Source organism: Sciurus carolinensis, chromosome 10 (genome assembly GCF_902686445.1).
Source record: "Sciurus carolinensis chromosome 10, mSciCar1.2, whole genome shotgun sequence".
Taxonomy (NCBI): domain Eukaryota; kingdom Metazoa; phylum Chordata; class Mammalia; order Rodentia; family Sciuridae; genus Sciurus; species Sciurus carolinensis.
The window spans coordinates 20,709,434-20,997,791 of NC_062222.1; the positions used below are offsets into that span (position 1 = coordinate 20,709,434).

Here is a 288,358-nt window from a genome sequence, read left to right on the forward strand (position 1 = left end):
AAGACCTGATCTCTCTCTACCAGGCTCTATGACTCAAGTAAATGCAAGAGATCTCTTTTCAAACAAATGAGTACAGTTGGCACCAAAGTATAAACAAAATCCGAGCTAATACATGTGCTAATTGTTCTTTGTTTTAAACCTTAGTGTGCATCCTCCACTGTTGGCAAAATTAACTGCTGTGTCTTAAGTCTGGGAAGACCATCTCCCACCAGAGATCCCACTTTAGTGAAAACTGTTTCTAATTTTCCTGAAATCCAGGCCCAAAGAGAGCACACTGGGCCTGGCTGGAGGTGCTACAATGAGGTAGCGGGGGACAGAACTAGGAACTGGGCAGACAGGCTTGGCCCAGTACCATGGTGTGGACTCTTAACTAACACCACCAATCCACAGCTCCTGAGCAGGCTTTCACAAATTTATAGATAATGCAAAAAGAAGACCACACAGGAGAGTATCTTTATTTTTTTAATTTGTTCTTTTTAGTTATACATGACAGTAGAAAATACTTTGACATAACATACATACATGGAATAGAACTTCCCATTCTTGTGGTTGTACATAATATGGAGTTATACTGGTCACGTATTCATATATGAAAATAAGAAAGTTATGGCCAATTCATTCTACTGTCTTTCCCATGCCCATCCTCCACACTTCCCCCATCCCCTCCTGTCCAATCTGGTGAACTTCCACTCCTCCCCACCCCATTGTGAGTCAGTATCCACATATCAGAGAGAACATTCATTCAGTCTTTGGTTTTTTGGGATTGGCTTATTTCACTTAGCATGATAGCTTCCAGTTCCATCCATTAACTGGAAAAATGCCATAATTTCATTCTTCTTTATGGTTCAGTAATATTCCATTGTGTATATATATCACATTTTCTTTATCTGTTCATCTATTAAAGGGCATCTGGGTTGGTTCCATAGCTTAGCAATTGTGAATTGAGCTGCTGTGAACATTGATGTGGCTGCATCACTACAGTATGCTGATTTTAAGTCCTTTGAGTATATGCTCAGGAGTGGGATAACTGGGTCAAATGGTGGTTCCATTTGACGTTTTCTGAGGAATCTCGGAAGTGCAATTTGCAGTTCCACCAGCAATGTGAACCTTTTCCCCCACATCCTTGCCAACATTTATCATTACTGGTATTCTTGATAATTGCCATTTTGACTGGAGTCAGATGAAAGAGAGAGCATATTTGCTTCTTATAGAAAGACAGTGATTCACACTATCAAATATGAAAGTAGCTACACTATCAAACCATCTTCAAATGAACATTCTTATCCTCAAAAGAACTTACAAATGTCCAAAATTGGAGTAGCCTCAGCAGTAAGATATGCTTTGGCTAATAATGGTTCATTCAACCAGTATTTGTTGAATGAATGCTCTGGGCCAGGAACAGCATTTATTTAGCAAGCACTAACTATGACCCACACACTGTTCTAATGAAATAACTTAGCTTCTTTAATCCTCATAACACCTTTCAAGTTGAATATACTGTCTTTCGAATTTTCCAGAAAAGGGAAATGAGGTACTGAAATGAACAACTCGCCCATGGTCAGAGAGTCTGTCATTGAAGAAGCTGAGAACTCAGGGGATCTGGCTTCAGAGACGTGCTTTTAACTCTATGAACTAAGCGAAGAAGATGACACATTTTAGTTAAGGGAACAAATGTCATAAAAGAAAAAAAGAAAAAAAAAACATTAAAATGCAATCTCCTAAATTGGGAGTATTAACAGAGATACCGCAGGGGTCAGAGTTAGGTTCAGAAATATGGGAATTCTCAAGGGAAGGAGCTAGAAGCAATCACTCAACTTTTTGAAACCCCGTACATAGATGAAATATCTTCGTCTATCCAAATTACAGATGTGAACTGAAGAGTTCTGATCTTCCAAACTGGATGTTTGAGAATGTACCCTAATTTCAGGAGACTCAGGTGCAATTTAACACCCTTGTATTTAATGGAATGAAACTTAGCTGCAATGAGAGTTTTCCTTAACCCCTAATACATGCAGTCCTGGGAGATGGCCCATTGACCTTCAAAACCCTGCCCTTCCCTCTTCGGAAATCTGGACAATAAATGGAATGTCTGTCACCACTTCTCCTGGAACTACTCTAGGCACGAATATTCCTTTTGCAAAGATGCCGGTGTATCATTGCCAGAATTCACTTGTGGCGCTATTTCTATTTATTATCCTTAAACCAGACCTTGTCCTAAAATAGTCACGCATAAGATGCCGCATGTGTCCCTTAGCACTTCAAGAATTAAGAGCATATGGCCAATAAAAATGGAATCCCCATGTCTTCAGACTGTCACTCAGGAAAGACAGCCGTCCTAATGTCCTTATGAGTTCTCTGTTTGGGGAAGTGTCTACTCTAAACTTGACAAAGCCCATCAAGATAAAACTCAGCTGCACAGTTCAGAACTTTTAAAGGCTCACTCTATTAATCCATTCCAGAATCTCTAAAGCATGCCAATCCTCCAAAAGCATCAGTAGTCATGAGACAGGTAAAAGGGTCAGCATTTCAATTTAAATCCAAATGTAGTGGGTTTTTATTAGGTACCAGGTACTGGGAATCAGAGGTGACTATGATAGAGCCCCTACCCACATCAAGCATCAGGCTGAAGTTTGGAGGTCAGTGGGCCTGATGTGTGGTCAACATTTCTTAGAGTATATTCTTGAAGAAACTCCTTAATTCAAAAGTAAAATTTTTGATAAATACATATCAGTAGCATGATCCCCAAGACCAAGGCCAAAGTTTTCCCCCGAAAGACTTTTTCATACTATTAGATTGAACATATTTCACCAATATGTGGGTGTCGGCCAAGAGAGAACAAAAAGAAGAGTCTATTAAATGAAACATCAACTTGGTCACTTTTAAGGCAATAAAATAATTATCTGCCAGATAATGACACTTTTAGGGAACAACCATCTGCTGGGGAAAAAAAAAAGAAGAAAAGAAAATCTAAAGGTCATTTCATTTTGACTGAAAAGCTGAATTGTAAAAATTATGGTTGGCAAAGTGATATCTCCTCAATCAAAATAAAACATAAAATGATCCCACTAGGCCAATAGCAGCTGTCCAATCATAATAAACAAAATTCCTCAGTTGATGTCTTTTTCTGAACTCATGTTTTCTTCACCTTTTATTTTTTCCCTCAAAAAAATTAAATGGAAAGATTCAGGGAGAGGGGTGAAGAAAGAAGGACATTTGGGGCCGGTTCTCATGCGTGTGTTGGATTATCTGAGACGCACAGATAAAACTGGGTGTAAGCCTTAAAATAGAGCAGAGTGTCAATTTCAAAATAAATAATGATAATGGTATTTTCAAGATCAGCTCTTTATTCCTGTTCTGTGCCAAAGCATTTAAATACCCTGTGCTACTCATAACATAATGTGGGTGGTAAAAGAAAAAAAAGCCATCCCTCCTTCAACAAGTTATTCCTAAAAAGACTATTCACGTCAGCGCTGCGAAGATACAATTAATTTATTTAACCCCAATATCCTGATGCTAAAACACACAGCACATGAAACAAAACATTCTCCTATTTTGAAAAGAGGAGAGGAGGAGAATGAACATAAACTCTGCTTCATGCAAGCACCCACAGTTATTTTAGATAAATAATAGAATAATTTTAATTAACAAATTATTCTGTCAGGCCATTTTTATCAGACACTTAACTCCTTTTTTAAATCCAAACTCTAAGCCCACACATATTCTTTCCCCATGGGACTTAACAATTGCTGGGCTGGCAGTGTTGCAGGATTTGAGATGATCCAGGCATGTCACTTAATTGAGACTAGATGATGACATTTTTTGTTCCATAGTTAAATGATTGCTTTCAGATAAAATTTTTGGCCTTGTATTTCTTTTAAGCGGTATGCTCTGTTTTGGGGATATTTTTTGATTTAAAATTTACTGTCAGTTCATTTAAATCTAGTTAACTACTAATTCCGACTCTAGTTTTATCCAACCTAGATAAATATACATTTCCCTTGAAGAATCTTAAATAATAATAAATCAAAGCACTTATTTTTAATAGTTCTTTTCTAAATAAAAATCAAACAAGTAACACTCCATAAAGAAAAAAATAGAGAATACCTTCCCCAAACAACTTAAAATCTAACTGCTCAGACAAACAGAACATTTGAAGAAGGTTCAGAACCATTTTCAAATCAAGTTATATTTTAATTACACTGGTAAGTAACAAGAGATGATTCTACTCTTGGTTTGGAAGTGGGTTGCATTTATAATTTTAGAATTATCTCAATAATTTGAGTACACTTACTAAAAATGGAACCTTATTGATAATCTACAAGAGACTCCTTAAGAAAAAAATGTAAAAATTTACCTACAAAACAGTCTCTTTTATTTCTTTTTTGAAAGAAGCCTGATGAAGTGAAGAAGTTTCTGTGTATGTGTGTCTGTCCTTGAGAGACAGAGAGAGAACACCCATGAGTGTTCAGAACATATATTTAAATATCACCAATTACAGAGGCTTTCCCTACACTTAACTTCCACGCATAACCTATGTGTCCAGCCCAGGTGGAGTCGGGAGTATTTATGGAATTTGGGGCAGTACTGCTGGGAATTGCCTCCCCCTGTGACAGGGTGGTAAAGCTACTGGGGTGGACCACATCCAAGGGAAATACGCTAGGGGCTCTCTGTGAGCCGGTGTCATGAAAAAGTCAGAGCTGTAATTTCCTTATGGCTCCAAGCTCTGGGGGTTGGGAGGAGGGAGATAGCATCTCTCCACAGCTACTACCATGAGGGAGAGTTTTCATTTCTGGTAAATGTTTATCTTATTCTGAAATCAATCCTTCTTTCTTGTTTCTGATAAAGTGTGTCTCAACGCTGACACCAGCTCAAACTGAAGCCTTAGGTAACACACTGTTCTGGAGAGAGAAGTTAGTGTTCATAACAGTGGCAGGGGTGGGTTTTGTTGCCACCTGTCTTGATGATTAAAATACAAAGGATGGAACAGCTTCCAGTGGTGGTGAGGAGCTGGGCTATTTTCCTCCATGTATCTCTCCTATCAGCCTGGGTGTGTGGGGAAAGAAAAACAGCAGTCTGGTTAGACCACGTTACAGGCTCCCTCTCAACGGCATTCCAGAGAAACAAATCCTAAAGACCAAGATTTAGGCAAAGGAGGAGGTGTGGCATAGTGGACAAGTTTGACATACACTCAGGTTTGACCCTTGCCATTTAATAGCTATGTTGATCTGGACTAGTGAATTTGTTGCACTTAGTTACTACCTCCTCTTCCTTAACAGAGATGATAGTACTGATGTCATGGCATCACTGTAGGGACTGAGTGAGGCAGTGGAATTTAGTGGGCATTCAATTGATATTTGTTCCAAACCCTCACACACACTTATTAAACAAAGCTTATTAAAAAATCTAAAAGTTATCAGTTTTAAGCATAAGACTACTATATTAGTCTGTTTTCTGTTGCTATAACAAAATACCTGAGGCTGGATAATTTGTAAAGAAAAGAGGTTTAGTTAGCTCACAGTTTTGGAGGCTGAAAGTTCAAAATCCAGTGGTTCCATCCATTCAGCCTCTGGTAGGTCCTCATGGCTGACAGCATCATGGTGGGAGTGCATGTGGAAGCAATCACATGGTGAGACAGGAAGCCAAAGAGATTCAGGGCTCAGGCATGCTCTTTTATAACAGTTTGTTCTCACAGTAACTCACTAACTCTGTGAGACCAGCCTTAATTCCTTCCAAGGTCAAAGTCCCCAGGGACTTAATTAGCTCCCACAAGGCCCCACCTCTTAAAGGTTCCACCACCTCCACACTGATCTGCTGAGGACCAGGCTTCCTACACGGGAACCCTTAGAGAATAAACTACAACCAAACCCTAGCAGCCAGTTTGCCCTAGAATCTTCCCAGGAACTTCTCATAGTAGATTTATCATTTCCATAAGCTATTGATTTAACTCTGTAGGCTTTTAGTTTATTCTCACTGCACAAAGTTTAGTGGTTTCACGGGGGTATGTTCGGTTGTTCCCAAGTCTGCTCTGTGAAGGCAGGAGCCATGTCCCTCCTGTTCAATGTGCATCTCAGCCCCTGGCTCAGAGACTGGCACAGGGCAGACTTCTATGAAATATAAATGAGATGGATGTATAACCTGCACTCACCTCTCACATAGCAAAAGGCCAACAGCAGCCCTCCCCCCAAATTCTGTTCATCCCTCCTCATCCCTCCTACCCTATTCTTTTTTTTTTTTTTTTTCAAAAATAAAAGTCTGAGGCCAACTGAAGTCACCATAGCAAAAGGAACACTCATCTTTGCTACGTTTCTAGAAAGCACCATTCCCAGTGCCCAACTGTAATCCTGCAGGCAGGTCTCTGTGTAGCCACAAAGCCCACATTTTTTAATTCTGTCTTAAAAGTTATCCGCCCTAGTGGTTATCAGTTCTAGTAACTCCATCCTGTGAACTTTTGGGTAAATCCAATGATCTACGTCAGTCTCATTTTTTCTAATTTGTGAAATGGGGATAAGCCTTTCCCAAAGTAAACACAAACCTTACCTGTTCACTGGGAGAGAGAAGATACACAAGGAGCCGGGACACTAAATCATATGCAAAGGTGAAGAAGTCACTTGTACTCAGAAGTGAGAACAAAGGCAGCTGCTATGATAGGAGCCTTGAGTGGCCCGGTTTGGGGATTATGACCACAGACCTGCTGTAAGAAGACATAAGCCAAGTGGGCAGGAGAAGGTGTGTGTACTTGTGTGTGTGTGTGTGTACGTTTTAGGAGACACCATCATTAATTGATCACTTACTATGCTAGAGTCAGCAAGTGTGAACTTAGTTGCCAATGAGTTCACTTCATTGCTGATTTCCTTGTCTGCAATTCCTTTACAGTACAACCTCAGGCATAGATCATGGAGTGAGACCCGCCAGAAAAAAGAAAATGGTAGTATATAGGAGTTGGATATCAAAAATAATGCTTCCAGTTCTGGGTATATAGCTCGGTTGGTAGAGCGCTTGCCTTGCAAACATGATTCCCTGGGTTCAATCTCCAGCACTGAAAAAAAAAAAAAAAATTCCAACTTGCTCAAGACTTTTGCTGTTACTCTAAAAATGCACTGTTTTCATAAATGTTTGTAGATATCTGCATGCAACAGTCTTGTTTAAATTGTTGTTCTATACGTTCTATGAAGAAAAGGTATGCGAAGGTAAATTTTAAGTCTAATATCTGTCTCCAGTGATGATAAATTCTAATCCCACAGAATGAACTTAAAATGTATTATTATGCTATTGATTCATTTTTCAATAACATAATAAAGTGGGAAGAAGCTTCAACCAGTCAGTATTGATTCACAAGGACCAACAATATGTTTGCCTTCCCAATTCCCCTTTCATAAAGGTTGATAGTGATAGAATTCACTCTATAGGCATTGGCAAGTTAACAAATGTTGGTTTTGGGTTTTGTTTTGTTTTTTTCCTTCCTGAAAGCCTGTTGTTAAACATTTGCCAGCACATCACTGTTTTGTAAGTTTCCTTATATCAAGTTGTTTACTTATTCTAGGTCTGTGATTCCTTCTTCCATAATCATTTCCAAGTCTTCTTTCCCTAATTACTTTAAGATTTCTGGTTTATAAATTGGTTCAGTTCAAAAGATGGGCCTAGGAAATAGACTGGATCACTTTTGTTTTTCATGAATCTTCTTTCTTCTTACTTCTCTTATATTTTCCTTTTTTTCCCCCTTCTTTATCCCATACATTATCCTCTCTCTAGGTTCTTCTTCCTCCTATGCTTGTCCCCTAAAATTAACAAAGCAACATTAAATACCAAAATAGAAATGTATTTAAAATCCTTTTGGTTCTCATGCACATATCCAGTGCCTACATAATGTATAGGGAAGTGTGAGTAAATGAAAGGATGCACTTTTATCTGCTTCATGTTTTAAATGTGTTCATGCCGTTATCTTTCTCATCCAGGAGATTTTGAGGAGGGAAGAGACACTGTCCTGTAGAAAAGTTTTACTATATCAATAAACCTCACTGGTCATTCACAGCCAGACCTTCTCACTAGACCCAAAAGTTCATTGGTGTTTCCTCATTTTAAGTATGATGAGGTATTTTCACCAACTGACCATCTTGATTCAATTTCACAACTTTCTAGCTGTGGTTTGAACAAGTTTATAGACTTTATTGGTCTCAGTTTTCTGTAAAATGGGAAAAATAGTAAGAGTAATATCTACTTTGTAGAACTATCCTGAAGGTTAGGGGTAATGTTCATAGAGCCCTGGTATGATGTTATAATTCTTCATTTGGAATACATTGTTGTATTGATACTGTGTTATTTTGTAGCCTATACTTTCTTGGTAAATGTTTCAATATACTTAGAAATAATCAAAAATCGATTTTATTATATTACACACTTTTATGTGTAAATTTAAAAACTTTTGAAAAATAGTGATCAAGGGCAAAATAGAACCTCTTTCCCAAAGATATTCCATAAGTATAGGGTTATATCTGCCTTCAGGCCTTTTTATTCATAGACAGTTATAAAAATCCAATCGAATCACTTTTGTAACCCACTTTTCTACTTAACACATCATGAACCTCTATAATGTCCAAAAATGTCATCCTACTGCGAGAAGTTCACATCTGCATGCATTCTGATGTATGGATGTCACACAATCCATCAGCGAGAAAGTCCAAACATGGTGGTGATAACTGACTGCAGCTTTTAAGCAAAGGTCAGGGATCTCTTTACCCGGGTGCCTGATGGAGAAGGGGGTTGGCCAGACAGCGCTGAAAAGTTAAGAGGAAAATGGAGAGTGTTGAATACTCCGTAGATCTTAGCAGGGCAGAGAGTAAGGGAACAGGTCCAGAGGGGGTGAAATCAGTTAAGAGGCTGTAGCCCATCGATTTCAACACAGGTGATTTTCTTTAAGACACTCCTGGACAAGGGAACCAAATGGGGGGCTTAGTTCCACCTCCCTCCCACATAATGGGAAAGAAAGTGTTTAATTGCTCTGTGCTAAGACCAAGAGCATTACCAACTTCAGAAGATTAACAGGAAAAGGGCTACTGTTGGTTTTATTGGGCTAGTATATAGTTTTTTGTTTTGGGGCTTTTTTATTTGTTTTGTTTGTTTGCTTAGCAGAGGGAAGCTCTATTCTAAAAGGAATAAGGAAGCTGTAAAGTTGTAAATTTTTAGTGTGAACCTCTGGACTTGTGCTAATTCAGGGCAAGGTCTAAATAGCATTTGATAGCAAAAAAACAAACAGAAAAAACAGGAAAGAAAGAAAAAAAGAAAAGAATTGAGCTCAGTTGTATTCTCCCAATTCTCTGAACTACTTTTCCTTAGAATTGATTGCAAGACATAAAAGAAACCATTTTTGAAAAATTCAATGGAGTTGAGAAGTAGGTAAAATTCTTCCTACTATAAAAATTAACATAAAAATGATCAAATGTTTCAAAACAGCAGTGTTTGTGTGTGTGGTGTGCATGTGTGTTAATGAACTTGGTCTTTTGTGCAATCAATTGCTACTAGCAACAAAACATGAGTTATAAGAGGAAATTTTTTTTCTGAAATCAGCACATCAAAAGATAGAAAGCTATTGTTACTTAGAAAAAGAAAGGAAATGGGGCAACTGGCTTCTTTTGTAGTTGCTTTTCAGATCCTTTTGGATGTGAGCACAAAATTGCCAATGATGTCTCAGCAAACTTGATTTAGGGACTTAGTTGGAAAAACCGGCCGTAATATTCCCCTTTCTTAAATTCCCCCAAATCACTCATTGGCACCATCTTGGACAACTGCCTTTCCTCCCACCCCGACTGTTCGCTTACCCGTTCCCTTCTGCTCTTTGGCTCAAGAGCACCCATGGAATAAAGCAAAGAAAATACTTGTTACTCTGAGCATGATCCGCTTGCACAGAGGAGCCCGGTTTTGAATTGCTCTTCCTCCTCCTGTGTGGTCATCCCTCCGGCTTTGCAGGCCTGGGATCTACAGCAGAATAACTACTTTAGGCCCAAAAGGGTTTCTATTCTTTCTTAAGAGTTACCATTTCCTCCCAGCAAGAGTGGTTAATGAAAAAACCTCTGATTGGTTGTTATTTGTTGTGCTTCAATGTCTTGCTGCCATTTAAAGGGTTTAAAATTAGATTGGCTTCTGTCGCTGCCTTTTCCGTACCAGTTAATCACAGGATTCCTTGCCACATTGAGGCCACCGTGGGGATGGCACATGCAGCGAGTTAGGAAGCCACTGATTACAGGCCCAGGAGCTAACGTGCTTACACAACACGAATTGTTGTAAATGCTTTGAACATTATTTTATTTGTTTTTGACCATGCTTTGCTCGAGATTTGTTTCTCTAGGACCCAACACCAGGCCTGGCATCATTGTTAAGGAGTGAATGAGTTTTCTGGTTTTCTCTTGAAAGCTTACCCAAAGTAATAACAGGCTTTTGCTGGGACAAATCAAAACTGGAGTACTGGAACTGGAGACGTTTACTCCTCACTGGACTTCAAACGCAACCTCCCATTCTCCTTCCTGGCCAGGCTACCATGACCTACTGAAGAGATAATGTTACAAAAGTCAGGAGAAACTGAATGCACATTTGAAAAAAATCAACGAAACCTCTCAAAGTCATATTTTAATGAAAACCTTGCAGATTGCTTTTGCCTTAGAGTCAAATTTAAAATTCAAGTATAAATGTACAATTGGAATCTCGTTGTACCCTAAATGTAGACAGAAAAAAAAAGTGTTGATGCCCACCTTAATTTCAGTTCTACTGATGCCATCCCTCTACACACACATATCTAGCTTAACTTCCATACCTTCCAGACATTCCACCTCTCAACCTTCTGTCATTTCTAGCATTGCATTAGTAAGAAATTCCTTTTGTTTCAGAATTTTAACATGAAATATTTAGTGTCATGCATATTTAGTCCCCCACACATCAAGAACTCAAAGTTCTGCCTTGCTTCTCTATTCTGGCTTGCTGTACACCTTCAGGCATGTCTCTTAATCTCTTGGTGTCTCTGTTTATATGCTATCAGGTGGAGATTATTTAGCAGATCTGTTTCATAAGGGTGTCATGTTGAATAGTTCATTAGTGACTACAAAGCACATTGAAAGTGCAGTACAATAGATAAATGCTCGTAAATGATATGATATGTTATGGAGCAATAAGGTTATATTCAATCCTGTCTATGTAAGGAGATTAAAACGCTGTGAGAGTTTTATGTCATGTCCAATGATAAAGATGATAGAAGGCAAATCCTCATTTGGATTTAAAGTGCACGTGCAGTTGTGCCAAAATGTTACAACCAGGCCAAGCCAGAGCAAGAGTAGTAAGACCCATTGATCTTCTGATTTGGTTTTTTGCTTATCATGGTTGGGGAAAAGGGGGTTGTTAAAGGTATCGGACCAATCAAAAACCTTTGACGGCCTCACAAAGCAGTCACAGAAACAAAAGATTAGTGTGGTTATTATGCCAAGAATATTTTAATACTATGAGTACTGGCATCAGGTTCTGTTCTCTTGAATTCTAGATATTACCATGTCTCATAAAATGAGCTTGACCCTACTTCTGTTCCCTCAGACTGTGTCCAGTGCTGTAGCTGTTTTAGGGTTTTTGAAGGACTTTTACCTCTGAGAAACAAGGAGTGCCAGACCCACCAAATCCATTCCTTTACCACTCTGCTGAGGATTGCCAGGCAGCAACACCTCCACAACCACTGTGACGCATGACCCACCATGTGGTGTGGGGAATACATGGAGATGGGGTCCTACCCCTGCGTAAGATGCAAAGAGAGAAAGAAAAAGGAACATTTAAGGGAGCAAGACATTTCTGAATTATGCAAAACTTAAGCAAAGTTACAAATTACTCTGACCCTTAAAAACGAGATAGAAGCAGAATTTAGATGTTCTCATAAGGAGAAAAGTGTGCCTACAACTCAAAAGTAAGGGACCAATAGATGGAAAGTTTTAAACTACAAACTAATCATTATATTAGCTAGTGTAAATTGAATGTATCAATAAATTTTATACCACAGAATTTACATATATTACAGCATTTCATTCTCAAAGCAACTTTTGAAAAATTCTCTTTCCTGTCAACCCCGTTTACTTATGTTTCTAAGCAGAAAATAGGCAACAAGGATCACTGTATTTTGCTATAATAACATTTTAAAAACAGGTACATTGCAAAAAAATTATTTTAAAAGATTTTGGAGAGTCAAGAAACCAAGGGGAATTAAACCATAGAAGCAACAGCCCTTCTAAGATGAACAGTCTGTGACTGACCATTTTCTTCTGTGGGAGATTCGCCAGGTCTGGACGTGGGCTAATGACTGGGCTTGGCCCTCACAGAGGGACTTCACGGGGAGAATGAGAAATCAGCAAAGCTTTTAGTGGTCATGTCGGGTTGGCGGGACAATTGGAAACTTCAGGAATCCTAAACACATGGTTAGTTCTTCCCACAGTATGTTTGCTGAATTCGGAGACTAGGAAGCTTTTATAACAAACTGAAATCTGTAGTAGTATGGTATTTCAGAGACAAAGTCCCACTTGAAGATGGGACCTGCCTCCAACAGATGGCCGGACTCCTCCTCTAGACATTGGCCAAAGTTGGAAGCAGTGGGAAGCTGGAGACCAGAGACCAGAGTCCCAAACCTCTGAAGGGTTGACTGAATTTCCCACAATCTTTCAAAGCTAAGGTGATGAAGACTTTCAATAAAAAGCTTTCAATGAAAATGCTTGGAAGAATATGCCTGAAAAACAGAGGTAAACTGATTCAAACTGAGACATATATACCTACAACCCAGTCCCAAATCACCTTAATGCAGGTTTATCTGCCTAATGTAGAACTCTCACTAGCAGAAGATACCATCTGGAGCATCTAAAGATACTTTACTCAATCTGTGACTTCCAATGAAAATTAATATATTTGTGGAAAGTCAAAGTATGGCTGGTAATCAAAAAATAAAACAGTAATAGATCTCAGATGATTCAGATATGGGAGTTAATACATAAGAACTTTGAAATAACCAGTTCTAATAATCCAAAGAAATTAAAGAAAGGAAAAGAGTAGAAAAATAACTGAAAAACTGGAGAATTTCAATAGCAAACTGGATTTTTTCCAAAGACTGACATTCTAGTACTACAAAATATATCTGAAAATAAGGACCCCTTAAATAACAGCAGACTGACCTGCAACGAATTAAAACAGTTATAGAAAATATCCCAAATGAAACACAAAAAGAAAAAAAAAAAGATAGGGAAAAACAAACAAACAACAACCACAAAAAATAGCTGAGTAGGCTGGGGATATAGCTCAGTTGGTAGAGTGTTTGCCTCGCAAGCACAAGGCCCTGGGTTCAATCCCCAGTACGGCAAAAAAAAAAAAAAAAAAATAGCTGAGTATAAAAAGAAATATGCTATCCAGTGAAAAAGTTGAATTGGCTGTCATTGAAATCCCAGAAAGGAGCAAAATGGAGAAAAAGGAAATTGAACAGAAAAGATAAAATACAAGGATATTCCAAAACTGGTGAAAAACATCATTACCCAGAATCAAGAGGCTTAGCAAGCCCCAATCAGGATAAATATAAAGAAAACCACACCTAGTTAATCATGATCAAACTATTGAAAATCAACAACAAAAAGAAAGTGTTATAAGAGCCAGAGGGGAAAATTGAAACTTTAAAGGAAGAATAACAACAATAACTGACTTTTCAACAAAAAAGAGAAGAAAAGAGAATGAAAACTTGAAACTGATGAAAATTAAAAACAAAGAAAACGGTCAATCTAGAATTCTATACCCAGCAAAAATATTCTTCAAAGATGAAGGTGATAAATGTATATTTTAAGGCAAACAAAACTGTGGAGAAGGGGCTGGGGAGATAGCTCAATCGGTAGAGTGCTTGCCTTGTAAGCACAAGGCCCTGGGTTCGATCCCCAGCACCCAAAAAAAAAAAAAAAAAAAAAAGTGTGGAGAAGACATTACTAGCACACTTTCACTGGAAGAATTACTAAAGAAAAATTTCAAACCGAAGGAAAATGAGATCAGTTGAAATCACAGAACCTCAGAAAGGAATAAAGAACACTTGGAGAAAGTGTGTTGGTATCATTAAAAATATATAATGAGAGCTTAAAATCAAAGTAATAATAAAGTCATGGACAAGCTCTAACATATGATAAAAATAACACACATAACAACAATTAACCACAGGAAGAGAAAGGAGTAAATGAAGTCCAAGTGTGGGAATGTTCTTTGTTTATTCAGGGAGTGCTAAGGTAACCAATTTAAAGCCTATTACATAGTTTAAGAATGCATATCTTAATATTTAGGATAACCACCAAAAATAATTTTAAAAATTTATAACTAGAAGGCCAATAGAGAAGCAAAGAATGAGATGATGAAACTGTTTTACCATTTTAAATAAGTAGAGAAGAAAGGAGACATGCAGGAATAAAGAGGAGATGCGTAAACGAAGGCTCACTGTATGAACAACTTGTGAACTGGATTCAGTGGATTAAGCAATCTAGATAGCAGATTAAATCCATCAGCCTACGTTAAAAGAATAGGCTGCAATCATACGCCATGAACAGAAGACTCACTTTCACTCTAAGGATATTAAACTTTTGCAGGTGAATTCCAAGCAGGAGAGGGACTCAAGGACTGTTACTGGCTAGAGGAAGAGGAAGGGACCATGAGTTCAAATAGTCAGGCTTCTAGAAGCTGAGAACTCACCTCCACTGACAACCAGGAGAAAACAGGGACTTCAGTATTGCAACCACAGGGAATGAAACTCTGCCAACAACTTGACAGAGCAAGGAAACAGAATCTTCCCAGGACCTCAGAAGGGAATGCAGTCAGTTGACACCTAGCCCAGTGAGAACTTTTTTGGACTTCCGATCTAAAGAACTTAAAGGTAATAAATATATTTTTTGTTTGTTTGTTTTTTGGGTACTGGGGCTTGAACTCAGGGGCGCTCAATCACTGAGCCACATCCCCAGCCTTACTTTGTATTTTATTTAGAGACAGGGTCTCACTGAGTTGCTTAGCACCTTGCTTTTGCTGAGGCTGGCTTTGAACTCCTGATCCTCCTGCCTCAGCCTCCTGAGCTGCTGGGATTACAGATGATTATTTTAAACCCATTAAGTTTGTGATAATTCATTACAGCACCAATGAAAAATTAAAACTGATTTACCCCTTAATATTCTTGCCGTGATTACAACTGTGTATTCATTGGCTCCATCTTTAAAAATATTTTACTGAGGGTTTCTACTGTATGCCAGGCATTGTTCTGGAATATTACAAGAAACAAATTGGTTAGGGCCTTGCTTTCACTGAACTTACCTCTAAGTACAAACAGAATCAAATATAGACCAAGCGGTAGAAGAGGACATAAACTAGTTGTAGGCAGTTTGCAGAGTATATTATGTAAGAAAGTAAATCTCTTTGGAAATACAGGGGATGAATGTTCAACAATTGCGAACAAAATAAGTTGAAAATTCCCTAAATTATGTTTTGTTAAAGGTACTAATAAAAGTGAGTGATCATATTGCCATCACTAAAAAACAAATCTGTACAAAGGGGATCATTTCACCAGTTTAATAAATCGAGAGTGTGGATAATGCAGAGGCATTTCGTTTAGTTTAGATTTGGATAAAAGTTATAATAAGATGGAACTATGTTTTATATGGAAGCATATTGGCAGTTTATTACATATATAATTAACCATAATTTAATTGTTTGATGAAGTGAAAATAGTTCTTATTCCATTTTATGAATTTGTCTATTTTAGATCATTTTGCCTTAATAAAGAAAAATTTTAAAAAGCTTTAGAACCATTATAGACTTCTACTATAGAATTTTAGTATTTTGTTCATTCCAAACATTTACACACATATTGTGGCCTTGAATTTCCACAACATTCTGTGAAGTATGTTATCTCCATTTAACTGATCAGAAACCAGTGAGATTAGAAAGGGATGAATAATTCAAATGCTAAAAGGATGCTCCACGGTTATATGAAAATTAAAAACCTGGTGAAGACAGGAAAAGGGTTTCATGGAGACTGAGGATATTATTAGCTTTCTTCCTCTGCAGCTGATTTCTAAGGCAAAAAGTAAGAAAATGTAGCCTGGATGATCACCTTCCTCTCTGGTAAGTGCTGAAGAGCTGCCCACCAAAACAAAGCAAGTTACCCCATTCAATGCTGCAAATTTTTCATTGCAGACTCCTGGTCGCACAGGAAACAACATTAATTTGCAACATTCCAGTGCTCTGAGTTGGCTTCTGGAGTCTTCTATGTCTGCTCAATGCAGAGAATGAAGGGATGGGATGGGCCTTCATTACTTTCCATTAACCGCCTCCACAATCATCAAAGCACCTCGAGAAATGAATCAATGGTGAGATTCGTCAACCTAGAAATCATCAGTCATCACAGGCTTGCTGTTGGATTATAGTAATGGAATACTGACTATGTGTTAACATTTAGGGAAACACAGGAAGACTGTACTCACCAGATTGGTTCACTTTTAAATAAAAAATTGTTTTCTTTGGATGACTTGGCAAAGAACGATTGTCAGTCCTACTGTAATGGGTGGTTTTGAGCAAAGTTTTTAAGATCAGGCTTCTTGAAAAAAGTGGCACTTTTAAGCAAACGAGGAGGATTACTTGATGGATACAACATGATAGATTTATCTGAGGCCTATAAAAAAGCACTGAACTCATAAAAGGAGAAAGAAACCCATAGAAGGCTATTTCAGACAAGTGAATGATACAAAATTGTAAGCAGAGCTTGAAGAAAGAGACCCAAACGTTTCTCAAGTCTTGAGACTGCCTAAATATTCCACAGTAGGAACTATAATCATAAAAAATAGTACATCGATTCTGTGCAATATTATATACAACCTAAAAATCATGTTTTGAGGATTATTTAATCGTAGCAGAATCTATTCATGATCTAATACTATTTGAAAGAGAAAGCCAAAGCAGGACATAATCTTTGTATTCAGTATAATGGCAGTTTTGTTATATAAGTCTCTGCTCACCTACACAAACCCCTTATCAGGAGGTATTAGCTCAATCTCTCTTGAGCAGAATAGGGGATGTTGATATTGTAATCGAAAAATTCAGGGATAGAATTGGCTTCAGATAAGGCTTGGTCCAGGATGCGAAGTCTGTGCCAGGTTCCAGTTTCTCACACCCTCTCTCTCTCTGCCCCACTTCAGTGTCCTTGGCTAGGTCCTACCCTAGAGATCTTCCAGGGCTGCAGGTAACCATATTCAAGATTGGTGAGAAGGAGCAATCTGAACAGCAACCAGTTCAGGATCCTGATTTTGTCTTATTTTTCATTCCCAGTCCTGAACCAAACCCCAGACTGCACGGTTCCTCTTACCACCTGACTTTGGACCCACAGGACCAGAGGTGAGGTAAATTACAGCCAGTCACAGTGACCGGGAGAGTCACGGGGCCTATGGGAAAGGGGACACGGCAAGGCCACAAAGAACTGCTATTCATTCTCACCTAGGAAAAAAATTAGAAGAAAAATACCTGAATTTTAATACTGGTTATCTGGGCATGGATTACTGGTGATTTGAAATGGCTGTACAGTTTTACTGATTTTTTAAAGAATATTTCAAATTTTCTCAGATTTGAGAAATAAGTGACAAAGCTCCATGAAGAAAAAGGTGCACATTCTCCATGAGCATCAAAGCTAGGTTATCTGTAGATAGCTTCATATAATTAGGTATAATTGTATGTAGTTGTATGTTGTTTTATACATGTAGTTTTATAATATTCTTTATAGTTTAATAGCTATATAAAGTATATTGTTATGGTTTAGCTATGAGGTACTCCCCCAAAAGCTCACATGTAAGATGATGCAAGGAAGTTTAGAGATAAAATGATTGGCTTATGAGACCATTGACCTAATCAGTGCATTCATCAATGGACAGGGATTCACTGGGTGGTAACTGAAGGCAGGTGGGTAAGGCTGGAGGAGGTGGGTCATTGGGGGTGTGCCTTTGGGGTTTATATTCTGTTGTGGCAAGAAAAACGCTCTATTTCCTAGTGGCCGTGTCCTGAGCCACTTTCCTCCACCACACTCTTCTGCCATAATGTTCTGCCATACTTTGGGCCCAGAGCAATGGAGTTGGCCGTCAATAGACTGACACCCCTGAACCATGAGACTCAAATAAACTTTTCCTCCTCTAAAATTGTTCTTGTCAGGACTTTTGGTCACAGCAGTGAAAATACTGACTAAAACATACACATATACTTTTAATAATTTATAATAAACTTATAAATCAACCATATGAATGTCTGTCTACATGTAAGTATAAAACCACAGAAAAAGTCATAATTGGGTATACATTTCAAAGTTTAGGACCACAGGGTGAACGAGTCTGAAAAGTGAAACCTCAGAGAGAGTTAAAGAGAGGAACTTCACCAAGCAACAGTTGCAATATGCTATTTTTGCAATATATTCTTTACTTCTTAAATTTAATAGGTGTTGTCGATTATAATTAAATCTTTGGTATCTAACGTTTTGATAGTCATAGCTATGGACTTCAAAAACTTTATTTTCCCCAAAAAATAGATAAATAAACATTCAGAAAACATCATGTCACTGGCTGTACCTGGGCTCTCCTGAACCTTTTCTCCTAGTGTCCTACCTGTCTGTACATTAGTCTTAGACCATTGCCAATGATGTCTCCACAAAGGAAAGCAACACACACACGCACAGGCACCAGCACGCACACCTGCTCACACCGGAAGGTAGTTTTACTGACGTACAGTCTTTTGGAGAGATGGAGAGTGGGGCACTTCACCAACTCACATTCTCTTCTTCACACATTTCCCAAACGCCCTCTCCCTGGTGGTTGCCTCCTCACTCTGGGCTCCCTCATCCTGTTGATCTATTTTTCATTTCCTCCTTCTCTCTCCCTTCCACAGCCACATTGCCTCAGCTTCGACCACCCAAAGTTGCTGGAGAGGTGGATTTGGAGACGCAGGGAAATGGGTAAAAAACCGGCACAGATTCAATCACAGCAAGAAATAGTATTTCACATCAGGACTCAGCACACAACACTGGCAAACATGTCCAACCCAAACAAATTTCATGGACCAATGAGACACGTTATATTTTCTTTTAATGTAGTCTATGCCATATTACTTTAAAAAAAAAAAAAAAGCACTGGTTATACTTCCCTATTGACTTCATGACCCATGAATGCATAAGAAAGTCTCAAATCTGGAAAAGAAGTGGGTGATTCCTGGGACTCCGTGTATGCATGTGTGAAGTTGAGACAAAGAACATGGATCAAAATCACACATAAGTCTACCAGCGATTTGGAAAATGGAGGGAAACTATGGGAAGATTTGTTTTCCTGATTTCAGAGCAATCCTTGCAGGGAAACAGAATATCATTGCGGTAGAGCCAGCGAGATTCACATTTTAATGTTGGCCCTGCCTTCTCTGTCAACATTACAGAGGCCAGTTTGGAAGTAACATATGACATAGGTGTTTACATGCTGGGTGGCACTGAAATACTTCATGTGCTTTTTAGAGTCAACATTTATCAGCATGGTGGCACATGGAAATTAGGCTTGTTTTCTTTACTGGGTGTTAGGAAAATCACAGTGTTGTCCACCAGACTGCATAAAAGTCACTAAAAACATTCTTTTTTCGATTTCTGGGGTAATTAAAAGAGTATACTTTCATGAACCCCCAAGAACAATAGGACTGTACTATTTTATTTGGGTTTTGGTTATTAGTATGGGCAAACTTTTAAATATATTTAAGTTTATGCACTAAATTTGTTTTTTATGAAGAGTTTTACATATCAACATTATTTTTGAAAAATGCCTACTCCTCCCCCAAAGTGGACCAGATGTTTGGGAGGAAAACCACATAAAATATGCTACAGCAAATGCAAATTTAAATCAACGTAGATGAGTTTGACTGACAGAGGTAAGAGATTATTTCATGTATAGAAACTGGGGGAACTTTTAGCCTGAATTTTATATAAAAATTTACCCTTTTCACTTTTGACCATGCACTCAAATTCTTCTCTGTGCATTAGAGTCCAATCCTGACCAGGAAATCTGAGAGCCTGAGTTAGGGCCCAGGTCCTACTTTGGACACTAACATACCATTTGACCTCAGTGACTCACTGAAGTTCTTGGTCTTAAACTCTCTGTCAGCTAATTCTTATGCAGATCAAATGAGATAACGATGACAAAGAAATTTGGAAATTCAAAGGTTCTGTTCAAGGGTAGAATCTTATTTAACTTATTAGCATCCATTGTAGTAATCATAGTGTCTAACTCTAGCTTGGACATGTATTGGACAAATACCCTAAGCTGGTGGAGTTTTTCTTTTTTTCCCAAGATGAGGATATCTACCAGGAAACTACGCTTCTCTAAGTTGTTTCTCATGGAAAAGGGGCAAGTTTCAAGCTCCACTGGCCCAGGGTAGCATGAAGTTTAAAAACTTGCATTTAGAGTCTGTTCGCCTACATTCAAATTCAGGCTTCATGACTTCCTGTGGAACCTGGATGAGTTACTCAACCTCTCTGTGCCTCATTCTTCTCATCTGTAATCTGGAATATGTCACACCATCTAACTCATGGGATTATTGTGAGGATTAAAAGACACATCTCCATAAAGTGCTTGGGAATAGTGCCTGGCAAATGGTAGCCCACAGTAATCATTTGCTATTACTATCCTTTTTAATCTTACTCCCAGTGTATGGGAATGCCACTAAAGAGGTAAAGGCAGAATGGAATGGAGAGATGATGGAGAAGGCATGAATTTGGGAGATCTTCAAAGTTATGAGTGTTTTATAGCAACATCATAGTACTCAATGCCCACAGAATTATAGATTAATTCATTGAGTATTTTTCTTTCTAAAATATCCCATCTATGCCTCTATAATTAAGTTGTCCATAGAAACCTATCTTGGACTTCATATTTATTGCATAAATAAAACTACAATGAGAGATGAATACATACCTAAGAGAATTGCTGAAGTGGAGAAGACAGAAAATGCCAAGTGTTGATAAGGGTGAAGGTCAAGTGGAACTCAAACACACAGACAGTGGGCACACACACTGCTAAAGACATTTTGGAAAACTGTCTAGAAGAATCTAAGAGAGAGTGAGAGAGCTGAGCATATGCATTCCTTATGCTCCAGAAATTCCATTCCTAGACATATAACTAATAGGGATGAACACACACGTTCACCAAGACACACATAGGAATGTTCATAGAGATGGTATTTATAATGGCCCAAACAGGAAACAACTCAAATTCCATCATAGAAGAATGAGTAAATAAAATGTGGTATACTTCCATAATAGAATGTAATATATCATAAAGAAAGAATAAACCACCGTTAAACAGCGTGGATGAATCTCACCAATATAATACTGAGAAATCAGCCTTATATAAAAGAATGTATAATTATTCCATTCACATGAAATTTAAAAGTGGAGAAAACTAAACTAATGAACCACATTGAAATCCCTTGTTTAGATAGATCTCTGTCTCTGGACTCAACCATAATCTAAATAAGGCCAGGAACTGCATCTTATTTATCACTGTATCTCCAGCATCCAACACCGAGCCTGGCATGTAGGAGACTTCCAATAAATGTTTCTTGAATTAACACAAAATAAAACTGAGATACATTCTTTCTTTATAGTTTGCAGAAACACACTCAGACACCAAGGTCGCTGAAGCAGTAGTTTGTCCAATGGCTTATGTGTCAATCATCTTCTGAGTTCTCCCCCCAAATTTCACCCAAAACATTCATCACCTTTTCCTGCCTTTGGGGTATTATTAACCAAGCTTTTTTGGTCAGAAGAAAGAAAAGAAGTCATGAACTGTATTTTTCTTACTAAGTTTTTCTGATAGGTTCTGTGATTGAAAGATTTAAAAAAAAAAAAAAAGGTTTTTGTAGATGACCTGGCTGACTCTATAATTTATCAAAGATATATTATAAATGTGCTGATAATGTACTTGTATGACTGCTAACATTTGCAGAGATGGAGTAAGGATGCAGAGAACGTTGGGACTTTGTTATACCTTAAACAATTTTCTGAGACTCACGATTTATTGTTTTAATAGGATATCAAGAAAAATGAAGCAATTATCAGAGACTCAGGATGCTATGGATGTGAGTGTGGGCATTTGTGCTTCCTGCCCTGAGGGACAAATTCCTATTTTTCTCATGAGCTGCAAGTGTTGAATTCCCGCGTTTTCTCTCTGTTTGTTGAGAGTGTACTTACAGACAACCGCAAAGAATTTTTGCACCTCGGCTATTATCACATTCTAGTCATTGCTTTTTGCATTTGAGATTTATAATACACAGCAGAATTAGAAACGTCAATTTTTGGGGGGTTCAAAAATCAGTTTCACATTTGCTGTCTCAGTGGCAGCCAAAAAGGACAAATTAATAAAACGCTATGTACCGCACAGTCCTAAAGGGAGGGGGGGCAGAAATTTACATCATCCATTAATCAGTGACCTAACCAGAAAAACATTAGTGAATGATTAAAGAAAGATGACCCTAAGGGACTGCCGGGGGATTCAGACAGGCTTTTGTCAAAGCCCCCAAATCTAATGTAATTTCAGGCTGGCCTCAAAATTCAATTTGTGTGGAACCTCTAAGTCATCCATTCCGCAGCGACATGCAGCGTAATTGCACTTGAACGGCTTCCAGCTCGGCTCTGAGAAAATGTCTTGTTCCGGGCCCTTGGTGCCCACGAGGGAGGCGGCCGATGACCACACAGGAGGCTGGGCTCAGTCTCCAAGTCTGCCCATCCCACCTGCCGACCGTTGCCCTCCACAGGAAGCACATGTTTCTGGTTAATTCCTGCCAGCGTTTGGCTGTCAGGTAGGGCATCTGGAGCAGGCAGCTCCCGAGGGCTGCCACCTGGTACTGTCTGTCGGCCTCAGACCAACCAGCAAAAGGGGAGGCATTCATCGATGTGCTTATTTTTCTGTGTTTGGGGCATTTCTTGGGACTTGGAGTTTTCACTTGGCAAGTTAACTGGTCTCTTAAGTCAGGAGGGGGGGGGGGGAAGGAATTTTGCTTGCTTTCCTTTAACTCAGAGTTCCTTCTTTGCAAAAGCTCTTTAGTAATACCTGGTTCACCCTCATTAAGTCTCTGGAGCATCTTCACAGCACTGCAGATTTGCTTGGAAATAGACTTAAAAAGTAGATCCTGATCATCCTAATTTGAGACATCATCATTAAGTCCCCTTATTTTTTAATGTGTAGCTATAAACAATTACTGATAGGCAAATACAAAAATCCCATTAGGAAGAATAGACAAAAATAAAACAAAACAAAAATAAATGTACTCAGAGAAGGATGGAGCATTCTTTAGAAAAGACTGTTTTTGGCTCCTGTCTCAATAGTTAGAGCATGCAAAAGAATAAAAGAGTCTCAGTGAATGTCAACAGTTAGATAATATTTCAACCTCAAAAAGACTGCTTATTTTGGTCCCAAATGAATTTATATTTAATTTTAACTCATAACTTGCATCTACAAATACAGTACAACTTTCCATAAAACCAATTAAATATAATGAAGTTGACGAGGAAGCGTGATTTGCTTCTACTAAATTGCTGTTAAGTAATAACACAGTTGTAAATAGAAATTAGCACCTGGGCAAGAAGAAAACTATTACCCTAATGCCTTAGTCTGTTGGGGCTACTATAACAAAATATGTGAGGCTGAAGAATTTATAAACAACAGAACTTTATTGCTCACAGCTCTGGGGGCTGGGCACTGAATCATGGCCGTGTCAGTGGATGTAGATATGGATGTGGCTGTGGAGTCAACAGGACCCAGATTCTGTTTCAAAGACAGTGACTTCTAATGTCCTCACATGGTAGAAGGGCCAAAAGACTCCCCAAGACTCTTTTATAAGGACACTAATCCTCTCTTGATGTAGCTACCTCCTAAAGGCCTCACCCCAATATTTTTCCCTGGAAAGTTACATTTCAGCTTAGGGAATTTTAGAGGTACAAAAATATTGAGACCATAGCACCTAAAGACACAGGTACTTTGGCTAGTAACTTTTTGCTTGGTTTGTCCTACTGAGAGTGATGGGAGTGGCATAATAATAAAGTGTAAAGAGATGCAGGGTGAAGGATAGTGTTGATAGTGACGAAAAATGAGCTATACTCAAATGATGAATTGGTCAATTTAGGTTTTACATCTAAGAACCTGTAGAGTTTATTTTTAAGCATTCACTCAAGCAATTACGTCACTGCTAAAAAAAATTTTTTTTTCACTTTATCACTCTAACTTCTAACCATGCCTTTCCTATTTCATCATGTGATTTTTTTTATCACGAGGAATATTTGGGCAACACAGCCATCACATTGTGACAGTACAGACTGTTTTGAACTTCAAAAACATATTGCTATGGAAATTGTGTTCAGAAAGTCCAGTGGAAATTGCCATGAGCCTGTTTCTGTTTTAATGGCAGTTTTAGCACTGGCAGGAATCACGGTGGGGACAGAGTCAGAGAATCCTGCACCAGCATATTTATGCATATTTTCTAGTAAACATAAGCATTCTGCTGCCTTTATTTACATGGCCATATTTTCATTCTTCCTGTGTATTTTTAGGAAGTTCAATAAAATATTTGCTCAGAATGTGTTCCGGACATGTGAAGGTAGGAAGAGGTGCCAAGTCATACAAAGAACTGGATGTAAGAGAGGAACAGGAAGTTGAATGGGTGAAAAGTGGTTGGGCAGAAAAGCACAAAAGGGATTACAGAAACGCAGAGTGACCCTTAACTTAAGAATCAGAGGAATCAGAATGTCAAGTTAAAAGCCAAAAGTGTTTCATAACTTCTTGCTCCCACCAATGGTGTCTTGGTTATCTTCAACCTCTGCTAAGCTGCCTGTGCTCACTCGCTTAGAGGGAATCGTGACAATGAGTGTAAGGGATTTGAGCCCATCAGGAGGTTTCAGAAATGTCCCCTCTGGAGACTTTTTGATTTCCCATCCATGTACCTACCATCCATTCCCATGCAATGACTGCATCATGCTGTGCATCCCTTCAGGTGTGTTTGAAAGGAGCACCTAGTCTCCCTAGGGGATGCAGAGTAGGGGAGAGAGAGTGGCCACCGGGAGAGAATACACACTGCATGAACCTAAGCAGGGGGCTGTCACTCAACAACCCCTTGCATGCCCAAGAAATGCTCAAGGAATTCCTTCAAGGGAATTCTGCAGCCACACACATTTGTTAAGCTGAACTGAGATGTTTTCTGAACTGCAAGGGCATTTTGCAGGCTTACACATGAGCAAAATATTCAACCTGCCCTTTGATACCTTCTCCTCAGTCTTCAGGTTGAACTTCTGAGAACCAGCCCTGAACACACAGGGATGCTGTGTATGTACCGCATTTGAAAAGATGGCTCTCACTCCAAAGATTTCCTAACCATCTAGGCATATTCTACATTCGTGTTCAGAGAAACAATCTTCCACATTACTTCTCTGGCTCTGAAGTGGGAACACCCATCCCCCTGCGTACACTGTGAGAAATTCCTAGGTTTTGTTTTATGAATTTTTCATGGAAAGCAAAAGAGTATTTAAAAAAAAAAAAAAAAAAAAAAAAAACAGAGGATCTTCTGAAATGCCTTGAATTTGCTCTGGGCATTGAATCGGATCAGTTTTCTGTAATGCTGCTTCCCACCCTTCTGTTCTTCTCTCATCCAAACCCCAAATCCTTCAGCCACTAGCCTGTTCAGGGCTCTGGTTCGATAACCCTGCAATTGGAGGGTGGAGTGGGAGGAGAGGCCTCATACCTTTGTTTTTCTGGTTCTCCCCAACACCCTGGTGGCCTACTTGGGTGTCCCACAAGCACTCGGTGGAAAATAGTCATCCCATTTAGCAACAACCCCACCTAGCACAGGCTCCTGAGCTATACTTAAACAAGGGCCAGAGAGTGGGATTGATGGAAGCTTGCGTTATGCAATGTGAGAAGAGCCATTTTCTCTCCATGGTGGTGGCCACAGAGTAATTTCTGCTTCTACTTTAGCAACCCATGGGGTAGAGGGAATGAAATTATGTTATTTTCCAGTCGGACAAAAATGCAAAAGGTGTCCCAGGGTGTTATTTTTCAGAGGAAATTGTCATCAACATTAAAAGGTTATTTTTATTTTAACTAATTTTAAAAATCTGGAAAAAAAAAAAATACCCTATTTCCCAGGACTGCTCATAATGTTGAATTTTCTTTTCACAGGAAAGGTAAGGAAAAGGAATTATATTCTCTGCCACTCTGTATCCTTGTCCCCCTAACTGCACTAATGATCACACTCTTTCTAGTTCCTTTTTCAAAATAGTCAGGTCTTTTATGTTTGGGGATATTTATAGAAAAATATGGATTAACTTCATAACCCAGCTTTTTAAGAATCCCAGCTATGTAGAGTGTTGCCCCAGAGCTAACACCACGCTGAGGGAGAAAAAGTGAAGCAATCAACACCATTGAGCATACCATCTCCGCCAATAGTCAGTATGAAAAGCACTCAGGCAATTTTTTCTAAGTATGGAATCATTAAACTACAGCACGCACCCATTCAAAAGAATAGCATCATCTGAAAAGGTACTCATGGGGCACAGATCCTCCTACAACGTTTAAAAACTACCTTTTGACCCTTCTCTTTTTTTATTGATCATCTTACCTTTGGCCCCATGATACTCAATATCATTCAATTATATTTCTCATGCCATTTTATTGCATAAGTTTTTGTACTGATCTCTTACATCTTTGTCTTCAATTAAAAATTCTTGAACCCTCAAGTTCTGCCATGGTATTTCAACCACCTTTAAACTTCTGGGGCCCAAGATGTACCCAAGACTTAGAGATGAGTGGCAGGTGTTTGTTGAAAGAAAGAAAGAATGTATATAGGCAGTTAGATCTGTCATAAAACTATTTACTTTTTTTTTTTTTTTTTTTTTTTTTTTTTTTTTTACGTTTACATAGGGTAATGATGTTTATTATATTTTTCCCCTCCCCCCCACCCCTCCCACCCCTCCCACCCCTCCCACCCCTCTTTTCCCTCTACACAGTCCTTCTTTCCTTCATTCTTACTGCTCTCCTTAGCCTAACTCTAAACCTAACCCTAAACCTAATGCTAGCCCGTCCCACCCCCCATTATATGTCCTCATCCGCTTATCAGCGAGATCATTCGTCCTTTAGTTTTTTGAGATTGGCTTATCTCACTTAGCATGATATTCTCCAATTTCGACCATTTGCCTACAAATGCCATAATTTTATCATTCTTCATTGCGGAGTAATATTCCATTGTATAAATATGCCACAGTTTCTTTATCCATTCATCAACTGAAGGGCATCTAGGTTGGTTCCACAATCTGGCTATGGTGAATTGAGCAGCAATGAACATTGATGTGGCTGTATCTCTGTAGTATGCTGATTTTAAGTCCTTTGGGTATAGGCCAAGGAGTGGGATAGCTGGGTCAAATGGTGTTTCCATTCCAAGCTTTCTGAGGAATCTCCACACTGCTTTCCAGAGTGGTTGCACTAATTTGCAACCCCACCAGCAATGTATGAGTGTTCCTTTTTCACCACATCCTCGCCAACACCTATTTACTTTTTAGATTGAAGTGAATAAATAAAAATCCTTCTGTACAGAGTTTTGAGAAAAAGCAAATTTCTTGGCCATGTATATACTTTCTAAATAACAGTTTATGTGTCTCTAATAAGACAGTGCCATGAGGGTGGTGGTGGGCAGGGAGGAGTCTGTGCTCAGAGGATGAAGGAGTTCCTCGCTGGGTCTTCCTTCTTCCTTTTAGACCTTCAGTTCTGGGTTCCCATTCCTCTCCGCCACTTTTTTTTTTTTTTTAATTAACTTGTTGTTAAAAAAAAAAAAGGCACAAAATTTGAGTGCACCGGATGTGCCTAGTTAGAAGGACACTGGTTAATAGAAAGAATTACCTTTGTTCCTTTTCATACACTCAGAACGGGTGTAAAGATGAGGTGCACAATGGTTAGATGCTGTGATCTGAATGTCCTTTTTCCTGAAAAAAAAAAAAACTCTTGTATTGAGACCTACTAACCAGTGCAATTCTACTAAGGGGTGAGACATTTAGAAAGAGATGAGATCACAAGAGTGAGGTTCTCGCGAATGGCATTAGCACCTTACCAGGAATGGCATTAATACCTTATCAGAGAGGCCTGAGAGGGCTTTGCCTGCTCTGCCGTGTGAGGATCCCACAAGAAGGTGCCATCTACCATGCACCATGGAGCAGATACTGTATCTGCCAGCACCCTGACCTTGTACTTCCCACCTTCCAAAATTATGAGAAATAAATTCCTGTTGTTTGTAAATTATCTAGTTGTATTAGTCAACTTCATTGTCATGACCAAAATACCTAACAAGACCAACTTAGAGGAAGTTGTGATAGCTTATTTTGGCTTATGTTTGCAGAATTCAGTCCTTGGTCGGCCGACTCCATTGCTCAGGGTTCAAGGTACGGCAGAACATCATGGTAGGCGGGTGTGGTAGAGGAGCATCTTTCTGCAACTCAGGGAAGACGCGACTTTCCAAGGCACACACCTCCTCCAACCATACCCCACCTGCCTACAGGAGTAAACCAGTCAGGTCGTTAAAACTAGGATGGACATATTAGGGTAGAGCACTCATAAGCAAATCAGTTCACCTCTGAGCATTCCCCCACCTACACAGTAGCTTCTGAGGGACGCCTCACGTTCAAACCAGAACAACAGTCTAAGGTATTGGGCACAGCACCCCAAAGATACTGAGACAGTGGCACCCAAAGACATTACGTCAAAAATCTGATAACATAAAAGACTTCTCTGACATCAAATTTGTAAGGACACATGAGAACAAATTTCTTTTCAACACAACTAAAGTAAAAATATAAATTAGTGTGGAATATGCACACCTTATATTTCACTGTAAGTTCGACATTTCTTTAGGGCAACTTCATCTTTGTAATCTAGAACTTCCAAAACTAGAAGTCAATGAATTGCAAAAACGCTCTGTTATCCCAAGGAGAGATTTTATAAATAGAAGGTTTTGTATACAAGCCCATTTATCCAGGGGCTAGGAAAGAGTCGAACACTGTCTAGAAAATGCGATCTCAGTAGACAAACAATTCGGATAATGTAAATTGCAGTTTGAGGCCTAAGAGATACAGAAAACATGTTTAGTCTAAAAAAATTATACAGACCTAAAATGGCATGCAGATTCTGACAAAAGTTTTTCTGCCGTAAGGCCATATAGGAGCACAAAAATAGAAATTGAAATCAATGGGATTTCTCAATTTTATAAAACGATGTATCAAGGAAGTGGCTAAGGCTCTCATTTGGTACCTACAGAGACATTCAAAAGGAAAACAAAGGGCAATAATCTACTTTTAAAGCTGGGGAGAATTTTCATAAATGGAGTCAATCTGAAACAAACAAACAAACAAACTCATCTTGCCTCTGCTGATGAAGCAAAGCAGCCTTATTCCCCAGGAGAAGAGAATGTCTAGTAACCCAGGGCCCTTCACCAAGTAATAAAAGGGAATATTTTCCTTCTCTGGGGCAGATGATGTCATTTGAAGCAGGCAAAGTACTACACCCTCAACTCTGCATTTTTTTATGTTCATTTTCAGTCTGTATATCCTAGAAAATAAAGGTGAAATACTTTAAGGAGATCCTGGCAATCACACATGGCTTCCTGGGGTGGACAGAGCTGGAGAGAAGCCCACGGCAATACGTAATGGAGCGTGGATGGATTTGTGGGTGCCAGCAGCTTGGCGTGTGGAAGAACAGTCTCCGGGTTCAGGAATCTGGCCCTTTTCCCCTGCTTCGTTGCCCTTCAAAGCCTCCTTATGTGGATGGAAACAGAATGAATGAAAGAAGAGCCGTATATGCTGACAAAGTATTGGAACACAAGAATAAAGAAAAAAAAAATCCTATTAAAGATCTATGTAGAAAATGCAGGTTAGTTACCAGGGCTGAAATTAGGTTGGCTTTCTTTTAACAGGAAAGACCACGAATCAGTACAACCATATTTGCACCCCTTTTTTGTTGTGTTGTACAGTGTTGCGTTTGTTTTGTGGGGTTTTTGCTTTGTTTTTTGCTGTTAGCGCCTTGCAGTTGTATTAACAGTAAGGTTCATTTTGACAAAATCACACATGCATGGAATTTAATTTGCTCCATTCCAGGCCCCAGGGTCCCTGCTTCTCCTCTCCCTCCTCCCATTCCCCTTCTACTTCAATGGTCTACTTCCTCATTTACATATTTTAATTGGTGCTTTATATACATACATAAAGGTGGGAATCACTGCAGTATGTTTATACACGCGCATGGCACAATTTTGTCAGATTCATTCTGCATTTCCTCCCTTCCCCGTCCATTGCTCCTTCCTCCCCGTCAATCTCCCTCTATTCTGCTGGTTTTCCCTGTCTTTTTGACTCCACCCCCTCGCTTTTTTTTTTTTTTTTTCTTGCACATGGTTTTTCATGAAAAAGTTTGTGAACGAGAAGCGTGAGTCCCCAACTAAGTCCCAGTCCAAAGGGGCAGTGGAACGACAGTTCCCGCAATGCCTAAAACAAATTGGACCAATCACATGCTCTGCGGAAAATAAAAAAAAAAAAATCACACGACAGCGGTGGAGACAAGATTTATTTCTAAAATCAAAACCTAACAGTTGAAGAGTTTTCTATGAAAGTGTGTTAGTAGAACACGCTGAAGTCTTTTCAACAGAGCTGCTGATAATCATAAATAGGTCAAAAAAATTGAGTGCAAATTTCCCAAGCGAATTTCAAAAATCAAAAATATAAGCTAATACAAATAACAATAACTTACATTGATTGTTATCATGTGCTGGACACTTGTTTACTGGGCTAATTCATTAATCTCAACAATCAAATCGACAAGATAAGTAATATTATTATTCTTATTTTCTTTTTTTTTTAAATCTTCATTTTCTTTTATTTCAATTTTTGGAATGATGGCCCTGAGGCCCAGAGTGCTTAGTAAGATGTCTAAGGTCACAATGGTCAAGTGACTTTAGCCTTTAGTCTGAGAACCCATATTATTTTTTTAAATCTGATTTTTTTATTTTTACACACTGCATTTTGAGTCATTGTACACAAATGGGGTACAACTTTTCATTTCTATGGTTGTACACGATGTAGATTCACACCATTCATGTGATCTTACTTGCACATAGGGTAATAATGTCTGTCTCATTCCCCCATCTTCCATACCCCTGCCCCCTCCCCCCCATTTCCCTCTATGTAATCTAAAGTTCCTCCATTCTTCTCTTACCCCCCACCCCCTATATATATCATCATCATCCACTATATATCATTATATATTATATATATATCATCATCCACTTATCAGGGAAAACATTTGGCCTTTGGTGTTTTGGGATTGACTTATTTCACTTAGCATGATATTCTCCAATTCCATCCATTTAACTGCAAGTGCCATAATTTTATTCTTCTTTATGGCTGAATAATATTCTATTGTGTATATATACCACAGTTTCTTTATCCATTCATCTGTTGAGGGGCTATTTCCAATGAGAAAATTGGGTTACAGAGAAATTTGAAGTATTTCAGTATAGTAGGATGACTTTACAAATTCAAGAATTTTTTTTAATTTGAAAGTTAGAACTGGGTAGTAGAATCCCTTGGATGTGATAGACATAGCTGAAATACATGTGGTTAAAATTTCATTCTTTTTGACCCCTAAAAAATATTTTCCCAGCCCTCATCATTACTATAAATGGCCTCACCTTTCACCCACTGCTTATGTCAAAAAACCAGGAGTTATTTTGAAATTATCCTCCCCACATAATCCATATTTAATCCAACAGTCTGAACTCCACTTTCAAAGTATCTCCTGTGCATTGTTCGCTCATTTTCACTATTGCAAGTCTAGCCCAAGTGCCTAACACTCTCCCTCCTCTGGTTGCTCCCATAAGATCCCAACTGACCTCTCTACTTCTGTCTCAAACCCCTTTAATCTACTCTTCCTGCAGCAACCGTTCAACAAGCCACAGTCTGCAGGATCTCTAACAGCTTCCTATTGCTCTCATGGTGAAATACGGAGTCTTCGGGTTCTCAGAAGTCCTGCAGGTTCTGCCCATTGACTTCACCTTACCCTGACTCCAGCAGATCCCTCCCAGCCTTCGACATCCAAGTTTTCAAAATATATATTTCATGAAATATTGGAATAATGTAACTAATACATCTGAATTAATATGCATACTTCTCTGTCTTTCACTCACTATACTCCAGCCACGCTGCTGGAGAGTCCTGATAAATATTGGGCCTAATTATGAATAGAATTATAGGACAAATTAAGATATTATTAAAATAAGAGCAAAATTTATCAACTGTTATCAAAACGGTGGAACGATAAGGTCATTGTTATAAATGCTTATATTAAAAATAAAGACAAGAAATAAATTGAAAAAGTTGCATATAAAATACTAGAAAAGTTTAAAATAATGCTATTTTAGGAGTAATCTTTAGATCTATAAGTTGTGTTGTTTTCTAGTTCTTATCGTCTAAAACAATTGAGGAATAAAGTAACATGAACAGCAATTTAATATAAGAAAGAAGACAGAAATAAATAGATGTATTTTTTTTTATTTGAAATTGTAGAAAATACAATGTACTAAAAATCTGTCTCAATATTCAGCGCTGATTCCACAACATCTAGAACACTACCTAGGACATGGAGGTGTTTGGTCAAAATTTGCTGAACACATACATTGTATAGAAAAGATTTATTTGTCTCATGAAGTAGAAAGTTGCTAAAAAGAAAAATCCTGTGTGCATGGGAGGGTGGGGAGATGAAGGGGTGCATTCCTTTCTATTATCAAAAAGAAAAAAAAGTCTCAAATTCCAAAACCTATTCATTCGGTAAATATTTATTGAACACAAACTATATGCTAAGCCCTATTCTAGATTCTGGGAATATCCATCAATAGTTTTAAGATAATTGGTTACTTATTTTTGTCATATTCTTGGCTATTACATATGCCATGTAAATAATAAATTTAATGTGATTGATTTCTTAAAAAATGACCCCAAAATATGTATGTAAATATATATATGTGTATATATACACACATATGTGTGTATGTGTGTGTGTAGATAGATGGTGATATGTACTATGAAGAAAGCCAACACAGAGTGAGCAGAATGGGAAGGGAAGGAAGACCTGAATGGTTGGTCATTCCTCAGTCGGGGCAGAGAAGGATTCTGGAGTTCTATGGGCAGCTGAGGAGTAAACCATGCAGCTAATGAGGAAAGCTGGTTCAAGACAGAGGAAACAGAACATGGAAGGGCCCTGAGGTATAAGTATGCACCTGGAACTGAGCATGCACTGGGACAAGCATATAAAACCCAGTCTCTTGGGCTTCAGGGGCATGGACTCTGGCTTAGAAAGGAAGGTACTACAGTGTCTCCCTCTGAGGCCATCTAACCTACATCTGGGATACATGCTGTGATTATAGCGTGGAGAATATACTTTGGGGTGGAACGTGAAAGCTGGAGGAACAAGAAGGTCATTACTACAATCCCAGCAGAAGATGATAGTGTCTGAAATAAGGCAGTTAAAGTACACGTGGCAAAGCAGTAGGACCCTGAGTACCTAGTGGCCAGGTTCTGGTTTCAGGCTGAAGATGCATGGAGCTGACACATGTCCTGGTGCATGAGGGCACTTATATTTAAATATCTTATAGCCTAATAATAACAATAACAGAGTTGCAGTGCAGGAATCAGTAACTAGACCTATATTTTTAAAATGACCTACCACCAGAGGCTAGAATATTTTATAAAACATATGATAAGCTTGGCTCTATAAATCAAATCTGTGGGGAAAGAAATAATTATTCCATCAATAGTTTTAAGATAACTGGTTACCTATTTTTGTCATATTCTTAGCTATTACATATGAAACAGAGAGATCAATTTAAAGTGATGTATTTCTTAAAAATGACAATCATTAATATCTAGATGAATGTTAATGAATTTTTATCAGAACTTAATACCAATAGAATTTCTAAGTTTAAACAGTCACAAAAGAAATCATAAAAATGAAAAATACTGTAGTATGAACTAGATAAAAACATAGAACTTCTTTGTCAAAAATGTATAAGCAAAATTAAAACCAAGCAGAACTAAAAAATTTTGCAACAAATATGATGACAGTCAATATTCTTATCATATACAAATGTACTAAAAGGAAAAAAACAGCCAACATTAATCACCATGATGAATGTGTTAGCTTCCCATTACTGTAACAAAATACATGAGGTAATCAAGTTGAAAAGAAGAAAGGTTTATTGTGTATCACAGTTTGGGAAGTTTCAGTCCTTGGTCCTTTGACTACTGTTTTTAGGCCTATGTTGAGACGGCACATCATGGTAGGAATATGTGTCAGAGGAAGCCCTCATCTCATGGCCGGAAGAAAAGGAGAAAGAAAAGGGCATGGTCCTAATATCACCTTCAAGGGCACAACCCCAGTGACCAGGAAATCTCCTATGAGGTGCTACCTCTTAAAGGTTCCATCACTTCCCAAAGCACCACTCTCTGGAAACCAGGCCTGTAATGCATGGGCCTTTGAGGAACACTTAGCTAATCACAGCAATAGGAACCAAAGATAAGAAGTGGAGCTCAAAGGAGCTGTGCTCATCAAGGCTGTTCCTGGGACTGGGGCTAGTGCCAATTGTGACTGATAATCTCATAAAATCTTCAGTATTGAAAACACCATTCAATATGTTCAGAAAGAAGGAAGATTTGAAATAGAAAACTAAAGTGGTTACTGAACTGAAAATCAGCATACTATAGTGATGCAGCCACATCAATGTTTATAGCAGCTCAATTCAAGATAGCAAAACTATGGAACCAACCTAGATGTCTTTCAGCAGATGAATGGATAAAAAAAATGGGGTATAAATATATACACAATGAAATATTACTCAGCCTTAAAGAAGAATGAAATTATGGCATTTGCAGGTAAATGGATGGAGCTGGAGAATATCATGTTAAGTGAAATAAACCAATCCCAAAAAAGCAAAGGCTGAATGTTTTCTCTGATAAGTGGATGCTGATTCATAGTGGGCATGGGAGGGTAGGGAAGAATGAAGGAACCTACAGAGGGGAGTGAGGGGTGGCGTGAGGCGGGTGGGGATGGGAAGGATGGTAGATTGAGACAGACATTATTACCCTATATACATGTATAAAAAAAATTTTTTTAATTAAAAAAAAGTTTCCTGAAATGATGATACCTTCACCTCGTCAGGTGAATTATAGACTAGACACACAGGAAGGATTGTATTTATGAAAGAAACATCCAAATAATACCTATAAAAATGAAGGACTCTGAGTGATTACTCGTAACTAAGAAAGAAATCTAGGGATCACTGTTTGCTGCTGCCTGAATATAAGATCCTAATATATTGCTATGGTCAAAAGGAGCAATAAATAGCAGATGTTGTGAAAATGTCATTCAAAATAACAGCAGACGGCCCCTGGGGTACTGTGTAGTGTACTGACAGTCACCGCCGCTCTACAGAGAAAGGAAACCAGGACAATCTCAGGGGTGAGAGGCTTAGGAAAATAAACTTTAGGGAACAGGACGCTTTCCCACAGGTGCAAAACTACAATAATAATAAATGTACTACGTGTTTACTGTGAGGCAGGCAGGATGCTAAATTCTTCAAATATGTGATCCCCTTCAGTTCTCCCACCCAGCCTAGCAGATTGTCGCCCTCCTGTTACCCATGAGGAAATGAGCCTCGGAGCTTGAGATCACCCAGCTGGTGAGAGCACAGCGGGACACAGCGGGACACAGGCCTCCCGGACTCCAAACGCACTCTCCTCCTTGTTAGGCTCTTCATGCTGAGCAACAAGGACGTTGCTACTATATATTAAACTTAGGGGACAGTGTTCAAATTTCAAAGAGGAAAACCTGAGGCCAAGTGTACAGAACAGAACCAGGGGGATTCCCTTCCTCGGGAGGCAGAGCAGAATGAAGGACAACCTATTCCAAAGGGAGTCATTCATTCATTTATTCATCTGGCCACGAGATATTTATTGAGGGCCTGCTCTGTGCCAACCATGACATCAGTAGGCACTGAATGTGAAGTTCCGAACAGTTTTCCAAGTGCAGAAAGGAACACTTGGAGTGGGCATTCTTGGCTTTTTAAAGCTGAATTTATGGCGATCCAAGATGGCGGCCTAGAGGGAGACTGCACCCCCAGTCGCTCCAGAACCCTGGAGTTAAGAAGGGGAGGCATTGAGAGACTCGGACTGAAATAGAGCCACGGGTGAGTCTGCCCACTGGGTAAAGCTCGGTCCGGGTGGCAGGCCCAGATAGAGGTGGCTTATCGGAGCCGGGTAGGGCAGCTAGAGTCATCCACAGGCAGCCCTGCGCACTCCGGGGGTGGGCCCCGCCCACACAGCCAGCTTCTCCGGGTTCTCAGAACGGAACTGGCCCGCTAGTGAGAGCCTTTCTGACCAGAACAAGCTCCGAGTCCCGGAGCTCCTGCAGCGCAGCGTACTCCAGCAACGAACCAGCGGAGAGCCGCGATCAGCAAGCAGCCTCTGGGATTAGGGCAGGGCAGCCAGAGACCTCTTCAGGCGGCTCTGCCCACTCCGGCTGCAGGCTCTCTTCACGGGGCGATCCAAGATGGCGGCCTAGAGGGAGACTGCACCCCCAGTCGCTCCAGAACCCTGGAGTTAAGAAGGGGAGGCATTGAGAAACTCGGACTGAAATAGAGCCATGGGTGAGTCTGCCCACTGGGTAAAGCTTGGCCCGGGTGGCAGGCCCAGATAGAGGTGGCTTAGCGGAGCCAGGCAGGGCAGCTAGAGTCTTCCCAAGGTAGCCTTCCACACTCCGGCAGTGGGCTCCTCCCACACGGCCAGCTGCACGGCGCAGGCCCACAGTGAGAGCATTTCTGCACAGAGCCAGTTCCAAACCGTGGAACCAGTAGGGGGCTAGGGGCAGTTTTCTTCGGATGAGCTGCTTTATCAGATTCCTCCAAGACATCAGGCTACTGAAGGCTGGGAGGTGATACACTGGAAATCTACCGGAACACTATAAGCCAGTAGCGGAAAACTGCAATATCTCAGGGTCCCACTGACAACTGACCAATATGAGAAAACAAGGGAAGAAAATGTCCCAAACAAACCTAGATACTACATCAATAAAACCCAATGACAGCAGAGCAGAAGAAATGTCAGAAAGGGAGTTCAGAATGTACGTAATTAAAACGATCAGGGAAGCTAATGAGGAGATGAAAGAGCAAATGCAGGCATTGAAGGAGGAGATGAAAGAGCAAATGCAGGCATTAAATGATCGCACCAATCAACAGTTAAAAGAGCAAATACGGGAAGCAAGAGATCATTTCAATAAAGAGTTAGAGATACTGAAAAAAAAACAAACTGAAATACTTGAAATGAAGGAAACAATAAACCAAGTTAAAAACTCCATAGAAAGCATAACTAATAGGATAGAACACCTGGAAGACAGAACCTCAGACATTGAAGACAAATTATTTAATCTTGAAAGCAAAGTTGGCCAAACAGAAAAGATGGTAAGAAATCATGAACAGAATCTACAAGAATTATGGGATACCATGAAAAGGCCAAATTTAAGAATTATTGGGATTGAGGAAGGCTTAGAGAAACAAACCAAAGGTATGAACAATCTATTCAATGAAATAATAACAGAAAATTTCCCAAATCTGAAGAATGAAATGGAAAACCAAGTACAAGAGGCTTATAGAACTCCAAACATACAAAATTACAACAGACCCACACCAAGGCACATTATTATGAAAATACCTAACATACAAAATAAAGACAGAATTTTAAAGGCCGCGAGAGAAAAGAATCAAATTACATTCAGAGGGAAGCCAATAAGAATATCAGCAGATTTTTCAATCCAGACCCTAAAAGCTAGAAGGGCCTGGAACAACATATACCAAGCCCTGAAAGAAAACGGATGCCAACCAAGAATCTTATACCCAGCAAAACTTACCTTCAAATTTGACAATGAAATAAGATCCTTCCATGATAAACAAAAGCTAAAGGAATTTACAAAAAGAAAGCCAGCATTACAGAACATTCTCAGCAAAATATTCCATGAGGAAGAGATGAAAAACAACGATGCAAATCAGCAACAGGAGGCGCTAGCCTAAAGGAATAGCCAAATAAAGGAGAAACCAAATCATGTCAAAAACAAATATGAGTCAATTGACTGGGAATACAAATCATATCACAATAATAACCCTGAATGTTAATGGACTGAATTCATCAATCAAAAGACACAGACTGGCAGATTGGATTAAAAAGAAAAATCCAACAATATGCTGCCTGCAAGAGACTCATCTCATAGAAAGAGACACCCATAGACTAAAGGTGAAAGGATGGGGAAAAACATACCATGCACACGGACACAGCAAAAAAGCTGGAGTATCCATCCTCATCTCAGATAATGTGGACTTCAAACCAAAACTAGTCAGAAGGGATAAAGAAGGACATTACATGCTGCTTAAGGGAAGCATAAATCAGCAAGACGTAACAATCATAAATATCTATGCCCCGAACATTGGCTCATCCACGTACGTCAAACAAATCCTTCTCAATTACAGAATTCAAATAGACCACAACACAATAATACTAGGCGATTTTAACACACCTCTCTCACCACTGGATAGATCATCCAAACAAAAATTGAATAAAGAAACTATAGATCTCAACAACACAATCAGCAATTTAGACTTAACGGACATATATAGAATATACCATCCAACAAAGAACGAATACACTTTCTTCTCAGCAGCACATGGATCCTTCTCTAAAATAGACCATATTTTATGCCACAAAGCTACTGTTAGCAAATACAAGAAGATAGAGATACTACCTTGTACTCTATCAGATCATAATGGATTGAAATTAGAAATAAATGACAGAATAAAAAACAGAAACTTCTCCAATACCTGGAGACTAAATAATACACTATTATATGATGAATGGATAACAGAAGACATCAGGAGGGAAATAAAAAATTCTTAGAAGTAAACGAGAACAAAGACACATCATATCAAAATCTCTGGGACACTATGAAAGCAGTACTTAGAGGAAGATTTATTTCATGGGGTGCATTCAAAAAAAGAAGTAGAAATCAACAAATAAACGACTTAACACTACAGCTCAAAGCACTAGAAAAAGAAGAGCAGACCAATACCAAAAGTAGTAGAAGACAGGAAATAGTTAAAATCATAGCCGAAATCAACGAAATCGAAACAAAAAAAACAATTGGAAAAATTAACAAAATAAATAGTTGGTTCTTTGAAAAAATAAATAAAATTGATAAACCCTTAGCCACACTAACAAAGAGAAAGAGGGAGAAAACTCAAATTACTAAAATTCGGAATGAACAAGGAAACATCACAACAGACACGACTGAAATACAAAACATAATTAGAAGCTATTTCGAAAATCTATACTCCAACAAAACAGAAAACCTCGAAGACATCAACAAATTTCTAGAGACATATGAACTACCTAAACTGAACGAGGAGGACATACACAACTTAAATAAACCAATTTCAAGCAATGAAATAGAAGAGGTCATCAAAAGCCTACCAACAAAGAAAAGTCCAGGACCAGATGGGTTCTCAGCCGAGTTCTACAAAACCTTTAAAGAAGAGCTCATTCCAATACTTCTCAAACTATTCCATGAAATAGAAGAGGAGGGAACCCTACCAAACTCATTCTATGAAGCCAATATCACCCTGATACCTAAACCAGACAGAGACACATCGAGGAAAGAAAATTTCAGACCAATATCCTTAATGAATATCGATGCAAAAATTCTCAACAAAATTTTAGCAAATCGCATACAAATATATATTAAAAAGATAGTGCACCACGATCAAGTGGGTTTTATCCCAGGGATGCAAGGTTGGTTCAACATTCGGAAATCAATAAATGTCATTCACCATATCAACAGACTTAAAGTTAAGAATCACATGATTATTTCAATAGATGCAGAAAAAGCATTTGATAAAATACAGCATCCCTTCATGCTCAAAACACTAGAAAAAATTGGGGTAGTGGGAACATTCCTAAACATTATAAAGGCAATCTACGCTAAGCCCATGGCTAATATCATTCTAAATGGTGAAAAACTAAAAGCGTTCCCCCTAAAAACTGGAACAAGGCAGGGATGCCCTCTTTCACCGCTTCTATTCAACATTGTCCTTGAGACTCTAGCCAGAGCAATCAGACAAACCAAAGAAATTAAAGGGATATGAATAGGAAAAGAAGAACTCAAACTATCCCTGTTCGCTGATGACATGATTATATATTTAGAGGAACCTGGAAATTCCACCAGAAAACTTTTAGAACTCATAAGTGAATTCAGTAAAGTAGCAGGTTACAAGATCAATGCTCATAAATCCAATGCATTTTTATACATAAGTGATGAATCTTCAGAAAGAGAAATTAGGAAAACTACCCCATTCACAATAGCATCGAAAAAAATAAAATACTTGGGAATCAATCTCACAAAAGAGGTGAAAGACCTCTACAATGAGAACTACAGAACACTAAAGAAAGAAATTCAAGAAAACCTTAGAAGATGGAAAGATCTCCCATGTTCCTGGATAGGCAGAATTAATATTGTCGAAATGGCCATACTACCTAAAGTGCTATACAGATTCAGTGCAATTCCAATTAAAATCCCAATGATGTACCTTGCAGAAATAGAGCAAGCAATTATGAAATTCATCTGGAAGAATAAAAAACCTAGAATAGCTAAAGCAATCCTCAGTAGCAAGAGCGAAGCAGGGGGTATTGCAATACCAGATCTTCAACTCTACTACAAAGCAATAGTAACAAAAACGGCATGGTATTGGTACCAAAATAGACAGGTAGATCAATGGTACAGAATAGAGGACATGGACACAAACCCAAATAAATACAATTTTCTCATACTAGACAAAGGTTCCAACAATATGCAATGGAGAAAAGATAGCCTCTTCAACAAATGGTGCTGGGAAAACTGGAAAACCATATGCAACAGAATGAAATTAAACCCCTATCTCTCACCCTACACAAAACTCAACTCAAAATGGATCAAGGACCTTGGAATCAGACCAGAGACCCTCCATCTTATAGAAGAAAAAGTAGGTCCAAATCTTCAACTTGTTGGCTCAGGATCAGATTTCCTTAACAGGACACCCATAGCACAAGAAATAAAAGCAAGAATCAACAACTGGGATAGATTCAAACTTAAAAGCTTTCTCTCAGCAAAGGAAACTATCAGAAATGTGAAGAGAGAGCCTACAGAGTGGGAGAATATCTTTGCCAACCATACCTCAGATAGAGCGCTAATTTCCAGAATCTATAAAGAACTCAAAAAACTCTACACCAAGAATACAAATAATCCAATCAACAAATGGGCTAAGGAAATGAACAGACACTTCACAGAAGAAGATGTACAAGTAATCAACAGATATATGAAAAAATGTTCAACATCCCTAGTAATAAGGGAAATGCAAATCAAAACTACCCTAAGATTTCATCTCACCCCAATTAGAATGGCGATTATCAAGAATACAAGCAACAATAGGTGTTGGCGAGGATGTGGTGAAAAAGGAACACTCATACATTGCTGGTGGGGTTGCAAATTAGTGCAGCCACTCTGGAAAGCAGTGTGGAGATTCCTCAGAAAGCTTGGAATGGAAACACCATTTGACCCAGCTATCCTACTCCTTGGCCTATACCCAAAGGACTTAAAATCAGCATACTACAGAGATACAGCCACATCAATGTTCATTGCTGCTCAATTCACCATAGCCAGATTGTGGAACCAACCTAGATGCCCTTCAGTTGATGAATGGATAAAGAAACTGTGGCATATTTATACAATGGAATATTACTCCGCAATGAAGAATGATAAAATCATGGCATTTGTAGGCAAATGGTCGAAATTGGAGAATATCATGCTAAGTGAGATAAACCAATCTCAAAAAACTAAAGGTCGAATGATCTCGCTGATAAGCGGATGAGGACATATAATGGGGGGTGGGAGGGGCTAGCATTAGGTTTAGGGTTAGGTTTAGAGTTAGGCTAAGGACAGCGGCAAGAATGAAGGAAAGAAGGACTGTGTAGAGGGAAAAGAGGGGTGGGAGGGGTGGGGGGAGGGGAAAAATAAAATAAACATCATTACCCTATGTAAATTTAAAAAAATTTAAAAAAAAAATATCATAAAAAAAAAAAAAAGCTGAATTTATGAAGGACAAGCAGACTTTAAAACGAGAATCCTTTTCTTGCACTGGCTTAGTAACCATGAAAAACCACACATCTGACCCATGTCCTTCTGTCTAAATTTAACCCATGTACATATCCATGGATCTCTGAACACTTGAAGAAAACAGTACTAGGTCATAATTAGAGAATGGTAAGAGGCAGCCCACTTTTCAAGTGCAAAATCTGCGGAAATCCCTTGTGCATTTATTTCTACATTCCTAGTGACTAACAGAATAATTTTAGAGTTGGTGTAGTATTTTCTACTTGACTTATATTGACCTCGCTTCCTAAGGTTTACCTTCACGACTTTGGAAATTGTTTTTTTGTTTTGTTTTGTTTTTTTCAACATGCCTTTTATAGTTCCTGGAAAGAGGAACTATAAAAATCCACATTGTCTTTCCAGGATTCTGGGTGGCGAAATGTGTTATTTAGAAGCATTTCGCAAATAAGAACATCAGTATATTTTCCATAATTCCATATTCTCGTACAAATTATAGAGAAGTAAGTTCCATGGATCGAATAGGATGCTAGCTAAGACAGTTTTCCAAGTTGGAAATTTTCATGTTTATATAATGAGTTTACTTGGAAAATAATAGTTTTATGTTAACTAGCTGCCAAAAGCCTAAGTGTAGAAGAACAGGCTCCCCCAGGGACAGTTCCCGCTCAAGTCATTATGAAGGTGAGGCTGGGCCCAGCAGGAAGGAAGCAGATTGCATTGCACATGAGCATGACCTAGTGGCTGGTTCATCGAGTGGCATTTATGGCAGTAATAGAAAAGGCTACTCTGTCTGTTTTCCAAGTGTCAGGTTCAGTGATGTGTGTGCAGCTGTTGTTCACTGAGAGCTGAGGAGCAGGAAAGAATAGCTGCCTAGAAAGAAAGTAGAAGCAAGGGAAGGCTGTTCTCAGCCTCCCAGTATTAAGCAGTTGGGACTCGACCACCGCCTGCACCACCCGGCCCGTCAGAAACACTTCTTTGCAGAAGTAAACAGAATGTTCTTACTGATTCTTCACAAGGAATCCAAAACGATAAACTTTGCCTCATAGTGGCTCCCAATCTACTGCAGGGAGTTTATTTAGACTGTGAGACACTTAGCAGAGCTTACCATGCTAGGCATGACTTGCTATCCATGCTTCTTCAGAGGATCACGGGCCAGCATGCAGTTACCTTGTTGAACATCTTAGAAGCGGGATGTACCATTTGAAATGCTATGTTGTATTTTGCAGTGGAACATGTATTATCCATGCATGAGACTCCTATTCCTTTGATAACATGGCTTTTGGTGGCTATCACCATTTTGATTAAAGTGGACTGCACTGCCAATTATCTAAAGCATTTTATATAAACTCTCAATGATAAGTCTTTTATCTTAATCTCATGGCTACTGGCATGGTTGTTAATGTAAGTTTCCTATCAGGTTTTATAGAGTCAGATACTGTCTGCCCAGAATTATGAACTAGTCCATTTTACTACAATTTGGTCTTAGCAATTTTCAGAGAGGAAAAAAAAAAAGTTCCGTACATTCTAAAGTTATAGTCCTGGTTAAACTAAAAAGCAATTCTTGGATGCCCAGTTCCTACACTGTGTTGCATAAATTTGCATATCACCTTCTCCGGGTTCATCTATGTAAATTTAAATAATTGCAGATATAGTCATATTTATTAACAAGTAGAAAAGGCATGAATTGCTAAGAAATTTTTAATTCTTTTCTGATTAGAAGTGAAAATACCAATATTCAAAATGCCTATGATAAAGTATGATTTAACATAGAGGTTTGGAAGAGGAGTGCAGAGACCTGGGTTCTATCTTCCAGTTAGTCATCAAGTGCCTGGTCCAGGGCCTCTGGTTCCTGTCCTCCGGCCTCTGTGGGAGGCAGGAGATGCATAATCTTCTGTGTTAGCTAGGACTGTTTGTGCTGCAAGGACGGAAACAGCTAGCTCAAAATAACACAGAGAAGGGCTTTTCTGACTTTGTGTGAAAGTCCAGGCTGGGGAGGCCTTAGAGTGGCATTGGGCTCCATGTCAGTGAGACCATGAAGGCCCGGTTCTCCCCATCTCCACTGTTAGTGCCAGCTCCTTTCTCAGCCCATCCACCCTCATGGTCACCAGAAGACTGCCCAAACCTGAGGACACACATTCAGACACAGCCCATCTGTCTCACATTTTAAGCAAATTTTGCAATTTATTCCGATCAGATCGATGGAGATTGCTACCCTAGAAGCACCTTAGCTATGTGGAAGAAGCGTGGCTGCCCCTAAAAATCTGCCCTTTGTTAGAGAAGAGCAAGGGAAAAAAACGAATTCTAAGTAGATAACCAACAAGTGGTTTATTTGTAAAGATTTCCTTTCTGTTTTGCCTATTTTGACTTTCTAGTATTCTAAGTTCTTGGGTCTCACTGCATATATGCATTTATGAAACATTTATTTAGAATCTAAATGGTGACTTCTAGCCTACTCCAAAGAGACTGTAGATGGGTTTAAGAGGAAGACAAGAGAAACCATATTTCAATAACTCAAGGATGTATTTATAGAACAAATACATCAGAATCATATTCTGGACTGAGATTGTGCAGGGACTCAGGTGTCACTGTAATTGGGTCACCTGTATGAATGTCTCTAAATTGTACAATCTCAGTCCTCTCTATCTCCCACTTGTTCACACCTTTCAAGTCTCCCCAGTTTCTTCTGGAGTCCCAACATTGAAAATCAGGCTGTCAGCTTCAGTCACCAAGTGACACCAGCATATTGTCTTCCCCTGTTCTGGCTTCTGCTTGTCCGTGTCCACTGTCCAAGGAGTTACTTAAGGAAACACCAATATCAAGATTACTGACCTACCTATGAAGCAGGGAGCAACTGGTCTGCAGGACTTTAAAGTAGCCCTGGGTCCCATCCACAGGGACACAGAGGGCTCTCATTCTAACTTTTGTCACCTGGACTCCAAAATAATTGTTTGTGCCCGAAAATTCTCGAAGTGAGAATTTCATAAAAATAAGTCCTTCAGAGATGGGATGGAGCTCAATAGTAAATCACTCGCTTCATATGCTTGAAGTCCTGAGTTGGATCCCCAGAGTCAAAAAGAAAAGAAAAAAAGCAAAGACATAATTCCTTCAGTGCCTGCCCATTTAATCATGGGTGTTCGACTTTATTCCAGGGAAATGGTAAGATCTACACACTATACTGTTCCTTCTCCCCCACTCCTTAAAAGTCCCTGTACACAAAAAATGCCCCTTACCTTTGCCTTAGCAACAAAGATTTCATCCATATTAAGATGCAGGTGAAGACAGGGGGAGGGAGATTGATCAACATGTGAATCCCAGCCTCTGACGTTTCCACAGACTAATTTACCACTTACCTTCAGTCCAGTGCCTGACTCACCAAAGGACTTACGTGTTACTCATTGGATGAATGCACAAATGAATGCTGAAAAGAACAGACTGGGTATGGAAGAGGATAGTGATTCAGAGGCCTAATAGTCCAGATGCACTACACTAAGACACTAGCAGGTAGAGGCTGGGATTATAGCTCTGCCATAGAACAAGTGCTAAGCATGCACAAGGCCCTGGTTTCCCTTCCCAGCACCCAGGGAGAAAAAGGACCCCAGCAGGTGAGGCCAACCTTGAGAAACATTTCTGAGCTGGAGTCACCAGTTATTTGCAAATGGATTCTTCACTCACACCTTTCAGGAAGACAAAGGGTAGGGGGAAGTAGGTACCAAGCAAACAACCAACAAATATCCAAATATCCAGTACATTTTTTGTTTTTGTTTTGTTGTGTTTTCCTAATTCAGAGCTTCTACAATCCTGACTTTCTTGGTCCTCATTGAGAACTTCCCCCAGGACAGCTGGCATCTAAGAAGATTCTAGAGACCCTAGGAAATCTTCAGGTAAGCAAAGGTCCAAACACCTGGAAGGAATCCAATAAGGATAGAGATTTCCAACATGGAAGCATTACAGATGGACTGCTTAGGAGGCAGAACCCAGGAAAGGAGAGTCCATGAGAAGAAAACCTAGAAAAAGAAGCTGAGATGGAATGCTTGGGCAGACCATCCAAGTAATAATAATAATGACAATAAAAATAATAAAAACAATTTCTGTCCTGTGTGGCATCCTGAGAAGTGCCAGTGGTATCTGCCTACGTGTTACACTCTATTTTTTTCTCACAAGTCTGTGAGTCAGGTATTTTTATCTATGAGAAATAGCCGAGACTCAGAAAGACAAAGATATACATCAAGGATGATTTCAGATACAGGATTTCTTTACTTCCAAATATGGTCCTGTCCGTGGGAAATTTAACTTGATTCCTTAGTGGCTGGGAAAATTTTAATTGGTATCAGATTAGAGAAACACATAATTGCTGAATGCTGCAATGGCTCTATCACCCCTTGTCAATCAGCTCAAAGTAATTTAATGAGCATAAGCCATATCCAATCCCCAATAAAAATGAAGATTTTTTATAGATACTTTTATTCTTTCCAGTATGTTACTACTTCATAAATACCTTTAGAAAAGACCATTTGAGATATTGTAAGCAGTTTCTTCACACCAGTAAGCGCTCATTTAGAAAGATCTGACTCATCCACCTGTTGCCCCTGAGTTTTCAGACTCCCCATCAAAGGAATAGCATCATGAATCTCAACATAAATTATTCTGCTTACAACAAAATATTATGCCATTTTTCAAATCCTCTATAACTTTGGAAATATCCCTTGGGACTATAAAATTCTATTGAATACAGAAATTCAAAACAACCTGTTACAGAAATGTCACGGTACAGCAAACAGTCATAACATTCTGTTAGAACAAAAGAAACAAGTTTGTCACTGCTGACGTCAGTTCTGACTTCAGATGTCAGGTCTACGTCATGACTCTGAATTGGGCAGACTTACAGGTTATAATCCACAGGGAATAGAAGTAGTGGGAACTTGTAAACATGTGACTGATGTGACTGCAAGGTTGGGATGTCTAATTCCTATTTATAACAGATTGAAGCTCCTAATCCACTTTGGGCAGAGTAAAGAGTGAGTGGTCTGGGATTTTCAGGGAAAGGAACTTTGATGATCCACACTTTTCTTCTCCATATGAATCTCCTCAACACTACCTCAAGTTAAGATTCTAGAGCACCCAGCTGCTCGGGAGGCTAAGGCAGGAGGGTCGAAAGTTCAAAGCCAGCCTCAGCAACTTAGTAAGGCCCTAAGTGATGCAGCAAGACCCTGTCTCTAAACGAAATATTAAAAAGGGCTGGGGAGGTGACTCAGTGGTTAAATATCCCTGGGTTCAATTCCCAGTACCAAAAAAAAAAAAAAAAAAAAAAAGGATTCTAGAGTAGGTAGAATAACTGGAAAGTACCTAACACCTTTGGATGTGGGCCCACAGTCAAATGCAGATGACCAAATAAATACTTGTTTTCTGTATACCCAGGTGCACTGAGACTCAGAATTTGGGGGAATGCTGGAGGATGCAATTTTAGATCAGAAAAGTTCCCAGAAATTCATTTTGATTTGCAACTACCACAGGGAATGGAACTCCTAAAGTAATAGGAACCTACCTGAGCAGGTAAGAACTTTTTATGCAATGTCTGAAAAACTGGGGGGGGGTGGGGATCCAAGATGGCAGACTAGAGGGAGACTGCGTTCCTTGTTGCTCCGTGACTCCAGTCTCAAGCAGAGGATATCTGTTTCTTTGTGAGGCAATTTTTGTTGCTTATCGATCCCCTGGTGTTTACCCCATTTGTCTGCTGTGATGACCTGCAGTCTGCCAGCATATCGACACCTTTTTTGAGTGCAGATTGCTTACTGTCAGGCGTCTATCATCCGCCATTTGCCTGCCTCTCGCCTGTCCATCGCCTGCCTTACACCTATCCATCACCCAACGCACGAGGTTCACCTCCCGATCACCGACAACAGTCAGCAAACTGATCACCGACCACCAGTGGAGCACCAGCTGCCTGCTGTCACCTGGAAGTTCACTGTTACAGTAACTGCAGGTTTGATTACACGTGGCTGCCGCCATTTTGAGACAACAGCCAGGTCCCGTAGGACCCCTGGCCGGACTGACTGAGCCCAGTCTCCAGGATTCCTCAGCCCAACTGATCACTCCCTGCCTCTGGGGCCTTCACATCGACTGACTGCTCCCTGCCGCCAGGACCCCCAGACCAACTGACTGTGCCCTATCACCAGGACCCCAGACCGACTGCACCCAGCCTCCAGGATCCAGCAACCACACCAAACACACCCAACCTCCAGGACCCCTGCCTGACCAACCGCATCCCGCCTCCAGAACCTCCAGCTGACCACGTCCACTCCTGAGCTGCAGCTCCCCATTTGCCAACACATTTGGAAGGCAGAGCGGCCATCTTGGATAATCCTGGAAGCCATAGCTCCAATCTTTAGGTGGGGCAAATCCCATCCTGAGACGCCTGCTGGAGGCTTGAAGCTCATTGTCAGGTACCTCTCATGCATCAGGCTACTGAACACTGGGAGGTTTCATTACTATATGACTGTTATACTGTAGATTTTCTTTTTTCTCCTTATAGAAAAAATTTAAGTTTTTATTTCTTTGCTTTTCTTGCTCTCTTTTCCTTTTGTTTACCTGTTCCCTCAGAGTCTCTTTCTCCCTTTTTTGCATGCTAACATCGAATTTCTTTTGAAAAACTGAACTCCTCTGGTCTTTGCATTTTCTCCCGGGCATTTCAAAGCACCTGGAGTAGATCTTTAGGAAAAGAGAAGATCAAGATCAAAACAAAGTCTCAAAGCAACTGTGCATAATTGGAAGCCCAGAGATCTAGTTTGATCCCAGAGTGTTCCAGAGATGCTTTGAGTGTCATGGAGCTGGGCAATTTGGACCTTGTACCTAGAGAACCCAGTGGTCCAACTGTCAGACCCTGAGGCAGGCCCAGTGATCAGCTCGGGATCGAAGTGTCCTTTCTGTGTAACGCATTTCATTTTCATGCCTCAGCTTGATGTATAACAAAAAGGCACTGAGTAAGGGCTGCATTTAAACAAGAGACCTTGTTAATCTGCTGCCTAATTCCACGTTAGAAATACCCATATCTGTTTCCAAATGGGAAGACTTGGAACAAAGAGCAGCTTCCATGAAGTCAGGGGCCAAGGCTGAACTTCATCTTCTAGAAAATGATTTAGCCTGTAGATTAGCTGGAGTTGGAAAGCCAAGCAAGTAGTAAAGGGAAAGGGAAGAATTTTAAAAGAGAATCAAACAACCACAACAGGACAAATAATCCTGAATCACAAATGAGAACGCTCCCATTGGCAGAGACACAAAGGTAATATTTTCATTAGAATGAATAGTCCCAGAAAAATGTGTTCTCCAATATCAGACGCAACCAGGTCTTTCCTTCCATACGAGACATGAATGTCTCCTTTTTCCACTTCATCTTCTTCAGTTATCCAAACAAAATTTCAGCAGCAGAAAAAATAATGAACTTAGCCTGTCGAGGTCCAGTATTTCATCGTTCATGTATTAACTCCCTGGCAGACGTCAAAGGGAGCACATTTCCTTGTCTTTTATCACCTTGAGAATTCCAGCATCTCTGAATAACTGATCATAGTCTGTTTAATTTTGTACCAGTGCAAGAGGCAGACACCTTGAGAGTATTCTGAGACTGGGGGAGACTTTGTCTATAGTGCAGAAGCAGGCTGCTGTTTCAAATGCTCTTTTTTTTTTTTTTTAATGTGTGTCAGAACACTTTAACTTCAACCACTCCACTAAGAGGCTGTTGTTTTAGTTCAAAGTGTACACAAAGGAGAGGATCACCATGCATGAACTAATATTTGCTCAACGGTCTTCAGTTCCCCAGTGCCCTGAAATTCAAGTGCTCTGTATTCCTTTCTTCAGCAGCCATGACGGTGAGGTGAAGAAAAATCCTGTTGCCCCGGAGCGCAGCACACGCCAAGGAGCCGAGTATTTGGCCCAGTGTCCTCAGAACCACGTGTTAAATGATACCTTGATTTTCATGGGTAAGTGAGGCCACAGAGACAGGCGGCAAAAGAGAGAAGGTGGCCTAGGAGGTTAACTCAGGTGAGCTCCCTGCCACCCAGGTGCTGCTCCGTGGTCCAAAAGTTTGAGTGTTTCATCTCTTTTGTGAGGATTTTGAAAATAAATGACATTCACCTTGGGGTGGGGGTTAAAGTAAATTTAAATAGAACACCAATACCAATAAAAGGGGCAGGGAGGCATAGGAGTGGGGTGGGGCAGGAAAGAGACTGGTAAATTGTCCTTTTGAGAAGAAGATATAGGGGTGTAGCCTGGGTAAAATGCGAGGTCCTGGGTTCAATTCCCAGGAAAGAAAGAGAGACAGGGAGGGAAGAAAGGAGGGAAGGAAGGAAGGAGGGAGGGAGGGAAGGAAGGAGGGAAGGAAGGAAGGAAGGAAGGAAGGAAGGAAGGAAGGAAGGAAGGAAGGAAGGAAGGAAAGGAAGGAAGGAAGGAAGGAAGGAAAGGAAAGGAAAGGAAAGGAAAGGAAAGGAAAGGAAAGGAAAGGAAAGGAAAGGAAGGAAGGAAGGAGGGAAGGAAGATCTCCACCGGCAGCCACTGATGTCAGTGGCTCCACACTTGGGTAAGATTCAATGTTATCAATCATTCACTCCCAAAGCTGTCACAAGACTTGAGGTTGCAACACAGAGCAAGGGTATCCAAGCCTGAAGTGGAGTGAAGAGAGGAAGAATAACACCCCAGACCCTTGAATATTACTACATCTCTGCATTTGAAAAGATTTCCAAGGGTCCTCCATTACACTTATGAACCTTCCTCCCCCTGACCTTCCTGACGCCTTCCGTGGCTCCTTGCCTCTGCCTCTTCAGGCCCCAGGACTGCACATACCTGACAGGTAGGGGACAGTCTAAATGGCGGAGGGGCAGGAAGAAAAGAAAGAGAACCGTCTCCTCTTTGCACCTCCCCATCTGCCCACCAGCTCTTTCTCCCTGCTGCTCAGCAGACTCCCCAACCCCCTGGGCCTGCAGTCTGCACACCAGCTCCCGTGGGAGGCCCCACAGTTTCAAAGCCAAGGTTGTTAATGTCTCTTGACCATTTTGTCCATGTCAGAAGTGACTTCCGGCCTGGCTGGAGTTCCTAAAGACCCTAATGCCAGCTCTTCCTTGTCTACCTCTGCACTGCTACTTTGATCAGCGCAATGAACTGTGCTAAGAGGAAAGCTGTTTACCCTCTCAGGGCTTAATAACAGCACTGCTTACTGTCAAAATAGTGTCTGTGCATACTCGATCCCCAGAGGCGCCCACCCTTCTCTCGGTGTTATTATACAATAAAGCTCTCTTTATGAGATTGTTTTTCAATTGAGTATTTGACATTGAGAGGGGCGGGGCCAGTTGTGTTTGCCTTCCCAGTTTCACACCATTCATCTCTAGAGGGAGCGTGTGTCGCTTTTGGACCACTGGGCATTGTAAAGCAGAGCCAGGAGGCACAAAGCTGGGCTCGCCTTCTGCCCATCCATAAACTATGCTCTGCGTCCAGAGCCAAGCACAAGCGCGCAGAGCTGTGCTCTCCACAACAGCTCAGCCTGTGGTCTCTGCTGCAGGCCAGATTTCGGGAGGCACCAGGCCTCCCCAGGGAACAGAGCCTAGAACTGTAGTTGAGCCACCTCTGAACATAAGTGTTTTACTGTCCTCCTGCCCTGAAGTCCTTTTGAATGTCTTCCCTTTACAGGCCCCACTGAGACGTCTCCCCACTCTGTCAACATTGCCGCTGTCTCTGGCAGGGACCTCTGGGCAGTAAATGGGTTGATTGTGATGGGAAGGTTTTGTTGCTATTGCTTCTAGCTGCAGGTGGCAAGCAGGTTCCTATGCAAGGCTCACATCGGCCTTGGAACACTATCCCAGCAAATCTTACCTGTTTATTTGCAACTTCTTCCTCATCTCTGACCGCTACCCTATTTCTGCAAATATAAAGAGTGTCATTTCTTTAGCAAAGAATTTCTTCTATATGCTCATAGGTTTGGTAAAACTTCTTTGCTTTAATATTTCCTTTTTGCACTTAGGAGTTCTTTCCTAAAAGCACTACCCCACAAGTAGATACAGAATATGGAATGTCAGGCTGCTGTTTTGTGTGTGTGTGTTCCTTTTTCAATTCACTTTGAGTTCAAGCACTTGCAAGGCCTCAAGCTTGTAAGCCCTGACCTCTGCTCACCCCTGGGCTTTCCCAAGGCTGTGGCCCAGTTCTGCAGCAATTAAACCTGGAAGTTTTTTCTCTACTCTTCCTTTAGGAGAGGAATAGACCTGGAGTCAAAACAATAGCATGGGATTTTGCTTCTGGCTGATTAACTGTCTTCTTTGGGGAAAGGATGTTGCAGAAATAGAGTGAAAGACCATTTTTTACACATTGTTAAAGAACTGATGAATATGATAGACATTATGGAGTGCTCACTGAGGCACTGGGTTGTAGTTCATGAGTACTGCTTCACACCGTGCTGAGCTAAGGGCTGATTCCTAAGACACCTTTTAGTATCTGTTGAAATTCCTCATTCATTCATTGTACTTCTTACCACGCAGTTCTCATAAAACTCTCCCAATGACTGGAGAAATCATTCAAGAGCCCACTTTTCAATTTCCACACTCAAACCATGCAATAGTAATAGCATGAAGGCACCACTTACTATCCCTATTTTACAGATGTATAAATAAGCTCAGACTAAGGTCTCAGACAAGAAACTCTCAAAGCAGAATTATGAGTACAGATTTATTTATTTATTTAGACTAAGGTCTCAGACAAGAAACTCTCAAAGTAGAATTATGAGTACAGATTTATTTATTTATTTAGGTACTGAGGACTGACCCCAGGGGCATTAACCACTGAACCACATCCCCAATCCTTTCTATTTTTTGTTTTGAAGTAGGGTATAACTAAGTTACTTAGGGCCTAAGTTGCTGAGTTTGGCTTTGACTTGTGATCCTCCTGCCTCAGTCTCCCAAGTTGCTAGGATTACAGGCATGTGCCTCTGCACCCAGCATATGCATAGAGATTTTGCTCAATATATGCCACCAGCTTCCCTACAAAACAATCTCCCTTTATGACAAACTTACATTATCTGAGCTGTCCAAACTTCCATAACAGTATTTAAAATTTAAGGTACCATAGCTGCCAACATTCTTTTTTTTAATAACTCCTCTATCCATTTACATTTTTTAAAAATCTGGACTACCGATATGTTTAACAGGGTAAATCGAAGGCCCAGGATAATTCAGTATGCCTCCAAATCTCCCTAGCTCTGTCAGAGCCACATGCCGAATGGATGGGTCAGACTGACTCCTGTGGCCTACCGTGAATCAGTGTCACAACCTGCCTCAGTACATCAGACTGACCATCTGACTGAGAAGAACTTTCTAGAAAACATCACAAAAATATCTCAGACATTTTACCTGACATACTAATGTTAAACATAGTATTGCTCTAAGGGTTTTTCCTAGGACGCTTTTTAGCACTTGCTCAAATTCCTCATTAATTCAACTGTGCTTCTTACAACACAACTGTCATAAAACACTACACATGAGAGTGGAACTCATTATAAACAGCCCACTTTGTCAATTTCCACACTTCAACCATCCCAACACAACTGAACTACAAAATCTCTAAAGTTTCCCTATTTGCAGTATAAATTAGTAATATTCATAGCAGGCACTTTTTAAAAATTCTTTCAATGTACCTTTCACATGTATGAGCTCAATTAATACTCACAACATGCTTTTGAGTTCGATTTGTTTTCATTTTGCAAGTGGGAAAACAGACTCAGACAGATCAGCTACATTTCCAAGAGTTCATATGGAGGAATAGACTTGGCAATCAGGTCTAGGTCTTCTGACTCCCAAAACCAATGCTGTATCCATCACACCAGAGTGCAGCTGCGTGTTGGCTAGAACTTTCTTGATAAAGCTTCTAAGGACCTGTAGGAAAAGTCAACATATATCCTTTCATTTTCCCTGAAGGAAGTACTCCCAGAGTCAGTGAAGAGAAACAAGGAAGAACTCCGAAATTCATAAGGAATACCTTAGAACACAGTACAGAGGTGAGCCATTGTCAGTGTGTGTGTGTGTGCGCATTTGGCTGGGAATGATCCAACTGACCCCATCACTTAAGAAGGTCAAGTCAGGCATCTGCTGGAGCTGGTAGTGAAAGATGCTACCACTACCCACAGAAGCTGATTTGAAACATGTAAGTTGCTAACAAAAAGAGCAACTCAAATCAATACATATGATTTAACCCTCTGCATTTTGGAATAACACATTTTCACACATACATGAGGTTGGTTTAGAACAACATGCAGCTCTTCAGGATGGATTTTTGAAGCTTATGAGGCAGAGTGAAGGCCAGTGGATTCTGTTAAAGAAGATGAAGAAATGCAGAGGTCTGGATATGAAATTCGAACCTTTTAACAGTGTTCACATCTTATCTACTTCCTAGTTACCTACTACCTCTGTGCATGGCCAACAAGTGCCCCATACCTTCCATAACACTTGGGTGGATAGCTAATGACAAGCAGTCCTCTATGCATGTAAATCCTGCAGCCCAAAGAGTCTGGGCTTTGTGGGGCTGCTTTGTTTTAGGCAGTGATGCTTGTGCTGTGTTCTGCTCAGTCATACCCAGTCATCTGCTGTGCGACTAAGGCATTGGACTTGTAAGACTTTTGGTGGAGATAGAGGTACCGGCTCAGTTAGGGAACAGACCAAATCTAATTAGCACACTCAGAGACCAAACCCATGACTCTGGCATCATTAGCTTAGTGCTACAGCGAACCTGGACACTCAGGAGGCCTTATTTCATGGCGATGGTGGTGACTTTTCGTCATAACAAGTGTTCTGCTTCCCATAAAGATTTTTCACCATCTTTGTAAAAGGATGCATGGAGGCCAGAACCAGAGCACCATGCCAGGCAGATCCCCAAGCTTCCAGGACTCTCAAACTTCTTAACCGTAAAGCAGAATAACAGTACCTGCTTTGCAGGTTGTTGGCAAGACTAAATGAGTTGCTATTTTTATGAAGGTATATTTTGCCCAAGGAAGAATATCCCAATCCTTTAACATGGTTTTTTAAATCCTTCACTTACTGCCAGATCTCATCCCTTTCAAACCCCCTTCCCTGAAATTCTTGGCTTCATCCTCCCTGAGTTTCATTCCCTGCTTTAAACTTAAGACTCTCCTTGGCTTGTGCTGTTTCTCTTCTCCTTTCCATCCTTCTTGACTTTACTTAGGGAATTATTTAAATCTTAGATTTTTTTTATAGAGCAATAACAATCTATATGGACTTTTTGTTCTAATTAGTTATACATGACAGTAGAGTGCGTGCCCTTTACCAGATGAATGGATATAGAAAATGTGGCATATATACACAATGGAATATTAGCCTTAAAAAAGAATGAAATCATGACATTTGCTGGTGAATGGATGGAGCTGGACACTATCATGCTAAGCAAAATAATCCAATCCCAAAAACCCAAAGGCTGAACGTTCTCTCTGATACGCAGATGCTCATTCAGAATAAGGCAGGAGGCAGGGTGCTAGGGAAGAAAAGAGGTGCTTTGGATTAAGCAGAGGAGAGTAAGGGAGGGGAGGGGGCCTGGGGGTAGGAAGGACAGTAAATCTTAGATTCGATATCATTTCTTTCAAGGAAACTTCTCTGGCATCCCCTCCATCCTCCCCCAAGTCAAACTGACACCAGAACACAAGTTTCTTGACATGCGAAAGCATTCACTGATTCGCTTAACAACTGCTTATTAGGCGCTGGTTTCTGTGTTGGATTCCAGATAGACTGAACAAGAGGCACAAGGAGGCTGCTGTCATTCTTGATTGGGGAGTAAACAGGAGAAAATGAGGCAGGACAGGTTCACTGTCCTTACTCCAAAACCATTAGGACTGCAAGTATTTCCAAATTCAGGATTTTTGAATTTTAGAAAAGTACTACAGTGTTCATACTGTTTGTTAGAGCCCAGGGTCTGAGGTAGCCGCTCATGGTCAAATGCATGAGTGTGTCTGCAGTAAAATACATAAATATTCATAATAAATTGAATAAATAAAGGTTATAGCCTCATGCCATTTGGTACCAATTAGTCTGCACCAAAATTATGAGGGAGAAAACTTTTAGTGTTCAGAGATGTTTGGATTTGGGGATCGTGGGTGAGCGTGATAGCACAGAGAAGGGCTTGGAGGTGGGGTGTCTTGAGATTGGGTGATCCGGGGAGGTCTGGCCTGGGAGGCCAGGGTGCAGTTGAGATATGAAGAGCAAGACGCCTGTCATGTAAGAGTTCGGGAAAAGAACCCTGGAGACTGGAGGAGACACTCCAGCAGTACTGAATTCTGTCATTTCCAGACCCCTACTTTTGATCATAAACTCAGTGAACTATAGAGACCAAATTTTTCTGGTCCCCTGCTGCTGTATGTCCTCAGTACAGACCAAGTAGATGCTCAAAAAAAAATTTGTTAATGTGATGAAAACAATTGAGTGAACCAAAAAAAAAAAAAGAAAGAAAAAAAAAGGAAAATGAGATTGCTAATTCTTCAAGCGTTAAACCCCAGGAGACCAAGAAATGACAGAAGATCCAGGGCTTCATAAAGACCACAGAGGGAGTTAGGCAAGCTGACACAGGGAGGTCTCCAACTTCACCCCTTTGTCCACCCGGCCGGGAGTCATTCATTCCTCACCAGCAGCGCCTCTCCACCAGCAGACACAGAGGAAAGAAAGGTCTCACTCTGGGAACCTTGCCATCGGGGCAATAAGAAGTGTTTACCAAAGAGCAGAGCAGCTGCTGAGTGCAGTCATAACTAACTCTGCCCGGGTACAGATGTGCCCGCGCCCCCAACTCAGGCCCACACCCGTCTCTCTCCCGGCCTGATGGGCTCCTTTGGGCCAAGGCGCTATAAACCACCCAGTCTGCCCAGCACTGGGAAGATGCTGCATGCTCCTTCAAAGCTTAGGTGCATGTGCCAAACCTGACATCAGAGAGTGTGTGTAAGTGAACCGCCCCCCTAGAGCCTCCCTAGAGCCACCCGGAGCCTCTTGTCCCTTCCTCCCCCATGTTCCATTTCTAGGCTTCTGGAGAGTCTAATTCCTTCAAGCCTTTTCCTGAAACCTTATGATATAACATGATATGATATATATTTGTATCAGAATATCAGACGGCTAAGTTAACGTGGGTCAAATACCCCCTATTTCAGACACAGACACATTGAAACCAACTGTAGAAGATGAGACTCTACCAGTTCCATTATTTTAAATCCTGGAGGCAAATTCCAGGACCTTTCATAATACTCCAAGGTTAATGACAGAGGCAAGGATTTTTAGTTCTTTCCCCAAGGAAGACCATGATGTAGCCTTCAATTCCAAATAATAGCATAAGCATTTAAAAAGTTTTCAGAGGCTTATATTAAAGAATGAGTGCTGTGTGGCAATGAATTCAGACTGTTTACATATTTTGTTTCTGATTGTGAACATCTTCAAGGTGACTGGTATTTGGAGTCTGAAACTGAAATGATAAGGAGACGTCTCAGGGGCTGGGGTTGTAGCTCAGTGGTAGAGCGCTTGCCTGGCATGTGTGAGGCACTGGGTTCAATTCTCAGCACCACGTATAAATAAATGAGTAAAATAAAGGTCTATCAAACATCTAAAAAATATGTTTTTTTTAAAAAAGGAGATGTCGCAAATGGAAGAAATCATAAGTTTATGGGCAAACATACTATTGAAAGGAGACGTGTTCACCCATATCACAAGTCAGGTCATCAGTACACGTGGAAAACATGAGTTCTCCAAGGACCTGCTCACAATGTCCCTTAGCACTGCTGGTAGATTGCATGAAACAGACTTCCTAGATTTTACTTCTCTTCACTCTTTTTTTTTTTTTTTTTTTTTTTTTGTATTGGGGATTGAACCCAGGAGTGCTTAACCACTGAGCCACATCCCTAGCCCTTTTTAAAAAAATTTTATTTGGAGACAGGTTCTCACTGAGTTGCTGAAGCTGGCTTTGAACTCAGTCCTCCAGCTCCTGAACTGCTGGGATTACAGGCGGGCACCACCATGAATAGCTTCTTTTCACTCTTAACCTCTTAGTTCTCTGTTACCAGGGAGCTTCCAATTAAAATGTATCAGGGGTTCCCCTCTAAAGTGTTGATTTTTTAAAAATATTCTTATACAGAAACTTTGGAAGGGAACCTACATATCTATTTTTGTGGACCTTTGTCCCTTTATAGGAATAACTGAATTGTATCCAAACTATAAAAAGTCAACATACAGAAGCCTGACAAATCACAAATGGCCTATTGGAAGACGTGTTCTTGAGCAAGACACCGTGGGACGCTCTTAAGGGGATTCAGATACAGTCACTGCCTTCAAAGGAATGCCTCTCCACTGAGCCAAAGGGACCTGCACACATGACCACCCTTCATGGCAGCCTCTGATGAGCCATAGGAGGACAGGGACAGAGAACACGCTCACATCTGCTGGAGGAATGGGGAACAGTGTCATCAAGTAAATAGCATGCTTGTAATCCCAGCTGCTCGGAAGGCTGAGGCAGGAGGATTTGTGAGTTCAAAGGCAGCCTCAGCAACTTAGCGAGGTCCTAAGCAACTCAGGGAGATCCTGTCTCTAAATAAAATATAAAAAATGACTGGGGATGTGGCTCAGTGGTTAAGTGCCCCTGAGTTCAATCCCTGATTCCAAAAAAAAAAAAGAGAAAAGAAAAAAAGAAAGGAAAAAGAAAATAGCATTTTAACTTAGCCTTGAAAGATAGTAAAAATTTTAGTATCCTTCTATTGCAAGAAGAAAGCCACAGCTCAGACAGGCTTCAGAAAAGAAAGATTTTTATATCACATGATAAGAAGGCCAGAGATAGACTAAGCTCTAGGCTCAGCATGGCTAGAACGTCTGTCAAGTTCTCTCTCCATTTTCTCTTCCATTCTTGGAGGCACTTTTGGGTGATACTAGTTCAAGCACTGCATTCAGATACAGTCAAATCCAAATGATGATGAGGGACAGTTTCCTTCATTGAAAAGGTAAGGCCTTTAACAGCAGATTTATTTCACAAATCATTGTCTAGAATTGAGCCACATACTGTTTCCCAAGTCAGTCTCTGCAAACAAAAGAATCAACAGAATTGGATTAGCCTGTCATCCTTTGCAGCAGGAGGGACTTGGGACTGTCACCACAATGGACGGCAGTGTGCAGTCGAATAGGCAGAGCTGGCATTCCAATCAAGAAAGAATCACAAAACCAAAAGCAAAGAGGCAAAAAACATACCAAGCATAAGAACAAGAATATGGACAGAGAAGATACAGAAAAAAGTGGAAAAGGAGAAGAGAAGGTGAAAAATAAGAGTAAAAAGTATCCTTTATTCAGCATGTCAGGTCTTACGCCCAGAAATTTACATATATCATCCTATTTCATTCTCTCAGTGATTCTCCACGAGAGATAGTATTACCTCCATATTACACATGATGAAATTGAAGCTAATGGAGATTTAGGAGAGATTGTCCAAGATCATATATCCAGTAACTTGTGGAATTAGGAATTTTTCACTACCTTACTTGATTCCAAAATTCACACTTCAAGGAGCACAAGAATTGAACTCAGTTAAAGAATAGAGTACACATGGAGAAAGCACTGGAAAATGGGCTACAAAATAATTTGGTTCATATTGTGGTGATATTTGATACCCAAGTAAGGAGTTTGGACTTCATCCTGTGAGCCAAAGAAGATATTAAAAATCTTCGAGTGAAAAAAGGCAAGACTAGAACCATACAGTATTTTGGAAGGAATGTCCTGTAAGTGATTTGTAGAAGCAATGGTGGTGAGGAACCAGACGGCTGAATGACCTAAGAGGCAATGCTGAAAATCTGGCAAACCCTAACAAGGACTTGAATTAAGTTAATGGCAGCAGGCTCAGAGGGAAAAAAAGACAAATTTTGTAGGACTTTGGCAACTAAAGGATATGAGGGATTAGGGACGGGAGGGAGAGAAGATGACTCAGAGCTTTGAAGTCTTGGGAGCATCACACACATTAGAAAGTACGTCCAGCAGAGTTGCTGGTTAGCTTGGTAGAAGGAAGGACTGGACATTGATACTAACTTTTTGAAACTGTCCTTGACCAGAATACAAGTAACAATAAATGTTGGTGAGAATGTAGGGGAAAAGGCACACTCATACATGGCTGGTGGAACTGCAAATTGGTACAATGGAGATTCCTCAGAAAACTTGGAATGGAACCACCATTTGATTCAGGTATCCCAATCCTGGGCATATACCCAAAGGAATTAAAATCAGCATAAGCTAAGCTATAGAACCAACCTAGGTGCCCTTCAACAGATGAATAGATAAAGAAAATGCGGTATATATACAGTGGAATATTACTGAGCCTTACAGAAGGATAAAATTATGGCATTTGCTGGTAAACGATTGGAACTGGAGACTATCATGCTAAGTGAAATAAGTTAACCCCCTAAAGCCAAAGGCCAAATATTCTCTCTAATATGCAGATGCTAACACACAATAAGGGGGATAAAGGGGGAGTGGGGAGAATAGAAATTCATTGGATTAGACAAAGGGGAATGAAGGGAAGGGAAGAGGAATGAGAATAGAAAAGACAGTAGAATGAATCAGACATAACTTTCCTGTGTTCATATATGAATACATAACCAGTGCAACTCCACCTCATGCACAACCGCAAGAATGGAAAGTTATGCTTCATGTATGTATGATATGTCAAAATACATTCTACTGTCATATATAACTAAAAAGAACAACAAAAACAAAAAATAAACTGTCCTTGATATGGAAAACAGAAAAGGCTGGTGCTAGAAACTGCAGAAAAAGAAATGCACTAATTAGTTGTGTTTTTCCACCTTTCCAGTTCTACCTATGATTTCCTTTTCTTGGTCCCTTCCTTGTGTGGCAAGTGCTCTATTGAAAATGGCATAAAACCTGCAGAGAAGATAAAATTTTTAAAAGTCTACTTTGCTATATTTCAATAAAACTCTTCTTAGAAGAGGAGCTTGCCATAAAGAAACACAAGTATGAAAAATTGAGATTGACAAAAATAAGTTGATAGAGATTATACAATATGCAAAAAAAATCTCCTCCCCTTTCAAAATAGTTGGTCCCCAAAGCCCTGTGTAACAATACCCCCAAAAAAGCATGGCTTAATTTACAAACATATAACTAAAAATGTTACCTGTACCCATACAGCAATGCTATTCTTGTTTTACATGTTAAATCCACATTAAATAAGATAACAGAGTTTGTTAAAATTTCATTTTTCCTGGTTCTCTTTGGAACCCAAAATTCCACTATTGTGACTTCTAAATTTTAACTCCCAGAAGCCAATCGATGAAAGTGTTTTAGCTGCTTGAACAATGTTATAAAGCAGTAATTTCTATTTTGTATTAGCATACTATCTTGGTTTTCTACTGCTAACTAGCAAGTTACCATAAGCTTAGTAGCTTGAAATACCCTGTCATCAATTCAGTTCTGCAAGTCAGAGTCCCACGTGGCATGACTGAGTTCCCTGCTCAGGGTACCACAAGGCGGAATCCCAGTAGTTGACCTGCTGTGTTTGGGAGAAAAAGTACTTAAAAGTTCATATTTATTGTTGGCAGAATTTAGTTCCTTGTGGTTGTAGGACTGAAGTCCACCTGTCCTTGCTCTGGACTTCCAGCTCTTGTAGGTTAATCTCAGGTCCTTCCCAAGTCACCTGCAGAAGCAGCTCACAATATAATTGCTTCCTTCCAGGCCAGACAGAGAATACCATCATGGTTTCCTCTTCTATTATCAGCCAAGAAAACTCCTTGCTTTTCAAGAACTCACACGATGAGGTCAACTTCTCTATTGTAGTATGTACTGATTAGTAACTGTAATCACAACTTTAGAATCCCTTTGCCATGTGAAATAGCGTGATCACAGGAGCACCACCAGAGGCAGAGGTCATGGGACCATCTTAGAAGTCTACGTGCAGCACATGCTGAGAGCTGGGTTAGGACTACTCATAGCTAATTTTAACCATTATTTGCATTATTGTTTATAATAGCCATAATAGCTATTATAAATTCCTAATAAATTCTGAACAATCTGTCTGTTATGCTTCTCTTTTTCTCTTCCACTTAAATTTTTAAAAGTGTTCTCCTCTTGCCCTATTCCACTCTGTTTTGCTTATTGTCAAATAATTTCTCCTTTAAATTTCTCCTTTAAATAAATTATTGTCGAAGAATTTCAGATTAGTTCTCCTTCCTTAGTCACCTCTTCTCCATCCATCTCCACACTTTTCTTTCTCTGTCTTCAGGTAAAGATATTGTTGTTTTGAGTGCATTTTATACACAGGTACTCTGTAATTATGTATAATTATATGTTATGCTTCTGTAGTGTCTCTCATCAAAACCTCAAGGTTTATAAGCATTAATCACACCTTTGCTTGAACAAGGAGAATGAACATTCTGTTTTATGGATGGGAAGATTAAGACTCAAAGAAGTGGGATGTGCTCCCTAAATCACTCAGTTAAAAGAGAAAATACAAGGGTAGAAGCCTGGTAGTGTGTCTTCCCCACCTCCGAAAGAAAATCTTAGGATGTTTTAAAAATCCCTCAAACTAACTTCAGAGCAGGCCATACCTTAAGGGTGTCTCTGCCACCAACTGGGATCTGTGCAGAAATGATATGCTTTGGAAGGAAGCACTGGCCACTCAAGACCTGAGAGTGTGTGGAAAGAAAGAGCAGAGTCAAACCCACAAAACCACTGGGTCAGACAACTGGGGAGGGAGAAGTCAGACAGTCAGCAAACCCCTGAACTAGCAGGGACCATAGAGGCCACACAGTCATCACTTGGCAAGAGATAAAAATGAGGCTCAGAGAGGTGAAGTGACTTCAACTTTGTGGTAGCCAGAGCTCAGCACTGAACTGGCATCAGTACCCGGGTGCCAGGAAGTCCACAGTGATGGCCTTTCCGCCATCTTGCAATCTCTCTGCTCTCTACTCCCCATCACCCCCTAGTGGTAGGAGGAGAAAGTAGAAATGTAGGGCCTGAGTGTTGACATGGACTGGAAATATGGCTCCCAAATTTGGGGTGGGGAAGGAAAGAATGACTGAAATGTATTTCAAATGTATACACCTCCATCCCACTTCCTGTAGATCTAAGAGGAAATTATCTCCTGACCCTCAGTACTTGAAAGGGACAGAGTCCTCAGTTCTTCATTTGTGGCTTAATAAACTGATCTATTCCTAAAAGGGATCTGGACTTGCTTTTCAATTTCCCAGCTTCAGTTAACTTAAAATCCAAACTCTCCAAACTCACCCCATTCCCACTTGCCATATCATTGCCCCAAAACAGAATGTTTGAGGGTAAGAGAAAATGACCAGACTGATGCTAAGCTTAAAATTAGCCTAAGCTTTGTGAGTTTATTAGTCTCTTTCGTCTTCCACTATTCTATAAAATGGAATGGCCATTAATTATAAGAAGATGCCTCTTATAATTATAAAGTTGTCTTTCTTAAACAAGGCAGTATTCCTGAGGTACTTTTGAAGGTAATTTTTCGCAGACGTGTACACACATCCCCAGATGTTCCTCCTGGGTTGAGAAGTGGCAGTTGAGTAAATATCGCATGTGAATAGGAGGAAGTAAAAAGGTTATCCTGTCAGAGGTTCACAGGCACCGGTACCAGAAAATTGCAGAGCAGCATGAAAATGGTGGACTTTGCAGTTACACTGTACCCGACATCTTCAGTGAACCTGCCTGTGACCTTTCTTGATTATGATTGCATGACTTTTTTTTTCAGGCGAGAGAGCAAAAATATGAAGCTTGTGAAAAACTCAGAGAATGTGTAGTTATATCCACATTCAAATTTTTTCAAAAAATAAAGTTATTTTTCAGAATATTCATCATTTCAACCACAAAATGTCTTTTTTTTTTTTTTTTTTTTAATCCTCTATCTTCCTAGATCTGGCTCTCACAGCCTCCCGAAATACTTTTTAATTGATTTTGAAAATTAATATAGACACGTGATCTTCATGGATGTTCTTTTCTTCACTGAATTAACTATTCGAAATTAGACAGCTGCTAGTATTCAGCTGCTAGCCTCAAGAAGGCCTAGTTCTCACCGTTCATCTGAATCGCCCTTAAAAATAGGTAAACAGTATACTCCTAAAATACATAAAATTTCTAGTTTTAAAGTAATATTTGATAGTAATAATTAGGAACTTACTATTTGTACGTTTTTCAATATAACAAAGGTAAGATTTTTGAGGCACATTTGTACTCTAATGTCACCAATATACTTTTCATTACACAAAAATGTTAAGGATTATAAAATACAGGAGATGGTTGCATATTCTAACTTGTGACACTTTGCACAATTGTTAAAAATCATCCCTTTGGCCAGGCATGGTGCACACCTATAATCCCAGCGGCTTGGGAGGCTGAGGCAGGAGGGTCACAAGTTCAAAACCAGCCTCAGCAACTTAGTGAGGACCTTAGCAACTCAATGAGACCCTGTCTCTACATAAAATACAAAAAAGGGCTGGGGATGTGGTTCAGTGATTAAACAGCCTGGGTTTAATCCCTGGTACAAAAAAACAAAAACAAAAACAAAAACAAAACCTTTGCATGAAAAGTATTGAACAATATGTCCCATGAAAAGAACAGGACAGCTTTGGAGGCTCCTGGTTCTTGACAAGCTTCCTCTCCCACCCCTCTGCCTCCCCTCTGGAATAAAGCAGACAGTGTCAGGGTTAGGGCACTTGATAAGCTTTGGTGCATTTCAACACTGCTTAGGGTTTGGTGGGAGTTTTTTCTGTTGTTGTTGTTTTTGTTTTTTTCTTTCATGTTACAAAATTAGCCACAAGGCAGAACTTCCATAACTTGATAAACATTCCCTAGAGTCAACATGGCCTGTTATGGAGAAAGTTTAGAAGCTAAGGTCATGACACAAGCCCACCCTCACTGCTGTTAAGTAAAGCCCTGGAGGTAAGAGCTGAAGCATGGGAATGGGATCATGTCACCATGGCTCTTTCCAGACGATGTGACCACTGGTGTGCAAGACTTGTAGAGTTGAGCAGTGCTGTTGGGTCTAAGCTCAATCTGCAACTTAGAATAATAATCAGCACTTCCCTATGCAACAAGTAATTATTTCTAACAAGTAATTATTAAAAAAAATCTTTAAAAACTATTCACAGCAACATTTCAAAGTATTCAGCAACTCACACAAAATTAGTAATACCTATACGGAGAAAATATTAGAACTAGATCAAAGGATGTAAAGGAAGATCCAATATAATAGAGAAAGCATTCCAAGCTCGTAGATGAAATTAGAAAAAGTTCTACAAATAGTTTCTCCCCTCCCTGCAACACACCAGCAAACTTATCTATAAATATAGTTCCAAACTAAAGCTCACTTTTCTAAGAAAAAATCAATAAATTTATATGAAGGGAAAAGATTCATAAATGTCTAAATAAACTTCAGTAGAAAATTAACAAGAGGATAAGTTCCTCTATCAAAATAAAAGCATACCACAGAGCCATAATTAAAATAATACAATAACATAAGCACAAAAAACAGAGGTGTAAGGGCTGGGGTTGTAGTTCAGTGGTAGAGCACTTGCCTAGCATGTGTGAGGAACTGGGTTGGATTCTCAGCACCACAAAAAAATGAAAGGTATTGTGTCCATCCAAAACTAAAAAAATATTAAAAAAGGAAAAAATAGCCATATAGAATTAAGGGTCCAGAAACAGAATCATATATCAATGGGAGCTTAATATGCAATGAAGACAGTACCACAAATCCTTGGGGAAAATGTAATTTGGGGAATAGTTTTGGGAAAAAATGTCTCACTATAGAGAGAAAAGTTAAATTGAATTCCCCAGATCTAAAGGTAAAATGTTACCTTTTACAGATAATATATATATATTTTTTATTACACAGTTTTTTCTTTTATATTTGTAGAATATGTTTTGACAACAACAAAAGGTTTTTCAACTATCTAGAACCAAAAGACTGAACCAAAGACTGAAAACATTTAGACAATTATATGAGCAGTTAGTAAAGGTAAATAGACATTTTGTAATAATACAGTCTTTAAAAACAATATACTTATGGAAATAGAAGATTTTTTTTTTCTTTTCAAGCTTATGGGGAAAGTATTTTGCTTATGCATTTAAAATTTTTAATTACTTTCCATTTTGAGTTTATTGTTTATGACAAGTGATAAATATATCTTTACTTTAGGATTCTAATTGTGGTGATTATTCAAGACAGGAAAAATGGTAAATTGAGCATTTGATTACATATCAAATCCACAAAATTAACATTTAAGTCATTATCTCTATTTAACTGAAATTAGAAAGTATAAATCATTTTTTACTACATAGTCTTTATTAAATATAACAGATCCAATTGAAATTACTTAGTATTTCTTTTGTTTTCAAATATATAAGTCTTCATGGTATATTAGCTTTTAGAATTTATTGCAATGATCAAAAATGACTATATTCCAACTTCAGAGAGATAGTCAAGAAAACTGAAGAGTAAAAATTTGTGGATTGAGAATTATTTACTGATGTGTATGCAAGTTGGGGTCTAAATAGTTTTGAAAATTTTTTTTAATTTATATGAACACAAGTTATTTTTAAAAGCATTTTCAAGTAGAGAACTTGCTTAATATATTTATACATTGAATTTGCATGTTTTTATCCATTGCTTACATATTTAGTGAGCACGCTCTGTGCCAAACACTATTCTAGGTGCCAAGCACACATCAGTTTGCAAAACAGACCAAGTTTTCTACCTTTGAGGATCTTATGCCCTTGCAGAGGAGACAGATAGCAACAACCCACATAACAAATAATCATAGGTAAGGGAAAGTGGGGAGGAGGATGGGGCAGGAAGCACAGGGTGAAGTCACGATTTTAAAATGGGTGCTCAGAGTTGGACTCAGTAGAAGATGCTGTTGGAACAGAGGCTTGAAGGTGATGTGGGAGCTGGCCACACAAGTGCCCTGGGGAAGAGCTTTTCAGGAAGAGGAAGTAGTCAGTGCAAGACCCCAGGGGAAGATGCACCCAGTTCGGTCTAGGACCAGAAGCCTATTAGCATAGCAAGAGCTGTTAGCTTGGGACTTAACCTGAGAAGTCATTGGAGAGTTTTCAGCAGAAGGATGTCACCTGGTTTGTACTTTTACAGGACTCTTCAGGCTCTGGTGTTGCAAAAGAGTTGTCGCAATAACCCAATCGAGAGATCATGGGACAGTGGCCTGGATGGTAAGAGAATTGGGACAGACTCTCAATATGTTTTGAAACTAAAGCAGAAATTTCCTGAAAATTTGATAAGGAATGTGAGAGAAGATTGAGTGCAGGATGAGAAGAGTTTGGAGTCCAAACAACTGGAAGGACAAGTAACCACCCACTAAGGAAAGAGAGTACAGTACAGGAGTCTGTAGCTAGTGGTAAGGAAGTGTTTCTTTCTGCACAAAGAAGAAAACAATAATGATTTTGATTACATCAATATTAAGGATTTCATTTAAAAAATGAAGAACACCACTGCAGAAGTTACTAAACAGATGAGGGCTTAGGAAGAATTATTTGAAATTTCTAAAATTTACAAGAGATTAATATCTAAAATATGGGGCAGGCATAGTGACACATGCCTGTAATCTCAGCAACTGGAGAGGCTGAGGCAGGAGGATTTCGAGTTCAAAGCCAACCTCAGCAACTTATGGAGATCCTAAGCAACTGAACAAGACCCTGTTTCAAAATGAAAAATAAAAGGGGCTGGGAACGTGGTAAAGTACCCCTGGGTTTAATCCTCAGTACCAAAAAAAAAAATCATATATAAATCATATATGTGTGTGTGTATGTAACCTCATATACACATATGTATAATGTCAAGAAGTCTTACAAAACAAAAAATAGCACTGAAGAAGACAGACCACAATTTAAAAGGAGGGAGGGGGAAAAGAAAATCCTAAGAGATAAGTCAAAAGGCACTCATATGAAGAAGTAGTTAAAATAATTAATAAATCACAGAAGTTAAATAAAAATGACAATGAGTTTTTACCTTATATCTATAATACTGGCGAAACCAGAAAACATCATAATAGCCAGTGATGTTAGAGATGTGGAAATACAGGGATCCTTGTGTCCTACTGTACAAAAGTGTCAGGACTTAGTCAAATTAATATACACATCACTATAACTTAGAAATTCATGCTTAGATATGAGTATTCCAGACATTTTTATATATAACCGTAAGTTAAATGAGCAATAATATTTACTTCAGTGTTATTTGTGAGGATAAAGCATTGGAGACACTCTAGGTATCCATTTTTGAGGGTATCAATCTATCAAATGTGAAAAGCCTACATTAAGAAATACTGTGAGGAGGTTAGAAATGAAAGATTAGAAATGCACAGAAACACAAATGGGTCTTAAAAATGCACTGTTGAAAAAGGAATACATAATATCACACTGTCCGTAGCAAAATATCATGTATATAAGTTAAAAATACAAATATTTGTGATACATCTAATGAATTACTCCTCGGTAATAAAAAGGAAAGAATATATGCATGAATGAATCTCAAGGGAATTAGAATGAGTGAAAAACAATACAATCTCCAAAGGTTACATACTCTATGAATGTATTTATGTAACACTCTGAAAATAAAATTGTAGAGATAGAGAAAATTTAGTGGTGATCAGGGAGCAGGGGTGATCAGGTAGGTGGTTATAAAAGGGGTAGCAAGTGAGAGTTCTGCGGTGATGGTGATGGAGTAATTCAGTGTCTCAAATGTACTGGTGGCTACAAGAAGCTAAAATTATGTAGAACTGTGAACACACAGGTAGACTAGTTTCACAGTGACTGTGAAACTCCTAGACCCAGAATATGTTCTTTAGATTGTGTTTTGGTCAGCTTTTTCATCCCTGTGAACAAAAAACCTGACAAGAACAATTAGAGGAAAAGTTTATTTTAGCTCATGATTTCAGAGGTCGCAGTCCATAGACGTCTAGCTGACTCCATAGCTCTAGGTCGGAGGTGAGTCAGAACATCATGGTGGAGAAGCATGGTAGAGGAAAGCAGCTCAGGACCCTGATATCCAGCAAACAGAGACAGAGTGAGCTCTGCTCACCAGAGACAAAATATAAAAACCCAAAGATTCCCCCAGTTACTGAGTTACTTTTCAGTTTGGATTAATCCATTGATTAAGTTACACTTCTCATAACTAGGCATTTCACCTCTGAAAATTCTTGCACTATCTCACACATGAGCTTTTGGGGGACACCTCAAATCTAAACCATTACAGATTTGCCAATGCCTAGTTTTCTGATTTATATGATGTGCTGTGATTATAAAATACTATGGTCTTAGTAAACACGGCATTTTAGTGGTCTGAGTATTCTAGGAACATCCATGTACATTTTTTTGCAACTTGTAAACCTATAATTATTTCAGAAGAAGTAAAATGCACATATATACACAAATTCCATATTTTTCAAGGAGCATATGCAAAGAAAATTCTATATGCCAATTATACAGAATAGTTGTCTGAGTTCAGAAGGGAATAAGGAAGATGATAGATTGGATGAATAGTGGATAATGGATGGTAGGAGGGATGGATGGATGGATGGAAGGATGGACAGAAGATGATAGATGAATAGAAAGATAAATGCATGGATAGAAGGATGAAATGAAGAAAGGAAAGAAGGAAGGTAGGGAGGAAGGAACAGAGGGAGGGAGAGAAAGCATCTATGCACAGGTCAGTGTTTATAGTAGACAGTACACCGAGATATTAATCACTAGGGGCTCTATACATCTATTCAAAATAAAAATCAGGACCCAGCCTAGACTTTTGGAGTACAATGATCCTGACTTTGCAATAAAAATCTGTTGGCTTAGTAAAAGAAACTGGGAATAAATATGTTACAAATAGTTATATCTGAATGTTGAGATTATAAATTTATATAAATTTTCCAATGTTCTATAGGAAGCTTATGTACTAAGCTTTTCTGATAATAAATCATAAAAAATAATTATTTAAAGATATTTAAAATTATTTTTATTGAAGATCACAAATATATATGTGTTCTATTTAAATAAGAAGTGAATGTATGTCTTTTAATCTCATCTCTCATATTCTGCCTTTGATAAACTCACACATTCCTATAGTTTCAAAGGTACTCAAATGAAAATAATAATAATCCTCACACTCAGCATCTCACCTCTTTCCAACTACTAGCTGAACAGCTCTGACTAGATTTCCTTTCAGAATCTTAAACCCAACATCAATTAAGTCAAAGCTGATTTTCCCAAGTTCCATATTTTTGTAAATGGCGCCACCAAACTTTCAGTTCATGCTGCTTCCAGGGCAAAACTATTATCATTTTCATTGACCAGTGTAGAAAATGTCCAAAGAAGAAACACTGTTGTCATTAGGTATATCCGGGAATGCTTCAGATATTTGAAGAGATTTTTTAAAAGACTTTAACGTGAACAGACTTAGTCAAGTCTGGTGAGACAAAAATGCATAAGGTCCATGAGAGACTTCAAATCTCTGGATTGACTAGAAAATCTAGCAAATAATGTAGGAATGGGCCATGAGCACAAAAGACTGCCTGGAGAAACTACAAAGTACGAATCAAACTACTTTTGATTCATAGAAGAATATGAACTTCATTTTTTAATGATGAAGAACTCATGAAGACATTTAAATAGATCAATGGGATCATTCAATTCATATTTCAGAAAGATAAGCCCTGTTGCTAGTATTGAGGAGGGCTTGAAGGGAGAGGTGGAGAACAGTGTGGATGTCATTGCAGTAGCCCCGTTGAAAACAGTGAGAGCCAGCAGCGGGGTGGAAAGAAGTGGCTGGATCCTAAAGCCAGCTAGTATACGGAATTGACAGGACATAATGACTAACTGAATGTAGCAGGTGAGAGACATTGTAGGATCAGGAAAACTACATGTTCTGGAGTCTACAACTGATATAACTGAGTAGTTTCCATTGATCTTTTGAAATATTTCCTACACTTCCTTCTATTTTCCTTAGTCCGTGTACCTTCGGGGTCTTATTGCTCTCCACTGTCTACTTGAAGAATTTCTAACTGATATCTAAGATTACGGTTTCCTCTTCAGTTTTTCAATACTTTATATAGTCACTTTTAGTATAATGTTTAAAATATCCCTGAATAAATCACTCAAGTGGGGGGGAATATGTTCTTCCTCCATACTTCTTTGACTCTTTAACCTGGTGTTCCAAAGCTCCATCAATTGGATCCTAAATTCTCATTCAGTAACATTCTAATCAAAAAGGAAAATACTGATATATCAGTATCACAAAAATTAAATTATTCATCAAAAGCCATCATTAAGATACTACCCTCAAGGTTCATCCATGTTGGCACATATGGTGAATTGACCTTTTTTTTAAGGCTGAATAATATTCTATTGTGTGGATATTTCACATTTTCTTTATCCATTCATTGTTCAATGGGAATTTAGGTTGTTTCCACATTTTGGTTATTATAAGTAGCGCTACAATGAATATTAATTATTAGTATCTTTTTGAAATCCTGGGTCTTATTTCTTTTGAATGAATACCCAGAAGTGGTACAGTTGAATAATATAGTAGCTCTGTTTTTTCTGTGCTCTGTTTTAAATATATAAATATGTTAATACTGTTGTTAATTTTTCAAGAAACTTTCATGCTGTTTTCCATTACAACTGCACCATTTCTCATTCCCACCAACTGTGCACAAGGGTCTCAATTTCCCTGTAGTCTCATCAATACTTCTTGTCTTTGGTTGTTTTGATGCTGGCCATCCTAACAGGTGTGTGGTTTCGATTTGCATTTCTCTGATAATTAATAACATTAATTTTAAAAGACATCATTAAAAGCATGAAAAGATAGCCCATACAGTTGGAAGAGAAGTTTACAACACACACGTGACCCAGTTCTAGAATATATAAAGAACTCCAAATCAGTTTGAAAGACATAAATAATTCAATAGAAAAACTGGAAAGAGTTCTTCAGCAGAAAATGCTCACAACAATATCCAAAGAATTAGGAAATCACTATGAATAGGCGCTCAACTTCATTAGTCAAAGGTAGTAAATCAAAGCCTCAGAACAAACCCAAAAGTTAGTGAAGATGAAGAGCAACTTACATTCTTATATACTGAGTGTGTCGATCAGCATAATCACTTTAGAAAACTATTTAACAGTATTTACAAAAATGAACCTACCTGTACTTTATAATCCAGGAGTTCTATGTATGTTAGATAGATACCTAATGGAAGTGCAAAAAAAAAAAAATATATATATATATAGGTATTTTACATATATTTATATATATTCATGTATATTTATGTATATATAGACATATGCAAGAATATTCATAGGAGCATGATTTAGAATAGCTAAAGCTGCAAAGAACATAAATCAATAGAATCAGTCAATAAATAATAAGTTCATATAGTCATGCATCCCTTAATGATGGAGATAATTCTGAAAATTATCACCAGTCAATTTCATCACTGTATGATCATCATCAGTACACTATGTGTACTGACACAAACCTAGATAAGCTGAGGTCAATCACTCAACGTGGCCTCTTAATGCAATCAAAAGATGTGGTAAGCAAGAGATGCACAAAGCTGCATGAGATGTAGCAGGGCTTACTGTGTGATGGAAAACTTTTTTATGACTAGAAGAAGTGCACTCTAAAATAATGAAAAATATATGGGATAGTAAATACATAAGCCAAGGACGTAATTGTTTATTATTATTGCTAAGCATTATGTACAGTACATCATTGTACGTGTACTCTCCTATATGACTGGCAGTACAGCTGGTTTGTCTAGGCCAGCATCACCACAAACATGTGAGTAACACCTGCACCATGACATTTTCAAGGCTATGATGTTACTGGCAATAGGAATTTTTTAACTCCATTATAATCTTCTGGGACCACCGTCATATATAAGGTCCATCATTGACCAAAACTGTATCATGCAGCACATGACTATAATGAAATACTATATAATAGCAGAAATAAGTCAACTACTTCTGTAAGAAGTAACATGGGTGAATCTGAGAAACATAATAGTGAGAAAAATAGTCCAACACCAAAAAATAATTACTGCCTGAAATCTTATGTGTAAAGTTCAACAAGTAAAATTGATTTATGATGTTAGAAAATAGGATGGTGATTACCTTTTGGAAGGATAGAGAAATAATAATTGGGAGATGGCACAAGAAGGGTTTCTGGTATGCCGATATTTTATTTCTTGGTCAGAGTGGTAATTACACAGATGTGTTCACATTTTGAGATTCATTAAGCTATCCTCTTGAGATTTCCACATGCATGTTATACTTCAATAAAAAGTTTCTTTAAGTATATGTCATTATTCAGTGACATTTAATGAAAAGAGCTTTAAATTATTTTCATATGACAGCATGTACATGATGTATAAAGGAAATAATGGCATGTGCTTCCAACAGGGCAGAAAAATGAGATTTTTCTCTTTTAAGCCAGGCACTTCATATTACATCAAAAATAAATTGTTAATGGTGCAATTTCTCTTGGACAGAGGAAGGAGAAAAAAATCCAGAATTCCTCATTCTAGAGGAATGTAATGACTAGACTAGGTTTAGGAAACCCTAATTGCCTTTCCAGGTCTCAAAATACATGCAAGTTTTGCAAAAAAAAAAAAAAAATAAATTCTGAAAAATTAAGATTAATGATGAAACAGAAGTCAAAGATTTGTCCTTCAGACTAATTCCTTAAAAAATAAAGAGTCAGCTTGCAAAAAAAAAAAAATCCCAATGACATGGTAGTAACCAGAAGAGATTTAATGGCCGTCATCCCCTTCTCTGAACTGATGTGCCAGGCTGTAAGCTTTATGGTATTATTATTTTTAGGGTGAGTTGCTATGTGCTACGTTGTTTCATAAAGTGGTTCTGGTGAATTCATGGGATGGCATGCCATCAAGCAGAGATTTGGATGATGTCAGGACATGACTGGGCCACACATATACTCCCAGTTCTCAGCCTACTCTAGACAAATTCAAAGAATATGTACTATGCCACATGCACATATAGCTCCAGGCAAATACCATTTTCTTTCTGGTATTATACAAAACTCCAGATGAAATATGAAACAGACCAGGTGAGAATTTTTGATATTTTTTTGCAGTTGACTTGCTTGTGAGACACAATGGATTTGAAATCAAAATACTTAAGAAGATAGATTTTTGTGGAGTTTCTCTTACTTGGTGTGCTATTGCCAAAATAAACAGGGATTATTTCATGGCCAGTTTCTTGCCCTGCTTAATGATCGTTGATCCTGTTACAATTAAAAATCAGGAAAAATGTGGGTAATAGATTCTTAATGCCCCAAGTTTAAGCTACAGTCTTTAAGATTCTTTTAAAATATATGCAATGCAGATGACAAAATAATTTTACAACATCATAAAAATGCAGAACATAATGATCACTCGTTGAGCTAATGAATAAATGTTTTATATCTTACATGCAGAGAAAAGTCTAAAGAAGAACTATTTCTAATAAATTATAGCACAGCTTTTTTAGCCCATATATCCTTTAAATATCTGGCAAAGAGAAACAATTTGAAGTCATATCATCCAATGATATCAGAAACGTACAACTGACATGATTATGTCAAAGACCTTTTTAGGAAGGAAATACATAATTTATCCAAACGGCATATGTTTAAGCACCTATAATCCCTTTTCTTATATCTACTGGGGATTGAACTCAGGGGCTCTTAACCATGGACTCACATCCCAGCCCTTTTTCATATTTTATTTTGAGACAGAGTCTTGCTGAGTTGCTGAGGGCCTCACTAAATTGCTGAGGCTGGCTTTGAACTCGAGATCCTCCTGCCTCAGCCTCCTCAGTCACTGGGATGCACCACCACGCCCAACTTTTTCTTATTTCTTCAATGAGCCCTCTAAACTGAAAGGTAACACTCAAAATGAGTTATAATATTTAAAGTAGAAATATTTAAAACATTTAACATACGCAAATAATTTTTCACAAGTCAGAAGAGTTTGTACATCCTCATGATAGTATTTTTATATCAATGACAAATCATTTAAACACTTAAAAAATTCTTTAATTTGCCTTGGAGCTTAGCTAGAAATTGAGTGTAATACACATTGATTGTAGTACATATAATATAACCTTTTGGATTCAAAAAAATGGGAGGTAACTTGTCAGGAAACATAAGTAAAAGTAAATGAGACATTAAAAAGTTGAACTGGAGAAACCGGCTTATCTACACCAGATAGCAAAAGTAAACACACTCATCAGTGATGACCAAAGCAGCGGGGCAAATGAATCAAAATCATAATCATAAAGACAGAAATAATCTCAAAAATTTATCTCAACTGCAAGAATCAGAGAAATGCAAGTTAAAACCCCAATGTGATAACACCATGTACCCACTGAAGTGGCTAAAGAGACAAAGCAAGGGTCTTGCCAGGCACCAAGACCAACTGAGTGCTCACTGCTGGTGGGACTACAAGATGCATAACCATGTGGAAATGTTTCCTAAAAGTTCCACATGCACTTATCATATGACCGGGCCACACACACGGAGTTCTGTTCCCAAGAGAAGAAAAATATCTGTCCACACGAAGACTCGGGCTTGATGGTTCTAGCTGGTCTGTTCGTAGCAGCCCCAACGTCAGTCAACCCACATGTGCATCCACAGGTAGATGAATGAACTCCGATGTATACATCCAATTAAATACTGATCGGCAATAATGAACCAGTGATAAACACAACAACACAGAAGACCCGCAACAGCACTGCACTAACTGATCAGAGACAGACACAAAAGAGTGGAAACTATATGATTTTATTTATATATATATAACTCTAAGAATGACAAAAGAAGTTGCAATGGAAGAAAGCAAACTCTCTTTGCCTGGAGTGAGAAATGGGCATGTTATTGTTTGCCATCACCATCTTTCATACCCCTGCCCCTTCCCACCTCTCATTTCCCTCAATGTAATCTAAAGTTCCTCCCTTCTTCTCTTACCCTCCACCCTCCAACCCCCATTATGTATCATCATTCACTTATCCAGGAAAACATTCAGCCTTTGGTTTTTTGGGATTGGCTTATTTCGCTTAGCATGATATTCTCCAATTCCATCCATTTATTTGCAAATGCCGTAATTCTATTCTTCTTTATGGCTAAATAATATTCCATTGTGTATATATACCACAGTTTGTTTATCCATTCATCTGCTGAAGGGCATCTAGGTTGGTTCTATAATGTAACTATTGTGAATTGAGCTGCTATAAACATTGATGTGGCTGCATTACTGTAGTTTAAACTGAGGAGTGGGATAACTGGGTCAAAAGGTGAGTCCCTTGCAAGTTTTCTGAGGAAACTCCATACTGCTTTCCAGAGTGGCTGCACCAATTTTCAACTCCACCAGCAATGGATGAGTGTACCTTTCTCCCCACATTCACTCCAACACCTACTGTATTCTTAGTAATAGCCATTCTAATTGGTATTTTATTCATTAATTTATATGCGGTGCTGAGGATTGAACCCAGTGCCTCACACGTTAGGCAAGTGCTCTAACACTGAGCCACGACCCCAGCCCCAATATTCTATATCTTGATTATAATAGTGGTTACACACACAGAATGTCCATTAGACTTCAGTAAAATTAATGTCTTTGAAAAACATCTTCTCACACAAAATATTTAAAACGTTGCCATAAGCAGCATTTTAAAATATTTCTCAAGTAGCATTACCCTCGTAAAACTTTTCCCAGAACTTCTCATCCAAATATTTTGATCCCCTTGAAAATATCATGGAAAGTTTATCCTTTGATGCAGCCCAGTGATTGATGTGAAGTTAGGCTGCGTATGCCTTTGGAATAGACTTTCCCTGGACAAGTCTCTGTTGTATTTCAGGACCCAGCTGAGTCACTGATAACGGAGTGAGATAATACCACCAAGTTGCTACGGCATGCACTTACTCCCACTGTACTCAGAATCAGGCCCTTTCCCTAAAGAAAACCAGAAAGCTGCTTCTGGGTGGGACTTCGGGAAACATCTAGCCTGGTGGTTTACAAACTGCAAGCTTTTCTTTTGCTTTTTAGCATTGACAATCTCTCTTTAAATCCCGTCACTTGCAGAATCAAATACGTGAAATGCATAAAAACAAAGTTTCTTGGAGTTTCACAGAGGCTGGGGACCGGACAGCGCTCTCCACTGGCATTATGATCACCCACAACAATGATCCTGAGGTACCTCCAAGGAACCCCCAGGGTCCCAATCCAGTCTGAAAGCACTGCTGGAATTCAGAGAGGATATAGCCTCCTTCTTTCACACTTTAACAAGCCAGTAACAGTCTTACCTTGGTTGCTGTGGGTGGTCCTCCACTACTATCTATTGGACTGATTCCCTCACTTCCTTCAAGTTATTGCATAAATGTCTTCTTCTCAATGAAGCCAGTTCAGACCCCTTTATGTCACATTGCCACCAAACCACTCTCAGTCACCCTTTACCCGCCTCTATTTTTCCTCTTTTCTAAGGTTCTATCGTCTCTTAAGCAGATTGTTAATCATGTCATTGCTGATTATCTCCTACCAAAATGTAAGCTCTTTAAGAGATAAGATTTCCTTTGTTCATCGTTATGTTCAGAAAGCTCAGAATACTGTCTAGCATCAGGTGAACATTTAGTATATATTGATTGCAAAATTATGTTAGGTCACTTAAGACTGTGACAGAGTCCCTGGATTTTAAGTCACTTGATTTCTTATCTTGTGCACTTATCTTTTCCTAGTTCACTGTGAATATTTTTACCCAAAAAAAAAATCAGGTAGGAAAATTTAGTTAGTTTTTTCTCTTTTCCCAAGTGATCAGGAGATCATATGACTAAAATTTGAGTCCCTGTACTATATATCTTACTAAAAAGTCACAAGGTGGACAAAGGCACGCTCATCAGTTGGATATTTTATAGAACACATGCCCTTAAGCATACATGTATACATATTGTGTATGTGTACTTATGTGTATGTATCTATTAGTTTTTCATTACTATAACAAAATGCTTGAGAGAATCAACTTATAAGGAAGAAGGCTTTATTCTGGTTCACAGTTTTGGAGGTTTCTGTTTATGTTCAGTTGGCCACGGTGCTTTTGGGCCGTTGTCAAGTCAAGATTGTGTGGCAAAGGCAACTTGACTACATCATGGTAGTCAAGAAACAAAGAGAGAGGAGTACACCAGTGTCCCACAATCTCCATCAAGGATGAGCCCCCAGCAACCTAAGATCTCTACTGCACCCCACTTCTTAAAGGTTCCACCATCTCCCAATAATGCCACAGGCTGGGGACCAAGCCTGTAACACATGGACCTTTAGTGACACTTGTCTAAACCAAAGCACTGTATGTCTGGTACGCCCTTCCGCTTCATTATCCCGTGGGAACCAATACATTCCCATTACCTTCCATACCTTCTTGCTGCTATTTTGGGTTATGATTTTGCTGTCAGTCATTGTGTTCTTCAAGGCCCTTCAGTCTCCCTGTCACCTTTTCCCACTCTAAGCCCCAGCTTCTTTCAATACCTTCCATCTCTGCAGTTAGGTCCTTCCTCCTGATGGGACCCACTTTCAATTACCCTCACTTTCATATGCAAAGAAATCCGGTCCCCCCACCCCACCAGCTCTTCTTTCAAAGCCAGACCCAGCCATCTTTGCATATCCAGCCCTGCTCCACACTGAAGAAAAACGTGGGGGTGGAAGGCTTTCATTTTATAGGATCTACCTCTCTTAAAGCAGGGTAGTGAGTCTGAATTGAAATATTTTCTTTTATGACCAACCAAGGAAACTGTAGCACAAATATTTAACTCACTTTGCTACTACATTTCTGTGTCTACACCATCAAAACTGAAGCTTAAATTCACCAAAATTCAACAAATCAGGATCCCAGTTGTAATGCATGTATTTCTTTATGATGATGTCAGAAAAGATGGGGAGATTAAAATCAAATCAAAACAAAATTCTGTAACTATGATTTTGGAAAAAAAAAAAAAAGCACCTCCAACTTAGGCTTTAAAAGATTATGCACATCTAATCCAATTTGACCAAACTGGAGACATCAGCAGATGATTTATCGTATGTGGAAAGAACATTGAGGATCCAAATGCTCGGTAGCTCATTTTTATGGGTTTAAACTTGGACTAAATCAATTAAGATAAATATTGCCTGGGATACATATTAGGTTAGACTATAAAGTCCAAGAATCAAACTTCATGAGTTTACATTTGGTAGAAATGAGAATAAGTGCACATTTAGAAAATACTTAGCATTTTTAGTTGACTGTTCTATAATGGTTAGCATTTATTTAATAATTACTATGTGGCAGGTGGTGCTGCTTTAAATATTTTACAGATATTAGTGCTGGGGCTCAGAAAACACGACCCCAAAGTACTTAGAAATGAAGGAAGGTGGGAGGGCCTCAGAAGCAAGAAGGTCATTATGACATTCCCCCAATTTTCTATGTGTTAAGTGGCCTTATTTCAGAGTGATCCTGCCCTAAACTCATAGGCCTAGAAGAATCTAAACACACGGAATTTGCTGGGTTCTCCTTACAGTTCATTACCTTTAGATCATAACTTTCTGTCAAATCATACTTCAACACAACTATACATTCTTCATGGAACCACAACATAAAAATGCAGTTTTCCCTGGCTCTTTAGTTCTTCATTTCCAAAGGTTCTCACGTCATATAAAACTTTGGTTGAATATATTTGTTATGTTTTCTTTTGATAATCTGTCTCTTGTCATAGGAGTGACAGCTGTGGACCTTGACATGAATGAGGAAAAGATAATACATTTTCTCCCCTACCACAGCTTATGTAACCCTCTGACCCACCTCACTAGAGAGGTACTATTGATATCATCACTTACTAGGGGAAAAAATGAAATAGAGGAGATGAGTAAGTTGCTCAAGTTCACATTCATAGTAAGTAGGAAACTAGAATCTGGGCTCAGGCATCATGGCCCCAGAGTCCACAAACTCTGACACTGTTTGGTAGCTGCCTTATGGTAAATTGATAGTATGATGAAACATTTCAAGAAAAGTTCATTGAAACTGGGTCTTCATTAATTAAAGCACAATGCATTGAATAGGAGAAGTTATCATTTTATGATATTCTGGGACTAAGGATTGGATATGGATTGAATACATCTTGGAGGACTGTATTTGGGAATATTGCTGAATAAAGTGAAGTGGTTTATAGTTCAGTATAACACAAAACTATCTGGCATTGACAGCTGTCCATAGCTCTAAAACAAATTTGATTTCCACTCAGTGAAGGTGATAATGTAAAGGGTAGAAAACCACTTGGTAAAAATATTTTAAAACATCAAACTTATAACAGAACCAGAGTATTTTTCTGGGAAATCCATTTAATGGTCAGTCCCACGTTAGGTTGGCTTTTCCAAGAATATTTTGCTCCTAATTGTCTATAAGCTATTAAAGAGCTCATAAGAATGAGTTTTAATCATTTAAACTGTGTTAACAGATGTAAAATGAAGCAGGATTTTAGTATCCATTTTCTGACCTGTCACCACCTCCCCTACCACTTCCCTCCCCCAACCTACAACAAGCCACCCTGACTACTATTATGAATTGCTACAATAATTAACAGTAATTTTTCCCCAAAATTACAGGTTGGTTTCCTAATATGATTGAGTTCACTGCATATTTTTTCAACTCAATTTATTTTGCTTGGGTAACCTTAATGAAGAACAATTATTTCCAGTATTGTGCTGAGAAATATTGAACAACTGGCTTTCTGACAAAATGAATCCATGTTTTATAGTATTTGCCAAATTCAGCCATGTAGTTGTGTACACATGACCAATTTTAAGAAACCAGTATGCTGCTACTGAATGTAGTCGTTTTCTGTTACTGTACAGGGACTGGGGATATCACTCAGTGGTAGAGCAATTGCCTTGCACGTGCAAGGTCCTGGGTTCAGTTCTCAGTATGTGAAAAATATGAACACATAGTGTTTCAACACAACACAAGTTTATGACCCTCCATTTCTCTGGGTTGGTAGGTCAACAGGTTAAAATCAAGATGGTAGCAAGTGTTCAATCATTTCTGGAATCTCTAGGGGAAAATCCACTCTATCTCTTAAAGGTCACCCACATTCCTTGGCTCATAGTCCCCCTCTTTCATATTCTTAGCCAGCAACGGCAGGTCAAACTTTTTTCACATCACATCTCTCTGAGCTTGCTTTATTATCACAACCCTCTCTGACTCAGCAGAAAATGTTCTCCACTTTTAAGAGAGTCCTGTTATTGATGGGACCCAGCTGCTGAATCCAACATGACTTCTGCATTTCAAGGTCCTTAACATCTGCAATATCCCTTTTCCCACATAAAGCAGCATATTCACAGGCTCTAGGAATTAGAATGTCAACCTATCTGAGGTCCATTATTCTGCAAATAATTGGTTCTCATGAGTCAGTAAGCACTGGTTCCAAGACACCACCAAATTCCTCTCTCTGTCCCCATATTTTCAAGATACAGCACAAAATTTTTTTTCAACTATAACATACATAGTCATTGAGATTTAAACATTTGCACAAAGCCAGATTGGAAGTCAAGTCAATTAAATATACAGTGGAAAATTTAAAACATGCTACAGGCAATCTAAATGGTCTTATATGTCAATTCTCACACCCATGCTAAAAATCACATGGGTGCTACTTGAGCTACCACTAGCACACATTAATAAAAAAACATCACAGAATGATAAGGACAAAAATTGTAAATATAGGGGCAGAATTCAGAAGTTTACCAATCATTACTTTCATGTAGTTAGATGGATTTTCTAGTTGTTTTCTTGCTGAAAAGTCTTTTATTATTCTCTTTTATTATGATCACTATATATTACTATCATATAGTAATATGATCATATATACCATATAGTAACATATTATTATTACTACTACTACTACTACTAAATGATTATCTTAGGAAAAAAGAGCTAGTGATACTGTTCTTAAGCCTCAACATTCCAAATTCATAGTCATTTGACTTAATTGGACAAATAGATAACCAGAAATTAGAAATAATGGCTACTCATCTCTTGCCTTTCTCTGACTTGCTGTGTGGTCTTTCTTCAAGTCACTAAATTCTTTGTAACTCAGATAACTTATCCATAAAATAAAATAGGCATAGTGATATTGATCTGTTGCCTTTGGAGGCTGTTAAAAAAATTAGTCCCTAGACTTAAGAAGCTGTTATATAACTAGACTTTGAGAGAGAAAATAAAAACTTCTGCATAGTAAATTACTATATTAATGCTATGTGTTATAGATCTCAGGTGACTTGCAATTGCTAGTATATAGAGTGATTTGGTTGTACATAGACATTTCCAGGTAGAGCTCAATTGTCTCTAATTCATAGTGACACTATTGTGGTGGGCATAAGTAGTTTTTGTCTGCTCAGCGACCTCCTTCAGTGACCCTCAGCTCCTGCATTTCACTTATTTCTAATGGCCTGCCCTGGCCACAAGAATGTGTGTTATAAAATATCTCAAGATCAATATGGGCAAATTCTGTTTTTCTCAGACTGCTGAATCGGAGGTTGCCACCAAAAATGTTCCTCATGCCACAGAGAGGAAGAGCACATGGTACCATCACAGAAAGCACCAGAGTCCAGCAGAAGGGAGACACAAAATTTTGGCATGCTGGACATGAATGTCTACTCCTTCAACCCTTGCTTCTCTCAGGAGCTATCCTGGTACCCTTTCTAGACACATCTTTTTCTAGATAGATGTACAAATAATTTTTTACTTTAATTAATTTCTCCACTTAACACCCAAGAATAGCAATTATTACATCTTGTATGAAGGAGAACTCAGCCTCACCACAAACCGTCTACCTTATCTGGTAGAAATCTCTACCTTCTTTTAAGAATACAATAAATGAAGCACGTCCAAGCTACTTTTGAAATAAAATGAGATTATATTGTTGATGTTGTTGTTGTTTTCATGGAAAATAGATATCAAGAAGTATGAAGGGTCTGTGATTTTAATCTACTTGCCAGCTAACAAGGTAGCCTGCTGTAGTTGCAGGCAGAGGCAAGACTTTCTTAGATCAGAGACAAAGGACAGTTTGTTACTCACACCAATAGCAATGATTGGAATGTCAGTCTTTTTTATGGTTCCCCAGACCCCAGTTCCCACAGAGTAAATTGACACTGGCACAGGGAGAAGGTGGTGTTACAGGAAAGCAGGGAGCCCAACTCTCTTATAATGGGCAGTAAGCTTGCCTGACTTTTGCCCCAGAAGGATTTTTTCTCTTTACTACACAGTGCTGCAAAGGAAGATGCTATATCTTCCAAGACTGTTCACTCTACAAACATCCTTAACAAGATACTTTGAAATCAAGATAATCACTGCCTTTGCTCACAAGAACTTGCAGAAACAAAGGAGGTCTATGGAGAAATTATGATCCAATTATCTCTAGAGAAAGAAGTATTCAAATTTTCAAAGGCAATTTCAAGAACTAGGTATTAAGCAGCTACCTTTGATCTGCTACAAAGAATCTTATATTGCCCTTATGAACTTACTATAACCTCAACATTGACAGCAACTATAAAACAGAATTGCTTATATACATTTTTAAGGTTGATTGTTGAGCAGTGGATTATTTAGGAATATTCGGTGTTCACATGATTACACACACTCTCATTTCCAGAAAACTAACAGAATACTGTCCTTCAGATATGGTAACCTGCCATGTGAGTCTTAAAACAGTCATTGTCAATGAAGAATGAGAACAAAATGAACAAACGCAAAGTCTTTCTCAACTGGGTGTTGAGGTATTGGAAAGAAACTAATCTCATTAGATAAGTGAAATGATTCTCAAAAACATACACAAAAAAATGATAGTCCTGAGGCATTTGTTGTATATCAAGATGATTTTTTTAAACCCAAATAAGCTTCTAATTATTGAAATTGTGGGAGAAAAACATTCCTAAGGCAGAAACATCCACTGTAGGGCTGGATAAAGATGGGAGGAAGGGTCTTCTTTGTTCTGTGTCACAGTTCTCCCTCCAAGTCAGTTCTCTCCCTGTGTTTATATCACCAGAAAATAAGAAAATGAGGGTTGAGGCAGAAAGCATGGCTGCAGGTTCTGAGGTTACCTCTCCATGTCACTCGAAGAATACCTGAAAAGTCTTGCAAAGGCTTCTGCAAGCTCATGATTTGCCCCCATCTGCTCCCAGCTCTGACTGCATTTCAGCCCAGTCCAAGGACATATTTGGTTTTCCTTGGACACACCAGCACATTCTTGCTACTTAGCTCTGCACTGCCATCCCCCGTAGATACCTATGGGAAAACCCCGTGCTTCTTCGCATCTTTGCTCCAGTGCAGCTTACTTATTGAGACCCACGCTGGCCATCCTATTTAAGAATCATCGCTCATGTTCTCTGCCCCTGCACACTCTTATTTTTCTTGTTATGCTTTCAGTCTTTCCATAGTACTTATTCTTTTCCAATATGCACATAATTTAGTAATCTTAACAGATCCATTATTTGTTTTCCTTATTCTCTTATAAAAATGTGAGTAACTTAAGGGCAGGGACCTTCATTTTGTTCATTGATGTATGCCAAGTATCTAGGTTATGTCTACTGGATCACGGGCATTTGAATTTACTGAATGACTATTCATTTGGCTTTTTGTATCCTCCAACACACAGGCTGGTGGGAACTGAAATGAGTTTATTTACCTTTCTGAATGAAATGTAGGGACAGTTGTACCTGATTCACTAATTCGTTTTGTGAATTAAATGGGATTATGTATCTAAGGTGCTCAGCAAAGAAAACTCACCATTAGCCGTTAACATAAAAACATTAGCAAATTCAAATGCCCCCTTTAGAAGATTGCCAATTCTGCTCAGGACAGAACATTTCTAGGTCTCTCTCCTGAGCTGTAACTGAGAGGCCAGAGACTTAAAATTAGGAAAGATTTTTTTCCCCCAAATATACTATCACACTAAAACTCATAGGCCTGAAATTTACTTTGTTCCAGTTTGGCATTTTTTGTATAAAGAATTTTGTGTTATCTGCAGACTTAGAGATCTCATCAGTCACCTTCTTTTTATTCCACACAAGGAGGAAAAAAATAAATAAAAAATGTAAACCATCCCAATGCTAATTCCTAAGATTTGATTATTTGCACTTACCCTTAATAAAAAGTAACCATTTGTTACTTCTTCTTATTCAATGCATAAACTTGGGATTCAGTCTTGCCAAGGACTGTCCATGATTTCTGACCTTTCTGAGGAAAGGGACAGGTTTGGGACAAGATTCCAAACACATCTCTATTTCACCATTCTCATCAGCCTGCCCAATTATAGCAGGGTCTTAATCATGCCCAGGGTCACTTGCCTCCATTTCAACACTGAAGAAGGTTGGCATTATGCCCCTTTCCTCTAGCTTGCAAAAGCAGCTTCCAGTGAAAAGTAGCAGGGACTACTCTAGCCACTGAAAATATGCAACACGATATGTTCACCACCCTCCTCCTTCATTGGAGGGAAAGGGTACAAATCGAACAAAAAAATTGCACTACAATGTGAGAACCACAGCCGTGGTGGAAAAGGTGATCTGCACAAAAGAGGGAATCACAAACTCACGCCAATACTTTAGGGACAAAAACAAACAAACAAACAAACAAACCTACCATTACCCTTAGAAAGCATCAAAGGGAGAGCAGAAGAGGTTGGTATTGTATGGATGAAATATTAAAAAGTTCAAGGGAACAAAATTTACAAGAAATTAAATCAAATGGCCTCTCTAGAATGTGACTTGTGACTGCAAGATTGAATTTTCCCTTTGCATAGTAAAGAACCCTGTGGAAAAGAAAATAATTAAGGCCGTGCCTTGGTAAAGTACATGAGTGTTAGAATTATTTCCAAGTTTAAATGGATAGATAATTCTTGGTTCATTTAATAAAAAGAAATTTAATGATGCGTCTTTTGAATGAGTTAAGTGTAAATTAACCAGAAATACTCGTGCTTGGCACTAATTTTATTCATCAAGTAACTTAGTTTTGTCGGGATGTTGCTAATTTCAACAAGATGAGCTACCCCACACACGACATTCTTGCATTACTAGCAGATTCTTGGCTGATGGCATCATGATTTCCAAAGGATATTCCAGAAGACATCCACATCGTAGTGACATTATCATGACATGCCCCATGACTCTCACTCACCACAACCATTCCAGCACCTCTACCTTTTCATTCAGAAAACAGCTTCTGAAAGGAATAAAAAATTAGTGGCAAGGCTGTCGGGGTAATTGGAATAAGCTGTGGAAAACTGCACATCTGTCTTTCTCAGAATCACGGCTTTTGCTTTGTAGTTTTAGCAGAAGTCTTAATTTATTATATTATCTTTACTTTCATGTCGTCTTGGGCGAGACTCACTTCCATCCTTCCCTTTGCGTCATGCAGAATGGTCACTTAATGGGATGCTGACAGCATAGGATTGAGTCATATAGTCAGGAGAGAAAGAAAAGCTACCGCAGCTGATTATCATTTCTGCAGATGCCACTGCCGTTAAAGACGCAGTGGATATAAATCAGAAGAGCAGAACCTTTCCTGACAGCAATGACAAACTTGTACAGAGGAAACGAACGGACAACTATATACTAAGTGCTTACTGTGTGTGATGCAGAGTAACAAATTATCTTCAAGGAATTGGCTAAGCAGTTTAAAGAGAAACCACAGGCATAAAGAAAATTTTAAAAAATAAAATCTTGGTTAGTTCACGATGGAAAATAAGGAAAAAATTTACTGTTCAAAGATGAACAGAGAAAACCAGTGGACAACCATGTTCCAAGTAAGGAAAGAATTTATTGAAGGGATGAGAGATATTTAGATTCGTGTGTGACGTCACAGTTACAGACTCCTGGTTGGCATAATCTCATTTAGTCCGGACAATAAATCTGTGAGACTGGTACTGTTACATTTTATGTGTGAAGGCCCAATGTCTCAAGTTCAAGTGTGACTTCCTCACAATTCCAGTAGTGAGGCAGCCTCCCTGACATTTTAGCTCTTACAAGGTCATTGGGTTATTGTGCTGTTTGGATAAAGGTACGATAAAGGACACCAGATGAGGCCATGAGTTGGTGTGATCTCCCTTGATGGATATGGGCACCGCCAGAGTCAGGCAACCATGGAACAAGTGGGTCCCCAGACAAAAACCCAGAACACTGGCTTTGGGTGTGCAGGAGAAGGACCTTTTCTTCCTCTGGACCTTGGTGACTTGATCCATTTATACAATAAGAATGGAGACCCCTGAGAACTGGTACAGAATGTACCCACCACAGAGTGGTGGCTTGTGGCATCATAATTTCCAATGAATATTCCAGAAGAAAAACACATAGGAGATGACATTATTATAGCATGCTCCACAGGCATGGCTTACCAAGACCACAAGATCAGATGGGACCAAACAGTCCTAAGGGCAAACACCATTCCCAACTGAACACAGAAGAGGGATAACATGGAACAACTGAATTTTTCCTGAAGACAAGGCTTTTGATTAATATTCTTCAAGAAAATTAGCAGAAAATTCTTTTTTTTTTATTTTTAAGGGCTGTTATTGACAAAATTGGAGCAGTACATAAAATCATGTGCTGTTTCCATCTGTCAGGTATAAATTCAAAAGTATACAGAATTTCTAGAATACAAAAATATTGAAAATGCATGGTAGAAATAATATGGCTTACATTCAATTATCTGTTTCTTTTTTGTTCTTCAAAAAGAAAATCAGCATATAATGTTTATTTTTTTCTTCATTATAGAAAAGTGCACCTTATCTCTCTATAGCAGTGGAGATACTATCTCTATTACTATGGAAACATTTATTATAATTTAATAGTAAGGGGACAATAATTAACCAACAACTTAAAGCACCAAGATTAAAGCCTGAGAAATTAGAACCAGGTCCATTTTGATCTGAAGCAAGGCCAATATAGGTGTGCAGGAATAGACTTGGGAATATGATGCTACAGATCATTGTGGGAGTGCTGTTGTAGATGGTGGAGTTTATAATTCAATCAGAGGTTTCTAGATTGTTCTTGATTCAGCATGATATTATTTTTTTAATTATGATTTTTTTAATTATTATTGTATACAAATGGGATACATGTTGTTTCTCTATTTGTACATGGAGTCAAGGCATACCATTTGTGTAATCATACGTTTACATAGGGCAATGATGTTTGATTCATTATTTTTTTTTCCCTTCCCCCCCACCCCTCCCATCCCTCTTTGATATGAAATAAAAGCTACTGCCGCGCTCCATGATGCACACCTGTAATCCCAGCTGCTTGGGAGGCTGAGGTAGGAGGATTTTGAGTTCAAAGCCAGCCTCAGCAACTTAGCAAGGCCCTGTCTTTAAATAAAATACAACAAAGGAAAGAAACAATCTACCTAAATGTAACCAAAGCAGTAAGAAAAGAGCCTGAATGGGTGGCTTTCAGGATAGCAACAGTCACAGTGTCAATTGCTGGATTTACCTATGGCTTCTTTTTTCAAAGCACTCTTAGGTTTTTTGTATCTCCAGTTCCATCTCCACAATTAATAGGAGACCCTGGACCTTACAACTCCACGCCCTACTCCCCACCACCACATTCATTGGTCACTAGTGCTTATTAGGCTTATAGAGACAGACATTCTACAATTCACCCCCACACGTGCAGTCTTTCTTAGCCACAGGCACAGTTACATGGGGTACGAGGATGCACTTCCCAGCATCCTCAGTCTTTTCAAGAAGTCTTGTGACTTCTGAACTTGAAATGACTAACGGAAGGAGAAAAGGCTGAGGGTCAAGAGAGAGGTTTGTCTCCATCATTAGATCACTGAAAACTAAGTTTTAAATGAGTGTCCTAACTGCTGAATTGCTTGCTCTTCAGCAGATGGAACAGGACCAGATGTATGGCACAGTTTGGAATCAATGGTTAATGGACAGTTTTGGAATATTTATACTAGACATCACTTCACATCAGCAGAAATATTTGAGGTTGGACTTATATTAAATACATTTAAAGAAATTTTAAGAATTTATTCAGAGACAAATTTCCACAACTGATCTACAAGTCCCTCTGTTTTGCTTTTCTAGATAAAGATGACCTGAAAAACAAAACAATCAACACAAGAAAGGAAAGGAGCAGAGGAAGGAGGATGTGGTGGAGGGGGGAGGGGCAGAGGAGGAAGAGGGGGAGGAAGGGGAGGGAAGTGGAGGAAGGACAGGAGGAGAGTTTTTAAGCCATTTAGGTTATAAAATTACAAGATAATTTTGTCTTTTGGTTCATAAACCAGTTCTGAGAGCAAGTCCAAGAAACAGTCTGAAATACATCTGCCAAGGGAGCAGCAACATAAAAGTGTCCATTTTTTCAAGATTTTCAAGAGCACAATATCCACTTCACTTTACAGGTGTGGAGGTATGTTTTTAAAAATTGACCATGCTATTTAAGAGTTATCCATATCCATAATTCAGATAAAATACACTTGAATGAATTTTTAATAAAAAGAGTTACCCACTTCATTGCCTTCAAAGTAGTGGGAAATTTTTAAGCACACCAAAATGTTACTGGGCTTTATCTCGGGTAGAGAGTAGAGGGGGATTATTGTGATTTTTGATCCCTTTTGGTTTTTTTTTTTTATGTTTTCTTCATTTTCTACACCGAGAATGTATTTCTTTTATAATCAAAGAAAATTAAGATTTATTAGTTAAGTAAGCTTATTCACATTGTGTTCTGGGGGGTGGGGGGGGGTGGGGGTTAAGCAGTACCATTAATCTTTCTGAGAAAAACCAAAATTTCCTTTCAGAAGGAAAAAAAAATAAGGTTTTCAGAAGGATTATATAACCAAACTCTGGTTGGCACCCTATTGAAAGAATTTTCTTTGAGTGACTTTTATGACACAAAATATTAATCCAGCACATTTCCATTTTCTCTGCTCTGGGTGGTACATTAATTTCCCCTCACTGATTTCCAGTGAGCTGTGTGTGTGGACAAGCTTTCCAGGGAGGGGAATTAGGACCTGGCCCAACAGGCCATCTGTATCTTCTTTCACTGTTCTTTTCATTGTTTGCATAGCACAGAAATTTTTTTGGCCAAGAAAACATTTGTTTATTAAATTTTCCTTAAAATACCCATGGGTTTCAATTACGGGGGACTTCATTTAGAGAAAATGCATGCCAAAGGTTTCCATAACACAAAGGATTTGAAAAAAAAATAGCAGAAAATTTTGAAATCTAATGTATAATACGAGGACTAAAGTTAATAATACTCGGCATTTTCGTTAAGTAGATTTTAGTCACTTTTATCACACAAAAAGTAACTGTGAGAAGAGAGATATGTTGATCTACTTCCCTATAGGAACCATTTTACTACATGACATCTGCTGTAACCCTCGACTGTACAAAACTTAATTCAAAAAAAGACTCGTCACACTTATTTCTCACATTCAGTTATGTCATCTTTTTCACTTGACACCTGGGGAAGACTTTCCTTCTCTTCTTCCTCCTCCTCCAAAATAGTTATTCATTAAAAACTGTTTGCATTGTAATTTTTTAAAAATTCCCTAATGACTTTCCTTTTCACATTGACTCTGTTGGTTCACAAAAAAATGGAAGACCTGATTTTACCTGCCATACACTAATGACTGAAAGTTAAAAATTAGATTCTTCTGGTTTTCATAGTTTTCCCCCAACTCCATAAGGAACATTGGATCAATGAACTATTTTTCCCTGAATTTGTGATTCTATATTTTACCCTTTAAAACACGTTGTAGTATCATTGTCATACAGGACTAGACATGTAAATCTGATTGTACCTGTGAATATTAATTCACTAATGAAGCAGAAGGAAAACTTTTGCCATGTAGTTCTTGACTAGACACTGGCTGCTGGATTTCATTTTACTGTATGCTTTAGGGGCAACTCATCTCCATTTTATTTATTTATTTTTTAATTTACATGGACATTAACATCTACCTAAATAGAAAATACAAAGTGATTATCAGTAGAGAAAGTACTGACAGCCAACAGCATCTTTCATAATGCACAAATTTCAAGTTTGCCTTACTTCCTCAGATTTTTATTTAATAGATATTACTACCTGCATATAAATAAAATATCATATACAAATAATGAAAAGAATATAAGAGATATATTCATGGTGGCCCATTTCCTTATGAGGGTATTAATCAAATTAACAAGACAGAATACCTAGAAATTGCTTCTTTGCTTTAGTTGAAAAGTCCAAGATTCTTATGGGGCGATGTTTTCAATTTATAGTGTCATAGATTTCAGAAACAATCTCCTAGTTGCTAAAGAAAAATAAAACAAAAGACATACCCAAGCTCCCTGTTAGGAGCCTTGTGCTTCTCTGAGCTACTTTACCATTGATAGCAGAAATGCCTTGTAGGTTTAGACACATGGCATATATGCATTTATCCCTGGGCACTCTATTATGTCCTTATCTTGACTATTGTAAATGACAGTATATGTAATAAACATAGTAATGCACATATCTTTATGAGAGTGATTGACCTCTTTGGGTACATATATCTAGAAAAGGGGTTGCTGGGTCATATGGCCACTCTATTTTTAATTTCTTCAAAAGCCTCTGTACTGTTTCCCATGATGGCTGCAACAATCAACATTCCCACCAAAAGTATACCAGGATTCTCAGCTCCACACTGAGACCACTGTCTGCTATCACTTTTGTTTTGTTTGCTGTTGTTGTTTTGTTTTGGGGGGTACCAGTGATTGAACTCGGGAGCATTTGACCACTGAGCCACATCCCCAGTTCTATTTTGTATTTTATTTAGAGACAGAGTCTCACTGAGTTTCTCAGTGCCTTGCTTTTGCTGAGGCTGGCTTTGAACTCTCCGACCTCTTGCCTCAGCCTGCGGAGCTGCTGGGATTACAGGAGTGCGCCACTGAGACCAGCTGTTGTTTTTTGATAATAGCTATTGCTATCGTTATGAGTGTGAGGTGACATAGGGTTTTACTTTGCATTTCCCTGAAAATTAGTGATGTTGAGCATCTTCTTATATATGTCATTTTTATGTCTTCTTTGGAGAAACAGCTGTTCAGATCCTTTGTCCATTTTTTAAAACAGATTATTTGCTCTTCTGCTATTGAGAAGCAAGAGTTCTTTGTAAATATCTCACCAGATATACTGGTTTACAAATACTTCTCTCCAGTCCATAGATTTCCTTTTCATTTGGTTGATCAGTTCCTTGTCTGAGAGGAGATTTTTTTAGTTTGAGAATTTTTTTTTTTGGTGTTTTTTTTTTTTTTTTTTTTTTTTTTTTTTGTGGTGCTGGGGATTGAACCCAGGGCCTTGTGCTTACAAGGCGAGCACTCTACCAACTGAGCTATCTCCCCAGCCCGATTTTTTAGTTTGAAATAGACTCATTTATTCATTTCTGGTTTTGTAGCTTGAGTTTTCTGGTGTGACAGTCAAAAAAATCATTGCCAAAGTCAGTGCATTTAGGTCTCTTTTATCCATTTCAAGTAGGTTTTTATATAAGTATAGGATAAGGGTTCAGGGTTAGGGTTGGGGTTGTGGCTCAGTGGTAGGGCGCTTGCCTAGCATGTATGAGGCATGGGTTCAATTCTCAGCAATGCATATAAATAAGTAAAATAAAGGTCCATTGACAACTAAATATATATTTTTAAAAAGATAAGGGTCCAATTTCATTCTTCTGCATGTGGAAATCCAGTTTTCCCAGTACCACTTATTGATGAAACTAACTTTTCCTCATCGTATCCTCTCGGTGCCCTTGTAAAAAATCAGTTGAGCATACCTGTTCAAATGCATTTCGTGGTTATTCTGTTCCACTGGTCTATGTATCTGGTTTGCTTTTGCTCCACTGGGGTTTTGGTTGTTGCTTTTGTTTTGTATTTTGCCAGTGTCATTCTATTTTTACTGTAGCTGTGCAATATAATTTTAAATCAGGAAGTATGAACCCTCCAACTTTGTTTTTCTTTCTTAGAATTATTATGGCTATACAAATTTTACAATTGATTTTTCTATTTTACATGAAGGAAGCTGTTGTGATTTTGTGTTGAATCTGTGTATTGCTTTGGGTGTTATGGGCATGTTAACAATGTTAATTCTGATCCATGAACATGGGTTATCTTTCCATTTGTGTCTTCTTCACCTTCTTTCATTTGTGTTTTATAGTTTACAATGGATAGATCTTTCATATCCTTGGTTATTCCTATGATTTTTTAAAAAACAAATATGTATAGAAATGCTACTGATCTTTATACATTGATTTTGTATTCTGCAATTTTATTGAATTCACTTAATGGTTTAACAGGTTTTTTGTGTGAAATCTTCAGGGTTTTGTACATATAATATCATGTCATCTGCAACTACAGAGAATTCCACTTCTCTTCTATTTTGGCACCTTCTATTTTATTTTTCTTATCTAATTGCTCTTACTACATTACTTTGTTTACTACATTGCATAGAAATGGTGAGAGTGGGCATTCCTACCTTGTCTTGAATTTTAATGGGGTTGTTCCCCATTAATTATAAACTTAGCTATAGATTATTTAAAAATTAAATGGCCTTTATTACATTAAGGAACTTTCTTTCTATATCTAAATTGTTAATAGTTTCCTTTTAATCAAGAAATGATGCTGAACTATTCTAAAGTTTTTTTGCATCAGTTGAGATGAGCATTTGGTTTTTATCCTTCATTTTGTTACTGTGATATATCACATTGAGTTATTTACATACTAAATGCCAGCCTTCCATGCCAGAGATAGATCCCATGATTATGATGTATGATCTTTTTGATGTGGCATTGAATTTAATTTGCTGTTGCATCAATACTCATTGGAAATATTAATATGTGGAAATTAAACATGCTCTAGAAGAACCAGTGTGTCAAAGAAGAAATCAAAAGGAAAATTTAAAAGTATCTTGAGACAAGTGATAGTGGAAACACAACATACCCAAACCTATGGAAAGTGGTAAAAGAAATTCTAAGAAAAAAACTTATAGTAATAAAGGCCTACATTAAAAAAGAAAAAGGATCCAGATAAATAGCCTAACATTATGCCTCATGGAGCTAGAAAAAGAAGAGGAGACTAAACCCAAAATTAGCAGAAGGAAAGAACTAATAAGAATCAGAACGTAAATAAATCAAAGACAACAGAAAAAAAAAATCAATAAAATCAAAATTGGTTCTTTGAAAAAGTAAACAAAATTAACAAACCCATAGCTAGACTGAGAAAAGAGAGAAGACTCAATTAAATAAAAGTAGAGAAATAAAAGTAGAGACATTACAATAGATGCCTCAGAAATTAAAAAGATCTTAAGAGAATATTACAAACAATTATATGCCCACAAACTGGATAACCAGGAGGAAATGGATACATTTCTAGAGAAACATGACCTATTAAAATTGAATTGGGAGAAATAGAAAGCTTGAACAGACCAATAACAAATAAAGAATTTGAAAATGTAATTTTAAAATCTTCCAACAAAAAAAGCCCAGTACCAGATGGCTTTGTGGCTGAATTCTACCAAACTATCAAAGAATTGTCCCCAATACTTCTTAAACTCTTCTAAAAGATAGAGCTAGGGAGGATATTTCCAAACACATTTTATGAGATCAGCATCACCTTGATACCAGACAAATATGAACAAAGGAAGCAATGACAATTTATGTATTTTTTTTAAAAGTTTCACATTGTTATTACTTTATGAGTAATATCAAAAAGGAATGAATATACATGGATCTATAAAGCTTTAGGTTCCTCAAATAAGGGTAAATTTTTAAAAAATAGAATACTTCAGAAAGCTTTTTAAAATAGTGAAAATGTTTACCACTGAATGAGTGTTAACAGTCATTAATTTGTTGAGAAGGTCTGAAATATTAGTGATTTGCTTTTACTTTCCCTGGGTAATAAGATCTGTTATGAAATTGTTCTCCACTGATCTGGGAAGTGGATTATTCAGATTAATTCTGCAATTTAGAGGTTATCTCTATTTCTTATTTTCTGATGAAAATTGCTTGATAGTGTTTTTGTTTTGCTTTGTCTGCTAACTATGCTGTTGAAACTATTCTATTCAGCCCCATTAAATCACATGTCCAAGAATTGCTTTTAATTACAGTTAATTGGGATGGAGTAGCATTTATTTTAAACAGCTTCTTACTTGCATTTAACCACATCTTGACTCTTGGTTCACATTTTAATGTTATTTTCTTTTCATTTAAAATTCAAGAACTTAATGTAGACAATAAAATTACAAAAGCAATCAGACTTCCTTCCTCTTGGACCAACATGAAATTGGTTTGGCCCTGATCACAGTTAGACAACCAATATGTCCTAAATGCCTACAGCACGGACTGTAGACAACCAATGTGCACTAATTGCTTCTGGTGTGCCAGGCCCTATGCTAGGTCCTGAGAAAATAATGATGTGAATAAGAAAAATAATTGCGATTGAACCAACAACAACCAAGAATAATGTGTTCTATGGAAAATGTATAATACTGGGAAATCCCACGAGAGAGAATTAATCGTGACTTGGGGTTTCAGAAAAGGCTCCCTAGAGGAAATTGTCCTTGAATTAAAACCTAATGGCAGTTGTCTTCCAATATTGGTTTTCTATTTCACAGTAGTAGAATTTTTTGGATACATAGGTACTCATAGTCTCTCTCTCTCTCTCTCTCTCTCTATAGGTACTCATAGTCTCTCTCTCTCTCTCTCTCTCTCTCTCTCTCTCTCTCTCTCTCATCTAAATTAAGTCAACAAATTTTGACAGGTGACATATGCAGAGAAACGTGGAACTTCTGAATTGTACTCAAGAGGGAAAGCACAGGGTCTTGCCTTTCCTTTTCTCACCTTCTGCTGCCTGGAATGATGAGGGGAGAAGACAAGCTGAACAATGTCGAAGGAATTTTATATTCCTTTGGAGCAGAGAAAAGGGCAGATTTATCAGGATGGTGCTGCAGAGGCAGTACAGGAGACCACTGGAGCGAGGACCCCCCATTTGTTCTTGCCTCTGAGAACTCACTCCAGGCATGCACACTCCAATGTGATTTGCGCTGACCAACAGGAAAATACCAGATACCAAGTTAGCAAAACCTTGAAAAGTACTTACACCCTGGGATTTTCCTCTCTTTGGCTCTTGTGGACCCTAAGACCACTGCTTGTGAAAGAGCCTGGGCTAGTGTACTGGAGGATGAGAGACCATGTGGAGCACAATGACACTGTCCCAGCGGAAGGCCGGGTACACTAACCAGCAGGCTTGGCAGACATATTCTAACTTGGCTCCTCTGAAATTGTCATTTGCCTCCCCGGAAGGAAGATCCAGTCCTTGTCTTAACTGACTCTATTTTGTTTCTCAGACCTGTTCTTTGAGTTATTTCTCCTCCCCAACTTATCTCAAGTTCCAGGAACAGCAAGCCCTGCAGGCAATTACCTCATGATGGGAACAGAGGCTGCCCCCCAAAGGGGGAGCAATCATCTCATGACAGCAACAGAATTGTCCCCCAAGCAATAATGATTTCTGTGGCGCCAGCAGGACCCCGTAGAACCAGACCTGAGATAATGATCAACCAGACCACAGTTTGACCAAGACTGCTTGACTCTGCATACTTCTTGCCCCCTGCCCTAGTTTTTCCCCTATGAAATCCTACAGCCATTGTTAATACCCCGAAGTTGGGGCTTGGGACACCCCCTCCCTCACTCCTTCATGCTGTGGCTACACTGAAAATAAATTCCTTTCCTGCTCACGACCACTCATCTCTTTCTGTTGATTGGAGTGTGTTGGCTAGTGGCTGACTGCGTTCTGCTGAGACCCCCAGAGTCAGGCCTTTGGCTTAGGACTCTAGTGATAATATGAACGAGGCTGCCTTAAGAGTACCCAGCCCCAGCCCAGCAAACAGACAACCTCAGACATCCACTAAGAGCCTGGATGAGAAATGTCTGGCTGACCTACTGAATTATGAGCAAATAAACTGATATTTAAGCTGCTAAATGTCGAGATGGTTTCTTTACATAGCACAAGTTAACTGATACAGAGCACAGAACGTATGGAATCTTATAATTATTTCATTCAAAATTTAGTGAGCACCATCTACATACCAGGTACTGTGCTAAGCAGGCATTGGAGAGGCAGCAATATACAAGACACGGGTCTACACTTATGGATCTTCCCTTCCATGTTGTCTGTGCTAAGGAATGTGATGTCTCATAAGGACAATGAAAACTATCTGAAGCCTTTAAAGCAAGGAATCAACTGATTAGGTTTGCATTTCTAAAAGAATGTTCTAGTTACGATGCAGAGGATGGATTGGCAAGGGGCAAGTGTGTACCCTGAAACGTGAGTTTGGTTGGCAGCTGGTGCAGGAGTACAGGCGAGGGAGAAGTGTAAATGAGGCGACTTACACTAAGATGATATCAGTGACCATAAAGAGGAGAGAGATTAGTCAGTCAAGAGATGGAAAGAAGTTCATTTGATAACTGACTAGAAATATGGAAAGAGGAAAAAGAATGATCAAAGATTGCTCAGAGGTTTCTGGGGTGAGCAAGGTACCAAATGATAGTGCTGTATACTGAGATATAGAACATTGAAAGTAGAGGTCTATAGTAGAAATCTATGTAATTTAGATTTGAATAAATTGAATTTGAAATGCTCATGAAATATTAAAGGAGAGGTATCAAAAATGCAACTATGTGATGCTGGAGCTCCCTGAGACATCTGGTCTACCTACATGAAATGAAAGCCACACAGGACTAGATGTGGTGGACTAGAGAGGGCACAATGTAAATGAGAATGGAGGACCCAGGACAGAATTCATAGGCATCACAATACTTAGTGGTTTAATAGAGGAGAAACTAGCAAAGGAGCAGCTGGAAGAATGGGAACCTGGAGTATGTCTTGATATGAAAATAAAAAGGGAAGGAATATTTCAAGAAGCGAATGGTCAGCTTTATTAAATGTTGCTGAGTGGTTCATTAAGATGAGCACTGAAAAATATTATGGCGCTGTCATAACTAGATATGGTAGCCATTGGTGAGGTGAGGAGGAACCATTCAGTGGAGAATCAGAGTCAGAAGGCAGACAGGAGAGGGTTGAGAGCCCAGGGAAAAGGAGGTAAATGCAATAGTCAGTGTACACAACTATTCAAGATGTCGGGGTGTGAAAGGGAGAGAAAGACTAGTACTCAAATATTATTCAGAGGGACAAGGAATCCAATCTAAGGAAGATAACGAGAAGTGTAGAAAACAGGAGACTGATAAACTGGGAGAAAGAAGAAAGATCAACCCTGGACAGACAAATAAGGCAGAGAAGCAGGCATGGCAGGAAGAGTTAAGCAGATGGCCTTGAAACGCAGGAGGATGTGGTAGACAGACATTCGGGTGGCCCGTGATGCCCACCTCCCGACACTCATGTGGGATCCTTTTCCTGGAGCGTGGGGAGGATTTGTGACTTGTCCACTGAATACAGCAAAGGTGATGGGTTGTTCAGGATTACATTTGCTAGACTGCAAAGGCCATCTTGAGAGAAGACTCTCTGCTTTGTTGGTTTTGAAGAAGCAAGCTGCCATGTCGTGAGCTGGGCCGACTGAAGAGCTCTCTGGAAAGCAGTCAACTAGAAACAGAGGCTTCCAGTCCTACAGCCTGCAAGAAACCAAACACCGCCAAAAATCACACAAGCCTGGAAGGGGCTGCTTCCCCAATCTAACGGTAGAGGAGACTGACACCCTGCCCAATACCTTTACAGCAGCATTCAGAGACCCCAAGCCAAGCCTTTACTCCTAACTCATACAAACTGAGAGATTATGGATGTGTTTTGTTTTAAAGTTCTGCTAGATTTTTTATGATACCGTTACAAAGCATATATAACTAATGCAGAGAATATCATCAGAAAAATGTCAGACCAGAGGTCATGATAAAGCATGAGGTTTATTTATCTCAATGGTAAGTAGATAAGGTGAAGCAAAGGAAGAGGTCCACGGAAATAAGGGGAACAGCTTAAAGCATAGTACTATGCTGTCACTTCCACATGACCAAGAGTGGTATATACAGTGAACTTCAGACTCTGAAGACTTGTGATAAAAAGAGAACTATGAACAATGCATATACAGAAAGAAGTGGTATTAGATTGATGATCCAAAAATGCACATAAAAATAGGTATCTGTGTTTAGGAAAAAACAGGAATCACAGCCAGTTCCTTTGGTATCACCACGTGAATGGGCACCACGTGAATGGACTGAGCATGGTCTTGGACATTTCCGTGTTTACTCACAGCTCTGTGACTTACTAGCTACATGACCATGGCAGGTTTTCTTCATTTCACCAAGTTTGTGTTTTTTGTTTTTTTTTTGTACTGGGGATGGAATCCACTTAACCACTGAGCCACATCCCCAGCACTTTTTATATTTTATTTAGACATAGGGTCTTGCTAAGTTGCTTAGGGCTTCACTAAGTTGCTGAGGCTGGAGGAATTTATGATCCTCCTGCCTCAGCCTCCTGAGCTGCCAGGATTACAGGTGTGCACCACCACACCCAGCTGAGTTTGTTTCCTATACATAAAATGTATTCATCTCATTGAAGGGTTGCTACGATAAATTAGATAAATAGATACAAAACACTCACCATCACACCCTAGCATAAGGTAAAGGCTCAAATATGGCTCTTTCTGCTGGATTTTCATGGGAGAAACTTCTTCACAAAAACAATCCATCCAATAGATTCAAAGACTGCAGGGAAATGTCACACAAGAGAGCAAAGAGAGAAAGATTAAAGAACCTGAAAACAGCAACAAAAGAAGCCATCTAACTCTGCAGGCTAAGTACCGTAATAGAAAGCGAGAAATTCACTACGTCCAGAAGAGACGGAGAGGAAAAACCCCAATTAAAAAAGATCACAGACTTGCAGAAGGGAACACTGAATTTCAGAAACATGACCTCCTTTCCCCTCTGAGGAGATAGTAAATTGACATCCACACTTTACAAGATCATCACATTTTTAAAAGGTTTTTGTTTTTTTTTTTTTCCCCTAACTGTGAATGAAATCTTTATTTCAGGATGATGTCGTACCTCCAGATGGAGTGTTGGCTGTTCGGTTCCTCTCATGTAGTCTCTCACTTTTTTAGAATGAAACAAAGGACTATTCTTCTGCAGGTGCTTATCAATCATCTTAAGTTATCTCTTAAAAGCAAAAACTAGTGTACCTATAGTGATGAGGATAGAATTATTTTTCATGGAAAAATAAGCCTGACTCAACATGTTTTGGATTTATATTCACAAGGAAAACCCACACTGCAATTCTTTGTCCTTTTAACAAGAAGGAAAAATAGTCTGTTTCAAAAGATGCACAATTCTGATATTTGGGTTAATTTACACTTAAAACTATGCAAAATATGTTTCAAGAACTAGTTGATGTTTGAGAATCTATTTTTTTTCATATTTTAAAAAGAAAAATCACACTTTATGTGAGGTAAACTAACCCAAACACCAAAAGGTTGAATCTCATGGAACTTATGGTCTTATGAAATACAAACAGATTTTAAAGTTAGAAAGCCTTCTCTTATAGCCAACATTTATTCTGAATTTATGCATATAAAAATATCTGTAATGTCTACAAAATTCCCAGGTGTTTGCAACCATTAATAAATTAAAATGTTTGCAGAACTTCATGCCTTTGGGCAGGACATAAAATTTAGACTTATTTCAAAAAAAAAAAAAAAACCTGAAGAATTTCTTCAGTTTTCTTTATAAGTAAACCATATATTTGGGAAATAAAAGAATATGTACAATTCACAAATTTTAGAGTAAGGCAGAATTTGTGATCAGCAACCACATTATTTTTTAGCTATTTCACATTCTATTAAATCAGATATATTGTTACCTTAAGTTTAATGGTTTCTCTGGTCCAAAACTTTCAATGCTAAGTTTTTGTTTTAGTCTGTCAGAACACTCAGAAATGTATCAGTTCCCTTCCATACAAAATAGCCAAATACTATTATAAACCCACATTTTAAACTACACAATAAAGATTTTTGCAATCTGGAATTTTCTCCAGGACAATTATTTCTAAGTGATATTTTTAAATGCTCATTTGACAATGTGTAAGTGATCATATATTTAGGTTTGATCATTAGGTTGGATTTGTATTATACTTATCTTTCATATTTTTAAAGAAATGTTTTGCCAGATCGTCAAATTGCCCAAGTTGCCCATAGTTTATTATCTTTGAGGATTATTTCTGTATCCTGATTAAGGTAATCTATTTTGAATAAACAAGTCAATATTTTTATTACTCTTGAATTAAAAACATCTAGAAATAAAGCATGTTTTCATTCAATCATAAGTAAATGTTTATTTACATATTTTGTTTTGGTGGGTTAGTTACCACACATTTAGCTAAACAGTAAATAGATATTCATTGAGGAATTAAACTTTCCTACAGGGTGGTCTTGATATGAGTCAAAGCCAGGAAATTAATGCTTAGCTTCCAAAACACCTAATGCATACAAAAGTAATTAATTCTATAGCTGTGTGGGCTTCAATTCCATGAACTTATCAAGTCTTCTGTATTTTATTGTTTACGTAGTTAAGATATTATACTTTCTCACATCATTTGTGTGGGTTTGAGATACAATGAGTTAATTTAATTGATGTAATCATTAATTACTAAATCTCAGTTGTGATCATTCTGTTTATGAGGTAATTTCATGATGTAGACTGTTTTCCATTATTTCATAATTAAGTACCAATTCTGCACACCCTGCGGTCCCATTAGCTCAGTCTTCCAATTCCATCAAAAGAAAAAGCACTAGCAAATTACAGCACTGCAACTGATTCAGATATTATAGAAAACTGACATTTGCTAAAGGAAAATTCTCGCATGTACTTAACTCACAATTTAAGTCACTACCATTAAATAAGTCTGTTTCTTTTCAATTTGTTTGAATTGACAAAACACAATTTCCAAAGAAAAACAACCTTCAGCCATCACAAGGACTCTGCATGAAACTTGCATCTGAACTCAGTTGCTTTCACCCACAGACTCCAGTCAAGGTTCAGTCTGAAAGTCAGTTCAGTGGGGGCATCAGTAGACCCTGGAAGACTCAAAAACACACATCAGATGTGGGGCTGGACAGACAAGAGGCTACCATGGTAGTGGCAGGTCACAGTGTCTACAGTTATGGCCAGGTCCAATGGATAGTGCTGAGAAAACATTACACCACGATCCAGACACAATTAAGGATCTATTAAAGACATCGAGTAAGGTCTACTATCTGTACAGAAATGTGTGTCAATACCATCTGCTATTTGGTACTTCTGTTCTAGGGAATTTATTTCTAGCAATACATGTTTTCTTTCCAGTTGAATTAAGTAAGTAAATATAATTTGCATGGTAAAATTATCAAGACAAAATAGGTAGTCTTTAAAATTTTTTCTTGTAATGAATGAATTATACAATAGTCAAAACAGTTGCAATGAATTATGAATGAATTAAAATGAAAAAGAAAATAAATCAATTATATAATTATGTTTTATATGAATTAAACTATATTTATTTCTACATAGTAACTTCAAGAGAAAAATGTCATGGGAATGAAGTTTAAAGACAACATAACCTAAGCAAACAATTACTTCTTTTGGAAAATGTGTAATTGATGCATTTTAAAATTGGGCTGGGGTTGTACTCAGTGCTAGAGTACTTACCTAGCATGCATGAGGTCTTGGGTTCAATTCCCAATATCACAAGAATAAGTAATAATTAAATAAAATATAACTTAGCTTTTCTCCAAAAACCATCACTTCCTTATCTTATATCCCTCCCCCAAGTTCCTTTCCCTGAAGTCAATACTCTTGGCCTTGACCTTGAGCATGCCACATTGCCATTGTTGATGTGGTCAAAGACCTCTAAAGATGTTCTGCTTCTTAATGGCTTGGATGTTATTGCTATGAAAATAATTCTGCAGTATGCCTGTATATCAGCTGTGGATCAACTTACCCCTGAGTTCCAACACTCAATCAACATTTTGTAACTTCTCTACTTCAAGAGAAATTCCTGAAAATTTTCAAGTGCTGATATAGGTTAAGCAAAGAATAAATTGTGGGACCAGATTATAAAGATTCTTATATGACTTTACTATAGAATTTTGATTTTATTCTGAATTGACTAAAACTCCATTGAAGAATTTTAAGCAGGGGAGTCACATGAAGTGACTTGTGGTGTACAAAACTGCATTCAGTGGGAGTGGGCATAATGGAATGGAGTTAAAGAAAAAAATTACAGGCGAGGAGACCTTAGGAAGTTTTTGTGGTAAAGCTAGCAAGAAATGATAATCCCCCAATAATGTGCCTAGATGATGATCAACAATGGCTGTCGAAACCACTGTATGAAAGGCTATAGAAATTCTTAAACTGGACTAGTAAAATAATACATAAAGCTGCTATAACTTATCATTACCAAAAAGGCATATTTTATGTTTCCCAATATGATGAAACAGAAACCACCTATGAAACATTTTTGTAAAAATTTTAATCAAGCCTCTATGTCTAAATATGAGTTTACCAAAAATGTGAATATAGAAAAACATGTTTAGAGACAACAGAAGGACACAATCAAATAATCAGGATGAATGACCTGATTACTTCAGGGAAAACAAAACAAACAAAAAAAAAAAAAAAAAAAAAATAGAAGGGAAAAACCAAAAGCAAAGGAGAACTAAAGGAGACCCAGGAATGTCTTCATCAAATTCAGCATGTGGATTTTTCTTAGTTCCAGATTTGAACCAACCAACTATAAAATAAAAAATTGCAAGACAACCAAGGGAATGTAAACTTACTGAACATATGAATGTATCATTCAGAAATTATTGTGATGATGATAAAGATTTTGTAATTAGTTTTTTTTTTCTTTTAAAGTTTGTCTTTTAGAAATACATACTGAGGATTTTACCCATGAAATGATATGACAACATCTGGAACTTATTTAAGAATAACACAGTGGAGGTGTGAAATAAGGGAAGAATATAAATTAGACAAGACTAGCCAAAAGTCGGTAATTGGTTAAGCTGCACAACACATACATTTTACTATGTTTAAAATTTTCTGTAATAAAAAATTTATTGATAGTTAAATAAAAGAAGCAATAGATGAGAAGATGGAAAGAAATGAATAATTTCGAGCCATGCTCAAGAGGTATTATAAACAGGACATAATGGCCAATTGTATCTGAAAAGGGAAAGGAAGATGGCTCCTGAATTTCTGGATTGATGGTTAGAAATAGGGAAATACTGCTCATCAAGACACAAGGTCCCTGTTGGGGAGCAGATTCAAAAGGGAAGACAAGAGCAGTTTGTAGTATGCTGGAACACTAGCTGGTCATCAAGTGGAAATGACCAATAGCCACAGCAACAGGAGAAGGAAGTCAAAGGTAGAAATCTGGGGTATGGAAACCTGTGAAGAAATGCAGAGTCAGGTGTGATGGCACATACCTACTATCCCAGCTACTTGGGAGGCTCAGGCAGGAGGATCACAGAGTTTGAGGCCAGTTTTAGAAACTTAGTGAGACCATATCCAAAACTAAAAAAGGCTGGGGATTTAGCTCAGTGTTAAAGTGCCCCAGGCTTTAATCCTCAGTAGCAAAGAGAGAAAGACAGAAAGAAGAAAGGAGGAAGGAAGGAAGGAAGGAAGGAAGGAAGGAAGGAAGGAAGGAAGGAAGGAAAAAGAAAGGAAAGAAAAGAAAAAAGAAAAGGGGGATGTTCTGCAGAGAAGTGAAGATTGAGACATATCCAGATAAATAAGAGTAAACCCAACTGAGATTGAAGTTATTGAGAGAAGATAACGCAATTTCAAGAAAAGGAATTAGTCAAGTGTCAAAGAGCAAAAAGCAAGTTTCAGGGCTAACCATTGATGCCATTTGAAGATTACAAAACGAGCACCTGAATTTATTCTCTTGTTCCTGGGATCCCTTTAGAATAAGACAGAACAATTTAAAACAGGAGGGGCAAGGAGAGCAGTGAAAAGAACAAAAGAGAGTTTATCAGTGGATGAACCTCAATGCCCTTCGAGAAGGTGGAGAGTAAGCAGGAGAGCGGAGCCCAACGATGGAGAGCACAAAAAGACAGTCCAGAATAAACACCAGGGACTGCAGCCCAGAGAGCCATCCGCCTTTCAACAGGCAACAGATGCAAGGATGCTGGGTGTGACAGGTAGCGACCATGGCCGAGGACGCAACACTGTCTTCGAACTTCCCCTTCTTAGAGTCTGAACACACCGCAGCAAGTTATTCCCTCTAGGAGAACATAATAGGATTTTTGTTATATTTTCTAAATAAATTTAACATGTTGTCTAGCACAATGGAAAGAAGAAACGGCTGATGTTGGAGCAGCAGGAAAATTCACATTCTGGCAGTCACGGCTCCCCAGAGGCATGGCAGAGCAGGGTAGAGGCAGGAGCTTAGCTCTGGAAACAAAAGCGGGTGAGTGGAGTTAAAAGGTTTCAATATGAGATGAGGACCTAAGTCGTGATCTCCACTCCTAATGGAGGGGACCATTGGGAAAAGGCGGAAATAAATCCACACCAACTTTTTTGTGAAGATATTGAGTATATGAAGCTATAGGCTTAAGGAAAGACATGGACGCAGACTACCGATTATAAGTAGAAATGAATTACCCTCTGAACTGTTATATCCTAGATGTATGAAAGAAATTAAACTGGTTGTCAAAAACTTTCCCACACCCACAAAAGTGGTGTCGTTTAAGACTTCTGCTTCTAGCCAAGATGGAGTAACAGGAAGCAGATCTATCGCCCCCAACTCGATCAACTAACCAGTTAATACTGTAATATAACAATGGGAACTGAAAAACTGGGCTCAGCTTTTAGGTCTTGCACATCAAGTAAATAAGACAGGACACTGATCCCTGAGAGAGGGAAAGCAAACAGGGTGAGCGGACACTGTCCTCGAATACTGTGTGCATTTTCCTGCAGGAAGCAGGAATCCAGGGAGGGGAAGCCAAACAGCCAGGCAACAACCTTGAATTGAGGAGAAAAGCATGGAATCCAGAGAGGCCATGGAAACTGGACTTCAAAAGCAGAGTACTGGAGAAGGGACAGCTGCCCAGAGCAAGTGCTGAGGAGATCCACAGAGGAAACCCCTCAAGTCTTCCGCTGAATATTTAATGGAATACGCATATGGGGAAATTGTCTGAGAAAATGGAAAGAGCCACTTGGAGGGAGTAGGACCTTGGATCTCTCCTAGGTCTAAGAAAAGTTCCTCATAATTAAGAAAAATTAGTGCACCCAGGATAAGAAAATTAGCCTTGGGTTAAAAGTGGCCCTGGTTTTGCAAAGTTTAACCACAGACTTGAAAGATCAGACTGTTAGAAAACAATTTAACTGCACTTCACAGTAAAGGTCAAGAATAGTTATTGTAGACAGGTGCAGTGGCACACGCCTGTAATCTCAGAGGCTCAGGAAACTGAGGCAGGAGGATCACAAGTTCAAAGCTAGGTAACTTAGTGAGACCCTGCCTCAAAATAAAAAATAAAAAGGGCTGGGGTGTGGCTTAGTGGTTAAGTACCCCTCAGTTCAATCCCTGATACCAAAAATAAAATAAAATAAATATTTATTGGAAAACAGAGTCAAGCATTCAACAAGGGAAATTACGTTTGGAATCTGTCTTAGTTTATTTGGGCTACTATAACAAATGACTATGGACCAGGTGGCTTAAACAATGAGCATCTATTTCTCACAGTTCTGGAGGCTGGAGAGTCCCAAGTCAGAGTACCAGCACAGTTGGGCCCTGGTGAGGGTCTTCTAACAGATGGCAGATAGTCAACATCTCCAGGTATCCTCACGCGGCAGATGAAGCATGGGAGAGCCCTCTGGGGTATCATTTCATGAAGGCTCCAGCTCCATGATCTGATGGCCTCACAAACACCACCACATTGGAGGCTAGGATTTCACTATGTGAATTTTGTGGGTGCACACACACTTAGTCCATAACAGAATCCAATACAAAAAATAGCAGCCATACAAAGAAGCAGGAAAATATGAACCATAATGAGTAGAAAAATTAAAGAATGAAGACATTAAAATAGTTATTCAAACCATACACTCCGTATGTTCAAGAATGTACCAGAATGTAGGGGAAAGACCAATCAGGTAAAGGACAGACTTCAAGGTCTTAGAGAGACCCAATCAAACTTTTAGAGATAAAAATGCAATGTTTGAAGGGGGGGGGGGAATCCCAAACCTGGGACAGAATAAACAACAGTATAGACATTACAGAATTAACAACTAATGAACTGGGAATCATAAAAAAAAATAAAACAGCACACAAAGAGAACCAGAGGAGGTATATTAGGATTAAATGGCTGAAACCAATTGATAAAGGAAAAATATGAAAAGCGGCCAGAGAAAAAAGGAATTATATACAGAGGAAGAAAATAAGAATGACAGTAACTTCTCACTGGAAGAAGGTAATTAAGAAGACAGTGGAGCTGTCTTAAAGATATTTAAGATATAGACGCTCCTTGATTTATATCACAATAAACCCATTACAAGTTGGAAATATCACAAATTGAAAATTCATTTAATGCATCTAACCTACTGAACATCACAGTTTAGCAACACAGTACTCTGTGGAGAGAGGTTCCTTCTCCCTGTGATCGCATGGGTGACTGGGAGCTCTGGGTCACTTCTGCTGCCCCCCGTATCACGAGAGAGCATTCTTCAGCATATCCTAGCCTAGGGGAAAGATCAAAATTAAAAACCCAATGTACTGTCTCTATGTGTATCACGATTGCACCACTGGAAAACTGAAAAATCATCCGTTAAAACATGGTAAGTCAGAAACTGCCTATATTGATTAAAAAAAAAAAAAAAAACCTGTCAACCTAAAACTCTACACCCAGTAAAAATGTCTCTCAAAAGTAAAGACTTTTTCAGACGTAAGAAAAAATGAAAATAAGATCATCACCCACAAACCTTCACTACAAGAACTGTTAAGACAAGTCCTTCAAGCAGGAGGAAAATCACACTAGAGAGAAATCTAACTGTACACTAAGGAATGGAAAGCACCAAAAATAACAAGCATAATGATAATATAAAAACTTTTATTCTTGTCTTTAAGTCTCTTTGAAAGGTAAATATCTAAAGAAGGAAATATCAATTCACATTGAGGCTTGTAATATATGTAATTCATATGTGCAAAGGGTAGGAGAGAGAGGTGAGGGCACCACTGGCCCTCCAGACCCGTGGCTTCTAAACTCCTGTTGTGTGTCTGTGGACTCTGCAGACCAACTGCATTATTAGTAATATTAGAAAAAAGATTGCTGGGCTGTGGTTGTGGCTCAGTGGTGGAGTGCTAGCCTAGCATGTGTGAGGCACTGGCTTTGATTCTCAGCACCACATATAAATAAATGAATAAAATAAAGGTCTATCAACATCTAAAAATAATTAAAAAAAAAAAAAGAAAAAAGATTGCATCTGCACTAAACATGTGCAGACTTTTCCCTTCTCATTATTCCCTAAATAATATAATAACTAGTTACATCGCATTTACATCGTTATGGCTATTACAAGTAACCTAGAAGTGGTTTAAAGTACAGGGAAGGAGCTGCATAGGTTATATGCAATAGTATGCCAATTTAAATAAGAGTTTGGTATTGCAGGGGGTCCTGGAACCAGACTCCCACAGATACCAAAGGACAACTGTACACTGCTTTTAAGTTCTTATAATAAAGTGATATGATATTAACTATAATACAATGTGATACTGACCTTTTGAAATAACCATTAAAAATTAGAGCTAATAAGTCAATAACATAATGGAATAATAAAAATTTTTAATTAATACAAAAGTAGAGAAAAGAGAATAGATAAGAATAATAGAAAACAAGTCATTAGGTGGTAGATTTTAAACCCACTCTCTCCATTATTACATCAAATGGAAAAGGTCTACACATCTCAACTGAAAGTCATAAGATGTTACTTTGGCAAAAACAAATAAAACCCAACTATATGATGCTTATAATAAATAGACTCTAAATATATAGACAGAAATAGGATAAAAGTAAAAGGATGGGAAAAGGCACACCATGTTAGTGCTAATCAAAATAGCGGGAGTGGTTATATTAGTAGCAGGCAGAGGATTTCAGAACAAACATATTGCCAGGGGTAAATACTTCACAATGGCAAAAAGGTCAAGTCGACAAGAAGATATAGCAGCTCTAAACATTTACACACCTAAAGGCAAAGCTTTGAAATACACTAAGCAACAATTGGCAGACCTATAAGAAACAGAAAACCATAATATATTAGTTGTCAGTATCCCTTCTGCAATAACTGCTAGAACGAATAGGCAGAAAGTCTATATGGAAAGGGACGACTTGAACCACACTATCTACCAAAGTGATCTGACCCTTCAGTACCTTCCACTCAACAATGGCAGAACACACATTCTTTTGTGCTTAAAATGCTTCACAAGATGCAGCACTTTTCCTCCCATAAAAATGTCTCAAAATTTAAAAATTCAATGCATTTTTAAATGCATTGCAATGCAATGGAGCATACTCTCTGACTGAAATGGAACTGAGTTCAAATTAACAACAGAACCCCAAATATCTAGAAAGCACAGTTCTCAATAACCTATGGGTCAAAGATTCCGGAGGGTGTGGCACCTAGCTAGAAAGTATTTTTAACTGAATGAAAATAAAAGTACAGTATTTCAAAATCTGTGGGATGTGCCCAAAGCAGAACAATGGAAAAAACACCTATATTAATTAAAAAAAGAAAAAAGGGGGGGGGGGAGGTTGGGGACACTCCTATAATCCACGTCTTTTCACCATCTCAGGGGATCAGAGCTGCAACGAGTGTCCAGGTCCTGTCAACACTAACTCTCCCCCAGCTGCCCCAGTCCTGGGGATGCAGCAGCCTCAGGCATTACTCTTGCTTTGTTCCCGTTTAGCTTTTTCAGTTCTTGGACATCTATTTAACCAATTCCTTATATTTAATTTGCTCTGTGGAAGTAGTTAAGAGTTTATTTCTGATAAGACTCCTGACTTACTTATTCAGTAAGCATTTAAGTCCATAACAGCTCTCAAGATCCTACACAGTCTGGGCCCTGGTTACTTCTCCACCCTCCTTCTTTTCATTTTCTCAGTCACCAGTCCTCCTCCAGACCCACAGGCCTCTTTGCTAACTCTTGAACATACAAGAGTGCTGGCTTCATGGCTTTGACTTGCCGTTTCCTGTGCGTACAGATACCTGCATACACATGGCTGGCTGATCATGTAGGCCCAATTATTCACTCAACAGACATCTTTGCTGACCGAGTCTGTGAAATAACTATTTCTCTCAACTGCTGCATCCTTCTTCTTCAGGATTCCTTTGGTCTATGCATTTGCTGCCACCTGGTACATTCTATAGCTATTTGTTCTCAGTCACCCCATGAGAACAAGCTCCATGAGAGGTCTGTCCACTGTTGTGCCCCCAGTGCTCCGAGCAGTGTCTGGCACACAGCAGGTGCCAACTTCAGAAAGACAGACTAACCAGTAGCTCCGTCACTGTGTCAGTGCACTTGAACTCTAGCCAATCCTCAATTTTTAAAAGATGTGGAATTATTCTTTGGCTCTGTCAGCTGCCCTTCCTCTGTGGAATCACGCCGTTGTAGCAAGGTCTCCCGAACTTCCTCAGAGGCAATGCACTTTAAACCGTATCTTCCTTTCTCTTTAGCAATCAAGCTTCTCTACCATGAACATTTCTCCCATTTTAAGCCTTTAAAAAGTGTCGAATTGAACAAGATCAGCTACTCAGTAGCATTTATTAAGAGGGTCATCATTATACATTAGACTGAACTGGAATTGGCTGGGGTGACCCAAGAAGGAAGTGGGATTCCTGTCCTCTTGGCACCTACAACCTGATGGACATTCAACTCATACATCTGAACAAATCCCTGACAGTTATCAACAATACACAAATGAGAACAGAGTACACGTGCTTATTAAATAAGGAGCAATGGCTTAAGGACCATTCAAAGTAGCATAAGTCCTAGAAGACACTGTCAAGCCAGGATGCCAAGAAAGAGATAAATTTAGAGGAGGACGAATTATGAAAGAAGAAAGAGTACTTGCAAAAGCAGATGATTAATACGTGGCTATGACTTCATGTTACCTGGAGTTTATAAACTAAAAACTACGAATTTGGTCTCCAACATCTTTTTTCAGTTATCTACTTTATTCTGCACTTTCTCTTAAATGTACCAAGTGCTGTTCTCAGCTCAAATGCGTCTATACTTTAAATGGCAGGGTGAGGTTCACAAACTCCAACTCACTCTTGGGGTTCAGTTGAAATGTCTTTTCCCCAGAGAGGCTTTTTCCAGTCACTTAATCTGAGATAGATGTGCTTTGTTATTCTCCGTCTTGGCATTTCTTTCAAAGCACTTGTCATAATTTACAGCTCTAAATTTATTTGTGACCTTATCATTTTTCTTCCTTGCTAGATTATTAACTATCTGGAGGCCGAGTATTCGTATCATTTTCCAAAACTGTGTACATATCACTTAGGATAGTGACTGGCAAAAAAAAAAAAAAATATATATATATATATATATATATATATATGGAAAAATGGAATTAAATAATACATATTTCTGTGCAAGGCCAGAAATCCATATAGTAAACTGATTCCAAAACCCAAATAGCTTTGTCTTACACATTTAGCAATTAAGTTGGCCTAACTTCTTTTTTTAAAGTTGTCCTATCTTCTGATGACAGAAATATCTGTCCAACTATATAAGCTTACACAGATACATACATACACACATAATATTTTGAGCTTTACCTATGAAGTTTGTTTTCAATTTAAATCAAATATCTCATCTTTTACAATAAACCTAATTTGTATTTGAGAATCACTAATTCATTCAAAATAAGCAATATAATCCCAGTTAGGACTGGGGTTTAGAGATAGAACGGCCAGAGCTGTGCACTAGTCCATATAGGTGCTTTGGTGCAAATTAGAAAAAAGAGCCACATCCTCTGGGAAGTCCCAGTAACACCGCAGTACACGATGCCTGGTGAGAGGGAGCACCACTCTGGACAGGGCAGGACCTAGACACTGGTGGCTGTTCTGGAGGAGGCTGCTTAATGATGTGTGAGCCGAAGACAGTGACCTGGCCATTCTCATGCAGCTCCAGTCCTTCTTCAAAGGGCTGATGTGTTCATCTGGATGAGTTGGGTCAGAAAGAGGTTCCTTCTCACTATTTCTGGTGGTTAGCTGAAGAGGGCTCCCTGATAGAAGATCATTTTTTCATGTCCAAGTGTATGGGTGATTATCCTTTCTTGTTGCATCATCCAAGTGGGCTTTCAAGGTTAACCTTAGAAAATAACCCAGTCTTGATTCTTGATTCCTAAGAAATTATACCATTGATCTGGATGTGGGTGAGATTTGTAGTGTTCTCTCTGGGGAAAAAAAAAAAAAAATCAGAAGTTAGCCCACTTGCATACCCCTGCTTGGTGACTATTTGGAAATAATATCAGTGGCATAAGAATATGCTCAGCAATCTCCTAAGTGCCCTGATTATTTGACTTTCATGATGAACAGTAGACAGGATCAATTCTAGTTCCATGTGTCAAGAAAGAACAAGCATGTCCCATTTCAGTAATCTTTTATAAATGCTATGTATCTTGAAACGTGGGGCCATAGGTTATAAGGGATACCTAACTTTTAAAAACCATTATTAATATACTTTAAGTGTTCTTAGTCTTGAAGTATAAACCATAAGGAGCGCCTGTTCCCAAAGTACTTACATGAATTCATCTCTTAGATCAGGAGCTGGAACCCTGAAATATGATTTTAGAAGGATCTTCATTTTGAAAAAAAGAACATAAATCTCACATATGGAAATACAGCATTGAACAGTGGAAAGTACCTTAGGTCAGATTCCTGGATCCTGATTTTCAAACTAATTAGATGAAATTGTGCAAGTGATTTAACTTTGATGGGATTCATCTTAAGATCTACTAAATAAGAGAGTTTAAAGTCTTAAAAGTCCTTATTGCTGATTTATTTTATATTAAAAGTCCTCCAAACAGGCAGAATATCATAAAACAGTCTGTGGGATCCAAAGTAGCATTTTCAGTCACATGTATACAGATATATACAACAGTTCCTGGGAGAAATGTTAAGAATGTCGTAAGGGCCTTACTTTTAGCTGAGGACTGGGCCAAACATCCCAGGAGGTTCTTTTCAATTATTGTAATTGGTCAGCTCTTTTGGTAAAAACTTGGCTCCAATCATAAACTAGGGGGCCAAGAAAGTGAAAGGGACAGAAGGTTAACCTAGCCACTGCCACCACTTAAGTAATCAGCTAACCATGTCAACTATCACCAACTTTTACATGAGCTTGGGGATATCCATGCCAGAGAAATGAAGCAAAACCAAATATGGTGAACATTCCTCCATTGCCAAAATGGGAAAACTGTCTTATCTCCTCATCAAAACCCATCCACCAGAAAATCAGCTCCCCCGTTAAACACCCAAATTGGCAAAAAGCACATTCTGTGTGCAACCCGATAGAGACTCGTCCTGATGCCAACTTTGAGGGATCCAGTGAACACCAAGTCCCTGCTCTTGACAACGTACTTTAAAAAATAATAATAAATAAATAAATAAATAAATAAATAAATAAATAAATAAACACTTCCTTTACACGGACTTGGTCTATTTGGGGGAGAGGTTAATTTATTTGTATACATGGGGATATGGAGGGCAGCGCTTCTGGACGCCCCACACACCTGCAACTAATTCTTCCTCCAGAACTAACACATCTGTATTTACACGCCGGGGGCGGTGGGGAGTGTGTGTGTGTGTGTGTGTGTGTGATTTAGAATGCACGCTGACCCCACAACCAGACCAGCTTCTTTCTGCTCACCTAGAGCAGGGGAACCTGAATTCCGGGGCCTGAATCTGCTGCGAGGCGGGAGGCTTAGTTCCTGGACACGTGGGGGGTCCTCCAAAGGGGCGCCCGGAGCGGAGCTGCCCAAACCGCGGCAAACCCTCCGGGAGGTAAACTCAGGCTCAACCTGCTCACAGCCACCCCACCCGAGCCTACACCCCGTTCACGCGCCTGTGCCACCTCGGTAGATTGAGGACCTCCAGCGAGGATGTGTGGCCCTTTTCAAAAGTCTCCAAACTCATCTCAACCTACTCAGGAATCCGCAGCATCTGGGACCCCAGCCCCACCCCCGCGCGAGTTCCGCCGCGCTTCTAAATGAGACCTCAAGGTGCACTGGGGACCGGTGCGGGCCGGGGAGGGAAGGAGCCAAAAAGCTCCCCGCCGCCCGCTCCAGCCCGCTTAGTTCATCCTCTCCCGGGACCGGGGGCGGGCCGCGGGCCGGGTGGGGGGAGCCCTGGAAGGGGCGCCACTCTTACTCACTTTCTCTGGGAGCCTCAGCCCGGGAGGTGCGGAGGGGCTGCGGACCGGGGCGAGGAGCCGGCCGGCGGCCGCGGGCCAGTCGCTGGGTTGCGCCCTCGCCCCAGGCCGGTCGGGCTGGGTGCCGTGGCCCGGGCGCCGCGGCGAGGCGGGCGCGCTGGGTCCCGCGCCCTCGAGGCTGGCTCCGCCGGCTCCGCCGCCCTCCCCCTCCGTCCGCCGCGGCCCGCCGCCCCTCCCAGGCGCAGCCCGAGGCCGCGGGGCCCGGGGACGCGCTCGCCCCGGGGCCGCCCCCTCCCCTCTCCCCCACCCCGGGCGGGGGCGCGCGAGAAGTGGTGACGTCAAGGGGCGCGCGGTGGCAGCACCTCCCCGCGCGCTAGTTAAAAAGAAGAAGAAAAGAGGGAGCGAAACATGAGAGGCTGTGTGAGAAGCTGCAGCCGCCGGCAGAGGAGACCTCAGCATCATCTAGAGCCCAGCGCTGGCCCTGCCTCCGCCTGCCCCGCCGCCGCCGCCGACGTTTCTGTTCCTGCTACTGTCTCACCTAAACAACTCCCGTTACACCGACAAGTGAACGTCTGTGACCGTCTTCTCTTCTTCCTCCTCCTTTTCCAACTCCTTCTCCTCCCACTTCCCAGCTGCAGCGGAAAGCCCCTAACCCAACTGACACTGGCACAACCGCAGACGGTGTCATCTGCGCCACTTTATCTCGCTCCTCGGGCTCCCCTGAGGCACCGGACCCATCGCCTCGTCTTTTCTTTTTTGCAAAGTTGCATCGCTCTACGTATTTTCGCCCCGGCCACTTCCCTCAGCCTCTCCGGTGTCCCGCCGCCCCGTAGCCTCCTCCTGGAGCTGCGCCCTAGTGCCCCTGCTGGGCAGTGGCCGTCCCCCCCACCCTCCCGCGCCCAGCCCCTGCCGCTCACGGCAGACGATGCTGAAGATGCTGTCCTTTAAGCTGCTACTGCTGGCCGTGGCTCTGGGCTTCTTTGAAGGAGATGCTAAGTTTGGGGAGAGAAGCGAAGGGAGCGGAGCAAGGAGGAGAAGGTGCCTGAATGGGAACCCCCCAAAGCGCCTGAAAAGGAGAGACAGGCGGATGATGTCCCAGCTGGAGCTGCTGAGTGGGGGAGAGATGCTGTGCGGTGGCTTCTACCCTCGGCTGTCCTGCTGCTTGCGGAGTGACAGCCCCGGACTGGGGCGCCTGGAGAACAAGGTAGGCACTCACCCGCCTCACGGGTGCGAACTTGGCATAGGGCTGGGTGGGGTTCCCTGTGGCTCTTGCGACGCTGGTAGCTGTGAGAAGTGCAAGGCTTGTTTGCGGAGTTCTGCGGATAACTTTTTAAAAGCGCTAACGTGATTCCCTTGTGTGATCCTCTGGGTGCGCAGATCGCTCTTCCGCCCCCAGAGCCCGCGGTGGGGATGATGTGCAAACTTGTCTGTCTCAGAAAAGAGACGCCTCTGTGGTACCCTCATCCTGGGCTGGGTAAATATTTTAAAAGAATCGCGATTAACAGTGTGTGTTGGATCGAATCGGGCATTGGCTGCGGTGAAACTGTAAATTAAGGTGGCTGTGGTTTCCGGTTTATTTTTCTAGGGAAAAAGATTTGTGCAGTTTTCTCCACGTGCTCGGTTAGAGGGAGGACTGAATCGTAAAGGATGTTGAAGCATGGTTGGTTTATGATCCCCAGCCCCGTCAGAGGGGGGTGTCTTGCATTACAATAGTTAAGCCAGCGGAAAGGAACTCCTGATACCTCCGGCTAAGAATCCGAAAAACTAGCGAGAGATCTTGCTGGGTCCTGTTTGTCACATAAGACTGAGACGATTCTCCGTCATTTTGTAACCTTATATATTCAGGGTTGCCGTGGTGGTGAGTCGTCTAGGAAGATCTCTAGGAACTTGTTTTAGGGGCGATGGTATTTACGATCCCTTATGTTGATAAATGTAACCAAATAGGAAAAGAGTGTTGGTCTAGTGCAAAGGCATGCTTATTTTTGAGTTTGCCACATCTTTTCTGCCATGGGATACAGTAATGTGTGTTATCTACTGTACTCCGAGGACAGACGGCTGGATCACGTCATTAACAATCACTGCACGTGAAATAAACAATCAGGTGTCTTTGCCCCCACCTCCCTTTCCCCATTTTAGGTTTAATTAAGAATTCCTCTGTTACAACACTGCAGTTGTCAAGGTCTGAGAGACTCTTGGAAACTTGGGCTTCAGTCTTGCTGGCCCAGGCATTAAAAAAAAAAAAAAAAAAAAAAAAAAAAAAAAAAAACCCAGGCTGAATCTAATTTTTATGCTCAGTTCACGGTAGATTTCACTCTATTCTCATGTAAACAGCTCCTACGAATCAACATATGTGTCTGGGTGGTATCTCTCACTTTGTTTTGTAACAAAAAGCCATATTGCATCATTTAATTTGCTCAAGTCATGCAAATAGGAAAAAATCAATAGGACAAAAAGGGGTCGACTTATCCTCCTCCCCACTAAACTGCTGCCCACACACAGAGTCCTGTTGCTTATGGCAAAAGAATAACAACAACACCATTGTATTTGTTAGTTGGTTCACTAATGGGTGAAACTAGAGAACATCATTCTCTTTCAGTCCCCAGCTCTGTCCAAATGTTCATGCCTTTTGAGGGAGCATTTGTCCAACTCCCTCTATTCCCAGATGAGTGAGAACTGTCTTGCTGCAGGTTTTCAGCTGCAACTCACTCTTTATTCTTACCATATGCATCAGTAGTCTGAGATTCAGGCAACAGATATTCCAGCATTTTATTCAAAACAATGTCATTAAGCTCCAGTGTTATAATTGAATTAAGTTGCAAAACAGCTACATTCAGATTATCTTAAAGGTTTTACCAGGAGCCCCAAAGAACCAGAAACTCAAAGAAAGGTTTAGAAATATTTGCCATTAAGTGTCCCTGTGTGCAGTCTGTGCTATGAGTATACAGATGATGTAGAGACCCCTGCAATACAGACTTCTTCCGGGAACACAGTGGAATGAAAGCTGTTCTTAACTAAATATAGTGGGGTGAAGGGGAGGGGAGGAGGGACTGGAGGAATTACAACCCTTAAGAGAAGCTATATAATTTTTTTTAAAGAAATCACTCTTTAGGAAGCAATCTGCCACGTTAGCTATCCACATTCCTTTCTTCCTTGCATGCTCCCAATCTCCAACAAACCCCTACTCATTTGGAAAATATCTCTGAATTAAATTGGGCTCACTGGTCTTTGCTGGTCCCACTGCAAGTGGTTTATAAACCAACAGTACTCAAATTGTTCAAAACAGAGATTTGATATAGCTCTGCATATGCATTCTTGACCTATGTTAGTTCTCAAATTTTAATAGTTTTCAAAACATGTTATTCTATAATAAACTTCAGTGTTTCCCTTTTCCCCCATAAGCCTTCCTGGATTATAATATATGTTAGGGTCTTATTTCATAATGTGTATACAGGAGAGATGATGGCTATTCGAAAGGGCCCTTTTTTGTTTATGAAAGAAAAAAAAATTTTCCCCAGGAAAGATTTCTGCAGCTTTTCAAGAACCTACAGTGGTAACTTTTTTCCTAAGGGAAGAAATTTCTTTGACAAATAGATAGGAGGAAACTAGGTAGGAATATTGAACATGCTCAGCTCTGCAATTAAATCTGTTTCTACACTAACAAATTTTCTTTAATGAACTAGCATTGAGTTCATTTCCTTAGCCACGGTGCTGTGTTTTTATATTTTAATTCCTTGTACACTGTAATAACGTCGTGTATTGTAATGAGGTTGTAAACTGCCATACAAATAAGTAGTGCCAAAATTTAGGAAGTTATATTGTCTCAGGAATATTTTCACAACTCCTAAATACAACATGCTAAAAGGATCTAATTTCCATTAGCCAAATTAAACCCGACCAACTGAGATGCCCCCATTTCTAAAACTTAACTTGTAGCCACAGAGGCATAGAAGTTCTCTCTACCTTGGGTGGTTTCACAGCCAAAGCTGTCAAGGAATGGGTGAAAAGTAATTGTTTTCAAGTGTGCCCTTTTACAATCATTTGTTTGCTCTGGCTCTTTCAGGGACAAAGGCTATTGTTGAACACATCCAACTAAACAAATAACTCATCCTGGGGTCCCTTTAACAGCTGCCTTAGTACAATGATCTATTTACATATTAGCCTAAAATTGAAACTGAACTCTTTAATGACATAATCCAGCACTATAGTCCAGAGACGCAAGTGTTCTACCGAACAGCTGAACAACCTTGCAGGCATATGATTTTTAGAAATAACTTTTTGTGTACCAAGTGATCTTAAGGCGACATCTTAATATACTGTCATTATTTTCTCCTTTTGTCCTTTCCTGGAACACACGTGGGTGCCTTTTTACCCTCTTTGTTTAGTTGCTTGATAAATAAGGAGAAACACAGAAGGTCTCTGTCACCATTTTACTGTTTGTTGATAATCTCTAGTTGTAGGCCACACTGGACCCTGTATTCCAGGAGTTATCTTACCTTTCTTATATGGATTTCACTTTCATGTGGCCAAAGATTAAAGGATAACCTGCCAGATGTTACAAATTAGTCAGTTGCAGCCACACTCATTACTGGGCATGCTGCAATAATGTATCAATGTTTTAACATGATTTCTTCCAAAGTATATTTAGTTCAAACCACTATAAATTAGATGGTTTTGTATATGGCTTTAAAAAATTGAAACAGGAAATTAGCTTAAAATTCTTCTGAAGATGAGTGGCATTGTCAGAAAGTTAAGGACCTGGATGAACACAGATACATAGGCAAAAAAGAAAAGAAAAAAGAAAAAAAAAAAAAAATCACCCTACTCACACCAGCACTCATCTGTCTAAACCAGAGTGGTGGCTTTGGTCCAGTCGGTTTAATTGACTTCAGTAAGACTATTGCAATGTTCATTGAAACCCAAGCCAGAATGATGGCTCTATCTATCTTCAAATAGGTATTTACACTGCAGACCTCACACAGAGCAAAATGTCACCATCCTGCTGGGCCGGAACAGCATGAAACTTTAAAAAGAATAATATTATACTCGATTTCAGATAATTTATTGAATCCTATTTCTGCAACTTTTGAAGAGGGATCTTGTGGCCAGGACACATTCCAAAAATTGGAAAGACAAAATTCTTTAGGCACTAAAATCAAGCTCTTCCTGGATAGCCTCTGGGAGAGTATTTGGGGATCATTTTGTTTCGGCTATAAAAAATGGAAGCATGCATATTCTCCATAAAACCAAGGGTAATTACAATCCAGTTTTTTCAGCCAGTAAGAAAGGTGGCTTCAGCATCTTTAGTTGTTTTGTTCTTAGTGCACTGCTAGATGATAAACAAGCAGGACCAAGCTGAGCACTATTAATATTGAATAGATCTGGTGAAGTCTGCTAGAGTATGGACAATAAAAGACATTTAAAACATTCTTGGAATGCAAATTCTAAGTGTCTGGTGTATGTTTCCTTTTAGAAAACTTTAACCATTTAAGCAATTGTCATTTAAGTAAATTGATAGAATTAAAAATGTAAATATCATTGTAATTAAGAATAACTTTTCTGAATACTGTACATAGTGACAGCATATCATATTTTTTTCCTGAAATAGAGTAACTTCTATTGGACTTTTAAATACTGCATGCCTAAATGTTAGCATGCTTGTATTCTGTGATTTCTTTTGTTACCTTGCTCCTCTAGATCCAATATTTTATGATATTGGATATGATGTCATAATCCTAAAATATAGAGGCCATATGATTTACTCAAATTAGAAGCTCAACTTATGAATGATCTATTTGCTTTAAACAATGATCTAGAGTTTGGAACATTCATTTGAGTGCATAGTTCTAATGAAATAATAGAAATGTAATTGAATGAATTGGGGAAACATAAAATTCATTCACATTGTTATTAATATGAACAAATGCTTGATTTAGACAGCTCTGCATTTCTTGTCTCAAATGTTTTGCTGATATTATCTTCAGTATTTATTAAAGGTGCTCCTGATACCAGTTTTTTAAAGTTAGCATGAAACACCGAGACCTATTCTACCTACTAATTACTAACCTCGATAAATCAATAAGTCCAAAATCGGTTTAATTGAAATAAAAGACGTATCATCGTAAAACTAATAATAAAAGTATGCCTGTTTCATTAAAATTCATGTTATACAAAAGCACTTTCATTAAACTCTTGTGTTTATTCATGCATATAGCATACCTGAGGAGCTAGTTAGAAAGTTTTTCCTGGCTAAGATATAATGAATAATAAAAATAGGTCTTAAACTGTTTGATTCAGCTTTGGGTATTTTTATAGAACATGAAAGGCAGTTTAGAAAACTTTACCTAGGTAGTCCGTAGATTGAAAATTAGTAGAAATATTTTAAAATGTTATTTAAGCAAATGTGTAATAATATCATATTAGAAATTTCAAGATAACATAGATTTCTACTTAAGATACAAATAAGCCATATCTTGAAAAATTGGACTTTGTGTGCAGTTGCTTAAAGATATTTGGGATTTTTTTCAGTTAAATATCATTCAGTATACACTTTGAGGCATAATAAAGTGCTAAAGCATTAAACAGTCTAAATGTAATTGTCTTCTAATTTTTCACACCTGAAAAAGAGTCAAGACTTTGATGATCCCTTTTATGATCCCTGACTTCTGTTTCCCCCACCCCACCCAGGGAGAGCTCATATCCTTATAAAGGCATCCTGTACTGTGACCCAGGAACTCTTTTCAGTAAACTTCACTGGCTGAATTAGGCTTATCTACTTAAATAATTGCAAGAAAAAACGTGACCAAACCTAACTTCACATCGTTTGTTTCTGATTTATGGCTTTCAGATATTTTCTGTTACCAACAACACAGAATGTGGGAAGTTACTGGAGGAAATCAAATGTGCACTTTGCTCTCCACATTCTCAGAGCCTGTTTCACTCACCTGAGAGAGAAGTCTTGGAAAGAGATCTAGTACTTCCCCTGCTCTGCAAAGACTATTGCAAAGAATTCTTTTATACTTGCCGAGGCCATATTCCAGGTAAAAAGACAAGAAAAAGTTAAATGAACCCTTGCAAATTATCCTTATTAGATGCCTGTTCTTAAATGCCTGTTAAGTTGTAAACTGCGTCTTGTCTTTCAAAATACCTATTTTACTTTTTAATGAACCTTTCCAAAGTTCTAAGTTTTATTTCTATGAAAAAGGTATTGTAATTTCTACTGTTGTAATTTCTAAAGTCTACTGGTGTTGCTGAAACATTTTACATTTCTAATTAAACTCATAATATAGGTGGTAATCTGTATAAGTATTGGATTGGCAGTACATATTTCTTTTCTTTCTTATTATTTTTTTGATCCTGGAGATGGAACCCAGGACATTAAACATGCTAAGCACATGCTCTATACCCCAGTCCCAATACAAATTTCTTTATCTCCCAGCATGAGTACCAAAGCCAGCCTCTTATACAAAGCCAATATATGATTAGAGAATGTCTACCGACTTAAGATATTCCTTTAAATAAAATATGATTGGGAATCCTAACAAGAAACATCTCATAAGGCACTTTCGCTCCATAAAATGGCTAATTTGCTCCCCCCAAAACCCCATGAAGTAGGTTCCTCTCCATTGAACAGCTGAGAGAAACTGGGTCTCAGGAGAAGTCACAAGCCTCATTCAAATTTGTACAATGAGAAAGCACATAGTTATAACAAGACTCTAATAAACATAGAGATTCCTGGGTATTGAATTAGTTAATCATCCAAAGTTTGTCAACTTGGGTTGTTGTTGCTTTAATTGGAAGGATCAACAAAGAGGAAGAAAAGAATTTAATGAGACAGACTCTGTTTAGTTAGACCAAATCACACACAAACAAAACTACTGAAGTTAGCAGTTTATAAAACTAAATGATTGATAAGGAAAAGATAAGCCTTAAGAACTGTAGGATGCACTTGGAGAACTTTTAAAACTGCTGTATACATTTTTACATTCTAACTGCCCTGGAAAATAAAGATTTTTGTATTTTTAATAGATCTCTTTTAATAACCTAAAGAAGTATTTTGACTGGTTGCTTGCTCCCTTTGGCTTTAGCATAACACGTACCTAAACCATTCAGTGAGAAAATATTATTATCGTCTTTATAAACTACAGTCATGTTTCTAAGACTTTCCTTAAACCAGCTGTTTCTTCCTCCTTATCACAGTCTCCAAAGCAAAATGGAACAGGTCACATGTGCCTGGATGGCCTGCAGAGGGCTGATAACAGATTAGAAACCATAAAGGTTGGCTGCAAACTGCCAAATCTTAAAGGTTTGCCTTCAAGACCATAAGCTGAAAGTGTTATGAACACTTAGCATTTTCTTTTACCTTTATCTAGTTCCAGATAAATACAACATGGTAGATTTGTGGACTTGTCTGTGGGGGTCTTTATATATTTAAAGTTATTTTAGCATTTGAGAACTGCAAGCACCTCACTCCCCAGATCAACATATGTGGTGACGAATGACAAATTTATTTTTCTACAAAGTTTGTATATATGTAAAACTGCTGAAGTGCATCAAGATGTCAAGTGCTTTTGGTGGCCACCCAGGCAGCCTTGAAAGATAACCAGATGAAAGCTCCACTTTCGAGGTGGATGGAGCCGTAAGGGTGCTTTCCAGAGACTCTGGAAGACTTCAGAAGCAGGCAGAAGGGGCTTCTCCTTCCCACGTCACATGCTGATCATCTTTTAAAATATTTGTCCCCAAAGAGAGTTGTAATGACACACCCTTTGGGTTACTTATGTTGATCAATTTGTTAGCCAGACTGACCCTTGGCAAGTCGGTTACCACTTCCTAAAGTGTGATGAATAAGATGGAAATCTTCCCCTCAGCCTCTGCTGCCAGCACGGAAGTGTTTGTAGACTTCCAGAACACTCATTTTTCAGAAATGATTGTGAGAGTAAGTTTGTATTCGTTTCACCTTCCTAAGTCCATTGAATAATATGGTTTGTATTTCACTGAAGTCCATAATTGTGGAAAACAGTTACTTTGGGATTCTTATTTATAAGATACAGGTCAATATATCTCTGTCCTCACCAATGACTTTATCTTCTTACAAATCAAAAACTTGAAGAGGAAGGTACCCTAAGAAATGGATCTTGCTAAATGAAAGAAAATGCTGAAAGGTATCAAAAGATAGGAAGTAACTTCAGAAGCATCTTCATTTTCCTCATATTGCCCAGTACACTAGGAAACACATGTCAATTATCTGACCCTTCCCTTCACCTTCCTGCTTCAAGAATGCTTCAAAATACACTCTACTGTCATGCAAAAAAAGAACAAATTAAAAAAAAAAAGTGTGGCTATTTTAGAATATTCATATAACCTGAAAGATAGCTCATTTCTAGAAATTTCAATTCAGAAATAGTCATGGTCTTCTTGTCTTCCCCAAAATGGGAAAAGACATGACAAAGCAATAGAAATGGTCATACACTAGAGTTATATTAATCATAATGTTCTCCAGTTGTGAATTTTCTCAAGGGAGGTAAATTCATAAAATTTCTAGAAATGCCAAAATTACATTCAAAAACCACAGGAGCTCTTTGCCCAACCCTTCAGGTCTTTTTTCCTGCCTGCATGAGCAGACGGGTACTTTGCTGTTCCTGAAAGATGGCATCGTGCACTCTGAGCAATGTACCAAGGAACCCAGTGGGCCTTATTTCTTGCTGCACCTGGTAGAGTGGTGATTCTTGTCACTCTTGGTCTCCTCAGCAGTAGCTCACTGTGGTGTCAAAGGTCTGCGCACAGTCAGTTCAGTAGTTTAATCCTGTTGCTAATCAGGTCAAGGTCAAGGGTTTGAGTCCATTGAGTTTCTCCCAACCCGCAGCCACTCCCAACTTTATCAGATGCTTCCACATGAGTCTTATTATCCTAAGGGCAAACTGGAGGGAATGGATAGTTACCTCCAGACTCACTGCTTCTGCCAGAAAACGTTGCTGAGTGAGTGCCAGGGGATAGGGAGCTCTTTTCTCCTTTTTTCTTTTTGCAATGAGTACACATACAAAAAGGAAAAGAGCTTCTCTGAGTGTAGAAAAGAGCCCAGACTGCCCACAGGGAGTATTTGTTGCACATGTCAGTATTTTCCAGGGTGCTCTGTAACTTGGCAGGACCGGACTCACAGTCCAGGATACTCAATAATCATTAAGAATTTGAAAAGTGCAGCTGCTCAAATACTCACTAAACATCCATCCTTAGCAGACCTAATCACGTAAAGATAACCCAGGATGTGCTAAGCACGCACCTTCAGTAAAATGTATTCTTCCAAACCAGAGGAAGAATATTAATATGCACAAAAAGTCAACACCTTATGAAATAAAATTGTAATGTCCCTTGCAATATGTGCTAACCAATGCCCTGAAACCAGGTCCTTTTTGACTCTTCACAACGTTTGTGTCTATTTCTTCATTGCCCACAGCAAAATCAGGTAACTTAAAGGAAAGTATTAATTTAAAAATATTAGATACCAATAGATCGTGATTGTAAAAACACTGGCCATATCTTATATAAAGTCTTCTGAGCTGGCTCCCTCCTTCACACTTATTCAGTTTGCCTAGATTTTGTCTAAAACTAGGAGAAATGTGTAGCTACACTTTTTTTTTTCAATTTGCAAAGATAGCATAGTATTTCTGGGGCCACAATGTTCATAAACGTGCACTAATTAATCTTAAGATATTCCATTTGAAAAGGATTTCTCACTTCCTCACATTTGTTGCCAGCTAAGAAGTCCTTCTAAAATGGAATGAGCCACCAGAATTGTCCATGAACTTCCCCTAGAGATGGCACCTTTTTTGCAGCTTGTAATGCTAGAATATACAGATTTCATTTTTTGAAACAAACTTGCATTTTCCTCTGAATTGAAATTTAAAAATTTGTCATGACCCTATAGGTAAACATCACATTAAAACAAATTTTTTCACTGGCAAATTCAATTATGAACAGATTCATAGCCTGACAGGCTTCCTGCATGCATATTGACATGGAGATCTTGCTGCCTGATAATAAATACTTCAAAGGTGTGTGTGTGTCTCTCTCCCCAAAGTCAGGTCCAGCCAAAAACAGTGCAAAGAGTTGAATTTAGCTATTCAGTTTTCCTTCTCATTTTTACTCAAAAGAGACTTGTTTGCCACTTTTAGTCTGCTTTCATCTGCATGCTTAGCCATTAAAGAAAGAGAGCAGAAAATAAAAAATTTTCCCAAATAGTGAATAGCTGAAGATGAATAAATGTTATGGCTGCCTTCATTCCTTTCCTGAGTTTTGTTGTTTGTTTTTGGTTTGTACCAGGGATTGAAGATGGAACCCAGGAGCACTTACCACTGAGTCACTTCCACAGCCTGTTTTTGTTGTTATTGTGTTGTTTTGTTTTTGAGACGGGGTCTCACTAAGTTTCTTAGGGATGAGGCTGTCTTTGAATTTGTGGTCCTCCTGCCTCAGCCTCCAGAGCCTTATTTTAGATCCCCAGTTTTTAATTCTTGATCTTTTTCAAAGAAAGATCACCTTCCAGGTGCTTACCCCCTTCCCTACCCATGGAGCATCCTTCTAACTGGGCCAGAACTTCATTTTCTGTGCCCTCTGCCACAGGCACACACATTCTCAAGGACATCTGTTCTAGTTGCCTAGTGCCCAAAGGCAAGACCCTTCCCAGTAGCCTAGGAGGAAATCAATCTGAGAGAATCTCTCTCAGTATTGAAGGGCACATTTCATCCAAAAGTTAGGTCAAAATGTGCATCAGACTTTAAACAACTGGGACCCTGACATCCTAATCAAGCTCACAGAAAATAGGCTTACAGTGTCTTTCCTGCTCCATTGGTGAGCCTCACTCAACTGACCCCAAAATCTTGTTCTTAGAAACTGAACAATTGCTAAACCTGAATTTGTTATAGAACTTCCACATTTCAGCTATGTTACTTGATGTTTTTATCACAAAACTAATAGGGAGCACAAAATCTGCTTTGTTAGATAGAATTTAAAATTATTAATATAATAAAGTATGAGACCCGAAGAAGCAATTTAGGACCACTGGTTACAGAGTCTGGTCTAGGCTGACTCTGGTAACAACATCATAATTTGAAAGAACTTAACAGAATATGAAAGTGAGTGTTATTAATATGCACAAAAAGTCAACACCTTATGAAATAAAATTGTAAAGTTTTCTTTTTGGTCATAAAGTCTTTTTCTTTTGTTAAGATATCTATATTTATTCCTATATATTAAATTCTTAATATATAAGAAAAGAAAAAACATCTTTTGCATCATATTAAGTAAGGCTGTTTTGTATTTTTGTTTTGGCTCAGTGGTGTGTCAGTTTTCCCGCTTGAGAAGATAGGAGGGATAATTTAAATATAATTTTATATTGCAAAATCATCATTATCATCTGTAAGTGAAGTGCAAGAAACAGACACCTACTATTTGAAAGAGCTCCTGATTATAATATATGATTAGTGAGGAAATATGAAAAGAATCAATGCAATGAAAGATTAATAGTGGGTTTGGATTACATGTATGTCATGAAATTTGTAAATTTTGATTAAAGAAGAAATGGGAATCCCAAACTCCCCACCCCTGATTTTGTTCCCTTTCCTGTTTTTTTAATCTAGTTTTTTTTCCCTTAGAATATTGATATAGTGTCAAAAAAGTATCTTTTCCAATGTCACCTCTTTCTGATGAGGTGGTTTTGCTATGACACTAAATGTTTCTCATGTGTCTTTTTGCATTTTTTTAAGGTTTTCTTCAAACAACGGCGGAGGAGTTTTGCTTTTACTATGCAAGAAAAGATGGTGGATTGTGCTTTCCAGATTTTCCGAGAAAACAAGTCAGGGGACCAGCATCTAACTATCTGGACCAGATGGAAGAATATGACAAAGTTGAAGAGATCAGCAGGTCCATACAGACAAATGTTATTTATAATCTTTAAAAAATAAAAAGTGACAAATATTGAGATTTTTTTTTTTTGATTGTTTGTTTTGGGTTTTGTCTTTGTGGTGGGGATGGAACCCAGGGCCTTGTGCATGCTTGGCAAGTGCTTTACCACTGAGCTACACCCCCAGCCCTAAATCTTATAGTTTTGACAGTGACTCAACTGTCTGTACTCCTTATGTTCAGCAGCTATGTCCTCCAGATCTTCAGATGCTTTTTTTTTTTTTTCTTCCTTTTGGGTAGTTTGCTTCTCTAAAATCATAGCTTAAATGCTTTTAATACTTAGACTATTAATCCTGTGTTATGAGCTTGGCTTCTCTGTGACTCATGTGAATTTTATGGGTATAGTTTTAGACTTGAATTTTATGATTGTTAGCTTATAGTGCTGTGGACATATTCAGCACAATTATGAGCAAATCAAACTTTAACATATAGATCTTAGGACTTTCTCTCTGAGGGCCTTCTTGTAAGGTTTCATCATTCAGAGTAAAACCTGATTTCAAATATTGTCACTGAAAGATGAGACAATGAGCTTATGAAAATTTAAAATGCATACGTGTTTGGATTCTGACTTTCTGACAGAATCTGTTTTATTGTTTTCGGTGGAAAAGATTTAAACGAATCATGTTGTGGGTCTTGGGTTAGCAGCACTTCATGATTCTCCAAAGCATTGATTTCTAAGGGAAATAGTTTGTTAAGGATGCTGGGGGCACTTCTTAGCTCATCTCAAGAGAAGCTTACTGGTTCTCTTTAATTTGTTTTAGAAAGCACAAACATAATTGCTTCTGCGTTCAGGAGGTTGTGAGCGGGTTGCGGCAGCCTGTGGGCGCCCTGCACAGTGGGGATGGCTCCCACCGTCTCTTCATTCTGGAAAAAGAAGGTTACGTGAAGATTCTCACCCCGGAAGGAGAAATATTCAAGGAGCCTTATTTGGACATTCACAAACTTGTTCAAAGTGGAATAAAGGTTGGCTTTTTCAATTTATTTATCTTTGCTCTGGCTATGTTGATTTTATTTTAGTGTTATCTTCCTCATGGAAGGTAATTCTTTGTCATAAAAGAAAGAAATTTGAAGGAGAAAACAAGGAGACAACAAAAATTATGACAGCTGAATGGGACAATGGCATTACAGTTTTGTGTTATTTGCTGATGGTTGAGGAATGCGATCAGATTGGTATCTTGACATTCTTTGTGATTTTCACTTTTAAAATTACTTTTAGCTTTATAAAGTGTTTGTTTCAATATTGTCTAATGGACATAACACTAGGATTATATATCAGCCTTTGCTAGTTGAAACAAGATCTTTTGGTTATTTTGACAATTACAAATCATTTTATTTTTACCATATCTGTTTTCAAGGCTGTGTCATAAAAACGCTTTTTATACTATAACTTCCTTGTTCAGTGTTTTCACAGGTAAGTCAAATATGTTTATCTATAATTAGTCATCTATATGATATATAAGTACAACTATGCTTTTTTTCTGCCTCTCTACTTTGAATTCCAACGTTAAATAATCTAGGTGTATGAATAAAACTTGGTCAGGTTTGTTTCACATGAGTAACACAGTACAATATTAGTAGGAAGCTGTAAAGCAAATTATGGCATTCTAAATTATTCTAAAATTATCCTGTTTAACAGCTCATGATGATTTTAGAATGAAACAATGTAACAGTAGGTTTTCGGGATCCCTGGTTATACTCTTCATTTCTTAACTGAGAAAACAAACAAAAACACCAAAGGAAGATTTTTTTTCCCCTACTCATATAGAAATGAGGTCCTTCTTGCTTTGTTGTTCTCTATTCAAATATACCACCCCCAAAACCAGAAGAAACAAGTCAGAAAAAATATGATATATATGATATAGTCCCAAAATCTATTCAGCACCTACCACGTTAAAAAAAAAAAAAAAAAAAAGAGTCAACTAGAACACAGGTAATAATACCACATAGTTGGGACCACCTGACCTCAAGCTCACGGTGTGAAGGTACCACCAAGCATGCCGCATAGAGAAGTAAGCCTTTTATGGAAAAGAGCTTGGGTACCAAACACACAGATCATTTGGAAAATCTTCTCAATTCAGTGGTTTCATCTTTCACCCAATAAAACTTTTCATTGCAATTCACAGCAGATAATCAAAATGAAGCATTAGTGTTTTGTATGTCAGGGTTTGTAAATCGCTTCTGAAATGTGTCCTGGTAGCTCAGTACCGATAGTTCTAATGGGCAAAGATACAGATGCAGAAAGGTCCTTTCTCACTAGCAGTTCATCCTGTCTTCCTATGGAGATGAACGTGCTCTCTGTAAAAGAAAAATGGGGGAAATATTTTTTAAAACATCTTCCAACGTTTCCATAGAAAATGACTATTAACATTTTGATAGACTTTCTTCTAGTTCTAAATTAAAGGAATTTTATTTTCTTTCTACAAATATAATTGAGGTCCATTGTTAGTAAATGTGAAAACAGATAAGGAATGTGGTTTTAGGGATTTTGTTTGTTTGTTTGTTTTCTTGCTTGTTTTCCTAGTTTTTGATTTTGTTTTGCCTTTTTTTTCCTAAGCAACTTTCAAATAAAATTAAAATGAAATCCCATGTATGAACATATATGCCTGTGCGTATACATGTGCATATGTATGTATCCTTTTAATCACTTTTTTCATTAACAATATATCTTGAGACTTTTCCCAGATTGAAAACTTTTCTCAAAAACGTATTTTTAAACCTTTTAGTTGCTGTGCTTCCTTATTAGAAACATTTAGAATGACTCCAGTACTTTTTCACCATTGTAAATACCATTATCACTCATAAATATTATTTAACTGATTGATGAATGACTCCCTTACTATGTATTTATAGAAAGATGATTACTGAGTTGAAAGATATAAACCATAATACACATTGCCAATTTGCTTTAAAATATATTTTCCAGTATTTGAGAGACTAGTACATAGTTTCAAATGCTATTTGAATAAAAATGTTCATCTTAAAAAGATATCTGTGATAAAATATAAATGTAAAAGGGGCTCAGAATCCTGGAAAATGTTGTTATAAGGAGTCATTAAACTAATATTCTTAGTTCCACTTCAGTTTAACTACCTGAACTGCCTTTTAAATTAGGGTTACTTTGGAATGCCTCTGTTTCCATTTATATCCATTCATTAGGATACTGAATGAAAGATTCTCTGGAGATAGTCTGTTCTGACATGGAGACATTTCATCATGCAATAAAATTGTAGAATTCAGGACAAAACAGTGCCATGACTCTGCAGTGTGTTTGCACTGGGGGCCTCTGGGAATTCTGCAGAACTTGGCCAAACCTTGACAAGAAATCTTAGAGACTTCAGCATCCCCTTTGCCAGAAGAGCTCCAGGCCTTCTGGAGCTTAACATAAACTTCAAATTCTATATTCAAAGGAACTGATATGACATACTTTAAAGTGCAATATGTTAAGTAAGGTCAGTAAGTAAGAATCTGCGGTGGGAACATTTGAGTGTATATAGTAACAAGCCACATGCTGATAAAGTGGGTTATGCTGATGTGGCCTTTATCTTGCTCTCTGAGTTACATGTGCCATGTCAAGGGGTAGCTGCCAGCACACTTATGAGTTGATTGGGGTTGATGCCACTATTGGTATTGCCTTTATGCCTCTTGGAGGCTTGTGAAGTGAAAACAGTTTCTTAGCTCCTTCACAGTGATGTTTCAGGCTTCTTTGATATATGAATAGTTAACGTGTTCATGGAAGTATTTTGTATTTTTTCAACAATTTTTTTTGCATGGATAATGCAAAGAATTTTTGTACATTATCTTACTTGTCACCTCTTCCCTATTCTTTTAGTTTTAAAATCCCAAGAGAGTGCATTAAACTGTTTAATAGACCAAACTATTGATTGCAATACTTAGATCACAGAATCAATGATACATACTAAGCCTAACCTCTGCATGTTTGGAATGAAAATATACAAACCGCAGTGGGGATCCCCCCAGAGTGACATTAATTAATGATCTGTAGGAGTAAATTAAATCAGAGCTGAAGAGGAATTCCTAATTGTAAGAGTTTCTGAACACTAGTATTAGCTATGTCCCTGTGTGGAATGCCTTGTCAGATAACTGTTGATTAACAAAGGACAGTGCCGGGTACAGTGGCACAGACCTGTAATCCCAGCAACTCGGGTGGCTGAGGCAGGAGGATCACAAGTTCGAGACCAGCATGGGCAACCTATGGAGACCCTGTCTCAAAAATATTGTTTTAAATGGGGATGTGGTTGGGGATGTAGCTCAGTGGTAGAGTGCCCCGGGGTTGAATCTCAAGTAACACACACACACACTCACACACACACACGCACAAAATGACTGTAATTTCTGTCACATGGTATGGGGAGACCATTTTTGTAGCAAGGAGTTGAACTTGATTCATCTTAAACTTCTCCAGTCCCAATTCTTAAAATTGCTTAAGAGAGAGGTCATCTGCAAAGAGCTGATTACTAAGGAGCCTGGACAACTCTTCCTTCGTGGGTTAAAAAATAAGATGCTCTATTCAATAGCAAGATTGTGCCATCTAAATTAGAGAAGACTGTAGTTTCCTGGGGCCTCACCTGCCTGTGGCTCACATGGCAAAAGTTAGCTGCAAACCTGGAAAGGTCAAGCTAAAATATCTTGACTCCTTTTTTTATTGATTCTTTTGAGTTACACATGACAGTAGTGTTCAATTTGATGTAATTTTGCAAGCATGGAGTATATTGTATTCTAATGAGGACCCCATTCTGGTGGAGGTTCATGATGGTGGCATTCACTGTGGTGTATTTATATGTGTACATATGAAAATTATTTCAGATTCATTCCACTGCATCTGACTCCTTTTTGCTGACAGGAAGTAAATTGTAAAATTGAGATTAAATAGTAAGTCAGAAATGTGTTTTAGAAACATGTAGTGATTCGATAGATTTTTGATGGCAGTGCTCTGTGCAAACTAATTGCTAATACTGACATGTAAGAATGGCCCACATATCAAACTAGTCAGTGAATACTATAGGCTTCATTTGAGTGTGTGTGTATGTGTGTGTGTGTGTGTGTGTGTGTGTGTGTGTGTGTAGTGGTGGTGGTGGAGGTGGTTTAATCCCAAAGCGGAAAATTTACAAAAGCTATTCTATCTCTAGGAGGAAAATCTATGATACTTGGTGATTTAAAATCTTTAAATTTAGTTTGCATCTGAAGTTTGAATCTGAGCTTCTGCAAACACCAGAACCAGCTTCCTTTCTCTAAAGTCCTAGGGAATGGTATACCAGTGGCTGCTTATTATAATAACCCGGGAGTTTCCACAGATTCCAATGCCCAAATTAAATCAGAATATCTGGGGTTGGGACCCAGGCATAAACCTTTCCCAGGTACTCTCATTATGTAGCTAATTTGAAAATGACTGACTTAGATTAAGCTAAAACTTTAGGTGAGCTACAAAGCAATGAAACACATTTCCTCTGCCTCATCTATACCCAGGTCCTATTCCTGACATGACCATTGGGAACAAATGGCTGGTCACCATTTGTCACTTGCCCGGTGCCTTTTGTTATTTACATGGCCTATGCATATTACTTGTCCCAGCATGAAGGTGCCTGATAAAAAGTTTTGAAAATGAAATTTACAAATCTCAACAGTTAATTCCAATTGGGAAATTGCTTTATTCAGTATTTTTTTTTTTCTGGTTTTTGCTTTATTTATTTTTTCTAATTTGGGACCTGGTGTTCATCTAGTTTGCAAAATTGTTATTGTTCCTAACCTAAAACACATAGTTTGCTGTCCTATCTGTAAATCCCTATTGAGAATCACCAAGACCCAAGAAGGTACTCTAGTATAATCTCACCCAAGAGCCTCTGACTAGCAAGGATTTGTAAGTCAGCCTTAGCTTTGCAACTGTGCTGAAAGGACAAGCCCGTATCAGTCACCTACAGGGTGGCCCCTGCAGGGAACTAGCAGGTGTACCTCTCTGCCACTTAGTTCACTTGGGTAGTCAGAGGACAGAGAGGGCCACACCCTCAGCAGCCCCAGCTTGCAGCTCAGCAGACAAAGCTGAAAGACTTGTCTGTCATTGGAGCAAGTGTCACTGGACCTCTGTCCCTCTCTATCTAGTCGGATCCTCACTTCAAAAGATGCTGCTGGAAGCAGTCCTTTTGCCAGGGGAGGAGAGGACATAAGGCTGAAAGCTGCTGATTGTCCGGGTGACTGAGCCCATTGAGGTGAGGCTCTTGAGAGACAGCGGTCCTGGTGCCTGGCCATTCCAGGAGCATGCGGAGGAGGATGCAGGGTCCGCCAGGACCAGCCCTGCCTGGGCAGCCTCTGTTTTCACATGGTCGTAAATCACAGGCACAATTATGAGCACTGAAAGTTGAGTGAGATCCGAGTGTTCACCAGGCCATTGAGGTGAATATTCTATTTTTTTGAACTTTGTCAGAGTCCTAACCTTTCACATTTTTCTCTGTCTCTGATTTGCAATCTTATGGCAGCCCATGAAATATTGCTTGTATTTTCGCTTCAGTGAAATGAAGCAAAGCAGAAGTGAGAAGCAATTTACTTTTCAAAAGTAGTATTGGAAATGTAGCATGCATATATGTATACATATTCCAGTGATTGGACCATGTATGAAATGCTTCCTCTGAAAAATTGTTAGAACTCTGCATTTAAACATGCTTTAGTTTGAAAGAAAGCATATGTTTAGTTGAAGGAAAGCAGCAAATTATATTTGTAAAACGTTACAATGCAAGAATCACCATTCTAGAAAGTTTTTGTACATTGCATGTCATTTAAAACATTTTGACATATCAAATTACTGCTTAGAAGTTATTAAAACTGATTGGAAAGAAAGTGGTGGAAATGAACATTAAATAAATCCATTTGAAAAGTGGTAGAAATTATCTTCCCCCAAACAGAAATTTAAAGTACCTTTTCTTTTTATAGTTTAGAATTCTGATTCCAAACCCTGCAATTAAAATGTAAACAAAATGTGAACCTGCAAGAAAAGTTTTTGACTGCAGTGATTTTTTTAATTAGTGCATTTTGATTATACAGAGTTTCACGGTGACATATTTGTACATGCGTATAACATAGATGGATCCACCCATCCTTTACCCCCCATCATTCCCTTGATCCCCTTCCCCTTCTCTAATATCTCCTTGTTGCTCTCACATTGTCACCCACCCCCATCCCTAGAGTCTACATATGTAGGAAAATATACAAGACTTGTCTTTCTGAGTCTGGTTTATTTTGTTAAGCTTATGATTGCCAGTTCCATCCATTTTCCTGCAAATGGCATGATTTTGTTCTTCTTTATGACTGAATAATACTTCCTTGCATATATATACACCATAGTTTATTTATTCATCTGTGGACAGGTATTTAGACTGATTCCACAACTTTACTGTTGTAAATTGTACTGGGATCAACATGGGTATGCAGGTGTCTCTATAAGATGTTGACTTTAATTCCCTCAAGGATATACCCAGGAATGGTATTGCTGGATTATGACAGTTCTATTTTTAGTTTTTTGAGGCACCCCATACTGATTTCCATAGTGGATGTACTCATTTACATTCCCATCAGTAATGTATGAGGGTTCCTTTTGCCCTGCATCTTCTCCAGCAGTTATTCTTCCTTGTATTCTTGATGATGGACATTCTGACTGTGGGGTAAGATGAAATCTCAGTGTAGTTTAAATTTTCATTCCTCTGTTGAACACTTTTATATATTTTATATATATTATTGACCATTCATATTTCCTTTGCAAAATGTCTATTCAGCTCATCTACCCATTTGTTGATTGGGTTGTTTGGTTTGTTGGTGTTAAGTTTTTGAGTTCTTATTCTGGATATTAATTCTCTATTGGAAGAGTGTCTGGCAAAGATATTCTCCCATTCTGTAGGTTCTCTCTTCATGCTCTTGTTTCCTTTGCTGTGCAGAAGCTTTTTAATATGATGTAGTCCATTTGTCAGCACTTGCTATTTTTTTCTGAACAATTGGAATCCTAGTCAGGATTTTTAATGTAAAGGTAGCCATGGCATGACTTCGAACCCAGCTATCTGTATTTTATTGTGCATCACTGATACTTTGCATTGAAATGCTCTGTACTTTGAAAAGTGTTTTCAATTGAAATATAAATTTAATCTAATATTAAATCTACTATAAATACCTTCAGAAAAAAGTTATTATTTATAAAATAAAGTCCATAATCCAAAAATCTGAAATCCAAAATACTTTAAAAATCAAAATTCTTTGATCACTGATATGATGCCACAAGTGGAAAATTCCACAGTGAAACTTGGTTTCATGCACAGAATTGTTAAAAACATTGCATAAAATTAGTTTCAAGCTATGTGTATAAGGTGTATATAAACAAGTGAATTCCATGTTTAGTCTTGAGTCCAATCCCCACGATATCTAATCATGTATATGCAAATATTCCAAAATCCAAAAAAGAACTCAACACCCCAAACACTTCTGGCCAGAGCAGTTCAGATAAGGAATACTCAACCTGTAACATGTAATAATATTAGTGTAATTTTCTGTTTCATTGCGGTTTTTACTTGCTATTCTTTCATTTCTTTGGGAATTTTATATTGATAAAACTTTTTAAATACTTACGTGTGTGTGTGTGTGTGTGTGTGTGTGTGTGTGCGTGGTTTGTGCCAGTTTCAGTGAGTTTCATCTAGAGATTATTTTCCACTGTGCATCCTGTTTTAAACTGGCGTGGTCCCGCAATGCTCTCCCTCTGCCCCGAGACAGGCCCACATTCTCAAGTGTGAGATCTCATAAGTCACAGCGGAGGTGAGGAAAGCTCTTATGCTAATGTCTTTGTATTTACTCAAGAGTTGAAGGGCAAAGGAAATAGAGGCTATAAATCTAAGAAATCTTATGGTGATCATATGAAGCAAATGAAAAACCAGGAAACTGGGACCCTAGAACAAAGTCTCTGCTGTCTTGGAAGGCATGTCTCCTGATGCTATGTCACGATCTCCTACAGACTTCCCCTGACTAGAGAGACCAGAGAAGAGCTGCTGGTGATGTCAGTTGTCCTAGCTGTCCAGTGACAACATTACCTCTTGAAAAGAAAACAGTAACTGTCTCTGAATGGCCCAGGGTAACACAGCATTCCCTTTTAAAGACACCCGGTAGCTTTTCTTTCTTTCCCCATATTACAATGTGTGTGTGCGTGCGTATGTGTATGTGTGTGTGTGTGTGTGTGTGTGTAGTCCAACACTGCAGTCTACAAGCAAGCTCCCTTGTTAATGGGGAACCTCTCGTTTTCTTTCTTATTAATGAGAACCACCAGTTTTCAAGCACTTACTTTGCTAAGTCATTACATAGATGACCTCTGTAGTGCTTACAGTAACCCTGTGGCCTAGGTGTTAATATCCCACTTCACAGATAAACAGACTGAGGCCCAGAAGGTAAGTAAACTGTCCAAGATAACACAGCTACAGGTACCAGAGAGTGTGCTGGTTTCAAATGTGGTTTGTCTGATGCTATCTTCTCAACCACAGCACTAAGTTGCTCATGTGCCCTTGGTATACAGCACTGCCCAGGAGGAAATACTGCAGAGCACGTTCTAGAAATGGCCTGGTGGATGGTTGCTATGAGCATGCTCATGCTCTTCAGGCTCAGGTTCTTCATCATTTGAGTGAAGATTAGAAAGCAATGTATGTGTGTGTATGCACAATGTCCCATAAATGTGAAGTGCTTCTAAGCCTTGGCCGCTGTTGGCATCTATCATACAGCAAGGAGGCAGAGGAAAGGAAAGATGCCCAGCCCTGCTTCCTTGTATTTAAAACAGACCCCTCTTAAGATAGGCTTGAATAATAACTTCTGGAAGTTTTCTCATTGTGTTAGCATTTGTGCCAAAATTATATGGCAGTCCCATAGAAACCAAGTTATATCGATCCACATGGGGGAGTCTTCTTTACCTTCAAAAGATAAAACTAGATGTGTATTTTTTATTTAAATGTGTCCCCGGAGAAAAACAACACCTTCATTTTTAAGTCACCTTTTGACATTAGCTATGCGTTATTGCTGCCCACCTCATGATGCCACAGCCCCTGTTCTGGAGTTTCTCAGAGACATGCCTCATGATGATTCAGCACAGTGTGTCTGACCCACGAGTACCACAGCAATCTTTCATGAGAATTTGCTTGCTTTCATGGTAGTTTTTCTCAACCTGGATATTATAGTAATGTAGGTCTTTCTTGTGTGTTTATTTTGGAACGCAGTTTGTGTCAATCTGCCATAGAGTTAATAAATTATAGGATTTGCAAAGGAAATATACTGGGACTGGAAACTAAAAAGGCACATATTTTTTGCCCACGAGCAACTATTGCTCAAAGCACAGATTTAGAATGTCAGATGTTGGAAGGGGGAGCAGTTGGGTCAAGTTATTATAAAATTAATATGTAATGTCATGTTACAGAGAGCACATTACTTAACAAATTAATTTTTTAAAGGAGATCAGTGAAACATACCATGAAATCAGGAAAGAAAGAACTTTAAAAGTTCTAAAGTTAAACCGGCAAGAGCAAATGTCAGTAAACTTATCAGTGAAATGGGCTGAAGATCAGGTGTTAGAATGTTTAAGTGGAATACTTCAGCTACCTCTCTTAGTCCTCAGGCTGCAAAAGACCCTTTTCTTATCACAGAGTCAATATTTCATAGAAAGCCTCCGAAATCTCTAAGTGTATTTGGCCTTTGGTTTGTGTCTACCTTTTTATGACCAACTTTGGGAGTTTACTTTTGTAGCCTATGACTTTTAATGTTCCTTCATCCTTATATTTATATAACAAATATATACATAAATTATTTATAGAGATTGAGGATATGGCTCAGTGGTAGAGCATATGTGAGGCCCTGGATTCAATCCCCAGTTCCACAAACAAAATGTTTTTATGAGATATGAAATATGTATATATAATAAATGTATGAAAATAGGTTATCAATCACTTTAATACATTTTAATGTATTTGTTGGTAATGTCAAAGTATTCATCAATTGACATTTAGTTATTTTAAAACTGGTAATGTCAAATTATCATAATATTTTTTTCCTCATATGATATATCTTTAAAAATGTTTTATTGGTTCTTGGTAGTTACACATAACAGTAGAATGTATTTTGACATATCATACATACATGGAGTATAACCTCCCATTTTTGTGGTTGTACATGATGTGGTATTACACTGGTTATGTATTCATATATGAACATAGGAAAGTTATGTCCGATTAAATTATCATAATTTTATAGTGGTCAGAATTAGAGACATATCTAAAGTGTTTTTAAACATTGGATAATTGGCTAAAAATGAAAATCATCTTTGCATTTTTCAGTTTTGAAAAATAAGATGCTATTTATTAATCATTTTGCATTGTGTTATCCTGTGAAAAGCTCAAGAAAAGTTTTTTCTAAATCATATAATTTTCTAGGCTTGCATGACTTTGTGATACCAAGTAACAATGTTTATGGGCACGGTGGCACTCAGGAATTCATCAAAAGGGAGAAAAGTTTAAATCCTTTTATCTAGCAAATTTCCATTTTACAGTGCCATATATAATATAATTACAAGTTCATTCATTCACTCATTTTAAATATTGTTCAGGCCTAAACTTTAAATCAAAAAATGTATTAAAATAATTTATTCAAGATAAAGAAGAGCTAATTATACTATTATTACTATATGTAGTAAGGCAAGAACAACAATAAATTTCATCTCAACTAATTCCATCATTGCTAGCAGTTGAGGTGATTAATGTGATCAGAGAACTGAATCCAGGAAGCTGAAACTAACGCAAAAATAAAACATTTTGAAAAAGGATCTTAGAGTTTTACATATGGCCACAAAATTCTTGGAAAAAAAAGCATGTTCCTTTCAAATATTCAATTATTGAATAATCTGACTTTCTCTTTAAGAAGAGCTAAATTATTCACTGTTTCTTTATAATTCTAATAAGCTGTTTCTAAACCAGCCTCTTAGCCTAAAGCACCTTTGATCCAAATGGATCACAAACTTAAGTAAGATGACATCTGTCCTCAGGCTATTTCTGGATTGGGAAGCACATCTGCTCCAGAGCTGTTTGGAACTGCTCAGAAGAATTTCTTGGGGGTGGGGGGGAGACTGAGTACACAGTGTGAATGAAAGATGCTTGAGGTTGAGAGAAAAAATGGGCAAGTGCTACTCTTAACAGGATAAAAAGGTGGCCACACTTAATTCCCATTAAATTCTTAGACTTCCTATGGAAGATGGGGCCCTGCAGCTCCCACGGCGCCCACATCTTCCTGGATGAATGTGAGCACACCTGTTCAGGAAAAGTGAGACCAAACTTGAGCCAGCTTCCCCCCACAGCCAGGTCACCAAACATCTGTCATAAGTTATCAACGACTACCCTAGACGTGACTTGCACCCCTGACCTGAGGTTGAAAAAGCCATGTAGCACATTCTCTTCCCGTCTGTGGTTTTTCCCTGTGTCACCATGAAAGCTTCTGTTTACATCTCAAGGGATTTGGAAGATCAGATGACCCCATGACATTAGTAGTGTATTTACACCCCAGGCTTCTACACAGGTCACCCTCAAGCTGATCTTAGGCTTCAGTGACTTGCTGGGATGTGGCTCCTTCCAAGGAAAGGTTTTATTTGCCCAGCAATTGGCATAATTCTGACAGATGCTGTCTCTTTGTCCAGGGAGTTTTGTTGGTGGTGGTGTTTTAAGATTTTTGACTTTGAGTCATTGTCAAACAATACATATAAAATGTTTGGATTGAAACAAATATCACAGCTGAGGAGCTTCTCTCCTTGGTAAGAATTAATTATTAGTGAGTATTAGTAATTATTAAGTAAAACTTCTGGTGCCAGCATCAGTCATCAGTGTCTGAGCCCAAGGGGGCCACATTCCTGTAATATCCCACCTCTGCTGGGGATGTGAGAACTCATCAGTGTGTGGTAGACTCACCCAGTGGCTCTCCTACGCTGCCACAAAGTAGTCCTATGATTTGCTACAATCTACATAACCCGAGGACTAGGCTCAGTGATAATTTAGACACTTTCTGGCTCTAAATGTATGTAAAACAGCCAGTTGTGAAAGTTTTCCTACGTAGGTAATGATCTGGAAACCCAGCCAGCATTGCTCAATTCAGAGCCTCCTGGGCACCTTGTGACATTGACACAGAGGGGCACTCACATTTCTGTGTGGTCATCATTTCTTCAGGAAAACTTTTCAAAGCTGCAGTAACAGCGTGTACTGAGACTTCAGCCTGCAGTTCACACAGCACGGCAATGCCTTGTATGTGCAGGGTTGACAGTGTCGTGATTTCTCAGCCTGGATCTGCAAGTGAAGCTGTACAGTGACCTGTGGGGAGCAGTGCTTGGTGTGCAGGGGATGGGAACAGTCTGCAGCTGAGTGGAGGAAGAGAAGAGAAGCAGGAGATGAGATTGCAGAGTTGAGCAGCCAAGTGTGACCGGGGCGGGAAGTCTGTGCATCAAACCCTGCAGACCCTCACAGATTCTGCCAAGTCTTTGGCTTTTACTCTGAGTGAAATGAAGACTCATCAGAGGCATTTGAACAGAAGAGTGATATGATCTGAATTAAGCTCTCTAAACAAGATCAATAACAGTCATGCCAAAGGGCAAGGAGTGCAGCCAGGATATAGGGTGGAACACCCTGCTCTGCTCTGCAGGTGTTCTGTGCCCGTGAGCCAGCCGCTTACCAGTCTGAGTTTCCCCTGTGAAACAAGAAGGTCAATGATACCTGAAGTTCTTATCAGTTTCAACTTTTTAGTGGATCAGTATTTGGAGGAATTTTTAGAAATTCTCCCTATGAAGCATAAGCATTTTCACATATGGGTTTCCTGAATTTATACCTCCTTTCTCATGTTTTTTAAAGGGCAAATTTTGAAACTCAGTACATTAGCAACATAGGACATTTAATGGGTTCTGGTGAAAGGTTGTAAATTACAGGAAAATATCAATTTTGGTAACAGAGAGGGCTCACTTCATCCAGTTGTAAATGCTAATTCATGAAAATGGTAACCACAACCAAAGACAATATGAATGATATACACAAGTGTGTACTCCCGGGGAAATATACATTAAGAGAGAGAGGGGTCACATGATTACTTTTTAAAAGGATAATTATACTTGGATTTAACATATAAAAAAGGTCAAAATCCAGGCATCCCAAAGTTGGAGAAGATTAAAATGTTAATGGAATATAAAAATATATTATTCTCCCCAAATAAGGAGGATATGGAAATGTAAGGGATTTCTAACTTTTTAAATGAAAAATAATGACCTTATGAAGTATTCATAATTCACTCTCAAAAGTAGCATATTCCCAAATATCCTCAGTGGATTTCTTCTCTGTTGTTGGTTTTTGAGCAAATAACCTCTTCTAACAAATCGGCCTTTCAAGCCTGTTTGTTAAACTGGTAAAGAGTGCTCCTTTCTTCTACCTGCATCTGAATCTACAGAAGTTAATTTTGTTGTGGAAAGAGTAAATTAGATGTGAAAAATTGAACCAGGAAAGAGGGTAATTCTTGATCATTTTCCTTGCACGTGTAAGGATTTCTGTGCTCTGTTTCCTTGAGAGAAATCCCATGGTGCCAATTAACCTAACTTATTCCAAAACAATTCTCTGTTTGGAAAGAATAATTTTCATTGTGGGTGTTCCTTGAAATTGTATGCCTCATCCCCTGTTATTACTGAGACGTGTGCTGTGCAATTGAAAGTACCAGCCTCGTTTCCACGCACTGTATAGATTAGAGTTGTATCCCACACACAGTGTCAAATAATCTGTTTTAATTTTATCCAACACACACATATTTTAACTTTTCACAGGTTTTTTAAATGTGCAAAAGCCATCTCTACCTAATTATTAAACCATGTCAAAATTATCCTCCCCCCCAAAAAAAGCCTAAAAGCAGATTTGTTTTAATCAGGAAATAGCTTTTCTTGCACATTTTTTTAAAAAGTCAACTTACTTGGTGTGGTTCAGCCTCTTCATTTTCCTTTGAAATAACGTGAATGCATTTTTCCCCAGTGTAAGAACAAACGGGTACAGAAAAGATCGAAAATGGTATAACTAACTTAGTAAAAGCATTCTCTCTCTTTTTTTTATTAAGCAGTTGTTGTCTTTTGGGGTTTCTAGAGTTGTTTTGTTTTTAACCTAATAAATCAATTAACCAATATTCATTCCAAGATTTAATTTGTTGAAGAGAATATAAGTGCTTTTCATCAGAGGACACATCTTTTTAAGTCTGAAACCACCACACACAAAGAATTTAATTCTGACAGACATTTGTTCTCAGCATAAATACTTTAGGGCCAATAGTTGTTCCCACTTAATCATGCTTCTTAAAAGTGAATTCCAGAAAACTCAAGGCCCCAAATGACCCCTGGTAAGGTGAGTTGTCAGTAAATTACTTTTATGATGTGCCCTAGGGAAGCAGGTCTGCTAGAAGCTTGGTAGGGAGCTGGCCCCTCTTGCCTGAAGGGGATGACCTTTAACTTTATGTAACCTTTGCATTGCTAATTCTAAATTTCTGGGAGGCAGTTAGTGGCATTTTGGGCTATCGTATTAAAAGAGACCTCTGCTGTACCCAGAGGACAGCGCTAACCATACATTTGTTGTCTCGCTTCCAGTTGAAGCATGCCAGTAAGCATTTTATTTCTACAATTTAATTTTCAATCCCAAATGTTTAATGAATTGAAATAGAAATGAGTTCAAAACAGATCACAGTTCAATTATGACTGCCTTGGGTGACATTCAGAAAACTTTGTAGAAAGTTTAATTCCTTTAATTTTGCTAGTTTGAATTTATTGTGGCACTTGAAAATATGTAAGAACCATTAGAGATGAATGAAGATATCGCGTTAGAATTCTTTTTTTTTTTTTTTTAACAAAATATCTAGTTAGTGGAAACAAATCTTGTCAGTTCTTTTGTTGTCCCCATCATGGGAAAGATTTTATGGTGTTTCAGGGATAGCAAACATAGGAATTTAGATTCTGGTTTTTGCAACACAGAAATTCAGATGAAAAATATATTTATTAAATGAAAATATTGGAATATGTTTTGCAGGATATAAAATATAAAGGATTGTTAATTTCTCATTAATGGTTAGGGTATAGCTTGCATAGAATCAGATGTCTGGGTTCCGGTCCCTTGAATATCTAACTTTTCTTCTTTTCCCATTCCTTTTGGCTGACATAGGGCCAATATTTCAAATCCTTCATAAAGGAAAGTATTTCACAGCTCAGTTTTATTATTTATAAGGACATCATATGATTACCAAAATATGTATGTATTAATATAAAATATTGGACTAAATAAAATGTTACTAAAGATAAGCTTTCCCCCAAAATTGCACACTTAATTTTGTTGTTATTGTTGTTGGATTTTGGTTATTGTTTTCTTTTTTTTTTGGTACCAGGGATCGATCCCAAGGGTGCTTGACCATTAAACCACATCCCCAACCCTTTTTATTTTTTATTTTGAGATAGGGTCTCGCTAAGTTGCTTAGGGCCTTGCAAGTTACTGAGACTGTTCTCAAACTTGAAATCCTCCTGCCTTGCACAGACAACGTCTACATATATAAATGCATAGATTAAATGTAGACTGCTTCCAAAATCTCTTTGGTTTATGTTTCAGATGGTAACCTAAGGAAAGCCAGGCAGACTAAGCTTTGTATTTGATATCAACCTTTTGGAGAAGATCAACAATAAACAGTCATAGAAACAATTAATGTAACTTCAGTAATTTTCAGTGGGGAATGAAAGAGACCAGCAAACTCTTTCCTGTAAACCAAAGGTTCTGGCTAAAGAGTGTGAACAACACGGAAGTATAAATATAATTTAAATGCTACCAGTAGAGCCCCAATGGTGAAAGAGTAGTCAACTGACTGGGAGCAATCTTTAATTAATGGGAAAAATATGAAATTGGTGATATTGATGTTGTGAGTACACAGTCATGTGCTTCCAAATTATTAAATACAATCACCCTACTCAGTTGTTTTGATTTGGGAGAGAGAATAGTAGAGTAGAAGGTAGATACAGCACTTCCATGACACTGGGAATATTTTACTTGAGAAAATGGCAACCAAAATCACAATCTTGAAACAACTTTGGAAACAGTGATTAGAATAAGAGAGGAGATGCACCTAGGCACTAATATCCAAACCTTCTTTGTCCGTTTGTTTTAATCCTGCCAAAAGGATTTGTGCATCCACAAGAATACACCTGCTGAAGTACAACTAGATGTTTGTGTTTTTGTTTTGTCAAGTTGCAAATGCAAGTATCTTCATGGTTTTAACCATCATGCCATGTACCATGTCTACATTATCATTCTTGCTATTCAGTTGGCTGGGCCGTGAGATACAGTTCTTCCATTTGGTGTGTTCTGAAAGAAACCATCTCTAAAACCATCTTGGGAACTCAATCCAAAACACTGGACCTGGAGTGTAGACAGTAGTTCTCCACAGGAAAGTCAGAGTTCAGCGAGCAGGAAAAGCAACAAGGATATGAGAAACTCAAATCCAAAGAGAAAGAAAGGAAGCAGAAGCAGAAAAACTATCGCTACTCTGGTAGACGCTCTTATCAGGGTATAATCTGGGGATGCTAGAGGAAAGCTTTACCTAACCAGGTGAAGAGTTCTTAATGCTCACACTGTACTTGTTTTTTTATTATCTGTCTTCTTTTTTAAAGACATGTGATACTCTCATTTGATACACCAGTAAAATATGCATCAGAAAGCACTGCAGAATCTTCAGAAGCTATGGGATCGAAAAAGACTCACTTGACTTTTCAGTTGCAGAAAATGCCTCATCCCCAAAACAGGGGAGCTTAGACCTTATACAGAGCACATCAAAACAAGTCATGATCTTCTCCTTATTTTGAAAGGCTTTTATAAAATTTCTATGTCACTTCCATCCATTAATCATATTTATTAGTGAATCACTGTAGAGTTTGCAGCCAAACCTGAAAAAGAGTAACAGAAATATGTAGGGAACTGTCTCCAAAATGCCTCAATAGAGAATGTGAAACATCTGATAATAAAGTTTTATATTATAGTAACATATAATCTTGGAATATTTTATACCCTGCAGCTTTAAAGTTCATATTTTCTATCTAGTGTTGTTGAGTTCCATTATGTGCAATTTAATTAACTTTGGTAAATAGCTATGACATGTTTTAATTTGCCTTTAGTTATATTATGATTAATGTGCTGTAGACTACTTAAAGTGTAATATGGTCATTATTTCCTTTCAGTTTGAAATATGTAAGATGTTTCTGAATATTCCCATGAGTCTTGGTGTGCTTTTGCTAGATATTTAATATGCATATTAAAGTCTGTTCTTATTTATTCACATAAGTGGGAAGAAAAGGGAAAGTTGGAAAAGCATGAATCCTGACTCTACCCAAAAATGTGTTTTTATTTTATCTCTAACAATTAGAGAAAAAACTTTAAATTAGTTCATGTGTTTTCTCATTGACAGTCTTTGTCACATTTAAACATGCTGTTGAAATTAATATTAACTACATAAAACAAGCATTCAAAAATCAAAAGCTCATTTTTTCTTAATGAAAAAGGAAAGTTTATGTCTTATGTGTTTAAAATAGGAGTATTATTATTTATGTAATGGCAGACTTTCCCTTTAGTCCTTTCTACCTAAGAACATATCTATGTACTTATAATACCTTACTAAAATTATCTACTTATTTTCTTTAACATATATTATACTATTGTCTATCGAATCCATTCCCTTTAAGAGCAATGTTTCATTTGCTCCTGGAGAAAGTTGAGATAACTTGACCCATCTGCTTTACTTCACCATCTTGACCCTTGCCATACTTTGATTCTGCCCCTTGATCGTGTTAAATCATAGGATAATGTTTTTCTTTAAAACTAAGTTTTCACCCATGGATGCTCAAGATAGAACTCAACCTCACAATTTTTACCAGAAGGTGGTAAAGCTACTTTCTGTTTGATCAAAAAGTTGACAAAGTTGTAAAATTCAGCTCAGAAGAATAATCCAGTTTTCATAGTTCTCTGTTGAGGAACTTACTCAATTTTAGTTCTCCCTGTGTTTGTAGATCTGCAAAGATGATACAGCTGAGCTTCATGAAATATGACTGTTGGGTTGCCTTTCATTGCTCTATTGACTTATTCAAAGATGATGGATTCATTGAGCTAATTGTTACTGGACATGTTCTCATTGAGCCAGAGGAACTGGAAAAAGTCCAGAAATTCTATCTTTATATGTTGATGGATTATGATAAACTAACTGTAAACACTAAGGTAGAGATTTATAGTATTGAAGAAATAAGCACTTCTGGACTTGTATCTCAGGATTATTTTCTAAGCAGGTTCAAATGCCTCCTCAGCTACTTGTTACTTATAATGTAGGAGACTCCTGTTTCCAGTATTGACCTGCAAAATATCAATATGCATAAATTCCCATTTATCTTTAGGAATGAGAACTTTTCCTTAACTGAATATTTTGATTAACAGGTAATTGGAAAAAAAAAAAAAAAAAAAAAAAAAAAACAGGTAATTGGTCGGTCTAAGATTACCAATTTCATGCAGTTATCATGAAAAACATGAAAATAATCACACTATTTGTAGATACAAAATATGCAATATTGTAATTTTCAGGTCATCACTATAAATGTATCAGTATATATATATGTATATATATGTGTACACACATACACACTTATATATACTTTTATACTTTCAGAAATAGAAGTGATCCCTTTGTACTCTTTTAACCTAGCTCTTGCATTCTACAATGGAAGAAACTAAAACCTGGAGAGACAAAATAATTTCTCTGGGTTTGGCTGGCCACACCCAGCCACACTGGCACTGAATTTTTTTGTAAAATTAATCTTTGTTATTTAACAAACTTGAGGTTGTGCTGATGGTTTTCCCATAATATCTCTGGTTCTGAGTGAGGGTGAACAGTGGATTAGAACTACAGAGGGTATACAGAAGGCACTCAAGAGACCTAAGTTACTGAGAACTGGGAGCTGATGGAAGAGTAGGAAGCAGCAGAGTGCAGGGCTTCCTAACACACTCCGAAAGCTAGACAGCATGACCAGCAGGTTCATTTCAGGATGGCAATACCTGTTGATTGTTCAGGTATTCTCAGCCAAAGGAAATATAAGCTTTTTTCCTAGGAAAAAAAAAGAAAAAAGAAAAAGTGAAGTTCTGTGTGCCACCACATTTTGCCAACCCATTCATCCTGAACTGGATTTTTTTTCTTTTAAAACATCCCCAAATATCAAAAGTAAAAAAAGAGAATTGCTGGGGGTCAGGATACACTGGAAATGCTATCTTCCATTCAAGTTTCCTTTAAAAATCTAAAACTGTTCTAAAATGTAGGAGAGAAAGAGAGAGACATTTGCATTCATTTCTCAATGATATTTCAATTAAGTGGAATTTTCTTAACAGAAGATCTGGGGAAGAGAGGCATGCTGTTGATGATTAGTTATTTTGAAGCAAACAAATCTCTGTGTGAAACAAAATACAGATGAGATGATGTTTTAAAGAGAATGACATTAAGACATTAAGAAAAAGTTAAACTTGTTTTTACAAAGGGAAATAGGTATTGAATACATATTTTAAACATCATTAGCCAACTTTTTATTAGCTTAGTCTCCTAAATGCAGAAGTTTCTCCAAGCTGACTCTTATCCTACTCCTTATTTATTTATTTATTTATTTATTTATTTTGGTTTAGTGAGAATAAATTTCAGTTCTGTTCTCAAATATAGATTTTGATGGGGAGGTAGCTGTGGAATCTTTGGGTTCAGAGAAAGGAAAAAACATTAAGGAGAGAGAGAAAGGTACAACCTGGGAGGCTTTGGGCACTGAAAAAGTTTCTGGTTTTATAATTTGACTCACATTGAAGTGGTAATTTCTAGAATGAAGTTCCATTGTCAGGTCATAGGATTTTATATTCTTGTTCAATAATTTTGAAACTTTATTAAGATGCAGTCTAATATTTCTCATTTTCTTTTCAAAATAAATGAACTTGAATCATATTGAATAAACATAAAAATATTTCCTTAATCTCAGTCCCCACTGAGAATAAAAAACCAGAGCTAACATACTTACTTCAGTCTTCATTTTTATATAAGAAGCAAAGAATAATTTGAATCCTGGTTTGAAAAATCAGAGCTACATATAGCCTTTTCTTTTTGTTTTAGAACTGTTAAGGAATTAACAGAAGATCATTGTGGTTACAGTGGTTGGTTCTTGGAAATTAAAGATTACAGTCAAATTATTGAATTTAAGACTCATAATAAATTATACCAACTGCTTCCACTTTTGTGGGTATTATATATTTTACAGGCCAAAGTAAAGAATAATTAGACATACTATGTGATAATGACTTAGATTAGGGACTGATAAACTATGGATTGAATCTGGCCCACTGCTTGTTTCTAAAAATAAAGTTTTATTGTAACACAGACACACCATTTGTTTATGTATTATCTGTGGCAACTTTTCTGCTTGAACAGCAAAGTTGAGTGGTTTCCATAGAGATTACATGACCCACAAAACCTTAAATGTTTACTCTTTGGCCCTTTAAGAAAACTTTGCCTTCCCTGGATTTGGATGATCAAAAAATGATTCTCAGTACACTCCTTTTGGAAAAGTCATGTTACCTTAAATCTTTGAAAATACTAGAATATCATTGCTACAAGGATATTTTAACAAAATTAGAGATATCCTGAAAAAGTTAGTGTATTTCTTTAAATACACATTTTAGTCCTATCTGAAAGAAATCTTTTTTTTTGGGGGGGGGGTGGTATATTTCCTAGGACTTTGAAATTTTTAAGACATTATTGCAACAGATTATTTTTAAGGTTCCATGTATGAGACTAGTGACAAGAACGTAACAGGTGCTTTTGCTTGCACGCCATAAATCTCAACTCTAGATGACTTGGGTAGGATTTCCACTAGTCACAAACTCTCCTGGACATTATCAACATATGGGTTGATAATGATAAATCATTATATATGATATATATTATATATTATATATATGATATATATTATGTATTATATAATGATAAAATATGGGGCTCAAACACCAGCCCCATATTTTGGCCCCTTGGAGATGCTGCTACTTTCTGACGATAACAATGCAGCACTATCTGTAGGAAGCTGCGGCCTTCTGTACGATCCAAGGTGGCTCATGAGCTGCTCTTTATGTGCCACATCCTTCCCTACAACACTAACCACCTCACCCCAACACTTTCTCTCCAAGAAGACTGTGAGCTCCTGGAGGAGAGGGGGACCGTGCTGATGTCATTTGCCTGTATGTGGCACCATTTGCTATACAAACCTGAAATTTTTATCTAAAAGTATATTTTAGGAATCTTCCTTCTCTGCCCAAGCTCTAATAGTTATAGTTTAGCATATATTAGAGTAATAGTCTTAAATATATTAAAGGAAGTGTTTTGTTTAATTTATCATCATATGGAGACATTTTTGAGTGTCAGGGAGTCTCTGAATAGTTAGACCAGAATCTCGTTCAGATAAATCAGGACATATCATCACCAAATTTTTAGAGATTTAAAAATTATAATATTTCCCTAACTGTACCACATTTGATCATTGAAGAACTCCTCATCATAAGATAGATATTAAAATGACCTTGAAGGTGGTGATAAAATGACCAAAACCCAGAATGGTTTAAAAATTGAAGGTTTTCAGATAACTTGAACTGAGCGTCTTATGCCTGTTGGGAGCAGCACAATGACCAAGGCTTTTCGTTCTACTTTCCTACTTCCACAGTATCTTCTGCTCCTCTCCATCATCAAGAAAAGCAGGTTGGGGCTCGGGAGATAGCTCAGTTGGTAGAGTGCTTGCCTTGTAAGCAAAAGGCCCTGGGCTCAATCCTCAGCACTGCAAAAAAAATAAAAAGAAAGAAAGAAAGAAAAAGAAAAGCTATAAACAATTGCCGGTAAAAGAAAAGGAAAAAGAAAGAGCTGATTTAGGACTGTGTCAGGATTAGAAAGTGATATCTTGCACACATCATCTTGTTTCATCTTTCTCCCTTTTTAATCACTTTTTTTTAAAAGCATCATGGGGCATGCATGGATCTTGCAATAAGCTTTACTTATACAGTAAAACTTGAGTACATTTTAAATTATGCAGTTCACTATATTAAGCCAGGACTTTCCAATCCACCCAAAGTTTCCAGTAAAGTTCTGTTTGACCTTTGTATAAAGACCACCTTTACTAGGTGACTTATTTTTGCTGCCCTCTTGGGTGGTCGAATGAGGCAGATTTCCCTGTTGAACAACATACAACCTTCTTTTTTGCCAACTGAACATTACACTGGGATGTGGCTTGGAGGAGCAGTTTCTCAATACTATAAACAACTGCTTTCTTGGAACGGCTTGTTGCTGAAGCATAGAGGTTACTCTTGGATTCGCCTTGAGTAGCATATGAATTGGTTAAGGAAGTAAGTGTGGCCTACCCACCAAATTACAGTGGCCGTAATATAATTAAGTTCAGTATCCTCCCTGGAGGCTTTAAGAAGTATTATTATGACACCAAACTTAAAGAAGAGGAATTTTTAAGAGCCAGGAAATTAGTGAGAAGCAGTTTTTGGGGAAATATTGCAAAAGTTAAAAAAAAATCAGCAGAAAGGCATAAAGGTTGTTCAAGAATAAAAACTGGTTCAAATATAGTAGCTTGTTATATGTGATCCTGAGTACTACTGAGTCACTATCTCTTACAAGAATAGGGCATCTTTGGGTTAAAGATGCTCTTGGAAATAGGACGGGGGAGAAATGGAGGGTTAAAGATACATTGGAAATATTGAAAGTAAAGTAAAAGTTAAAAATCTTCCTAAAAGAAATTATTGAGCAGACATTTGCTCTCTGATTATACAAATTAAATTGTACTTTAAAAAATTTTTCTAGTAACAACCTAGACTATTAAGTCATAGTTCAATAAAGACTATTAAAAAGTTACTAAAGACAGCTGACTGCGTGGAACAAGGGGGAACCCAGCTCAGCGTTAGACCACAGCAATCTTAGCAAACAGCAAGTGCAATGACCAGAGCTTTCTGATAAGACCTCAATCTCGGCTTAATAGTTACAGAAACAAAAAGGTTTTGAGAACATGCACGAAAGCAAAAGCACCTAAAAGAAAGATGTTTAACCCACATTTTGTTCCAATCATTGCCATTCAAAGTATTATACTTTTTATCTTGGGCAGACAGAGCTAAATCCATGACAGATTGGTTTGAAATAACTTACAAAGTCTCCAGGTCAAGGATGATTTATTTTTTGTTAATATGCCACAGACTTGTCACTGTATAATTGCTATGGTCAACCAGTCTGCTGTTCATTGGATATAATTTCATAACATAGCAGGTAATCCTGCTGACGTTCATCTGCGGCGCATCAGCTATCCACGCACTAACTCCCAGGGTATCATTATTATTCTCTTTGTGTGCGCGGTCCAGAAACTACATTGCAATAAGCATTGCTTTCATATGAAGAAAGTGCACTGGGGTAGAGAGAATGACCACCACCCAATGTCAAGTTAAGAACCCACAGATGGTACTGGCCCAATATATCAAGAGCTGAACGTAGAGCTTGGCAAATCCATATTTTATATAACCATTCCTCCACATACCTTGCATTAAAATACACATAAATACATGAAGTTTTATGCTGCATCCTTTCTCAAGTTCTACCACCCTCCTGGAAGTTACCTCAATCTCCTAAAGTAGGAAGTAAGAAAACTTACTAGATGTGAGGCTTGTGTGGAAAGGGAAACCAACAGTTTCCAGTTGGGTTTTTGTGGGGAGCTGCCCTGGATGAAGTGGGTACTTCTGTGTCCTCATTCCTCACACAATCAATGGCAATATACTCTCCTACTCTCAAAGCCGTGAGTCACTTGTGTAGATGTTAAAACTGCCTGTAGCTTTTTGACATCTTTTTGCTATTGGCCTACAGACCATCTCAGCATTATCAAAGCTAAATTTGATAGCTTGCCTCTTCAACTTGATAGGGATAATGACTCACCTTGGTGAAGCCCCACTACATTTCAGGGTCTTCCGGAGGTATACTTTGTTTAATCTTTGTAATGGTTCTATAATCTAAGTGTGATTAACCCTGTTTTATAAATAAGGAAACACATGTTTAGTAAAGCAATCCTCCCAGTAATATATATTAACTGGCAGAACCAGGATTAAAATTGGGCCATGATGCTCCACGGTGCAAACATCTTGGTGGATGGATATAAGCATTCATTTCTGTCTGACTTCAATAATCGGATACGGCTCATCCCCAGACCATCCAAAATCCAGTCTATGAACACATTTGAAAAAGTTTTGCTCCAGAATCAGCACTGATTTCCAATTCTTCTATGCACATTATATACTAAACTAATACAAAGGACATAGACCCTGGTCCTGCGCCAGGCAGCCTCTGTTCCCAGCATGGATCAATCTTGGAACACGTTATTGCTGAAGCAGAAAAAGAAACTATGCTCCATGTGGCCTTGAGCAGCAATATGAATTGCAAAGGAAGTCAGTGTGGCTGGCTAGAAGGGCCCCAGCTTGATGCTGGTTGACAGGGTGACCTTTGGTAGAATTAATTGGATATTCATTCTTTTTGAAGTTCCAGGCAGCCAACAGGTAAAATGCATAATTCATGCAAGTCTTGGGGAAAAGTCTCACCTGTGCTGAGATAAGGTTTTTCCCATCCTGGATGAATGGGAATTTGGCTGTTTCTGTCCAAGTAAATTGGGAATCTAAAAACTAGAACTTATGCAAAAAGGCTGCCAATCTGAAGAAACCTAAGCTCTTTTGGTTCCTTTCCCTTGCTGATTTCATACTCCAAAAGACATGTGTCTTGGGGAGCTTGTTAAATGCCACAGAAACTGTAAACTGGTAGACATTAGTGAACTCTACCAGATGAAACAGTCATGGGATAGAGAAAACGAGGAAATGTGTCTTCTAAGAGGTGATATGTCAGAATGGAAAGGTTGAGGATTCGTTGTCAGATATACAGAACTTCTCAGTTCTCCTGTGTCTTGGATTCTGCCTAAATTGTAATTGCTTATAAATTGGGTCTCCATGAAGGTCATAGGCATTTTATGTGTATAAAGTGAGAGTACCATAAATCCTAACTCTGTCATTGAAGTGCTCATTTCTTCAACAAAGTTGGTGCATTACAAATGTCATCTAGGGCCCACAGAATATCCATCGGCAGATATCATTTGGAACTTGCTTTAGACACTGAGCCCATTTCAGTGACAGATAAATACCTTTCCAAGAATTTGGGTTGCAAAAAAATTTTCTTTTTTAAATCTTTTCATAAATTGCTGGATTAGACAACCCTACATTGTCTCCATCCATAGGGATTAAAATACACCTGCACAAAGGTGATTTACAAAGATAATTTGACTTCAGAGAGTTTTTATTAACATATTTTATTTCACACAGAAGGTGTTCCTTATAACAAACAGGAAACTTCACTAATATAATCCAAAGTTTGAGCAGTGGAAAGGCACATAGATGATGTCGTACATTATAAATATTTTTTGTACTTGCTAGTTTATTTCTAAGGAAATTATGGGAATGACATAATGATGACTGACTTTTATTAGTGTTTTTGCTCTGAAGTTCTAAACAAGTAGTTATAAAGAAAACAAATTGTCTAGTTTATCCCTTAATACTTGACTTGATATTTTCTCGTGACACTAATCATGGGAAGTGATTCCAGGACTACTATTCTACATTTATCAAGGAAAAAATAATAATAATAATAATAATAATAATAATAATAATGGGTGGCAAAGTGCAAAATTTCTTAAAACTCAGAATGGGAAATAATTACCTTTAATTTTGTCAAAATTACTGCTTGGATTCATCTATAACTTGAAAAATAATTCTAGACTAATATTTTGGAGATCATTGCTAGATACTATTAGAGCAAAGTATTTCATAACTGTCTATTACATAGTTTAGGAATATGCTAGTTTGTTCTACTAATACCAAGGGAAAGTCTTTAACATTCTATTTTTACTGCAGCCCTCCTCTAATCCCTTTTCTAGATAAGTGCTTTTAATAATTTATTGGATAAAACAAAAAAGAAAAGAGCATGGATTAAAGATATACATAATGTATAAAATAGAGCTATAGATCTTACAGCCTTTTATTCATACATGCAATAAATATTTGAATGCCAAGAGGTGTAAGCCATTGGTCTGTGTTTAAAGAATAAGACAATTTGATTGCTACTCAATATTCCATCTTTATGGAGAAGGGAAGACTAGCAGGTACTGTTAACACAAATAGTATCCTAGCACTACATGGAAAGTGCTAGAAGGAAAGTGAAAGGCATGCTGATCTCTGGAGTCAAGGAGGACTTGCAGGACAATTGGAGCGGGGTCTTAAAAGATCCCTAAGTTCCAAAGAAACTAGAGGGAACAGTCCTTTAAGCAGAGAGAATAACCAAACACAAAGGTGTCACAGTGTGAAAGCTGAGGAGCATCAAAGCTGACTGGAGCTAGAAAGACAAGGACTTGGGTGGCAGAAGTGGAGGTTGGAAGAAAGAGACTAGGACCACACTGGTAAGACAGGTTTCCTGCAACATTCTTTGGGTTTATTTTATAAGGATGAGGGTCAAAGTTTTGTTCTTATGTTAAGGAGGTAAAGAAAAATGACTGCTTTCTTTCTTTTCTTTTTTTTTTTTTTAACAAACCTGTATAAAGGGTGGAACAGTGTCTTCTTAGGCATGGTCCAGTAGAAACAAACAAACAACAACAACAACAAAAAAAAACAAAGAAGAAAAGCGACCCACCCTTTACCCCATCTGTGATTTTTTTTTAAATCTCCATTCAGATTTATATCAGAAATCACTTGATTCAGAGAAAACCTAGCTTTATCTGTGTTTTAACCAGTTCCACAGCAATAGATGCCAAAGTCACCCTAGTGTTAATAAGGGCAGTTCTATCTAAGGCGACTTTTCTGCTTCTATGCTGTTCTGCCATGATGCATAGTATTATTCAAAATAATGTTTCACTGTATATTTAAGGGTCCCCAGACATTCTCACAAGTCATCTGTGATTGTCTGCCTTTTATAACAACAAAGGAGAGATTGTCAATTTTCCAATAAAAGAGAATAACTTCCTTTATCACTTTTTCAGCGAGAAAACGTGGTTCTCCAGATAGATTTCTAATATTCGAGTCAACTTAGTCTTGCACTTTGAAGTGTAAGGGAAAAATCCCTTAAGTTGTTTTCTGTCAATCATATTAATTTTGCGAGGTGATTTATCACTTCCTGAGTCCCTGATTCTTGCTATCTAGGCTTATGGGAGCAACAGAAAAGACACTGTATTTTGTGTCTGCAGTATTTAAGAATTATTGGAACAAAGCAGTTTGTTTATATTGCTGATGTTTGTGTCTATAATTAGACTGATTAATTGTTGATTCTGGAATTTTGCTTGTTTAACCATTTGTTGATACTTGAACTACCTATGTAAGTTTTTGCTAATGTACTTGTCTATTTTTATTTACATACTGTATAAATACAACTACAAGTATCTTTGTTCACTTATATAATTAAGTCTGTGCAAACTTAGATTTCATATATAAGAAGAGAGACGCCTTTTTAAATTAGTTCAAGTAATTTCAGCCATCCAGTAAAATAAGCAGCTTTACTGCAAATGTCACATATGGGAAGACTAAGTGCTCTCAGCAGTGTCCCTTCCAAGGCCCTCATCCTAAAATCACTTGATCATACAAGTAATCAAATGAGGGAAAATACAGACATTTTATCCAGTTCCAGTTTTCCACCAGAAACCATCACACTGGGGGGAAAAAAAAAAAAACAGTTTTCCTTGGAGGAATAATGGAATTATCATTCTTATGATAATTATCCATGGGGAAGAAAAGAACTGAGCGATGAACAGTAACTGTGGGCCAACAGAGTACTTGTGACTTTAAATTTTACTTTCTATATTTTTCCACTTAAGAAGCACCTTGTGAAGCAGAAGTTATAAGCCTCTACAACAGAAAAAACAAAAACAAAAACAAAAAAACCCCTGAAGGTCAGAGGTGTTGAATTATTTCCCCAAAGTCAAACAGCAAGGTGGTAAAGTGGACATTTTTTAATCTTCCCTTACTTTCCTCTTTTCCCAAAGAATCACTCCGTATCCAGAAAGTGTCTCCATGGGAGACACCATTCTTTCTGTCCCTAAAACTGTCTTCCCTTTCTAGCTCCTTCTCATCCTTAAAGTCTCAACTTGAGTGTACAACTTCATGGAGGCCTTCCTTGACCCTCCTGGATTAAATTATATACAATCAATAGTCTTTCCAATAACACCTCTTCTTTTCTTTTATAGTCCTGTCTGAAATTGAATTATGCATTTTTTGTACTTCTTATGAATTTGCTGTACTTCTCTAAAGTCACTTTCACCAACTAGAACAAGAGAGTCCAAGCCCTGGCATCTGGTAATGATAGCTGACTCATATTGAGCACCAACAATGTGTTGGGGCCATTCCACTGTCTTCCCATGAACCACCTCACAACAACCTATGAAGTAGGAAAGTGATAAAAAATCAGGCACAGAGACAGTAAGTAATTTCCCCAACTCAAAAGCTAGCAAGTCGGGAAGCCAAGTGGCAAAATTTAGTGGGCTCATCCCCCAAGTCCATGTTCTTCAATACCGTGCTATGAATGAGCAGGAATTTGATGCACAGTGACCTGGAGGCAACTGTATTTGGCCCCTGATGATTGAGTGAAGGAGTGGAACTTGAGAGCAAGCACCGTGCAGTGAGCAAGGATAAACGTTCATGCCTTTGCAGGTGTTGAGAGAGTGGGTGCTAACAGTCAGGAGAGTGGAATGGCTATAAACATTTCAATTGCCCTGTGATTTAGAACCATGCAATTGTCTCTGCATGGTGACTCTGCAAATTAGAATGGGAAGCATTAATTTGCCATTAGTTTTGCCCAAATCACAACAAGTAATTATGAATATACTAGAAAATATTGGCCTGTTTTCCACTGTTGGCTCTTTCCTCAGCTAACAAAGAACGTGATCTTGTGCAAACTGAATATCGGTTCCTCTAAGTTCAGCCTTTTAGTCTAAAATCTTATCATCTCTAGATAATTAAAGGAAAATCTCTATCATATCAAAAGTTATAGGGAACAGAGCCTCTTTCCATTAAAAACTGTCCAATTAGCAAAATTTCCATGGAAAAGGTGAACAGCTGAACAGTGTCCTTAAAATACAACCTTCATGGGCTTAGAGAAAGTTATGCATATTCCTCAAATTTTTTCTTTTTTGAACTTAAAAAATTCAAGTCTTCCTTTTAGTCCTTCTTTATGAATCCTGATCTGATTTTATAATCATTTTTCTGTCGTTAAGCAGACTTTATCCAGATCTTTCTGCTACCTATAATATATTGTTCCCATACTTATTCCATTTTAATGGAATAGCATCACACTTTTCTTGATAATAGAAAACAGGAAACTGCAAAATTTTGTATTTTAAATCATTTAATAATTTCTTATTAAAGATACATTTATTCACAAATATATAATTGCTTATATTCAGAATTAGCCTCAATATGTAAACTATCAAAAATCAACCAGAGTTGCTTAATTGAGATAACAGAGGCACATGAGTGTTTGTTTTCTAAATATCAATTTGTAATTAATGATATTTTGTAATATGAATGATTTCTTCATGTAAAAATGAATGAAGAGTTCTTAGTCTTTAGTGTTGCTGTGTTGCTAGAATTCTGTATTTGATCATTTTATAAAATATTGCTTAATGAAAATATCAAAGACAAAGAATTTGATTTTGCTACTTTGGTAAATTGCAAGTTTAATTGACATATAAATCATGTTAATTCAAACTCTATTCAGATATAATTTTAAAAGTATCATAATTTTAAGTGACCTTGAAGTTCTAGCAGTCTATTGCATAATTTTTCAAAAGAAGTCACATGAAGGAAACCTCATATTTCCTTAAATTTATTAGTGCTTCTTGGTGGTCTAAACTGCTGTCCCCCCCCCCCCAAGGTTCCTTTTCAAAGCAATAATCTTACTTAATTGCTTAATGTTTGCTCTCATATAAGTCAATTTGAGTTCTTATTTAGAGTAACAATAGGAAATACATAATGGCCAAGAGTAGTGAAGCATGACTAGGAAACTCAAGTATACCAGTGTTATATTTCTATATAATGATGTGAAGATAATGCTTTTAGCTGCATGACCACCATATTAGCCACACATCATAAAAAAATTCACAAAAGCAGGAGGTCAAATTCATTAAAAACAATTTTGTATCCTTTGCTATATTTAAGTATTCATCATTAATATTTCATTTTTTTCTTTTATTGAAAGGGCCCTGAATCACCCATTTTTAAATGGGGGGCGGGAATGTTTTTCCAAACTACAAAGATGCAAATCACACAAAATTACAAAGGGAGCATATTTTATATTCCCAAGTTTAATGTTTAAAACAAAATCGTCAGATCTTATGCCTCAGGAATTTTAACTTCAGTATGGTAAATGAGCTGGAGTGTTCATTGATTCAGTGGTAGAGCTCTTGTCTAGCATGTGCAAAGCTCTGGGTTCAGTCCCCAACACCACACACACACACACACACAAATGCAAATGAAAAAGTTAAAATGGTAAATGAAATCAATAAAGCCCATTTTATTTCATTAGTTTTCAATATGAAAAATCTAATATTCCAAATAATCCCATAAAATTAACTTTGCAGTCTTTGTGTTTAAAAGGATTATTAATAAAGTATGGACAATTTTTTGTCTTCATTATAGACCAAGTCATTCTAAGAAAGACATTTCCAAGTTGCAAGATAATAGGAAGACATGTAATAAAATAAATTATAATGGGGTCTGGAGAAATTAATGTGTTTTCTAACTTGCATTTTTTTTTTTTTTTTTTTTTTTGGTACCAGGGATTGAACTCAGGGACACTCAACCACTGAGCCACATTCCCAGCCCTGTTTTGTATTTTATTTAGAGATAGGGTCTCACTGAGTTGCTTAGTGCCTCACTGTTGCTGAGGCTGGCTTTGAACTCCTGATCCTCCTGTCTCAGCCTCCTGAGCTGCTGGGGTTACAGGCGAGCCCCACCGTGCCCTGATAAATTGCATTTCTTGTCTCAAAGTAATTATTCACTTTCCTAAAAAGATTTACCCATTATTTTTCAAATGACTATTTTTTAAACTACTTATACTTAATGAATGGTCCTAAGAAGAAGAATCCTTGAGAGATAAAAGGACAATTGAATTGCTCCAATCATATTAAATAATGTTTCCTTTATGCTCTAACATCATCTCATCTTTGGGGATAGGTACTATCTTTAACAGATGCACATACTCTCCCAGACTCCCTGAAGAGTCTTATACTCTTTCTTGGTGTATAATTGAATATCCAAATTTGAATCTAAATTTAGTATCATCTTTAAATTTTCATGAATGCATTAAATTAGTTAACATTACTTTAAAGTAATTTTACTTGCCTTTATCAAAAATGCATGTTTTTCTATCATAAATATTAGAAGAGCATTTTATGTAGAATTTGTTTTGGTTTGAGGTAAATAATATGATTTACCATCAATATTATTAATAATAATAATTGAGTGGATTTGTTTCTCCTACCCTTTATCTTTTGTTTACTAAATAAATTGCTTTATGCTTAACTTAAGAGTAAACTAACAGTGTTTATGCTTTAACTGAAGCTCAAAAAAAAAAAAAAAAAAGCTATATTCCTACAATGACCAAGTATGTGCATTTCAACTTTGGAATAAGAAGTTAGGGACTGGAGTTGTGGCTCAGTGGTGGAGCACTTGCCTGGCATGTGTGAGGCCCTGGGTTCAATCCTCAGCACTGCATATAAATAACATATAAATAAATTAATTAAATAAAAATTCAACTAAAAAATATTTTTAAAAAAGGAGCAAGTTAAGTTACTTTAATAATTCCAGCAGGTCAGAAGGCTGAGGCAGGAGGATCACAAGTTCAAAGTCAACCTCAGCAAAAGCAAAGCACTAAGCAACTCAGTGAGACCCTGTCTCTGAATAAAATATAAAATAGGGCTGGGAGTGTGGCTTAGTGGTGGAGTGCCCCTGAGTTCAATCCCCAGTAACCCCCCTCTAAAAAAAATAAGTTAGGTTACTTTAAACCTTGCAAATCATTAATAAACTACTGGTAATACACACCACCTAAATCTCCTGAGAAGACATACACAGATCTTTATCAAAAGTATGTGGTGAGCATCCTGCTAAATATAAGTAGAACTATGCCTTTCCATGCCTGCAATTTTCTGAAGTCCAAAAGTTCTTTGGATGGCAGAGAGCAAGAAAATACTTCCTCTACATAGTGTGAATGCATTTCTTGTCAGATTAAAATGCAGGACTTCACATTCTTTACCTCCAAACCACATTCCCTTCTTCAGCATCTTATTGTTTTATGAGACTATTGAACGTGAGGATGGTCCGTTCTTCTCTTAGCAGCATGATAGCTCAATCTTCAATTCAAGTAGCACTTGTGGAGCTCAGAAAGTGCCCTTAGGTTCATTATCTTCCTTAACTATTTGATCTATGCTAGGGGGATGGAGCAGAGATATTTCCCCAAAGAGTTTTCCTTTGCATCTGCCCCCTGTTAAATAACCAAGCCAATGTTCCATAAAAAGATCTTTGTGTTCGGCCTGATTTGGGTGGAGGTGGAAAGAGGGTGGGCTACTTTGTCTGCATGTTTTATCTAAAAATCCAAAAAGAAATACCTCTTCTTTCATGTTTGGAATTATTTGTTTAATTATTTTAAGCCCTTGCAAAAAAAAGATTTGAAACATGGAAAGAATATAATTTTGAAAAACAGGAGAAATAAGGATAGAGCATGGTAATAATGGAGGGAGAGTTGAGGTCTAAAAGAGTCACCATATCCTACCGGGGATTCGTGGGTGTGGGAGACCCCTTGGTGCACATCTCTCCAGAACGCTGCCATCAACGCCATCGACTGACCAGTTTCAAATGGACGTTTGAGAGAGTATTTACACCACAGACATTGACACAAATCAGGACTCACTTTTTTCTCAGTCCATTGACCAGCACAATGTTTCCTAAAAACCTAAAAATTAACCTTTTTCTTAAAGTAACTGATCTATATGCTTCATTAGCTCCCATGTAAGTTAAAATAACTGGGTCATTTTAGTTGCAATAACAACTATCAGTTAAAGTATTAAGATATAAGCTTCATTTTTTTCCCCCGGTAGAACTTTGGAAACCTGAGACTGGTTCAGAATTTCCTCAGTTCATTACCATGAGTGCTGGCCAGGGGATAGTGTCCATTCTTCATGGGTTCCTTTCTTCCCTTTACAAGTATTTGGTGGAGCAGTATTTGGTGTAACATAATGGTTTATGGTGTTTGTCCTCCAATCACAGACAATCCCTTTTTGTCACTTCCAGTTGTGCATTTCTTAAAGATCCTTAATCCCTCTGTGCCTCCATTTCCTTATCCAGAAAATAAGGATAATAATAAAATAGTATTCAACTCTAAAGTTGAATAAAGGATTAAACTAGCATTTGCAAATTTCTTAGTACAGTCTCTAGCACATAGTAAGAGTTCAATACATGCCACTATTTCGACAATTCTTCTGCTTTAGGTGAGGTACTAGGTTAAGACAACTTCCAGAACTTTATTGTCTAGTAGAGAATTGTTCTAGTTCATTTTGTTGTGTCTAACAATTAGTTACCTAATATTTCACTCTTTCACAGTTAGCTTAGAAATGAATTATTATTATTATTATTATTATTATTATCATTATTATTAGTAGTATTTTGGTACTGGCATCAAAAACCAGGGCCTTGTACATACTAAGCACAGGCTCCACCACTGAGCTACACGCCCAGCCCAGAAACATGTACTTTTTAAAACCTGGGTCCAGCAAGTATTAAGCCTGTAGGTTGTATGAGAAGAGTTTGGGGAAGTTACAAAAATTTTTAAATTCTCATTTTGTTTATTTTCCACTCCCATGAATATTCTTGTAGCTTTTGTTAAACCTTGATTAATTTGTTTTCATTTAGCCTAAACGCACAAAATAAAAATCTTTGCTTTCCCTAAACATCACCAACATTCTGCAAATTTTTCTTCTTCAAAAAAAGTGCTTAATGCTAAGACTGGTTTTATGCTTTTTGTAGGCTTATAATTTTATTATTCTATTATTTCAAATAGATAGTTCACACAGTTTAATTTTATTGAAGCATTTGAACCTTTAGAGAAGATGTTTTGGTGAACTGGACTTCAGAATACCACATCATACTACAGGTATTATTAACATGTGACGTGGTTGAGCCAAATGGTCCCTCGTGTTCAAAACATTCCTCTGACATTGTGTTGGATTCTTGGGCACAAATTTTAAAGGTTCTATAGCAAGTGACTATTCCCTGGGCAAGTAAAAAGTACAGGTCAATCCAAAATCTAAATGTCATAATTCAAATAGGTGAAAGGTCTAGGGGGAAAGGTTAATGTAGTAACTTTAATTTTGTTGGACAAGTGAAAATTTTATTTAACATAGATCATGTGCATAGGTACAGATGATAGATACTGTGTCAATAATCATTTTAAATATACAACTGAATGTTATGTGTGTGTGTGTGTGTGTGTGTGTGTGTGTGTGTGTGTGTACACACACATATAGGCTCCCTTAGGCTGGAGATGTGAAAAGAACTTTAGTATATGAAATAAGAAGGAGCTGTGAAGCTGGAATTTTCTAGAAAATAATCCCTTCTAACATCTTCAGTCTGTGTGAGCCGTAACTTAAGGGTAGTATGGCTAATTATTTTCTCTGTGGCTGAAGAGAGCCATGAAGAGAATTGTTGAGGAAAGGAATTGCAACTTTCAGGTAGCGGGTCTCCATGTGGAATATCTTTTAGTCTCCATTTGTACTTTTCTAGTCTATCTTTGTGTTTGGTACCTTCAGAAGGTATGATATACAATCTACATACCCCACTTGACACTTCTGAAAGTTCCGAATCACCGGTGTCTTCTAGCAGCTCTACAACGTCATTTGAAGCAGGACAGATTATCTTTGTCAGGCAAGTGTGGTGGGATGATCTTGTGTCCCATTAGCATTTGATAACTGTACACACTTTCATGGAGAACTGGAATAGTGGGTAAATATGATTAAGCAGAATAGGCAAGTGGAGTCTCACTAGTCTTTCAGCTGGAGTAAGTTAAAGACGCACCCAAAAGAAAAAACTAAGTTTGGCAAAGTGGAGGGAATTTTAAAGAAAAAGGAAAAATAATTAGAAGTGATAGGTCTCCAGTATGTTATGACTGGTTTCATCCTCAGACAACAGTGAAGGTAAGAAAAATCAAGAGAGTAAATAACATAATCGGCACAAAATATGTTAGGGTTTCCCAAAATTAAATTTAGAAAAGTAGTTCAGTACTAAAGCAAGTTGTATAAATAGAAGACTACCAAATTATTCCAAGTGTCCTTTGACTTCATCTTCTTTGGTATCAGTAGACCTCATCATGTTCTTCTCCTTGGAAAGGAGGATGAGTCCACAGAACCTCTCAGGTTCTTTCTGGGGGGTTTTCCAAGCAAATGAGAGTTGGTCTTTTGTTTGTTTGCTTCTTTGTTTTGTGTTCTCCCACACCAGCAGTTCAATTCTGATCTCACACTATCTGGACTTAGCCCAGACCATCCAGATTAAGGGTTCAGTCCCTCAAGACTATCCCTGTTTTGAAGGCCAGCCACACATGGCGTGTTCATGTTACCCACAATCCTGCCCAACTGACTATAAATTTGGTGTTCCTTGACCCCCACTTGAGGCTCTATAATTCACTGGAATGACTCATAGAGCACAGGAAAGCACTTTACTTACTATCATTGTTTTATTGCAACTCGGAACAGGCAAATGGAAGAAATGCACACAGCAAGATGCTGGGGTGAGGGTGTTGCATGGATTTCCTGTTCCCTCTCTGAGTACACCACCGTCGCTCAGCCCCTTTGTTTAAGGGTGCTTTGAAGCTTTCATTAGGTAGATGTGATTGATTAAATTACTGGTGTTTGAACCCAACCTCCATCTCCTCCCCCAGGGTGAGAGAGTTTCAGTTCTCTGATGCATGGATCATTCCTCTGGCTACCAGCCCACACCATGAACCTGTCTAGGAGCTCACCAGTAGTTACCTCATTAGCATAAATTCAGATGCATTAAAAGGGGACTTTGAAGAATAAAAGAAGATATTCCTATCACTCAGTATTACTGGCTAGGAGTGCTAGGTTTGTTATCTCTGTTGAGCAAAGAATTGGAGAACAGGACACAGAGATAGCAAGCAGTAAGTCGGTTTATTGTAAAAGCAACAGAGATACAGAGATAGACTTCTCCGAAGAGAATGGGCCCCAGAGTTGAGAATCGATCGGGTGGGAGAGTTTTTATTACCACCTCTGAAATTCTTCTTTCCTTATCTCCTCCCCTGTCCACATGCTCCTCACTGTTATTGATTGGTGTCCCCTCTGCCCACGCATCTGTTTTAGCTTTTCTATTGGAGCAAGAATATGGAAATGTCTGTCTGATTGGGTCCCCCCTTGTGTCCATGAGTGCTTTTGTCAAGCAGGAAGTTGGCCTCATCAGAAGACTCATGCCTTTGTTCTGGCCCTGCCCCCAACCGCCTCACTCACCAACTTGCCCCAGCTGCCTAGGCCTTTCTATATCTCCCTCATCAGGAAACCCTAAGAGTGTTAGGGACTTTGTGCCAGGACTGCCATGAAATACATTTTAGATCATTCTGCAGAACCAAATTATGTATTCCTTCCCGTAAGTTAAAGCAGGGTCCTTGAGAAACTGACTCTTCCAAGGCCAAGTTAGACTCTTTGAGCTATTGAAAAGCAATGTTTCTTAACCTTTCCTAGGAATTTTAAGAAATTATAATTATCAGTACTCTACAGTGTGTTTCAGAAAATAAATAAGAAAAGAATACAGTACTATGAGCTTAAAATGGAGAGATTATCCATCAAGAAGTAGAAATGGTTTTCCCCATTTAATTACCTTCCCTGTGTCTTTAATGTTCTTGCAATGAACATGTTTCGACCTTGATTGAATACATGAATGCAAGTGTCCACTTGCCCACTTTTCATCAAATGACCTCTTCCTCCTCAGTTCTGGAGGGTGCTTTTAGTGAATTCTAAAGAGCACTGGATATTCTTTCTATCCTGACAACTAAGATAAAGAACTTGTGATGACAGAGATTACGTAGGTTTCTCTAACTCCCGGTGAACTTGCAGATGATCTTCACCTTGGCTCAGGTTATAAATGCTTAGGATCCTTTTTCAAAAACAGATTAAAATATCCATGTGGTTTGCAGAATAATGTCCCTCCCCAAAAGATGTCCTTGTCCTAATCCCTGGAACCAGCAAATATTTATCTTAGATAGCAAAAGGGAATTAAGGTTGCAGTGGAATTAAGATTGCTAAACAGCACATGGGGAAATTATCTGGATGGACTCAATGTAATCACAATTTTTGAAAGAGAGGCAGAGGAGGTGAAAGTGATTTGATATGAGAAAGGCTCAATGTATCATTGCTGGGCTTTGAAGATGAAGGTAAGAAGACACTATCCAAGGAAAGAGGTAGCTTTTATAAACTGAAAAAGGAAAGAAAATGGGTCATCCCCTGAAGCCTCTAGAAAAGAACTCAACTCTGCTAGCATTTATTTTAGCTTGTGAGACCCACATTGAACTCATCTAACCAACAAACCAAGATAACAAATCTGTTGTTTCAAGCCACAAAACTTATGGTACTTTTTTGCAAGCAATAATAAAAATACTAACACAATCTGGTATCCTCAGACAAACCTGTTTTCTCATTTCTGAAGAACAAAAGATTCCAGGCTCAAAGAAAGCAAAAGGCTTGCACCAGGAGGCACCCATGTTGGAGTCCAAGTTGGCTTTTCCCTTTCCGATGTGTACCAGCAAGACATAGGCAAGCGAATGACCATTAAGACTGTTAAAACCTGCCTTATAGTAAAGGCTTATACTTTAGAGACACTTTGTTCTTTGCTAATTCTTAGAAATTCCTTCAGTATTAAGGGACCAACAGTTTCAGTAAAGATCACTATGTGTACCCGTGTACTTGTGTCCTGCCTAGAAGATAAATTAGAAGATGGTCTTACTATTTGTAGAAACCCTACTGAACTCTTCACCTAATTTAACTTTCATGTAACCAAACCTTTTTCTTTTCTTTACTAAGCTTTATGGTAAAGCAAACTCAAGTACTAATGCACAAATTCATCTTTGGTCAAAAGTTCCCCAGAGTATCTGTTTTCTTTAATATTTATTCTTGGATCAGACACATTTTTATTAGTGTAGCATTGTTCAATCTCTAAAAAAAAAAAAATCAGCATCATAAAGTGGAAACAAAGCACCTGAATACTATGTTTTGTTATCTACTTCCATGTATAAGCTTGAGGGCAGAACTTTATTCTAATTGGTTGTCTTATCCCTAGTGTCATGCAATGCCTAACACCTAGTAAGTATTCAATAAGTTCATGTTGAATAAATGTTTAAAAACACGTTTTGACAAGGCAGTAATAAGTAATTTCTTGATTATAGCATTCATTATTTATGTTTTATTACTTTCTTGATACCATAGGCTATTTAATGGACGATGAGGCCTTGGCCAAGAAGGCTTGTTATAAAGGTTTAGGATCCTCTTTTAAAGACAGATTGAAATAACCACGTGATAGGCAAAGTAATGTCTCGTCCTAATCCCTAGAACCTGCAAATATCTTACCCTAGATGGCAAAGGAAATGAAGACTGCCGTGCAATTAAGACTGAACTTGAAACTAGTCGGTCATTTGCCAAGGTCACGAAGGGAAACTGTGTAAAAATGAGTAATGGTGTTTGCAGCTTCAATTCTGTGCCACCCAGTCCTGAATACACAAGTCAGCTTTCCCTGAAAGAGATCAAGGCATATGTCCGAGAAACCAGAAATCAAAAAGAATAAACTTTAACTGTATTGAAACTATGAAGGGAATGTTTAAAAAAAAAATCACAATGAAAGACTAATGCCCCATAATTTCTCTTAAAAAAGAATAAAAACAACGTTCTCTGTTGTAATCATTTTATGATTACCTCTCTTTTTCAAATAGATACATCCTATTATTCAAAGAGACGTAATATTCTTAGTTTGATTGGTTAGAACTTTGATCTGCTCACCAGATCAAAACTACAGGTGTGACTCTGGTCTTGTATTTATATTGAAGTCATCAATACTCTTTGTTTTGGGTGTTTGTCTCTTTGCTGTGGACCCCAGGAAGTTGACCCTGAGAGCTAGTTGTCAGCTAAAACAACAGACAATTAGCTAACTTACTAAGAGTGCCTCAGGAGGGTTTATGATTTACTCTGAAACATGCGTCAATCTCAAGGTTCCAAAGTGCCTTAGGACAGGATTTCCAAATCGTTCCACAATCTGATTTTGAGCAATTATTTGGATTTGGTGTGGGCTGTCCAGAGTTTATGGAGTATTTGGAAAGCTGACCAACAGGGAGGGAAGGTCATGGTGCCCTCCAATGCTTGGGTCAGTCTCCAGTTATGAGTTTAAAGTACCATTTGTAAGTTACTTGTTGTCCAATTGACTACCAGTTGAGTTCTAGCAGTGTTCTCTGTACATTCCTAGAAATAAAACATGTACTCAAAATGTTCTGTGTTGATAAGGAAGTTCAAAGTACAATGTGAATTTCTGAAAACAAATCACTACTTTTCACATAGGTAAGGATCACCATTTGGGGCATTAGTTAACAGAACTCAGAAGTATAATGTTAGAAATCATTGTTTGGGGTTTTTTGTTTTGTTTTGTTTTGTTTCATTTTGAAAGGTGTGGCTTCCAGACCACAAATCTTCCATTTGCCATTCTTTTAATAATGTGTTTTTCTCCCTTTTTAGCCAAATTGACTCAACTAATCATTAGAGGCTTATTGTCCCCAGATGCTCCCCAGAATCAGTTCGTTAATTTGACATTTCTGGATGGAATGCATGATTTTGATTCCATAAACTCTGAGCCCTAAAGCCACCCATCACGAGGGGAAAGGATGAGAAGGAGTCAGAAGAGTCCGTGACATTGGCATAAGGGTTTGAATCATTCTTTCTGCTTAGCCTTTAAAGCTGTTATTAGATTTGGAAACAGCAAAGAAAAAGGGAGGATTTGGGCTTGGGGCTCACACCAACTAAAGAAAGCAGGGAACACAATTAGCCACAGGGAGGGGATCAAGATACTAGGAAGGAAGAAACAGGAGCCTGGAAATCCTGGCTCCAGGGACCAGTGGTCAGGCTTAAGCTGGGACCATGTCCTATTAGAGACTTGAGTTGGAGCAACCTTGGAGGTCCAGGGGGCCTGAAATGTCTGGGGTGTCACTAATGATGTGGCCTCTAATTGACCTTGAGGAAAAATAACCCTCAATGTCCAATCAACATATTTCTTCACATAGACCTGAAAAATGATCCAGATCTCAAAGATAGGTTTGCGTTTAAGAGTTAAATCAAGATTTGTCAATAATACATTTTAACGAAATAGACAACTCTGAAGCTAATTCAAGTGAAAGGTGAGCCTATCAATATTTTAATCTCCTGGCACAGCAGGAAAATATCCAACCTTCCTAATCTCTAAACATTTTGCAGCCCTCTTATATATATTTTTTTAAATTTTTTTTTTAGTTGTAGATGGACATGATGTCTTCATTTTTATTTATCTTTAAGTGGTACTAAGGATTGAACCCAGTGCCTCATGCATGCAAGGCAAGCACTCTGCCACTGAGCTACATCTCCAGTCCCTCTTATGTACTTTTAAAAGGTGGTTTTGAGAGACTTTCTGGGATATTTACATAATATTTTTTCATCAATATGGTAATGAAAGTGAGTATTTCCTTGAAATGACTGAAGTGTAGTTCAAGTTTTTGAACTGATCAGAATACTAATTTATACCTGGAAGGTGACTAAAACTATGACATCATATATAATAATTAACCCAGTGTTAATCCTATCACTTGAAAAATTCAGAATTACTGACATTTTCTAACTTGCGTTTTTGATTTATTTCCCTGTCATTCACGTGTCTTATTCCGTTTCCCTACTTGGCACTTTTACAATGTCAGTGATGCCCCCAAATTCATTCAAATCATGGTTGTCTCTTTAAAGTGCACAATTGTCTACATCACTTATAGATGTGTTTAAAATCTCATTTCCGTCTATTCTCCTGCAGTGCATTGGTTTTACATTCCTAATTCCTGAAAAGCAACCAGCACCATTTCAAACCATGTCACTATCCAGTTTAAATTGTCTTTCTGATGATTTGATTAAAGCTACAAAGAACTACTTGAAACTAAAGCTTCTCATAATGAACACAATAATGTTAGCAAGGCAGGCGTGCTGCACTTAACATGCACTCAGGATTTAGAGAGAAATATATTCAGGAGAGGAATCAATCACAAACTAAATCCCACCCCTGGGCCTCCTTATACAAGCCGTCAAGAAGATTTAAATATGGACAGGCTTCTGTTCCATCAAGTAACAGTTACCCATCCCAGCTTCCAAAATCTCCTAAGCAAGTCAGGAGATATTTATTAACAAAGATTTAAAAAGAAAAACCAGCAACCTCAATATCAAAATCACCATCACAAGATAATCCAAAACACAAGGGCTCATCCTTAGATCATCAGTCTTATCCTAGAGATTAAAGTTAAAAGTAAACATGCTGTCATGTCAAAACATTTGACTTGGTTGGCCCTTGAATAATGATTTGGTAGTTCTTGGATATTTCCAACCACTTTATTATTTATACCCTCTCAAAGTTTGGATGCTTGACTTGCAATTGTACATCAGCTTTCTGCCATAGGGGAGTTCATGATGTTTAATGGAATAAATAAGGTGATGTATTATGGGCAAGGGAGAATTCAATTTCTGTGACATGTTTCTCACCATTGTGGATAACTCAACAGACTGCAGAGAAAATGCTCACCAGTTTACCAGAAGACAACATTTAAGTCTCTGCTCTAGATAATTTTAGGTGCTTTGATTTCACTATGGAAATTCCTAGACTACTTGTGGGATAAAGCAAACGCTTTGACCATATTGAATTTCATCAAGCTAAATTAGCAGAAAATAAAGATAAAATGCCTTTCTATTTAAGAACATGATAATAATGTTTTAATTGTCCTAGCATTTGGCATGCCTAATGTATTCAACCCTTGACATTCATATAATAACAAAAGAAAGTTGTTTGGAATTTTTCTTTTATTTCCTAGCGTCCGCTTTCCTTTCTAGTACTTCTCCCGTCCCTACCCCAGCCCTGGCCTTTAGCTTTCCTCCCACTTCCTCATCCTTCTTTAAAGAAAGTCCCCTATGCATGAAGAGATGCATGTAAAAAATACCTCATTTTCTATATAGATAGGCCGAGGCCGCGGCTGCCTGTTACCTAGCTATGAGGAAAAGACCACCATCGTTGTGACAACTGATATAGATGCCTCGGGGTGAAACAGGGGTTTACATATTACACAAGCAATTTAACTGTTTTCTAAACATATTGCCAAGACAGTGGGAGTTGGCAGCCCACACTGTGTTTTCGGTTTGGGAGACTTGGATTAGAAGTGACTGTTGATTATGAACCTTTTTATTTGTCTTCCATGAACTACAAGCAACCTAGTAACCCAGGAAAGAATTCTTCACAGCACTTAAACTTGTCTTCCTAGCTCCCTGAGATTACATACACAAATCATTTGACAAAAGTGGTATAAGACTCTTGTGCATAGATAACCACACAAGACAATTGTCTTGTTCTAACCCTTAAAGAGTTCCACGCAGTGAAATGTTTTATAATCCTTTTATGTGCAGTAAGGCAAGGAAGAAAAGAAAAGAGGTTGGGCAAAGATTATCCAGGAGGAAGAAAGAGACTCTTTTGGGGTTCCAGTTGAAACACAATAAAGGACATAATTAACTTCACAATTCTTTGTGTTTTTCATTTGACTGCAGGGAGGAGATGAAAGAGGACTGCTAAGCCTTGCATTCCATCCCAATTACAAGAAAAATGGAAAGCTGTATGTGTCTTATACCACCAACCAAGAACGGTGGGCTATCGGGCCTCATGACCACATTCTTAGAGTTGTGGAATACACAGTGTCCAGGTATCACAAAAATCCTTCAGAGTGTACAAATTTTGTAATCTTGTTTTCTCTTCATCTCTTCATAAGCTTTTTGTTTAGAAATTGCAAATAATTAGCCAAGAGGTGGTAGTAATTAAAGCAAAATCTCCATCCTGCTTAAAACCCTATGTGTGTGTGTGTGTGTGTGTGTGTTTAAAAGAAACGGAAAAAAATGGTAACTCTAACATTTTCCCTGGTTAACTTTCAACTTAAACACAGCTTTTGAAACTTAGAAATTAATGTCATTTTCCATGATTTTTATTAGCGCCATTCAAGCATCTGGTTCCTTATGTATGTGCCAAATGTTTGCATTCTTATTTGTGTACTATTTACATTTTAGTCAGAGATTCACCTTTCATTTTTAACAATCATGGTATTTTCCCTCCTCACAATGTAGGAAAAATCCCCATCAGGTTGATTTGAGAACAGCCAGAGTGTTTCTGGAAGTTGCGGAGCTGCACAGAAAGCATCTGGGAGGACAACTGCTCTTTGGTCCAGACGGCTTTCTGTACATCATCCTCGGAGATGGGATGATCACGCTGGACGATATGGAAGAAATGGATGGGTTAAGGTAAAAGTCACAGCAATCAGGTGCCTCTTGGTATTAAGATGTTTTCAGGATGACGGGTCGTGGGCTGGTGCATTAAGAATCCTTAAAGTATAAAAAAAGGGCTCGGGATGTGGCTCAGTGGTTAAGCACCCCTGGGTTCAATCCCTGGTACCAAAAAAAAAAAAAAAAAAAAAAAAAATCTTTGAATCACATCATCACATCACTTGCCTAAGTGTGTAACTTTAGTTGTCAGTGTCTGCATTTGTAAAGCACAGAGGAATTCAATATAATGCTGATGCAATGTTGCATAGTTCTGAGCTGTGGTGGCTGCCCCTACAATACCCAGCACTGAGAAGCCAGTGGTACCCCTCTCTGGTCAGCAGCCCTGCACCCCCATGCAATCCTTGGTCACCTTCTAGCTATGTCTTAGTGCCTTATCTGTCATTTCATTTTCCACCATAGGGAACATGGAGCCTTTATAATGTTTTCTTCAATGAGGGGGTCGTTCTTTTATTCATAGAGCAATGTCACCACACTTAGTTTAGGCAAACGGAAAGCACTGATGCCATCCTCTGCTTTCTCAGTGATTTCACAGGCTCGGTACTACGGCTGGACGTGGACACAGACATGTGCAGCGTGCCTTATTCCATACCGCGGAGCAACCCGCACTTCAACAGCACCAACCAGCCCCCAGAAGTGTTTGCCCACGGGCTCCATGATCCAGGCAGGTGAGAACACAAACCTGTCTTCACAGCTGCTTTAAAGCAGGACTGGAATTTAACAACTAGGAAAAGATGGAGGGTGTCACATCACAGAGAGCTGAGAGTGAGGGTGACACTCCTTGTTGTGCCTCTGAGGTCTTATCAGGTCATCATCTGAGCAAGTGTTCAACCCTCCTCTATTAATGCCGATTGAGATAGCAGATTAGATAAGGGAAAGAGCAAATTCACAGAGAAAATTTATACAAATTTCAGGGGATTGTTATTAGATGAACATTGTTGAACTAGTAGACTTCAATCTGAACAATTTTAAGAGATCATGAACCTTTGGATTTGCCTCCTTAACCCCATCCCCAAATTTTATTTTCCTTATTGTCTTAGTCTGTTTGGTGCTGCTATGACAGAATATCACAGATCGGGTGATTTATAAAGAATAGAAGTTATTTTGTTTGTTGTTCTGGAGGCTGGGAAGTCCAAGGGCATGGTGCTGGCATCTCCTCAGCATCTGGTGAGGGCTTCCTGCTATGTCATCCCATGGCAGAGGCGAGAGGACAAGAGAGGGAAGGGACAGAGACGGAGGTGGCCAACTCATCCTTTCATCGGAACCCACTCCTGGGATAACTCACTCCCATAATAGCACCATTTATCTACTCACCTCGTAAAGGCCTCACTACTCAACATGGTTGGTTGGGGCTTCAGAGTCCAGCACATGAACGTTGCAGGACACAGTAAAACCACAGCTCTCACATATTAAAAGCAGGTGATAACAACTACATTATAAGGATACTGTTGTGATTCAAAAAAAAAAAATCTATCGGCAAAGCAAAAAGTACTATTCTTGGTAGTTCTTACCATAACTTCCCTTAACATAGGATGAGCAGTGTTAATTTGCGAGGAAATGAACTAAAATGTTAACTTTTTTTTTTTTTTTTACTTGAAAAAACAACTACAAATACTAAAGGAACTCACATTGGCTACTTGCTGTACTATAAGGAACCAGAAAGAAAGAAAAACTGAGAGCGAGAGATTTTAGGTACACTTAAAAATGCTATTCAGTATAGCACAGAATTCTGTGACGAAAGCCCCACCCCGTCTGTAGTCTATTATTCTTACTAAGGGGTATCTGGCCGCATTCATTCATTTACTAGCTGAGTTATTATTTCTGTTTAATGTTTATTGAGTGTTCACTATGTGCAAGGTGAATATTTCTCAAATTTTTTATTTTCATAATCCCTCATGCCCTTCATCTCCCCTCCATCAAAGCCCAAGCCTACAGTTCATTTCCTTTTTGGCATCTCAGCAGATCTTAAAATCGGTTCAACAGGGAATACTTAAGGTGGGTTCAGGATGTGGAGGAAACTGTCACATTCCATTCCTATGGCTCAGAACTCACAGATACCACCACCAGGCAGCACTTTGAAGTCCAGCAGCCTGAGTCACCACAAGCCCACTGGAGCTCTCTTGCAATCTTCCTGGGGGTCCTGAATCTCGGTGCAAAAACACGGATGAGGTGCCTTGCAGACCCTGAGCGTGGCAAGATGCCCGTGCCTCCTCTGGCGGCAGAGGGCTGAAGGAAATGTCGGTGTTTATGTTCCGCCTCCCTCCAAGAGAATTTTAGGCTGAAAAAGGTTTCATAAAGCTGAAAAAAAACTAAAATAATTATTGGCTGAAAGTAAACCTGTTATTAAGCACCTGACTGCGGGGTGCTAAGCTAAGTACCCCATGTACAGTATCTCCTTCATGCCTCTTAGCAGTAATCAGGCAGCCAGCATCTGCACCCCCAAAACCCTCTTTTATAATAAACTATTCAGCAAAATTGAGCAGAAGGTAGCGGTATTTCCTGTGTCCCCACATAAACATAGCCCCTGCCATGATCACATCCTGCATAGAATGGGACACGGGTTCCAGTGACGAGCTGAAGCTGGCACCACAAAATCACCCAGCACCCATGGGTACGCTAGGGAGCTCTCACGACACTGCCGTCTGTGGGTTTGGACAAAGGGATCACGACGTGTATCCCCTTCATAGCATCCTACTGAGCAGTTGCGCTGGCTAGTTTCTTTTATCTAAGAAACTAAATGTGAAGGGTCAGACAGTTCTCAGTGGACCTGGTGTCAGCCGGAACCGGAGATCACAGCCCCAGCAATTCCACCTCTGGGAGAACTGGTCTCTTCTTCCAGATTTGCTGTTTCTTGTTGGAAATGAGTCAAACCTCTCTTTGCATAGTTTCTTCATCTTCAAAAGAACGGTAATACAGGAAAATTTTCTCATGCCATGTGGGTTTGGTTCCACCTTAAGTTGCAGCATGTCTGTGCCAGGATCCCTGCCAGGCATTGTATTCTGTGAATCACTGAATTAAAGGGGACAATAAAAGGACTGTTGCCACAGAATAACCATCCTTGGCAGGTCAGGCGAACAGTTTCCTTATCATGAATGGGATCATGTGGAGCCAAACCAGTTGTTGTTTTGTTTTGTTTTAAAATAATTGCTACATAGCTCTCATGTCTCTTAAGACTCAACCTCTAGAGTCATTTTTTTTTTAATTTTTAAATTTATTTAATAGTCCCAGAGGTAGGATTTTGTTTGTAAGTAATTAATGTATTTTGTTGGCCCAACACAGTGATTTTCAATGGAATGATTTTGCCTCCAGGGGACCTTGGCAAGGTCTGGAAACATTTTTGGTTTTAACAACTGGGTAGGGTAGGGATGAGGGTAAACTGACATTACTGGCATCTAGTGGGTAAAGGCCAGGGATACTGCCAAACATCCTCTGACTGGCAGGACAGCCCCCTCCCAAAACAAAGATTACCTGGCTCACATTTTTGAGAAACTTAAAAAGCAATACAAACCTGTTACCCACATTTTGGAGAACTGGTTATTCAACTTCATTCTTCCTCCCTTCCAGACTCTTTATACTTACTTCTTCAGTGACTTAAACATTTAGCAAATACTGAGCCCCTCTTCCATTCCCAGCTTTGAACTAGGTAACAGGACTATAGTGATAAGGAAACTGGAGGTGACCTCTGCCCTCCAGAAGCTCAAATCAGTGGCTGGAGTCACAGAGATCTTTGGACCCCAGAGGAGAACATGAAGATAGAGTAGACACGAACGCCCTCTGGTTGTGGGGACCAACTTTATTTCGCTCCGGCATTGGAGTGATGCTTTCCTCTGTTAGAGCAGAGCATCAGAATTAATACTACACAAAACTAACACTCTGACCTCTGTGTAATTGGTGGCGTAGATGTGAGTGGATGATAACACTGGTTTTTATTCATAATACTTTGCCAATGTATTATACATGAGATCTTCTACAAGAACAGACTAACAAATGTTTTAAGACAGTGGGCACATTCATAAAGAAGGGAGATACCGAAAGAAATCAAGAAATACACTCCAGAGGTAATTAAGCTTCAGCAGAGTAAATAAAACACACCAGGATGTTTCCGTCAGTGGTTTCTAGAAAATCCAAACTAAATTGGTCATAGGATCCTGGCCAGCCCACAAAGGGTTCCTTCCTATGTCAGGAGTCTCCATTCTGAGCTTGGAAGACGCCCTGATAGGAATTAATGGGTATCCACCTCTTCTGTCATGCAGATGCGCTGTGGATCGACATCCCATGGATATAAATATCAATTTAACAATACTTTGTTCAGATTCCATTGGAAAAAACAGATCATCAGCCAGAATTCTACAGATAATAAAGGGGAAAGATTATGGTAAGTCAAACATAATTTGTTGATTTTTTTTTTCTTCATTCCAGTGTGGTGTTAGTATATTAATTGAAGAGAAGAGAATTCTGCAAAATGAGCTTTTGTGAAGGCTTAAAAACACTGACCTAAATAGTAGTGAGGCGGTGAATCACTCATATTTTAAAGGTCCTGGAACTCTAAAAGTCCTAAGGGTTCTGTATAGCTGATTGCCTTTCCCGTGGATTGAATAGTCCCCCATAGGTTCAAATAATGTAATGGTTTCAAAAGTTAGTGACTTATACTTTGCTCATCTCCAAATCAACATGAATAACTTCAACTTATTTAATGTAATAAGGGAGAACTTGTCCTAACATCTTATACACAAGAAAAAAAAGTCTTGAAGGTAAGAAATTTCTCAATACTCAACGTGCTAGTCTCAGCAATTAGGAAAATTATAAGTGCTTCAAATAAGAATGTAAATTTTAAAAAGGTGTTTATTTTAGAGAAAACAAAGTAATCAACTTGTAAAAACAAGTCATGGGAGTGGGGTGTTTAAACATTATTTTTAATAACATGATTACTAGGATATTTAGAGAGAACATAAAAAATATAAAATTGGGTAATTGTGAAGTCCAAAACACTTAGTATTCTTCAGTATTTTAGCATAGATTCTTTTTGAAGGAAGCTGTATATTAAACATCAGCATGGTTCAGAAAACACCAGAGATTAAGATTATTAAAAATGATTTCTTCTTCTATTTACTCATTCAACACTGATATTTATTTAGCACTTGGAATGAAGCAGCTGTGTTAGTCCATGTGGCATTCAGTTCTTTGTATTTTTGTGTGTATGTGTGTGCATCTTATAAAAGCCAAACCAAAGAATAATGTGACTTGGGAAAAAAAAATCTAATGAGCACTCACTCGATGGAATTTGGCCTATATCATAGATTAAATTCTACAATTACATTAATTGAGATTGAGCCAAAACTAATTACAGTATAAGCAGCCCTACATTTTTGTATTTTAAAACATGTTTTAAAACTGACTGCACGCCAGTTCTGTAGTAAGCACTTTCTAAACCTTATTCATCTCATCTATTGAACAATTCTGTGTGACAGGCACTGTCATTGACCCCATCACTATCACATGAGGAAACTGAGGCATGGGTTAATTATCCCACAACCCAGATTGGGAAAGGGTGGGTTTGAACCCAAACAGTCTGACAGTAGAGTTCACGGCCTTAGTCAATTACACTGCCTCTCGGAGTGCTACGTATTTAAAACCTGCCTTTTCTAATCGTTGTAACATCATATTCACCATAATAGCATGGAAGAAGCAGAGGGTTTTAAAATTACTTTCCACAAAAGCATCACATACTGCCTGTTGATGGTAACTTATTTGATATTAAAGACGTAAGAAGCAATTTTCAGGTTAATTTGCAACTGGCTTTGGAACTTTTCCGTTGCAATTACCAGACACATATTCAAGTAAGTAACAGCAAGCTTGGCCAGACTGAGATACGTGACTATACACACGTAATTCAAAAGGAATCACTTGAGTGGGTTTTGTTAACCACATAACTCTATAAACGAAACTGTTAAAATATTTTAAGTGAAGATGTTGACTAAGTGACAGTGCTTTTAAATATACAATAAATGTGGTTTTAAAGATCTTTTATGTACTATGCTTTTATTTTCAGTTAAGTGTGAACTTTTAAAGATTTTATATAATTTGACAGAGGTCTGGTTCGATTTACTAAATATAAGCAGAAGTATTCCTCCAAAACATTTGCTATTTAAAAAAAAAAATTTAAGTATATTAACTCTAAAGTAAATAACCATGATTTCCAAAATATCCAAATTCTAATTGTATTAACTTGATGTATCCTGGTGTTCATAACAATAACAGCATCTGTATTCTCATTTCATTAAGCTATACACAGAGATCTTTTAAATTTTAATGTTATTTAAATAAAGGCTAATTATATTCACTAATATCTAATGCAAGGATTCATCTCTTGCACCACGTGATTTATTTCAGAATCAAGTTACTGTAATAACCATTACTTAGCCTGCTTTACTTTTTCTTGATGGAAATATGTTTCTTTTGAGCTAACGCTATATTTCTTTCCAGAAAGTGAACCATCGCTTTTAGAATTCAAGCCATTCAGTAATGGTCCTTTGGTTGGTGGATTCGTTTACAGAGGCTGCCAGTCTGAAAGACTGTATGGAAGCTATGTGTTTGGAGATCGTAATGGGTACGTTTCCTGGTACCAGAATTTGATATACCAAATGACATATCCATCCATCAGTCAATTAGTCAAAACACCACGAAGTATTCAAATGATTGTCTCCCTTGGGGAGTCAGACTTGGGACACACATAAATAGTAATATGAGTTGTTTTTCAACAGTCTTGAGGGCAGGTGAAGTCTTCACATGAATTTTTCTTTAGGCTCTTCCCTTTATTCTCAACATAAATGTACTAAGTAAATAATTTGGAAACTATTGTTTTAAATGAGTTGTGAAAAAAAATTTTAAACTATCCTAGAAGACTAGGTTTTTTTTTTTCCCCCTAAACTTTTAGGACCTTGAGCAATAGAACATAATCTGTTTCTATGGGTAGGAATATTACAAAATCAAATTTTAGTGTAAATTTTTGAAGTCACATCATGGGTAATTCTCAGAAACTGATGAAATCCACATGAAGAATCTTGTTCCCCAAGTCTCCAGCATGCAGGCATAGGGCAGAGCTGAAATGCTTGGGTGCTATACTAACCCCTTGCTCTTCTTCCTGTCCCTCTCTCTGATCAATAGCACAGCATGGAGTCTAGTCCTGGAGAGGAATATCATTCTCTGGGTGAAGGGGAGGGCTTTTCTCATACTCAGGTACTTTCAGTGCCCCCTCCAAAGTAGTATCTTTAAGTACTTTCTCAGCATATGGGAACTTCACAGTACTCACACACATAACGGGCTCTCGTTTTTCCCTTGAGAAACCAGGTCTATGACACAACAATTATTTACTGCAAATTTTAATTAAAGCTTTATTGTAATCTTTAAGCAGAAGCATGTTTTCATTGTAGGTTTCTGGTATGTTTTTGCTTTAGAAATTTCTTAACTCTCCAGCAAAGTCCAGTGACCAAGCAATGGCAAGAGAAACCACTCTGTCTTGGCACCAGTGGTTCCTGTCGAGGCTACTTTTCCGGTCACATCTTGGGATTTGGAGAAGATGAATTAGGTAACTGTATAAATTACTTCAAATAAGTTCCTTCCTTGCTCAAGAGACTTTGTTCTGCCCTAAGGAATGATACCTTCATCCTCCACTGTTGACATGTAATGTACAGCAGAGGATGAAATCCACTGGAGAGGTGGAAGACGGGTCCATTATGTCTTTTTTTCCAGTAACTTTTACCTGAGGAAAAATTCTTCATTCTCAAAATATAAATGTAATAGAACAGGAAAATAGAAGGCAAGAACAAGAAAAAATTTTGAGTTCCAAAGCAAGAATTTTTAAATGTCTTCTGATATTTTCGATTACAAACCAGAATAATCTGTTTTTATTCTCTATCTGAAAACTTTCCATCTACCTGTGTCTCTTGGAATAAATTTAAAAAACAAAACTTGCTGGAATCTGAAATTCCCTTCACCCTTTATTTTTTTTATTTTAACTCAAAAAAAATTTTTTTCACATGTGGGCCTGGTATTTGTGCAAGATAATTTGATTCGTAGATCTTCTTTCCAATAGAATAGAAATTATCTATTGATGGTCCATGGGATAACATTTTTTTGGCATGCTTAGCAAACTGTAGCCAGAAAGCAGAAAGAAGTTGAAATTGGAATGTCATCAAGCAGACAGTGAAAATTTTACTCTCTTACTATTTTAAATTACAGGGATAAAGGTAGCCTTTATAATTTCCTTTAAAGAACAATATCCAAATAAACCATAGCTTTTATGCTTCTTCAACCTCAGAAATGAATTCCTAGTCATTGAAAGAGTGTGTGTTTCTTCTTTCAATCAGAACATTTTTCTCTAAAAGTCCAGATTGATTTTCTTTTTACATTAAGTGGAAAGTTTCATCAGAAATAGTTCCATGCCATTCACTTAGATTAATAAGGAACTCAGACAGGACTCCTGAAACACATAAAATACTTCAGAGCCATGGGAATGTAATGATTCAAAGGAAAGACGTCCATCTGTTCTTGTCACAGCAGTAAAAGCATTTTACAACTAATTTTTCCCTGACATTCTCCTACCCCACTCAAGTGAACCCAAAAGATACTTTTTCTCTATTACATCTTCGGTAATGTAATTTAAATTTTATGGGCAAACTTTGATTTTTAAGGATAATTAAATTGTGGCAGAGTTAGAAATGAATGTTTGGATGTTGTGAGCAAATCATTTTGATCTTCGTGGACAAGAACTCAACATCAATCACATTAGCATTATTGCTATTGGCTAAAATGTCCCAAATGTCTGTGAACACTTAAGATTATATTGTATTGGGAGCAGAACCAAAAAAATAAAGCCTACACCATCGTAACTCTACAACCCTGTTTATACCTCGTAATCAAAATAAATAAGCCGTGTGTGCACACCTATAATCCTAATGACTCAGAAGGCTGAGGCAGAAGGATTTCAAGTTATAGGCTGGTCTCAGCAATTTAGTCTCAAAATAAAAAGTAAAAAGGACTGGATCTGTGGCTCAGTGGTAAAGAACCCTTGGGTTTAATCCCCAGTACCAAAATAAATAAACAAATATATTTTTTATGAAATACATTTTAATGTGAAACTCTCTAGCTTTAATTCAAGAACCATGTAAGAAAATGAGCAAGGTTTCACACCTTTGAAGCAAATAGTGTTGAGAGTCTGGTATTTTGGGTGTGTTACACTTTTCAACCAAAAAGTCAGGTTGACTTTGTTGTGAGGTAAGCTTATAAAGTACTTGACCTTATGACTTTTCCCCTTTTCATTTTTATTTTCTCTGTGGAGTCTGAATTTTTAGTGTAAATCTTGTAACATCCTTTTCAGAAACAGAAAAGTAGTTATATGCACAGTAATAGAATGGAATAGAGAAATACAGAATACATCAAATACTATTTCATGAGTGAGGACAGAATGCAAATTTTAAAACCTGGTAAACACAGAATCACAAATACAGCTTCTAATTTTCTACATATGTGACCCATTCTATACATTAACCTATGATATCTATGTCTCCCTCACTCCTTCTCTCTCCCTCTCTCTCCTCAATATTTATTTTAATATCTTTTTTAAAGTTAAAGACTAAAAATGAGCACCCCAATTCCATCCAGTCTCAAATTAATAGTAACAACCTGGTAACCAAAACCTTTCCATCTTGGGCAAAAAAATAAGTCAAGATAAAACTTACCCATTCAACACTTATTCTACAGATATTTATAGAGCACCTACTCTGTTCTAAAGGGATGCAGTAATAAATAAAAAGTACCAACGTGACATTCAGATGGTAAATGAGAAGGACCCTCATAATCTTTTAAAATATATACGCTGTACATCAATGGTAGTAAGCACTTCGAAGAAAAATCTAGCTGCAAAGAGGGGTAGTTGGGAGTTAAAGAAGTACAGTTTTCAATTCTGCAGTCAGAAATGGTGTACTTAAGCACAGAATCAAAGGAAGGGAATTGACCCTAGTGGAGACCTGGGACAAACCTGCCTCACACGTTAAACCAAGAGGCCAGCAAGGCCAGGGGCAGCAGACAGGGTCTAAACAGGCCACTGTCAGGACCTACTTTTGCTCCGAGAAGGATGAGCAAGGACTTGCCTTGGAGCCAAAATGGGATATGAAAAGAAGTGATTGGCATCCAGAGTGTTCAGGACGCATCCTGAAGCTAAACTAATGGCTCACCGTCATAATCTGTAGGCAAAGGAGCTTCCTGAAGAGGAATGCACACAGGTAGAAAACAACACATGTAATGCTGTAAATTAACTTATTGTTCTTTCTTTTTTCAACAGGTGAAGTTTACATTTTATCAAGCAGTAAGAGTATGACCCAGACTCACAACGGAAAACTCTACAAAATTGTCGATCCAAAAAGGTGAGATATCTTTTTATTCTTCTCAGTCAGGTAACATTCTTCTTCCAGTTATTTCACTTCATTCCAATGAGTAGGGGAGCAGTTGTATGTAGCGGTCAGCTGGGAGGCACACGTCACCCATCCTGCTGCGCTAAGGGCATCCCGAGAGCACCCTCCACTCCATCTACCGGGGTTGCACTTGACCTCTCAGAACTTGAAGAGTTCATTCATGCTCTGGTCGCCCAGTGTTGTATTTGTGAAATCGGAGTTCCAGGTTAAAAGCCAGGGGAGGAACCCGACGTGTGAGGCGGTGGCTTAGGCTCTGGTGTTGGAAGCAATAAACCCCTTATTTTTGAGAAAACGAGAAACATACTGGCAGACATCGCAGCTGCTAGTATGATTTTTGTTAGGTCATCAGGATAAGTTATTTTGGCAGTTCAACATCTGAGCCTCATTTCGAAACTATCTGAAAGCTCACAGCTCTCATGAAGATGGCTGTGACCAAGCAAATGAAAACTGAAGAAGCGCTTTGTTATTTGCCTCAGCAAAGGGAAGGTTTGACTATTTTAATCCTTTAAAGAATATGTTCATCCGCTCCTGCTCCTTCCCACCCACCCATCTCAATATACAACTTGCCTATCATCTTGAATCATAATTAATCAATTGTTAGTTTCATGCATGAGACCCAAAGTACCAGAAGCTGCTAAAAATTATATGCTGTCAAATAGTAGTTAGAAGTTTAGAAAAAAAACTCACTTTTTAGCAAGACCTGGATGTCCTGTCATTACCATTAGGTAGTATGGAACACTAGTAGTTCTTACCCTTCAGCCAAACCATGCTGCAAATTCCAGATTGCTTCTGCATTAGCTTTTTAGAATTTTAATACTGTTTCAAGAGAATAAATTCTGATAATCTGAAAAGTTAACCAAAGGCATTGATATAATTCCATTTTTAAATTACTATCTGTAAATTGTCAGTTGTATGTGTTTTCCTGAAAGAGACACTGATGAACGAAACGGATATCCTCATCCTTTTTTTTATACCATAAAGCATTTTCTTTCCTGGGGAAACTATAGGTTAACATATGTTCCTGCAGAACAAAAAGAATAACCCATTTTAGCCAGACACAGTGGTGCATGCCTGTATTCCAGAGGTTCTGGAAGCTGAGACAGGAGGATCACAAGTTCAAGGACAACCTCAGCAACTTAGTAAGACTTTGTCTCAAAATGAAAAACAAAAGGGCTGAGAGTGTAACTCAGTGGTAAAGTGCTCCCAGGTTAAATCTCCAGGACCAAAAAAAAAAAGAGAGAGAGAGAAAGAAAAAGAAAGAATAAGCCCCACTTTGAATGGTCTCTGGACAGTATCATATGTCACGTGCTGATAGCATTGCTTCCCTTTCGACAGTACCTGTCATCTTTCACAATGGGAAAATTATCCATCCATACACAATAGGTATTTTTCCTTCTTGAGTGTGAAACCAGTGTCCTCTTTAAGAAAAGCAAAGAAATGAGTGAAAAAAGCTATCAGACATGTAGGTGCTTATTGAAGTTGGCAACATTAAGAATAAAATTAAAACTAATGTCAATTCATGGAATAGCAGCTTTCTAATGATTTTTAATGAGGTGTAGAGATTTCACTCACTAATCTAATGCCATTAGTTTCAAAATAGTCATTGTTGCTCCATTATGTTGTCAAAGTCGATGTGGTTTTACCAGCCTTCTGGTCATATTGTAATGAAGTCTCCCTTCTCACAGAAAAAAAATCTGTCTTCATCTGGTTTGTTTAGTCTGTTGGTGAGTGGAGGTGGATTTTACACCTTCAGTCCATTATTAGGGTCTAATTACCACGGTTGCCGTAAGGGACCTTGGCTTATGATCTTAGGGCCCCCTCTAGTAGGGTGGTCTCAGAGTGACATCCTGAAGGCCTGACTTCTCATTATGGTGCCTGTTTCTGGTGAGTCATGTTATGTGTGGGGCCAGGGTTAGGATTTGTGTTTGCTTTTCAGGAGGTGGGGGAAGTGACAGAGTCCCTAAGACCCCGTCCTTGAACACGGGCATAGGCAAACATTTTAAAATCAAACTGTCTATAAGAAAACTAATGTTTTCATAAACATTTGTTGGGCCTCATGCTGTTTTGATTTGAATGCCAACGTTTATTATTATAGTATTTCTCCCTAGATGAGTTGAAGTTCTTTATAAGCAGACACTTAAGTATGTGAACAGGATTATTTGGGAAGTATGAGCTAATTACTAGCATAGTAGTGTTCAGGATGTTGGTGTCAAAGCAAAAATGTTTTTTTAGAACTTTGGAGGCAGAAGTTAAAGAGGGAACATCAACTTAAAAAATTATAGATATTCCTTGTTATGTCAAATATCTAACTCAAATTAAACTCTTAAGTTAATTGTATTCTTGTGGAGAACACCCCAGACTTGTTAGAATAATGTTTTCACAATAACTTTCAAACATCAATGACTTTGTGGCCATGGAAAATAAAATACTACATTATAATTTTTTTTTTTATTTCTAGAAGTTACATTCTTACTATAGGATTTATCCTTCTTTATTTATTTTTTTGCTAGATACACACACACACACACACACACACACAATGAGGTAGTTTAGAAATCATATGCAATATCTCGAGTCATTTCGGCAAAAGCAGATGCGTTTCCAAAATTACCACTCAATCGGTTAAGGACAATTTGGTCTAGGGTTATGAATTACCTAATCATTTACGTAAGCTTCAGGTCATTACACTGGGGCCACCTTCCCAGAAAAAGATAATGAGATAACCTGTTATGAAAATCAAATGTCATTACTTGTAATGAAATGAAAAAGAAAATTCAAAAATAAAAGAATACAACCATATTTCCCTCAGGTTTACCTAGCATTCAGAAATAATGTAAGAAAAAAAAAAATCCCCCAGAGGAAAACAGCACGGGAATGAATTTGCCTTCAGGTCAGGACATTGAACCCACTTACGGGATATGCTTGCGGGTGGAGCATTCGCCCCTCATGGCTGATTGGCGGTAGGATTGAGTCAATACCAGTCACCTGACTGGCTCACCCAGAACTCAGGGTTCTGAAACATGTGAAGTACTGACTTCAGCATGCCCTGACCCAGGAGACAAATAGATTTCCATATACTGAGCACAGGCTCTGGGTAATGCTTCTAGCTTCACTTAGTAGTGCCATGTGACACTAATCAGAAGCAAGTTTGTCCTGGTAGGACAGAGTCAGTTGTCTGCTCTGAGTCTTCCTCAGATGGAATCTGCCCATGTTATTTCACCATGCTGTGCCCGATTGACATCCAAAAAGTACAGATGATCACTCTTTCTGCCTCATTTCTACAGAAGGACCCAAAGAGATAAATAATGTGCATAAAACCTATTAAATCTTTAGTATTGTGGGTGCTCTTTCCATTCATTTCATAATTATTTTCAGGTAATTTCTCAACATTTGAGGTTCTCTTAGTTCCAAAATTGGGATGAAGAGGTCCATGGAGGTTTAATGAGCATTTATTTAATACCTAATTTTCAAATGTTCAAGTCTCATCATTGATACTTGGTCTTTACTAAATCTTTTCAGAATTAATCAAATGGTGCTGGAGGATGGAATTAAAGAACTCTGACAGAGTTCTGTAATTTCCAAGCTTTATTTCTATAGAACACATTTTTTTCTGTCAATTTTGAACAGATGGTTCTTCCATATTTTTTTCAGATGAACCTAAACCAAATGACTTTTCTTTTAAATTTTGAAATGTTTCTAGGGTTTATTTCTCCAGGAATCTGGAAGACAAAGTGTTTGTTTATTATGTTGATTTATTTCCTTTGTACCCACTGTTACCATATTTCAGCACGTTGCTTATCTGTTGCCCAACCACATCGCACAGACCATTTCCTTAAGAGTTACTCAACTAACAATGCGAATGCCAGACTCCGGAGGTCATTTTATAGAAATGCGGTATTTCCAAACTCGTCCGTGACTAATATCAAAACTGCCCCTCAGGTCTCCTTCCCTACTCCTCCCCCTGGCTCCAAGATGCCACTTGTGCCCTTTGTTTTTTCTTCCTTAATATCATCATCCTATCCCTTTTTACGCTGGATGCTGAAGACTGAGCCTGCCTCCAAAACAAGCACCTCATAAGGGGAAACGGGTTCTGTTTATCCTTTGCATGTGTCTCGGGAGCTGGCAGGCAGCTCTATCGTCATAAAGAAAGTCATACATAATAGAGCAGCTTTAGCCCAATAAGCCAGTCTAGTCCCAATTCATCAGCCCAGGTTTTATGCAAGTGGCCCCCTAAGTTGATAAATTCCCACAGTGCCTGTTGACCCAGCTGCCAAGTCCTCTTGCAGCAGGTGGTGTTTTCAGGGCCACCCTGGCAGTAATACAAACTGTTTAGCAGCTCCATTGACCTTTCAGCTATTAACAGGGATACAGGCTCCACCAGGGACTAGTTTTCAAACATGACCGAATTTCTTAACACTAGAGGTCATGAACAAGTATATGCCCTATAAAAATCCATTCAGCATGGTGGATTTGGAGTCTGAAAGACAAGGAAACATTTTCCACATTTTTTGCTGTTATTATTAATTCTGCATCTCCAGTAACCAAACATGGATATACACTTATCTGCCTGTTTCTATTTTCTTCCTTATATACTACCTTTCACATGTGGTCAAATACCTTTCTAACTGACAAATCTTTCCTAAGCTGCCACATAGCATCTGGAATTTCCAAGTTATTGTACCAAAGAATTGGGCAAGATCAAAGTCAAAACTTCCAAAGAATGAATGAATGTGCATATGTAATAAATGGTAATGGACTTAGAGTAACTAGAATTTCATTTATACTGTAGCAAGATTTGCATATGTATGTGTATGTATGTATTTATCTATATATTTGTGTGTACTTACAGGGGTCACTCGGGCAATAGTTACATAGGGCCAACGTGAAATGTTACATAGGGTCATTTCTTATTCCAAAATGAATAGAAAAAAACAATTTTATCCTTTTTATTTATTAGTATTTCATAGGTATACATAATAGTGGGATTCATTTTAATGTACTCATAAATGCATATAACAGTTTTCTTCATTTTAATCCCCAGTACTTTCTTTTCCCCTCCCCTTCTGTCTTCCACTGAACCACCTCCTCTACTGTATTGGTTTTCCTTAATAAATAGAAGATATTATATAATAATCTATGGGAAAAAAACAATATAACCATCCTACTTGGTGTGTGGAGGACTACTGGGGATTGAACCCAGGAGCTTTATACCCCTGAGCCACATCCCCAGTCTTTTTAATTTTAATTTTGAGACAGGGTCTCGCTAAGTTGCTGAGGGTCTCATCTCACTAAGTTACCATGGTTGGCCTAAAACTTGCGATCCCTCTATCTCAGTCTCCCAAGTTGCTGGGATTACAGGTGTTTGCCACTGTGCCTGGCTACCATGTTACTTTTAAATACTTATATGTCTAATTTTTTTAGTAGTCATATGCCTGTATTCAAAATGCTAACAGATTTATATTTATAAAATGCACAACTAATTCTATTTGTTCCCCACTTTAAATCCTTCACTGATTTCCCACAGCCATTAAGATGTATCTAAACTTTATTTTTCCCCAGATTTGTAGCAGTATAATGACTAACAAGAACTGTATATGTTTATAGTGTACAATGTCTCTCCTTATTCTTGGGGAATATTCTAAGACCTCCAGTGTATGCCTTAAACTGCGGATAGTACCAAATCTTCTATATATGTAGGTGTGTGTACACACACACACACACACACACACACACATATATGCTTCTTTTTCCCCCAATACATGTATAACTATGATAGTTTATTTTATAAATCAGGCACAGTGAGAGACTGAGAGCAATAATAATAAAGTGAAACAATTATGACAATATTTAGCTGGGGATATAGCTCAGTTGGTAGAGGACTTGCCTACATGCACAAGGCCCTGGGTTCAATCTTCAGCACCACAAAAAAAAAAAAGTATAACAATATGCTGAAATAAAAAGCTATTTAAAATGTATTAATAGCTTATTTCTGGAATTTTCCATTTAATATTTTTGGATCATGGTTGATCACAGGTAACTGAAACCTCAGAAGGGTATAGGGATAGATATACAGCATGATGTTTTGATAAATGTGAAATGATTACATGAAACTAATTAACATATTCACATCTCATGTACTTATCACTTTTTTAATGGTGAGAATATATATTTCTTCTGATATGTATTCCCTATTTCCTGGAGATGTGACATGATCACACCTTTCAAAGGAACTTTGCTTTATGCTAATTATATTCTCTTTTTACTTAATCAGTTTTGAATGTTGGACTATTAGCCCTTTTAGTAACTGCACAGATTGCTATGAAAACAAATTGCCACTTAGAAATGGCATTTGTTGAAATATGTATAAAATAGAGAACGTGAATAATGAAAAATATCTTCTTCAAAATGACTCATTTATTGTCAAACTCTCACAAGCATTTATTTTGAGTCCCATGCCCACCCCTCCCCCACCATTCGCCCTTTGGGGACAGTGCTGCAAATCTGACGTCATTAGACCTTCTGAATATCTTACCTGTACTGAAAGGCCACAACAAATCATATTGCAGTAACTCAAGGAAAGGAGATCTACTGGTCACTAGATATGTCGAAAACAGAGGCAAATTTTGTAAAAAGATATTTTCTACAGGAAAGCGTAACTTACAAAGAAAAAAAACTGCGTCTTAGTGTCATGTTGTTACTAATTCATTTGGGCTAAGTTAAAATATTTCTTGCTTAAATGACTTCTTTTTCTTAACGTTGGTAATTGAGTTAATAAGTATAGCATCAAAATTTTGGAATCTGCCACTCCAGTTGTCTTGAGAGAAAATGTAAACTGATGTTTTGGGGCTCTTTTGTAGGACAGAAACTTGTTTCAAATTTTAATTTTCCTTTAAAGCATTTAGTGATATTTTAAATGTCTACCTTCATATGATAAGTGAATAAACACTAGTAGATCTGTTGTTCTGCAATTAGTGGGAAAGACCTAAGAATTGATTTTTCAGGGAATTTCTAAAAGAAAAAGACTGCATTCTTTAGGTTTTTGAATTATGTTGTAATCAAAGTGATAGTTATTTATTCTACTTGCTACTTTTTTGTTGTCTCTCTCCTGAATTAATTTTGACTCAAAAATGAATAAATTCAGGACAAAACTCACTGGTATTATGTTTCATGAACATTAAAAATGCCTATTTTTCTAATTACAGGCATTTTTAAAATTTAAGACCATAACATTTCATAAATTATGTTTTATGAATTAAGCATTTAAGTTAAGGATAAGTTAAAAGAATAATTAGGAAGCAGTGACATTGACTTTATGGTTATACCCTAATTTTTCAGTTTTTTTCCTCATAAAAAAGTAATACAAATATAATCCAAGATTTCTGATTTTATGAGTCTACAGTTATTTTTTGTATTCTTCTTATATTCAAGATAGTGTTACCTGATATGGAGGGAGAAAATAAATGAGGATGTGGTCCCATCCCCTGAGGAACTTATTTTACTGCTGTAAGATTGCACATATTATCAAAAACATAAATTGTATTATCTGAGATAATAACACTTTGGAACAAAAAAAAAAAATTACACCCAAACATTATACATTATATATTGCCAAATTAATGGTCCAGAAGGTACTGAGGTACTATGATTTGGCCTCTGAGCCAATGATGTTCTGCTACAGTGAGATTTTCTTTAACACTTTTGAGCTCATATATGAAAGCAAGTGATGTCTGTCTGATATGAATATGCACATGAATATGTGAAAATCGTATACAGCTTTTCATGTTTCTGCACAATATGAAAACTAAGTAGCTTACAAGTAAATGTAGCCAGAATTTTAAGGAAAGAATCATATCCTTCGCCCACCTATTGCCCAGGCAGAGCCTTCATAGCTGAGTGATCATATAAAAAGTGCTATACTGGTTTTCCCACCCCAAAGAGACATCCGCAGCCTGACATGGCTGTCTGTGGGTTGCACTGCCTGCTAAGTTCAAAGCTCCACTTTCATAACCATCTTGGTTTGCCTGTTTCTTTTTTTTTTTTTTTTTTTTGTGTGTGTGTGTGTGTGTGTGTTACATGAGCACTAGACTTCAAACCTCAGATATGCTAAGTAAGCACTCTACTACTGAACTATATCCCCAACCTCTTTATAAAAATTTTTAAATTTTGAGGCAGGATTTTACCAAGTTGTCCAGGTTGGCCTCAAATTTGTGATTCTCCTGCATTAGCCTCCAGAGTGGCTGAGATCACGGGTTTGTGCCACCACTCTGGGCTTTGTTTTTGTCTGTTTCCAATCTCCCCAGGCAGCCTTCAACTACTGTTGAGCTTCTCACTGAGTCACCCAAACTATCTCCCAAGGTACTAACTTTTGTTTTTGTTAATGCTTTAGTTACAGCATCACACAGATCTGGATTTTCCCTTGTCTTATAGCCAACTTAGGCTGCTAGAACAAAATACCTGTCTGGCTTGAATGACAGACATTGATTTCTCATCAGGTGCCAGCTTGGTCAGATTTCTGGGAAGCCTCTCGTCTTGGCTTGTAGACTTGACTTCTCAGTGAATCACTCCACAGAAAGTGAGAGGGAAGTTCTCTGGTGACTGTTTTAATACAAAGACACTAATTCCATCAGGGAGGCTCCATCCTCAGGAAGTCACCTAAACCTGGTTACCTCCCAAAGGCCCACCTCCTATCACATTGGGAATTAAGCCCTTGACATAAATTTGGGAAGACGCAAATGCAATCTAGAATGACTCATTATGTGATTCTGTGAAATACAAGATTTTTCAGGAACATGTGCTTTGAATTCAATAGAAGCATCTATTATTTTATATTTACTACTAATAATTGTAATTGACCAGTCTGAAGTTAGGCTATTGCAAACATAATGTAACAAATAGCTAAGGGAATTTGATAAACTAGACCTTGTCTTTTTAACTAGAAGTAGATAATATTATCATTGTTTATCATTTCTCCTAGGTTTTTCCTTTAAGAAATCCTGATTTTCCCACGGAAATATAGACAATGAGTTAAGCTGATAAATTTAATGTTGGATGTAAGAGATACACATTCCCTTTCAGATATGTGCATATTATGGTGATGGTGGTTGAATAGTGAGATTAATAGGGCCTGAAATGTGGATCCCTTGTTAACTTTTCCTAAAGTAAGAAGGTCAGTTGAGTGGGAAGAATATTGGGACAGGAAAGAGTTCCAGTACTGTCTGTGGCATGAAAGCTGTTTGATCTCTCATACATTTCCTGATCTTTTAAATTTGGAAAGAACCAAGCCAGACCGTTGTCATGTGAATAAAGTTAACATGAAAGTTATTGAAAGATGTAAGTGACTTCCTCAGTTGCTTTTCTTAGGGTTGCATCTTTAACCATAGAACAAAATTAAACAGGCATTTGTGAAATTTCTGGTAATCTTTTTAGCACTTGGCAGCCAAACCTGTGTGGACTCACCAAATCACTCCTGCTTCTATCTTCTTTGAACTTAGCACCAACTCAGTTCAAGGTGCCCAGGTGTTAAAACCAGTCAACAGGCTTAGTGATCATATGAAGTGAGAGAGTGAACCACACGTGAGGGAAGAGACCTAAACCTCAGAAAACCATAAAATGAAGACGACATTGGTCAGAGAAGACAGCTGAGGCTCAGCCCCATTCTTTTCAGCATGTTTCAAAACAGAAAAATTTCTAGTCCTGCCTAGAAATAAGATAGAACATTGACCTTCTCCATCCTAACTTAGAATTTCAGAAATATTTAGTACAAGTGAAAAAATTTTAATATGATATATCCTATACAAAAATTCAGAGGCTATTCTTGAATTTAAGTATTCTTTCCCTTTATTCTAATGTCAAGCTTACTTGGAAATATATAGAACAGTATTTTTGCAACTAACATATGATTTAATGTCAAGGAAATGGCATTTGATTTCTTAGTATCTTCAAACAGAAAAATGCTGTTAGGAAAAGTGTATTGCCATCTACCAGGCATGACATTCCAGTGGGATCAATATTGCATGGTTACAAGAAATAGATTCCATTTCCTCTGTTCTTCTACCTTGAATATGGTTGTATTATAAATGCATGAGATTCCTCACACCCCAAATGAATTTGTATGTCAAATTCAGTTAAAAATCTACTACCAACTGGCCAAATATAGTCACAAAATATACTGTCAATCCATCTGAATCTAGAATTATCTTCCTCTTGAGTAAACTGACACAGAAAAGAGAAATGTTGACATGTCCAAGGAACAAAATTCAGTGAGCAGCCATACTAAAGACAGTTATGAGGGGAGAGAATTAATGTGGGTATTAACCTTGGAGAAGGTCACTAAAATGAGCATTTTAAAAATGACACAGCCATTAGCATCCAGTGCTTGTTCCTCTGCCTCAGGAATACAGGGGAGAACAGTAAAATGTATCCCAACAGGAGACATTTTCCACTTCCTTACTCTTTTTGAGGTAAAAGTGCTGAGTAATGGTTTTAAAAATAAATGGGTGGTTAAGGATGATCATTGTATATCAAACTGCTTACAGTGAGGAAATTCATTCCACCAGAAAATCTGCTGTGACATAGAAAGACTGCCTCCCTGTCCTGAGGAGAGACTCCACCCAACTGTAAGAGCTCAGAGCATTCTGTACTTGGAAACTCCTGAACACGCTAATTAATAGCCACATTCACTTGCTTCTGGCTGAAAATGATCCTAATTTAGAATAGTGCCTCTCAAACCTGAACATGCATATGAATCACCTGACAAACTTGTTCAAGTACTGATTTGAATTCAGGTCTGGGGTAGGGTCTGAGGTTCTGCATTTCTCAGAAACTCCCAGGTCACATTAATGCTGCTGACCTGGGACTATAATATGAATAATGAGGATTTAGACTTACCAATTTTTCCTAGCTCATGAGAATGGAAAAAGCATGGAGGGAAAATAGTTTTATATGTTACAGGTGTAGGAATCACTTTTTCATGTGTCACATTGTGGCTATGGATAAAGAGTAAGATGGGCACAGTAGTTCACGCTTGTACCCAGTGACTCAGGAGGCTGAGGCAGGAAGACTGCAGGTTCAAAGCCAGCCTCAACAGCTTACAGAGGTCATAAGCAGCTTAGTGAGACTCTGTCTCAAAAATGTTTTAAAGGCAAGGGCTTAGGGGAACAGGGTACTGGGGATGTAGCAATGCCCCAGTACCAAAAAAAAAAAAAAAAAAAAAAAAAAGGTCAGCTCTTAGATCAAGTCTCCTCCACCAAGGAGACTGTAGAGAGAGGCTGTAGAATTATTACATCTCCCAAACCTCCAATGTGTCAGCATTTAAAAATGTGTATTACACATAATCTATAGATCTTGTTTTACAACCAAAGGAATTTAAAATCTGGACACCTAACAAACATTTCAGAATGAGCCCCTTTACTTTTTGCAAAAGACAAAATAGATTTCTGCAGGCTCACTCTGAAGGGTTGGTCTGCTTGGATGGGATGGATCCTAGGACTTTCACACACATTTACAGAGGATTTCACATTTCTTGATTTATTTGTTCATTCATTAAATTAAATGTTATTCAATTAAAACCACCCATCATCTCACTACCCAGAGACATTCACTGTTGACCTTTCCTGTTCATAAAAGTCATCACATACCATGTGTGTTTTGAATTACTCATGCATCCCAACTTCTCTCTTTATTTCAAGAAAGTATCCAAAAAAAAAAAAAAAAAAAAAAAGAAAGTATCCAAACCTTTGCAGCACAACACAGAGCCAGCCAAAGTAGGTTTCTAAGAAAATGTCTTCAATTTCTGAAAACAATGCTGTATATATTAAGGAATGTTGAGCTGTTTTCTGCACCAGGCCCTCGGTGTTTCATTATCCGTCATGTGAGAAGATTAGGAAATATGTTTTTCTGATTTAAATTAAGTTCCAGGGCTGTGGAGATAGCTGTCAACAAATGAGCTTAATATTTTCTTTACTGTAAACCTAAACATCCTCTTGGCTAAGTTTCTATTTCGAAACCTACTTCTGACTCTATTCAGGAGAGCTAAGGGTCCGAAAGCTTAAAAAGTAATTGCCTAAAAGGACAACTATTTAAATGATTCTTATTAAACATAAACCAAACACCCAATTTTCCAGTCTAATACAAATAAGTATGAAAATGAGTTAATCGATCACAGATACATACTGGAGATTTTTGCTTGGCTCCTGTCTAGGTATGAACATGTAGTATTTATGTATATTTGAGATGGTCTGTTTCAATATGGCAGTAAGAACGAAATTCCCCTTTACTGCTGCATTCTCTTGTCTCCTCATTTCACGTAAAGGGGACATATTCTTAGTGGAAGGGAGATTGTCACCGTAACAAATATCATGTGGAGCAAAGTGGTGGGGGTCACCAGTCTTTGTCAGACTTTGTCAAATATGTTATTAAAAAAATGAATGTAAATGCATTGACTTTAATTCTCATCTAGAAAACAATCCTATCTTAAGGTCAAGCATACCCTGACTTTTTTGACCTTTTGTTTACTTACAAGGATCATAGCTAAGACAAAAATGCATTGTTTAAATTTTAACTATGCCTTAGAAGAATTTTATAAAAATTGTTAATTGAGGTGCTAGAAATATAGCACGTTTTTAGTGTTATGTTTATGATACAAAAGTCTAGCAATTATATTTTAATGATATCCTTCTCCTAAAGAATTTATGTATTCCTAATATCTACTAACATATAAAAGAAACAAATGCTCTTTTAAAATTTCTCTTTCTTATTAATTTTATTCATTCATTCAATAGATTTTTATTAAGCATTTTCCATGAACTACATATTCTTCTTGGTCCTGGGAGATGAGGAAAAGAAAGAAAATATTTGTTCTCACAGAGTTTATTTGGGAAAGTTACTCCTATAAACATGCCACTTAATTTAATAAATTTATTGACCATCAATGCAGTATTTTCCTAACTCTAATGTCATCTCTCTATATACAACCACCAAAGTAGTTTATCTTCTTCCACTACTTACAGATTGAAACTATAGACAGATGGCATTTTCCTCTCCATCCTAAACTAATTCCTCCCTTATCTGTGTCCCTGTGAGACTTCATGTGCACCTGTTATCACATTGCATGTACTTCTGTGTTTACCTGTCTTCCCCTCGTGGTCTCCATGAGGATCCAGGCCCTATGATGTCTTATCCCCACGAAGAGCAAGGGACCTGAAGACAATTGAGTATATAACTCTGCCTACAAAAAACTTTCTCTTCAATGGAGAAGGGAAAGAGGAGATAGAATAACTCATTCCTTAAGAGACAAAAAGTTCTTTAAGAGATGGGCAATCTTTCACGTGAATTTCGTGCTAAGGGAGCCCTAATATAATAACAGTTTTAAAAAGAGGGAGAAGATTTATTTAACATGCTAAATGAGGAATGTTAGTTACCAATTTTATGAAAGAAAAAGAAGATAACTTTCTCAGGTATTTACATTAAAACTTGAGGGAATTGAAATGTTTATACTTGACAATCTTACAGTCTTATACAAGTGAAAATAAACAAGTCCAAGTATGAAAGAGTTACGTGTGCAGATAGGCATTTAATAAATCTTAGGCAAAAAATTATTCCTTCCATAATCTGAGTTTCCATGTATGTGAATGTTTGTGAAAAACAGCTAAAACATGTGACTAAAGGATCAGTAGGGACACAAGGATGATGTACTCCACCCTAAAAAACTGTCCTTCAGTATTGGATCCCTGTTTATCATGCCTTCATTCATTTTCCCTTTGCACAATAATCAGTGTCCTGAAAATCTTGCATCACCCATAACTTATAATAGCTTTGTTAGTAACTCTACTTCCGGCTTATCTTTTCTTAAATGAGTCATAAAGAAAGTGAACAAGTGATAAGGAACAGAAATTAGACACACAGAGTTCTACACTATCAGTTACTGGTAAGATTAGAACAATCCTCATTTACTGAATGCCACATCCTAAATGATCTTGGCCCGGGATCCAAAGATCTTCTGAAAAACTGTCTTTCTGGTGGTCAGAAATGCCACCATCATCTCACAAGCAAAACAAAAATTTCCTGAGAAAGAAATAGAGCAGATGTGAGGTACTTGACAAGAGCAAGAAGGCAGGAAAGACTGTGTCCTTATTTTCTTGGTATAGCTGTTTAACACGCTCTCTACCCTATCCCAGTCCATCCCTACTCCCAGAGGACTCCTTGGGAAACACATGGAAAACATTTAATGCTTTCTGAATGGAAGTAGGTTCAGTTTATGGAACGCCTTAAGGACCTTTCACGTGCATTGACCATTTCCAGATTTAAATAAGAGGCTGACTAGATTCGTGAGAGTTTTCTGAGTTGCTCTGTTGGTTGCAACCACAGGACTTCAATGTATAGTAGAACTTTAATGGGAAGAGGAGCTGGAGAAGTTTCTGCACATCTTTTATGTTTTGGTTTTAATATACATGGCTTTGAATCATTGTAGAAAAAGCCTGAGATCAGGTGCCAAATTATTATCACTGTCTCTGTTGCCATAGGGACATAACAAGGTATCCAATTTCAAGAAAACAGTCTACAAGGCTTAATGATTTGCTTATCTCAGGAAGCTCTGTAATTTACCTCTGTGGTGATCTGATCTCTAGTGATCATTTTCTCTGTTTGGCTCTTAAGGAACCCAGTTGGGCTAAGGGTACAGCTCAGTGTTAAAGCACTTGCCTATGTGCAGGAGACCTTGGGTTGATCCCAGCACCACAAAAAAAATAAAAATCCTTTAAGGACCCTGACCGCTTTTTCCATCCTAATGCAGTGACTTGATGGTCATGACATTTGTTTACATCCTCAACTGAAAGAGCCTGCCCACCACATTACAGCCCCCAGTACCATTGAAAGTGTCACACGGTTTTCCCCAAAGTTAGGTAATGAGCAGTTGTGACCACGTTGACAGCCTGACCCGGATTGAGTGAGAACGTTACGAAAACAGAGGAACCATGAGAATCTTTCAGAAACTCTTGGTTTCCTCTCTAAATAAAATAAAATATATTAAAATAAAATAAATAAAAATAATTTTATTTCAGTGCATATGTACATAAAAATCTCCATTATATTTGCAGAAGCTCTTTGCATGCAGAGTTGAAAATTTGACCCAATGATACAAATACACACATACATAAATATTATGACAACCTTTCAAGAAAAAATTATCTCAAAAGGAATGTAAAATGAAAATGAAAATTGATTCTCAAGCTATTTAGGCTACAAGTGTTCATTTTGATGAATGCCTGTAGTCCTGTAATATTGCTAAACAGGCCAAAAGCAAGAGAAACTGTACTCTCCCTAAATATAATATCTCAGGTACTATTCCTGAACTTTTTTTGTAGATCTGGAGGGAAACATTTAAAAATATAAGTATACATTTTTTTATTGCAATTGCTAAAAACTCTCACTACCAAATACAAAATGGCATTATAATTAAATTTACATTTTCATCAATGAATTGATTGTGATAAAGTTTCTTAAAATGGTTACTATGTTCACTTTGGTTCAGAATTCTGTTTCCTCACTTGTATGAATTTTTCCATTCTTCCAAAGTTGCAGGTTGACTGAGTCACTTAAAAGAAAGGTCTTGCCTGCCATGTAAACTACAAAACCATTAGATTTCAATCCAGTACTGATTTCCAACCGAAATGTCAACTCTTGTCTTTTGTTGCAGACCTGTAATGCCCGCGGAATGCAGAGCCTTGGTACAGCCTGCGCAGACACTGACCTCAGACTGCTCCCGGCTCTGTCGCAACGGCTACTGCACCCCGACGGGGACCTGCTGCTGCAGTCCAGGCTGGGAGGGGGACTTTTGCAGAATCGGTTAGTATTTTTGTTGTCATGAGAAAGACCGGGGAATGGGACTGTCCTTCAGTGCTCAAGAACTCAGCATTAGTTCCTCCTTCTAGAACCACTTAGGGTTGAGAATACAATACTATGAATGCCTACTTGCTTCTGAACTTATAAATGAGATCTTTTCCTTAATGTAAACCATTTGCATGGGTAAACTCATGACAAACATGAGAGAACTTTAAATGACTTGAATCTCTTCAGAAAGTGAAAAACTGAAAACGGCCCAGCCAGGTCATCTCTACGTGTGCTCAGCCCTGGGTTCCGAGCTCCACATGAGCCAATGTCTTGGTGTTTGCCAAGCCCCTACCCGTGTGCTAGCGTTTTCCAGACACCTCGTAAATGCCCTCCCTGGCTTTACTGCTCGCTTTCTTGCCACACCACACTCGAAACAGGGTTTTTCAGTGAGTGTTACTAAATAAAAGGGGGAAATGCAATTATCTGGGGGCATATTATGGGATTTTTAATTCTGTTTGCCACTCTCTTGGGAACCATTGACTAGGTGTGCAGCTGCTCAGAAAAAGCAAGAGAGATTTATTCAGGGTTATTCTATCCTTTAATATAAGATTTCCTCAATTTTGTGCAAAGTTTAAGTTCTACTTGGTGTGAAGTAAGAAAATTGGATAAATTAAAAAACTTAGATTGAACATATATATATGTTAAAAATGTATATTTGACAACCAGCATATATATATATATATTACCTAGAAAAGATTTTGATCTCTGCTATAAAAGTCTCTTGTTGATGAAAAGTAAAGCCCCAAAATAATATTCAATGGTATTCTTAATACGTACATGCTATGTTTTTGTTCATTCTAAAGATGTACTTGTTTCAAAAAAAAAAAAAAAAAGTATAACCAAGGGTTGGAGATATAGCTCAGTTGCTAAAGTGCTTGCCTCACATGCACAAGGCCCTGGGTTCAATCCCCAGCACCACAAAACAAACAACAACCAAAAAAAAAAAAAAATACATAACCATAACCTATTTTTTATATTGTCTAACAAAATAACCAATATTTAAAGCCACAAATAGTATACATTTTAAGCTTAAATTGCCAAAGCAATTTGCAACATAAGTAAAATTATGTAATTAATAAATACTATGATTGCGTACCTAGGAAAGAACTCTCATAATTAAAACTCAATAGAAATTGAATAATTTCATTATCTAAGAAGAGTGCTTACATTTTATTGACCCACTGTCTCCCTTTTTGTTAGTCAACCAAAAAACAAGAATCAGTGTCCAAATATAATAATATTCAGATTTCTGATAATATATCATCCTTTGGCTTCCTTTGATCCCTGACAGTATTAAGTTTATTTATTTTACATAGCATTCATTGTGTTATAATCTTTACTTTACATTTTGCCTAATTTCTTATGTCATCTCAAGTAATCAGTTACAGACATTTATTGAGTACCTTTTAGTGACAGTATGTTTTAACTAAGGGTGAATAAGTTATTTTGAATGCTGTGGCATTACACATTGCTTAATAAATATTAATGTAATATGTGATATAAATATAGACATTCTTTAAATCAATATGAGGTTCTATTTCAGTGAAGAACTTTAATTTTGCCACTATTTAAATAGTTTTAAAATGTAAGATAAGTTAAACTTATTTTATAAAAATAATCTATGTAGAAGGAAGTCACAAAACCCCAGCCAACCACCAGGCCCCAAGAGGGCAGGCACCACTAGGGAGGGTTCTGAAGACCCACTTCTGGACATTTACCCCTACACAACCCAAAGACTGAGAAACAACCCAAAGACTGTGGATACCACAGCTATGAGGGACCTTAGCATAGATTGCCCCATGCCCTTTCTGTGTAAACAGTGTTGAAAGGACAAGAGGAGCAATCACAGAGAGTGTTGCCCATGTCTTCCACTATCTACAACACAATTGCCTGATCCCCAGAAGGATCCCACTCTTGTGAGACTTACAGAGAAAGAGGGATCCTCAAGCTCCAATACAGTACATATTGTGTCAAAGTGTACTAATTGTCACCAAAGTAGTATCAAAGAAACTGTACTATGAAACCCATCTGAAAATATATTCAACACTTCATAGCAATCCATCATACCAAGACCCATCACCAAAAGGAGACTGTGACCTAAAAAGACCTCACATAAAAGTGAAAGAGAAATCCAACCTGACAGATGAACAAATCTCAACATAGAATTACAAGAAATATGAAAACCATGGCAACACAATACCCTCCTAAAGTTAATAATTCAGTACCAACTGACTCCAAAGATATTGAAGAGGATGAAATGCCAGATAAAAAATTAGAATGATTATAAAACAAGATCAATGAGTTCCAAAATAACCCAGAAAAGAACTGATTGAGTTAATGTAGACAATACAAGATATGTATGAAAAATTCAATGAAGAGATAAAATTTTTGAAAAAGAACATAAAATCTTAGAAATGAAATCTTAATAAGCCAAATAAAAAATTCAGTGAAAGGACAACCAATATATTTGGTTAAACAGAAGACAGAATTTCAGGGCTTAAAGAAAAGGTGAATGAATTAGAAGATTCAGACAGTTATAAAGAAAAATGTAAGTAACTATAAACAGAAAATGCAAGATCTTTGGAACAACTTTTTAAAAACTCACTTAAAACTCTCATACCAGCTAAAGGCATAGAAAACCTATTCCATAAAATAATATCAGAAAATTTCCCAAATTCTGGGAATGAGATGGACACTCAAGTGCTGGAAGTATTTAGAACCCGAAATAGACTTATCCAGAAAAGGACCTCTCCATGACACATTACAGTGAAAAAGCCAAAAATTCAGAACAAAGAAAGAATATTAAAAGCTGTAAGAGAGAAGCACCAAGTCATTTTTAAAACCAAACACACCAGAACAACAGCAGGGTTTTTAAACCTTGAAAGAAAAATATTGCCAGACTAAATTACTATATCCAGAAAACCTTTCCTTCAGAATGAGGAAGAAATAAAAACCTTCCAAGATAAGCAAAAACTAAAGTCATTTATGATCACTAACCCAGAATTGCAAAGGATATTTAAAGGAATCCTGCAAACAGAAGAGGAAGATAAACTCAACCACAAGAGCACTAGAAAGAATAAATCTCACTAAAAGAGTAGATAAGCATATGAGATACAGGAAATAGTGAAACATTAGAAAAATAACAAAATGACAGGAATTAGTACAACTTCCAATAATAACTCTGCACGTAAATTGCCTTAATTCTCCTACTAAAAGACAAAGACTGGTAAATACAAGACCCAACTGGTTTTTGCCTGCAAAACACATACCTCTTCAGCAAAGACATACACAGATGAAAAGTTAAAAAATTAAAAAAAAAAAAATTCCATGCAAAGGGAGTTTGAAAACAAGCAGGAGTAGCTACACTCATATCCAGCAATGTAGGCTCAAGCCAAAATTAGTCAGAAGAGACAAAGAAGGTCACTACATTGTGCTGACAGGAACAATCAACCAAGAAAATATAATGACTATAAATATATAAGCACCAAATATCAGTGCACCCAAATTTTGTAAAACAAATACTATTCAACATAAAAGGACAGAGAGGCCCCAATACAATAATAGTGGTTGTCTGCAATATCCCACTTTCACAATAGGTCATTCAGGCCAAAAAAAAAAAAAAAATCTACCAAGATACGTCAGAGTTAAACCACCTTACACTATAGATCAAGTGGATCTATAGACATGTACTGAATATTCTATCCAATAGTAGAAGAATTCATATTCTTTTCATCAGCTCATGGAACTTTCTCCAAAATAGGTTATATTTCATGCCATAAAGCAAGTCTTAACAAATACAAAATCACTGAAACAATTACTTGTATCTTATCAGGACATAATGGAATAAAACTAGAAATCAATAGCAAAAGAAACTTCAGAAACTATACACACATATGGAGATTGAACAATACACTTTTGAATGATCAGTGGGTCCTTGAAGATAACAGGGTGGAAATATAAAAATTCCTAGACTCAAATGAAGATGGAAACCAATATACCAGAATCTGTGGGATATGCTCTGAGGGAAGCTTATAGCTCTGAATGCCTACATTAAAAAATCAAACAATATCTCAAATAACCTAATGATGTCTCTCAATGTTTTAGAAAATCAAGAACAAACCAAGCCCAAAATCAAAAGAAGGAAAGTAATAATAAAAATCAAGTTATACTCCATGTACGTATAATATGTCAAAATACATTCAACTGTCATGTATAACTAAGAACAAATTTTAAAAAATTAAAAGAGAATCAGAGCTAAATAAGTGAAATAGAGACCAAAATAATTTACAAAGGATAAATGAAACAAAGAATTGGTTCTGTGAAAAGTTAAATAAGATCAATAAACCCTAAGTCAAACTAACTAAAAAGAGAGAGAGAAAAGACCCTAAGTAACAAAATTAGAGATGAAAATGGGGATATTTACAACAGATATCACTGAAATTCAGAGGATCCTTATGAACTATTTTGGAAAGTTGTATTCCAATAAATTGGAAAATCTAGAAGAAATGGATAAATTTCTAGATATATATTATTTACCAAAATTGAACCAAGAGTATATGAAAAACCTAAGTAGATCAATAACAAGCATGAGACTAACGCAGTAATAAAATGTCTCCCAACAAAGAATTCATTGCTAAATTTTACTGGAACTTTAAAGAACTAACACCAATGTTCTTCAAATTATTCCATGAAATAGAAAGGAGAAGAATGTTTCCAAACTCATACTATAAAGGCAGTATCATTCTTATACCAAAACCAGATAAGAAAACAACAACAAAAAGAAAGAAAGAAGAAAGAAAGGAAAGAAGGGAGGAAAGAACCAATTAATATCCTTGATAAACATAGATACAAAAATTCTCAATAAAATATTTTCAAACTGAATTCAACAGCACGTTGAAAAGATCATACACCATGGTTTCATTTCAGGGATGGAAGGATAGTTCAATATAAGCAAATCAATTAACATAATAACATCATATAAGCACACAGAATCACAGATAAGACTCACATGATCATGCCAATAGAGCAAAAAAAGGCCTTCTACAAAATTCTACATGCTTTCATGATAAAACCTCTGAAGAAACAAAGTATGGAAGATCTTACCTCAACACAATAAAGGCTATATATGGCAGACTTAAAGCCAACATCATATATAATGGGAAAAACCTGAAATCATTTCCTCTAAAATCATGACTGAGACAAAGAAGTTAACTCTCACTCACCACCCCTATTAAATATAATATGTAATACTTGAAAGTTTAGCCAGAGCAATTAGGCAAGAGAAAGCAATAAAGGGGATACAAATAGGAAAAGAAGTCAAATTATTCCTATTGTAGATGATAGGATCCTACACTTAGAAGACCCTAAGTTTCCACCAGAAGACTTCTAGAGCTGATAAATTTAGCAAAGTAGCAGCATACAAAGTCAATGTACAAAAATCCAAAACTTTCCTATACACTAACAACAAACCTGCTGAAAATGAAATCATCCCCTTCGCCACAGTATAAAAAATACATAAAATACCTGTGAATAAATCTAACCAAGGGGGACTTATACCATGAAAATTACAGAACACTAAAGAAAGAAATTAAAGAAGACACTAGAAAATGGAAACACCTCCTATGTCCATGGATCAGCAAAATTAATATTGTTAAAATGGAATTCAGTACAATCCCACCAAAATACCAGTGACATGCTGGGCATGATGGTTCACATCTGTAATCCTGAAACTCTGAAGGCTAATAAAGAAAACAGGATCTTTCAACACAATGGAGTATTGTTCAGCTGTAAGGAAGAATGAAATCATTTCATTTGTAGGAAAATGGATGGAAATGGAGATGATAAGGTTAAGTGAAATCAGACAGACTCTAAAAGACCAATTTTATATCTTTTCCCTCTGATGTAGAATCTGACATTAAAGTTGTTGCAGGGAGACAGAGAAAAGTCAGGGAGTTGGGGATGATGAATATGATCAAAGTATGATATTTATGCCACAATTAAACCCATTATTTTGTATCATCAAATGCACTAATAAAAATTTTTATAATGAATCAAAAACTATTATCCTAGGTAAATGTATGATTATACAAATGGTATGCCTCTACTTCATGTACGGAGAAACAAGATGTACCCCATTTGTTTACAATAAAAATGAATTTTTTAAAAATACAGTCTGTAAAAAATAAAAAATAAATAAATTTAAAACAAAGAAATAAAAAGAACAAATTGAAAGAAAAAAGGAAAATACACACGAAATATTTTAAGTGATTTATTTAAGATATTTTTGTCCTGAGCAGGAATTTTATTCATATATGCACATGGTTTACTCATCTCTCACACATTTAAAAGAGAAATTGTCTCTTCTTTTTTTTTTTTCTTTTCTTTTCCATGTGTCAACCACAGACCCCTGGACCTTGAATAATGCTTTCAAAAAGGAGAAAATTATCCTGACCCTTCAAAGTATAGGGACAAGTATTCAAGGAATTCAAATCTGTCTATAACTGCTGCACTCCAAATTTATCTTATCAGTAAATGACAATTAATTTACATGTCATATGTACATCTTAATCTCATTTTAGGAGTAAGTCACCTATATTGTAGGGTTAACAGTTCTTTAATGAGGAAATGCTGTGCTGTAAAGTAACCCTAAAAAGATTGCATAGCACAGCCTTGCTTGGCCAATCGCTCTCACCCCAGGAATAGACTTCCAGGTGCAATCAAGGAGCAGAACATTGCCCTGAGCCCACCTGCCATCAGAGGGAAGGAGTGTGGGGGAGCCGTGTGGTACAGGTTGCATCTAACCCAAATCCAAAACTGATCTGATCTTTGTGTTGCATCTGAGATGCTCCAGCCAGTGGCCTCCTCCTGACAAGCCTCTGTGGAGCAGAGATCTGAAAAGGCTGAAATCTTTGTATTAAATGAAGTCCATTCTATGGAGGACTGAAGTTGTTTCCCAGGATCTCTGCTTCTCTAGAAAATGTCTCCCATTATCCTCTGAGTTCTGGCCCCCAAAGGACTATGGATCTGAGAAACCTTCCTTCCTACTTACATGTTTATCTTTCAAATCATTCCTCCTTCTCTCCTCACCTTCCCTTATTCATCAGATATTTGTTGGCCTCCTGCTCAGCACTGTTTCTGACTTCTAGAATGTGAGTGATGTTATTACTCTTTTCTTTTCCCTCTTCCAGCAAAATGTGAGCCAGCGTGTCGTCACGGAGGTGTCTGTGTTAGACCCAACAAGTGCCTCTGTAAGAAAGGATATCTTGGTCCTCAGTGCGAACAAGTGGACAGAAACATCCGCAGAGTGGCCAGGGCAGGTATTCTTGATCAGATCATTGACATGACATCTTATTTACTGGATCTAACAAGTTACATTGTATAGTTTCTGGGACTCTTTGAATATTCCTTTCCAATGGGCATTTACTTTTTATCCTGTCATTAAAAAGAAAGACTGTTATCCTGCTACACACTTCCTGTGATTTCATTTTCTTTTATTAATTTAAAAATAATTTGCAGAAATGTGCAGATCCTCTGTGTGTATGTTGGCACGTTTGTCCATGCATGCACCCACACTCACAACCCTGTCCACGTGGTTGCTTAACACATGGGTTTTAAAAATATAGACTTCCTTGTGTGGAGTCATTGACACAGAAATTCCATTGGAAATTGATAATGGAATTTTTATGTCACCGGAAAAGATTGACTTCCTAGGAATTTTCTGTCTGTAATTACCGAAATCAACTTTAATGGAGTTTTGAAACATCACTGTGCAATCTGATGGATCTAATAAAAATGGCAATATTTTTATATTAAAAGACTATAATATGAAAGAATGTTTCAAAACTCCCCAATGAATTTCTAAATGAACAACTCAATATAAAATTGTAATCTTCATTTTTATCAATGTATTCGATTGCAGAATGATACCCACTTACTTTTTTACTTAGCAAAGCAATCTGATTACTTTGGCTTAATCTCAAGATTGTTTTCAAATGTTTTATAATGAAATCATAATAGCCTATTTTAAAATCAAACTTCCTAAAAGATCTGCTTTTATTGTATATGTTATTTAATAATAGGCACTGGGTTTGTGTTACATATTTATATTTTTTATTTTATTTTTATAATATAGACATCACCTAGATGAAACACCTTTACCCTGTCCTGTAAAATACTAAAGTTACATTTTTCACCAACTTAATTGGAGAGAAGGGGAATGAGAAAGCAGTCTTTAATGTGCTGTGGATCTAATCTAGCAATGTATCCTTTGCCAACATGTAATCATTAACGACGGATGAAAAAGCAAGAAAACAGCCAATCCTTATAAAATTGCAGCATTAAACATTTGTAAAGTGTCTCTCACCATAGCAAGACTGTCAGAGTATATGTGCTTAGAATGTTACAGATTCCACACTGAATCGAACCTCACTGGAAAAGAGCTCACTCGTTTATATCAAATCTGGGGGCTGTGTAAGCTGTCACTTGTACAAATTTTTAATATAATAATTCTTGCCAAATATGATTTTTCATGTATATGCTCCTTCAGAACTCATTGAAAATACCCTCTGGCTAATCTATCAATAAATTTTCTGTAAATAATCTGTTCAGAGTTTTAAAAGAAATGACATTTTCCAACAAGACTGCAGAAAGCCTGGTTACAGTTTTCTTAATGGTTTTCCGGGCCATCTCTTCACATTTGGATTCTAACAAAATCATAAGGCCTCTTTGCACTACTGAAAACACACGTCCACTCATAATAAGCACAACACCCACAGTAGCTGGCCTTCTATAAACATCCACTCCTCTGGAATCTAAATTGTGGAAGTGTATAGACTATGCAGCTTTGACTGACTTTCCAAACCTGCTCCTTACCTTTAGGAATATGAGCCTCAATTAAATTTTTTAAAAATTTCATAGCTAGTACTTCTCTATTGTTTCAAGGGAGAGACTTGCAATTAAAGCATGGTGAACATTTATATAGAAATTACAATGTAGAGAGATTGGTTAAGTACACTGCTCTTGTCTTCCATATATGATTACTTAAGTTTCAAGTGACCTCATGCCAAATGGAAATGGGTTGAGAAATCTTGGTTCAGTGCTTCAGGAACAATAGCCTGCATTAAAAAGTGCATGCATAATTTTGCACAATTTAGATTCAATTGGCAGTCTATTCAAAGAAGTCTCAGGATTAAATGAGCATGGAGACCAAATTGCCCTCTTACCCCAGAAAAGGGGTGGTCCCTTCTAGTCTCACTAACACTTCATTGGCCCAACAGTGTGACAAATCTTGCAATGAACCATGCAGTAGCCTGCATCTGTAGGTTAATAGCAATCTTTTGTCTCCATTGCTTTCTCTTCATAGCCCTTTTACTGAATTCCATCACAGAAAGTTTTACAATTAAAAAAAAAATGTCCTGACAACCATTTTTGTAAATGGACCTTACCATCTAATCGTCCCTTATTCAACGTGGGTGACATTAACAAAATGTGAACTTCTTGTGAGGGAGCCAGCTGTCTAAATCTGTCAAATTGTGCAGTTTTATTACACATTCTCTTATTCATAGTTTGAGTGAAAGCAATACTGATACTGCTATATATTCAGTGAAATCTTAAAAATCAAACATATCTTCTTACATCTTTAATCTTTCCATCTCTTCCCCCAAAGAAAAGGTGTTCTATTGCCATTACTTCTACTATTTAAAATAATCTATATTAAATTAACCAGACCCAGAATTTTTTATAGAGCTGTTTCCCAAGCGAAAGAGTTTCAAATGACTTGGAAAAACATATGTACCCCAGGTGTCATTGCCTTTTCTATTGTGAGAGAATAAAAGACCAAATTTCTCTAAAAAGGAGATAGCAGGGTCCACGGATATTAAATCCAAGCAAAGACACAAAAGTCATTGGAGTTATTTCTTTCTGCTCTTAGGAGAAAAGTAGCAAGCAAAGGTTAATTGATGGCTACACATTTTAAATTAAGTGATCAATTTGAAAAACTTCTTTGACCTTTTTTTTTTTAAGTAGATTTTTAAAATGCATGACTTCAGTGAGTTATGATGAGAGGCAGGTAGGTATTGCTTAAAAATAATGAGTTTGGGAAAAGTAATTGTTTCACCACACAAAAGGCATAATCTACTCAGTTCATAAAGCATATGATCTAAAATGAAAGAAAAATCTCCTTGATATGAATGCCCATGTGTCAGATAAAGATGAAACAAAGAAAGAGACAAATGTATTTTAGTATGCCCTTGTTCATTTTAGAGCTAAACTTTGGGTGTCATTTGACTGTGGGATAATGCTACAATGGTTTTCAATATTTTGAAATAACCTTCCATCTCTGCCAAACTCTTGTCCTGGTTCATGAACCTTGTTTTCTTTTCTTTTTTTCTTTTTTTTTTTTTGTGACTTCTTTAATTTTTTTTAAGATGTTGATGGCCCTTTATTTTATTCATTTATTTATATGTGGTCCTGAGAATCAAACCCAGTGCCTCACACATGCTAGGCTAGCACTCTACCACTGAGCCACACCCCTACCTGAACCTTCTTTTCTTGACAGTTAATTAAGATAATAAGACAAAAACTGAATTGGCAGATCACCAAAGTGAAAAGGAGGAAAGACTTAAGAAAACTTAGGTGATGACAGATGTACTTCCATAAATACCTTTTCTTCTTGGAATTTTATTTCAGCATACCTATTGTAAAGTATTTTTTATATTATCACAAAGTATACTCAGAAATTTTCTCAGATTAGTGAATCTGTCCCATAGAGAGAGCAAAGAAACCTAAACATACAACATACACACGCAGCTAAAAACAATTCTCTGCATGTCGTTGATACACCTCTCAGAACAGTCACTTCTGTATTTATGTGGAAATAACTACAGAATAATTTACTAAAAATTTTCAATCCATTTGTTTTTTTATATTGTTTTAATTTATGAATTATAAACCATACAAAATCTACTAGGTATAAGATTATTGGTCAGATGCTACCTTTAGGGTCTTTCAAAGTACACATTAATTTAAACCTTTATTTGTCTCAACTTTCTGTTAAGTCTCTTAACTGTAACACATCAAAGAGGAACCAAGTCTAAATTTTTAAGAGGAAAAATAAAGAATATCATGGGAAGTTGTAGTTGAGAGATTAACAAATTAGTTTCTGAGCATCTGTATAGAAAGTTACTGAAGATATCTGTCTTTTCCTGACCTCTCCCTCCTTCTTCCCCCACTGTTCCCTCTCTTCCTCTCTCTCTGTCTTTTAATTTCCCCTTCCATTTCCATTTCTTTCCATTTCCCTCTCCTCTATTTTCTTTTGGTTTGGGCTAAATAAATCTGTCCTCAATAGGCCCATTATAAACATGCCCTGGGCCAGTAGCTGTGGATTTGGCTCATTATGATCTTTTCTTTATTTTCCTAAAAAATACCCTCTTCTGGTATCACCTTGCTCAAGTTCTGTACCATGAAGAATAGTAGACAAATAGCATACTAGATTGATCTATTATAGTCATTTAGAGAAATCAGGAAGAGCACACATGGCTACTGGTCCAGTAGCCCCTGTGCATCTTGTCTGTTGTAGCCACAGGAAAGAGAGGGGAAAAAAAAAAAAATCAATAGCTGGAGCTAACAGTCGAATAGGAGTAGCTATTTCCTACCCAAGCAATAGCCATCTCTTAAGGAGTTTACTTTAAAGATTATTCCAAATCTGCGAGGGAAAAAAAATTAGAATGGTTCCTCTATGAAGACTTCAGAAGCTTCTTTTTCTACCCCTGGGATGATATTTGAACTTTGTAGAGAACTCAGACCAAAGTGCCATGTCCTGAAAATTGATGGCCTGTTACTAGGAATGCAGCTAGAATAGCCTCCTTACCAAGTTCCTCCTTAGACTATCTGAAATCTGTGTTGCTATCTTACCTTCTGTCTCTTTGTCACACCTCCAACAATTAATATGATATCAAGGAAGGTGGGAAACCTAGAAAAAGAAACATTTAGATATGGAAAACATGGCCATGAGACTTGAACCTGAATGCCAACCACCTCCAGACCTTCTTCCTCTTGACTGTTGCCTTTCAAGACTTTCTGTAAATTACCTTCAAATAACTTTTCAGGAGAGTGAGAGGCATTCCTGAGAGTGTGAGGGACTGTGTACAGTCATATCCTTCTCAGTCAGAGCGCCAGTGTCCCTAGCTGCTATGGAGAGATTTGCTCACTTCCAAGATTAGTGTTTTCTTAAATTCTTTGTTAAATACGAGCCCAAGAGACACCCATCATTTACCTTGCTTTCCCTTACCATTTCTATAGGTCAGATACCAGTCAGTTGAAAAAAATGAAAAAATAATGGATCTCTTGCATCAACTTAAAGCCTTATGTCTAAAACCTGTTGTTTTTTCTAGCCAGACAATAGTGACATTAAAAAAAAAATACTACCAATTCAACAGTAACTCTTAGATTATCCCTTATGTACATCATAAAGTCAAATATTATTTCCCATGTGGAGTTTTCTTTTTATCTTTTGGAGTATATAGATTATTTATACTTAATTCCAAAATATATGTGTACATATACAGGCAAGTTAACATACATGTATGGTGAGTTATCTCCATTGACTATAACCTTTTAAGTAAGCTCACACACACATTTTAGCATGTAGTATATACACTATAGAAAGACTGGACATTGACAGTGATGGGAAGCTCATATGGCTAAATTATACAGCAAGCTTTTCTTCACAGTTAGAAACTAATCCTTGCATATTTTCCTCTACACTAAAAAATAACAAAACAGGCTGGACTGGGGATGTAACTCAGTGGTAGAGCCTAGCATGTGCAAAACTCTGGGTTTAATCCCCAATACTACAAAACCAAAACCAAAAACTAGTTGACAGCTTCCATTCACATGAACGAGGTATGATCCAGTTTGGTATGGTCCATGCCAAAATGTACGCGTTGAATGCTTCTTCACTTCATATTCTAAATCAGAGGCATGACCTTCCTGGAATAAGTTAAGATTTCATATGCAATAGGGTTCTTTTCATAATACCATTACCAAGAAGTTAAACTGACCAACTGATGAGATATCAGATATTTCCCACATCTCATTAAAGTTACAGGTTGTATTTGGACATGAATTTCACCAGGAATCATAAAGTAACAAGATAAATGATGCTGATGTCCTAGGAATTTATGGAACTTGATTCCCTAGGCATGCCATAGTAGACTTTTTATTTAGAAGAAACAGATTTGATTAGAATTTTAAAATACTGAATTATTACAATTTAAAAACCTGAAGGAATATGAAAGGCAAACCCTGTGTCCTCTCTGACTTAATCTGTGATAAATTTTGTCTGGTTTTAAAGACCAATTATCCGTTTCATTCTTTCTAATGTATTTTGGTTTTTCTAGTTGTTCATTTTATTTAAGTCTGTTGAAAATTAGGGCAATTTGTCCATTCTGTGAGCCTTACTCACAGAAGATTCCAGAACCTATTCATGTTTGGACTTCTGTTAGTAAGAGGCACAAGACTACAAGAACAATTAGTAAAATAAGGTTTGGTCCAAGTTTAAAGGAGCAGAGTTAATACATGAACTGGTTGGGATTTCTATAAAAGTTCTTTTGAAAAATAACATTCAAAGTTATTGGTTCACATAATCCATCTGAGTTTGAACTGATCTGATTTATTTAATCAAGTTACATAACATGCAGTTCTCTGATTGATCTTCTACTATTCAGCCATTCATACATTTATTAACTCAAAAACATTTATCGAAGTGCCTGGTGTGATTATGTGCTGTAGAACAGGCAAAGACATTTACATGGATGGGGTTGTGAACCCAATGGGTACAATGAACGTGTTGGAAGTAAAAGACAATTTTACATCCATCCAGCTTCAATTCAGCTCAACATTAGAATACAGCATAACAGTACAGATGATCTAAAGAACATCTGTGTGTATCTGTATGTGTGCACACATCCATGTATATATATTTATCTCTGTACAAACACTACATATGTATACACACTATCTATGTAATATATAATATATGTATAATGCATATAAATTCTAACAAGTGTTATTTGTGTTATCTTTAAAATAGATCAATTGTATCTTGAAGTGGTAAATGCAGAGAATTGGTTTTATTGTTGATCTGTGGATTTAATGATTTTTAGGTGAAAAGGATGTTTAAGTGTATAATTTCTTTTCTTAATTTAATATATTTATGTAAATGCATGCCTGAAATTTGATTAGATTGGCTGTGTTTTGTGTCTTAACATGATCAAATGTATTAAACTTTATCTTATGACTTGATGAATATGTGCTATTTTTAAATTCTTTTTAATTTAAGAATTTAAAAAAAAATTTCTACATGTTCATACTGATTTTATAAACACCAATTTCTAAATATTTTATACCCAAGCTACTTTCAAATTTTCTGCTTTCATCTAAACTCCCTGCCTTCCTGGATACGTGCATCTGATTGATTTATTAAAAGAAAAAGCTATTTCTCTGTAAGAGGTTATTATTCCTGAGAGACTAAAAGTGTGTGTCCCACAGCTCAGGTTGCTTCTTAGAAGTTCGAAGTTAGGCAAGGTGACACTATGGAATGCATCCTTCTACTGATTCCCGTGGAAAGCTCCAGAGTTCTCCTTCAGACCCTGCCCTTGGTTGATAGACTCATTCCCCTAGCTTAGCCCAAGAGCACCCTCTTTGATTCCTGTGTGTGTCAGCTACTTTTTGAATCCCAGACAGAATAGAACAGTCCCTACATAACAAGAGAAAATAACAATACACTCATGCAGTCTAGACGTGGAAGTGGGTTCCTGGTGTGGCTAATTTCTCTGGATTCCTTCCGTGACCCAGGTTTGACCACTTGACTCTGTCACTGACCAGTGTAACCAGTTCCCTGCTTTAAATTCCCTGTGTTGTACACATTTGAAGTTTTTCCACATCCCTTTTTTATGCCCTGATTCCTGCACATATTAATAAGAGTGACTTAGACACAGAGGAGAAAGGAGGTAGCAGAACTCAAATGGCACCAGATGGGGCTGGAGTGTGAGACGGTGGTAGGATGCTTGCCTAGCATGCGCACGGCTGTGGGTTCCGTCCCCAGCACCATAAACAAATTAATCAGTTAATTCATCAATTTACAAGGGGTACGAGGGAGTCTGCCGTAGGAGAACACGTCACTGAGGCCACAGTCATCACCGCATCCATTGTGAACACGTGAAATGAGGTTGGAAGGACTCTACTTCCAAACCTGATGCAGATCCCTTAATTTCCAAGGCAGCTACTCGTGGAAAAGGTCATTGTTTCCATGAGAATTTTCATAGCTCACATTTGTACTGTTGTAACTATCAGCTGCCAGTTTCTGCAGGAGTCTGACAGCTAATGGGATAGATATTTTTATGAACGGGCTCCTTTACACTCACTTGCTTTTTAAAAGAAACTTTGAAGCTAATGTACCATTTCCAGTGGAAATACAATTTAAAATACCAGCCACAGGTAGTATCTCATCAGAACAAAAAAACAGGTTTTTTGTTGTTGTTTTGTTTTGTTTTTTCCTATTTGGAGTTCCCAAGAGGCCTCTCTGGAGGCCAAATCCTACCATTCCTTCAAAGAAATGAGAGGATGAAAGGAAGGAAAACTATTTACATGAAACATTTCTTCTGCATTTTCATGATTTGATTTATATTTTATTTCTATGCAATGTTTTCTATGATTAAAACAGACAGAAGTTAAAAGGAGAAAGGAGTGAGGCAGGGAGAGAGAGAAGGCTGGGTAGGTTCTGACTATAAAACTCATTCTTCTTGGGATTATGCCAGCATCAGAAACTACTTGGGCTCACTCTTGTAATTTAATAAGATGTTGTCAGATCCCTTTGACATATTTATAGCCTTATAATTAAACCTCCTTGATGCAAAATCCATGTGCTTCATGTAAAGCAATTTAGCTTATCATAGACACTCTGTTCTATGACCTACAGCTACCAAAGCCACACATGCCAGGTGTACTGGCAGGGTCCCTGGGCTGAGGCTGAGAGATGTGGATGCTGGGCCTGGGTCGCCAACTAATTACGCAGTTGGTCTTGGGTACATACGTCTCTCACGTATGGGGGCAATCAGCTTCCTTACGTAAAATACAAGAGGCTCCTTTTAGATCTACTAGGTATCACGTGAAATACTGCTAATTCCAGGATCCATGTGGATTGCAGATTTGAAATTACAAATTTTAGCTAGAAATGCACATTAACTACTCCACTTCATTGATTTTTGGTGATTAAATAAGTATCAAAGACATTTGGAAGGCTGAGGCAGGAGGATCACAAATTCAAGGTCACCTTGGGCAATTTAGCAAAACCCCTGTCACAAGATGAAATAAAGGGGGCTGGGGATAAGGTCCTGGGTTCAATCCCCAGCATCACAAAAAAAAATATGTATATATATATATATATTAAAAAATAAGTAAAGGACCGAGGATGCAGCTCAGAGGTAGGGTATGGGAGGGGAAAAGGACACTTACTAATTTTCCTCTAATTCACTTTCCTCTGCTTTCATCCTGACATGGCTCATTCAGTCCTTTCATGTCACCTAAACCTCTCATTCTAAATTTCTAAACACTGTCCGATCTGCATCCGTCATTTCCTTCATGCTGAGGGAGTGCACTGTTACCGGGAAGCTGCCTCTCTCTCCAGGGACCTTCGTGTCTGGTTTTGCAACTGTTGGAAATATCACTGTTTCTTTCATAAACTGTTCCCTAGAGGACTGCTGTAGACACCCTACCCAACAGCTAATAGCATATTCTGGGCACATACAAGGGCATAAATGCCTGGTTGATGTCATCTTCAATTCAAAATACAGAAGAGTAACTATGAATTCCATTCCACTCATGCTGCCCCAACACAGTACCTCTCGCTGGGTGGCTTAACCAACAGAAGTTTACAGCCTCACTGTTCTAGAAGCTAAAAATACAAAATCAAGGTGTCAGCAGGATTGGTCCCTTTTGAGAGAATTAAGGGAAGATTGTCCCTGGCCATCTTTTCCCTCTCTTAGTATCACCTTCTCTCTCTGTTTCTCTATACCCAATTTTCCTCCTTTTCTAAGGACATAAATCATGCTGGATTAGGGTCCAACCTAATCACCTTGTTTTAACTTGAGTCCCTCTGTTAAGACCCTTTCTCCCAATTAGGTCACATTCTCAGATACTGAGGTTTGAACTTGAACATGTGAATTTGAAGCAGGGCTAGGAAATCACACCACCCACCTCCTCCATAATACCATGGCCCCAAAATGGCTATAGACCTGGGAGAAGTCTCATATTCATTGTCTAAAGCAGTGCTTCTCAAACTTTAATGTGCCTTCAGTAACTTGGGAACTTTTTTAAAATACAGATTCTGATTCAATACGTCTGGGGCAGAACTTCAGACTCTCCCTATCAAAGTCCAAGATTGTAATTATGTTGTTCAGAATAATAATACCAGCAATGACTTAATGGCAACACGAGCTTCCACCTCCGAAAACAATGATGACATGGTCTATAGTTTGTCATCTTTCTGTTACTGCATTGAAATATCTGAAATCATCAACTTATAAATAGGAAATGTTTCTTTGGGTTTATAATTTCAGAGGTTTCAGTCTGTGATTGTCTAGTCTCATTACTTTTTGGACCTGTGGTAAGACAGCACATCAGGGTGGGAGCACGTGATGAAAGAAACTGTTAACCTCATGACTGGAAGCAAAGGAGAGAATAAGAGACCCTTGTTCCACAATCCCCTTCAAGGGCACTCCCTCAGTGACCTAAAATCTCCCACCAGGCCTCACCCTTCAAAGGTTCCATACCTCTCAGTAGCACCAAGCTGAGGACCAAGCTTTTAACACATGGGCTTTGGGAAACATTTCACATCCAAGCTATAGCATGGCCTAAATCTTAGTTTCAGGCTTGGGCTTAGTTAACTATAATAAATATGTACATATAATAGTTGTCCTCGGGATGCAGGCTCTGCATGCTGATGCCACTACAGCTGTTGTTTTTATTTTCATTGACGGCATCCTGATCCTACAAACAAACACAATATTTTTGTGTATATTGGAATTCATCTCTCTGCTCAAAATAACAATCTGAGTTGGTAAAGTAATATGTACCATAAATAAAACATCTATTAGCTTTAAGCTGCAAATTGTGCCAAGATAGTATATAAGAACAACAGAAAACTAGGGAAGAATCCCATTAAGAGAAAAAAAAAAGTTTTAAAGGAAATTTTAAACTGTTACTGAATAAGTATATTTAGTTGAAGATATAAACCTTGAAGAAACAGCAAGTGAACTTCTCTATTGTATTGAACTTCCTTATACTTTATTTTATAGAGCAGTTTTAGACTTAGAGCAAAATTAAACAGAAGGTACACAAAACCTCACATATTTCCCTGCTTCTACATATGCATTGCCTCTACCGTTATCAATATCCCCCTCTGAGTTGTTTATTTGTTACAACTAATCAACCTATATTGACCCATCATACTCACCCAAAGTCCATTGCTTACATTAGGATTCATTCTCGGTCTTGCACGTTCTGTGAGTTATAAAGGCTGACACATGCCCACTATTATATATCATACAGAGTAATTTCACTGCCATAAAAATCTGTGCTCTGTCTGTTCATCCCTCCTTCTCCTCAAGATCTGACAACCACCAATCTTATTGTCTGCAAAGTTTTGCCCTTTTTAGAAGGCAATATAGTTGGAATCATGCAGCAAACAGCTGATTCAGACTGTTTTTTTTTTTTTTTTTTTTCACATAAATGTTTAAGTTTTCTCTGTGCCTTTTGTGACTTGAGAGTTTACTTCTTTTTAGTGCTGAATAATATTCCATTGTCTGGACGTACCACAATTTATTTATTCATTCATCTACTGAGGGATATCTTGGTTGCTTCCAAGTGTTGAAATTTATGAATAAAGCTGCTATAAACACTCAAGAACAGGTTTTTGTGTGGAAACATTTTCAACTCTTCTGAATAAATACCAAGGAGTTCAATTACTGGATCATATAGTAACATTACATTTAGTTTTGTAAAAAATTACCAAACTGTCTTCCCCAGTGACTGCACCCTGTTGCATTTCCATCAAAAATGAATGACAGTTTCTGTTTTTTTCAGTGTGCACTGAATTTTCAGATATAAACTTTTATTACTTTATTCTAATGCCAAGATATAGTCCTATCTGGAATGATGTCAAAAAATGCCAGAGAAGCAAATTTAATTCTGTTTACTAAAGAACAATCCTTGCAATCAAACATTTATGTGCTTTTTAAAGCAGGACTGACCAATAGAATCCTATGTAGAGATGAAAATTTTCTATATCTACACTGTCCAATGGGATAGCCACTAGCCTGGTATGATTAAGGAATGAATATTTAACTTTAATTAAATTTAAATTTAAGTTGCCAGTTGTTCTTAGTCCATTTTATGTTGCTAAAACAGAATACCACAGACTAATTTTTAATGAATAGAAATTTATTTCTCACAGTCCTGGAAGCAAGGGTGTACAACATCATGGTGCTGGTATCTGGTGAGGGCTTTCTTGCTGCCTCATCCCAAAGCCAGAGACATCACATGGCCAGAAAACACAAGCATGCAAACTCAGATCTCTCTTCCTCTTCTTGTAAAGCCACCAGTGCCATCATGGGGACCTGCCCTTAGGACCTCTAATCCATTCCTAATTACTTCCCAAAGTCCTCACCTCCAAATACTATCAACATGAATCTGGAGACTAAGATTTCAATAGATGAATTTTTGAGAGACACATTCAAACCATAGCACCCATATTAAAATAGTATGTAATCATAATAGCTAACACTTATATAGTACTGCATGCCAGGTACCTATTCTAAGAACTGTCAAGAATGTGACAACAGGTCTGAGATTTCATTTAGAAACTAACAAGTTTGCACTGCTAAAATTTCATGGATGGTGGTAGAAGGCATGAGACTCTGGTCAAGGACAAAGAACAGATCATTATTGCTCATGGCAATAGTCATAACCAATAATTAGATCCCTGAGCTAGTATGTTAAATACAGTATTGGCTACTTCAAAAACAGAGCTAAAAGCAATTCATGAAGTTCAGTATAATCTTTTGGTGATGTGTTTGTTTGATAATCCCTTACTTATATTTCACACATAAATGTTTAATATTCCCTATAGTTCTTTTCTCCTGTTTAATGCAAATAGTTTATTGTACAAACTCTTTATCCTAAAAATTTTTATATTGACCTTTGACCGAAACCAGTAAAATTCTTAACTCTATGCATAGTTTTATAGAGTAGTTAAAAATCCATTGTGCATTTGCAGAAAATACACTCTGATCATGTGTATGCACATCTCAGAGTGTATACAATTGAAGAAATAGTATTATACACACAGGATTGTTAATGAACAAAAGTAATAGTGACTTATGCTTGTCACATGCCAAACTCTCCTCAACTAGAAAAAATACAAACAGAGGAACCAGAGACATGAGCCTACAAAATTTCCTACAAAATTCTCCTGGAAGAGAAAAATTAAGGAACAATAAGACACTATTTAGACAAAGAAAATAAAATTAATTATGCAGATCTATAAGGTCTGTTATAACAATTTCTCCAAATGTAATCTGAAATAACTATAAGGGTTAAACAAAAATGGCAAGGGAAATGTCAGAGGTCCAAAGAAAGAGTAAAGAAAATATGTTTCCCTAAATGGAGTTGGACACTATAGACGTGTGACAGTAAATTAAGGTAAGAGATAAGATACAGTTAAACTAAGCAGAAATAAGTGGGAAGGACTAGTAATAATAGCTAACACTTGAATGGTACTGTGGGCTAGGCACCTATTCTAAGAATCTAAGATCTGAGATTTCACTCTACTTAGAACCTAACAAGTTTGCACCACCACAATTTTATGGATGCTGGCAGAAGACATGAGTTTCCAGGGTCAGAGACAAAGAAGAGTTTATTACTCATGGCAACATCTATAACCAATAATTAGATACCTGAGCCCCAGTGCCCACAAGGCGACACAGAATGGGCCATATGATATCTGCCCAGGCAGTGGACTGAGTTATAGAAGAAAAACTTCTATAACTTTTATAAGGAACCCAGATATTTAATGATGGAAAATAGATAAATCTGCCTGACCTTTGCAGTACAGGGGGAAGCTATCTCTGTCTTCCAAGTTTATTTGCTAAACAAGCAGTCATGAAAACTAGTTCCAAACAAAGATTTTCAGTGTTATTGTTTACAAGATAAAAAAGAAACACAAAGACTCATGGAGAATTACCTTTCAATGAGCAATTTGCATACATTAGCTCATTTAACCTTCTCGACAACCATGAGAGGTAGGTACTCATGTCATTTTATTGATGAGGAAGTGGAAGGACAAAGAGTTCGCATAGCTACTAAATATAGAGTGTGGATTCTAACCCAGACAATTTGACTCTGGAGAAGCATTGTTCAATAGCAATATTATGTGAGCACCATATATCATTTTAAAACATCTAGTAATAACATTTAAAAAAGTAAAAAGAAATGGAGGAAATGAGTTTTAATAATGTGTTTTAAATAATTCAATGCATATATGTAACTTCAGCATGCAATCAATATAATAAAAACTATTATAAAATATTTTACATTTTTATGCTTTCTTTGAAAACCAGTGAGTATTCTACATTTGTAACACACTCAATTCAGACATGAATTTTTCATAAAAATATTTGATATATATCTAGTTTACATAAAATTGTAAAAATGGATCACATACCCAAGTTTCTCCAGATAGGACTAAAAGCTTTGCGTCACTGAATCAATTATCACTTTTTAAAGCTAAGTTAATTAAAATGAAGCCATTTAAAACATTCAATTTTTCTCTCACAGGAGCCACATTGCCAGTGCTCAAGAGCCCCATGTGACTAATGACTCCTCAATAGGACAGAAAAGCTCTGGAGACTGCACATAATCACCATGTTCTCCTGCCTTCCAAAGAAAGTGCATTAAAAATGTACAGAATTTTAACCTACTTGTTCTTTTCTTTTGATTGGCTACTAGAGTCAATTATGTCAACATACCTGCCCTGGAGGGTTGTTGAGAGAAATCTAGAGAAGGTAATACCAAATGGGGGGTCAGAACCCACAATCACGGTCATACAAACGTGGTCTGATCCATGTTCCATCACCTCTGGGCTCAACTCTGCTGTGCGACCATATCTTATTTTCTGACCTCCCTAAGCTCTAATTTCTTCACCTTGAAAGTAGGGCAATTATAGGACCTCTAAGTATAAAATAAGGTGATTCATGTAAGGGACCTGGTGCAGTATTTGGCACATAGTTCATGCTCAGTAAATGTCAGTCATTATTTGGAAACTAGAGTAAATTTAACATGAAAAAAACAAACAAAAATGTAATAGTAGATCATTTTAAGATGCCCATTTGTTTTCTGGAAAGAGGACTCGCTCTCTTCGCTATGCAGCCCAATGTTACCCTCTAGTGCCAAAAACCTTGAACAGCAGGCATCCCCAGCCAAACCTCCAGAACACCACATCTCTGAAAGGAGGTATGGTTTCCTCAACCTCAGATACTATGCATGACCCACATTCCCAGTTCCCAGTTCTATTATTTAGTACTCATTTTTGGTCAGTGCTTCTCAGACTTTAATTCCTTACCAAGCAATTGAACAAAATACTTGAGACAGACACACCACAGATTCCTCTTTGAGTAGCAATGTTTTAGGCAATTTTATTTATCAAATTCTTTCTAAAGAAACCGCCAAACCCATTAGAATAAGGAATTACAGAATGAAGTGAAACATTGTCTTCTTTCTCCTAGAGAGATGTGTAAGAGGAAAAGCACTAAATGGATACTAAAGCTAAAATACACCTGAATGTTAAGGATGAATTCAAAGAACAATGCATTCTTCCAAGCAAAGGGCCTCAGCAAGAGACAACTAGAGTGATAGGCCATTGTGGCAATTCTTACATGCCTTTGACCTTGGAATGTAATTCAAGGTCAGGTGCTAAACCATGAATTCGTGCTGACTTTTTAAGTTACTCTCTGGTCAAGGTTTAAGGCTCACCATAATATGGACTAGATAATGATGTGGCATGAAGGTCCTGGACCAGCAAGGAAATTGAATCAGAGTCTCAGCAGTCCCTGGTCAGTGGTCTTTCCAATGTCTCATATTCAAGAGATATTAGAAGATCTGAATTTGGAAAAAATTATTATCTGTGCTTTATTCCATATTGGATAAAATGGATATAAGGATAACGGACACAATTTTGCAAACAACAAATGAAATAATAGAATCAAAGTGCTTTGAAGACGGTGCCCCATGGACACAAATACAATTTTTTAGAAGTCTGACTGACCAAACCCACATAAAAAAAATAATGGTTGTTTCCAGTAAGGAGAACAAGGGGAAGAGGAATTTGAAGTTTATTTAAATTTGTCTATCCATTAAAAAATTAAAAAGCCAATTAAGGTCACAATGACTTAATTACTCCAAATTTCTGTGTCACCTCCCACAAGACTGCCAAGTTAATAAAAATATTTTCATCTTGTTTTCAAACATTTAGTTCTGATGACAAATTCAATACACAATCATGCAGTCACACTTGGTTGGTAAGTTTGCTCTTATCTTGCTGGACTGGCAATATTGCCAACTTTGGCAAAAACAAAGCCCACAGGCTTTTTCAAAGGCACGCTGATTTATCAAACACAGCAAACATAGGGAGGTTCTACTGTGTTATCCTGCAAAGCACTGTGCTGTCATTCTGGACATGAACTTATTTGGTAAACCTATTTTCAACATCTACCTCCATGGGTGCAAGTGAGGATTGACTTCCATACATCTTTGTTTCATGATAAGAAATTACTTGATTTATCTCTGTTGGCTTCTTAGAAGGTTGTCTTAAAGTATTTCTCTTCCACTTGTTTCGACGTAGTACATCATAGTAATGTGCTCCAACTAGTTGATTATTCTCCCCACAATATTAGATTTCAAAAAAGAAAGCATTGTATCACTGTGTTATAGTTACTACAAATTTAAAGGAGAAAAGGAAGTTTTGTCATCAGAGTTTAGGGGAAAACAAAAACAAAATGAATAACTCTACACTGAGAGAAGATCAAAGCAGAAAATAAGAGGGGAAGGAGGGAGAGAAAGAAGGAAGGAAGGAGGGAGGGAGGGAGGGAGGGAGAAGAAAGGAGGAGAAGGAGAAATTTGAAGATTTCCTTCCTATATGCTGTCTCTTTTTTTCATTTACACAATAAAGCCCAATACTGGGACCAAAAAACACTGGTTTCATCTTGTTAAGAATGCTTACAGCAATCCACCCATCAACTGATAAATGACTCCTAAAGACCAGGCTAAGGCCCTACTGGGAAGACAGAGGTATTTAAGGTCAGGTCTTCATCCTCACATTGCTTAGACTCTGAGAGGAGAAACAATATCCAGATATGAAAAGACAATACTATTAGGGCCTAAAAGTACTTAGCAGGCAAAGCAAATTTTTGGCTTACATCCAATCCACTTTGGTTATTTATGTAAGGCCTATGTTTGGGGCCTGGGTGACAAGAGAGAAGGGTGAGATCTTACTCTTATCTTATTAAGATTCCAGGTGAAATTTTCATTTAGTCCATTAAATGAGCCCAGCATCATTTGTCATTCTGGACATTGGTACTCCCTGCTCTTGCTGGATCTCACATCCGGGCCTGCTGAACTTCTGGGCCAGCCAAGCAACATCTTCCCATCATCACCATTAGAATCACAAGTTCCTAATATCCATCTCTTTTAACTCCAGTTCTTTATCACTACTCTTCTTTTGGTTATTTTACTGATGAGTTACTTCACTAGAAGTAGAATCAGCACGACAAATTATGTAACAGATTCAGAAGAGTTTATCAGTAGGCAAGCAGCCTGGGCCAATAACAGTATGACATTGGCATGCTGCTCCAAACCTTTGTATTCAGTTAGCTTTCTGTGAAGTAGAGTTCCCTAAAGAAAACATACATGTGAATGTTACCAAGGAAGCAAACTGAAATACATATTTTCCCAAGATCAATAAATATTTCATACTCCCAGATTATGTCAGGACCCAATTTGCTTCTATACTCCCTATGGAAAGAAACAGCAGGGCTAATATTTATAAGGAATCCTCATCTGAAAACCACTATATAGAGATACATCATTACAGCCAGGCACAGTGGCACAAGCCTGTAATCCCAGTAGCTCAGGAGGCTGAGGCAGGAGGATCACAATTTCAAAGCCAGCCTCAGCAAAAAGATATGTCATTACTACTCCTTAGACAAATGATCAAAGTGTGTTGTGCACCACATCCCTAAGAGCAGTTCCTGAAATCCCTTGGAAAACTTTTTCTGGATTTATTCATCCTCAGTTCCACTTGTCCCCAAATTCCTTACCAAGCAATTGAACAGAACACTTGAGACAAATGTATCAGACAGCTGAGCTGATTGAGGAAAACAACTTAAAGGGAACAAAAAAAAAAAAAAAAATGTTCGTAAAGTCATTTCTTACTTAGATCTGAAAAATTATATGGAACTGTAATCAGTGACCAAATGTCTCTTTATCTGACTAGACCATGCTAATGGTGAATTAGGTGTCTACAGCAGAGAATTCCTTTGACAAGCTCATTGCCCTGAATTAGAGAACTTGGAGTCCTGCTAAAACTACTAGATGGGGCAGAAGAGTGCAGGAAAGGAGGCTGCACCTCTAAGAAGTGGATCAAGGTCATAGACTTCTGGGGCCAGAAGGCCAAGAAGCAGAGCAAGAAACTCAGAATATTTGTGTTTTTCCACATGAAAACCAAACAACATTGGATAAGTGTCAACCTACAAGAAGGGGCAGGAGAGACTTCTTAATGCTGCTGCATAGTTACTGCCCCATTCTGTAGAAAATGGATGGATTGAGGGAGAAAGTCAATTTCAAAAATGATGGGTTTCAGTTTTAGAAAGAATTGAGTAGAAGCATAGATTTATCCTGGTGTTGGGGCATTCCTTCCACATTCCACCAAATGATGATTGTACACCCACTTTGGATGAGTAACATAGGAATTCATAATAGAGGAATAACCAAGACAGACAAGGCTCCAGTCCTTGTATTCTAAAGAGGGAGACATCCTACAGGAATTAAGAGTGTACTATAATTAAAGTCTGTAATAAATGGCATCGTGGTAGATTGCACAGGCCAAGGCTGGCTACAACAAAATCTCTTATCCCACAAGCTTTCTCCTAGAGTCACCCCCATCAAGACATGGAGTCTCCTCCTCACCTGTGAATCTGCGCCAATAAAAAGTACAAATGATGGTGAGTGGTTTTTCAAGGCTAGATCATAAAAGATGATGCAATGTCTACCTTGCCACAGGAACACTTGGTCTTGAGGACTTCAACCACCTTGTAAGCAGTCAGACTACCCCGTGGCCATGAAGCTAAAACTAGCCAACCTGGAGAGACCACGAGATCACGAGAGCGACGTCCAGCCTGCCCCAGCGGCTCCAGTCTCAGGTCTTCCAGCTCCAATCACCCCCTGACTGCAGGAGAGACCTGGAGCAGAAGCCACTCAACCAAGCCTTTCCTCAATTCCTGTCCTAAAGAAACCGTGAGATATAATCAAATGATTGCTTTTGTTTTAAACCTCTAGGTTTTGGAGTGATTTTTTTTTTCCATAGTAACTGATAAACAGGACAGCTAAGAAGGAAATGAACAAGGTGATGTCAGGGTTACTGGGAGAGAGACCTGCTTGAAACAGGGAGGCCACAGAAAACCCACCACAGGAGAAGCATATAAGGAGTTTGAAGAAGTGCCATCCAGGCAGAGCGAAATCAGGTCCTGGAGGGAGAGAAAGACTAGTCATGTTACCCACCCTAACCTGTCCTGCCTAGGTGACCTAACTGAATTTCTCCCCTGCCTTAATGTTATTCAGCTTTGAGGACAGAATGCTTGTAGACGAGAAGCTTCTCTTAAGGTGGGCTAGCTGAAACTGGTCGAATCTAAGATGGTGGCCAGAGGGACCAGCAGACAACCTCTGACTTCATTATAATCTCATTTGCTTGCTAAATGCAACTCCCCCCACCAGTACTCTGACAGTTGACCACTGTCATGACAGGAACCTGAAAGAATAAGTGGAGCAAAATGTGGTGGCCCTTAAATTTCCATAAAAGCCCTACCCATATCCAGAAGTCATGAACATTCCTCCCCTTTCTTAGTCTAATCCTCTCTTTCATTTTTTTACCTGTATCAATAATCTCCTGATCCCCAGTGAATTGAGAAGCTGATTAGCAAGTCCGTTTCCCATTTCTCCTATTTTGACCCAAGAATAAAATGCTCCTTCACTGTTCAATCAGTGCTCTGTCTTGTTATGGATTCCACAATTCTGGGAGGGAAAAGGACCCAGATTGGGGTTGAAAATTGGCAATGGTCACAGATACCAGAAAGGCTGAAGTACTGGAAGCAAAAGGAAGAATGAAATTAGAGATGCAGGCCTAAGAAAATTACACAAGGTCTTGTGGGACTGATAAAGAGTTTGGGGTTCATTTTAAGTGTGCTGGTAAGCCTTCGGGTGGTTTAAAACCACTGACCTACACCAGGCCACACCCATTACTCCAGCTGAGTGGTTCTAAGGCTCCATCTTCCTTCCACATCTCCCTTAGTGTACGGTCATCCAAATAAGAGACTTCCAGATCCTTTGGAAACTGAAATGGAGTAAAATCAGGAGAAAGGACAACTACAACCCTGGTCACCACTTCCCACCCACTCTGCTTGGACATGTGCTTATGCCTCTGAGACTGGACCTCTGTTCTGTATAGGGTTTCCTTGGTCACCCAGACATCTCATCCTGAAATCTCTCAACTTCGCACTCTAGTTTTTTTGTTACATTCTTTTATTTTTTTATGTTCACCCTTATTTCTCCTCCACGGAATTTCGTATTCATATTTCCCTAGAGATTCTGGCAATGAGCACATACTTGATGAATGAATGACTTGCGAGAACAATGCAAAACTGGGGAAGACACAGCAAATGCTTGACTTAGTAGAAAAATCTAGTCAGTGAACTACAATCATTCTAACACTGTTCTTAACTCTATATCTTGGTGGATCCTTCTAGGTGAAGTCTCTAATTCTCAGGGCCTTCAATATATCTGCCCTGGTGTCTTGGGTATGTGGGGCCTATTTTTGGAAAACAGCATTTGTAACTCCAGAGACACTCCCAGGACTTTCAACTCTGTGAGCAAAGAAGGGAGGTGGGAGGGTGGGGGAGGGGTGCGTTGGGAGAGGTGGACTGGGTGGTCGACTGGTTCTTATCATAACTGTTTAAGTTTCATTTACATTTTTCTCTGGGTTGCTCAGGTCCAAGGCAGTGTTATTTGATGTTGAACACCTGCCTCTATACACTGAGAGCGGCAGCCAGCCCTGCCAAGAGCAGTATTGACATTTCAGCTGTGTAGAATTTATAGAATTGCACAGTGGGGACACCCATGGGTTCCATCTGGATCATGGAATTCTGACTTAAAAAAAGTCACATCACTTATGATTTTAGAAGTACCAGAGTCACTCCTGGTGCTTTCAGTTCCTGGGGGGAAAGCAAGCTTCTCAGTGTTCTTAAGCCATTTGCTTGTGTTCACGGGCCATTTTTATAGGTCTTAATTCACTCTTTGATGAGACATGACTGAGAGGTGTGTAAAACACAGACTTTGTGGTGCTACGATGATTCTCAGGGGGTCCTTGACCACATTCAGTCAGAGCTGTATTTGAACTAATAGGTGCACAACTCAGGGAGCCCTCCATCCTGAGAATCCAGAAAACTCACAGGCTGTTGGATAATGACAAACATGCAGAGGTCTCTATAGTGGTACTTCACAAATTTAATGTCCATGCTAATCACCAGGTATCCTGTGACATGCAGGTTCAAACACAGTACTTCTGGAGAGAGGCCTGAGACTGCATTCCTAACAGCTTCCAGCTGGCAGCAATGCCCTGGTCCAATACCATACTTTGTTAGCAAAAGTCTAAACTACAGAGTCTGCAACCCATGTCCCTAGCACAAGTGATTCTTAAACCATGGTCCCAGGACCAACCACTTCAGCTTTCCTAGCCCTACTCCAGACCTACTGGATCAAAATTTTGTGGTCTTTTAATGGGCCCTTCAGGAGATTCTGACTAATGAAGAGTGAAGTTTGATAACCACGGCATAATCAGGATATCCTCACTTGAGTGAACTAAAGAATTTCAGCCACCACCTCCAAACTTTTATCTAATAAGCAACAGCCCTAGAATCAGAATGTCTGATGTATCTAACATAAAACTAGAGTTTAGAGTTTAAATCTATTTCAAAATGTTTCATCTCCATCATTAAGTTACAACTTTTACATAAAAATCCTCAGCACTTGTTTGCATTTAAAAAGATTATTTCCTCCAACCATCTTGTTCAATAATAGAATCTTAAGGCAAGTCCAAAATCCCAAAACTGGGTTTTTAATGCACAGGTATAGACACACCAGGTCAAGGAGTCTGGAGTTCTTGAAGTCTAGGCACATTTTTGAGCATTTGCAGTGGCCTTGGGTTATCCCTGAAAGGAAGTACATTGGAAGCTCAGGGTGGTCTCAGTCTGAGAAGTGGTAGACTCAGGAGTCAATTACTTCTACTGGAGTGGAGTAAGTCAAATGGATAACCTGCTAAAATGATTGACATTTTAGGGTCAATAAGGCTAGAAGAATTAGACTCCCTTCCCAGTGAAGGCTGAGAAAACATCTCTGACCTCAGACGTTGAAGCAAAATTTCCAGGGCTGCCAGGACCAAGTTAACTGCCTATCACCTCCGAAAGTGCAAAAGGGCAGGTTAGCCCACAGGTCACAGGAGAAGGTGGAACCTGGAGTCTGTCCAGGCCACATAACACCACCTGGGACGCCTGTGAACAGGCGTAGAGCCTTCGTACCTACTCTGGTTTCAACTTTCACAACTGGGACCACTTTGCAATTTCAGCTTAAAGTAATCTTGGGGAGAAATACATAAACCCCTGACTAATACCTTCTCGATTATAACTATGCTAGTAGGAGACTGTGCAGCAGTTTGAATAACGCTGACTAATAACATGTTAGACCACTATAACCCTTTTCATCTGAGGACCTCAAAGCACTCTGCCTGTGTGACCTCACTAATCCTTGAAACAACTTCTGGGAAATATATGGGAAATAGCATTATCTCCATTTCTCAGGAGGAAAAAAAGAAAGCATGTATGGATTGCCCAGGTCTCGCTCTGATCTCACAGTTAAGTTCAAGGCTAAGAGCAGGCAGAGAAAAGGGACATACAAGAACAACACAGAAAGGAAACAACACAGATTATAACATAAGCAACATTAATCGTGGAACCAATAGTGTTACTAAGAAACAGGAAAGACTTGACATACGCTGGTCAAGTGATGGAATTTTGGTTGTTACAGTTTTGTCTCAGAATACTTTTTTTTTTTTTTTTTTAATAGCCCCAGCTTTTAGTCCTTTTTTTTTGAGCCAATGTAGGTTGGGAGTGCCAGGTTGAAGGGAGGCCACTGATTTCTCTCTCCTCTGCTTAACTTCATCTTTTTAAGTTCTACCCAGAGGTCCGTAACTAAGCTTCTTCTTAACATTCTCATCCTGAGTTTCCTTTTGTTTCCTTTGACTCCGACTTCTTTTCCCCAATACCACTTTTGTAACGCACATTTTATTTATGCAACAATGCAAAAATTTCCCTGGGGGGGCGGGTCACTGAGGCTATTATCAAAAGTACCTCAGAGTTCCTGAACTGATAAGTTAACGTTTAATAAAACTGTTTAGAATACTGAAATTGCCTTTTTCTTCTTCTTTCCCATTTTAAAATGTCAAAGGCTTCCTGACATGCTTTGGCTATGGAAATGGAACATATTTTCTCATTAGGTTAATTAATGGCTCTGCTTGGGTGGCATAATTTGGTGTAAGTTTCCTTTTAGAATTCTGTCATAACTAAAAAGGATCTTATTTTTGTTATGTTTTGTGGTGTCTTTAAATTTTTATGACTTCTACTTTGTTTAGTCTGTGTGTAATCCTTCTTTTGAAACCTAATGTCCTAGAAAATTTACAGTTTTCTCTCAAAACTGGCACTTTTTACATTTTACAGTGATTCCTGTTTCTTTAGTTCTCACTAGAACTTCATTTAAGTCCTTAAGGTGTAATTCGCAGCTCGGGGAATTTATGATTACATCGTCAAAGTAAACTCCCCAAGTGCAATATATTAAACCTGACAAGATGCTGTTCATTAATCTTTGAAATATAGCCAGGTGTGATGTAGTGAGTGAGGCTTCCAACTAAGAACAGCTGAAGAAGTCCAAGCTGCCCCACTGGAGAGAATCCCTTCCCTGTCCCTGCCAAAGCTGCCTGGGTGGGGAGGGAGAAGGCCAAAGGCCTTTCCTTTGCCAGCCATGGTGTTCCCTGTCTCTGCTGGTCTTCCTGCAGTTCAGCAGCTTCTCATCTTTTCACACATTTGTTCATTCAACAAATATTTCTGGAGAACTTACCACGTGGTGGGCACCAGGTGCACCTGAAAGGACAATAATGACCAAACAGACACAATCCCTCACCTTACACAGCTTAGCGTTCGTCTCACTATGAACAAAGGCCTCAAGACTCCTTAACCCAAAGCCATCAAACCCATGTGATGCAAGCACGAATGGATCGGTGGCATCTCTTCTCTGCCTGGGCTGTAGCTTTCAGGCTGACTCCTGCTACCTGTGAGTGAGACTGCTGTACCACCTGCGGAGCACATGGCTAGCGGTTGGCCAATGGCACTACCAAGGCAAATCTGTCTTTGGTGCAATCAGTGCTCTGTTAGAAAATCAAAGTCCAGCTGGTCATTGTAACACTCCCTCTAGAACAACAGGAAAATCCAGATAAAAGGTGATGCTCCTTAAAGGCATTTGTGTAGGGGCCTTGCTCCAGAACCTTCTGTTCGCCAACATAAAACAATGGGCTAATGCAATATGGGATCCTGAATAGTCAGTCAGCTTCTCATTGCTGCAACCAAAATATCTGATGAGACCAACTTAGAGGAGGAAAAGTTTATCTTGGCTCATGGTTGTAGAGATTCAGTCTGAGGTCAGTTGATTTCATTGTTCTGGACCCAAGGCGAGGTAGAGCATCATGGCAGAAGGGCACAGGGAAGGAGCATGCTCTGTTCATAGTGGCAAAGATGCAGAGAGAGAAGGGAAGGGGGCCACAGGGAAATGAGCCCTTCCAGAGCATGCCCCCAGTGACCTGCCTCCTGCAGCCATGCCCCACCTGCCTACAGTTACCACCCAGCTGATCCATTCAAGCTAGGATGAACTGATTAAGTTAGAGCTGTCATAATCTAATCCTCTTACCTCCAAACATCCCTGAATTAACACAGGAGCTTTGGAAGCATACCTCACATCCAAATCAGAACAGGATTCTGAAACAGATAAATAACATGAATGGGGGGGGGGAGGTGAAAACTGTACAATGTCTAGAAATTTGTAGTAATATACCAATATCGGTGTTTTAGACGTGACATATGTGCCAAGGTACTGTAAACATGAACCCTGGTAAAAACAGGTGAGGACTATTTAGTTCCCTTCTATCTTTGCAACTTTTCAGTAGTTCTCAAACTACTCCAAAATACAAATTTTTTCAAAATTTACTTAGGAAACCAGATATATAGAATGAATAATAAAAGCTACTAAAACAGAACAGAATTACAGAGTGTGCATGGGGAAAAAGATAGTTCCTGTTGGTGATCCTACAATATGTACAATCAGGAAAATTAGAAATTATACTCCATTTTTGTATGATTTATCAAAATGTATAAATGCATTCTCCTGTCATGTATAACTAATTAGAACAAATTAAAAAAGTTTTTTTAAAAAGATGTAGTTCCTGACGACAACATACAACTCTCTCCTGAAACTAAGGACAAATAGATCTAGGAACCTAACGCCGAAACTGATATTCCACTAACCATAATATTCTCACTGGACTGGATTTTTTTTTTTTTTTTTTTCCCTCTCTCTCCTGTGCTACTTGAAGTTTGCTTCCTTGGTTTTAAGTTCTCCCTTTAAGGAGTGTGCAAAAGAAAGCGTGTACATAAGTCGTAGTCCCGAGCTGCAAACACAAAATACCTATCATTTTCTTCTTTTTAACTCTTCACATACACTGGTTCTTGAGGTCATCGCCGCCTTTCCTAAGTCACACGTGCTTGTGCGCACGCGCACACCAATCATGGTTGAGACACAGCGCCCTGCATTTTCTTAGACTTTGCAGCGGCTACCACTGTCATCATTACTACGTACATCGGGTTGTAAGAATTACACATGCGAATTCTGCAATGAAAAAAAAGAAAAATTCTGCAATGTCCACACCGAATAGAAAGGCTATTTTTTTACATGCTGTTAATTCCTCTGCTCTATCTTTTCTTGATCCACTTGCTTTGTCCTCCCCTGTCTGCACATTCCCTTTTCATTTTCTTGGACATGCAGAAACTTCTTTTTAAGTAAAATAGCAAGCATTTATGTGTGCAGATAGAAGATATTCCTGGCTTAGCATCACATTCAAGACTTGGCTTACAGCATCTGATAAGTGATTCCTGTTTGTGTTAGACTAGTAACACTGTGGAGTAGTTACACAATACATGCACTACACACCCCCATCCAAATCTTTTCAGGGAGAATTTTCCATTTCAAAATAGAAATGGTGGAGATGAAAGCAATATTTTTTTTAAGTTTTTGTTTATTTTTATTTATTTATTTATTTTTGGCTAGCTGCATGCTTGAAAAGATAATGGTTTTATACACCGAGTGCAAACCTCCGAACCAACTGTGGGTTGTAAATAAGAGACACCCTCAAAGACTGGAATTCACTTTTTAACATTTAAATGGTGCCTTAAGATGGAAATTCATCTCCACCTAGGAAAATGGATCCTAGATGTAGGATATTCAAGTGGGGAGGATTCTTAGAGATCATCTAATATAATTTCAAATTATTCCAGATGTGAAAAAGTGAGGCCTGGGGGACTTTAATGACTGAGCCAAACTCCAAACCAGGTGCTAATTACAAGATCCATAGTCTCGTCCTTGAGCAATACTGCTCAGCTCCTGCAGCCCAAGCGCGGGAGGTTTTAATGAGAATACTCAGAAAGTTCCATACATTTTTTATTTACATGAAATAAGGCTGTCAAACAACTGGGAAGTACCACACACACATCAATTGCAATAGTGACACTACTGCCATTGCTGTGTACATTGGACTATAAGGGTTACATGCGCAAATTCTGCGACATCTGTGCTGGACAGAAAGGTTATTTTTTTACCTGTTGGTGATTGTCCTCCGCTCTATCCTGTTTAGCCCCACTGCTTTCTTCTGGGCTCCCCTGTTCTCTTCAAGAATCTATTTTTTTTTTTTTTTTAACATTTCTTTCCTTCTTCGGGACCTTCACTCTGTCTTTTTTAATATATATTAGCCAACAAGGAGGACTCACTGGAGAACAGAGCCCAGGTTTCTAGAAAGGCTCTGCAAATAGGAAGTAAAACCACATCACACCATTCATTTGCCAAAAGTAATAAACCCCACCAACCTCAGCGCCCTCTTGACTTCGTCAGCAACTAATGCTCCTCATTTCTCCCTTTCCTTGCAAAGGAAAAGGAAAAAATGCCAGGCAAATCAAACCATGGGAAAAATAACACCTTCAAACTCAGGGTGAATTTCTCTTTTCCAATCCTTGCTGCGGATGTCCCATCCGGTAGGCTTGGCAGCCAGGTCTGTGCTTGGAACGAAATGCAGAGCACAGGTTAGAGAGAAGATTTGGGCCAGAGACGGTTTAGGAACTTTTAATTCATGGTTGTAAAGCCTGAGAAATCTCACTACGATTCCGGTTTTTTTTTTTTTTTCCAATAAAAAAACAATTCATATAAGCCATATTTCCTCATACAGTTAAGAAATACATCCTCTGACCTCCCACAAATTATTTTAATTATCTCTCAAATCAGTTAGTATGTACTTATCATTAATTTGTAGGGAAAAAAAGGGTTAAACTCAAGATTCAGTGTTCCAGTCTTTGTCCCAGGAAGAAATCGCTGTGTGTGTGTGTGTGTGTGTGTGTGTGTGTGTGTGTAGAAATTCCAGACTGGAAAGGTCATTCCTGGATTTTTTCCTTTATTCCATGTCTTCCAAGTCAGTAGGAGATCACTGGAGGACAAGTAAAAAAAAAAAAAAAAAAAAAAAAAAGTCCTCCCTCCTAATGTTGCCTGTCATCTTTCTGGTCAACAAAGAGCAGAAATGAGAGGAGAAAGAGAGGGGTAGGGGAGAGGAAGGGAAAGAAAAGGAAAGGAAGAAACTAATCATGATATACTTCCTGAAATAGAGAAAGTCAAGAAGCTGACTTGGTCTGCCATGAGTTCACTTTGTGTCATCCCTAGCCTTTCAAACTTCTTTTGGCATCCAATATATTCTAAATAATATAGTCTTTTCCAGCTCTCATGTTCTGACTTTCTTATCTCTGAAATTTGATTTCTAGCCAATAGTCATTTTTCAAAATGGCTGTCACGTGGGTGAAGAAAGGCAGCACAGGCTTATGTCTCAGGAGATGGGTATCGTTAGGGAGATGTTCAAGGGAAACACCACTCAGCATCTGAGTGATTTTCCACCCAGCAAGCTTTGTTTTAGCTTCCGTTTTCTCTACCCTGGGTTTCTTCCCCAGAAGAGTGCAATCAGGAGAAAACTCAATAAGTCCCAGAAACTTCATCTACAATGACTAAGAATTGACTAAGAAGGTAAGTAACCTTTTGGAAGCATTGCTTCCAGGTTCATCCTTGTTTTGAAACAGATTCTACCATGACCTGTGCAAGGAAGGTGCTAGATATTCCCTGTTGGATAGTCAGTGACACCCCTGATCATCACGGTAAGGACAAATAATAATATCATTTTTTACAGAGATAGAAACTGCAGTTCAATAACTTGTCCAAGCTCACATAAGTAACAAATGTTAGAACACATTTAAACCAAATGTGTCTAATTCCAGTGTTTCTCTACAACATGTGAGTGTCTGTAGTCAGTTTTGGCCTCCAACAGAAGAGTTAACTTATTAATATCAGAGTTGAGTTTCCTTTCTCCAAAGTACATATGGTTATGTAATTAGAACACTTTATTTAAACTGTCGAGCACAAACTATCAGATTCGAGGAGTGCTAACATAAAATCAAAATAAGAGAAAATATTTTTAGTTCGTTAAGTTAGTTAACTCATGTATGATCTCCTTCGTAGAAGATACAACTTATGATTCAAAAGTCACTCTCATTGGTCATTCTATTCAACTAATATTTCCCTGCCCAAACCTGGCTTCAACCCAGAATGCTTTAAGGGGCGAAGGAGGCAGGAAGGAGAAACAAGGCAGGCCAACTTCTGGGTCGAGGCAGGCCTGTTAGAGCACAAGGGCCATCAAAGTGAAATTCAGAAAACCACGCCCTGATGGCTTTGTTTACATCCCTGCACAGGTTTCTGACTTCCCTGGCTAGGATTTAACTCCCCAAACATCTCCTCATCCCATCCCCCGTCCACATAAACACACAATTCATTTCCTCCTCTCCATCCTCCCCTATCTGGCAGACCCAGTTGCAGTAAGAGGCCCGAGGAGTTTCCAGGTGTCCTGCTCCAAGGGATCAGAACAGCTCAGATTTCAACTCGCCCACCATCCACCCATTTATTCCTACCACACCCATCACTCACCCTGACAGGCATACCTTGCTCCTTTGGCTGTCTTCATAGGAGGTGTTTATAAATAAAAGCAGCACCTGTCTCTGAAAGCCAGACATTGACAGGAGTGGCTGAGGAGACAATAGATTACATCCAAGTCTCTTTGCCTGAACTTTTCCAACAGCTGTATCTGCACCACACAGGCTTTTGTGAGGTTGATGTTAAGAGAAAGAAACAGGTTCCTTGTCCTATACTGGAAACACATCTGCAAACCTGTCATATTCTACAGCAAGTGAACCAAAGGTAAACATTTAGTAGTTCTTGGAACTCTATCCCTTCTCCATTAAGGAAGGTTGAAACATGTTGGTTAAATGAAAAGTTTGGCTGAAACTAGATTCTTTTCCAAACACAAAAGGAGATTATAATTTCAAGTGCTTTCCTTCTTGGATTTAATCATGAATATTAAGTACTGGTACCCAAGTGCCAGAGTAACAAATTAAAGTAAAGACCACCCATCAACTTAATTCCAAAGGATTATTTCCTGTAACTCTAGCTCCATTTATCTGAGAGTGAGTGATGCTATTCACAACTGCCCATAACGAAAACCCAAAGGGCTTATGGCAATTTGACCTTTCATTTTTCATTGGTTTATTTTCAGATAGCTAGGAAAATATTTTCCACTTGCATTTGATGATATGGTTTCAAAAGCATCTTGCCTAATCTTTCAATTAGCCAGGATCACCCCAAATGCCACTCACATTGAATCATGAGCCAAAAACTCCATTATTTAGTAACAAAAATTTAGCAGAACATAATCTGGACCAATGATCCACAAGATACTAATAATTCTTAGACTCAATTGACTCCTCCTACATTTGCAGTGTCTGCCATATCTTCATATCATTTATTTTATTTCTTTTAAAGTGTTTTCATTCCGTTCAGGTTCAAGCACTCCCTCTCTCTCACAATAGTACTAAAGTTCCAATCTTCCACCCTTGTCCTTTCGGAAGGAAATAAAAGATTCTATCCTTCGTCGCTCCATAGTCTAGAAGACACTCCTCTTTCCTCCTGAAAGCAAGAAACCACATACTCTTCAGTTAAAGATCTGTGATTTAAAAAGTCATTTCTGCAATGGAGACATAATGCCAAAAGCAAAAACACATTGTTTGTGCATCGTCTGCCTGAAAAAATAAACTACATTCTAAAAAGGAACGTGGAACAAGGTAATCATAGAAACTCAGGCATAAGAAATTCAACTCCTTGACCTGCACCAAATGCTGACAATTCTAACTGCTGTAGCAAGAGGACTTTCTGGGACACATTTGTAACATTGCCTAAAAGTCCTGCCACCTAGTGGAAGAAATAAACTCGACCTCAGGTAACCTGTCAGATGAAGAGACTGAGGAAAACATCTCCACCAGTAAGACTTCCCCTGAAAAATAGAGAAACAATTCACATGCAGAGTCAAGGTTAATAGAAATGGGTCATTTTACTCTTTCTTGTTCAAATGCATCACGTTCAGGACAGAAAAAACTTGAGTTCTAGCCTAGTAAACTATGGGTGGAATCCACAAATAGCTTGGGGTAATCGTTCTGTTAATCTGCTTCTGTTGACAGTTTTCAAAATGGATTCCTCAGAGTTAAGAAATAAACCAAATTCATACCAGCTTCTCCCTGTAGAGGGGACGTAACCAGGCACTTAATCCTCCAAAGGCTCAGCAGGAGGACTCTTCATAAAAGGGATTTCTTTAGTTGGCTAAGGGAAAATATCCTGCTTGACCAGGAGGGAGATCATTAGTGGCCAGACCTCACAGATAGCCACTGTTTCTGAGAAAACCTCCTGGTGAATCAGTTTAAGAAGGAACTCCCCAGAAAAGCTTTGAGAGAAGTTCTATTCTTGAGTAAGAGCTACAGTGCATGCTTGGTCCTGGTGATACTAACAGATGTGTGTGGAAGCAATCAGCTCCTCAGTGACCTGAAGGGGTAGACCTGCCTCCCAGCCCAGTTATCTAGGGAAACCAAGAGTCTGTGATGGATAAGGTCAGAAATAGACAGGCATTGCCACACACTGAGAAGGCACACGCTTCTAGAGCCACTAAACAGGCTGGTCAAGAGCCAAAGGCTATGTTAGAGCCTTCTTTGTCCACAGGAAGTGCATATATTGCTAGACAAGTGCCTACTGCCTCTTTCTAAATGTCCAGAGCTATTCGAAAGGAACTAGCATTTTCTTCTGGTAGAAAAATATAATTCAAGTCTGTACTAGCTGCATCTTCAATTGCATCTCCTATCTCTGGGGTAAATGATCTATATCAGCAGACACTTGTGGATAAATGATCTACAGATGAACATGTGTGAGGTTTAAATTAATATGTATAAAACACTTTGAAAGAAGTTATGAAAGACAATCTTACCACTCAAAATTCAAGAATTATGCGCTCTCCCTTTATCCAAACTTTCCATTATTTGTTCAGTTTTTTAAAACAAACACCATTGTTTACAGATCCAGATTTGATTTCACAAAGAATTTATTTCACAATTTAAGGCCAAAGTGCTTTTCATAACTTAATTATTAGTATTGCTACATTCAGGAAGGGTTTTTCCATCACTCTTACAGAAAAATAATTTTCTGAAAGTAAAAACAATAGGTCCTTTAAAACTGGTTCAAAATAAAAGAACTACAGTATTTCCAAAGAATGTGAAATACATTTTTAACAAAGAATAATTATTGTTTTATCATTTTATCGCATTCTGATGGTTTCATAACTACTCCTGTGGTTACATGATCTCCCTTCTGAAGGAAATAAATGAGAATTAAATAAATGAACTTGAGACCTGCCCTATAAGAAATAATAAAGGGAGTCCTTCAGGGTGAAATTAAAAGACAAACAGTACCTCAAACCCACATAAAAATTAAAGACATAATAAACGGATTTCTTGCTTGTAATTTTTTCTCCTGTCTGATTTAAAAGACAACTGCATAAAGCAAATAGTTTTAAATCTATGTTGACAGGCACATAATGTATAATGATGTACTTTGTATGAAAATAGTATGAAGGAGAGGAAACAGAGTTATGCAGGAGTAAAGTTTTTGTGTACTACTGGAAGTAAATCGATATTAATCTAAACTAGATTGTTACACTGTAGTGGTTCAGCAACGAAAGCACTAAGACTATAACTGAAAAATGTGTTATAAAGCAAATGACAAGGGAATTAAAATGGTACCTTAGAAAACATTTATATGGTACAAAAGAGAGCAGGAGGAAGAAGAGGAAAACTAAAGAGGCTTAAGACATATAAGAAACATATATCAAGAGGTAGACAGAAATTATTAGTGATTTCATTAAATATAAATGGATTAAAGACCTCAATTAAAATACAGAGATTGGAAGAATACATTTTAAAAAATTTAACAGTATGCTATTTACAAGAAGCAGACTTAAGATTCAAGACATAATTAGTTTGAAAATGAAGGGAATGAATATATCATTTAAATAGTAACTAAAAGAGATTAGTAACATTTAAAGATGTTCAAATTATTAATCATTGAAGGAATGCAAATGCACACTACTACCAGGCAAAAATAGAGTATAAAACAAAATCGTCAGTAGAGACAAAGGACATTTTATGAAAATAAAAGGATTGATTCATCAGGAAGATGTAAAGGTTAAAAACATATATGCACCTAACCAGAGAGCACCAAAGTACATGAAGCAATGATGGACAGGATTAAGAGGAGAATCAGATAATTCAACAATAATTATTGGGGATTCATTACTACACTTTCAATAATAACAAGACAAAAGCTCAACAATAAAACCAAAAACTTAACTTCTAAGTCAACTACATCTAACAACAATCTATGGTTCATTCTATCTAACAAGAGTAGTATGCATATTTTTCTCAGGTGTATATGAAACATTCTCTAGGCTAAGTCATATGTTAGTACATAAAACAAATCTCATTATAAAAGGACTGAAGTCACATAAGATATGATCTCCAACCACAACAGAATAAAATTAGAAATCAATAACAGAAGGATATTTTTAAAAATCACTAGTATGTGGAAATTAAGCAAAATATTCCTTTAAAAAATGGATTCAAGGAACAAATAACAGAAAAAAATTTTAAATGTTTGAGACAAATGGAACTAAAGCACAAAATTATATTATTCAAAACTAAAACTTTAAAACATATGTGATGAAATTAAAGTAGTTTGTAGATAGAAATTTATAGCTGTAAATGTCTATATTAAGATAGAAAAGTATCTCAAATCAATAGCCTAATCTCCTACCTTCAAGAACTAGAAAAAGAAAAGCAAACTAAAACCAAAGAAAGCAGAAGGACCTAAGTAATAAAGATAAGAGCAGAAATTAATGAATTAAACATAAAAATAGTAGAGAAAATCAACTAAACCAAAGTTGGTTCTTTTAAATGTTCAATAAAATTGACAAACCTTATCTAGACTATGAAAAAAAAAAAAAAGGCTGACTTAAACAAATGCTTAGGCAAAAAAAGGGGAGGGTAGATCCCTAACCTTGGCTTAGGCGATGACTTCTTAGACATTACTCCAAAAGCATAAACAACTCCATTCACCCTCAAAAATTATAATCTTTATCAAAATTAAGTCTTATGCTCCAAAGGAGTGCTATCAAGAAAGTGAAAAGGATTTGAATAGATGTTTTTTCAAAGAAAATACATGACAAATAAACACATTTAAAGGTGTTCAAATCATTAATCATTGGAGGAATGCAAATAAAAACTACAATAACATATTACTTTATATCCAAAAGGATATCAATAGATGTAAAGTTAAGAATCATATGATCATCTCAATAGATGCAAAAAAAGCATTTGACAAAATACAGTACCCCTTCATGGTCAAAACATTAGGGATAGTATGAACATATCTCAACATCATAGAAGCCATATATGCTAAACCCAAGGCCAACATGATTCTAAATGGAGAAAAATTTGAAAGGATTCCCTCTAAAAACTGGAACAAGACAAGGATGCCCTCTTTCACCACTTCTATTCAACATAGTCCTTGAAATTCTAGCCAGAGCAATTAGACAGACAAAAGAAATTAAAGGGATACGAATAGGAAAAGAAGAATTCACATGATCACTATTTGTCTATGACACTATTCCATATCCAAAAGATCCAGAAAATTTCACCAGAAAACTTCTGGAACTAATAAATGAATTTAGCAAAGTAGCAGGATATAAAATCAATACCCATAAATAAAATGCATTCCTATACATCAGTAATAAATTCACTGAAAGCGTTCCTACATATCAGTAATAAATTCACTGAAAGAGAAGTAAAGAAAACTACCCGCTTCACGGCAGCCTCAAAAAAACAAAATAAAATACTTGGGAATCAATTTAACAAAATAGGTGAAAGACCTCCATGATGAAAACCATAGAACACTAAAGAAAGAAATTGAAGAAGACCTTAGAAGATGGAAAGACCTCCCATGCTCCTTGTTAAGGCAGAATTAATACTGTCAAAATGGCCATACTACCAAAAGTATTATACAGATTTAATGCAATTTCTATTAAAATCCCAATGACATTCTTCACAGAACTAGAAAAACAATCATGAAATTTATTTGGAAAAATAAGAGACCCAGAATAGCCAAAGCAATCCTCAGCAAGAAAAGTAAAGCAGGAGGCATCACAATACCAGATCTTAAACAATACTACAGAGATATAGTAATAAAAACAGCATGGTATTGGCACCAAAACAAACATGTAGACCAGTGATACAGAATAGAAGACATGGAGACAAACCCACATAAATACAGTTACCTCATACTAGACAAAGATGCCAAAAACATTCAACAAATGTTTCAACATTTCAACCTGTTCAACAAATGGTGCTGGGAAAATGGAAAGCCACATGTAACAAAATGAAATCAAACCTTTATCTCTCACCCTGCATGAAATTCAACTCAAAGTGGCTTAAAGACTTAGGCACTAGAACAGAGACCCTGTGTATAATAGACAATAAAGTAAGATCAAATCTTCATAATATCAGCCTAGGATCTGACTTCCTCAACAAGATCCCTAAGTCAGAAGAAGTTAAATCAAGATTCAATAAATGGAATAGATTCAAACTAAAAAGCTTCTTTTTAGCAAAAGCAACAATGAATAATGTGAAGAGAGTGCCTACAGATTGTGAGAAAATTTTAACCTCATGCACCTCAGATAAAGCATTAATCTCTAGTGTATATAAAGAACTCAAATAACTTAACACCAAAAAAACAAAAAACCCAATTAATAAATGGGTTAAGGAACTGAACAGACACTTCACAGAAGAAGATATACAATCAGTCAATAAATATATGAAAAAATGTTTAACATCTCTAGCAATTTCTAGAGAAATGCAAATCAAAACTACTCTAAGATTTCATCTCATTCCAATCAGAATGGCAATTATCAAGAATACAAGCAGCAATAAATGTGGGCAGGGATGTGGGGAAAAAGGTACACTCATACATCGCTGATGGGAATGCAAAATGGTGCAACTATTATGGAAAGCAGTATGGAGATGCCTCAGAAAACTTGGAATGGAACCACAATTTGACCCAGTTATCCCATTCCTTGGATTATACCCAAAGGACTTAAAATTAACATACTACAGTGGTGCAGCCACATCAATGTTTACAGCAGTTCAATTCACAATAGCTAAACTATGGAACCAACCTAGGTGCCCTTCAACAGATGAATGGATAAAGAAACTGTAGTATATATACCCAATGGAATACTACTTGAGCCATAAAGAGAAATGAAATCATGGCATTTGCCAGTAAATGGACAAGTTAGAAAATATTCTGCTAAGTGAAATAAGCTAAACCAAACAAATCAAAGGCCAAACATTTTCTCTGATATGAAGATACTAATGCACAATAAGGAAGGTGGGGAAGGGGATAAGGAAGAACAGAGTTACTTTATGCTAGGTAGAGGGGAGTGAATGGAGGGGAAGCGTTATGGGGGTAGGAAGGACAGTAGAGTAAAACAGACATTTTATCTCATGTACATATATGACTGCATGACCAATGTGATCCTACAATATGTATAATCAGAAAAATGAGAAGCTATACTCCATTTATGTATGATATACATAAATGTATATGTACATTTATGTATGATGTACAAGATAAACTCAGGAAGCCAAAAGAGTGAAATGTATAAATGCATTCTAATGTCATGTACAACTAATTAGAACAAATTTTTTAAAATTAACAAAAAGATAAGAAGTCTTAGGCTTGCACTGAATGAATGAAGCTTGAAAACATTATTCTATGTGTGTTAGCTTGCTCTTGCTTTCTTTCCTTCTTTCTATAACCAAAGTACCTGACCAAATCAACTAAGAGGAGTAAAATTTTATTTTGGCTCATGGTTTCAGAGGTTTAATCTACAGTCAGCTGATTCCATTGCTCTGAGCCTGAGATAAGACAGAACGTCATGAAAGAAGGGTACAGTAGAGGAAAACTTCTTACCTCATGACATCTGGCAGCAGAAAAAGTAAGAGGGATGAGCCAGGGGAACAACATATAATCCCCGAGGGCATGCCCCCAGTGACCCATCTCCTCCAGTCATGCCCTATCTGCCTACAGTTACCACCCAGTGCACTGGTCCTTTCAAAGTAGTCATCTTTCTAATGGATTAATTCACTGGTTATGTTACAGCTCTCATAATCTAATCATTTCACCTCTGAACATTCCTGCATTAACACAGGAGCTTTCTATAGATACCTCATATCTAAACCATAACTTTCCACTCCTGGCCCTCAAAAACTCATGTCCACCTCACAATGTAAAATGCTTTTACTCCATCTCCAAAGACCCCCATATTCTTAATAGTTCCAACATTGCCCAAAAGTCCAAGTCCAAAGTTTCATCAGAGACTCAAGATAAACTCTGAGCTGTGAGTACCTATAAAAATAAAAGACAGATTACATACATACAATACATAATGGCACAAAATAAACATCTTCATTCCAAAATGGAGGAATGGGGCATAGAAAGAAGAAATGAGACTGAAACATGACCAAAACCCAAATGTGAATGCAAGCTCTGTAGCTGCATGTCCAACATCTGGAACACGTGACAGTGAGATGTGAATTCCAAAGGTCTTGACCTTGCAGTTGCAGCTGGCATGGTCTTTCTCTCTCTGAGGCTGGCTCTGTCATTGGCCAGCAATTTTCCTCAGCAGACACTTCACATTACTGGCATCTCTTAATCCTGGAAGTTTCCATTCCAGTTTTGGCTTCCTTCCCACAGCTTCATGCATCACTGCCTGAAAGCTATGCTGAAATTTCCTGTATCAGAGTAATTAGTCCATAACTTTTAAATTCAGTCTCACATCATCTCAGGAGGACATGGGGAAAATGTAGACAAGTTCTTTGCTAGAAAGTAACATGAATGACCTCAATTCAATTCCAAACAGTCCTCATTCCCCTCTGAAATCTCATTAGCACAGTCTTTACTGTCCATGTTACTATCAATATTCTGGTCTTCTGAGCTCCTACCATAATTGCCTATTAAGCTCCACTTACAACATAATAAAACTTCTCCATCCTGTATCTTAAACCTTTTCCAAACTCCTTCCACAAATCAGTTCTAAAATCTTCCAAACCACATGATCAGGTTAGTCACAGCAACAACCTCACTTCTTGTTACCAATTTCTATGTTAACTTTTCATCACTGTGATTAAAATACCTAACAAGAACAACTTAGAGAAGGAAAAGTATTTTTAATTCATAGTTTCAGAGGTCACAGTTCATGGTTGGCCAACTCCTTTGTTCTGTGACTGAAATGAGGAAGAACATCATGGAGGATGGGTGTGTGGAAAAAAGTTGCCTACCTCATGGCATTCAGGAAGCCAAAAGAGTGAACAGACAATCCCGGAGAAGGAGATATAATCCCAAGGGCATGTCCCCAGTTACCCACCTCCTCCAGTCATGCCCTACCTGCTTACAGTTACCACCTAGTACAACAGTCCTTTCAAATTATTAATCCATTAAGTGGATTAATCTCCTGGTTAGTTACGGCTCTAATAATCTAATCATTTCACCTCTGAACATTCCTGTATTAACATAGGAGTTTCAGGGGACACTGAGTATCCAATCACAACACTAAGTTAAAGAAGTCAGACATAAGAGTCCACATATTGTGCTATTTAATTTTTATATAAAATATTAATGGGCTGGGGTTGTGGCTCAGTGGTAAAGCACTTGCCTGGCATGTGTGAGGCACTGGGTTCAATTCTCAGCACCACATATAAATAAATTAAATAAAGGTCCATTGATAATTTAAAAATATTATATATATATATATATATATATATATATATATATATATATAAATAAATATATTCACAGTAGGGAAGCCCATAGAGAGAGATGGTGGTTTAGTGACAGAAGGAAAGAGGTAAATGGTGAATGACCATTAATGGATATGGAGATTCTTTTCAGGGTGACGAAAATTTCTGGAATTAAAAGATTATGATGTTTACCCAACCTTGTGAATATACTACAACCTACCAAATTGTATGCTTTAAACAGGTGAACTTGAAGTTTGTGAACTCTATCTCAATACAAGGAATTTTAAAATTAAATTACCTTTAGTATCAAAAAATAAAAAGATGCTGCCAGGTGTGGTGATCCATGCCTATAATCCCCGTGGCTTGGGAGGCTGAGTCAGGAGGATCATAAGTTCAAAGTCAGCCTCAGCAACTTAGCAAGGCCCTAAGCAAGTTAGTGAGACCCTGTCTCTAACTAAAATACAAAAAAAATGGGCTGGGGGATGTGGCTCAATGGTTAAACACCCCTGGGTTCAATCTCTGGTACTAAATAAATAAATGAATAAATAAATTAATTAATTAATTATTAATTAAAAGATGCTTAGAAGTATCACACCATTGTCACGCACACAGGGTTTTTTTTCCCTTTTCTTTCTTTCTTTCTTTTTTTTTTTTTTTTCTTTTTTGAGAAAAAGGAAAAAATAAGTTTTAAGGCTTTGCTATCAAAGGAGAAGCCCAGGGGCTCCAATCCCAGAGACTGTGATTCTCTCCATCTAGGGGAGCAGGGGGCTCTTAAAGAGGTGATTCAAAGGCCACATTCCACATGTCCTCTGTCCAGAGTTGGAATCCACTTGCTAATTTAGGAGACAGCCATTTCTGAGATCTTCTGGCGCCATCCCCAAAGTCTGAATTGCTTTATTCCTTTGGTGGGTGACACACACAGTTTCCAATGCCTTGTTCTCACAGTATGGGTCACAGGTTAGCACAAAGTCTTTCACCTCAGAGTTGAAATGCAAAATCTCAGGCTTCTGGATTAACCAAATTAGAATCTACATCTTAATAAGCTCTCTAGATGATTCATATGCATATAATATAATGTTTGAGAAGCATTTGGTCTAGTGGGAGAGTTTTCATTCTCTCATTTTAGGCTATGAGTAAAACAGAAAGGAAAGTGGTGAGTCGAGAAGCCTCCTTCCTAACACTTTGATTTCCTTTGGGGGATTACATCTCCCCGACTCATGCCATCTTACTGCCATGGCAAATTCAGATGCTCTGGGTTGTCCTCCAGAAGTCAAAGGGGTCCTAGGACATCCTTTGTCTTCGTGCCATTCTCTTCCTCCTTCCTGTCCCCCCTCCCCACTCGCCCCCATTCATTCTGTCCTCAACCAAGGGATGGATGGGGTTAGGCTGAGCTCTGACTCTGGACTCTCCTGAAATGAGACATCTTGAATGGAATGAGACCAGGAGAAATTAAATATTTGCAGTTCTGCCATTTCTGGGGAGGGCCCTAATGGTCATATATTCCTTTTTTCCTTGTTTACCCATTAGTTTGGGGAGCATCATGACAGCTTTCAAATAAATATAATTTTGTTTGGTTTTTATTATTCAGAGGTGAAGTTTGATGCTTGCAAACAAAGAACCAAAAATGACGTGCTATCTCTAAGTATAATATTTTGTGTGAAAACACATACAGTTGTCTAGATGCTTTGTCCTCATGGTGTGGACTCATATTCATAGTTATCATTAGTAGGTACTCTAATTATAGTTAGCAGGGATCATTATGATTGTTAAACAACTAACCAAACAGCTTCTATGTGGCAGTAGCAGGACTCACCACAGCAGTACTGAGCCAGGATCGATGTATGCAGTGCCCTTTAAGTAGGAGGAAGCAGTGAGCAGGAATAAGGGAAGGTGAGCAAGCAAGCTCTTCACCAAGATTGAAGTTATAGGTGCCAATCCCTATCCACAGAGCCCAGGGCCACCTTCTACTGGATGAAGCCTCAGAACTGACCTGAAATTTCTACTTGCTAGATTAAGAAATAGTATGCTTATACATTGATGGTCATAGTGGCATTATGCATGATCATCAAAAGATTGGAAACAACCCAACTGTCTATCAACAGATGAATGGATAAACAAAATATGTATACTTACATATACAATGGAATATTACTTGGCCTTAAAAAGAAATGGAATTCTAATACATACTACAATATGGGTAGATCTTGAAAACACTACTAAGTGAAATGAGCCATATACAAAGAGATAAAGATTGTGTGGCTCTACTTATATGAGATACCTGGAAAAGTTCAATTCATGGAGTCAGAAAGTAGAACGGTGGTTATTAGGAGTTGATGGAAGGGGGAATTGAGGAGTTACTGATTAATAAACAGAGTTTCTGCTGGGGTGATGAAAAGTTCTGGACATGGATGGTGGTGACAATTGCACAATAATGTAAATGTACATGATGTCCTGTACTGTGCACTTGAAAAATGGTTAAAATGGTAAATTTAATGTTATATATATTTTACCACAACTTACTATAAAAAATAATTAGTATACTAAAATGTTAAAAACTCAGGGAGAAAGTTGAAAGTAATATACAATTTAGAAATATTTGAATTTTTGTTGATTACAGAAACTCCAATAAAAGAATTTGAGCAAAGAGAATGAATGGGCTCATGTAACTGACAAGTCCAAGCTTAAGTTTGAATCCTGGAAATTGAAAGGCATCATTCTTATGCCATATGCCATCTCTTACTCAGCTTTCCTGTAAGGCCACTTCATCCTCTGGCCAATTCTCCTCACCTGGGGCCTGAGATGACAACAGGAAACTTCAATCTTCTTCAGCTTTCTACTAGAAATCCCAGCATAAAGATAAAGTCTCCTTGCAGACCAGGATCCTGTGGAAGGCTGTTTGGGACTTGTGAACCTGATATTGTGCCTTTGGGGATGAAACAATCTGACCAACCAAGTCAACAGGACAAATCATGGTCCTACTCCTAAGGCTGCAGGATGGAGCTATACAACCTGAATCACATGAACCAAGGAAAAGGGAAGACTTTTCCCCAGAAGACACCAGCATACAGAGAGAACCTGAGTCATGCATTCAGTTCTCTTCCTGTATCCCCTGGGCTTTCACTGTGCAACACAGGCATGGACATTTACAGCAAGCAGTAGAGATTTCTAATCTGTAATGGTTAATGTGAATTGCCAACTTGATTGGATTAAGAGCTGCCAATGATTAGGAGGCTTCTGGGCACGTCTAGGAATGATTGGAATGTGGGATAGTGAACTGAAGTGGAGACCCTCCCCAAACATGGGCAGCACCACCCAATAGGATGGTGACTTGGATGGAATAAAAGTTGGAGGAACAAAGAAGCAGATGCAGATGCAAGTTCTTCTTGAATGGGTTCTCGATTGCTGCTTCAATTGTCTGAGGATATCAGACTACTGCTTTTTCACTCTTCTAAAGCGGACTCAGCCAGTAATTCTCCAGATAGTTTCCAGAAGTCTTGGTCTTAGACTAGGGTAGTACTGTCGATCCTTCTTGTTCTGGGACTTCCGCCTCTTAGACTGAACAGCTACTGGTTCTTCCATCTCTCTAGCGTGCAGACGGCCATTGTGGACTATCCAGCTTCTAGTCATGTAAGCTAATCTAATAAATCACCTTTTTATAATCATACTTCCTATTGATTCTGTTCCTCTAGGAAACCCTAACTAATACATAACCCAAGGACTCTCTCTGGTTGGAGAGCAGGATACAGGGCTACCAGCAAGGTTTTCAATCATATAGTTTTCAATCAGTGACAAAGAGATTTGCTAGATAAGTACTCCAGTTGCCTCTGTCTTCCAGAGCAACAACCCTGAAGCCTGTTTTACACCCTCTCTGGGAGGATCATCCCAATAAGAGACCAGTGGGATTAAGTCCCAGTTGTCCACAATGGTAGCCTGCTTTTAAACTGAATTTTTCTCTTACTTCTCCTCTCTCTCTCCTGGAGATCTCTTCCCATATAATCTATGGACATTCCCATCTCTGTCTAAGGGTCTGATTATGTGGGAACATGTATATCATGGCTGGTGAATCTGTACCATTATCTGTGCATTTCATCCAAAGAAAAGTTGTAGGGGTTGTTTGGATATTATCTCTTTGTTTTCTAAATTTAAAATAGTAAATTTCTGAGACATATTTGGTGTTAAAAAAATGTATTTGTCTAAGAATCTACTTAAACCTGGAGAAAATAATTGTTTATCCAGAGAAATGTATCGAGTTATATCCAGAGTACCACAGACTAGGTGGCTTCAACAACGATTTATTAACTCACAACTCTGTAAGCTGCAAGTCCAAGATCAAGGTCTCAGCAGGGATAGTTTCTTTTGAGGCTTGTCTCTCCTTAGTTTGTGGATGGCAGTCTACTTCCCATGTCCTCATGGGATCATCCCTCTGTGTACCTGCACCCTAATCTCCTCTTCTAAAGGAACAACAGTCTGATTGACTGAGAGCCCACCCTAACAACCTCATTTTAACCTAACTACCTCTTTAAAGGTTACCTCTACAAATACAATCATATTTTGAGGGGCCTGAGGATTAGGACTTCAACTTTTCAACTTACGAATTCAGAAGAGACACAATTCAACCCCAAACAGTGGGCGTCTGTGTGTTATGTCACTTTTGTCCTTTTTAAAGGCAGAATGTTTAATGCCTGAATAACTTTCCTGCCACCCTCCTTTCCACAGATCAGTCTCCTTTCTTGTACTACAAGATAATGTCCTTTCTTTAAATGTCAAGATTTGGCATTACTGAGTGGGCTGAGGCTCATCTCCAAAACAAAACTAAAAAGAGGAGATACTGAAAATGAGGAAGAACCAACCAACTTTAACAGGAAAAGACCTATAACTTTCATGAGTAGCACTAGCAGGTTCTTGGCAAATATTCCTAACAATGAAAGGCATGCCGATCTGATTTTGAGTGTCCACAAGAAATAACAGCTCTGGTGGTCTTCACCCTGTCACCTGCCGATTTGCTAAAACAGACTCTCGAGACTGCATTAAACATTCATTCCTCCATGACTTTAATGAGGACACTGGGGGTCAGTGGTTAGTGGGAGTCTCACTTCATCCTGTAGGTGGATAGAGAAAATCCTGTCAGGCTCCAAATGATTAGAAAGTGTGATGATAACATGATTCATGGCCAGCAGTGTCGACGTGGCTATTATTCAGTGTTAAATTATGAATAAACAGAGAACGATGTTCTCATAGACTGTATCCCAAGCCAGTGTCATCTGAGCAGCTCAGCAATGTCATGACCCAGAACTCAAGAAAGTATTTCATTGATGAGATAGTGGAATGTGAAGAAATGAGGGTGTTGATTAAAGAGGCAATGAAATTTCCTTGTTTCAGCCTCTCGAATGGTCTGTCAGTTCTGGAGACCATATTCACCCAAACTCTGTACTTTTTTGTATTTTGATAGAGTAGTGCCATCTCTTCTTACCACTGGAATTTGGGGTTCGCTGGGCTTCCTTCCTGCCCATAATTTATGGCTCAGAAAGCCTGCTGGAATACAAATAGCAATGTCTTCCAGAAATCAAGTCACGTCAAATTTGCATCCTGATGCATGTCACAGGCCACAGGGTCTGCTGTTGTTGTTGCTGTTGTTCTTGTCAGTAGAACTTTCTCTGGGCTCCCAATCTTTCAGATCTATGGCAATCTGGGTCCTATTTTCTCTTCCACAGATGTACTTTCATTTGTTGCCTTTTTTCAATCAATTTCCAGATGTTGTTGCTTATTCATTTTATTTCCAGCACATTTTATTCTTTCCTGAATTTCTGTGCAATCCGCTTCATGCCGCCCTCTATCCCCTCACCCACCCCAATCAGGAAAATTCCTGAAAGTTGCTGCAATGCCACCAAATTTAGTTGGCTCTTCCTTGCCCCAGCTGAGTGTGCCCCGGTTCTGAAGACAGAAAGGGTGACTGGTCTGCAGGAGACCTCTTTCAGGATGAGCTCCCAGCTGATAGCCAGATGCTATTGAGGTTGGGCTGCTTTGTCAAGTCCCCGTAGGGAGGAAGAATGCTCACTGTGGCCCTGAGTCCAAACCACAGTTTGTTTTAGAACTTTTTCCATAATCTTTTTGTGCAAATATCCAACCAGTAAACCAGAAGTGGTTTTTTTTAATTGTTGTTGAACGATATAAAAATTGTAAAGAAGTCTTGCCTTTCTGTAATACTTCATGTATTTTGGCATTATTTGGAAATGAGCTCTTCTCCATAAATTAATTTTTTAGACAACTGAAACATGGCTTTGTGTCCCAAATTGTTACTAATTATTAACCATTTTGACATAAAAATTTGCTAGAATTCATTACATTTTAGAGTGTGTTGGTCATGATCAAATGTTTTCCTAATGATTCAGGCCCGGTTCTCTCAATATTAACAACCATACCCTGAGATCTATGCCACACCAGTCTGCTTTCCTTCACGGCAGGGGTTGCCAACTTTGGCCACATTGTCCTTTAGAGTCAGATAGTTCTTCTCCGGGGGAACGTGACCTGTGCAATGTGGGCTGTGTAGCACCATCCCTGGCGTCTACTCAGAAAGGCCAGTAGTGCCATCTCCTGAGGGATGACAATCAACAGGACGAGATTGTACACTGTTGTCACATATTTCCAACACTGTCCCATAAGCTCTGGTCAGTGCAGCAGGAAGACAAAGCGACAGATACAAAGGTCTAAGGATTGGAAAAGTGGAAGAAATGTCCTTATTTGCAAATAATGTGGTCATACACATGGAAAACCTGAATACGATGAAACAGTTAGAATGAATAAAATTAATTTAAAGGGTCACTAGAAGTGAGATGAATGTACAAAAGTCAATTGTATTTCTATGACCTAAAAATAAATGAAAAATGAAATATTTAAGGATATTACATGCAGTTTCATAAAAAGCAAATAACTAGAAATGCATCTAGCAAAAAAAAATGTATGATGGAAAACTGCAAAATATTATAGAATTAAAGAGAGGCAATATATTAATGGGTTAGAGGAGCTAAAGATAGTTGAAATTTTAATTCTTCCCAAGTTTATCTGTAAACTCAAGGAAATTCCAAACTAAATCCCAGTGGGGATTTGTTTTTTAATTGGGACATTGACAAATCTAACATTTATGTGGAAGTTTAAAGGACCTAGAAAGAAAACCGTAAAGTCAAAAAAATTTGGAGCAATAATATTATGAGATTGCAAGATTTCTTATAAAGCTTCAGTAACTAATACAGTATGATAATGGACCAAGGGAACAAAAAAGAAAATCATATCTAGATGCTTTCATATATAATCAAATGATTTACAGAAAAGTTGCTACTGAAATTCTATGCAGAGAAGATGATCGTGTTTGTATACGATACTGCAACGATCAGATATATGAAAAAAATGATTTTATTTCAGTACTGGGGATTGAACCCAGGGACACTTTATCATCATAATACATCTCCAGTCCCATCCTTCTTTTTTGAGAGCAATCTTGCTAAATTATGGAAGCTAACTTCCATTTAACTATACTTATATCCTCAGCTTCCTGAGTAGCCAGGTTTACAGACATGCACCACCATGCCTGGCTGAAAAATTGAATCTTTATGCCTACTTCATGACATAAACAAAGATTATTTTGAAGCCACCAAAATTTTCAAACATTGATGATGGGAATTTAAATTAAGAGGGTTTCTTTGGAAAACTGATCTTATCTACTAAAACTGAGTATATGCCCTTTCTGTGATCCTGCAAATCCATTCCTAGGTGTACACCAAATAGAAAGGCACAAATATTTCAGGAAAAAAAAATCAGATACAAGGACACAAAAATGTTTATAATAGCTGTGGAATTTACAGCAGGCAGAAACTCAAAGTAACCGAGCTATCACCAACAATAGAATGAATAAGTGAATTGTGGTATATTTGTTCAAAGGAATGTGAAAGAAAGATCATTACCATACACACCATGAATATCACCAACATAATATTGAACCACAAGAATGCATAGGGTATGGTTCTATTTATGTGAAACTCAAGAAAATATGAAATGAATCTGTGGTGTTAGAAGTCACTTGTGGTTACCTTGGAGGGGGCCATTACAAAACAGGGGACAGAGGGACTTCTGCATTGCTGGTAACAGTTTATTTCTTTATCTGGATGAATGATAACGACTCCTTTTGTGAAACTTCTTCACGTTACATATTTACAATTTGCACACATTTTTGGGTGATGTACTTCCATTTAAAGTTTACTTAAAGAAAACGTCAGGAATTGGAAATCTGATAAGAGTTTTGGAAACTAGTAGGATGATATGCAAGAATGTCATGGGGGCAGATAAGTCAGACAGGCATCCTAAATGTCATACTATTTAGATTCATCTAGGAATTAGCCCAGGAGAAGTGTGTGTGATTGTAAGGGGTAGAAATGGGGAAGGCCCATATAAAGAAAAAGGATTTGAGCAAAAGTCTGGGTATAGTTCATTCAAGATCCTAAAAAAAATATGGCGGGGAGTAAAGGGATCTAGAGCAGGAAGTGGCCCTAGCACTTCCCATCAGCTGGTTGGACCAAGATTCCACTTATTGAGATAAGGAACCTGAATAATGATTAGGTCAAGGCAAGAGAACGTGTTCCATTTTGGACATGCTGAACTCAAAATCTCCGTAAGCCATCTGATGAGAGTCTTCACTTATGTAGTTAGAATAGATTCTCAAATTTAGAAAAGAGGTCAATTAGCAATTCTGCTTATTGGTAACAAATTGTGTGCCAGCATGGCAGTTTCTAGTATTAACATACACTTTGTTTTCTTCCAGTATTCTCTTTTACTATATAACCTGCCCCTGTTCAGGCAATACGATTTTACCAGGAGATAATGATTGAACAACAACAACAAAAAAAGTCAAATTCTAGATTTCAAAGTCAAAATTTTGAAGGACTTGAGACTCAAAGTTTACATCATAAAAAATATGTGCAAAAGAATGCATACTGAGACAGAATTCGTTATCCTATCCCAGGAAAGAGAAAGGATTTAGGGCATGGGACAGAAAAGAGATGGAGACACGATAAGCTAGACTTAGGCTGTTTCTCTGAGAAGGGTTCCTATTCCTCACCATGTGTCCCTACCTAACCTGGGCTGAGTCTTGGGGGAGAGAGAGGAAATTACAAAACCCCAGATGTGTTAGGAGATTCAATATCAAAGAAAACTATGCCTCAATTCTTATGTAGACACCAGGTCTTTCAGAGTTGCCTAAACAGCACAGGGTAACTAAGCAGACCTGCCTCAGATGGCCTGGATTTTCCGTGCTCCAGGGAGGCATGAGAAAATCCTTAAAATTGCTGAGAGAAGGGAGCACTGGAACCTAGAGAACATCCCTTTACTCTGTCCCCAGTTTACAAAATACATCAGTAAGTTCTTGCTGGAAAAATACTGCAGAAACAAAACTATCCCAAAATTTAGTGACTTCCAATAATAAGCATTTATTTAGCTTATGTTTCTGTAGGTCAGGTGGGAATTAGCTGACCCAGACTGGGGAAATCAAGGGTGAATTCTGCAGTACCTATCTCTTACCCTTTTTTGGACACTAGTCAGCTACCACAGGTTGCTCTTCTCATGACACCAGGGAAGCCCCAGGAGTAAGCAAATCCAACTCCATATTTATGTTTCAAACCTCTGATCACATCAAACCTGCTAATATCCCACAGACCAAGGCAAGTCCCTCAGGTGAGCTCAGAGTGAAGGGCATAATCGTCTTGTCCAAATTTACACAGCCAAGAGAAAGGTAAAATGTTGGGATCATTAATTTCATCTCTACCAGTCTAAGCGTAGGTGAAACCCCTGGAAGAGAAGGAAGAAAATCCGGTTTGACAAAGCTAAACATTAGTGACTGAAAAAAAAAAAAATCACATTGTCTACACACCTAGAATTTTGAATTGTGATCTATATCTGTGACTGTTGGGAATATCACAGAGTAAAGGGATCCGAAGGAATGATCTCATTCTGACATCAGAATGGCAACACAAAGGAGGTGACATTGATCTCTGCTGAGAAAGACAAGTAGAATTTCAAACAACAAAGGTTAAGTAGAAAGCACAGACACGTGAAAATTATGTTTTGAAATGACAAAAAAATTTGTGGCTGAATCCTAGGGTGAATTGAGCAGATCGTTTCAACTCAGGAGACCAGACACATGTGAGCAATGGGAAACCCCAGCAGATTTTGTGGTTAGCTATTTTTCCTTTGCTCAGAAAAGAAATTGAGAGGAAGCCAGCATCAAATACTGTAGGTCAGGAACTGAGCGACAGGGAGGTGTGAGTATGGGACAGCTGGCATGCATGATTCATCCCCAAGCACAAGCCAAACCCAATAGGGTCGGGGGCATAGCTCAGGAGATGGGCTCTTCCCAGCATGCATTCACCATGGGTTCGAGCCTCAACACCCCAGAAGGAAACCCCTGCCCTTCCCCACAAACACAAAAGAGGAACAGAAAAGGGGAGCAGAAAGAGAAAGCAATAAAGTGGGGGGAAAGATTAAATCAAGTCCCAGGAAGACTTGTTTAACCGCAATTTCTGTGATTTTTCTGAGGAAGATGTGGTGTTAATGGTTTCAGAGTTAATCAGAGACCCATGTGTGTTAAATCCCAGATAAAAGCCAGATGAAAACAGACATCCCGCTTGCGTGGTATTTTACTGACATAAAGACTCAAAGGAAAAATTTGCATAGTAATGACTCTATCATAGCTTTAAAGATGCAACAGAATTTTCAAACAACCACCAAATCAGAAATCCAAACCACATCCTGGGAAGGCTGGCCTTCCTTTTGTTAAGAACTACAGATCTTGGAGGTGAGTTAGCCAGTCAGTAAAAACCCAAAGTCCAGAGTCCCCTCCAACCACTGGAATATTTGCCATGTGGACCCACACCCACCTAGGACATTGCCAAAACCCCAAGAAAGCACCATGACTAAGTGCCGTGTCCTCCTCCGGGTATTATTTCCATGGAAAGCTTCTTATGTCTCTTCCCTGACATTTTACAAAATAGAGAAAAAGGAGAGAGAAATACCCCAGAGAAGAGGCCAAGTACAAAGAAGAATTTGATTTTGGCATTGCTTTACAAGGTTCCACTGGCTTCTCGGTCCATGTAAGACTTACTGCTGAACCAGCACCATAAAGAGGAGACAGTTCCAGCTTCTGTAAGAGACTGCACCACAAGCAGAAGCACTCATTAAATAACAATAACGGCAAATAATTATTAGACCCCTACTATGTGCCAGAAATGATTCTAAGAATTCTACGTGTAACTCCTAACGCACTGACAAAGGCTTAAAAAGAAAAGTATTTCACTCATCCCCATCTCATAGATGAGAAAACTGAGGCACAAAGAGGCTACATAATTTCCTCAAGGTCAACACAATAAGAAACTGGTAAAAGCAGATTAGGTCTCAGAGCCCAACTCTCTTTTTCTATGGGTTCCATAATTCAGTTAGGACCCCAGTATTCAGCATTCTACTGAATTATGGAATCCAAAGAAAAAGAGAGTTTCAGAGAGAGACCGGTAAATTCAGACTGATTTGAGATTTGAGCCATCTAAGTGGACATGCCCATAGGGAGGTGGACATCAGGCTGTGGAGGTCCTCTCTTTGTCTTTCCTGCTGATTTCACATCTGAGAAGGCCCCCTCCTCTCTCACCTATCCCAAGTCTTACATTTCCGGAGTGTGCGTGCTTCTGGTGTTGACTTCTATGAAGGAATGAGCATGCCTCATTTAACACAGACCATTTGTGTTGTACATACACACACATACATGTACACACATATAAATCTTGTGCCTTAAACTGTAGATTCCATGACAATAAGACCTTTTGTGTCCTTTAGTGTTTTCCATGGAACTTAACACAGTGCTAGACAAATTAAAGAACCTACATCTTAAAACTTAAAAATGCACTGAATGATGAACTACTTTAGTGAAGAATAGTCCATTGCTGTCATCCTAAGTAATGCAGTAATGTCACTGGACGGGTCATCTTAAAGAGTATTTCTACTTACTGGGAGAGTGCATCCTGCACTTTTTCTTTCAAAGAGTACATTTGTGACCTAGTTTTAGTATGTAAGATCCTCATCCACCTGGTATGTATCTCCACGGCTTTATCTCTGTTCGATTCACATTTGTTGAAATTTTAACCTAGATGCATATTCAAGTGGCAGACAAAAGTTAACCTGGTTTTAAAATGAGGCCATAATAATCAAGACTTTTGAGAGTTCACAATTATTTTGTGGCTTCTTTCCAAGTAGTTACCAATCAAAAGAAATAATTCATGTTACAAATGTAAAAATCCTCAGAAATGCTAAGAATTTTCTTTAATAAGTGATCATGATTCTTCACATACTTTACATCCAACTCGTTGTCCGTTTTGTAAAAAGAGAAATTGGGGGGGTTCCGGAGTGAATAGTAAGCTCAAAGTCGTACCACTTTCTGTTCTGGAGACTGGAAAAGAAGACAGGTCTCTGACTTTCAGACCAGAGTTCTAAGACCAACCACATAGAAATTCCTAACCCACTGCTTGATCCTAGTGAGGCAGGAAGAAAAGATACAGTTGGAGTAGCTAAAATTAAAGGGAATGTTTTTAAATCTTTTAGTTCCTTTTATAAACGTAGGTTTTGAAAAACTTCATTTTGTGAGGTATTCAATGGGGACCTGGAAAACCGCTCTTAGCATTTTAACATAAATTAAAAATCATTTAAGCAGACCTCTGTTCAGCTCTTGCCAACTGCACATTTATTTTTCTGGTCAAGGAGGCTTTGCTGTTGCAAATGAAGGGGAAATGAAGGCATTAGAGCTTGGGCATATCAGTGAAAAACAGAAGAGTGAATGTGGACATTGGATTAAGTTGGTCTCATGGCCACAGTTCCATTTATCTGGGCAAGGAACTGGCCCCCCAACAAGGTCCTCTTTAAAACCTTTGCTAAAAACCTTGGTTGCTGTGTAGAATCTGAAGTTGCTGCAGGTGTTTCTTAAAAGCTCGTTAGTCCTCCAGGGAGCTATGAAAAGAAAGCAGCTCCAGACCTAATGAGCAAGGTGGTCAGTCGGAAGAGCTAAGCTGGGAGGAAGTTGCTTGCCCTGCACCTGTACTGAGAGCCGGGTGACCTTCAAGAAGCCAGGAAGCTTAGTTCCATTTTGATTAGCAACTGAAAGAGTGGAGGATGGGAGATTGGGAAATGAAGGATAAAGCATCACTTGCTAATTCTAAACATATGTAGCCTGCACATGGGTGAATTGAGGTTGGCGAGGGGTAAAACGAAATCTCGCTGTACTGCTTTCCTCAGTGGAATTGGTTGGTTTTTCCACTGGTACCCAGCTTTTGGAGTCTCCCATTTTCCTAATTTTGAAACAACAGAGGGCAGTCATCTCTCATGTCTGACTACAACACTCGATATCCATGTTTTTGTAGAGAGAAGCTCATCCTCTGTGGGCCTGCAAAACATCAGTCTCACTTGGGCCCCCAGAGTAGAGAAATTTATATACCCACAGTCTGGTGGATTCAAAGACCACAGACTACACCTCTTCCTCTCCTTCTTGGCTTCCTTCTTTTCCCAAAGCACAACCAGCATCTGAATAGAATATGGCACAAGTGACTCTACTCCACCCATTTTTTTCCTATAATAGAACATTGCAAAGGAAAAAACCCTATGAATGTCAAGTCAACAGCTAACTCAATTAAAGATGGCCCCGCTGTAGTTAAAACCAGTCAGGAACCTCTTCTATCAGAAGGAGGAAGGGAAGGTGGGGAGGGATGTTACCAGTCACCATGTCATGGGACTTGAGAATAAAGTGTCTGGAAGCTGCAGACACTGCAGAAATTGAGAAGAAAGAATATATCCCATGATAACCAACAGCCAAAAAGTTTCTTTTTCACTGTGTATAACCTAGATCTGGCTAGGATATAAAGCAAATTTGTAAATATTTTATTAGTTTTACCTCCTAGTTCAAGTACCTCCTCAAGCAAAATCTTAAACATGAGCTTTAAGGGAATACATTTCCTTACTTCTCCCCACGCTTCCCCTGTGGAATCTCACCCCAGTAGATTGTGAGATTACCCAAATCACTAGCTGTGTATTATAAACTGACGGGGTAGCCAGTACCCCAACAGAGTATGTTCCTGCTCAGGAAGTGTGAGCCACCTGGGAAAATAAAAAGTCTGAAATAATCAGAAATAAGACAAAGTCAAAGGTCAGATTTAAAAAGTGGAGCACCTGATGGGTCTTCCAGTCCTGATAGGAACTGGAACTAAACAACTGAAAATGGTCCCAAATCTTTATTTAAGCGGGAGGACATGAAAGGCGGGGATTAAGTTTCAGTGGGAGGAGTTTTGTTCCTGTGGCAGGGGTCTTGCAGTAAACAGGTAGATTGGCGTTTGGCAGGCTACACCCATCTCTGGGAGTCTGTGCTGGAACTTGAATAGTGAACTAGGACAGGGCAGCACATGAATCAGGCGTTCTTGAACCAGGGGATTTGAACTGGGAATTCCCAAACCAGGCTTCTCTTCCTAATGACTTCAATGTTATTCAGTTCCCACACACAGCCATTGGATGGCTTCCCGCAATAAACTTTCCTCTTTGAAAGTACAGGACCAAGAGGAAAGGCCCTGCCTTTCTGGAGGTATCTCTAACGGGGTGTTTGAGTTAACCCCGACAGATCAACGGATTTCAAGTGAATGCGTGTGATTAACACAGAGAAGGAATGGCCAGAGATTCACCAGTCATCCTGTTTGACTGAGGAAAGAGGATATTTAAAGAGGCTGGAAAGACAGATTTAGTCTAGCAGTGCTTTATTGAGCTGCAGGTTATGAATATATTAACTATTATTTACTGGTATTTGGTGTGTATTCACAGCCCTTTCTATTCTGTATCTGGCCTCCATATGTCAACATATGAGAAGCTAAATATGACATTTGCAAGACTCTCTTGAAGTTAAGATTTTAATTCGATTTAGGTTCTGCCAGGAAGATGTACTCTCATTGAGTTTGGAAGTCAGAAGGGTGAGACTGAAAATTTGGAGACCATCTCAAGGAAACTTTCAGGAGTCCAGATTTCTGAGCTGAGGTCATGTAGGAACATCACTTCCAAAGTACAAGATAAGAGGCGCTACCATGAACACCCTACAGTGACAGAAAGGCAAGATAGTGTCATTACCAAGACTACCGGTTATCTATCAACTCAATAACGCTGCAAAACAAACTGACCCCCAAATTTAGTGACTTAAAATGAAAACCATTTATTATTTATCATTAATCACCTGGGTCTTGCTGTTCCAGGAGAGTCTCCACCAGGAAAATTACTCTCTTCTATGTGGTTTCATTCTCTCCAGCAGCCTAACACAGGATTCAGAGGAGGAAACAAATACGCAAGAATCATTTTGAACCTCTTCTGGAGTCCTGTATTATCCAATGGACCACAGCAAGTCTCATGGCCAAGCCCAAAGTCAGGAAGTTATAAGTCAAAGTGATGGATAAGTACAGCCCATTAATTGAGGCTGTTAATGCAAGCATCTACCAAACTGAATAAATTTTAGAGCTGCCAGTTTTGAGTAGAACCCAGAAGTTTCTGCATCTACTCCAAGTTGCAGGTCAAGCTTCTCTGGTCTTATGATTCAGCACATTTAATGATTTTTAAAGAGTCTGTTGCCATCCCATAAAAACCTAGATAGAAAACTCCCAAACACCTTTTTCTTGTGGGGGCGAGGGATGGGGAGGATTGAACTCAGGGACATTCAACCACTGAGCCACATCCCAACCTTATTTTATATTTTATTTAGAAGCAGAGTCTCACTGAGTTGCTTAGCACCTCACCGTTGCTGAGGCTGACTTTTTTTTTTAAATATATATACTTTTTTAGTTGTCAGTGGACCTTTATTTTGTTTATTTATTCATATGTGGTGCTGAGAATCAAACCCAGTGCCTCAAACATGCTAGGCAAGTGCTGTACCACTGAGCTATGACCCTTTAGAACTTGTCATCCTCCTGCCTCAGCCTCTGAGCCCCTGAGATTACAGGCATGAGCCACGGCGCCCAACCACTACACCTTTTTTGGTCAATGAGCATTATAAGTGTTTATCGAATTCTTCTGTTATACAGCAGTCCCTCTCCAAAGTAATACACATGACCTCAGGAGGAACTCCTATAACCACTTGACTGAAAAAGACCAAAATAAAATAAAGTGTCAACCAGGCTTATAGATATGCCAGAACCAGTGAAAACTGAATTGCTACATATGAAAGAAGCCCCAGTTAGAAGCAGACTAGCAGAAGGACAATCAGAAAGATTGGGCAAAACTTCAAGCAGTGTATCTGGTTGTCCACTTTGCCTTAAAGGGGAGATAGAAGTGAGTAGTAGTTCATGGGCAAGTCTGGCCAGATAGTCATGAACAAAAGAGGGACAAGATTAGAGAAGTGGTTCTGAGAGGATCTGGGGAAGGCCTATTGATGGACTCCTCAGAATGACATAGAATGTGAGAAGATTGGTTTTCCATTGAGGACACCCATTGAGGAGAAACCTACCCAGTTAGGAGAAGAAGACCTGCACCATGAATATTAGTCAGCCAGAGGCTAACTGATATTCTGACTAACCCTAAGGTTTCTTCAGTGGGTAGAGAATATACTGACCATAATGGCAGAAATGGAAGTGATGCATGGCTGAGCAATGTGGATGTTCTCTCACCAGGGAAGATGCAGAAAATGCTACTGATGAAGGTCTGTTTGCCTCAAGGAAGCAGCAAAAACATTATATATTTTTTTTCCTCGATATGCTCAAATCTAAGGTATATTATATATACATATATATATATATATATACACACACATACATGCCTACATATATAGATAGATAGAGCTACTGCATTCATAAAATAGAACAGGTATGGCATGAAAAATTGTATGAAGTCATGTTACAGATAATTGGAAACTTTAAGATGTAACTATTGATTTAAATAATTCAATACATAGACTGAATAGGAGAATGGATATATATGAATATCAGGTAATGTAGCTGTAAGATTGAGAAACACCGTATTCTAGTACAAAGAGATGTCAGCAGAAAAACAGAGACATGAAGGTTGATGAAGGAGTTCTAACATAGGTATAAGTCCAGAAGCAGCAGAATGGAGGTGATTATGTTGTTTAAAAATTAAAAGAAGAAAATTATCCAAAGAAATTAATCCATAGGTTTAAAAGTATTAAAAAAAAAACACCTAAACATATCCTGGTAAAATTTCAGGATATCAAGTATAAAAAACACATCCTAAAAATGTCCAGAATAGAATAAAGAGTTACTCAAAAGAAAAAGAGAAGTTGATTGGTACTCACTTTCATCTCCAATGCTGAAGATAATGGCAAGAAATCAGGAAGAAAAAGAAAAAGGAGATAAAAAATGCAGAGTAAATATAATTTAAACAAGAAATCCAAGCATATCATTAATCACGTTAAGAGATAGTGGTGCTCAGATTGCAGAAATATTCATCATGTACCAATTAGATGATAATTATAAGAAATATTTGTAAGAAAAAAAGGCACAGAAAAATTTACCATAAAGAACTAGAAAGATCTATTAGAAAAATAATATGAATAAGAAAGCTGGAGTGTTAATATCAGAAGAACCAATTAAAAGATGAGTAGAATTAAGAGGAAGATTTTATTGATCTTGGCATAAACCATGTCATCTACTAGAAGAATCTACCAATGATGCAAAATACAGAGCAAAACCTGCATTTATGACAGAGAAGTTTTTAAAAAAACCCTGAAAATATATAAAGTATCAACTCAAGAAGCTAAGGAAAAGAGAGAGAATTTAATAAGCCTAAATAAAAACAAATTAATAAAGATGAAAGTAAAAAATGAAAATGAGTAGATGATTAATAAAACGTTAGTCCTTTGTTAACAATTCTTTTTAAAAAAGAGCAATTAAATAAACAGATTTCATCAAATGTGATGGAGATAAAAGAAAGAGGACTTAGCCAACATTAGAACCAAGGAAAAAAAGGTAAGAAAAAATTTAAATTATAGACAGATCAAATACAAGTTTATACCAAACAAATTTGAAAAGTAGTTGAAATGATGATTTAGTAGGAAAAAACTGAGTAACCCAAATTGACTAAAAAAGGAACTGAAACTCTGAAAAGACCAATAGCCATAAAAGAAATTAAAAGGGAATCAAAATCCCTTAAAGGGCATAATGCCCAGACAATCTTATGGCACACTGTATTAAACCTACAAAGAACAGATCATTTCTGTATTATTTACACTGCTACAGAACATAGAAAAAGATGGAAAGCTTTTGGTTCATTCTGCAAACACTGAATCATAACCAGATAAAAATAGAAAGGGAAAAACACAGCCTCCCACAAACAAAACCCCAAAGACAAATAGAGGCAAAAACTCCTCCAAGAAATATTGGGGAATTTAATCCAGTAGTGCATGAAGAGAATTACATCATGAACTAGTAGTCCTTTGCACAGAAAAGCTAGGGTAGGTTAGTATCAGTCTGTCCTTTAGAGAAATTCACTACACCAAGAGCTTAAGAGAGAAAATACATCCGTGCATATGAAAAGAAAGAACTCAATGCATATTTCAGCCTGTATGAAAAGGCACTTGTTAAAATTTAACAAATATTCTTGATAAGAAAACTTTTCTTGACCAAGGTGACAGAAGATACTATCAGAAATTTTCATGATGCTTCCAATGAATCTCAACTGTTCCCATTAAAGTTTAAACCAAGAGGAGATTGCCACTCCTATATCCCTTCAGTAGGAACTACTCCACCAAAGCAGAGCCATCAGTCACTCTGCAGAAAGAAGAATCAACACAGAAAAATGGCAAAGGAGTGTGGTAAAGGGGAATCCAAGGTAATGGATGGGCAGCAGATCTAGAGAGAAAAGAGTAGGAGGGTGAAAAGATACTGGAAGGAAAATTCCATGGGGGGAAGGGGCGGGGGGAAGCCTGATGAGACAGTTAAAATGCACCCAGAAGAGATGGAGACTTTAAGTTGAGAGTTTTCACATGAATTAGTAATAAGGACATAGAAAATAAAAAGAAAAAAAAAGTGAGTTAACTATTAACCCTGAAAAATAATTGAATTATGGCATACAACATGACTTGGCTGCAAATACTATTTATAGGCATAATAATGCAAAAAGTAAACTCTAAACATTGATTTAACCAAAATTTTGATGTAACCTGTTTGAGAAAATGAGGTGGAAAAGTCATACAAGAGTGCTAATTCTTCCTTTTGCATGATAGAAATAAAAAAGTAACATATAAAATTTAAAAATACAAAATAATAGGATAAGCATATTATTTAAAAATAAAAACACCAGGGGAAACAGCTGTAGGAATTGAAAGGGATTTTCACTGGGGAGTGGCAGGGGTAGAGAACACAGGTTGACTACTTGTTTGGTCTATATTGCTACAAATCTACCTCACTTACTTAAAATACCTTCATGTCTTCATTTGATAAAAATTGAACTCGCATTTTTAAAAGATAGAAGGGTGGTATCTAGTGAAGATGTGGAGAAATTGACATGCTCTTAGACAGGACACCTGGGTGCAAGACTGAGCTTTCTAAAGGGTACATTGGCAATAAATAACCAAAATCCCAAATGTTCCTATCAATTAGTATAATAATTCCTCTAGGCAAGTTATTTTAATGAAACAACAAGGTAGCAAAGAATTACCTAAAAGGATGTTCACAGTATCATTCTTTAAAATTTCAAAACACTATTTGTGTACATTAACAAGGGAATGTATAAGTACCTTACATGCTTCCATACAGTGGAATATTTGCAGACTTTTAAAATAATGATATAAAGTAGTGGTTTTCAAACTGTGTTTTTGGAAGTCTGTATTAGTTGCTTACGGCTACTATAACAAAGCATAAAAACCCACGTATTTCTTAGAACAACAGAAATGTATTATCTAGCAGTTCTGTAGGCTCCAAATCTTGATACAAGTAAGCAGAGATGGTTCCATCTGAGGACCATCGGGAGATTCTTTCTGGGCTCCTCCTGACCTCTTGTGTATCTGTACCCATGGGCAAATGTCCCCTTTCTGTAAGAACACCAGTGATGTTGGATTAGAGCCTGCCCAAAAGATCTTATTTTAATTTGAACATCTGCAAAGACCCTATTTACAAATAAAGTCACATTCTCAGATGCTGGGGATTAGGACTTCTCTATCTTTTTCAAGGGTACAATTCAACCTAAAACAGACTGAGGAGCGTTTTCAAGGAGTGTCTCAAAAATTACTGCAACTAACTGTTGGTCCTTCCTCTGCCCATGTTAACTAGAAAATTTCATTTTTATGAAATTCATAAGAAAGAAGGACTCTACTATATAAAATGTTTTAAAGCTACTAAAGCAAAATCATATTATGTCCCTAGTATATCACTAATTAAGAAAAGCAGCTTTCAAGTGTGTGAATATACCCAATTCTATAAAATTTTAACTCCCTACCTATAGCAATACATGCCACAGAACATTCGTATCAATAAGAGATCAATATGACAATGGTCCCATTAGATTATAATGGTACAATTCCTATGCCCTAGTTATGTAGGGAAATAAAGTATTACTCACTCGTTTGTGATAATGCTGGTGTAAACATACCTACTACCCTGCAGGTCACACAGAAGTGTAGCACACATAACCACATACAGTACTTAGTACTTGATAATAAATGGCTGCTCCAAGTCTGCATATTTGCCATAATGCTATTATTAGGGTGTGTTCCTTCTACTGATACATTTTTTTATGTTTACTGTAAAACGGTGTGCTGGTTACTCAGGCAGCAGCCTCATGCACCTCATGTTTACCATGTCTCTTGATGTCATCGGAAGGCCACATCTAGTGATTTCCCTAGAACACCCAGGTCTAGTTGTGCTCCATGATGTTCATGCAACCACAAATTCAGCTAACAACGCTTTTCTCAGAATATATCCTTGTCAGGTGACACTTGCCTGCACCCATATGTACAGTATTCACATTTAGATTGACACCATTTGTTGGTAGAGGGCACCCCAAATAGTCAGTGTTGACAGGGCTATGGTTTTACAAGTGCCCTCTGTGTACTTCTTCATACTCTTCCATATTGCTTAATGTTGTTTTGCAATGATATATCTTTGTGGTCACAAAACACTATCACTAATTTTTTAAGGGGAAAAGGAGGGCACATAACATTCAGTAAACATTAGTTGATGAATTGATGGATACTGTTTTATCAGCCTGACTTAGCACATAGAATTTTAAACTGGGAGAATTTGCCTAATTAATTGTTCAAGATCTTCAATTCCAAACATTAGTTATTGCCATTTAACCCCTGTTGATGCTCCCTTGATAAAATTGAGTCTGCAAACCCAAGTGTCCATTCACAGATGACAAACAAAATGTGGAGTGTGTATGTGTGTGTGTGTGTGTGTGTGTGTGTCTGTGTGTGTGTGTGTTTTCTGACACAGTACAGTGTGGATGAAACTTGAAGACATTATGTTAAGTGAAATAAGCTGGTCACCAAAGAACACATACACTATGATTCCATTCTTGTGAGGTATTCTGAGTGGTCAAATCAATAAACACAGGAAGTAGAATGGTAATAACCATGGGCTGGAGTCAGGGAGGAATGAGGACTTATTGAATAGGTACTGAGTTTGCAAGATTAAAACGTTCTGAAGATAGATAGTAATGATGGTTGTAACACAGTGAATATGCTTAATACCATTGGAGTGCACACTTAAAAATGGTTAAAATGGTAAATTTTGTTATAGCGTCACAATTTTAAAATAAAAAATTAATATAAAAATTCCATCTGCAAACACTTCAAGGTGATCTGTACTTCTGTCATTCATTTTTAATTTCATAAGCTCATTTGTTATTTTTCATTAATGAATCAGAATCATAACCACCATTTTTACTATACCCATTTTCAAACTACCTAGAAGAGCAGTTGTTGATGTCGTTCTAAATTTTTTTCATTTTCTTTTACACACAACGAAGAAATATTTGGGGGTGAAAAACACTACCAAGAGCATTGAGAAAGTTCTTATTTGGAATACTTAGCCAGACTTACCTAAACCCCACTTTCCCTTCCTTAACCCCATACAACCTCTCTCCAGCCTGCCCCCACCACCTCCCACACCCCCAAAGATGGAAGGAGATAATGAGAAAAACCACCCAGGACAAGAAAAAAGGGAGAATCGGTTACATGTTCCACAAGCCAGGGAAGGAGGAAAACCCAAGTTGGTTCCAGTTCTCCGGTTTCACCTTAAAGGCAAAGAACTCTGGATGTTTGTGAACAGGTCTTCAAAAGTGAAATTCACGCCCCTCACTCCCTGCCCCATGAAGGAGGGTACCAGCATCTGAAGAAAAACAGCCCCTTCTAGAAAAGCTCTTCTTTGTTCTCATTCTTTGCAGTCCTTCAGGAAACGCTTGATAATGTGAAATGTTATTACTGCAAATGTTGGTCCTGGCAAGTGTCCTCTAGAGTCTGACTATCACTGACTGTTCACAAAATAAAATCATTTTTAAAGCCTGTGAGAAGAGCCAAGTGCAAACCACAAATCAGAAAACCACCAAGGCGGGCTGGCCCGGCTGCCAGAGTTTAATGTGATCTAATGGGAGGACAACAAGATGTGAGAATTTGATTTTACGATGCTCCATGTAACATTTGGCAGTTCAGAGGGGTTGGGCCCAACTTCCCCATCCTTAAGCAAACACTTGAAGTCATGTTTCACCCTCTCATCGGTTTTCATTCTGTCAACCAGCAGGGAGAGATCCAGCTTGTCCAACTCAGTTTAAAAGAAGTGTCGTCTGCTTTGGATGCTTATGGATTTTCTTACTATCAATTCGTGTAAGATGAAGGTGGGCGGGTGGTGTAGGGACCAGGAAAATGGGAGGAAGCTGTTCAGTGGCAGTGAATCAACTCGATTGTGGGTCTCTTTGTGTTTGGGATTTATTCTTATGGGTGGGAGGGTAGTGGGTAGGGTTAACTGAAGAAACACTTTTTCACAAGCAAAGCCTAAACCCCATGATAGGAAAAGAGACAGATCTGATCTAGATCAGGTTGCCCCTGTGGGCTGGAACCCAGGTAATTCTCTCTTTGACTTTTGGTTTTTTTTTTGTTTTTGTTTTTGTTTTTGTTTTTGTTTTTTTGTGGCAAATTAACAACTGAGGGCCCTACAGAATAAAGAGGGCCCGTCAGGACATCCCACGTAAAGACACATGAACAACAGAAAACAAATAGAAGTTACAATTCGTGTTGCTTTTACTTTTGTTGCCAGGACGAAGAACTGAGAATCAAATCATTTTTCCTCTTTGTATTTGTCAGCTTTCTGGCACTGTGATAAAAACACCTGAGGATGATCAACTGATACAGGAGGAAAGATTAACCTTGGTTAAGAATGACCCCAGGTATCCTCCCTTGATGCAGATATAGATTGTGAGTCTTCCTGAAGGAAGGCCAAGCATTCACCAGCACTGGGGGGTGATAGGCGCCATACCAGTTCAGGTAGGCTGGGCTGCAGCACCAGACAGCAAGTATTCAATGGCTCAGCACAGTAGAAGCTTAGCTCTTCTTTAGGGGACACTTCCGTGATCAAATCAGCAGGACCACTGAAGTCATTTAGTCTCTCAAGTGAGTGAAGTTCTGTCAACTTCTTCTTCTTCTTTTTAATTTGTTCTTTTTAGTTATACCTGACATTACAATGTATTTTTTTCTTGTTTTTCCCAATAAATTTTAATCCAACAACAAAAAACTTTGTAATGATTAATCTGAATATTTTTTCAAAACATACATTTATTATTTCACAAGAACTCTTTCTTTACCTTTTAAGAGACAGATAATTCCCATTCCATCTATATTTCAGAAAACAGAAAAAAAGGAAAAATTATCCAAATAGCATATTGTGTCATTAAGACACAATATGAATGCTAGACCAAGAGAATAAAACTGATAAGGGCATAATTACAAAAAGTAAGAGTTTTTGGTAAGCAATCCAGTGAGTACAGAATAACAATAATTTATCCAAGGGCATAGTTCAGAAATGTAAACATTACTGGAAGTTGAAAACTCTATTTTTATAATTCATCATATAACCATATTGAAGGAGGAGAATATGATTATGAGGAGAATATGATTATGAGGAGAATATGATTATTTGAATAGCTGCCCGTTCCCCAAAGTTAAGACAATACAATGCTTATCAATAATAAATTTCTAGGCAAAATAGATTTTGAAGAAAATCTTTTAAAACAAATCAATAATACCTATCAAAAATTAAAAATATAACAAAAATCTTATCAAATTTTAAAATTGTTTACTATTGAAATTGGGAACAGATCTTTGAATATCTATCATCTCTGCCTACCATAGCATTTATTTTTATTTTTTAAATTTGTTCTTTTTAGTTATACATGGCAGTAGAATGTATTTTGATACATCATATACATGGAGTATAACTTCCCATTTTTGTGGTTGTACATGATGTGGAGTTACACTGGTCATGTATTCATATATGAACACAGAAAAGTTATGTTTGATTCATTCTACTATCTTTCCCATTCCCATCTCCCCTCCCTTCCCCCCACTCCGCCCTGTCCAATCTGGTGAACCTCCCCTTTCTCCCTCCACCCCAACCCCATCATGTGTGTGTAGCATCCACATATCAGAGAAAATATTCAGGCTTTTTTTTTTTTTTTTTTTTTGCGGTGCTGAGGATTGAACCCAGGGCCTCGTGTTTGCGAGGCAAGCGCTCTACAGCTGAGCTAAATCCCCAGCCCCAGTCTTTGTTTTTGGGGGATTGACTTATTTCACTTAGCATGATATTCTCCAGTTTCATCCATTTACCAGCAAATACCATAATTTCATTCTGCTTCATGACTGAGTAATAGTTCACTGTGAATATGTACCACATTATCTTTATCCATTCATCTGTTGAAGGGCACCTAACTCGGTTCCATAGCTTAGCTACTGTGAGAACTAGTCTCATATTTGTAGTTTTGTCATCTATAGTATAAGATTAAAAATATTAATATAGATATAAAATTTATAAACCATTGCTCTAAAAATTATTGGAAGTCAATTAGGAAGAAAATTTTCCATGTTGAGTTAAAAGCCAAATAGTCTAAAGTTCAACATGAAAGACTAAGTTTAGCTATGCAAAAGATTTTTTCTTTATAATGAAGTCAAAGGGATTAATGACAAATCCTCATTCATCAAAATTAGGAATAATTCTTCCATGGAGTAGGGAGATCATTTCATTTTATTTATAGGAAAACTTTGTCTTTTGTATTAGTGACACACCCATAAAAGTATCCAATGTGTCTATCTGGAGTCAAGAAAAACATTTTGATAGTGAAATAATACTGTATATGTAGATTTTTCTTTAGAATATTTAATGTACCTCTGCTTTCATTAATAAGGTTTCTCAAATCTGTTTTGAAATATGATGAAACATATTTAAATAAATAAGTATTCACATAAATCAACAGTACAGTACTTTCTTCATCTGATCCCTCTTTCTTCATGGAAAACCACTTCAGAAAGAAAAAACAATTATGTCACAAAATAGCTACATCATTCCCATTATCTAGGGTACCTTTAGTTCTTTCATGTTATCTGAGTTTTCTTTGAATTTGGGGCCTCCTTTTAAAAAATTTTATCCAATTACTTGATATACTTTGTCCTACTGTGGTAGACTGATTGCAAAAATAGCCCTGTTTCCTGTGCTTGTATTTTGCAATGTGGTTTTACAATTCCTCTCATCTGAGAATGGAGTATATTTTACCATCTCTTGACCATGACCTGGCTTTGAGATTTTCTTGAGATTTTCTTTGGCCAGGACAATGGGGCAGCGGTAATAGTGGGTCAGTTTCAAACCTAGACTTTAGGAGGTTCTTGCGGGCTTCCACCATGTTCCTTGGAGTACTGACTAACCAAAGAACAAGGCCAGGCCAGCTAAAAGACCACAGAGGAGAGCTGGGGTTTCCTGGGTGACTGCTCGCAATGCCCTGAAGTGGTTACCCAATCTTCATGTGGCTGACATTGGATGCATGTCAGGGTCAAGCCAAGAGCAGAAAGGCCATCCCACTGAGCCCAGACCAAATTGCCAACTCATAGAATTGTGAGTGAAAGCTTTAAAAAAACTTAAGTTCTGCAGTGATTTATTAAACAATATTATTGTGATAACTGATACTATCTAGTAGGCATAATTTAAAAAATGGAAATAATCTGCCCATGTCATATAAATTCTTTTAATCTGGGACCCATTGATGGGCTTTAAAAAGATCTTACATTGTCTGAAATTATACATGAGCTTTGACATATTCTCAAGTGTTTTCCCTCTAGGGAAGTAGAATTCATAGTTTTTATGAGATTCCAAATAAATAAATAAATAACAACTGGTCTACCAATGCAGGACAGTTATGGAGGATATTGATGCACTTATAAAAAAGCATAAATTAACAGCTGAAAGCCAATAATAGAGGAATATGGCAGGTAGTATGGCAACACAGAAAGGAAACTTCAATCTCCTGAGGAACTTTGTGCCTTTCTCGAATACATTATTCTTCCCGTGTGTGAGAAGTAACGTAAAAGACAGAAAGACCTTGTCGGGCAATGGAACAGCAGATACAACAAGGACAAATAAAACTGCCTGGTTTCTTTACAGAAAATAAATTGTCTGATGTAGAGTAAGACATATAGTTAAGATGTGTGAGAAAAACTGAAGACCAAAGTCAGGATGTTAAGGGTTATGTGTCATGCTTCAAATTTGCATTTTAAAACTGTAAGGATCTGTCACTGGAAGTTTTTGAGCAAAGAAAAAGTATAATAGGAATTGCATTTTAGAAGACGTCCTGGTGACAGAGAATTGAACAGCTTGCTTGGAGAAAAGACCAGGGCAAGCTGGCAGCAGTTCAGGCAGGAAGTGATGGAGGCTGAACTCAGGCCATGACCAGACGTAAGGGGAGATGTTAGAAGTTTCCATGGCCAGGACAGAGAGGCTGGTGAGGTATAAAGACAAGAAAGCAATCCAGGGTGATACTGATTGCAACAAATGAAGATGGCAATAAAACTCACTGAGAAGAGAATATCAAGGAAACTTCTGAGAAAACATTTTTGAAATCCTCTTTTGAACATGTCCAATTATAGATAAGTGCAGCAGACCTGGAGTTCAGAAAAGGTGGGGGAAAGCAGAATGTATGGAATTCATTGACTATAAATTGTAAGGAATCTGAGAAGTTCACTTGAGGCAACATATAGGAAAAAATTGAGGGTTATATAATTTGTTCTAACCAGGAAAACATTGAGGTCATCTTAGGAATGCATGCCTTGGTCCAAGGACACTTAGAGGATTATCAACCTTTCCTCAGTAGGTGAAGCTGCAATAGCACCATCACAGGCCAAGTCTCATGAGCAAAGCTGGAGTTGAGGTCAGTCAATGTTCTACTGCTCGGGCTGCAGATGCGGATATGTCTCCAATTCTTGCCATCTATGCTTTTTGCAGGTGATCTCCATGCAGATGGATGTTACTTGAACCAACATAGCCTGAGAACAGGAAGGATAACAGAGGAGAAGCCAAGAGATGCCTTCAAAAGCTGCACAGGAGAATCAACTACCACAAATACCTGATTTTTAAGTAACAGGTATAAGGCCCCTGGGAATGAGTAAGGCCCACCAGAGGGCAGGGAGGAAAGCAGAGGTCACAAGTGGTAGCCTATTTTTGGCTGAGCCAACAAATGAGTTTTGTTGGGCCTGTATAATGTTTCTAAAAACCATACTACCTGCCAAGATTTAAGGATATTTTGTTCTACTTTGGTACTGGGGATTTAATTCAGGGGCACTTTACCATTGAACTACATTGCTCCTTTTTATTTTACTCATTTATTTTTTGGGGAGACAGAGTCTCACTAAGCTGCTGAGATTCTTGCCAGGTTGCCAAGGCTGGCCTTGAACCTGTGTGATCCTCTTGCCTCAGCACGGAATTACAGGTGTGCACCAAGGCACTTGATTCTGCCAACTTTCAAACATGGGGAGATGTTACCCAGAAAAATAAAATTCAAGTTTCTTTTACAACATTCGTAGAAATTTAACACTGGACTAGTGTTGCACCTCAGTAACAACTGGAGCTGAGAAGGGACAGCTTCGAGTCCTTTCATCAGCTATCATTCTCATTGTCTTCAATTCTATTTACCTGCCCACTCCTTGTAGTATCTGAATTTGTGACTCTTTGGGCAGAATCAGGAGAGTAATCTAAAAGGAAAAGGGGAAGAATTTGCCTCTGGCTACAGCTGCTATCAGTCAATATCTCCACAAAACACAAGCTCTTTGAGACCAGACTTTATGATTTATTCTTCTTTTCATTCCCATAGAGAACACTTCCCTGGGCTCTGCACATCATGGGTATCTCCCAAGCATTTTCTAAAGGATTTGTTTTGCTTGTTTGTTTGGGTTTGGAATAAGTCATTGTTCATATTTTCTTTGAAATTTTGTAAAAACTCAATTTGATGCTACTTGAACACAAAACACGTTCATAGCTCCTTCTCCCGTTCACTGTCCTTACCTTAAACATCTGCTCTGATCAGAGTATTAAAACAGTTACAGCCTCTTAGGCATCTAATTTGCTTAAAATCTGAGGGTCCTGTGGAAACCTTCTTACCTCCTGCTGTGAGTAGCAAGACTTTGCACATCCAGAATGAAGTATCAAAGTTCTGTGTCACACAAAGAATACGGTTAAACCTCGAAAAATGTGAAAAGAATCTCCTTTTCAGTTGATCAAACTATTCTTTACTTTCCTTTTCCATTCTTCAATTAGAAACATAATAGAGAAGGACTTGAGATCATACACTTTGATGATTAGAACAAAGAGACAGAAAGAGTAAAACAGCGGAAGAAGAGACATTTCTAAGCTCAAAGAGAAGGAAAAATTTCAATCTTATAGTTAGTATCCTTGAATCAGAATGTGACAAAAGTTTCATTGACTTTTGGCAACAAGTTCTTGTTGTAATTTGGAAATGTAAAATAATCATGATCAAGGATATGTATATTACTTTGAAATACCTGAGCCCCTATCTGCACAACCTCAATCCCAGAGTGCCGCTGTATTTTAATTTTCTCATCTTTTTTCTGCTGACTGAAGAAAGCAAGAAATAGCTCAGATTAGAAACAATATATGACAAATCTGACTGCCATGAAAGTTAGGAGATCAATAGTAAGATGTACAGTCTAATGTTTCCTCCTATTTTCAGTAGTTCCCCCAAACCAGAGGTGAGAAAAATAAATTTTCTGTAATCACATTAGCTCATTAATCACATTAAAGGTTTAGCTATTAACCCTTCACCTTTCCCAATAGGACTGAGGAAGTCAGTAAACTGACAAAACTGGTAAAATGAAGCCTCTGTCCAAATGTTTTTAAAATGAGAGAAAATAACAACAGAAGGGGGGAAAACTTCTTCAAAGATTAAGAATAATGTATATTTAAGATCTAAATAAATTTCCCCCAAATTTCATCAAGAATCAAGAATGCTAACTACTCTCCCCAAATGGGACTTTCTGCAATCTCTTTTCTAAAGTGAGAGAGAAAGAGAACAGAGTTTAATGAGCTTCCCTGTTCACCTTGATTAAATCAGAACTTTACAAAAAGTAACCTAGCAGAACTTCAGAAATGTGAAGTTCAAGTTCAACTAATGAAGGAACAAAGACTTTAATTTTAGCTGAATGGTCCCCCCATTTCTGTGTCAGTTTCGCACTCTATCAGATCCTCCGGAACAAAAGGCTCAGACCCTCCCACTGGGAATCTTTTGCTGGAGTCCTGGGCACTATTGTTGTTTTTATCCTAAAGGGCTTGGGAACACATTTTATAAACATGAAAATAGAGAGCAAATAAGTGTGAGAAACACCCAGTGAAATAAGGTCAATGGAAATAACTCACAGCTGTCAGAGCCCCACTGGATTTCTTTGAAAATGATGTAGGTAGATGCATTTCTGTTTGGTGAGTTTAGTTCAATTTAGGTTTGGACATGATCCTCATTTGTCCTTTCCCTTACATGTGAAAATAATCACAATTTCTCAGGGAAAAAAAAAAAAAAAAAACCTCCTGCTGGGTTACCAACCACTGGGCTCATCTTCTCACACCACCAAATATCTTCTTTTCAGCCTGGGACTCAAGGATGCTTTCTTTGGACAAATCAACATTGGCTTCATACATGGAAATTCTCCTTCCTAGGGTTACCCAATGCAAGTGAAACACTGGAATTCCATGACACCTGCAAACCATTTCTCCTCTTCTGACTGGATTTGGCTTCCATCTGAACTTGGCACAGCTAAGCCTGGAATCAGAAGCAGAACACCAGGGTTCTACCTGCCAAATGAATGCTATTTCAGGATGTCTTCGATGTTGTTTTCCTTTGAAATAAAAATGAAATAATGAACCACATGATAACACCACAATGAATTTTGCACGACTAAAATATAAAAGAGAGGACATTATTCCTTGACCTTCCCATATATGTGAAACACATTTTGTACTAGAGTAAACAACTTGAAAATGTGTTAGGTTCAAAAATGGCATCTGAATGAATCTGTTGCCTGCGAGACTGAGAAAGAAGAGAAATTCCATCCATTGACAGGGGGCTTCCAAAAATGGATACGAAAAATCCAAAATTTTTCTCAGCTTAAATTAAAAAAATAAAATTAGTTTCCTCTAAGTCCTACCCCTAAATCAAAAGATGAAAATCATTGAGCTTTAGTAGACCTTTCCAACAAACCATTTGAATAATTCAGCTTCAGAAAGTCATTTTTATCCAGCAAGGGATCTCTAATATGCAATAGAACATTTTCTGAAACTCTCAGGGGGGTTCCAAGATTGAATTTCTCATGACAAATGATGATTATGACAAACTGAAATTCTACCATGAGAAACAAAGTTGACGGCAGACTCACAATCTGTTCAGTCCGCAAGCATTCAGTCACTGGGAACTCGCTAGAGAAGACACACCCAGTACAAACCTATACCTAATTAGCCATCTATTCAGTCCATGTGTATTGAGGACGTACACATGTTCAGCGCCATGCCAGGAGCTGCAACGTGAGCAAGACTGGCATGGTGCTCTTCTCACGGAGGGTAAAAAAGGGTCTCACTTTCATACTGGGCTCACCAAATTACAAGTGATAGTGACAGCTCAGGTTGAAAAAGGTACCATTGTTATTGATGCTCAAGTGACAAAATTCTTAGATCTAATTCTCTCAAGGCCACACTATTGATGGGCTATCAAAAGAAAGAAAAATGCTTCGATCACTTTGAACAGTTAAAAAAAAAAATGGCATGGAATTCGTGTGAACTGTTTTGGCTTTGTTGCTATTGTTATTCTCCTCTGTCTTCTGTTCTTGCAGATCAAATCGTGCATGAACTGAAGTCGTGTAAATGTTGCAAACCACAGAATGCTAATTCTCATTTATAGCTTTGGCACCTAGCTGATCCAGAGACACATTACCGCCGCCATTGTCATCATCAAAACCACAATTACCATGACCACCATCACTATTATCATCACCACCATCACCATCACCAACACCACTATGATCACCACCATTATCATCACCATCACCAACATCCCCACCACCATCACGAGCAGCAGCAGGACACCTGCAATTCCTTATGGCCAATATACAGCATGTGTTAGTATCACCCAAGTGACAGCAGAGACTTAGGCAGAGAACATATCTCAATACATATCTGCATATATTGAATAGCTAATGGATTAGGTATTTAGAAATTGCAAACAGGCTGGCAAGCACAGATGGGTTGGGGCTTCATGAAATTATAATAAACTGATAAAACCTTTAAGCAAACCCACACATCTGCAGACAGATGGGAGGCATTATGCAATACAGGTCATTGCTACAGCAACCTCTGACCCACTGGCTGCTGCGGCTGGGCCAAGGTTGAATATAAAGGGCCCCTGTGAGTTTTCCTTCTCTGTCAGCATTCACAGAAATTGGTCTTAATCTCTCTATGATGAGCTATCAACACAGACAGGCTTTGACCTCCACCCACGAAAATGATGCACAAAATACCCCAAATCTTTGACCCAAGACACAAGGTCTCACTATTTGTATTTGTTTGTTTTTTTGAAAACATAATATTTCCATGAGTGCACTTGCTGTTTGCCAGAAGTTTTCTTTTTATCTCTGACAAATGCCTAGATGGTTATGTTTGAGGTGGGCTTCTTAATGTTGCTTTGGGGAATAATTTCAGGAGTTGCCCGTCAGTTCTACAAACCACAAAACAGGATGAGCAATAGACTTGGAATTTTTAAAAGGCTACATTCACCGGACTCTGCAAATGATATGAAATTAATACTTAGAAATTCTCATTTTAGAAAGAATGTAAATATATGTGTGGGTGTGGGTGTGTATAAATTTTACTGAATTCCAGAATAACATTAGAATTCCCTCTCTCCATCTACTGACTAATTTTCAAGTTGATATTCTGGAATGACTTTCTTCTATGGAAATTATATCTTCTGAAGTAGTCAATATTTAAGGTGAAGGCAAGAGGAAAAAAGGAGAGAAAACTCTACTGCAGAATCTGAGTGAAGCATTAGCTGCAAGGATTTAAGAATGTGTGTCTTAGAAACAACATTTATTTAAAACAAGCTTTGGGGTCACCTACCCCTGGATTCAGTCCTATCATCTGCTTGATTATGTTAACTAGGACATATTCTTTATTACTTCCATTACTCAATTTCCTCATCTACAAAAAGGTGACAAAAATAGTACCTACCTCCTAAAATTGTTGTAAGTTTAAAATGAATGATGTATAATATTAAGCACTTAGAACAGTGCTCAGCACATAGTAAGTACTCAATAAATGTTAGGAATTGTTATCGTTGTATTTCAGATCAAGGTACAAAAAGAATGAACTAAAAATTATTGTTCAACTACTAAAATCCTGAGTTCCAAAGGTAATACCAGTAAAAATCTAAGACCTAAAAATGTTTAGTAAACATCTCAGGAGTCAATATTTTTTAACTTTTCATTAGAACCTGAATCATTTATCGCACATTATAATGAACACTAAGCGTGCTCATCTTACCCAGCTTAAAAAATAGAGCATTAAGAGTACACTCAGGGTTGCTGTGTTGAATAATGGCAGACACAAGGCCCTGCTCTTCTAGAGAGTGAAGGATTCCCCCACCCCACAATATATTCTATGGAAATGGTGCCCCCTGGGACTGAACTCCTAGCCTGCAACTTGGATGCAAAGAAGTGCAGTAAACACTTTTTTATATCATTCAGGTGCTACTATCCTAAATTTGATGTTTATTATTCCCAACCCAATTTCTCTACTTCTACTCTACATCTATCTATTTAATATAGATTTCCTGTTTTGAACTTACATGAACAGTCTCATTCCTTATGAATCTTTCAGCAACTTGCTTCTGCAACATTATGTTTCTCAGATATATTCCTATTGATAACTCTGGTTCATTAATTTTAACAGAAGAGTATTTCATTATATGAAAAAAACAGTTATTTAATTACCCAATTTATTTGTTTTCTCCTTTTGACAGGAGTTTTTTATTCCCACTTTTTTTTTTGGATGAGAGCATTGTAACTATTCAATAATGTTGGCTGTTATTATGTCTTGTTTTGCATTTAGTAATTGATGAGCAGTATCTATTTCACACATCTTATGTGCCTTCTGTACGTCAGCATCTAAAAACTGGAAAATCATATTTATCTGACTTCCTTATGGTAAGAGATCCATATGTGATTTATGTGTGGTCAATCGAAGACGATCATGAAAAGTTTTCACATAACTACTGCATAGCTGCCATTTCTGCTGTTGCTGTTGATAAGCATGGTGCTAGATTTTTCTGTCCAGTGATGGTAGAAGTCCTAAAGTCCACTCACTCTGCAGGGTCTGAGAGGTAAGCATGGCGTATCCATTTCATCATTGTGAATCACTGAGCCTGGAACTGGCAAGAGGAGCCCCAGCTTCCTAAGGATGCAATGGTCTCTGAGAGTGGCAGCTTCCTGCTCAGGGGAGAGATGGCCTCCAAGGCCCATTCTGGAGTGTAGCTTCAGAAGTCATACTTGAAAGTTCAATTGAGAGTCTATATTTTCATCCTCCAAATGATGACATTTAATACTCCATAGTTAGAGGTGAGTTTACTATGAAGCTACTCAAACTTAAGACATTAGAGACCCTCATTGCACAGACTCATGCCTGGTCACATATTATAATAAAAATCACAAAAGTTGCTAGAACTTCTCCTCATTTCCCCTCACTTTTTCCCAGTATTGATGGAGTAGCTTCAGGCATTTTGGGGAAACAGTTAAGGAAAAAATGAGCGGACATATGTTTGGATTAATGAACAATTTGGTGTTTGCAGTTGCTCCAAATGCCCACTGTGTGGAATCAGCCAGCTTCATGACCTGGGACAGAGCTGGAGATCAGATTGCACCAGGAGAGTGAGTAGTGGATGAACAGCCTTAACCTTGACAGCAGCAGAGTTAACAAATAGAAAACTCTTCCAAATCTCATACTTCTTTTTTAAAAAAGGAGGTTGACATGGTTTTCCCAATTTGGACAATAATTCTGAAAGTTTTTTATGGCATTCTCAATAATAAGTCATGAAGATGAAATAAATTTTCTAAACTATCGATAATAAAGAAATTTCAGTCAATCACAAAAAAAGTGATATTACAAAGTCATTATCAAATGAAGAGGTGATCAAAGAGGGTATAAGGCAAAAATGTTGGGAAATACTGTAAAGATGCATCAAGCATTTGATTGATAAAAAATACTCTGCTACTTGTCTAGATTTTATGATGTTTGGGTACATGTCAGCTTTTTAGAATTTGAAATTTGTTATAATTTATTTTATCATCAATAAATTTGAATTTAATACCTAATTTTGCATATGTAATGTTGTATACTTTTTCCAACAACTCCCAAATTTTATATTAAATTAATGCCCCCAACAGCTAGACCCTTCTCTTCTAATTATAAGTTAATTGCTTACTAAAGTGAAATTTGTTCTCCTCAGCAGAATTCTAAATTAGTAAATTAGATAATTAGTATTAAGAATGGTTGCATGTGATAGAGTTCAAGAAAATGGGACCTCTGGGATTGGTTATCTCACCTAAGCGGGTTTGAAAACAGTGATACTCTCATTAGCAACAGATAATGACCTCTGCTTGCCTGAAATGAAGTATCTACCATATGGAAGGCTTTAGAAGACCAGTTGACTGCTGCATATCCCCTATAATGGAAATGGGAAATATAGAGTGAGTTGGTAATTCTAACCATATTGGAGAGTTTTTAAAAAAGAAAATAGCAAGCTCCACATTTTTAATTATTAGCTCAGTGCACAGAGGCCCAGAGAACTTTCTTAATTAACCAAAAATAATAATTCTCAGACTCTGAAATGCGTAAGAATCCCCTGAAGGGCCTTGCTGAAGTACAAATGGCTGGGTCTCCAAACCCCAGAGTTGCTAATTCAGTAGGTTTTCGGTAGAACCTGAAGAGACACATTTCCAAACAATTTTAAGGTGATGTTAATTCTGCTGGTCCAGGGACAACTCTTTGAGAACCATTGCCCTAAATGAATGCCTTACCTCTTACACCTACAGGGCAGATATAACTAAGAATCAGAAGCAACTGTTCACTGAAAGAGAACTCAAATTCATATATTCACTTAATCTTTTATGTGGAAGCTAAAACATCCATCAGGAAACAGTGGGAAACTGTGAATATGGACATTTAAGTGAATTTTGAAGACTCTGAGTTCCTGAACCCCCAAGCCCCACTGAGTGTTCCGTTCTAGCTAATGTAACTTCTCCCGTTTGCCAGATAAATCTGTCAAGCTTAGAGACTCGAGGTGACTGCACCTGTGGTAATCACCTTGCAACAAGATGCCCCTTCTTCTGCTCTACCCTTCCACCCTTCATTCACTTCAGAGTCAGGACCCAGCAGAGCCCAGGGGTGTGAGTACAAAATTCTGACTGAGTGGGAGGCGCTTTACACAAGAAAATAATCTTGAGCTTTTGTTAAATTGGGCATCTTTGTGCGCTGAGCGAGCATTCATTTGCAATGTGGTGCAACGTTCAAAGCAGACTGAGATTCATGAGGAGAGAGACTAGAAAGTTCAAACCAATTCCTCTTTTCCCTTACAGCCAGGTTCTGGAAATGATTTAGATTCTGCCAATCAAATGGACTCATCGAGATTCGGGAAGCAGAAGTGAGGGAGGAACTGTGTTTCTGCTGCTTCCTTCTTCTCTGGGGCAGTGTGATCAGAGAGTCAGTGCCAGTTAAGTCCCGGGACTAGTCATATAAGCTTTGCAGGACAGACAGCGAGGGCAGGTCTGTTTTGTTGGTGTGGCATTGATCTGGATTCAAGAACAGTAGCTATGACTTTCTGATGAGGCAGTTTCCTGGTTACGACAGTTACCTGTATGACAACTTACGGACCTTGGCAGTGGCCATATGGTTCTGGAGCCAGCAGCTTCCTGATCATAGAGAGCAATACAACCTTTGTTGGTTCAGTCCTGTGGTTTTGGGAAATTGTTCCCCAAGGTATGAGTTTTCAGCCCTCTAAATAATTCTAAAGTCATTCAATAAATTCTTATAAATGCCTTCCTGCTTAACTAGATAGAATAGATTCTGTTTCTCACAAATGAGTCCTAATGATACAGAGCACATGAAATGTCTCCAGGATCTACTCCCAGGAGAATAATCACCGGGCGATAGGTTGTAAACATTTTAACTTGACTAGATATTGCCAAATTATCCTCCAAACTGTTGTGTCAATTTGCATCTCCATCAAAAAAATCCCACCAAAATTTGTGATTATGACACTTCTAATTTTTACTAAAATGACAGATGTGAGAAAGGATCTCATTTTAATTTGCAATTCCCTGAGGGTGGGGTTTTTAGGGTTTTTTGGGTACTTTGGTTTTCTTTTTCAGTAAACTGCCTACTTACATAATCTGTTCATTTTTCTGTTGACTTGCTTATCTTTTTGTTGATTTATATGAGTTCTTTATTCTGGAAACTGAATCTCAGCAATTGCAAATATCTTCTAGCCAGAGGCATGCCTTTTTCACTTATGATATTTTTGTGATGCAAAACACTTTTCACATTAATGAAATTATGTGTCTATCACTTCCTTTATTATCCATGCTTTTTGTTTCTTACCTAAGAAACCCTTTCTTGCTTAAATATCACACAGGTATGCAATGTATGTTTTCTTTTAAAACTTTAAGCTTTTTCATTTTACCCTTGGTAAAAAAAAATTCTGGAATTTATCTTTGCGAATATGTCATGTAATTTTATTTTTTGCATGTAGATAACCAATTGCTTCAACACTGTTAAACAGTTTGTACTCATTTTTTTTAATTATTTATTTTTTGGTATGTGTTTAAGGTGTAAAACATGATTGTGTTTGTCATCTTTCAGTTGCTGTGAGGAAATAAACCTGAAAGGAGGAAAGCCTTGTGTAGGCTTCTGGTTTCAGAGGCTTCAGTCCATAGTCACTTGGCCTGGTTACCTTTAGGCCTGTGGCCAGGCAGTTCCTCATGGTGGAAGCCAATGGTGGAGGGAAGCTGCTTACCTCATGGCTGACAGGAAGCAAAGAGAAAGCTCTCTCTCTTATAACAAAGTCCACCCCCTAAACCCATTAAGCTATGAAAACATTAATCAAATACATTAATTAATTGATTAATCAATCATGAGGTCAGAACACTCATGATTTAGTCACCCCCAAAGCCCCACCTCAATATATCCATCACCTCACCTCTTTCTTTTCTTTATTGTGGTAAAACCCCTAAAATCTACTCTATTAGCAAAACTTAATATATAGTACAACATTATTAATACAGTCCTCACAGTATGTGTTACATATCCATCCTATATAACTGTAAGTCCGTATACTTTGACCTACATCTCCCTTTTTTTTTTTTATTTTTACAGACTGCATTTTGATTCATTGTACACAAATGGGGTACATCATTTCATTTCCATGGTTGTGCATGATGTAGATTCATACCATTCATGTAATCATACATGTACATAGGGTAATGATGTCTGTCTCATTCCACCAGTTTTCATACCACCCCCCTCATTTCCCTCTACATAATCTAAAGTTCCTCCATTCTTCTCTCACCTCCCACCCCCACCCCCATTATATATCATCATCCATTTATCAGGAAAAACATTCAGCCTTTGGTTTTTTGGGATTGGCTTATTTCACTTAGCATGATAGTCTCCAATTCCATCCATTTATTTGTAAATACCATAATATTATTCTTCTTTATGGATGAATAACATTCCATTGCATATATATACCACAATTTCTTTATCCATTCATCTGTTGAAGGACATCTAGGTTGGTTCCACATCTAGCCATTGTGAACTGAGCTGCTATAAACATTGATGTGGCTGTGTTACTGTAGTATGGTGATTTTAAGTCCTTTGGGTATAAACCGAGGAGTGAGATAACTGGGTCAAAAGGTGGGTCCATTCTGAGTTTCCTGAGGATTCTCCACACTGCTTTCATGTTCTTGGATAGGCAGAATTAATATTGTCAAAATGGCCATCCTACCAAAATTTTGCACTATACAGATTCAATGCAATTCCAATTAAAATCCCAATGACATTCCTCATAGAAATTGAGAAAGCAATCATGAAGTTCATCTGGAAGAATAAGAGACCTCGAATAGCCAAAAAAGTCCTGAGCAGGAAAAGAGAAGCAGGAGGTATCACAATACCAGACCTTATACTATACTACAGAGCAATTGTAACAAAAATGGCATGGTATAAGCACCAAAATAGACAGACATACCAATGGTACAAAGAGAAGACACAGAGGCAAACCCACATAAATACCTCATACTAGACAAAGGAGCCAAAAACATACAATGGAGAAAAGATAGCCTGTTCAACAAATGGTGCTGGGAAAACTGGAAATCCATATGCAGTAAAATGAAATTAAACCTTTATCTCTCACCCTGCACAAAACTCAACTCAAAATGGATCAAGGACCTATGAATTAGGCCAGAGACCCTGCACCAAAAAGAAGACAAAATAGGCTCGAATCTTCATCACATTGGCTTAGGATCAGACTTCCTTAACAAGACTCCCAAAGTACAAGAAATCAAAGCAAGAATCAATAAGTGGGATGGATTCAAACTAAAAAGCTTTTTATCAGCAAATGATACAATCAAAAATATGAAAAGAGAGCCTACCAAGTGGGAGAAAATCTTTTCCACACTCACTTCAGATAGAGCACTAATCTCCAAAATTTATAAAGAAATTCAAAACTTTACACCAAAAATACAAAAAACACAATCAATAAATGGGCCAAGGAACTGTACAGACACTTTACAGAAGATGACATACAGGTAATTAATAAATATGTGAAAAAGTGTTCAACATCTCTAGTAATTAGAGAAATGCAAATTAAAACAACTGTAAGATTTCATCTTACTCTAAATAGAATAGATATTATCAAGAACACAAACAATAATAGATGTTGGTGCGGAGGTGGGGAAAAGGGCACACCATTTGTTGAACAGGAAATCTTTTCTCCATTGTATGTTTTTGGCTTCTTTGTCTAGTATGAGGTATTTATGTGGGTTTGCCTCTGTGTCTTCTCTTTGTACCATTGGTCTGCCTGTCTATTTTGGTACCAATACCATGCCATTTTGTTACAATTGCTCTGTAATACAGTATAAGGTCTAGTATTGTGATACCTCCTGCTTCACTTTTCCTGCTTTTACATTGCTGCTGGAGTTGCAAATTGGTGCAGACACTCTGGAAAGCAGTGTGGAGATTCCTCAGAAAACATGGAATGGACCCACCTTTTGACCCAGTTATCCCACTCCTCGGTTTATACCCAAAGGACTTAAAATTACCATACTACAGTAACACAGCCACATCAATGTTTATAGCAGCTCAATTCACAATAGCTAGATTGTGGAACCAATATAGATGTCCTTCAACAGATAAATGGATAAAGAAACTGTGGTATATATACACATGAAATATTATTCAGCCATAAAGAAAATAATACTATGGCATTTGCAGATAAATGAATGGAATTGGAGACTATCATGCTAAGTGAAATAAGCCAATCCCAAAAAACCAAAGGCTGAATGTTTTTCCTGATAAGTGGATGATGATATATAATGGGGGTGGGGGGTGGGGAATGAGAGAATAATGGGGGAACTTTAGATTATGTAGAGGGAAATGAGAGGGGGTATGAAAACTGGTGGAATGAGACAGACATCATTACCCTATGTACATGTATGATTACACGAATGATATGACTCTACATCATGCACAACCATAGAAATGAAATGATGTGCCCCATTTGTGTACAATGAATCAAAATGCAGTCTGCAAAAAATTAAAAGCTAAATTAAAAAAAAAAAAGTAAAAAGAGCTAGAAGAATATGAGCTACAGGAAGACATGACATATTCTGGAAGGACCGGGTAGGTAGTTTGGAAACATTTCCCTGAAGAAGAAATATTTAAACTAAAATCCACAAAATGAGTAGGATTTCAATCTCTGAAAAACTGATTGTTTTGACAAGGAGGTGGAGTAACAGGAAAGTGCACAAAGGACACATCCATGCAAGAGTACAGTGGTGTCTCCGAAGAAGCCCGAGAGGCTGGAATTCAGGCACAGGCAGTGTGGCAGGAGCCGAAACTGGAGATCCGGGTCCCAGTGGTCCAGGCTCGAGTGAACATCTGGACTTGATTCTTTACTTGCAAAAGATTTTCAGCCAGAAGTGACACAAACAATTTGTGGGTTTAAAAGAGATGCGTTGACTACATTAAGAAAAGGCACCACACTAAACTCTCGTTAATGAAGGGAAAATTAAAGTAAAAATTTCCAAAAATAATCGCCTTCATTAAAATTACTGAATTTAAATTCAACTTAGACCAGCATAGCAGAGAAGAAAGAGCATAGCCTTTGGAGAAATTCATATCAGATTTGCATCCCAGCTCTTCAAATTACTGGTTGTTATTTGAGACAAGTTATATCACTGCTATGAGTCTCAATTTCCTCATTAGTAAAATGGGAATAATATTTGCTTATAGACTTTTATGAATATAATTTGTCTTTCAGCAGGAGCCCACCTAAGAAATCTGAGCAAACCTGGCCTAACTCTTCAAACTGACAATCAAAAGCCTTTCCCACAACTTCCAGTAACTTCCAGTGACTCATGTCTTTATGGTACTCTCTACTTTCCTGTTTCTGCACTGTATTGATCAGTTTTTTGTCACTGTGACCAAAATACCTGACAAGAACAACTTGAAGAAGAAAAGTTTATTTGGAGCTTATAGTTTCAGAGGTTCAGTTCGTGGTTGGCCAACTCCCTTGCTCTGGGCCTGATGGAACATCATGGCAGAAAGGCATTAGCAGAGGAGAACTGCTCAGCTCATGAGCCAGGGACCAGAGAGAGAGCAAGGAGCAAGATAATCCCCAGAGTCACGTTCCCCATGACCTACTTCCTCCAGCCATGCCCACCTGCCTACAGTTACTACCCACAATCCATTCCAATTATTAATCATCAAATGGATTAATCCACCAATTAGTTTACAGCACTCATTATTTAATCATTTCACCTCTGAACATTCCTGCATTGCCTCAGGAGCTTTTTAGGGGCCACCTCATATCCAAACCATAATGTGCACCTACCAGGCTGCCTCAGCACATCAATCTGGAAGGAAGCCCAGCCCATTTGAAGTCTCATCAAAAGCTGCCGAAACCAATATTGCATAGACTTAACAAGTGCACTTGAGACTGAGTACTGTCCTCAAACCTCATTGGCTCCACTTCCTGTCTTCCTCTTCTCCGAGTCCCTCCCCTTTTCTCTCTGCTTCAATAACAATGAAACAATCAAAAAACAAACAAACAAACAAAAAAACCTAACCTCCACTTACCAAGAGTAGTTCTGGCCACACCAACATTCTCTGTCTCACCTTTTCAATCATCCACTTATTTTTCTAATAAAAATTGTTCTCCTTTTAAAGAGGAATTGTGATAAATAAAATTTTCTCCAAACCATTACACAAGGATTTCAAAATCATCCAAGTATTAGCTACATCAATATTGTTTTTATTGCTATGCATTAATGTGAATATATTGTTTTTCAGTATGTAGAGAAACTTGCCTTTAACCCTTTCTTTAGGTTTGCTTTGGAGCAGCACCATCCCCTTGCCAGAATCTCTAATCCAAATCAGAGTGTGGCTGTATTAGTTAGTTTTGCTGTAGATAAAAACAACCTTCAAGTGCCAATGGCTTCCAAATAAAGTTTATTTTTTCATTGGTATTTCATGTGGACTCGGGTCAGCTGCAGATGTATGGTTGGCAGTGGTAGGCTGTGGCTCTGTTCCACGTGTCTTCACATTCTGGGACACAGGCTGAAGATGCAGCCTTACATGGGACAGGACACGCCATCCTTATGGCAGATGGAAAAGACAGCCAGAGTCAAGCACACAATGGCTCTCGAACCTTCACTCAAGCGTGACCTATATCAGGTCCTCTCAGCTCCTACTGACTGTCCCCTTGCCAAGCTCAACAGCGATGAGTCAAAAAAGTAGAGCAACTGGATCTACAAGGGGGAGATGGCCAGATCTATGCAATAGAACTCTGATTCACAACCTCTGCGGCAGCCAGCCCAGAACAGCCCAGGCTGCATCAATGACTGCCAGCTTCCCTATTTTTTCGCCCCTGCTTCCAACTCAGCCTCAACCAGAGAAAGCAAAATAGTCTTTCCAAACCAACCACATAACATGCCCCACTCCTAGTTAGCCTGCTTCCAGCTTGCCCCAGCCAACAGCCACCAGTGCAAGCAGCTCTGTTTCCCTGCAGATCTGTCCCACTCCTCCGCCTGCCTTTGAATCTGTGACAAGATCAAGTCACGGTGCTGACTCCCAAGCTACACAGCAAACTCTGAATGAATAGTCTCTGGTTTGTTCTCGTTTGGGTGGTCTTTGCCTATTCCCACAAAATTAACCCCTCCTATGGCAAAGGGTGGGATGAAGAGAATTAATGGAAATCTCCTGGCCCTGGGAGAGAATGAATAACCTTCTGTGAGGGAAGGGAAGAATCCATAATAAGGATTCTGCCACCATCCACCCTTAGGATCATGAAACAGTCTCCCTCCTCTCCACGTGTGAAGCTCCATCCAACTGTGAGAGCAGAGCATTCCCAAAGTTCAGGCTTCCTGATAGTCTCTGTTTCAGTTCTAGATCTGGGTGGAAACACAAATTATATACCCATGATATAGTAGTGGCTGAGGAGCAAGGTAAGAGT

At 38.1% G+C, this 288,358-nt stretch overlaps 1 protein-coding gene, 1 long non-coding RNA gene and 1 other non-coding gene across 9 annotated transcripts; 2 read left to right on the top strand and 1 right to left on the bottom strand.

Annotated features, from left to right (window-relative positions):
* The first annotated feature begins 13,287 nt into the window (after positions 1 to 13,287).
* Trnaa-cgc (transfer RNA alanine (anticodon CGC)) lies at positions 13,288 to 13,364 on the top strand. The gene has a single exon. It is a non-coding gene; the product is annotated as a tRNA-Ala (tRNA).
* Positions 13,365 to 96,609: 83,245 nt separating this feature from the next.
* LOC124994479 (uncharacterized) lies at positions 96,610 to 115,100 on the bottom strand. The gene is made up of 6 exons (XR_007110502.1): positions 114,819 to 115,100; positions 112,223 to 112,842; positions 102,365 to 102,480; positions 100,457 to 100,590; positions 100,014 to 100,117; positions 96,610 to 99,034 (listed from the first exon to the last, which is right to left on the bottom strand). It is a non-coding gene; the product is annotated as an uncharacterized LOC124994479 (long non-coding RNA).
* A 103-nt stretch (positions 115,101 to 115,203) lies between these two features.
* On the top strand, positions 115,204 to 225,610 carry Hhip (hedgehog interacting protein). 7 transcript variants are annotated; one of them, XM_047566434.1, is made up of 14 exons: positions 115,204 to 116,019; positions 121,660 to 121,852; positions 127,568 to 127,724; positions 128,525 to 128,726; positions 171,814 to 171,965; positions 172,381 to 172,554; positions 173,118 to 173,261; positions 176,847 to 176,968; positions 179,077 to 179,200; positions 180,048 to 180,178; positions 182,933 to 183,014; positions 198,754 to 198,902; positions 206,135 to 206,263; positions 225,336 to 225,610. In XM_047566434.1, exons 1-14 carry the CDS (start codon positions 115,741 to 115,743, stop codon positions 225,395 to 225,397), a joined length of 2,100 nt encoding a protein of 699 aa, XP_047422390.1. In that variant the 5' UTR covers positions 115,204 to 115,740; the 3' UTR covers positions 225,398 to 225,610. The 7 variants fall into 7 exon arrangements, with proteins under 7 accessions (XP_047422390.1, XP_047422393.1, XP_047422391.1 ...); XM_047566437.1 differs by having other exon boundaries at positions 206,135 to 206,259; XM_047566435.1 differs by lacking the exon at positions 225,336 to 225,610 and adding an exon at positions 220,839 to 220,974.
* The last annotated feature ends 62,748 nt before the right edge of the window (positions 225,611 to 288,358 follow it).

Excerpts from the sequence above, each read along its gene's own strand:
- Hhip (XM_047566433.1), top strand. The coding sequence starts at position 115,741 with ATGCTGAAGATGCTGTCCTTTAAGCTGCTACTGCTGGCCGTGGCTCTG. Across the intron at positions 128,727-171,813 it reads TTGTTCAAAGTGGAATAAAG|GGAGGAGATGAAAGAGGACT; the intron begins GTTGGCTTTTTC and ends ATTTGACTGCAG. Across the intron at positions 171,966-172,380 it reads GTGGAATACACAGTGTCCAG|GAAAAATCCCCATCAGGTTG; the intron begins GTATCACAAAAA and ends CTCACAATGTAG.